Source organism: Botryllus schlosseri, chromosome 15 (genome assembly GCF_051294905.1).
Source record: "Botryllus schlosseri isolate E-star chromosome 15, Bs_hap1, whole genome shotgun sequence".
Lineage (NCBI taxonomy): Eukaryota > Metazoa > Chordata > Ascidiacea > Stolidobranchia > Styelidae > Botryllus > Botryllus schlosseri.
Genome location: NC_137250.1, coordinates 11728979 through 11972771, shown reverse-complemented (window position 1 = coordinate 11972771; position 243793 = coordinate 11728979). Strand labels below are relative to the sequence as shown.

Sequence of the window (243793 nt, the reverse complement as noted above, 5' to 3'; positions counted from 1 at the left end):
AAAGCATCCAATAAAGAAATATTTTTTACCCTAGTCAGACTTGCTTTGAATGTTGGATTTTAGCAGAATTTTCCACTGAATTATCTCAAAATAAACATGATTTTGGGTGGCAGTTGTACATTTTGGAAATGGTATGTTTACAAGGTGCGTCTTCGAAGAACAACTACCATATGATGACCGATCAGGACCAGAGATGAGCGGATTTGGAATTTCTATGTCCTAATCCATTACAAATCCGAAACTTCAAATCCAAATCCGAAACATCATCCATAACTTTTTCATATTAAAGTCCATGTCCAATCCTAATCCGATTCCAACTTGAAATTTAGAAAAAATTCTAATTTATGCAAGGGAGGGATTGGAAAATTTACTTTCACAAACAACGATTCTCTTGATTTAAGATAACTTAGCATAGGGCTGCACCTCTCAAGTTCATTTGCACTGAGTGAACCATAGTGTAGTGTAATATAAGCACATCAATAACTGATCTGAATAAAGTTTGTCGCTATTCGCCACACGACATATTAATCTCCCAGAAAATCGCTAAATCCAATGCAAATCCTAATCCGTTCAAAAAAATCTCTAATCCTAATCCAATCCAAATCCGACAAAATTTCACAAATCCTGTTTTTTCAAAACCTAATCCTAATCCATGCTCATCTCTGATCAGGACGGAATAAAAGAAAACGTAGCGCTCTATCAAGGATACTGGACATGGAGTGTGGAACAGCATGTTGCCGGCTATCCGATAACTAACCCACGGATAGATGCGCATCACGTGATTCATGGTCGAGTGATGCTACATGCGCAGATTTGTTGTCGCTTCATAGCATGAAACCAGAGTGTACTCAAAGGTGGTGTGGACACAGAAAAAAATTCTCTCCTTCACGCTTCACTTGGGTAGTCAAGATTGTTATTTTCGATCAGTTTTCAGGATTGATTCAATGCATAAGCCTATATTGGTATATGTTGATTTTGACGATGTTTCATATCGAAATGGGTCACAAGATTTCGTATAGTATGTCAAGATGATTTGATCTAATACCGTACCAAGTTTCAAGGTTCCTACTTCATGATTAGGGCACTAATTTCGTTGTCGAAGTCAAGTATCTTATTGTCGATCCGTCAGAAACAGTGATCGCAAACACCGGTATCAGTATGTGTTGATTTTGACGATGTTTTATACCGGGATGGGTCACATGATTTGGTATGGTATATCTTGACGATATCATCGAACACTGTACCAAGTTTCAAATTTGTCACTCAATGATTAGGGTAATAATTGCCTTATTCAAATCGACTATGTATACGTGTGCACTGTGCACGAAACTGAAACTAAACTACGCATAGCCGATTTTACGCCAAACTCACTATTGATATGTTTTGATTTTAACGGTATTCTATACGTAGTTTCCAGACAACATTTCGTATGGTATGTCTTTATTACATCAGCTAGCGATGTACGAAGTTACAAGGCTGTTACTCGATGATTAGGGTAGTAGTTGCCTCATCAAAGTCGACAATGCATCGGCGAGAGCTAGAATGAAACCAGGCTACCGCATAACAGATTTTACGCAGAAGTCGCTATTGATATGTGTAATTTGGACGGTGTTCTATACGTATCTGGGAGACAAGATTTTGCATGGTATATCTTGATTATATCAGCTAACGAACTGCCAGGTTTCAAGGCTGTCACTTAATAATGAGGGCAGTAATGTAGTTTCCGAAGACTCGTATTTATACTAGGTGCTCGCTAAAGTGATTTCGTAAAAGTCGGCATTGGTCAGTGCTGATTTTGACAGTGCTATATACCGAATGAGGGGACAGGGTTTACTATGGTATATCTTGTCGATGTCACCAAACACTGTGCAAATTTCTAGGTTGTTATCGAAGTCGACCGTGTATATGCACCACAGAGGTGGTCAAAGTAGTCAAGGAAGCTACTCAAGTAGAAGTAGAAGTAGCGACGGAAAAATCTACTCAAGTACAAGTAGAAGTACTTTTTTACATAAGCAACCTGAAACTACTTGAAGTAGAAGTAGAATTGACCGAATCTAAATCTACTCAAGTAAGTAAGTAGTTTTGAAAACAGTCTTAATTCGTTCGCATGGACTGTCAAAAGCTGCAAATTGAGGTATGCGGAACGTGCAGAGAGCTTGCTTCGTATTGATGCATCCAATGAGATATCAATTTTCGACAGAATAAGCATTCTTTCGCATCATGGGATGCAAATAATAGTATTGATATGAAATGCGATACTAAGCTTTGGTTTAGTAGAATACTACGTTTTAGAGAACATCATGTCATGGCGCCCGACCCTATATGATAAGGCCCCAAGTTTAGGCGAAGAGCAATACGGAGAAGTTGTATCGGATACGATTTCAACACTTTGCGCGATTAGTATACGTTAATAACAAATATTGTGGATCGTAAAATTTATATCTAGTGTAACTTTATTTTCGGAAAATAGAGGCATTACTACAGTTGCGTTTATGCTTCAATATATGTTCTGCAGACAAAAGAACTGAACGTAATTATAACTTAAAGTACGACACTCGGAATTGAATGTGAAATACAAATACCACTTCTAAAAAGCGGAAAATATATTTCATGTCTTTTGTCCATAAAGCTTCAAAGGTGATCTGCCAAATCAGGTGTAGCGTTCAAAAATGCCTGATTTTCCAGATTAGCTGGACACGTCATGGGCTGCTAGATTAAGATATGATACGTAATTTCTATATTGAAAAACGGTAGTTTCAAACGTTATGGTGGGCCTTATTTACTATGATGAAATATTTGATATGGGCGACAATGCGGTGTGAACGGAACCAAGCAATCCGGTACCTAAATTATATTCACTGATACTTTCGTGACAACATATTTGTCACTCCATAACTACTGTGCGCGAAGTGCAACAAAATTTCTGGGCTTTACTTGACTTTTATGAATATTAAATGTTGGCACTTCGTAAAAACAGCCCCGAAATTCCTCAGGCTATCTTTCGTATTGGGGGATTAAACTACTTGTACTTGACAAACTTAAAATAGCGAAAAGTAAGTAAGTAGATCACAAAATATTACGAAGTAGAAGTAGAAGTAGAAAAAATCAGATCTACTTGAGTAAGTAGCAGAAGTAGAGGAAAACTACTTGAGTACTTCCAAAAAGTAGAAGTACTTCGTTACTGACCACCTCTGTGCACCGACCTGCATCGGGAGACCTATGGAAGCTAGCCTATCGCATAACAGCCAAGCTAGCCTACCGTATAACAAAATTGACGCAGAACCCTGCACGGTGTTCTGTCTGATGATGTCATCCAACACTGGTCCAAGTTTTAAGGTTGTAATTCAAGGATTTGTGTGTACTCATCGCTAACGAAATTACCGCCCTAATCATTGAATGACAGCCTTGAAAATTGGCACGTCAACTGATATAATCATTAATCAAGATATACCATGCGAAATCTTGTTTCCCAACTCCGTATAGAACACCGTCAAAATCAACACATATCACTACCTACTTTAGCGTAAAATCTGCTATGCGGCAGCCTAGTTTTACGTTAGCGCACACTTCTATACACACTCACACAGTCGATTCGGATAACACAATAACTACCCTACCCCATTAAGTGATTGCCTTTGGAACCTGCTACATCGATAGTTGATATGATCAAGATAAACCATACGAAATCTTGTCTCCAAAATACGTATAAAACACCGTCAAAGTTAACACATATCAATAGCGAATTCTGCATAAAATCTGTTATGCGGTAGCCTAGTTTCCGTCTGCCTCTCAGCAATGTATTGACATTGTCGATTCGGCAAGCCAATTACTGAGTGCAGCCTTGAATCTTGGTACACTGTTAGCTGATATAATGAAGATATACCATACGAAATGTTGTCTGCAAACTACGTATAGAATACCGTCAAAATCCTATCGAGTTTTGCGTAAAATTGGCAATGCGTAGTTTAGTTTCAGTTTCGCGCACCACTTAAGAGATAGTCGATTTGACTAAGGCAATTATCACCCTAAATATTGAGTTACAAACTTGAAACTTGGTACAGTGTTTGATGATATCCTCAAGATATAACATACCAAATCTTGTGACCCATCTCGGTATATAACATCGTCAAAATCAACACATACCGATATCGGCGTTTGCGTTTAATCACTGTTTCACACGAATCGACAATAACATACTTGACTTCGATAACGAAATTACTGACCTAATCATGAAGTGAGGACCTTAAAACTTGTTAAAGTAATAGATCACATCATCAAGATATACGATGCGAAATCTTGTCACCCATATCGATATGAAACATCGTTAAAATCAACAAATACCAATACCGACTTATGCATGAATCAGTACTAAAAACGGATCGAAAATAACAATCTTGACTACCCAAGTGAAGCGTGAAGGAGAGAATTTTTTTCTGTGTCCACACCACCTTTGAGTACACTCTGATGAAACCATTCAGTTTTCCATGATGAAACCAGATTGTACTCAAAGTGTCTGGCTCTTTTTCTCTTGAGCTACTCTCTCGTTTCACCAGACAGCATTGTTACATCATGAGCTACTCTCTCGTTTCGCCACACAGCATTGTTGCGTCCCAATGCCAATCTCCATAACAATGAAAAATTCGAGGCTGATTGTGGGAGTTCCAGGGCCACGAGCGGAATAAAATTTATATTTTCGTAATCAGTGGAGAGTCAGCTTTCGATTGATACCCGTTTTACCAAATTTAATGCTCGGCAAGCCGGTCAAAAATGACCGTCAAATTGCCTGTAGCCAAATGGAAATTGTGACGTGATACAATTTCACTGAGGCGTGAGATTTGCTTGCGTCGACACCATATAGGACACTATGATGAAACCATAGTGTCCTATATTATAGATAACTAACCTACGGATAGATACGTAACACCTGTCGTCACGCTTGCTTGCCCGGAGGAAATTACTACTCAGCAATCTGAACGCAGCATAATTGCTAATCCCATAGCTCACGGCTCCAGCGCTGAAATTAAATAAAGTTGATCTTATTTGAGAGCTACTGTCGCACTGATTTCGAAAATATACATTAAAAGCTGATCAGGGCAGCGGAACCCACTCAAAATACACGTCAAAGTCGGAAAATATGGATTCTTGCAAACAATTGCAACCATGTAAGGGCCATTGTTATGGTCATTGTGCTACGTCACTGCGATTGTTGGCAGCAATGCCGATTTTCAGACTTTGAAGGCTATTTCGCGCTGTTTCCATGCCCTTAATGAAACTTTAATGTATATTTTCAGAATCAACGCGACAGTAGCTTTCAAATAAGATCAACTTTATTTAATTTAAGCGCTCAGGTCCTCAGCTATGGGATTTGAAGCCTATTTCGGGGTGGTTCCATTGCCTTGATGAAAATTTAATGTATATTATCAGAATCAGCGCAACGTTGATAAATTTGAGCGCTCGGGTCGTCATCTATGGGATTAGCAATTACGTTGCCGTTTCATGCGATAAAGCGACAACAAATCTGCGACTGTAGCATCACTCAACCGTGAATCACGTGATGCGCATCTATCTGTAGGTTAGTTATCTATAATCCGACAGTCGTTGAGCATGTCTAAATTGTCCATATTCAAATTGAAATACAAGAATTTCTACTGAATCAATACTAGTCTACACTCAAGATTACCGGACCACATCTGACATATCGACCTCGCCTACCGACACAGGCGGCATTCATTTTTGTCGTAAACTTTTATGTTATCCTATCTTTTGTCCAGTGTCCCCTTCTTTACATGCTGTAGGCCGAGGTGTGTGTTTGATTAAAAGACTACTCGAAGTCGTTTCGGCACCCTCCTATCTTGTCATTATATCGCAATCGTGTGGTGCATTTATTTGATCAAAATAATAATAAAATGATGATGATTCAAGGGCTAGCAATTTCAAATAGAATACCGGAGCCGGATGGTGTCGGACTCCGAAATTTCAGAATCTGTGTAGTATTATTATTATTATTGCGCGAGCGTCAAGCAAGAAGCAAGTTGTTGAGAGACTTTGGCGATAGTTGAGTGGAGTGACTTTGGGTTGCTTGCGGCCAGACTTGGACAACTAGATAATTCTAGTTGTCTAATTTCACTAAATTAGAGCGAAATCCCAGTAATCTAATTCTAATCTAATTTGTGAAATGCTTCCATGCTCTAATTCTAATTCTAATCTAATTTGTGAAATGTTCTTATGCCCTAATTCTAATTCTAATCTAATTTGTGAAATGTCCGTATTCTCTACTTCTAGTTCTAATCTAATTATTGTTTTCCTGAAAATGCCTCTCTGGCCGAGGCATATTGTACTATTGCAGGGAAATCCAGTGCCAAGCCGCCATCGCCTTACTTACACCGTGCAGTTATAGTAGATATTATGACGAATAATAGTCTGCTAGAGTAGCTTGTAGTCTGCGAACAACATTATAGTTTCTAAAACTTTACGTTAGTACATCGCCATTCTGACTAACGTGGGCGATGCCCACGGTTACCATAAAGGAAGTAATATTTTAATAAAGTATAGCAAAAATCTAGCCAAGCTTGGTGTACAGAAGGTAACCATTCTCATGGTTATGGGAATGCACTGTTGTTGTTGTTTATTAAACAAAAATATGTGGCGCTTATCGCCTCACGGCCTTTTGCACCACGCGCTGTGATTTGATGTGAACTGCATTTGCTGTATGCATTTCCCATATACAATTTCATTGAATTTCCAAGTTTTTGCGAACTAAGTAGCTCTAATTCTAATTCTAGTCTAATCTGGAAAAAGCTTAGTAGCTCTAATTCTAATTCTAATCTAATTTGAAAAAAGCTGTGTAGCTCTAATTCTAATTCTAATCTAATTTGGAAAAACTTTGCAGCTCTAATTCTAATTCTGATCTAGTTTGAAAAAAACTGGGGAGCTCTAATTCTAACTCTAATCTAATTCATAAAAGCTGAAAATTTTCTAGTTGTCCAAGTCTGCTTGCGGCATAGTCACTTTTTCACGGTACAAGCTAGGAACAATAAGTCAGATCGTGTGTTCATTATCAGAAGGTACGATATACCGCGTGGTGCCCGAGCGCGCTATCTTCATTTTATCAGTTCAACGTAAACGGTCATTTTCTTCTAGAGTTTTATCCTCCGTCCTCCAATACGTCCCTATGTCGGGCGTGAATACTAAAGCATCGAAGAATTGTGTTGTGAAAAAAGCTCATTTGTTAACTGTACTCAACAAAACCTTTGGACATCAACAATTCAGATCAGACCTTCAGAGAAAGGCAATTGAAGCAGTATGCAAAGGTATAGTAACTGTTTCAACACTATGCTATAAATGTGTCTAAAAATGATGACCAGTGACCACCTATACTCCAGGCCAGTACTCTGTAACGTTTTATGACACTTCATAAACTATCAGAAATTTGCGACGCACCTAAATCGCTAAATGATACAAAAACAGCATTATGAATAATTTCATTGAACTATAATCGCTGTTTGTTTGACTCAGTGCTCGGAACACCAACCTTTGAGGCTCTTGATGAAGAACGGAGATGAAAATTTGTGTGAACAAATAAGTAAAATCAGACTTCAATAGCTGCCCTGCCTTCGAAATCTGCAATGCAGCTTGTGCTACATTATCTGGCTCCTTATCACTTGTTCCGGTTGTGGTAAAATTATGACGTTCAAAAGCGCCAGAAATGCACAATAGCCAGTGTAATTGTCTAGGCACTGTCTGAAATTTTCAGAGGTCGATATGCATTCTTTAGTAGTAATAACTAGTCTAGATTACATATTGATATGACCTACATATATATTGCACTAGGCGTACCGATAACTCATGTATTGACCTAAACAAGCTGTGTGTTTTTAGGGACACAGGATGTTTTCATATCGATGCCAACCGGAGCTGGAAAGTCCCTCTGCTTTCAACTGCCCGCTGTCTATCATGGAGGTGTATCTATTGTCATATCACCGTTACTTGCCTTAATGCATGATCAACTTTCGCACATGCGCAAGTTGGGTATTCGGGCTGAAACCTTGAATTCAAAGCAAACTCAGGTAATCCTTGTTGAGATTCACAGCCTCATACAAGCGTTGGAGATGGGCTTGTAAAGGTCTAACTTTGCTGTTATTAATAGATGAAATATTTACTACTAGCTACAATGTTTAGTCCATTTTGTGTGGATGGCTTCTGGTTTTTATGATTGCTAGAGAAACCAGCCCCAAATGTTAATTCACCATTTCAACTCTAATGAATGTAATGATGGACCAGTAGGTTAGGCTACGTCCAAATGATATTTCAAGCAAATATGCATCTGATGCATGAGAGAAGATGTCAATATTGAACACATCTACCGCCAATCCTTCATGTTATTTGACATGTGGTGATACGCAACTATTTCTGTTGTATTCCTAATCAACTTCAGTATATCAAATAGTGATTCTGGGGTACAGAAGCTAGCAAACATGTATTGTATTTTCTCCGGATTTCTATGGATCTGAAAATCTGTGATCTATATATCTTGTGTTTACCATTTGTAGGCTGAACGAGGTGATGTTGTGCATGATTTGTACAGTAAAAGTCCAAGCACTTCGCTCCTATATATCACACCGGAGCAGGCTGCCACTGAATTTTTTTCTAATATTGTCGATAATCTGCTGATGAAGAAGCAACTCAGTCTTTTCGTCATTGACGAAGCACATTGTGTATCCCAGTGGGGACATGACTTCAGGTAGGTGTTACCATTTATTGTTATTCATTCACATTGTAGTAAAGTTTATATCCGATTATGATGTGATCGATGTTTTTGCAGCATTTTGAAAAATGCGATAGGTAAATTTTGACCAAAAACCTGGAAGTGGGGTACAGTGTATAAATATATCACTGACGTAACAATTTTTCTTGCTCCACAATCATCGAACTAACTGTATTCGATTCACTCCAACTGTGTTTGAATGCTTGCATAAAATGATGTAAAGAAATGAAATAGGCGGAGAATTAGCCAATTTTGAACGTTTGTATCACCTTCCCAATTTAATTCCATTACAGCATCTTACAATTTTACCTACCCTGGAAATAAGAAATCTCTCTTTTGCTTCATTGCACATTGGCCCTTGTAAAAAGAGATCACTATCCATTACATTTCCCTAGGGAGGAAATTTTTCTTGAGAAAGCTAGTCGGGCTACTCTGTCTATGTGAAGCCTTGGTAGCAAAAAAAGCAATGTTTTAAAGATAAAATTAGCAACATACTTTAATAGTCGACACCGACCATTTGTAACGCTTTCATTATAAATGGGCATCGGAATAGTGGTGTCAAATATCTCTGACATCATAATAAATTAAGTGTCCATACTCACAATTCACAAACCTCATTTAAACTGTCTTTGCAAAAGAGACTTAGGGTGCGTTCTAGGTGACGTTTTCGAAATGATTTCAAAACCACTGGCGAAAACACGACCATTCGAAGTGAACCTGGTTTCGGTGGTGGTTTCAAAATTACCCCGTTCCGACTAGTAGTTTTCGCGCCGATGGTCTCGAAAACCCAATCGTTCGCAGTGGGTCTCGCTTGACTACGGATGGCGTTCGTAGTGGGGCGAAACGCGAAATAATTTTCGTGCTAGCAGGCTACTACGAACTTGTGTTTTCGTGCTTGTTGCTGACGCGAAACTACCTGTTTCAGGTGGCAGGAGCGGGTCGACATTAGTAATATTGGTCATGGAGGTGGCAGTTATTGAATAGTGGTTCTGTTGAGTGGATTTGTCATGGAAATGTTGTGTATAATATGCATTGCATATGGTAGTTTGTAGGGATATATAATAGGCCTACACTGTATATCCAGGAGTATACGCTAGTTTATATAGTAATGATATATGTTTTGCAGAGTGTTTTTATTTTACACATTTGAAAATAGGCTATACCAGTGTAGAGATGTCAAGGGGCACAATTTGGAGCGAAAGGGAAGTGATGCAGTTGGTAATAGCTCGGTTCACACCTGAGATACAGAGTATGATTACATCAATCCGAAAGAATGGTGACATTTTCAAGCCACCAGCTCAATTTCTCGCTACACTACAGCTTTCACAACAGCACTACAGATGCCTCAGGACGTTCTGCGCCTGAGATATCCATGGCATGAGTCAAGGAAGGTGCAGAGTAATTTCCTGTTTGTCGGCATACTTACTACCGGAACCTTTTTTACAGCCTTGTTGCAACTATCCTCAAATATGATGGACCCTATTTGAAGCAATACTGAAAACATTCTTCCTCAATAACTGCTCAATAAAAAGCGAATCTTTCAGTGAACCGATTTTTTGCCATTTTGTCTCACGGCTGAAAGATACAGATGACACAATGATGTTTAGCATCACACACAAGCAGGATGTGAGCATTGTGAGGTTTCATTGGTAAAAATTGACAATTGAGATTTGAAAATTGGCAATTAAGCAGCATGTGATGTAAACATAGGGTTGCAGCTACATCAGTATCCAAGTTTAAATGAGTTTTAGCATCTCTTCCAAGTGGTTGCCGCCACAAACATCAACTGCATCCAGATCTTGAATCAGGTCCCTTGCTATGGAGCATTTCACAAGCCCCAATTATCAGCCTAGTGTTTGTTGGACCTGTCGTGGATTGATTTTGACTACCGGTACTTATTGCTTAATTGCGGATCACACATATGGTAAATAATCATAAATTACTGTAAAAAGTAGAGTACGTTACTATAACCAAGCAAGCTATCTGTATATCAACGACTATCAAAACCAACCATATCTAGCATCTACAGGACGCCAGCGCACTATAGTACTATACTGTCTGACTACAGTCTCTGTAATAGTACACACATGGAACACGGCCTGCACTACGAACGACACAGCTTCGACGCCGGTTTGGCAATCACGGTTGTCAAAATCACGTCTCTGTTCCAAGTGACCAGTTCCTCAAAATAATCGCCAAAACACTTGCCGTTCGTAGTGGTCGTGAAAACAGGCCTTGCGTTCGTAGTGAGGTGTTTTCAGCATCAGACTCAAAAACTTTTGGCACGAAACCGCACCTAGAACGCACCCTCAATTTATGCCATATATTTCTTTGTTATGGAATATCCATTTTCATTTAACTACAGATGCTTACATGGCCACAATCTTGCATTCTACCTCATCTGGAACACTGGCATCATGGCTCTTTAGCACAATGATTTCATTGCTAAGGAATATGTAAATCTGGTCATTATGCTACCAACCAGCTTGAGGAGTAGGCACGCAGATGGGTGTCTGACCATATATATTTTTCTGATGATTTCCTCAACAAAGCAATGCTGATTCTGCCTTATCCATTTTGGAAAATTGCAAATACTGGCCAGTTTGCTACCGGGTCATACCTAACTGTTCATTGCTTTAACAGGCCGGATTATTTGAAGTTGGGGTCTTTAAGGTCAAGACTTTCACCGGTGCCTTGCATTGCATTGACAGCGACAGCAACATCCAAAGTGGAAAAAGACATCATAACATCACTCCATGTATGATGATCATAGCCACAGATTGCTGTATTTTACGTTACTGAGATATTTTGTTTTTAGTTGAAGCAACCCATTGTCACTTTCCGGAGCGGTGTGTTCCGGCATAATCTCTATTATTCGGTTAAATACAAGGATATAATCCAAGACCCGTACTTGGATTTGAAAAAATTTGCCATGAAGTCACTGGGAAACAAAAACTTTGATGGGGTATGTGGTTAGAGAGTTATTGCACACTTTAGCTGTTGTATAGTTTTTGTATAGTCTCGATGACTCATGCTCACTAGTAAGCTAGAACTTGATGGCATGGATAACTGTGATAACTCTCAGGAACCTGCTCTGATTCAGACCTCCCAGATTAGTTTTGTTGAAGTCATGAATAATTAATGTCATCAAAAACTGAATTTTCTGACTCCTTTGTAACTGCCAGCTGCCGCTCAATATGAACCATCTGGTCCCGGGATTTCAAATTAAATCATGAAATCCCAACCCTATAAGCTACACTGCAGGAGGCATCCAACTTGTAATATTCCTAGGTTCTGTATTTTTGCCTCGATTGACTGTTTCCTAATGTTTAGCAGCTTTTACAATTAATATGGATGATATTATATATTTGCAGAAGTTTGATGGCTGTGGTATAGTATACTGTCATAAAAGGGACGATTGTACGTTGGTCGCCGGTCAATTACTTCGCAGAGGGTTGATGGCCAAGCCGTACCATGCAGGTGTGTGTTGATATAACTAGACAATTCTCAGTCAATGATATTTATTTTGTAAATTTAGGATTGAAAGACAAAGAAAGGACTCAAGTTCAAGAAGAATGGATGGACGGAACAGTCACTATCATTGTAGCGACGATTAGTTTCGGGATGGGTGTCGACAAGGGTTGCGTAAGGTGTGTTGATCTGCATCTGTCAATGACTCATAATTTTAGAGGTTTACTCTTAGCGCAATGATCCTTGTTGGGGAAACCATTTTGGCTAGACATGTGATTGCTTTGGTAACCACTAACCAGCTTACTGGTAGTCGGAGTCTGAAGTTGATTTTTCTATAATCACGGTATCATATAATTTTGATTGCAATCATTTTGTGATCTATCAATAGCAAGGTATTTTTCAAACATTCAAACATTTTGGCAAGTTGACTGATAAACAACATGGCAATACGGGTATTTCGTTCCACTCATTTTGATGCTTTATAAACCATTTTTGGTGTAAATTTCCCTAATGCTTGAAATGGTACTAACCTTGTTGTATTTGACTTTAGATTCGTAGCTCACTGGACTATACCGAAGTCCATGGCTAATTATTATCAGGAGTCTGGGCGAGCAGGTAGAGACGGAAAGCCGGCCTTCTGTCGTATGTACTATTCCAGGTAGGTTAGAGCTTTGGGGAATGGAGACATCTCGCTTACATTTGGGTAATTTCTGCTGTTGCAACATTCAGGCAAGATCGATCGAAGATTGACTTTTTGTTGAAAAGGGAGGTACAGCAAAAGAAAAAGAAGGTATACATACGAATAATTATTTATTGAATCCTACAAATGGCACAATTTCAATATCATAATGCTCTGGAATGTGCTTTTCCTCGGAATCCAGGCAAGCGCTGACGATTTTAACTCATCTAGTTTAATAATGATTGTGTTTATCAAAAGCAACCTAGTTGCTCGCTAGTTAATGCTACCAATAACAAGAATTGATGAATTATTTCGTCAATTATTCAAATTTCAGTTGTCAGAAGACGCGTACAAGCAATACTCCACGTCTGTGATGGGCAACTTCGACGCTATCGTTAAATACTGTGAAGAAATGAAGTAAGATGAAATATTTCAATAGATTTTTAATTTTTGAGGCAGTTTTGCCGCAATTATACGCCTTGCAGGATTTTTTGTATAACTACCAGTATGTATTAGCTCGGTATAACTGGTTATATGAAGTAGCCTACCTGACTGACTCGATTCGGGGAAATTCAACGCGCACTGTTGTTCCATGCCACAATAAATCTAGATCTCGGTGTTCCATGCCACAATAAATTTAGATCTCGGTAACTGGTGACACATTCCAATATAATTATTGAATTGTAAGTGGACGTTTACCACGGTGTGGCAAGCTGCCAAGGTCTCAGTTACCTGTAATTACATACGCTATTTGCCCTCCAGATATCACATAAATACCACATTAAAACGGTGAATGTCTTCCAATATTTTTAACCCTGCATGAGATCTGGTAACGGATGTCTGTCATTATATTTGTAATCGCTAAAGGTGGGAAATATTGAGTACTTGAGTATCGAGTATCAGTACTCGGCTAGAATCTAGGTACTCGAATCGAATTTGCTCAAGTCTAGTAATTGGTGACTCACTCAACACAGAAGTAGTTGATGCAATCCGAATTACAGAAATGAAATGACAATCAGAAACTGATCTCGAATGTATGAAATTCAATCGTAGCACTGAAAAATAAATTTTCAGCCCTTAATCCCTTGCTTCTGCTGTCGGGAAAAATGTCTCAACAAATATAACAGGCTCGTCAATGATACAGAGAATACTGCCGTAATGCAAATGTAGCGAAAAGTACAAATCTTGATTGGGAATATCCATCGTCCATCCTTGTCAGAGTATTGTAATTTCGTCTTTTTCATTTTCTCTCAGCACCTTTCTTCTGCCGTGATTTCTGTACATGAAACAGTACACTAAAAATTGTCAAATATTAAATCGAAGTTTTCTTACTGTCGCCAAAGTCTCATCGGGCACCAATAGAAGAGGGCCAATATTATGAGAACCGCCACGACAAGCACGGCGGCCATGATTGCAATGAAAATGCCGATGCTGTAGTTATCTTTGAACGGAATGATGTTTCCAACGTCGTCAAGGGATCTTTCTTCCGTCATCTTCTGTTGTATGAAAATGAATACCAAAACGATAGATCAACGATTAATTGGTATAATAATTGATGCTTGATTACGGAAATGCACGATTTGGACTTGTAATCACTTTCGAATGTGTCAAATCTGCCAGGCCTATACTGGTATAACATCCGGAAATGGATTGTACATGCTCTGAGCTCCCTAACTTTAATAATAAACCAGAATTTTAGATGAGAACAACGTGGAATAAGACTGGGCAACCGACAGTGGGGTTGTCTGATGATTCCTTTGTGTCATCTGTTCTTTCGGACATTTCACTAAGAAGAAAATGGGTCAGATGCTTACCACGGCCCCACGGGTAGTAGTCACGTTTCAACAGAGATCTTTGGCAGCTAACAGTAAGCCTACGCGGAACGAGTGATTTAATGTAAGACGAAATGAGCTGAAGCAGTACAGTGCAATCAGCAGCCTGTAGACGAGTGTCCCGTCTGTGAAGAAATAATTCGTTCTGAAAGTGCGAGGCTCCCGAAAGGAGTGTATTCGGTAATATATTTTAATCAGGTATGCGAGTGCAAACTCCATACCTTTACGTTGTGGCACTTGTGCAAAATCAATGCTCCAACAAAGTAGTCTCGAATCATGGACCTGCCTGAAAGTAACCTGCGTAAGTATGACCGTCAAGCAGGGGACAACTTGAATTGCATCCAGCTTGTGTGCCCTAAAGCTGTTAACGACTTACTGACTTTGAACGATAATGCAATAATTTGAATATAATTTCACACCGTTATTGGTAGTAAAGTTCTCAGCTAACTTTATGGCGGTAATACGATGCTCGCAATGGTCTCACAGGAGATTTGACATGGTACTTCTGCGAAAAAGTTGCTCAACTTGCGCACAATGAGGCTATTTTTTACGTTGAAAAAGGTTGGAAACTCTGGTCTAATTGACAATTGGCCCATACAAAGATCAGCACTGCCCGTAACATAACAGCAAGCTTAACATTCTTGTTTTTTCTGGCAGTGTCAATTGAATACTCTATGAGCTTATTGGTTAATCTGTTCTGCAAACGGAAATTTATAAAGCAACCCCTTCTAGCTTATAATTGAACATCGGTCTCGCTTTGGGTAACAAAAAATGAAGCAATTCCTTGTCAAAACCTAGTCATTTTACTGATGAGTATAACATACCATACCTCAGCAATTATAATTATCCGCTTGACACCTTGAATATTAGCTTAAAACAATCTGAGATCCTGACTGCTGGCAAAATAGCCCCCTTAATACTATGGAGCTATCTGTGTAATTGATGTTAACAAGGAAAGCACTTGATTTTAAGCTACCACCTTTTCTGAAAACCTCTTGTACAGCTGAGTGCCCATAGTGATTTCTAGGGTTGGCCTTCCCTCTTGAGAATTATCACCGTGTCATCTTTTTTGTATTGATAGGCTCTCCAACCTGAATTGCATCATGGTACTAGGTTAATGTACTCTTGATTCGACTCTTATGAATGGAATATGATGTAAAATGTCACCTGTAGATTACAAAGAGGTATTCAATCAATTTGCGACGGGTAATAATAGGTCATGATATTAACCTATAGTGAAGTGCCTTACTTCTTGTTACAGTCACTAAAACCTATAATATTGCCGTCTAAATGGTTAGTTGTGAGTTGGGTAAGACTCTAAAATGTGATGATCTGTTCATATCCAGCTACACTGATGATACTGAACTCCAATCGGTTGGGGAATATACAGTAACGATCAATCAGTGTGACCAGATTACTCCCTTTAAGTTATTTTATAATGAAAATGTAATTTTGCATAGGTATTTACAGTTGATAAAATCTATGCAGATATATAGAATGATTTTTGGCCCCCTCCTATTGGGGATGCGGCTGTTGCAGCCCTGTTTATTACAATGTGTCACAACTGACTTCAAATTGACAGTAGCAATGGCTGTGTGGCTGTCTGGTAGTTGTCTAATCTACTCTGTGTACATTCTGTACAATATGGACAGACAATCAGGCTGCAAATCAAATCTGGCCGTATTTAGTAAGGTTGTAGGATACCTTTGGTCATAGTCAAGCTTTTTAGAAGTTAGTCGCGAAAACGACGCTATTGAAACCCTATCATCAGTATTGTATCTAGTAGTCTGTTTTGACTGAAATACGATTATCACTCTCCTGATTAGACATTTATCAAATAATTTGATAATTCTTTTTGTTGAGCAAAGTATTTACTGAATAGTTTATGAATTAGAGGCGCTGCCTGAGAAGAGCGATAACAATTTTATAGATAAACACAGGTTGCCACATTAAAGTATTGAATATTTTTAAATATGGAGTTAAAAGGGAATCAAAGATTCATAGATTTATTTCTCACGAAGCTGGACTAATCTGGAACCATCAAGTATTGCTAATATTAGGATTCACTCTATTTTTGTCCTGCTGTTGAGCTTTATTTCGTCGACTTCACAGCACAATGCCTGTATAAGTGTTTGGCAAATCCACACCAATATTGTGAAATAACATGATTTCTGTGAGAATTATCTATATGTAGCCTGAAACTGAATATATATTCATCTTTTACACTTATCTTCCCCTCTCTTAGAGAGATCATTCACTCATATTTTAGAGCGCAAGATTTGTTGTGGGTATTTCCAAAATTTCCATGCCCCAATAGTATACCCAACAAATCATGGAAATAATCAGCTAGTATGAGTTCTTGTCAGTCACCAACACAAATATCTATATCCGTCAGAATTTTCTAAACCAACCAAGGGTTAGTGTGTATAGTATGTGACATGGTGGTAATCGGAATTAAACAACCTGTTTCATTGCGAGCTGCGACAATTAACATTCACTGCCTCACATGGAATGTTTAGTGAAGTTATAATGATGCAAAAGTTTGAACCACTAGACCTCCTCATCTCGTCTTGTGAGTTTTATGAACGCTTTTGCAGTAAGATATTGAAGAAATGCATTTATTTGAATTGCAATATGTTGAAAAAACAGAAAAACAGTTTTGCCAGTGATTGTCATAATGCAATAATATTTGTAACAGAAAAAAATGTGACAAAGTATCTAACTACAACATGTAGTTTACTGCGATTATATTTTATAATGTAAAAGTGTGATTCGGCATCAATTGCAATCGATACGAAAGTGTGCAATGCAGATTTGCATCATAGCAGTTTTAGTTCTTTACTCGTCCCGGTGTCATTAATGTCGCTTTCTTTCTTCGAGATTTATCTCCTCGTTGCTCGAGTTGACTTTTCTACGAGGTCCTCGGCAGCTAGAAATAAATCAATATTGTTAGCCCAGTTGTTTCACTTGAATATATGAGATACACTGGAAATTTTCATGTTTGGTATTAGGTTTTCCTGGCTGGACGGTGGACATTCATTCTAGAACAGGATTCGCCGACTCAAAACGGGTAGCGGGTCACTTTCCATATTTTGTAGAGGCTGCAAGAATGCAATATCGAGACTAAACACACAGTTTACCAACCATGTTTTCAAACTTTACGTCAGTAGAACGCTGTGCTCTCTGTCATAGTTACTACAGAAGAAGTAATATTTTATTAAAGAAATACAAATACAACAAACAATATCATGGTCATTGTCCTCGTTCTATTTTGAAATATGAGCTACACACAATACCTGACAACGCTTTTCAGCGACTAAGGCATCGATATTGGGGTTATCGAGACACGGTAGTAGCTGAAAGACCATCTCCTATTAAAGCTTGATCTTGCGGGGAAGCCCTTTACTAAACATGTCAGTCTTGGGAGTATCTGGGCCATTGCACGTCAAGGCAATATGGATATTTATAGCTGTTGCCATCGCTGAAGCCTGTTCAGCTAGTGAGAAATAGTGATGTTTGGCACAGAAGAATAGCGTATTTTAAAAAATAAATTTAAATTGAAATCAATTTCAGCATTTCATAATGCTTTAGTTAGCGTTATTCTGAAATCAGATCTTCTTGGAGGTACAGAACTTCAATATACAATTGAATAGTATATTCATATTGAAATGAACCCGAATATATATATATATATACAATGTTCTTACCAATTCTCTACTAGTTGCTGACGATTAGCCCTGACGAGTGTCAGCCGAAAATATTCGGGTTCATTTCAATAAGAATATACTATTCAATTGTATATTGAAATCAGATCGTGGGCCGCAAAATATGACCTTGCGGGCCTCGTGTTGGTGGCCCATATTCTAGAATGCATTACAATTTTATATAATGATTGAAAGACAATAATTTCAACACGAAACTAACGAAATATTCCCAGAGTGTACAGGAGTTATTTCTGGTGGTGGAGATTTGGCTGTTGCGGTTTGTAACGGATGATTCAAGAATCTTTAACCCGCCATCATTAAGATGCAGTACCGTTGCACAAAATTTACCCCATCAGACCAAGACACGGAGAAAAAGAACATGTTTGACACTTCCCTTCAAAATCCAACACCTGTGCAATAAATTGCTCACGGCGACAAGGTATTAGTGTCAATCAACTGATGGAGGATACCGAGTGATAGGCCATGGTGGTAGTGGGTTAAATGAAAAATACTGTGACCACAAGCAACTATGAAAAACTGATTGCTACTACCACATTTGGACCATTCAGGGTGACAGAATTTCAAGTCGTTTTCTGATCATAGCCGCACATGGTATCTAGAGACTGATAATGACCATGACATTATGGCGGTTGTGCTGCATTTTATCTTCCTGTACTCACCAGCAGCAGAGACATTCCAAAAAGGAGTATAGAAATGCACATCCGATCAATATTGCGACAGTCCCGATGAACGCCATAAAGACAACGAACCACGCCGTGCTGTATCCATCTTTGAAAGGCTGAATTTTTGAGATATCGTCAATGGAAAATCCCACGACATCTTCTGCTTGCTGTTGTAAATCACTCATTTTGTACTATTGCAACGAGTAAATATATCTAAACACATAAAACAAACGGTTACCAATACAATATTCATGGATGTTCTTCCCAAAATGTGCTATATCAATGTCATGTCTTAGTAAAATTATACCGCGAAAAACTTGTACAAGAAATTCAATTCATTGAAATTCATTTAAATGTATAATAAGTATTCAGTGAACTTTGGTTTGTTTCAAATACGAATCAACGACGCTCCATATGACTAAAGATTCATGAAGGCAAGAAATTCAGTAAACCAATGCGGTAGTAGTAAAGACTTGTCTACTGAAATATTCATGTATAGTACACCGTTGAATTAGTATATTATACATTACACGCAACTACAACTTTGAGTTCTAAACGAATTCGTTGTAAATAGTTTGCTGCGTCAATATTGGCTTGTTTCCATGGTAAATTTCTATGGAATGGCAAAATTCAAGTGGGTAAAATACGATAGTGATTGACTGAACATGAATGAAGAACATTAAACAATGTAAAAGGCAAGATTTGAAGAATTAAAATAACAGTTATGGCTTCATATTAGAGAAATGGGCATCATTGGTACAGTAACACCGTCCACAATTAATCTACCTATGATGCAGAGTGTTAGCACTGTCGGCTGTATCGGCCTCATTTCAATGCAATAAAATTATGACAGTGTTATTTGTACCAGTGCAGATATACTAAAATAACTGTTGCAAAAATATAATATTCAGTGATAGAAAATTACACAGTGTCTTCTAAGATATACAGGGTGTAAGCTGTAGTAGAGTCTTGGGCTGATCAAAGTTCCTTCTACCAGCCATCATCATCTTTTGCTGGTTTGACCTTGTTTCTTTTTGGCTTAGTTGTTGCCTTTGCCTTTGTTGTCTTTGTCTTTGAACCTGAGTGATGTCAAAACGCAATGGATGAAACTTCATCAACTGAGATAATGTCACCAATGCAGAGCTGAATCGGAATATAGCATAATTGAAATCACACCGGAGCTCCATTAGTTTCAACCTTACCAAGATGTGTCAAAACTCCTTCTCACAGCATGTATAAAGCCATGAGTTCATACACCTCTACCTTAAGTAAAGCTAAGGATAGAATGCTCTTTTGACTAACCTATGAAATTTCGTAGGATGTTCGCCTACCTTTGGTGCTTGAACCGCAACACTCGCACACAGAGAAAAGGAAAGCTATCGCCACCAGTATGAGTATGGTAATGACAAAAGACAGAAATATCACAAACGTCACGGTGCTGTACGTGTCCTTGAAGGGTTGAACACTCAAAATCTCATTGGCGTTGAAACCAATTATGCTTTCGGTATTCGACATCTTAAATTTATCTTAGGAATCTGTGAAACAATAAAATGTTGATTACATTGCAATTTATAAATTTGTTCTTCCCGACTTCACTATCAGCCAGTTATGATTAATGTATCCATATTACATTTCACTCTTTTGCTGCAGCTGCCACAACAAGCTTTCATTCATGTGTCAGCCTCTATGCTTTAAAGTGCAACCCAAGTACTCGGGTACAATGAAATTGCTCAATTCTACTTCCCCACAGACACCCTGTTATGATGTTGAAATCGTAGTTCTTTTGTTCTTTTGTATGTGTTGTTCCACTCGGTTAAGCAACTATAATGGAATCCAAAGCAAACAGAGTATATCATCAGCATGAATTTGATACCTTCAATTTTGTTTTTCGAATGTGTCCTATCGGATATGGTGAAGACTGTGTTATCACGATGCGCATTGGTCCTGTGATATGGTTACCATATTTGATGGCGTGCGATTCCTGACAAATTGAACACATTTCCATCGCAGCCTCGGTAGAAAATTACTGTTACCGATATATCCCATCATTGCTTTGAAAGAAAGATTTTTACAATACAAATGACCAGTTGCATTTCAATGCATGAATCCCAAACATCCTTCGAAACAGTAACATTTTTATGAAAGCGATAGTTAGTTGTCATTTATATTTAAGTTTTATCGTTTTATGCGGTAAAACTCTAATTGCTCTGATAGAACGGCTAAGCAAAGCTCTAATGACATTCATCTCATTGCGAACCTATTCTATAAGGTATTTTGAATGACATATTTACTCATGGTTTGTAATTCTGATACTAAATTCAACAACTTCCTCACTAATTGCTTCAGCTGTGCTGCCTGTGATTAGTTGCTGGTCTACTTCAACATATTCGGCTGTAAAACAGTCTCAATCATGTTTCAACTGAACTTCTATTTTGCATTTTCCTCTGCATCTTTCAAGTTGTCGTCAGCTCTGACGCTACAACATGCAGTGAATGATGCGTTTATATCACTATGTCATCACAGACTCTGTTTTCTATTTCAGGAAGCTTGCAACCCACCCGATAGGTTTAGTGTTTGTCAGCGTTTGTTGTGATTTGTATTACCTCATCTGTCAGCCACTTGAAAGCAATTCAAATTGGTGGCGAGTCACAATATGAAGCGCTCTCATTTCACAGGTGTCGGCATCAGGCTATTTCGTCGTTTTTTGGCCAGAAATTACCCGGCTGCAAGGACGGATGCGACCATTGCAAAGAGCCAACAATACTCAAGCAGCACCGCGACGATTTTTTAAAAGTCAGTGCAGTATTTGTGAATTTCCTTTTAAAATGCGACTTTACAAATTTGGGAAAATCGCCTCCTTTTGCACTTTACAGACGCAGCTCACAAACCTCGGTCACACCCGAGCTGAGACTTCCGTTCCGAAGCAAGCCTGCCCCACCGGAGCATTTGATGACGGCTTGTACGCTGGCGGTAGAAAAGGTTTCGGAATCGACAGGTGAGAATATCTGGGCTGCTCGTTTCTGTGACAAATCACGGTGACACGTTCAAACGGGTCCAGGACTGTCGAAGACGATTGGTCGGGTCAAGACAAAAGAAAAGAGCCTGGAAATATATCTTCGAAGGAGTGGGATGATTTTTTGAAGAAGCAGTTTTCTCTAAGAAAGGTAGGAGTCTGTTGTTGAGCCAGGTCGGAACTTTTCCGGTACTGGCTTCTCTCACTGATGGTCACAAAAATAGAGAAGGGAATTATTCTTGATTATTTTATATAGATTTGAACCCGAATATTAGAGTTCGTGGTTTTCCCTCAAACTGAGTCACTCAAATGCTCAAATTTCAACATAGAAATTACATTTTAATATAACCTATGAGTTTTCTAAGTTCTTGGAAATATTATATGATTTTGACCTGGATATGGAAGCTTGAGATTTTTATATTCACTCAAATCGAGTCACTGAAACCTCGATGTCATTTTGCGAATGCTCAATTCTCAATATCATGTCTCCCCCCCCTCCGAAAAAAATTACCAAAACTTTACCGCCAACATTTCTGAAATTCAAAATTTTCTGCCGCATGGTATTTAGGTGTCAACGTTGTCGTAAAAGTAACTTTTATGTCTGATTCAGGAATATATTTTAGAATTTAGAAGCGGAATTTAGAGCCCAGTTGTTGCTAGAAGTTGTGTTCACAGTTTTTCAACGCCGACAGCCATGATAATCTCACTTAACATTGTCACACTTTGTAGTTTTGAATAAGGATGTTGTCAAATATTGTATATAAGGCTGGGAATGGAGCTGCCAAACGGAGAAGAAGTCGGGCCAGCACCAGCGACGAGATACCGGAAGACTGCGCGCTGATCCGGCCGGAGAGTAATAGGCTGAAGGATTGTAATTGGAGGACGCGGCAAGGATGCTTTGTCCGGCTGCAGATTGCTCTCAGTAACAACCACCAAGCTTTTCATGGGAAGCAATCTTCCAAGTAGCTTTCGTTCCTTTACCCGTCTCTCTAGGATTGTAGTAAGTGGTGCAGCTCCTTAGGTGCAGTGTGGCAGTGGCAGCTTCGGATTTCAAACCCCTGTTTTAGATATAACATGGTTGGTAACGCTGTCTGAAACATTAAAATGGCATACAAGCAAATGGGTTTAGGAATTATTACTGCCGTAAATGCCGACAATCAACAGGAATAGAATCAAATTTGTGCCGAAAAGCATTTAAAATTTTGCAAATACTGGAAATCTAAGTACATCTTGACGAAACTTTTTCCAATTTCTGGAATAATAGTCCTGTTACATCTTGTTCTGTGGACCAGTTTCAAAATCTTTTTTTTTCATAGGCAGGTCCTCAAGAAACACAAATGTTCGACATGGAAAATTCACCGCAATTCATACACTATGAAGTCATTACATGGCGCCATGCTCACTAAGGCAGCAACACATATGTTTCGGTTAAAGAGATTAACTTGATTTATTTTCAAAATTTATCGGTGCTCTCGACCATTGTGCGAAAGTAACAAACAACCCTGCTGACCAGTGTTGTAGACAGTAGGGTAGATCTCAATACTTCTAATTCAGCAAGCAATGATTACGAGCAGATTCAGTTGTCTGAAGGATTTTCCAAGCATATTACGTCCATTAAACTAGAAGCCATTTGTGAATCTGACGGACCAGGTACTGTGTATCAAGGCAGATTCAATATTTAGGTCTATCATTACGGATTGTAATAAAATCTAGTCAAATAATCTTGAATTGTTGCCCAGAACCAACTCAAAACTGCATTTGTTATATTTGGTTCTGACAAAGATCTCGCGGCCATCATTTTGGGAGTTGTAGACTTGAACCCTACCCCTCTACCAGAAATTTTATTTGTTAAGTGTCAGATTAACCCTGCATACTATCCGCTTATCGGTGACCTAATTTTCAGCGAATGGGAGTCTCTGGCGGCAGCGTCAAAGTTAGAGTATGAAGTCTTTGCCACTGCCAAGAATCTGACGTTATATCGCGGAGGCGTGGTGAAAAAGCTCACGGAAACAAAAAGGCTTACCGCGGAAAGGAAGTTACACCCGTAAGTGGTAACCGCCGGTAGATTATTTCCAAATCTTTGCAAAGTACGCAATGACGTGACAGATCGTTTCAATTCGGCGACCGCGGGCCTGATGATAATTCTGATGACGGCGAGACTGCCGATGAATACGTCCCGTCTACGGCGTTGAAACGAAAAAGACAAAGTCACATGGCATCTTCGTGCGGATTTCAAAGCGCTTCAGATCCTGCTTTTCAGACGGCATCGAGTCTTCTCAGCGATCAAAAGGCAAGTGAACACCCGTATCAAGAGTATTTAACATTTGTTTGTCTGGTGGAACACAATTTAAGATTGGTGTCACCTCATTTCTATTTGTGAGACAGGAAAAACTGCTGGTAGGCGCGGTTCCTACATAAGGACTAAGCACTGCAGATTTCTGTATGTGTGTAGCTTAAGGTTGATGACTCTAACAAAGGTTATTGCTTTATTCCCCTATCATCAATAAAGAGTGCATACAGCAAAGAATGTCAGGGAAATAATGATAAATGTATATATGCAGCCATGCATCGAGTCAAGTGATGGTGCCTGCACATCCTCTGCCTTATTTGAAGAAATCCATACTAAGAGACGCAACTCTGAGGAATCGAATGGAAGGGTAAAAACGCCTTCCTTATGTGATATCATTCTTGAAATTAGCCTTGTTACTGCCTAGCAATTCTATCTATTTCGCGGAAATTGTCTTTGCTGTGCAATCAGTGTTTTTTGGGATTTTTGCATCCTGTAGCAGCAACAGTAGTGTTCCCAGAGTGGGCGCTTTTGGGGTCGAAATCGTTTTGTAATGCAGATTATATTTCTTTACTCATCATACTATCAGCGCTGCCAATTAGTTAGAATCGACAGTGCATTTAAGCATGTACTTAACCCTAATAAATTGATGCTACCTTGGTCGATTTCGAAAATTTTCAAACCTCTATTTCCCCTATTTCTCGGCTGGGCACAGTCTTCTATTTCAATACGCTTTTTCATAGAATATTGAGCCTCCCACCAAGAAACGAAAGAGATCGAAGGATACGCATTCGAAATCCACTGGGACAGTGCAGAGTACATCGTCCGCTACTGCCGATAACACTCCGGCGTCGACGAGCGTTAAAATTAAAAGCGAAAGCAAGACTTCCATCAAGGACTGGTTCGTCAAAAAGAAGAAGACAATAGTAGACCGCACGCCTGACGCAGTAGTTGACTTGACGCTGTTCGATTCGGATTCGGATTCGTCCGAAAACGAGTTTCAGCAGAATGTCGCCGAGCAGCCGAAATGCGTCAGAGTTAAATCCGAGAAATTTTTCGGATCGGATTCGGGTAGCTCGTCTGACAGTGATTCTCTCGAGATTGTATCTGAGTACAATCGATACGAACCGGGGCCTGCGATTTCACTGTATGATGATGAAGGGGAGAGTACACCTTCCGCTATCGTTACTGGTGAGACGGATGTTGTTGATGATAAGGTTGCAGAGGATTCCGATTCATTGAACGGCTTAATCCGAAAGCCGTTTGTGGATAAAGCTGTACCTGACATCCAAACGAAGAATACGCAAGCCGCCAAGAATCGAGACTCGATATCAGCCGCATCTGTTGCACATGAAAATCCAATGGCGTCAGAAAGCATATCGGCACCCAAATCAATCTTGAAGAGTTACAGCAGAAACGAGGTGGTAAATGACCGCGTAGCCAAAAGCGTAAGAATCGCGTCCGATTCGGGACCGCATCCCGTTGTTTTAGGTAAGGGGCGTGATTTGTCGTCAGGCGACGGACCAGCGGTGGCAAACGCCGCCTTGCAGACAGAGTGCAATTACCAAGAGACATTGTCGAACTTTGACCCTACCGGTGGTACCGCAGAAGAGGTTACGAAGTGTAGCACTGACAGCGAGTCAAAATCTTGCTATGAACAAATCAGGTTTTTAGAGAAGACCAAAAGTCCTGTCAAAAAAATTCTCTACTCGGACAATGATAGTACAGTGCAGTTGGAGAAGGATTGCGATGATAAGGATGGGGTGACCCGACTAAACGTGACTGTGAGTTTGGAATGCAGGTCCGGGTCGGACCCGTCTGCATTGGCATCGTTTCAGAAAACAAGCGAAGAGATACTGAAGATTATGAAAGGGAAAGACGATCCCGCGCTGAAACGCGACAATGTCACAGCGATCGAAGAACATATTGAAACCGAATCCGACAGGTCGACGAATCCGTCGACCGAGGACCAATCGGAAGCCGTGAAATCTCCCGGCGAATCGTCGCGGTTCGGTGAACACGCTCGAGACGCGGTCGTTCGCTATCTCTCGACGCACTACCAGAAAGGGGACATGGACAAGAAGGAAGTGTTCAAGATGTTTGCGAAGACGTTGACCACGTGTCTGACAGAAGACGCTACGGTTAGAAACATGGATTTGCTGTCAGGTTAGTCGGGGGACATTGTTTTATGCTTCAGTGCCGTCCGCATTTGTTTATGCTCGTGACGGTAAGATTCCCGGCTGGCCACCGCTGGTGATTAGAATAGTCGTCTTTGGTACAGTAATGTCATAAATTTTTACTCATTTATAAGTAGAAGTAACGGTTTCGGAGACATGTCAAAATTACTTAAGTCTTTGCTAAAGGAGACATCGTCACGGTGTCACATACTTTTGGTATCCGATCAAAGTTGGTTACTTTTAAAACTGAAGAATGCATCTTCGCGACTAACGCAAACTGACTGATGACTCTACAAATTGGTGCAATTTTTGAAAATATATTCCTTTCTTCGGTGTCCGTGACAATTTACCTCTAAAAAGTGAAGGTACTTTCCCAATGGTACTTTCCACTTTACGAAATCCAAAGTCTAAACAGTCTGTAGTTGAGCATCAAAAATGTCAAGTAGGAGTGGAATTAGTTGAAAAAAAACATAAGCAAGCAATAGGGTCCATCAAACACTAGGTGTCGCCAGACTTAAGGTGGTAACCGCCGTTGTTACGTACGCGGTTGCCGTTATCAGAAACCTCGGTTACTTCCCCGATTGTGTAAGGGTATTTTATATGGAAATAATGGCTACAACATATTCTACGTCGACCGTGAGCTCGCTATAGTATGAACTCAGCACCGTAACTGCCGCACCCCGAACCCCCCAATTGGGTGGGGCCCGAGCTCGAGGGGGGCCCAAAATTATTTCGTGAATTAGCATAAATCATATAGTATTTTTTGAAAATTTATTCAAGTAGCGAATTCAAGTAGCCTTTATCTATATTATTGGGTATTGGGCCATTACCGCGCCACGACCCACCAAGACATACAATCAAGTTTTAGGCCATATAACATGCGACTCCAAGAAGTGTGCCAGAACGATCGGCAGGCAGAAAAGCTTGGCCGAAAAGGTCTATGCCCTTATGCAGACCGAAGACTTCGTTGTATAGGCTATACAAAATACATATAGGTTTAATTGTCCATAGGCGCCTAAATAACTGGCGCCGAATGTTCCTGTCTTTGCAATCTGAACCTCACAAGACAAATATCATCCCGCTGGAAAAAATTTTATGCCAGTGAAGAAATACCAATTTGAAATCGTGTGCGTCTCTTAGTTTAGAAGCCTACGTTTGGGCGATTCTATATTTTTTGATATAGCAGACTGGAAGTCACGAAATAACATCATGTAACGAAGTCATATCAACGGGTCCGCCCGTCCGAAGATGTTTAATCATTATTCACGGGCCCTCCCGTTTTCAAGACACTTCACTCAGCTCTACCGGTAATCTAATTACGTGAGTAGAGAGGACAATAAATTGATAGCATAATATATATGCAATCGCCGATCTGATTGACCGATTATATCATAAATTATCGAAAATTTTCGCGCCTCGCGCTGGCTCACAATACGGTGCAGATAATTTCGTGACAAACGCGAACAACGTGATCGGGGGTCGTTTTATCACACTATGGGAGCCAAAGACCCAAGTTTTTGGGGTCCTGACGAGGTACTGTTTCGTTCCTGCCTACGGGTATACGCCCGAAGATGTTTAATTATTATTGAGTGGTCCTACCTTTTCAAACACACCTCACTCAGCTCTACCGGCAAATCTGATTACGTGAGCAGAGAGAAGATAAAAATTGATAACAATATATGCAATTCCCGATCATACTGACCGATGAAATCATGAATTCTAGAAATTTTCCGCGCTTTACTCGCTTAGGCGACAAAAGCTGATTCACTAATCAAATTCCCAATGAATATGATGAATAGCGGTAAAGAGTGTATCGCCGGGGGGGGGGTCTGGGGGGCGTAGCCCCCCAGAAGTTCGGTATTTAACCCTATGGGGGGCCCAAGACCAAAGTTTTTGGGGGGGCCTGACGAAGTGCTGTTACGGCCCTGTATGAACTAAAACTTCGAAAACTTCTGGTGCTGAGCTGGTAGCCGACATTTAGTTGACAATTTCACATTCTCACCTTATCAAATCGGCCTTATTTCCTTCCGTAGAAGCTTTCCGAAGTTTTAGTTCATTTTATAGCAAGTTCACGTTCCCCGTAGAATATTATGTAGCCGTTTTTTCCATATAAAATACCCTTACACAATCGAGAAAGTAACCTACAGGTTTCTGAATACGGCAATCGCATACGTAACAAAGGCGGTTATCACCTAAAGTCTGGCGACATCTAGTGGTTTGATGGACCATATTGAGTTGGTAGTGCAAGTGGTCAAACCTACTTGGGTACTCCGAAAAAGCAGGAATATCTTATCTCTGACCACATATACCGAAATTTCAGACAAGTACCGTTTAGTTTAGAAATACGATTCCCATTTTCTGTGCCATTGTTTGGCATCAATATATTCCGTTGACTTGGGGTTACCATATGTCCTCCGTTTTGGGAACCCGTCCACCTTTATAGCTTTGACAGCCAGGCCAATGGACAGGACCAACTAAAAACTCCATAAATGACGCAGAATGTCGATACCACATGAGTATAGATAATAAGTGGGCAATTCCAGAGTCGGGTCGGACAGATTTCTAATTTCCACAAATTTTAGAATCAGCAGTTTTATAGTCCGGTAAGAAGGGTCCTCCCTCCGGATTCCAAAATATGTTAACCCTACGTTTGCTTATTTTAGTAGGCTCCTTCCTCGAGTGTATTGCCACGTTAGCTAACCTGTCCACTGCAAGACCCGCTACCCGTCTATCATTCCGTTGTACAATATTTTTCTCAACGGCACCGCCGACATAATCATTGAAACTGCTTCTTTCTAGGCAAAAACATGGTGAAGCAAATCCTGCATACATTTTTTCACAAAGCTCGACGTCCGGCAGGAAAAAAAGACTTGCTTCTTTTGAAGAGTGTTCTCGCCGATCACGCTTACAAACAGAAGTCTAAATCAAGTTAATAGCGGAGATCTACAGTCTACCCACGGTTTGTAGGCAAGCAGAGTGTGGAAAAAGTGCACAGTACCGATCAGCACCTTCACAATTCCGTCGTGGAGACGGAGTCATCGGGCCTTATTTCGGGTGTGTCTTGTTATCGCATTTGGAGATGTATGGTGTGAAAGCCAATTTTGTGTTGGATACGCAACGGATTTAAGTTTGCTAGACTTTTCGTGCAAGGAATATAGATTAGCATATCAAGATATTTCACAGTGTTTGTTGTTGGTCTGACAATCCATGAGTATACTTGGTTACTCAACTTCCAATTGCAATTCCGATACTTCTTTTAATTTATTTTACTTGCACTGTGCTGCGATTCTAATGTCTTGCCATAGAAGTCGAGTATAAGTGTTTTTTCACTGCTTATTCCTGATGAACTACATGATTGCTGGCAAGGAACGTGTTCCGTAGTAAATTATTTGAAATTGTGGATCTGTGTGGCTGGTACTTCGTAGGATTATAATAACTAGACTCAAGCCTGCCAGAAACTCAAAGTTGTCTTTTTTTCCCTCTACTATCGGTGTCTTTATTTGCCGCCGGTCCATCGGAAATTCATACTGCCTACCTTCATAACTTGATCCAGGACAGGATTTGAAGAACGAAAACATAGTCGATATTATTTGATGCAGTGGTACCGTGACGCACGTGATTGTTACCATCAACAGGTCAGATCAGGCGTGGCAAACACGCACATTTTATTGCAAAAAATACATACAAAAATCCAGTACAAACCAGTGTCCACATCAGACCGTTCGCATTTTCGATCTACAATACAGCATCATATCTTGCTAACGGTAAGCTATAATTATTTTAACTTGGGACGCTATATACAATATACGAGCCTTTGTGATATCTCAAATCAAGTACAGAAAGTAAATGAAGCAGTGATTGGCGAGAAAGACGCATGGATGGTCTAGGTATCATCGTCACGCAATTTTGAAATGTATTTCCGTGTATATTTTTCATTTCGCTGTATGAGACCGAATTAGATACTCTGGGAGTCGGGGTTGTGCAATGCTAAGGACAAGGCATCGTAAGTCGCTGTAGCGAAGAAATATAACCTTAATACCGTCTTCAGTCTTGCTCGCGAGCATGACTTTCTGATCCGTCCATTGCAACAGCAACGTCTCATCCGCCGTACTTAGAGATGGCTCAGAGAATTACGCAGTTGGATTTTTTCTTACGTTTCTCGTTATCCGGATTCTGCGCCGCGTGATTCTCCATCACTTTCCCTACCAGAGTCTCAAACGCCTTTTTAACGTTTTCGTTGCAAGTTGCCGACGTTTCGAAGAAACCGCAGCATTCAAGTTCTTCGGAAAGCTTTTTTCCGTCTTCCTCGCTGACTTGTCGGTTTAATTTGGCCTCGTCGGCTTTATTACCGACTAAAATAACGGGGCGGCTGATCGATTCCGCTGCGTCGGAAGATGACGAGTCTTTAAGGATCTCGATAACTTCGTTGCGAATATATTCCAGTGAATTCTTATCCGATATGTTGTAAAGAATAGCTATTCCTTGGCAGTTTTCGATTTCATCGCCACCGCTTTTTAGATCTTGAATTATGGAGACCGTGACTTGTATCGTCTTTTTATCCAACACTATCGTTTGGCTGGAAGATCCCGGCGGTGCTGGAATTGAAAATGTGTTTATGAAGTTGAAAATTTGAAAACAATACAATTTCGTTCATTCGTATTATGCTGAATCATACAAAACAGCCCACGATTGCGACACAATCATATGTAGTGCATTAGTAAATGACACGTCAATGGACAATTCCATCGGTTCATTGATACTGGAATCCGCTTTCATGTTTAACTCCCGCACTAACAATAAATCTCACCAAACACGTCACCACGGACTACATAGTGAAGATAGTAGCGGAATGGACATCTCACGAATGCGGCGTTTATTTAGAATGTCACACTTTAACGTGTCAGGTCATATATAACAGTTCTTTCATAGCGTCATCAGTGTGTGTTAAAATGAACACCAAATTAAGTGCTACATGTGACGCGATACAACAAGTATATACTGGTAGCTGCATCGCTAACATATGGATGACGTCAATACAGGAAATTCGTTTTCATTCTCGATGCGGTGACCTATATAGTCACAAATGTGCATATAAATATCCTGGTGCAGTCAACTACATTAATTTAGAGTTACAAAGCATCAGATTACATGGCCACATTGTGTCGCAACTTCGCAGGTAAATAGAGTGTTGAAAGAAGTAAGTTCGCAATATACTGACCATCGAATTCTCTTGGCGCTATCCATCCCTTTATATACTGTTCTCGCAGTGAATATTTCCCGACACCTTTACCGCCTATCAAAATGAAATGTAGCTTCGTCGCATTCTTTTTCTTTCCCATCCTTGCAATGTGACTGAGATTAATTATAGCTAACCCTATAATCGTATTCAAGAAGCTCAATTCCAACTTCTATGAAACAGGCTCATACCGACTAGCCGCGTGTTAGAGTAGCGTTCCGTATGCATGTAACTTAAAGCTTGCAATCGCCTAAGGTTCGGGCGCTTGCTGAGTCGCGTTTCCGGTTGCAGAAGCAATTCATTTTTAGTTAGAAAGAATGGTCTGCTGAGTGATGAATGCTGCTCGATCGACAACATACACGACAAACAAAGATGCAGTATCGATGGCCTATTGCTAAAGTTACCCCGGTGGCCGTGGATGTACGACAAAACGGACAATTTAGTCTACAATACGCACAGCAGCTTTGCATCGTTTCGAATGATGTTCGAGAAACACCGGTTCTTTTTATAAGACCGACGCCGGACAGAAAGCGGGAGAAAAGCTCGAATCACTTTTAAATCTAAAAATAGATGCAACGGCGTACCGCGAGTCGATTATATAGATAGCTATCATAATAATATCTTTTATTTGTCGATTTATTTTCATATCGTTGATATGTTTTACAATTATGAGCTGATATACAATTATCACCTCGAATTCACTGTGATACCTAACCTTATGGTCATAACAAACGATCTATAGGTTGCAGCCTATCACCCGAGGACGATAAATGCTATACGAGTTATCAACATTTCGATCGGTTCCCGTCATTTTTAGTTGATCGGTATTCCGAACACTGGTGCTTATCTTCCTTGAAACGAGGTATAGTTTGTATTCATGCAAATTCATATGTATTGACTTCAACCAAGTTCAGGTATAAAGAAGTTTTCTAATCATTTAAGGCAGTGGTTCTCAACCTGGGGGGCGTGAAAGCATCTGAAGGGGGCGCGAAGAAACGGTCAACTGAAGAAATTTTTCGCGCTCTGCGCGATTTACCTCCAATTCACGCGTGTTTCTCGATATATAGACCGAATATAAATTTTTTAATTCTCTCGTCAACAGTCATAACCTTACATGCCACCAAACAATCTATTGGGGTTGCTATCATCCGGGCTGGATTCTGTGATATGACGATAAGGGGGGCGCGAAATTTTTCAGTGTCATAAAGGGGGGCGTGTTTAAAAAAAGGTTGAGAACCACTGATTAAGGTAAGTAGCCTACAGACTACCACATCACGTCGTGGGTGAGCAATGAGAATATACCCACACAGTGGTGGTGTGCAATGTAATAGTTAGATGAGGCCGCTAAATGTAGGAGTGACAATAGTCAACACCTGAGCAGTACCGTAACAGCCGCACCCCGCAATTGAAGAGGCCCCAAAATTATTTCACAAGTAAACATAGAGGCGAACATGTTAGGGGCCAGCGCCTGACAAAGTACTGTTCCGGTCCTGCCTGTGAGGTTGTGATAACATATGGTAGCACTGTTCACAGGAAGACAGTACTGTCGTTGCAGAGCTAAAATCGAGTTTAATTATACCAGGGTTGCCTGCTCTTACAAGAAGATGCACCGACTGCTCTAATTTAGTTGGACATATGGTATGTTACGTTGACGACACCGCTTGTGATGGGTGTTATACTATAGTAATTCCTATGAAAATTTCCAGCAATATTATTCCAACTCATCTTCAGACGTAGCTTATCGAGACAATAACAACGCTACTTGGTCGTGGCAGTGTTGATCGGGCTGCTGTCGCGTGATAGATACCATTCCACTAATAAGTGGAAAAACAATACCATATTGTACACACAATAATAGTAATACACATAATAGTCAAAAAAATCCTAGCTCGGGTTCATACGATTAACGAACTTTTAGCCTAGGCTGCAGCTATGAGGATAAGCATATAAGCCCATTTCGATAGAAAATCCCAATGTTGCAACATACTGATTTGAATGCGTTGCGATGCATTACCATCGATTTTAAATGACAGCATATATATACTTGACTTCCTAACTCTTACAACCACATTTAAAATCCAAAAACCTATCGTAAATCTCCCAGATACAGTACTATATAAACGTGATATTCACAAGGCAGTACCAAGCCGCTAACTAGACGTGCCTTATCTCGGCGTCTAATTGTATTTCAGACGCTCAACGCGTAGCCTAAACGCGCCTATAGCCCGATCAAGCTTTCAGCAGAAGTTGTTCGACAGTTTACAACTGACTGAAAGCCCTGCAGGTGCGCTGATTGGCCTCATCTCTGAGCAACTACTACCGTCTTCCGTATTAGTAGTTAGGTATGAGGCATCGTGGATTGAGTGTATGATAAGTGCTAATTAACTTGACTACATGATGAATGAATCCTGCGTAATGGCACTTCCAGTGCATTAAATAGATATCTTCGCTTGAGGTAATTTTGAAGCTTATACTAGAGCGATCTTGTTATCTTTTGTAGTTGGCAAATTAATAATCCGAACCTCAGAACAGTTGATTCCGACTGGGCCCGGTGTCCCGTAAAATACGGACTGTAGAAAACACATATTACACGTGCCACACAAACACATGATGGTCTTCGTTTGAAGACTCAGCCACCATATATAAATCATTATTTCTTCTAGCCTGGGTGGCTCGGCTTCGTTCAATATCAGTCAGTTTATAAATAATTTCATCGTTTCAAAACACCGCAAGACTGCGATAAAAAGAAAAGAGAGGAAGATGTCAAAACGACTTGGAGTAGTATTTGAAATCAGACACCCACCTGGGTTCACACCAGCTAAGCGATGTAAATTAGAGACATGTAGGATTTGATGGAAAGTCCCGTCTATATATTCCTATCTCTGTATCGCATTTTTGTAATATGTACGATACTGATTTGCACGGTTGACAAATAAATATTTTCTATCTTTATCTATTTCGTAGCGACATGTTGTTGGTGTTATTTTATATTTGTAATTGTAACTGACGGCCGGCTACGCCATTGTCAATACTAGAAAACTGCATGATAGCCTGAGATTTCACGTTCGAGGAAGAATTTTCCAACAAAAATATTTTCTTACAATTGATCACTGGCACAATATACTCCCTATTTACGGGCCTAACGTAAAACATGACACTGCCAACCTGCAACTTTCCTCAGCGCTCGAATATGGAAATATTTGATCTGTTACCCAGAAATTTCTTGGCGTTGGGTTCCCTTCCTAAGTGTGGGAGGTTTAACTAGGCCCCTCCTCACGCTTGCGTCTTATATTCTCTGCATTACTTCTCATTCAGTGTGCATGCCTCTTATTTACTTCGCCTAGGCTAAGGTGGGTGTCTGATCTTAATGGCTACTCCAAGTTGTTTCGACACCTTCCTATCTTTTCATTGTATCGCAGTCTTGTGATGTTTTGAAACGATGAAAATATTAATAAACCTGACTGACTGACCCTATCCGTGCGAGCGTTGTCTGACAAAAGCGTAGAACGGAAATAGATCGTGCTATCAAGTCTTAGACTCAGGAATCGCATATGCAGCTATCGGCCTGGAGAAACATTACCAAGATGTTTAGACACAATGAATATCAAACAACGATCCTGTCGTTATTAGGAACGAGCACCTTATCAATGCGTCTTGTAAACTGCTTCCTGGTTGCAGCTGCCCACATAAGTAGCATGTGTGACTCGCATCAAATCAATTGGTAGTCATGAAAAGTCAAATTGGAGGAAATATGAAATTCCCATTATTTACATGTCACACTTCCAATGCAGAGTCACCTTATCATCGAAAATGCATGCTACTTAATTCTTCACAAGCACTTACTTTGGAGATCTGGAAAAGATGACACTTTTTACAAATCACAATACTTATAAGATTGGACGAGAAAATATCTAATTGAAAAATTTCTACGGGGAAATACTGATGTGTAGACTAAAACAAAGGTTATTTTTTCCAACTCGACACCCGAAAGACCCACTCTAACGTAATTTAGATTGTGGTTCACCTTTATTTATCATCCTTGCCATCGAAATCCAGATTTTTTTAGTTGTGCCTGTACTATCGCCTGGCTGTCAAAGCTATAAAGCAAGAATGAATTGCAAAAAAGGACATTTTCGATTTCTCAAAAAAGGAGGATAAATCGCCCCGAAGGATGTCGTATGTTAACCATATAAATATATGGAATACAAATTTTACAAGACACAAAATTATTGAGAGGATGCGGTACGGTACCAGAACGTTGCACATAGAATAGCCGTGACACGCCTCGGTATTTTCCGCATCTCGATAGGACTGAAGGTTAAGATCAAAATTATGCAAAGATGACTCTCCTCGAGATCAACCCACTGAAGTCCAAACGTACCACACAGGATGTATACAAAGCAATATATTGCAAATAAAACAACATTTTAACCCATTCCATCAATTAACGTGCCCTTGACTTTTTTAGAAAGGCCGGCACTTCCTCCCGACGGATTGCTCTTCCGTTTCAGCATCCCTTTCCTTTCCAGTTGTCTTTCGATTACTTTTGCATTGGCTGCATAAGAATCGGCAACCTCTCGTGCTTCCATCGCCTCCTCCTCGTCGTCAATTGTAGAAACCGTGACCGAGCTGAATTTTCCCATGTCCTTTGTCTGTTTAACGAGGGTGATCTTCTTCTGTGACGGCTGCTTCGGTTTGTTGTTGACGTTGATCTTGAATACATTATCGCCTTCTGTAACCAATCCACCAAAGTAGATAAATATGATGTCTTGGTTATCTCCTTTGTGTCGGTAAAATAGCGGGAGATTACACCTTTTGCACTTCTGTCGGTATTGCTTCTCGATTCCATCTGACCACTTTAGAAATATTACCTCATCTTCGTCGACATTATTAAAACGACAAGCATGCTTCTTTTTGTTAATGACACGAGCTTTGTCTCTTTTTCTCAAGGGCAGCCTTTGTAACGGACAATCCAATATGAGTATGAGTTGCCCACAAAGGCAATAATAAGTATGCAACGGCTTCGATTCTGTGTAAGTTTCCTGGTCTTTGGTGTCTGTACAGACCATAGTTCCAGTGATGATCTTCGGCATCGTGTGGTTGTAAGAATCGAATCCAGATGTACGGATATAATCTGGAACACTACGGTACAGTTCAAACTATATAAAAAGAAATCAATATATATTAGACCAGCCAGTCTCTATAGACCAGATATAATTTTAAAAGTGATTGTAAAATGCTATAAATTCTTGTTAGATACTATACTATTAACATTAAACACTGAACTTTCAATAACAGCATAATGCTGAAGGTGAAAAAAGATCTTAATTTAAAGTCATTTTCTTGACATACTGCCTAAATCGAAGACATATAGTGTATCACCTCTAGTTGAGATGAATCACATCGTGGATGTTGCACACAAGGATATCACAGATATATTATATACTGCCATTCATTATCTACCACCCCGAGCTGTTATGCCGCTTCATACGTGACTTTTCAGCTAGTTACAATTTAATTAAAAACCTGAATGTATACAACCGGTGCAATTTGGGCTGCTTCATTATTACCTCTCGCATCCTCCGATCAAATCTGCCCTTTTTACCTTCGTCTAATCACCTACCGACGGCCATTTCCAAAAGCACTCATCTACGCAGAGAATCCGGCAATACTTTTCTGAAACTGAGTTTTTTCTGTTTGATACTGATAGTTGAAGTAGTATTGGATCCGGATATGTAGTTTTTTTATAATACCGTATCCGGATCAGTGGGGTTTACTTACATCAGAGATGAGCATGAGCAATTGAGCATGGATTAGGATTAGGATTTGAAAAAACAGGATTTGTTAAATTTTGACGAATTTTGAGTGGATTAGGATTAAAGATTTTTTTTCTGAACGGATTAAGATTTGGATTGGATTTACCTATTTTCTGGGAGAGAGAGAGAGAGAGAGAGAGGGGGAGATTGATATGTCGTGTGGCGAACGGCAATAAAATTTATTCAGATCAGTAATAAATGTACTTATGATTACTAGGTTATTTTAACGAAATATATTGTTCACGCCATTTTAAGATTTGAGCAATGGGGAGCGTTGTGAACCTTACCTAATTCCCTGAAGTGAAAACCCGAAAGACCTTCGTGAGTCGTCTATTTGTCGTGTGAATTATAGATAAGAGAAATAAATCATACGATGTTTGGTGCATGTAATCTCTCGTGGCTATGATATATATACGAATGTAATACAGCGTATATACACATATACATTAATTCATTATTCGCTGATTCGGACGTACGTGATTCAATAAAGTTACAAGTCGTGGAGACAGACACAAAATATGTTCGTCAGTGTGATCCATCGAATACGTGTGCAATAGACAGGTCGTGGTGGTGGTACGTCAGCCAACAAGGCCGTACGGCGTGGTTACGCCGGTCCGTCGAACGCAAAGGAACACACGCAGCGAATTGTAAACGCAACCTTCTGGAGTCAATTATACATCTACAAACATTCGCTCTGCGTTATAGTTATCTTGAATCAAGGCAATCGTTGGTTGTGAAAGAAAATTTTCCAATCCCTCCCTTGCATAAATTTGCATGTTTTCTGAATTTCCAGTTGGAATCGGATTAGGATTGGACATGGAATTGAATATAAAAAAGTTATCAATTAGGATTTGGATTTCGATTTAAAGATTCAGATTTGGATTGGATTAGGACATGGAAATTCCAAATCCGCTCATCTCTGGTTTACATTTTACCATTCAGTCTTCCATGATTTTACAATGCAATTTATTGAGCTATGGCGATGACGCTACGATGATAATATATCATTGAGCGCACCTCTCTTTCTCTCTCCCTCTCTCTCTCTCTCTCTCTCTCTCTCTCTCTCTCTCTCTCTCTTCAAAGAAGAGCTTCTTGGAGGTACAGAACAGAACTTCAGTATACAATTGAATAGTAACTTCATATTGAAATGAACCCGAGTGTCAGCCGAAAATATCCGCGTTCATTTCAACATGAATATACTATTCTCATCAAAGACTATACTCCAACTCAATATCAATATACGTCAGATTATATTTTCATCCGAACAAGAAACACACAATGTAGGCTACAAGGCGATAAGACACAATGCGATGTAATGAACAGATAGGACGATGCCTAAAGAGGCGGGTGGGATAGCGTATCGCCCACTAATCTGAGGCTTAGCTGGGCTCCTCTTCCCCCGCCGTACGTTACGGCTACGAAAAAGACCCGACGAAAGAAATGAATGCAAAGAACTGGCAGGGCTTCAAAAGATCAACGTGGAAAAGACTGCAACTGCGTGTCGTTCGACATCCTCATATCTGTTCATTACATCACATTGTGTCTCATCGCATTATACACATTGTACATTGATTTGAACGACTGGAGTCCACCACGACCTAGTGCTGAATGTCACGGTGTCGGGGGAAAAAGCGCAATGGTGACGAGCGTCGGCGCCATCTTTCATCAAGCGGACTGGGCTCAATTCCCGCCGTCGGAGGCGCACCCGGTAGAGATAGGAGCAAGAAATAGTTTCTAAAAGACACCGACGAAGAAGGAATAACATGGACAAGACTGTGTCAAGAGACCCCAACCCCCAACGTCGTTGGGTATCCCCCTATCTGTTCACATCGCATTGTGAGTCTTGTATATCCCATTGTACATTATGTGCGTGTCTTGGGTAGATGAAAATATAATTAAATTCGCATGTTAATTTTTTTACATTAGTCCTTTTTAGAAGGTAGGCTATATTTCTTGCTCTTTTCTTTTTTTTAGGGTATATTTTTTCTGTTTTTCTTTGTCGCCGTCAGAACAGCAACACGGGGGACGAGTAGTCCAGAGTAACCTCCGACGGCGGGCCGAGAGCCCGGGCTGCCTCGTAGATGGCGCCGATGCTCACCAACGCGATATCCTCAGCTGTAGCCGTCCTGGCGAAATTTCGGCGGAAGTTTTGTGATCACGTGAAAGACTCTTTTTGCGAACACAGAATAATGACCCTTAACCCATCTAAGCACCGACTGCCCTATTAAATAATCGGATCTATCAATACACATTTGGGCTTTCAAAGCACCGTATTTTTCAGATTGCATTTCGTCCTGGTTCCTTTCAAATACGGGAAGCAACTTTCCTCGATATTGTGCTCTCGGTAATTTGCCTCAATGCCAATGTACGTACGGCAAATGTCATATTTCAGGCTGGGTTCAAAAGTGCACCTGACCTATAATTCAGAGAATTATCACATCCTCGGAAAGAGCTTTAAAGTTACTTCAATTCGAATCCATTTTCAGATTTCAGTTTGTCCAGGTATATTACGAATACGAGTATCACAATTAAGTTACATTGCGCTGTTGGGCGCATTGCAGGAGTCAATTCCAATGTACGGCAAATTCCTGATAAAGCCGGATTCAAGAGTGTACCTGACCTACAATTTAGACAATGAACACATCATTGGGGAAAGAGCTTTCAAATTACTTGAATAAAAATCTATTTTCAGTTATCAATTTGTCCTGGTTAATTACAAATACGAGTATCAAAGTTAAGTTACATTGCGTTGTCGGGCATTGCTGGCCTCAATGCCAATGTACGGCAAATTCCAGGTGTCAGGCCGGATTCAAAAGTGTACCTGACTTACAATTCAGACAATGAACTCATCATCGCAAAGAGCTTTCAAATTACTTAAATTAAAACCCATTTTCATATTTCAGTTCGTCCAGGTTAATGACGAACACTAGTATCAAATTACGTTACATTGCATTGTCGGTCATGCTGGCCTCAATTTTAATGTACGGCAAATTCTAGATGTCAGGCCGTATTCAAAAGTGTAGGCCTACCTGACCTACAATTCAAACAATGAACACATCATTGGAAAGAGCTTTCAAATATATTTAATAAAAATCTATTTTCAGTTGTCGGCTCGTCTGTTTAATTACGATTACGAGCACCAAAGTTACTTAACATAGCGCCGTCGGGCATTGCTTCCATTGCTGGCCTCAATTCCAATGTACGGCAAATTTCAGATTTTTGGCCGGATTCAAGAGTGTACCTGACCAACAAATAAAATACAACACATCACCGGAAAGAGCTTTCAAATCACTTTAATTCAATTCCATTTTTAGTTGGTCCTGGTTAATTACGAATAGAATACGAGAAATAATTTTTCGTTTTATTCCGCTTTTGTACAGTGCATGCTACGTGTTTTTTGATGACTAAATTTTCAAGTATTATTACTGTCGGTATCCCTTTTATCTGATGCAAGCTATATTTCCCGCTAACAAGGATACTTTGCTAGCTGCTGTTTTAACTATCAATAAGACTGCTAGTCATCCACCGAAATTTCCCTATTTATGCTCATGCTCACTCCTGTTGTTTTGAGATATGCCCCTAATTGGCCCCGAATCTGACAATATCTTACCCTTTTCCGCAACTTGTTCCGGCAACCCCGCTATATGCATCTCACATTCTCATATGCGTTGCTGCGAAGTAAGAGGATGTTGTATCTTTGCGTGAGACTGTACAGTAGGCCTACAGCAAGTCGCCTGCATCGAATTTAAGGATACTTTTGCCGGATCTGTGAATTGTAAGCATTCATTGCGACATTAGTTGAGGGCTGAGCGATTCGAGCCCATGGTAGAGGTGGTCAGTAACGAAGTACTTCTACTTTTTCGAAGTACTCAACTAGTTTTTCTCTACTTCTGGTACTTACTTAAGTAGATCTGATTTTCGCTACTTCTACTTCGTAATATTTTGTGGTCTAGTTACTTACTTTTCGCTATTTTCAGTTTGTCGAGTAGAAGTAGTTCAATCCACCAATCAGGAAGATGGCCTGAGGAATATCAGGGCTGTTTTCACTGGGTATCGACATTTAATTTTCACAAAAGTTGAGTAAAGCCAAGAATTTTCGTCGCGCTTCACGCGCAGTGGATACGGAGTGACCAGGATGATTTCACGAAAGTATCGGTGAATATAATTTAGGTCGCGGGTTGGCGTGCTGGTTCCGTTTACACCACATTGTCGCCCTTCGTCCATATGACATAATTCATCACAGTATGGCTCATCATAACGTTTGAAACTGATGTTTCGCAATCGCAATCGTAATCTAGCATTTCCATGGCGTGTCCTAATCTGAAAACATGGACTCTGACTTTTTTTAGTTTTAGAGCGGTTTTAGCACACCACCTTTGAAACTTTCGGGACTAAAGGCATGAAATACATGTTCCACTTTTACAAGTAGTATTTATATTTCACTTTTAATTTTCCCAGTATCCTATACTTTGAGTTATAACTAATATCAGTTCTTTTGTCTGGATAACATACACGTTGAAGTATAAAAGCAAGTGTAGTAATAAAGCTACACAATATGGCATTTTTACGGTCCACCATATTTTTTATTAAAGGTTACTATTCGCGCAAAGTGTTATATAGTAAGTAGATCGCTCGTGATTCGTAATGGGCTCTTATGGGGCTCACTCGACCGGTGCCGCGAAACTCGTGTTGAACCGGTGACCCTTTTGACCCCCCCCCCCCTTTCGCTCAACCAGCCTGGGTTAGTATAGGCATCTCTCGCACGGTAACACTTTTCGGTATAGCGATCGCTCAACCGGTGCCGCGAAACTCGTGGTGGCGATTCGTACTTTCAGACCCACCAATCGCTGCCATTGTTTCTTAGGGGTGCGTCAAGATGTCGTACTTTCAGGTATAGGCTGCGTTGGCATTTCGTACTTCGTATGGTGTTGAATGTGTATCAAGTATATTGATCACGTGATTGATCCTTACATAAGGTGTATATTCCAAATTATTTGATATGACCGATTCGAGTTAATCCTAACGTCTACGGTGAGTGCGACTTCAATATATATCGTTATTTATATGAGCTCGGCGGCATGTCGTACTTTCACAACCTTGCGTGCAGGGTGAGGGTGAGACAAGGGGAATCCCCAAAAACACACCGTTTCGTAGTCAACATGTTTTATTATAAAGAGACGTTACAAAATTTACAATCACCACAACCCTCATAATTCCAATAACCATTTTCTTTGACAAACATATATCATGATAACGTAATAATCTTAAATATTTGGCATACTCTCTAAGCAACATATCATTAATAATTTCATCAGCAATCTTAAGGATAACCATTATTTTTTTTAATTAAGCAGTTTTACGAGTACTATAATTATGGACACAAGGTACTTTATGAGAGTGTCCAACATGCTTGTGTACTCTACCACCAATTTTACGAGGCAATTAAAAAATAGAGGTCAACCAAAGGACACGACCTCTCTGAGTTTATTGTTTTGTTGGTTGCGTAATTTGTTAATTATTAATAAAAAACAACTCAAAAAGTATATAAGGAGGGTGATTTGCAATCATTTGTCATTACCAAAAAGATTGTCAACGGGTGAACATCATGAAGATTACTAAAGTATCGTGCCCTCACTGCACTAAAGAGATCAACAAATCTGGTATTGCTCGCCATATTAAAAGATGTTTAAAGGGACCAAATAAACCCAAAACAACCGAGGCCAAATTACCTATACTAGATTGGAGTTACGTTAATGAGGATAAAGATCAAGACAGTCAAATACAAGGACTCATCCTTGAGACTTGTCGACACTATGATATTATTAAAAAGGTTATCAAGGATAATCACGCTTATCATGTTATCTATACCAAAGGACAAGAGGATGGAGTAAAAAAACATATTGTACCAGTCAATGATCATTGGTGCGAGTGTTGTTATGATGATGATATTGAGATTGATCACGGACATTATATCAGTCTTGACAGTAAAAATTCCTCAACTGTTTGGCGTAATTGTGGTAAAGGTTGGGGTAGGCGTAAAAAGATTACATCATTTTTGCATTATTTGCGTGTTGTTATTTATATCCAAGGTATTAAGGCTCAACTGCCTCGTCAAATCGGTGGTAGAGTACACAAGCACGTTAGACACTCTCATAAAGTACCTTGTGTCCATAATTATAGTACTCGTAAAATTGCTGAATTTTTAAAAAAGAATGGTTATCCTAAGATTGCTGATGAAATTATTACCGATATGTTGGTTAGAGAGCATGCCAAATATTTAAGATCTTTACGTTATCATGATATGATTGTCAAAGAAAATGGTTATTGTAATTATAAGGGTGGTGATTGTAAATTTTGTAAGGCCTCTTTATAATAAAATATGTTGACTACGAAACGGTGTGTTTTTGGGGATTCCCCTTGTCTCACCCTCACCCTGCACGCAAGGTTGTTAATATATATTCATCGATTTCCGAACACCGTTACCCATGTACCAACCAGTGATGACCGGATAGTGCTTTTCAAGACTCCGAATTCTTCCGATAACTTTAGTCTCTGAGGCATCTCCCTCTGACTCCGAAGAGCTCAATCCCAGACTCCGAGACGATCCGAAGAATCTCGTCCAGTCTCGTCAGTCTGCCTTACCATATCACTAGGCTAAGATAGCTCGTGGCCAATCATACCATTTTAACCAGTTATATATCATTAGAGTGGCAAGCAAAGCACACTTGGTAATGTGTTTTACTAGTTAGATGTGATGATATGGTTGGCCCTATATTATTGTCTACTCTCCACCGGAGTGCATTGAATTGCATTGCTGTGCAGATGGCTGATTTTTATGCACTTGGCATTCATTTTTGCATGTTACCCGTCATATTACAACTTTACAATGTGGCAACTGCCTGTGTTTTGGTTTGTAATTAATAGTTTCTTCTATGGTCAGAGCCATCCTAAGATATCGGCGGCAAAAGTTACAACACTACTAAAAAATATCTGTTGTAAACTCCGACTCCGCCCCGAGTGTCACAAAATCGGCAAAGCTCCGCTCCGAATACACTCCGACTCCGCTCCGATGCTCATCACTGGTACCAACCAGGTGACAAAGTCGAGGAGGTGTTTTATTCAGACATTTTTACTCTGGAAAATCCAAAGCACGAACCCGGACATATCGGAAACCACTTTATTCGCCAATTCCGAAAACATACATGTCGATGTACAACAGCACATTGTTATTGCATGCGGGTAACCGATGATTTTGATGGGATGCACCAGAACAAGTGAATATGTGATTACACAAATGTATCGAAATCGTTGTTGGTGTATATTTTGTCGCTGTCCGTTGTAACAATATACAAAAATATCAAATTGTTGGGTGTGGTAGTCGGTTTTCGAAACGAAAATAGTATTGTTACTCATGGAAAAGATAGATTTCCGAGTGAAAATGGTTTGTTACTCAAGGAAAAAATATATTTCCAAAGGAAAAGGGTTTTGTTACTCGATCTAGGAAACGATAGACCCCCAAGTGAAAATGCATTGTTACTCTGGGTAAACGATAGATCTCCAAAGGACAATGGTATTTTTACTCAGGTAACGGCAGACCTCCAAGTGAAAATGGTGATTTTACTCGGGAAACGGTAGAGCTCCAAACAAAAAATGGTAATTTTACACAGGTAAACGTCGTGAGTTCAGTGTCATCGGTCTTGGTAAACGTAGTTGTCGAGATGCACATTATAGCCTATTCTTGTCGTGAGTATACTATTACGAAGGGAGAGAATGAAATTACTATTATGAGTGTCAGAAGGTTGTTGTATGTAGGTTTGATTTGTCGTGACAGTAACCCTATCATTCGCATATGACAAGCAAAATCATTACCATGAATACATGCAACTAACTTGTTCGGTCTCGATCAATGCAAAAGAGGTGATTCGTTTTTTGAAACCGTAGCGAAGACCACATGTAAATCGATGCGGTAGACTTCTATCTCCTTGCATCCAGTCGTTTCGTGTCCATTTTAATACGGACCCACAGGTATGACATGCACACACTAACACCGTAAATAGAAGTCGATGATTTTGAATATATAAATATTTCTTGACTACATCGGAATGTCTATGTTGTAGAAAGTAAATACTTTAATGGAATTGTGTGTTTAATGAAAGCGATTGGTTACAAGTATGTTTTGACGTCGGGTAAAGAAAATTTGTTTTTCTGTATGTGACAGTTTGCGACGAAATGAAAATAGATTCGTGGTTTTAATTGGATTGTGACTGTGCTGTTTTAATGTACGTTTCAACAGGAGACTTGACGCTGAACAACAATTCGACTCACAAAACATATTCGTTGTATGATTTGTGCAAAGTGTTAGGAACATTTTTGTATGATAATATCTTCTAGCTGTTTTGTCGTGAGGGCAATCATTTGATGACTCAGCACTTTTCATTAGCGAAGTAGATTGTTTCGTGTGTATGATTTAAGGATAGTGTCGAGAATACATACGTACTCTTTTGTAGGAGTAACTAGATTACTATGATGTCATTGATAGGCCTCTCAAGCAGTGATCCATAGTTTTTGTTTTTGAAAGATGTCGCGGTGTCGATATAATATTTCCTAAAAGTAAAACTCGGATATATACCGTGAATGTGTGGGCATATGATAAACATATATTATACATACAACTTTGCTACAAGAACTACGATATTCCTGTGTACTAGGTCCGTGTTGGGTTATTTGGATATGATTTATTGTTATAACATTGTCATATCCTTCAACCGTGGTTGGTTTTTGTCTTACGAAAGATGACGCGATCACGGTGTAATAAATTTGTGTTAACTAAACTCGGATGGATACCGCGGTTGTGCAGGACTTACGCATGGTATTCACAGGTTTGTAACCAAGTCACCAGGCTCCGAGTCACAAGTCAACCTCAGTTCTATAGTTTTGACTCGAGTCAAGTCGAGTCATTTTCAATTCACCACCGAGTCAAGTCCGAGTCCAAGTCACCGAGCAGAGGGGCGAGTCCGAGTCATGGTAATATGACTTGAGTCGAGTCCAAGTCATTGTGTTGACTGCCCAGTTTCCAGTTAAAGTCTTCCTACACCCACTTTATATAACTCTGTTTGGTGATATCGAACGGTTCGCATTTATAATATTCTAATTTACGTCATTTTTAGCAGATTCTGGACACGTTTTCAAGTGCCAGTACCAATAAATGAAATCCCAATAGTGTGATTACTTGACTATTCCTCGAAATTACAATGAAACGTCGGTCTTGGTCTTCTGAATCTCGAGTCATATGACTTGGTTCGAGTCATGCGCAATGACTCGAGTATAAGTCGAGTCAATACACAAATGGACTCGAGTCGAGTCGAGTCATTTCCATATTTTGAGAAAATGACTCGAGTCAAGTCGAGTCATCTGAAAAGCGTGACTCGAGTCGGACTCGAGTCGAGTCATGACTCGAGTCATTAGAACCCTTGGTATTCACATATTGTACATATACAAACTTTTGTGTAAACTGCGTTGAACTATGTGAATATTAAGCTACGTTGGATCATTCATGTTAAAAAACACTTGCGACGTCAAAACAGTTTGTAGAGTCTAACCAATCATTCTTTATTTTGAAAGCGTAGGCAATCATTCTTCAGTTTCGTAGTACCAAAAATATCGAGTAAGGTCGAGTACTTTGTGTGATGTAAATATATTTCATACTTTTGCATGAGTCGCGGGGATTATCAGTCGTATTATATAAGTAACTAGTTGACACAAACAAAATACTGGATGAAGACTCGCGTATTTTTCATAAAGCACGAGAGTGAAAATTGTTTTCTGCTACACGAAAATATTTTCTGCTACACTAACATAATTTGTATCCAGTAAAACGATGGACGCCGATGAGCCGATGGAGCTTAAATCCAGAATGTAGTAAGTGAAGTGGTGAACACCTCTAGTAATAAAATCGAATGGGACAAAACAAATTTTCGGCGTCTTGGTTGTTGTAAATAACTATTTGGTATGACATTAGTTGAGTGGGTGACAATTCGTATCTGTCGCGGTTGAATGTTTAACCATATCGATATGAATCCGGAACACATAAAGTATGCATTAATCACAATGGAATTCGATGAAAATGTTAACTGCATAGAGTGTGTTTGCATAAAAGTTATTTCCAACGCGGTCACCTCGATCGGAATTGATTCATGTCATACAAAAACATTAAACCATTGTACAGTTTCGTGGTACGAGAATTTCGAGTGAAGGGGATTATTTTTGTGTGATGGAAATATCTTTTATTGAATGAAGACTCACACACTGGTTTCATATTCCGAGTTAGTGAAAATTGTTTTCTTCTGGACGGATATGATTTGTATTTAGAAAAAACGATCCACACCGATTAAGTGACGCTGTTTAATATCCGATGAGTGAGTAAAATTTCTTAGGGTTTGATTTAGCGAGTTAATAGCCGGCGATTCAATCACATTCAAGAAATGTCTTTTAGTGCCTGAGTATTGTGATGACATTTACTTTGACGAATGACAATGGGAAAATTTCCGATTTCTTTGATCGTGTGCGTTCTACAAATAGTTCTAGTAATGCAATCAGCAGTGAATATCAAACAAATTGACAACGACTTTCATTAGTTTGGTTGGATGGTGACAATTATTTTAGAATGTTCGAATCGGTATCACTACTACTATGTTCTAGTTGTCCAAGTCTGCCGTGTGCGAGAGATGCCTATACTAACCCAGGCACCGGTCGGGCGGGCCCCATAAGAACCCATTACGAATCGCGAGCGATCTACTATACTACTACCGTATCCCGTATACAACTTCTCCGTATTGCTCTTCGACTAAACTACGGGCTTTATAATGTGGGGGATGGCGCCGTACCATGCTATTTTCTAAAACGGGCTATTCAAGAAAACAGTGGATTAGTATCGCATTTCCATATCAATACTATCATGATGTGGAGGAATGCTTTTGCTATCGAAAATTGGACATCTGTTGGTATGCATCAATATGAATCAAGCTCGTCACCTTTCGCATATAGCTCAATTTGCACCTTTTTACAATCCATGTGAACGAATTAGGATCGTTTCACAACTAGGCTACTTACTTACATGAGAACTTTTAAAGTCAGTCAATTCTACTTCTACTTCAAGTAGTTTTAGGTTTCTTATGGAAGAAGTACTTATACTCGTACTTGAGTGGATTTTTTTCGTCGCTACGTCTACTTCTAGTAGAGTAGCTTTCTTGACTACTTTGACCACCTCTACCAGGATATGTGAATTACGACAAGAACGTTTATTTCCATTGAATTCTGCTGCCGAAAGTTAACGTAATTATATTATAATTCTCACGTCTGAGTTAGAACCCGATAAGAATCCGTTTTATCATGATCGTAAACAGATAGCTGCGCCGCCGGTGATCAGATAGATGCATGCTCATTGCTCAATGCTCATGAATATACCTATTATTGCGGCATTATAACTCATATTACTATAGAGTCCGACGTCCGACCGATTACTATTTCTCGGTTCGCCGATAATATGAAATCGATATGAAACTGTGAAAGTAATAGCGGTATCAGGGATTGGAGGTAAACTATTGGTATTTTTCATGACAAGCTGAAGATGTCGAAGAAGTCATCGTTTTTACTCAAGTAGACGTATAGCGTCATGGTGTGACTAATTGAAAATTTGTTTTGAAAGAAGCTTGCGTCACGATTATTATGGTGCACTGATATTTATCGCGTATCGCGAGTGATCTAAATTTCATAGTCTCTAATGATAATGAATGTTTATATTTCTGGATGAGTGCATTTAAATTAGGGATAAGCATACTTGGTGTTTTCATAGCGTTACTGTATATCGGAGCGATAGTGATCGCTGTGCATTGTGCAATGAGGACAGGCGTGTCTGGGGTTGGGACACGATGAATTATTATATATTTCCATTTTTAAAGGTCTACGCCCTATAAGAAAATATGTCCAATCCACATTCGACATAGAACATGGGATTTGGATGTGAATATTTAACTTTCACAATAGGTATAAGACGTATACTTCACGCAACAAGATTTTGCATAATTCTATCTACCTTTCGTGGTATGTCAGATCTGTATATTCCATCAGACTTTGCCTACTAATATTATGATTTCTATATTTGAACTTCCCAAAATAGCAACAAACCCACGGAATGGCCATAAAGTGATAAAACGCGAGCTCCACCGTACGTTTTTGTTGTTGTTGTCAAATTACAGGTGCCTTTAATTATGTATGCATATTGAATATGACTAAACGGAAACTAGACAAGAAGGCGATCGCATTTTCTTTGGCAATTTCTCTGGATGCTCTTCCTGGACCCCATTCGACCCCTAACCCTAAGCATTCAGAGATAGTAAGGTCGTGGACAAGGCGTAGGAGACCTGCGTCTGCAAGAGATATACAGATTGTTCGAAGTCTGTGACAGAATAGCTCCGAATTCAAGGTCACCGTGATTACGTTTTTCCGTCAACATCTTGGAGTAAATACCAACAACTCTATTTCATCGATTGAGTCATATGAAGTTCGTGGAGCAGAGACAAATTCAGAACTGATGTCGGGTATGATACAAAGACACCCATACAGACAGCATTTACGGACAAGGAGTCGACATACTATGAAGTCATAGAATTGTTATTGCGAGCGACCGTATAAAGGAGAGTTTATGGTGCAATGCGAGGATTGTAATTTCTGGTTTCATTCTGTATGTGCTTTCCCATCGGACAGTAAAGAAATCAAATTTGATCGTAATAAAACACACGCAAATATCACGTAAAGTTGCTACTCTTATTAATCAAATTTGCCGTACATTGGAATGCCCGACAGCGCAATAACGTAACTTTGGTAGGCTACTCGTTTTGGTAATTAACCTGGGCGAAATGAAATCTGAAAATGGATTGGATGATGTATTCATTGTCTGAATTGTAAGTCAGTTACGCTCTTGAATCCGGTCTTGAATCTGGAAATTGACGTACATTGGAATTGAGGCCGGCAACCCCCGACAGCGCAATGTAACGAAACTGTTGAGACTCGTAACCGTAATTAACCATGACGAACTCAAATCTGAAAATGGATTTCAATTAAAGTAAATTTGAATGTTCTTGCCAAAGATTTGTTCATTGTCTGAATTGTAGGTAGGGTATACACTCTTGGATCCGGCCTTAAATCTGGTATTTGCCGTACATTGGAATTGACTCTATAACTCTATAGCAATGCGCCCGACAGTGCAATACAACGTAATTTTGATTCTCGTATTCGTAATTAACCAGAACGAACTGAAAAACTAGATTTTAAATATAGTAATTTGAGAGCTCTTTCCGATCCCGATGATGTGTTCATTGTCTGAATTGTAGGTCAGGTACACTTTTGAATCCGCGGCCTGACATCTGCAATTTGCCGTACAATGGAATTGAGGCCAGCAATGCGCGACAGCGCCATATAACCATAGTGTCCTATAGGACACTATGATGTAACGTAACTTTGCTCCTCGCATTCGTAATTAACCTGGACGAACTGAAATCTGAAAATAGATTTGAATTAGATTTGTTCATCATCGTCGGAATTGCAGGTCAGGTACTCTTTTGAATCCAGCCTGAAATTTGACATTTGCCGTACATTGACATTGACGCAAAATTATACTGAGAGCGCAAGATAGCGTTAAAGGTGCTACCCGTATTTTAAATAAACCAGGACTAAATGCGATCTGATAATACAGTGCTTTGAAATACCGGAATGTGTGTTTGGCGCGGTTGCCCGACATAAGCATGCGACACAATGAAAAACGACAGTTGAGCATGCGACGTTATAGCATGTGGAAAGCAGGACACATTGGCGTGGTATATGCCCTAAAAGCGAAATATTCCGACACAGAATAGATCCGATTATTTGAAGCAGTCGGTGCTTCGATGGGTCGAGGGTTATTTCGCGTGAGCGCAAAGTTGGTGTTTCACATGATCACAAAGATTCCGCCGAATTGACCCCGGTCTTTATAAGGCTATGCTGATACGGATGTCTGATGTCCGCAAACCACATGATGAAGTACCCCCATATGCATAAAATAAGGATGCATATACAGGATGGATAGGCTACAACCCTTCGCGTTCTATAACGTCCTATTTCTATCCTATGGAATCGACAGAATTCTACTGAATTCGGGTCAAAACAGGAGTTTTCATTCGAAATGTGTGACTATAGATGGACCCAGCAATTTCCTGTACTAGCCTATTATAGAGACTACAAATTTTTAATTTCTAGTAGATATACCTGCAGCATATATAGCCTATGCTTTAGCCAACGTGTTTTAAGGCTATGGCAGCAGCAGCACGGATCTGATTCTGAAGAGCTTCTTGGAGGTACAGAACTTCAATATACAATTGAATAGTATGTTCAGTTCATATTGAAATGAACCCGAATATATTCGGCCTACACTCGTCAGGGGTAACCGTCAGCAACTAGCAGAGATTCACAAAATATGACTTCACCAGCATGAAATTTCGAAGGAGAGAGCGTACTATCTTTAGGTGGTACACGAACTCTTTTTGTTGGCAGAGTTTGGGTTGGTGTATTTTGATAAAAGTAGACTACAAGGCACACAAATGGAAGTGTGAACGGGCCCTCCCTACGACGCGAAATCTGTCGTCTCGATAATTATTCGCACAAATCGGATTATCAAACCATAGCAATTTACAGCGTAGCTACGCTGTAAATTGCTATGATCAAACCATCGAATGTGACTAGTCACATTCGATGATCGAACAGTTGTTTTCCGATGGCAGAAATAGTGGCCTTTGTCCTCTGGCAATTAATTCTGCCATTGGCAAACATCTGTTAATCCGATTTGTGTGAATAATTATCGAGACTGATCTGATTCTGAAATGTGAGATTCTGGTCTAATCGTTGATACCATAGCCTTTACATTTGTAAGGCTATGTGGATACTGATGACGCCTTCAAAATGTCACGCTTCCTCGCACATTCTTGATATACAGTTCTTCGACAGCGCGCCATTTCGCTGTGTTGTGTCGTTCGTTAGCGCCGATTCCCCGTTTCGCGATTTTCCTTTGTAATTACCTGATTAACATCACATGTGATGATTACCAGCGTCTTCGCGATTTCTTTTGCTGATTGCACATTGCACAAGTAAGCTAACGAACTCGAACAAAACGTGGCTAGAGACCAGAGGTACCTACCTAGCTACGGGTCGGCACATAACGAACTTTACGGTTGCGGTGTAAGCGTGCTATGCGTGCAATGGTGGCGTGTACAATAAGTGCACGGTAACTACTAATCTTTAGTTTGTTATCGGTGGCATTCTATATAATTTTAATGTAGTACTAGTATATAGACCAATAGAAGACTATAGCAGTGCAGTGCTGTACGATAACTGCCAGGTCATAATCAAGGTACCTTTCCGTGATTAATTGCGTGCGATGTGATTTGTGATGGACTGATGGCAGTGATGGGAATCGTAAATTTGCCTACATCTGTAATATAGCGTACTGTATCGATTTGTCACTTTGTTGATTGCAAATTTTACACTGATCAATTCCCTTGAGTATATTGATTGTGTAGGAGAGGAAAGGAATAATATGGCATTATGTTACTGCCACATCTGTGATCTGTTAAGATCTTATCTAGAACTATCAACTTCTGCTTTGTGCATTGCTCTTGAAGGTGTGGCTTTTGCTGCTCTTGGAAATAGAACCTTAAAGTCTTCTGTTTTCTATTGAGTGCTTCCACAGCTATTGGGTGCTTCCACTCACAACCATTTATAAGTCTTGTCTCAGCTTCATATTTAAATTAGGGTATGATTCTTCGCGATATAGAGGAAATTTGGAGTCTATCTTTCTTCTCGAAAATAGGCTCTTGACTCTATATGAATATTGTCATTGCCCGTTACTTCACCTCTCTGCTTTCAGCCCCACTTGTATCTTCTTGTTTTAGTATCTTTTCGTTAAAGCTGTATACCGAGCATTATATATCAGTGACTCTTGTCCAATGTTCCCTCTAAGCTACGCGCATGCGCAATTGTGCAGTGCTGACACGGTCTCTGCACACAAATAATGTAAGATGCGCACAATAGAGCCGAAGTGATGACCTTATATCTTTTCAGTCGTTACGCACTGTTTTCCAAGGGACCGTGCAGTGAGTTGACGAGTGTGTGCAAACTCGTGAAGGAAAGTTCGAGGGAACATTGGTTGTGTCCGACGTGCGTTAAAGCACGTTTGTTGATCTTTGCTATCACTCGATTACCATGTCTCTCTGCAAATCTCTCTGCAATCTCCTCTCAGCATTAATTTCACTGCTGTTTATGGTTGTGGAGTTGGTTTGAATTGTTCGAACTTGCGAATACATGCAAGACAAGAGACATGATACTAGCGATACTGAACTGATGCCAAAATCCAATTATGCGGTATCCCAGACATTATAAGTATATGTCAAACTGATATAAACATAGCCAAAATACTCTGGAACGACGATCCTAACCATTTGGTTATTCGTATAAACTATGTATCGCTGTCCTATTACGATTTACATGACCAAATTTTAATGTTACCTTTGTAATATTTTAGTGTCTTCGTTTCTTGTTAGATAGCATAACTCAACTGTGAAAATGGTTCAGAATCCCACAGAAATCATGGACTCCAGCAGCGAAGCCAGCGTGCCCGATGTGGACGCCGCGATCAAAGAAAACATGGGGCTGGGCAAGAAGCACTACCTCTGCAGCGATTACTCTTCCGCAATCGTGTGCTTTCAAGACGCTTGCTCGCTGTTGTCCGAAAAGCACGGAGAGATGTCCGAGGAATGCAGCGAAGCGTATTACTACTACGGCGTCTCGCTGTTAGAGCTGGCGAGGATGGAAAATGGAGTGTTGGGAAATGCTTTGAAAGGGGTCCCGGAATCCGAAGAATCTGATAAGGACGAAGAACAGTTTGAGAAGCCCAATTTGGAAGGGGCGGAAAGACTGAAGCTGCGCGTGGCTGTCGCTTCGGCAATGTCGAAAGAAGAATCAACGGAAGCGGAAAGTTCTGAAGCTTCCGAAGTCGAATCTGATGCGAAAGAGGAAAAGAGCGCTGAAAAATCAGTTGAATCACCAGTGACCGAAAAAAGTGAAAAATCTGACGCCGATCAACCATGCTCGAGTAAAGCCGCAAAGTCTCCGGGACTAGGAGCGAGCAAAGGTGATCAACCGTGCTCCAGTCAGGATGAGGAAAGTGCGGGAGAAGACTTAGAAGACCCTGACGACGTTTCAAACATGCAGCTGGCTTGGGAAATGTTAGAATTGGCAAAAGTACTCTTTATGAAGAAGCGGAAATGCAAAGAGAATTATCTGATGATCGCTCAATGCCATCTCAAGTTGGGCGAGCTGGGTCTTGAGCTGGAGAACTACGAGCAGGCGATCGACGATTTGAACAAATGTCTGATGCTGCAGCAAAACCACTTGGCCGCGATCGATAGGAAACTGGCCGAGACCCATTACAATCTCGGTTTGGCGTACACTTTTCAGAAAATGTACGAAAAGGCGTGGGACCACTACAAGAGCTCACGGTTCGTGCTCCAACAGAGAATATCCTCTCTTGAGTTCTCCATCACCTCGGGCGATGCTGATCCAGAGCATGAGGCAGCTCAATTGTCGGAATGCAAGGAAGTCAGCGAAATCAAAGAGCTCATGCCGGATATCAATTCCAAGATTGAAGATGTTTTGCTTTTGATGCGGCAGAATTCGTCGCAAGGCCAGCGCCACACGGCGTCGACGAGTCGCACCACAATCGGTTTCGGTAGCGACGATGACATTTCTTCAAGTTCTTCCGCCTCCGTTATCACCGTGAAAAAGAAGTCAGCCGCACGCCCCAAAGAGTCGACGTGCGACATAACTCATTTGGTTCGACGCAAGCGTGGCTCGCCTGATGACACGGGAGCCAGCGATGTCAAGAAAATGAAGCAGGAATCTTCGAGCGAAGATACAGCGGAAGATAAGGCCGACAAGAAGGGGACGCCGGTGCCCGAGAAGATCGTGGAAAAGATGGAAACTTCGGAAGACGGTAAACTCTCTGAAAACTCGCAAACGCCAGCTGCCAAATCCGTAGATTTGCCGGAAATTGAAAAAACAATCGATTCTAACGGAGCAGCAAAAAGTATCGGTGATTCCGGGGACAAGGATGTCAAATTAGCTGAAATCGATCGAAAGCAGGCTGACGAAGCTCCCGATGTAACTACGAAAGCGTCTCCGGAAAAAACGGCACAAATTTCTTCTGACAAACATTCCGAAGTTGCAGCGGATGAATCCACTGACACTTCCTCGAAAAAGCCTGCAAAAGAATGCAAGGTCTCTCTGACAAAGTGTACGGAAATGCCAGAAAATGGTTCCGAAGTTTCTAAAGACGCTCCTGAAACTATCCCAGAGAAGTCTGCTGTAGAGGAATCTGTCGAAACTGCAGAAAAAGTCACTGTTGCCGAAACCATATGATCGTCTTCGCGTCATTATTTTGTGTTGTCTTTGACTTGCGACGTTGTGGTGTCCCTGTTCTGTGTTATTTTTCCATGTTATTGTCCAATTGTTGTTTTGTACGAGTTCTATTGACACAATTTCTTGTTCAAAATCTCCAAAATCCTACTGTTATGCTGTCTCTTTTTGTTTCGTAGTCAAATTGTCACTGCCATTTCTTCTGTAACGTATGCACTCCGCAAATGTGCGTATTTTCCGGCAACACCCTAAAATAGTATAGTTGCAAAATCATTCCTACAATCATGATGGCAGTGCATATGGTGTGCCATAGAAATTTTCAATATTTGTACTGCTCGCGTTGCTATCACTGCAGACTGGATCGGCACGCATTACTATTGTTTACTTTATTTTTGTTTTTGAAGATACTACTTAATACTAAGCAGTGTTGGTCCTGTGTATATGCTTGAGAGCGGTAGCATAGGCCTTGAAGTGTAAAGAATGAAAACTCTCAATTGGAAGGTTCCTAAGAGAAGGCGATTCTTGGTGGCTGCTGTCGTTGGAACTATTCTGTATTTCATTTATATTAACGCTGTGTCCAATGACGGAGTGTATATCGAAAAGGGGTTGGACTCTGTGGTAATTGACGGTATCTACAAAGAAATGCAGAAGCCAGTTTTGGACAGGCCTAAAAACGATCCGCTCCAGCTAGGGCAAGGAGGTGAAGCTGCTCGTTTGCTCGATCCCGACGAGAAAGAGAAACAGGATGAAAGCATACAGACTTACGCCGTTAACCAGTACATCAGCGAGAGGATTTCACTGCACCGCGCGATTAAAGACAAAAGACACGATTTGTGCAAACACCGCGCGCCGTTCGATTACCGCAGAATGCCAACGACCTCCGTTGTGATTGCTTTCTACAACGAAGGCTGGTCTACTCTCATCAGAACCATATTCAGCGTTTTGCACACGTCGCCCGCTGGATTGCTACGAGAGATCATACTAGTCGACGATTTCAGCGACAAGCCTCATTTGAAGGAACCTCTGGAAAAATACTTGAAGGATGTGCCTCGCGTGCGGCTCATACGTACTGTGAAACGCGAGGGGTTGGTGCGCGCCAGGCTGTTGGGAGCGTCTCACGCGACAGGCGATGTGTTGACTTTTCTCGATTGCCATTGCGAGTGTATGGAGGGGTGGTTGGAGCCTTTGCTTGAGAGGGTAATGCAGGAGGAATCAGCGGTAGTAGTGCCTGTTATTGACACTATCGATTACGATACTTTTGAGTATTATTTTGGTGGTAACGAACCACAAATCGGAGGGTTTGATTGGCGCTTGACGTTCCAATGGCATTCGATTCCGTATGAAGAAAGGAAACGGCGAAAATCTATCGCAGATCCAATCCGTTCTCCGACTATGGCTGGCGGTCTGTTCGCGGTAAGCAAGGCGTATTTCTCCTACATCGGTACTTACGACACAGGAATGGAGATATGGGGTGGGGAGAACTTGGAGTTATCATTCCGAGTTTGGATGTGCGGCGGAGTCTTGGAAACCATCCCGTGTTCGCATGTGGGGCATGTCTTCCCCAAGCAGGCGCCGTATCCTCGCCCCAAATTTGTGCCCAACACGTTGAGAGCGGCCGAGGTGTGGATGGACGATTACAAGCGGCATTTTTACATCAGAAACCCACCCGCCAAGCATGAAGACTACGGTGATGTGTCGGACCGCAAGGCTCTACGAGAACGACTCGATTGTAAATCTTTCAAATGGTATCTAGATAATATATATCCGGATCTGCACGTTCCAGAAGACAGACCTGGGTTTTACGGTTCTTTACATAATAGAGGGTATACTTCATATTGTTTGGATTATGCGCCTCCCCCTAACAATCCGACAGGCGGTAAAGTAGCGATGTACGGTTGTCATGGACAAGGCGGCAATCAATTCTTTGAGTTCACTTCCCGTAACGAGGTCAGATTCAATTCGGAGAAGGAGATGTGTATGGCTACAGTGCATGCGGAAGATGGTTTGACGATGGTCGACTGCACGAATGACAATAGAGATGTACCGGCATCACAGGTTTGGGTTCTCAAAGATGAAGTATTGCGTAATCCAGGCACGAATAAATGCCTTGAAGGAAAAGTGGACGGAGGTGCTGCCATTGTAGTGATAAGAGACTGCGATAAAGACAAGGGAGCACAGAAATGGTTTTGGGGAGAATGAGATATTGGTAACGGTGCCAGTAGCAGCTTTATACACATAAAAGTGACTGATGACACGTGCAATCCACAACAAATTTGATCAGAAGCCCACCCGTTTGGTTCTATTGGCTCATGTTTAATAAGTATTATATTCATCTGTATTCTCCATGCAGTTTTAGAATCGCAGTTTCTAATATCTTGTAGATTTGTTTTTATTCACTGTGCCACAATGCATAGATTTACTGTAGCTTGTTTGTGGATTCTTCTGCAGATTGCTCCTTGATATTGCTTCTTGAGAAGTATATGTAGGCTACCTGTGGTCTTGTAAATTCTATTACGGTACTCGATTAGGAGCAGTTATTGATTCAGCTCATTCAAGGGCTTGAGTATTGTCGAGCTTGTTCAATCCGGTAGCGGTATATATGTCTGCAGTTGAATATTTTGCATTATGCGGTGTTGTGTGTAAAATATATATATTTAAAATGTAGATATGATTTTGACTTATTATTTGAAGATTATACAACCTATACGTAGTAAGCCTACTACATATCTATTTCTGTAAATGGTTTGTGTGGGATGTAAGCGAATTGCATGGATGTACCTAATTTGCGTCCATGCATTGTGTTCATTTCTTTAGCGTTCAACTCCTATTTATATTAGCATATCCTACAATCAGGGCGAGAGAGCCGTATAAATACTCATGAAATTATTGTACTCGGGACTCATTCTTTAATAAAATTGGAACTCCCGCTCAAATTGACTCTGATAACAACATATTGAAGAGTGCAATTCTCTCTCCGACTGCCAATGAAATCCAGGGATTAACATCTACATTACTGAGAATTGCTGGTAATTTGCACATGTGAAAGATCGTAGATCTTCATTTTACACCCCAATTAGGACATCAAAATATCTGTATTGCAAAATGCAGTAATTTCATTTTGCTCATGATGTAGCCATTGCCATCACGCATATTAAAAAACGCACACCTGACATTTAAATGGTATTGGACTGTACTAATATAGGCTGGCCTACTGTTCATGTATTTGCTTTTGAACTTAGACGTAGAGTGTCTTGATCTTGAATCAAGTGAACTGAACATTGCACTTCGGATTCTCAACAATTTCAAGTTTCAAACCTCTGTTTGGCGTGTTGTATTTGCATTTAAACGGGCCAACATTTTCTCAAAATAGCCTATGGCTCATATATGTAAAATTGTCCGCATCCATTTCTTATCCGATATGTTGACATGATTTGCATTCTGTGGTGGGTTTGATTACAATATATACCAACTGCTATTTGTAGTTGATGTTCTCGTATTAACATTTAATCCTCACGCTGTTTCGAAGATGGATTTCCTGGCACGGAATAGTAGTTGTATGCAGTATTTTAGTCAACAATTATTGACATATTCTTTTTAATAGAACAGATCATACGAAGAATATTTCAAAATGACTAAGACTTTGAAACCGGTTACACACGTTATATTTGACATGGACGGCGTGATCCTGAGTATGAAATGATTTGAACTCCTTATAGAGATTGTCGGGTCATGTGTGGTAATAATTTTAGATACGGAGGATCTCTACAGCAAAGTGTATGGTGATGTATGTGCTGAATATGGCAAAAAATATAAATGGGAACTTAAACTACGATTGATGGGGAAAAAGCCACTGGATGCTGCTGAGCAGCTGATAAAGGAATTGGAATTGCCAATATCTCCGGAGGAATGGATTGAAAGAACGAAGAGTGAAATGGAGAAACTGTTTCCTTCCGCTGTATTGTTGCCTGGTACTTGAATACTGCGCGTGGGTAACCTCTGTTGTTGATGGGTTGATACGTGTTCAGAATTACAGGTGTCGAGAGGTTGGTGAGACATCTAAAGAAAAAGAATGTTCCAATCGCTATCTGTTCTGGTGAGTTTTATGTTCATTTTGTCTATGTGATCCAGGCTCGAGTATTCTACATTTGCAATAGCCTACCTGCCCTGAGGCAGTGATATTTTATTGTTGAAATGGTGAAGCCCTGACTAAATAATGGAATATTTACAAGTTAATAATGCGTTCCTACATGAACGATACGTTCGCTTGAAGCATGGTGGGGCTCATCGATGGCGATTGTCATGCTAAATCATAGATTACTCAAGAAAATGTTCCATATGGGTAATTATGATTATTCGGTAAAACACTGATATCACAGATGTTGTCATATGATGTGAGGAATATCGAATAAGAGCAATGGAAATAAGTGGCACGAAAGGTGCCAGTCATACGTTTTGTGCATTGCCACTCTAGTATTAATAGATTCTGGAATTGATGATCCTTCAACTGCTGAGTACGGCTAGGAACAACCAATTAGAGTTGCAAAGTGCTATCAAATAGCCATGGACAAGTATTATAAATGATATGTAACTGGAAATAGTTACGTTGTGGCGACAATAAAGAAACCTACTTGTACATTTTATATCATCTTTACTAGTGTGGCATCCAAATAGGTACTATAATACAAGACTCGAAATCGGATCGACCAGGCAGGGTTGCAACCAAGTCACAAGGCTCCCAGTCACAAGTCAATCTCATTTTTATAGTTTTGACTCAAGTCAAGTCGAATCATTTTCAATTCACCGCCGAGTCAGCGAGCAGAGGGTCGAGTCCGAGTCATGGTATTATGAGTCGAGTCCGAGTCCAAGTCATTGTGTTGACTGCTCAGTTTCCAATAAAAGTCTTGGCAGATCCGCTTTTTATAACTCTGTTTGGTGATATCGAATGGTTCGCGTTTCAAATATACTAAGTTTCCTTTTCAGTTTCTGGTCGCATTTTCAAGTACCAGTATCAATAAATGAAATCCCAATAGTGTGGTTACTTAACTATTCTTGGAAATTTCCATGAAATTTCGGTCTTGGCCGTCTGAGTCTCGAGTCATTTCAGTATTTTGAGAAAATGACTCGAGTCAACTGGAGTCACTAGAAAATCGTGACTCGAGTCATTACAATCCTGCGACCAGCTACTCGATTTTGCCCAGCCTCTAAGACTATGCTGCTTGCTTGAATTCAAAATGATTTTTTGTTCATTTCCAGGGTCATCAAAGTATGGTTTTGAAATGAAGTCAACCCACCACAAGGAGTTCTTCAGCCTCTTTCCACACATTACATTATGCGGGGATGATCCTGAAGTGAAAAATGGCAAACCGCACCCAGACGCTTACTTGGTTGCCAACAGCAGGTTCAACCCACCACCCTCGCCAGAATCTGTAAGGTCTCACCATTTTTGTGCGCTATTGAAAAATGTTCACGTGTCAGTGTCATTGAACAGGTTCTTGTTATTGAGGATGCGCCAAACGGTGTGATATCGGGGATACAAGCTGGTATGCAAGTTGTTATGGTTCCGGATCCGCATGTGCCTGAGGAGATGCGCAAGGATGCCACTGTTGTGCTGAAATCGCTTTTGGAATTTGTGCCAGAAGATTTTGGGCTTCCTCCTTACGAGCCTTGAATTGCAAAATAATTTATATGCTGTGCAATTGACGATTTTATTTTATTGGCAATTTCCTATTGATTTGCAGTGCCTATCTGATGATTACTGTACTACCTTGAATCACCGATAAACCTGTTTGTGCTGATAGTCCTTCTGAATTCTTAGTTTGCTATCAGTTCAGTATAGATAAAATTTCATCGAGTCAAAACAAGATCTGTTGAGTGAAAATGTAGGAAGAAGTAGCACGACTTGTAATTTTCGTACCAATTCGTTCCAGTTTCATTCAATGTGATTACTGATGTTCGACTGTTTGCTGTTTTCCCTGCCTCGGAGAGCATGTCGGCTTCAAGCACGTGTAGTATAATGGCGGAGTTGGGACTGCGAAACCTTACGAGCGAGCCGAATGTTTGAGAACTGCTTGATGTCGCTAGGCGTTCAGGAGTATGCTATTTGGATTAGAGGTCAGCGACGAAGTAGTTCTAATACTTCTCTCGAATAAGATATTTGACTGCGCATACTCCTGGCTTTCTTCTTTGGCGTTGGATATAGTTTTGTTTGCATTACTTTTGCGAGTATGACTGCCGCGAGAACCGTGCAAAACACTCCCTTCGTCACCATAAGTGTCTTTTGATTTTAGAAGTAGCCCCAATTCAATTGACGACAAAAAGTATGAAGGTGAGGCATTGGTAGCTTTCACGTCTTATTTAATGTCCACTAACAAATGAACATGAATTTAGTCGTTGCACGGGCTTTCAGAGAGCCGCTTCTTCATCAGGTGCAAATTTTTACGTTTTAAAACTATACTTGATTACTTCCAGACATCTCACTTTTTACTAAACTGACATGTCTTGGAAGTCACAGTCGCAACCAGTATGTTTGAGCAGAAATTTTGCCGTATTACTTCTATTTGAGTAGCAATGCTGACTACTTGGACCTCCATATTGTATCAAACCGTAAAGACATATCTATTGCCCATCTCATGGTACTCCTGTTCTCATCAGTCATTCGTTGTTCATCAATGACATACATACTATATCACTGGTTGTTCAATATTCATTGAGTACAAAATTGAGAAAGCAGTCAGGAAGGATACACGTAAGGTGGGTGCCTGATTAAAAGACCACTACAAGTCCTTCCGGCACACCCAATCATTTCATTATGTCGAAATTTTGTGAAGTATCGATTTGATTAAAATTTTAATACCATGATGTTGATGAAGTTTGCTGGCTACGTACCTAATCTACACCTAGATCTATGGTTCATAGAGCTCAGTGATGGTGATGGTTATGCATCAATAAGCTGTTTTCGCAGGATCAAAATAGTGATTGCTATCAAGGTTTTGCTGTAAACTCTGTCGACGGCTGTGAAGATTTACTACAGCTATAGCAAAAGTATAAATGATATGGAATACCCCACGCCCAGTTAGAACTGCTGACTGAAAAGAAAAAGTCATGGCCGGCGAAGAAATGATTTTGACGCCGTTGAAAGGAAGAAATAAAATCTGGATAGGACAAAATGTTTTGGTAAGTTTTATAGTTATAGCAGTGTCACGATAGGATAGCGTTAATCAATATTGGATAACTGCATGAGAGAGAGAGAGAGAGAGAGAGAGAGTTAATTTTATCACCGGAAATAAGACATATATTGAACAAAATTTTACAAGACACAAAATGATTGAGAGAGAACATAGTAGGCTACAATGATGGGTATAGGCCTACTGCAAACTGCAAAGGACGATACAGACATACAGTAAATGTAAATAAAATTTATGCCTATATATGAACGATGATTAATAAGCCATACTCTTCCTTTCTCTCTCTCTCTTTGTTTCATAATTGTCATTTTCATTCAAACCTCACAGTGTGCTGCATGTAACTGATATAAGTGATGATTTCATATTTTTGAATAGTATATTTACATTGAAATGAACCCGAATATTTTCGACTGACCCTCGTCAGGGGTAATCGTCATTAACTAGTAGAGAATTGGAAAGAACATTGTATATCAACAATCGTATCACAAAATATGACGTCACCAGCATGAGAGAGAGAGCATTCAATGTACTATTTTTAGGTGGTACACGAACTCCTTTTGTTGACAGGGTTTTGGTGGAATTTGTGTGCCTAGGAGACGACTTTTATCAAAATACACCAACCAAAACTCTGTCAACTAAAGGAGTTCGTGTACCACCTAAAAATAGGCACAAATTCCATTTGTGTGCCTTGGAGTCGACTTTTATCAAAATACACCAACCAAAACTCTGTCAACAAAAGGAGTTCGTGTACCACCTAAAAATAGGCACAAATTCCATTTGTGTGCCTTGGAGTCGACTTTTATCAAAATACACCAACCAAAACTCTGTCAACAAAAGGAGTTCGTGTACCACCTAAAAATAGTACATTGAACGCTCTCTCTCTCATGCTGGTGACGTCATATTTTGTGATACGATTGTTGATATACAATGTTCTTTCCAATTCTCTACTAGTTGCTGACGATTACCCCTGACGAGTGTCAGCCGAAAATATTCGGGTTCATTTCAATATGAATATACTATTCAATTGTATATTGAAGTTCTGTACCTCCAAGAAGCATTTCATATTTTATGACTCAGCTCTAGTCTAATACTCTTCACAAACATAATATAAGAAATTGAATGAAACCTCATGTGTTCACATTATTATGTTGCAGGATTTGCATGATCCAAAAGCTATCGACGTTGCGTGGGATATTCTGAAGTATTACGACAATGACATTCAAGGGGAATACGACACTATCATTCGTTGGGACCGAATATTCCGGTCATTACATATACACAAAGCAGAAAGACTTTGGGGTCCTCCTGTTGGTAAGATATCAACTATAATGAGAAGTTTCAAGTTTGAATTTGAATCCTATATAAAAGAATGTTTACCCAATCTCCATATCATCAAATGGCATAAATACACCCTAGAGAAAAGTAGCCTACACATCGTCGCAGTGGAGTAAGAGTAGCTTAGCCTCAGTCCATTTTACACATTTTGAAAAATTTCACTTTGTGTAAAGTTTTGATAATCTTTCGGCCATATAATAGGACATGGTTCACTTTGAAACAATGTGACAAACAAAAGCCATTTGGCCGAGGTATGGACCAAAAAATGGGAAAATTTTCCAAAATCTTGATTTTCTATCAATTGTAAAGTGGATCTCGAACTTTGAAAAAATGGACATAAGCTACTTTGATACCACCGCGACGATATTGGGAACGTCATAAATGAAGACGAAGGAGGATAGTTTATATTTTTGTCTGCACTATCAAGGAACTTGGATCATGGGAACTTGGATTTTGAGTGTAGTCGTATGACTAATATAAGCTTGACATTGCTAGTAATCTCTAGGCTGTAGTCTGTAGTAACGATGAGACGACCTGATAGGCTGCTTATCAGGGTTGTAATGACTCGATTCGAGTCTCGATTTTTTGGTGACTCGAGTCATTTCTTCAAATGCGTAAAATGACTCGAGACTACGATGACCAAGACATATATACATTTTATTGTAACTTCGAAAAATAGTAAAGTTACCACGTTATTGGTATTTCGTCTATCAGTCCTGATACTTGGGAAATAGGGCATGAAACTGTTAAGACTGAGGAAAACCACTATATTATGAATGCGGGCCATTTTAAATCACTCGTGCAGAGTCGAAAAAGTGAATTGAGCGGCATTGAACTGAAAGCTGATCAGTAAACATAATGACTTGGACTCGGACTCGAGTCAAACACTATGACCTGGACTCGACCTCTACTAGCTGACTTGGACTCGGACTTGAGTCGTTGGTGAATTGAAAATAAATCGTATTGACTCAAGTCAAAACTATAAAAGTGAGATTGACTTGTGACTCGGTTTACAACCCTTCTTCTAATTGAATTTAACCTGTGTCACTTATATGATAATACTTGAGGTGAATATGAATTCAGAATTTATTCTATAACTGTTGAATTGCATTGACATTTGGCGCATTTTCAGATATAAAGTCTTTGAAGTTCCAAAAAGCATCGGTCTATAAGTCGTCGCGAATTTCTTACCGTTGTAACTTTTTGGAGTCACCCGTGCGTGAAACATTCGTCAAAGGCCTGTTCGTCAATAGAAGATATTACCGAGCGGTGCAGGATCATTTGAAGGAGAATGAAACGTCAGAGAAATCTGAAGATTGTTCCGAGGTCGATTGCCGCCAAAAGCATTGTCCCGAGCCGCCACAAACTCGGTTAGTTTCAAACTTGACATTCTGCTGCGGTTGTTCATCAGATACTTCTGATCACTTGAATAGGTAGCAATTATAGTCTTGCTATAATTTGTTGAATTTTTCCATTTGTTCGGGATTTTATACTACTACGGTATGCTCTGGGGTTTTCTTTTTCAGGTAAATTTTATTTGTATAAATACTTAATCAAATGTCACAGCGATTGAACTTCTTCTTCTACCAACATTGGTGATTACTTTGACCAGGTTTCTTTACTATGTCTTACTGAATAGGCCTGTTCTGTCTAGATCAAACCAAACTCCTCTTGCCAATCTGGCCCAAGTCGGCAGCAAGGTAGCAATGTCATTCGCCTTCACATTTCTTCGACGGGCTTGGAGAACCAACGAGGATTCGGAACTGTGCACTGACCTGCTGGAGGTTGGTGAATTTTTTCAAATTGAAGATCTAAGATTGATGATCTAAACATAATTCGGATTAATCAAACCATGTAGGCCTAAGTCTTTGACAGTAGTTTGTAGTTCGTGTCATATGTATGATGTCAGTTGACCGGTTCTGAGAATGACATGTTTGATAATATTACTCAGTCAAATTGGAGACAAAATATGGCATACCTTATTCTGAAGGCCTATCACTGTGTCTTTATACCAGGTGTTTGAACTGGTCGGGGCTGGTTCTCAAGTAGGAATAGCAGTATGTAAGTTAGTTGAAGTAAGTGTCAATTTCCAAGATATATTGAAGCTACACGAATGGAACTAGAAAAGGAGTGTCTCAAATTTACTGAAGTGATTAGTTTCAAATGGTAGTTTGGTCAAAGAATTGCAACTTCCACAAAATGACTAATTGTAGTGCAAATGGGTGGAGTTTTTGAAGATAAATTCAGTTACCATAATACACATGCTATTTCGCCCACATGATTATGACAGATTGAGTCATAAAACTGATGCAAACCCATTCCAAAACAACTCATTTAGGCCTACTTTACAAAATCCAATATATGAAAACGAAGTAGTTTGGCCTAAAAAACTGTCAAGCCGAGGTAGAAGTTATCTAAAAACCTAACAACTTCAGTAAATTGTGCAAGTAGGCAAAATCTGAGTAAAAATAGAAAAAGTACAAATACTTCCTTGCTTGCCACCTGTGTACGCTATGCATGTTTTTATATTGAGTTTCTGAATATACCATAGTCGCATCTTTATATTGTCTTCATTTCAGGATACCTTGAATGCGTTCCGGGCGTTGCCACCAGGTTCGATGTACGACACGACGCAAATTTCACAAACCTGGCTGACTGTGATGGCGAAATCAAAGGAATTCTTAAAAACTGTTGCTCTCGGGTAAGTGACATGAATGTAGTATAGATGTATAGATGTAGAGATGTATAGAGTGATGTGTAGACTGATGTGTAGATGTGTAGAGATGTATAGATGTATAGCACCTTGCGTATTGAATTATGGCATAAATTTGCCTGGACGTACAGTAGGCCTGTGCTGCTTGCGGAATTATGGACAATGATAGTTTTTAGATGGCAGCATCCCGGGCAGAGGTTATGAAAGTTGTCAGATTTGCTACTCAAGTAGAAGTAGATGTAGGGCTCTAAATTTCTAGTCAATTACAAGCGGAGTAGCGATTTTTAAGACATATCAAAACCGTTGAAGGTGGAGGTAGAGAATAAAATGTGTGAATTACCTAGTGTTAGTAATTTACCTTCTATTTTTATTTACTGAGACTGCAAAAAATAATAGCATATGTATATATTGGACAATTCTGAGGATATGCATTACAGCCCTTGCTAAATTATAATGGAATTAGCCACCAATGAAGTGACAAACGACATTGCAAATACGTGCGATTACCTTGACACAAGGGCTGTTTCACATGATACTGATAAAATGTGACATATAATACAAGTACTTTGTAACTGACCACCTCTGAGCACGGGTTATAATATGGAGTATGCAAGAAACGACAGAAAATTTCAATTGTTGACTTGCCGCGTTTTTAGTGAGCTCGTGCCGAGGTCGCAGGGCGCCTCTAAACCAAACAGCGGCAGCATACCGATCGCGGATCAACACCTGGCTATAAATCTCCTGCTGGAGTTTGTTTTGCAAACCGGGAAGCTGTCTAACATGCTGGAGATATTGCACTTCTTGCTGGTCATGTGGGAAGACAGGAAACAACTGCCTGATACAATGTAAAGCCTGTGTGGTTGTTTCCAGTATATTGCTGTTAACCCATATCTTCTGCTTTAGGAAAAACCCGCAGCTCACAAGCGGGCCGGTTTTATATTTTGTGAAACAAATGAAGCAGTTGTCGACGGAATGGATAAAATCTTATGGAGCGCACCATTCTGGGAATTTGACCACACAAGTAAATTGATACTATTATTGTTACTTGAATGAGCTTGGTACGGTGCAAGTGTAGGGTGATCAAGGAGCTATGAGATGAATTGGTGGATTTGTCACGTCTCGATGGCACTTATCTGTCACCATGACACAGCAATGGAATCATGACCTGTCAAGTCTCTACCCTGTCTTGTTGTTAGTAATTCTTACTGCCCATTCTGATTGAATCATGATTTTGCTCCGAGGGCTGTTTTGTCATGGGATTTAATTCATTTTCAGAAACCACAACACAGCTCAGAAGACCCTGTGGATTCTTACCTCAACTCTCTTCATATCCCATCGGAAGAAGATGTCTGCATAAGTATGTTGTATATTGTTTACACTGCTAATAATAAAATTCCTCTATTACCTCTAACTACCCAGAGAAATAGCCCTGATTTAAGTCTAAGTAACGACATGGAGATTAGTAAAAAATTTTGAAATATTTTTCAGATTATCAGCAGCTTGTGGTCGTCACGCTGTCATTTTTAAACCGCGCCGCTTGTGTACTGCGTTGTCCGAGGCCCACGAACAAGCCAGCCATGGACAGCAACAATATTTTTGAAAAATCCTTTTCAAAATTGGCTTCCTATAAGGTTAGTGCAGGGGGCGATCTAGTGGCATTTCAAAGTATTATAGCTGCTCTATTAAAATGAAGACACTTGCCATCCATTATGGCTGATATGCGTAGGGGCTGCTCAATAGAAAAGTAAAATGATCAGGGGAGAATGAGATTGTGGTATGTTGGGTTGTAGCCGGACCATAAAATTTATCGGATAATGCTATTTTTATTCAGCTGGAGTGGCCTTTCGAGTGGCAGTCTTTCTGTTACGCACTGCAATGAGGCATCCATAAGAAACTTGCTGATGTTAGCGATTGTAGCTGATGGTTTTCCATATATTCAGAAATATTGAGGATTCTGTGCACCCTCAGCATCTTGATTGTGATTTGGTAGCACTTTTGAACTGCCCTTAGCACCCCAATGTGGATTCAGTACGCTATGTGTTTGGAATTAGATTTAGTCTAGTATTCTGGATCAATTAAGATTGCAATTTCTATCGCAGGTTTTTTACTACGATCCATACGAACCCATGCGTATTCTACCAGAATTATCGGATATGAAATTTGAGCAAGTCGTTTACGGACTCAAGTTCAGCGTGGCGATATCAAACGACGGCTGTATTTATGTTTTTGGTCGGTTCGAAAACTGGTCGGAAAACGGCCTCAGAAATTGCCGGTAAGCTCTTTCAAATGCGGCGTGTGTATGCATTATTAAAGGTTTTTAGGATTACGTCTGTGCCCCTCATCGAATAAAGGTCGATTTTGTCCAGTTAGCAATCTATTGGTGGAGTCTCGAGAGTTGCAGGGAGTTATTTTGTGTAAGGCGTATTACTAACAGAGAAATAGAGCTCACATGAAAAAAATATACCGGACATATGAATGATTATGAAGGGCGGGAACCGTAAGATTTTGAGAACGTAATAACTCCCGTTTTTTGCATGGATTGGATGTGAACGGCTTGAACGCAGACTTGACAACTAGAAAGTTTGCAGCTTTTCCAAGTTATATTTAAATTAGTATTACAGCTACAAAGTATTTCAAATTATAGCAGAATTAGATATATAGCTACACAGTTATTCCCAAATTATTTAAACCTTGATTATAGCTACACAGTTGTTTTTTCCAAACGAGATTAGATTTAGAATTACTGAATTCGGGAAAACCTGGATGTGGACGGCGCTACCATGGAACTGTCTGTGCAATTGCGGTATTTTCGCCTCATTTAAGAAGGTCATCGCTATTGTTTGCAGGGATGACGCACCTTTGCGCGTTGAAATGCTGAAAAGGTCCGATTTGAGATTCACAAAGCTGGCGATGAATCCCGTTTGTCCCTACTTTTTGGCGTTATCGACTACGGGTGAGTATCGTTTGTCGCGTACGACACTGATCGTTTTAAACGCCACGTTTCCGATTTTAGGAGAAGTCTACTTTGGCGGGTACGTTGCGAACGCGCCGTTCACAGTCAAATCTGACGTTACGTTTTTTGAAAACTTGGAGCGACTAGACAAAAACAAGCCGTTCAGGGGGAGGATCGTGGATATTGCCTGTGGCCGTGAATATATCGTTATCGTGCCCGAAGAGGGTAATAAGTTATATTTATCCTAACAACAGACACGGTCAGCAGCAAGTCAAGTCCAATTTCACCTTACTATCATGTAGTTACGTTCTATTTAATTGCTTTCGGACTATTTTCACCTCGTCAGTTTTTGATGCTGAATAAAGCTGTTCCCTGGATGCAGATCCTACATATTTTTGGGTAAAACGACCGTAACTAAACGGGGATTAACTCCGAAATCACGATCCGATGTTCCGTAGAATCAATGTATTTTAGGCACCGATAGCCATTCTGCATTCATCACAGTAACATGTACTGCAATTTTTGAATCCAAATCAACTCTGCGGTTTCGACTTTCAGTCCAATAGATTTGAGAGATACTTTTTCAACAACGTGGCGTTGACAGACACAGATTTATCGCGATTTTTAACTTGGCCTGTTGCGTCTGCAGGGGACTGCTACTCTTGGTTTCAAGGCGACAGGGTATCGCTGGCACAACACAACTCTCAAAATGACCTCTGCCACAACCCCATCACGAAATTTTCGACGAGCGCCGTCGATAGCACTGCTGTGGCTCTGTCTGAGGATAACGAGGTGAGACACTGCAAATGGTGTGTCATCTATTTGTTCATGATAAGATTCGACTTCGTTTTCCGTCTGTGCTCACAGTTTGTATCAACTTGCTCTCGATTGGTAACGCACCGATTTGACTTGATTACTAGCACGGTTACCTCCAGTTGTACCTGTATGAAGTATTTGCGTGCTCACTTGTTTTATTGCACGTGAAAGAAATTTAGTCTCCTGACACCATGTCATACATAGTTTTATCGCTCATTCCACCATCCGTTATAGTTGAAGTATTCATTACAAAGAGAAACGGGTCTAGTAATTTCCATTTTTAATCTCATTTAAAGCACAGAGTTTTTAGTTTATACTGATGTGTTTCTTTGTATGTTGTAATGAAATAGGAAGAGATGAAGAGCTCGACACTCACTCAAGATATTATATGCATCTATTCACAATGTTTTTCCTTTAAAATAGCATAGATTTTTACTTGAGTGCAAGTAGAAACAGCGATACCAAAGTAAGTAAAAAATAACCGATGCCAGGCCTAATTCGTCTGGAAAACTGAACACTGTTAAGCCGAAGTAGAAGTGTGCTCGGTGTAAGTAGGCAAAACATACTTAGCAGTGTTGGGATCAAGTCACTACCTTCGAGTCACGAGTCATCTCGAGTCGTTGCACATTTTGACTCGAGTCAAGTCAAGGTAATCGATTTTCAAAGGTGACTCGAGTCAAGTCAAGTCACTTGTTTTTTGGAGGTGACTCGAGTCAAGTCAAGTCGAGTCATGAGTCAAGTCACGATTCAAGTCAAATTGAATTTTCCAAGTATGAGTGATGATGCAAAGTCATTACATTTTGCTAACTGGGTGAAGGACCGATTAATTGGCCATTTATCTTGAATCAAATAACGAATATAAAGTTAAATATTCATGCAAAAAGGTGTTGTTTCGCTCACACACACGAACAATTGCTAGTAAAATACGTCAGGAACTGTAGCTACAAGCTATATTCTGTTGTTATCGACCAATATAGAGCATCGAACACGAAACCTCGAGAAGTTGAACAAATTGATGTGGTACAATACACTACCCATCGAGACATCCATAAGAATACAGACGCATAAACTATATATTCGTTCGATTTAAATCATACAAGAGTGATAGTAAAGGTGAGCAATGCGCAATGTAAGCACTGATTCGTCTATGAAACAAAGATACGTTTCTATCATATTTATCTATTGCTGCAGTAGCAATGCTACTACGACCACGTAAGGTGTGATTGTTTCGTTTGCGGTCAATTTGTTTGTGATGTAACAATGGAGGATCAGTGAAACGTGCAACCAGTGAATGACTGGTTGCTCTCACAAGTGACACCGGCGTATCGCGAACAATCCGAACATACATAAGATAGGTTGATTTATTCGACACCGTTTACGTAATGACTTGAAATTGACTCGTAAATTTTGCTCCGAGTCACGAGTCAATCCACATTTCTGAAGCGTCGGGTCAAGTCATTTTTGCAAAGTGACTCGAGTCAAGTCATACGAAAAAGTTGACTCGAGTCAAGTCATGACTCGAGTCATCACAACACTGATACTTAGGTACTTTGAAAAAGTAGAAGTACTTTGATACTGGTCACCTCTGTTTCCAATGAACAACTGTTCTCAAAACCTATGTTCCTGCTTAGTGGCTACGTCATACTTGTTCTAAGCCTTTTTCTCAATTATCGTCATCGCTGTATATTTGTCGCGCGCAGATCACTATTATGGCAGTGGAAGACGGCGGGGTGCTGTCCTGGGACGGCGCGATGGGCATCAACTCTCTCGAAAATATTCAAAACCCCAACGGGCCCCGAATATGCAAGGTCTGCGCGGGGTGTAGTTTTGTCGCCACCATTTCGGACAACGGAGAATTTCACGTGTGGGGTACGGAAATTAGATTACTGATAAATTGCGGGTATCTCATGGCTGTCGTTTTACGTCAGGGGCCGGTATCGGTGGTTTAATCGACTCGACGGATTACGAGATCGACCCGACTCTGGTCAAGACTGTGAGGAACGTGAAAGACATGGTTTCGACGGGGGAGCACGTTTTCGTGCTCGATGAACAGGGAGATGTAAGATTTTCATTATTTACAGCAGTGATTCCCAAAACGGGCGCTGCAGCAGATTCTCAGGTGCAGACTTGAACAATTGATTAACAATTATGATTGTCTAATTACAGCAAAATGCCGGTGATCTGATTTTAATCTAATTTGTGAAACGTTTTCATGCTATGGTTTTCATGGAAATGGTACAGGAGAGCTATATAGTGCGAAACAATTCAAGGTTGGTGTAACCTGTACACTAGGGCTCTTCAAAAATGACTTTTTTTCTCAAATCGTACTGGCTACTTGATAAAATTGTTAGGTTACCTAATTTAAGCCTACACACCAAATTAGGTTCAATTCCAACCAGTAGCCGCATTGCTACAGGAGAAGAAAGTTTCTATTTATTATATAAAATTAAATAACAAAAAATTTGAAAATTTTCTGTTCACCCCATGAAAATGTTAGGTTGCCTATAGAAAGGATGTTCACCAAACTTGGTTCAATTTCAACCAGTGGAAGCGGAGTTATTGCCGTCGAAAAATTTGGATTATGAATAAAATAGTATTTACGGTGACCAATTCTTTAATTATTTATTATAGTGGTGCCCACCGTTGGAAGTGAGCAAAAATTGTTACGCATCGTTATTTTAGACAACCAAACAATATCATGGGGTTGGCAATACAGTATTTAAAGAATTTTTTTTTAATATATTGAAAAATTTCAAACAACCCTGCTGCATATACTTGAGTAGAACTTTATGACGGCACTTCTTGTACCCACGTAACAAGGATGACTGCTTTGCGACCCCCTCAGTCTATCATTATCTGATTTCAGGTGTACTCGTGGAAATACGGCTCGCAATGCGGGCTGACGAAAGACAGCAAATTCGACGGCAAAAGAATTACAGGTACGGCCGCTTTTGTACCGATTCAGTCCTCGCTCCTGTAACAACCTACTGTGGCAATCCGTCGACCCCTAACCCTATCGTCCGCAGGATTGTCTGCTGGCATAGACGGCATTTTAGCGTGGGGCGTGGACGATTGTTACAGCAGCAAGTTACCGGAGAGCTGTCCGTTTGTGCTACAACCAGATCGGGAGACCTTGTCGTTACTCGATTGTTTTCTCACAAAGGTAAGTCCGTAACGAGATTGTTCAGTCGGCGGTATTTCGGGAAGTTTTCATGGATGCACGAGTGTGTAAAAGTTTCGAGAACATAATATTGATATTCACTGTTCCCACATACGCGTCACATAAGATTTCACTGCCAAAATGCAATGTCAGGTTTTTAAACTGACCAAAGTGAAATACCAGTAGTCTATTTCTAATTAATTATAGTTTCTGTGGTGTAATTTTGATTCTAATCTAATTTATAGTTTTCCTGGTAATCTTACAGCGGAACTGTATGTAACGGGCCATACTTATTGTACACGTACAGACATTTGCTTTTCTCGTGCTTATGACCGAGAATGATGTCTGATTAGGTATGAGCTGAACTTGATTTTGTCGTATTTCTCTCTATCCTGGGATTTAATTGAATTTCCAAATTTTTACAAATTCAGTAATTCTAATTCTAATCTAACTTGTGGAAAAAACTGTGCAGCCGTAATTCTAATTGTGTTGTCGTTCGGCAAAGCTGAAAATTTTCTAGTCGTCTCTCTGTCAGGTCGGTATGAAATTTGTTGAGTCCGTTATCTATATTTGAATTTTTGGTGGAAAGTGAGCTACTAGTCGCCAGTTACAGTCTTATCGGCATTTCGTATCCACTGCAGTCCCGTCAGCTGTTGCTCAATTCCATTGCAGTTGTGCACGGACCTGGTCCCGACCCAAGATCTCAGTCAGGAAAAGGAATGCATGCTGGTGTCGGTTGTTAACCTGCTGCACCTTCAACTGCAGGAGGGAGCCATTCGTACTCGGGTACTCGGAACGTTTTGTGTTTCGTTCTACGTTCAGAAACGCTAATACGCGTATTTTAGCAGTGCGACAGCGACCGGTTGCTGAATTCTACAGTGAAATGGCCTTGCCTGTCGAGTGTTAAGAAGAATGTCATTTTTCTTGCGAGCACGCCTGGTGAGAATTATTACCATTAAAAGGATTTGTCCTCCCTCTTCAAGAAATCAAAAATGTCCTCCGAGGACGCCCAAATGTACAGGCGGAACTGAAAAACGCCCTAAATGACACGAAATCTGGCGGATTTTCCGGGAGTCGATTTGGAAAAATGACCTTTTTTCAGTCAACACAACAGTATATCCAGTCAAAATTTTCAAATTACCCGTTTACTCGTTAGATTTTGTAAGTTTTGCGATTTGTGGAAAGTGTCCTTTTTTCCGGGTCTCAAAATATGGTAACCCGTAGCAAGGGTCGATTTTTTTTTAATGTACACCTTCAAATAAAGAGTGCTATTTTAACAATGAAAAATATAGTATACCGGTATGGACATCAATGGGACAGCGATTTCTGTCATGGAGTGATTGAGCCTCGCAATGGTCGCAAAATGTCACAAAGTAGTCGTGGTGGAGATATATGAAATTATTTTGGATGATGTGTATCTGGCATCTTTGTCATGGTGGCCACAAAAACATTATTTGAATTACAAGACATTATTACTGTTATGACATCGTAATTGATGGTACTCCAATACTCAACTCAAAGTTTATTACCGTAATTATCACCCTTTCTCTCGACCCCGATCCAGGTAACCGCGAAATCTATGCCTAACGACCTCGACTTCTTTGTTCCAGGCGTGGCCACTTGTACGATGACAGCTGCACAAAATTGTCTTCGAGCCGGTTGGGAAATATTGCTGCCCTCTATTGAGGAACGGGCTTCTACGCTGTCAACGATATTGGAGACCGCAAATGAGAGTGAGAAAATTCATGAATCACAGGTAATGGCGGGTTACTGAAAGGTTAATATGGGCAATATGCATGACAGTTATCAAATTAAGGTAGTCAATCGCTAAGTACTTGTAAATATTCAGAATAGACCTACTTGAGCATGGTATTTGTACTTTAGCTGCTCAATCGATTGTTTATAGTTTTAGACTACTTTCACTTCTACTTGCGCAGATTTTGAAGCCATCCTGCTTACTTTTATGCCCTAGATTTAGTCACATAGAATTCAGTGCTATGTGGATTAATTTTCAGCACTTACACAAGTGAAATTGCCACGAAAACTGGGCAAAGTTAGACCCTTCATAACGGTAATAGATTTAAGATGAAGACATCAACGATTACGGTTGATGTTAGGAAGCTGTATCTCTATTTTGTCGCCATCCGTCATTCTGCCGTGGTCGCGAACTGAATAATATCACGGATCTTGCATTTCTAAAACCTGTATCATGGCTAATGATAGCAAAAGTCTTTAAGTCCCCTACTTTCAACTCGTGTAATATTGCTGGGTTAGAGTCTGGTAAAGGATTGCTTGCTTTCTTCATCAAGAATCATTTGTGAGCGGTTTGTCTTTGTAATAGGGTTGTCATGAAAACAATAATCGGGAATGCAAAATACATGACTATAGCAGAATAGCACCCTACGCTCCAATGATTCAATTTAAAGCCTGATTATTATATGTCAAACTGAATTTTTGACTTTGCAAATGGATTTTGTTCAAGATATCAAAACGTCAGATTACAGTAGTGACATGCCTTGTATTTTGTAACAATCGCAAGAGGTCGATAACATTTGCGTTATATTTCAGGAGTTCCTGATCAATCTGCTCATCGAAAGTCTCACCAACGATCAAGCCCTTGAGGTTTTACTGAGCGAGGCTGCGCTATGTAGCATCAAAATTCAAAATAACGCGGACCTGGTGGGACAAGTGTTGAAGAAAGTTTGTCGGTAAATTTACAATCTCTAATGCCCAAGCTCTATCACAAGCTTGTTCCAACTTGGCACTTTTCATAAACAGCTTCTTTTTGCTATTGTGTTTAGAGACACCATGGAGGCATTAAAATCTGATGTTGACAAAGACGATTTTTATTTTACTCTGAGCAAAGTGAAGCTGATGAAGCCCAAAGAAAAAGTGTCCGATCAGCACTCGCTGCGATTTCTCCTTAAACTCCATACTATCATTACCGCTTACGCGCTGGACCTCACTAATAAGGTGAGCTGCGTTTGACGAGCACCGGGTGAACATTTTGTGCGGCCCACATCAAGTATTTGACAATAGATAAGTGCCACGTATCTTTATTCACATTTGAAAAGTTGAAATTCACTGTAAAATTGCTCCAAAATCGAGAAATTTCACCATCACATCCCTTTCAAATGCTACCATGCAGTGGAAGATCTCTTTTTACACCTAAATGCCTATTCACGGTGATAGAGCATGACACCTAGATGATTTGTGATTGAAAATTGGGACTTGGACGTAACCTTCGTAGAATTACTTGGACTGGGACTGATTCGGTGAGAAAATGATTATACCTTTAGTTGACTCCTGTCAAATGTTAAAATCAGAAAGAACACCGAGACTTGGTTACAGCCATGGAGGCAATATACTATTCACGTATCATTGAGAATAGTAATAGATCAGAAGATCATAGCTTGGTATATCTAAACAAGTCGTTATGTCAACCATGGGCATTATGTGGTACGCTTGATGCATAGTTAGTTACATATTGCATCCCGTTATCCTCGTTATTAGCTCCACTCAAGCGTGAATAGTAACGTAGTGGTACGCTTCACCCCTGTAACACCAATGGGCTGTTTAGCGATTGGGCATTTCTGATACTATGACACATTAATTATTATATTTGTGTTGTTGTTTATCTGTTCCAATACACCAAAGTAAATCTTTTTGACAATTTCATCCCATCAAATGAGGCTTACTTGAAAAGATATTGAATACCCTTATTGATGCTGTTGACCGCGGCGTTATCGAAGACCAGGAAATCGGCCAACAAGCACATTTGAGTTCTGAGACATCTGCATTTAAATGTATGAACACTGAAATATCTACAAATTCATCCCTAGTTCATCTCGTTGAAGCTAAAACCCGAATTTTTTCATTATTTGTGAATTAGATGAAGTATTTAAGGTCCAGCGTTAAAGGGCTTGACTTTTCAGGCAACCCATGGATGTTTACTAATGTTGCACGAATACACGAAACTTTTGTGCGAACACGTGTCAGTCGTTTTGAAGACGGCATCTTCTATTGTGACTGATTTCGAAGCAATGGACGCGTCTTCCGCCGACAAGACGAAAAAATACATTGAGGTTTCGGAAACGATCAACCGGGACGCCGGATGTATCGTGCTACAGCCTTTGGTATGTTATTTACAAAATTTTGATGCTCCAATCGCACTGTCTATTACTCCAATGCATAATCTCTAAATTGATTCTCATACTTTTCGTTCTTGCTTTGTAGAAGACAAATCTTCCTAACAGAGGACATAGTCAAAAATAAAATAATAATAATATTGTTTCTTGCTACCAAATCCTTTTTTTTTGGCTCAATTCCAGAGAACGAACAACAATTCTGTTTCAACTTACTCCATTTTACTTGGCTGACTTTACAATAAATGTGTGAAAGTGTAAGCCCGAACAGACCAACTTGCGGAGGTGAAAAGCGATCGTTAGAAAATATGAATTACATTGCATTGAGTTCTTTAATAAACTGGCAAGCTTCTCGTGTTTCATCTAATCATCGGAGGAGTATGTGATAAACACGCCGCTCGGAGCGCCAGGGCTCACCCCGCCATGAAAATTGGCTTACGCCCCCCCTCCCCCAATTAATGATTGCTGTACAGTGGATTCGTGCCTTTAACGCAGGGTTTCTCTACTAATATCGGGAAAGTTTCATATTCAGTAGTAGGCAAAATTTTCTTAGATCCACTAGAAATCTCACTGACATTTTTGGTTGTCTCTCTGCCAAATCCGATCGATGTAACCGTGGGTACTGGGTTTCTCTGACCCTTTTTCCGTTGATTTACCGTATACTTGTGATGATGACTAAAAATACGTAGGGTCAACTCTCCCGCCTGTCGGCCATATCCGAATATTCCACTTATGGATAGTAAAACAGAAAAAGTATGACGTCAGCATCCAACACTTCAAAGGCCCGCCGATTGAGTGTCCCTTCTCAAACTTATAAAATTTGCAGATTTGAACGAACAAATTCAAGTCGTTTTTGTCTTTCTAAAACGCTTTACAGATCACTTCGTTGACTCTGACGAATTTGGAGGACGCTCAAAATCAGGTGTTCCGCGACACGTCGGACACGGAAAACGTTTCAGATTTTACGTGTGTCCGAGAGCTGGCGAAATTGTTGAAGGCCCTCGACAGTTTCAACGCCCGCGCGCCCGGTATGGCCAAAGAAGAGGAGTCGGTTTTGCAGTTTTCTACTTCCGACAAAAAGTTGAAACCGGAAGGTAACAATTTTTCTTTGTAGTCACTATCCTAGTGTGCAAATTTTTGTATGAAATTGTCGATGTGTTTTCAGAAAAACTACTACTACAATTTGGATTTTGAAAAGTAGACCTGGAAAGTAGTTCTGGGATAAGTTTGCATCGCTTTATCACACGTTAAGCACAGTATCCCCCGTTTAGACTCGCTTCCTTACATCGATTTGAGAAAAGCTCGTCGTCGCAAGCAGAAGAAAACGGATTTCGCCGAACCGCTATGCAACCTGGAAGATTACGTGTCCGGCTTGACGCACTGCACACGATCGCTTGCCATTTTTCTAGCCACGCACCTTCTAGGATATCAAGTGCGATTATATCTTAACTCGTGGTTTTGTCGATGTAATTTCAGTAATCAGCATCTGTAACAGACCAATATTTGGCAACCATATGAAAGGTGATCACATCTTTTAAGTAGTGTGATGTCTGAACACCGATATCTTTCAAATTAACAGACAGATGAAACTGATGACACATTATTTATAGCTGACATACGCAGTTTATGTAGCTTGACCTTACAGGTATCCATGAGTCAGAGTTACAACTATGCAGGGTGCACCACTCCAAAAAATGTTGGAGAGCGCTGCTCTGTTAAACGGGATGTAATTTGCAGTGTTTTTAACCTGTTCAATTGTATTTTCTTTATCGGTGAGCGACTTCCATTCCAATTCTGTATTGTCAGAAACACGAAAAGGCTCGCGAAAAACTAACCGCTATTCCGGAACCCGTGCGATGCCTATTCAAGCACGGCCTAAACGCCAAGGAAAATGCAGCTGATAACGATTCAGGTGTTTACCGTACCGCAAATTGAATATTTGCTGTGTGATTATAGCTTGTTTTTTGTGTCAGTGCTTGAACCAAACACGTCTCCCTATCGTCTCGAACCTAGTCTCGCGATCCAGAAATTTCTTCTGCTGCTCGTGATCAACGAATCGCAGTTCGACGGAAGGGAACGCAAAGAAATGGAGTTGGCTGCGTGCAATTTCTTGAGGAAGTTCGAACAGATGTCGAAGAAAATCGGATATTTCTCGAGCGGTGGCAGCGAAGCGAAATTCTGTCTGGAAGAGGTAACCAGACATACTAAAACTACTGGGTTTTCAAAATTCGCAACCACACCTAGAACTGAATAGTATAGTATATTCATATTGAAATGGACCCAAATATATCCGACTGACACTAGTCAGGGGTAGTCGTCGAAAACTAGTATAGAATTGGGGAAAACATTGTATATCAACATCGGTAATTTTTCCAACATAATTCATTTCAGTTGCGAATGCATCAATATTGCCGTGTTTTCAGTTTGGCCGAGGACTGCTCGCGTGCTTGCTCAAGTATCACAACTTGGCGGACATGGCTTTGCGTTATGGCTCTCAGACAAACGTGTCGAAGAACGCGAAAACCCCGGCTGCGATCGTCGAACTTTGTAGGATTGTCGGAAAAGCGAAACTGAATCTAGTCAAGGAACATCAGAGTTCGGGAAAGTATGTTGTTTGCAATTTTTTGGTCGGAGATATAGTTATAGAATCTCTTAGATAAGATCGCAATCTCAAATGTGTATATGACTCATCATTGTCTGATTCATTTGCTTGGAAGTTTTCTTTGTTATAGCTAGGCTTCAACTGTTATCAGCTCATCACCATTTAGGCTCAGTCAAAATGCCCATTTCGTACTTAAACTATTCATTGATAAGAATTAATTTCCACTTGAGGTTGTTGTTTTCCATCTGTTTCGATGGAGAAATGGGTAAGCCAATCTCAAAGGTGTATATGATTCATAATGTTATTTGTTTCTCTCGGAAATTTTCATTACTGAACTTGGTGTGTACAAGTCTGAAGACATATTTTATTTGTTGTCGTTATCGAATTGTGTAGTCAATGTTATAAAGGTGCTTGGCTAATAGTATCATTCAGACTCAGTCGAAATTCCCATGTTATACTAGAATGTTTGTTGATAAGAATTAATTTCTATGTCTCAGGTCATATGCTGAGATTTGCACGCCGCTGCTGGATCGTTTGAGTTTTTTGCTGACCGATGTCGCCCCGGCGCCACTAAAGTTCATGGCGTCATGCACGAGACAACGCCTTCGACCCAAAAGCCGCTGGCAATCCGCGTTTGACTTGATCAAGAAACATGATTTCAGCGACGTGCTGAATTCCGGCGACTCCAACGAGTCTACCGAAGAGGTGAGGAATAGAAATGTCTGCTTTTTAGCGTTTGACTAATTTATGGGTAATTGTTGCCTTTCATTCAGGCTTTATCTAAACCAAGGTCTGATTATTTTTCAGTTGAAAAAAGAGAACAAAAATCCAAAAAGGAAATCTCCGGTCGACTATTGGGGACTGATTTATACAGTTGTCAGTTCAAAGTCAGATTTTGAAAGTTTGAAACACACCATAAACGGAACCGGAGCCATTGAGGAGAGCACGACAAATGCGATTTTAGAATATGTCTTCAATTGCCGTGAGTATCTGTTGACTCGCTGCGTGTCTTTTCTCTCTGTTTTTACTAGTAGCGAACTATTGATGCCAGGGAAAACTGAATAAGCATGGGTGTGTTTCAGTGGTTCCCAACCTGCGGTAAATTGAAAATGACTCGACTTGACTCTGGTCAAAACTATAAAAATGAGATTGACTTGCGACTCGGAACCTTGCGACTTGGTAACAACCCTGGTGACAAGTGTCGTTTTTTCAGAGACGGACTCGCGCGCGATTCGCGACACCCTCACCACGTGTCAGACGAGCGTTCGAAATGCGACCCTCGCGCTCCGCGAGATGCTGGCAATATTTTGCGAAGACTACGCGACGCCGTCGACGTATCTCTGCTTGCAAGTTTCGTGGAGCACGCTTTTCGACGAGCTGGCCGACAGCATACCGGCGAACGCGCTAGAAAAGTATTTGAAGAAAGAGGCGGCGAGAGTGAGTGCGACGTGACTCGCCCGTTTGTTTTGGTGTGCGGTTAAATTTGTCCTGTTTTACCCAAGTGATACCGGAGGCAGACTGGATTTTTAAAATGCATAACTAGTACTAAAACTAGAACTACTCACTATTCAACACTCATAACTAGAACTAGAACTGCTCACTTTTCAAAATTGTCAACTAAAACTAGAAGAACTCGCTTTTCAAAATTTGAAACTAGAATTACTCACTTTTCAAAACTCAATTTTCTACTAGTTGCTGACGATTACCCCTGACGAGTGTCACGTGAAAATATTCGTGTTCATTTCAACATGCATATTGAATATACTATTCAAATCACGATTATATACAACAATCGGTGCTACTAATTAGAAAATAGAGATGGAACAGCTGCGTAATCCTAAAGCAAGCGAAGACAAGCCAGTTTCCGATAAAGACGATGTCGTAGCCACCACGGAACAACGCATACCTGTCAATTACGCCGTAGATTTCAGCTACAAGTTGGCGCAAAAAGAATTTGGAATCTGGGCGATAAGTAAGAACGTACCCGTTGCGATGCTTCGTAGATATAACGTTGACCTATGTGTACACATTGTAGAAAAATTCAGGCGCACAGCCATCGAAGCGTTGTCGTTGGCAAAGAACCGCGAAAAATATCCGGACGACGTAAGAGACGGCGCGTCGGCCGTGAAGTCGTCCACGATCGACCAGCAGGTGTTGCTGTCTCAAAGCATGTAGGGCGCGACTACGCTTTAAAGTTTCGGACGATCTTTTGAAATCGAACCGTGCTTGCAGGAATTTGATAATGGAAAGTCAGACTTTGCAGTTCTTGTGGAGCTACGAGGAAAGCTGCCTGGCGCAGTCGGTGCTTTGGGGCTGCCAGACTCTTCTCGAAAAAATCCTGACCATATTGAGCGAATTCGGTATCAAAATGGACGGTTCCCGTGCCGATGACTCGGGTCAGTCGATTTTTTTATGCAAAACTTAAGAATGTGACATAATGAAATAGTGGTACTAGATGGACAGGTGCGGAACTGACATGGTGAAGTGGATTGCATATCGATAAGCCTCGAATTAATCAGTCTTGCTACTCAAATAGAAATAAGAGTACCGCACTAAATTTCTACTCAATTCCAAGTAGAAGTAATGATTTTACGGCCTGAAATGCAGGGCTGTATTGACTCAAGTCATGACTCGACTCGAGTCGCGATTTTTTGGTTACCCGACATGACCCGACTAGACATTTTTTCGAATGCATAAAATGACTCGACATTTTAGGACGTAATGGAAAATACATAGTTGAAGGAATCCGCCCATTAGAAAATTGTTCTTTGAAAAAATGCATGTCTCATCTTTGCTTCCTCTCCCTATATTACCATATTCAACGCCTTGCAGACCCCGACGCTGACGCCAACCCAAAAGACGCTTTGACCCTGTTATCATCGAAAGCCAGTCACCCGGAGCTCGAAGCCGGCCCGAAGCTTGTGGCGATGGTTTCTATCGGCACGAAAGTGGTAAGGGGCAGGGACTGGAAGTGGGATGAGCAGGACGGCTCCCCGCCCGGTCAAGGGCGCGTCATCGACCTTCCGGAAGATGACGGCTGGGTCCGCGTCAAATGGGAGAGGACCGGCATATGTAACTCGTACAGGTGAGGACCGGCAAAGATTTGAATCAAAGTATGTTTGCGGTCAGAATCCAAATGCTATTCCTGCGGAAGTAAGCGGGGATCTCGGACCCATATTGCAACAGTCAAAGGTGCCAATGATCGGTAGCAGAATACTTCTACTTTTTTGAAGTACTCAATTAGTTTTTACCTACTTGTGCTACTTACTCAACTACTTTGACCTCATATGGTAACTGTACCGTATTTTTGTTGTTGTCCAGAGCAATGATTTTGATATGTTCTGGTAAAATGTAGTGTGAAAAAGAGTGAATTTTGGAATCGAGGTCACAGGGTCAAATTATGTATGTGTGTTGTTCCGTCATTTAGCATTGTTTACTTTTATCTGATTAGTTCCTTTGCCCGGTACATTGTTGCCTTGATGTGACCGTCTCATTATATTCTCTTACGTTCTGCTGCGTGGTATGGTATGGTGTGGAATGGGGAATTTCCATACTCCATACCCACCTCAATCGTTCGATTCCATTCTTGCAATTTTCCATACCGTAGCAATATTCTTTCATATCACATTTTGATACTTTTTCCATATTTTAGAAGTTGCCTAACCTCTCAGGTCTCAGAGATAATATTCTATTTTTTTATTTTAAAACTCCTAATGGTACTTGGTAGTTTACTGAGTAGTAGTTACGATAAAGGAAATGTAAGCTGTAACGCGACAGCGGTCGAATATCCTTCCTTTTTATGATATTCATGAATATTATATTGATATATTGATTTTGATTAATATTATTTTCCTTCATATCCGAGTTGCAGAACTTTTTTTTCTTCAAATACCTTTCGACTGAGGAGGATGAGTCTGATTCGCAATTTGAGATATGAACGTAGACCTGTCAATGATTGATTTTCTGAGGTACGCAATCGATTCGACAAATCGAAAGTCAGATCATTGTCAAAGTACCACACCATACTTACACCTTCCCATACTCCATACCGAAATTTCGATCCATACCATACCATGCCCTGGCTGTCGGTTCTGCTCTATGTTGCTTAAAGATAGAAAGGTAGATATTTAGATGGATAGGCTTTTTATTCGTGACATCAATAAATGAAGAAGTATACAAAACAAATTGCGGTATGTATAGACTGGGAGACGACGAGGAGCCGTTAGGCCTTCAGAGTCAGTCGCCACCCGCTTCGAGTGTTTCATGCATAATAGGTAATTACGTGAACATAATATATATCAAATTACACACATATGCGTAGAGTCAACATTCAATTTATACATGACTAACAACGCGATGTTAAACTTTTATGAAGGTGTAATAAAGGATAAATTTAGAACAAGGATTGTATAAAAGATGAGGAAATATCAAAAGTACGTTTGGAGAAGATAATTTTTAAATTTAGTTTTAAATTGCCGTGGCGGTATTGGTATCTGCTCCCCAGGGAGGTTATTCCAAGTTTTCCCACCGACAAAATGCAAACTATTGCCAAACTAAAGCCACATTGGTTACCTTTATGTAAATAAATCGATAGTTAGTTACTGTACTACAATGCCATAGTCAGTTTACGATGGTATGTTTTTGCTCATCTGTAACAATTTGGTTATAATCCTACCGAATTTACATGGTGTTTTAGTATTGAGGTTAACGTTGGATGGCTCGCTAATCTCATGCCACAAAAGCTTTGCAAGCTAAGCGTTCAGCCGAGTGTAGGTGATTAACAAATTGTGCGTTCTGATGTTTTGTGCAGACTTGGGAAGGATGACAAGTACGACGTCATGCTCGCCGAGCCGCAACGTTTCTGCGCAGGCTACGAAGAAGGCCACTCGTGCCTGGACAAAATCCCGAAAGAGGACTACGAAATCAAGAAAAAGGACAAGACGAAATCCTTTGATTACCCGCTCATGCTGCTCAAAAGAGCGTGCAGTTACACGATGCAGGTGCAATCACGGAGATGTTTTTATCTTCGCAGTCTCGTAAATTTCCCAATGCAAAGAGAGAGAGATTTATTACGTCAACCGAAACAGAAAAAAAAACAGTGTTTATCGGTGACTGGTGCCGGCGATATGATGACGATCTTCGTGTCAACCAGAACCAGAGTAAATGGTTTTTCAAATGAAATAATGTCATACACTAACAACGAACCAGGGTAAACTAATCCAGAATATCGAAGAAAGAATGTCGAAGGCCAAAAATGAACACAGTGTTTCTGACTTCCTACCTAAGCGCCTAAGCCCCGAAAACTTTGTGGTCGCGACCTTCTTATCTTGGGGAGCGATAAAACCCAAAACGTAATTTCTACAAAAGCGTGCAACGTAAAAGTAAACATTAGAAGCTGCAATTGCATCAAAAATTTACCGCTGTCTTTTTGGTATTGCATCTCGTGCAGGGCTCCATCAAAGTTTCCGCAAGCAAAGTCCCAACTTTTTCCGTTTTCTAGCCTCTACGATACAGTTTTGTTTGAAAAGTCTTCAGAGCTCTCACATATTACTGGTCTCGGACAAATTGCAGGCTACTTTTCAACAGTTTGTCGCAACGCTCAGTATTGCGGCACGAGTTCACAGTAGACCATGATCAATGTATTATGACAGGAAGAAACATGTGTATCATATGCTGAAGAATACATACCAAATCTCTAAATGGGCCCTTATTTTTTCTAAATAAATTACGAGTGTCCGACTTCTCTCACCTTGCAATTGAGATAGTAAATTGTAATATATTTTGTGGACTGACACAGACTGAAATTACTGAGTTAGAGTTTGCCGGTATAGTGACAGTTTATTTTCAGTTTTCAACCCCGGTAATCTTCACACTAGATCATTTTGCAGATGCAATTTCTGACGCTGGCGACTTCGGACGATGTAAACCAGGGCGCGGCCAGAATCGTATCAAAGAGACTGTTGAACATCCTAAATCCGGCTACCGACCATATACTCATAGAGGTGAGTGACAGCGTTGCTAGGAAATTTCACGTTGTTCACGACCACGTTCTGATTGCAGGAGTTTGACGACGACTGGGCCAGCTTTTATTTTGTCCGTGCTTTACTCGGCAACAGCGCTTTATGTCGTGTTTTTGTTACCCAAGATTGGATCACTAGTTTGCAAGGTTCGTTTCCGTAGCCTCTGAAATACCCTGCACTTTTATGCAACATTTGGATGATAAAGAAGACGTGCTAGTTTTTACAGTTTAATGGTTTTTGATTTGGTATAATCACCACAAGCATTAAAATATCTAGTAGGGTTGTTCAAGAATAAAGTTTCGTATTTTAAAATAATAGTAGTTATGGTGGGAAATTTGATAGCTGCCTACCGTAAATACTATTTTCTCAAATCCAAAATTTTCTTCATTATTTTCGCTTCTACCGGTTGGAATTGAGCCAAACCTGAGATGCATCGTTTTATTTAAACATCTTAACAATTTCAGTAAAATTTGAAAATTTTATTTTCAATAATTTTGATAAATTCCAAACTCCAATAGCTTCGCCTCTACTGATTGTAATTAGCCAAATTGGATGCACAGTGTATTTTAGCCAACCTACCAATTAATCAACCAGCCGGTAAAATTTATATAAATAGTTGCTTCTGAACAACCCTAATATATATTTGAAGACCTTCGAGGTACAGAACTTCAGTATACAATTGAATAGTATATAAATATTGAAATGAACCCGGGTATTTTCGGCTGACACTCGTCAGGGGTAATCGTCAGCAACTAGTAGTGAATTGGAAAGAACATTGTATATCAACAATCCTATCACAAAATGTGACGTCACCGGCATGAAATTTCGAATAATTGGGGCGGAGAGAGCGCTTAAGCTCAAGGCGCTATTTTTAGATGTACACAAACTTCTTCTATAGGCACAGGTTTGGTTGGTGTAATTTGATAAAAGTCAAATTTTGGAGTCGACTTTTATCAAATTACGCCAACCCAATTTGTGTCAGCAGGAGTTTGTGTACCATCTAAAAATAGAACGTTGAGCTTGAGCGATCTTTCTGCCCCGATTATTTGAAATTTCATGCATGTGACGTCATATTTTGTGATACGATTGTTGATATTCAATGTTCTTTCCAATTCTCTACTAGTTGCTGGCGATTACCCCTGACGAGTGTCAGCCGAAAATATTCGGGTTCATATCAATATGGATATACTATTCAATCCTAATATACATATTACACACTATATAAACAGGTATTTTTGCTGATTTTCAGCAATCTAGATTCTAGAATATCACGTTGACTATACAATACACAGGTACTGTACATGTCATGTCGAGTAACATCGACATCTTGCTTCAGATTACATCGGTCACGACTACTCGTCAGTCACCGGGAGGCAAATGCCGAAACAAGTGCAGGCCGTTCGGCTTTACGGAAGATTATTGGCTTCTCCCCATTTCGAGCGGCTCAATCGTCACAAGGACACGGTGTTCTATCTGTTCAACACCCTTGGCAATTTGGCGATCGGATCCCAATCGACGCGGGATCAAAGTAATTTGTGTACATAAGAATTGGCGTCGTTTATGTGCTTGATTCACGGACATTGCCATTCATTTGCAGCAGTAGGACAGAAAACGTCATGTCTGCCGGGTTTATCGTTATTTGCGGACCACGCGAGCTGTGTCGCGGAGCACCTCATACAAATAATAAGGTGTGTTCAAAAATGACGTTTTTTTCTTCTCAAATTGTACTGCCTACTCGAGTGTTTTCATGCGGCTCCAATACATACTCTGAAGTTTGAAATGAGGCTCTGACATCAAAAAAGGTCGGGAACAACTGTTTTAGACACTACCGACAGTGACTACTTTGACCAGCTCTGGCTCTGAGCTGCGGTAGCAGTCTCTGCCAAGCGTGATCGCGTGCCCCGCTTTTTCTCAGAATGTTACATCCGAAACGTGTGTGGAAAGACACCATCAATGATATGATCATCAACGCCCTGCTTCTCGTCGACGCGTTCATCGAGTCGGGCCGGTCCGAAGCCAATTGCGTTAGTCTGGTGTTTGGCGCGTTGGCCGTTATCGGCAGGGTGGACGAGCGGATGTACGTCGGCGGTAACGTGGTGCGCAAGGCGGAATTTCCGCGGACTGTCGACGAAAAAGGGACGATCGTAAACGTCTCGCCGGAAAACCTCGTAACGGTGTATTTTTACGATGACAAGAGAAGGTGAGGGTATATTGCTGTACGCGGTACTGCCTAATTACGGGACCCGTCGTATTTTCCACAGGTGGTTAGTTAGTAACGAAACCCTAATGATGCTGGTCTGTTGTCTTATTTCCATTTGTGGAGCTTCTTTGAGTTACAGAACTCGATACGCCCCGATAATTCGGAATTTCATGCTGCTTGCGTCATATTTTGTGATTCGATTGTTGACATTCAGTGTTCCTTTGCAATTCTCTGCTAGTTGGCTGACGATTACCCCTGACGAGTGTCAGCCGGAAATATTCGGGCTCATTTCAATATGAGTATACTATTCAAGTGTGTATTGAAGTTCTGTACCTCCAAGAAGCCCTTTAGAAGCCGTATTGTATTTTTGAAGGTGCATGTTATATTATTATTATGAGGTCCATATCATTCTGTTACGATGTCTTGCTGAGAGTTACTCGACTTCCATTCTTCCTATCTCTAATTGTAATATTATGTGTAATATATCATAAAAACATGATCGCGAACACGACTCTTGCGGTTGTGTGACAGGGAGTCTTCGCAGCTCGACTTCATGCCCCGCCGCTTGGGTCCGTGCGACCCCGACTATTGTTTCGATTGGGGGCTGCTGCCTTGGGACTCTGGACTCGTGTCCGTCTGCAGCTCGTTGCTGCGTATCGCGCTGGGACCAACCCCCAATTTGGAACAGAAAGAAGTGCAGACTGAGCAGTCCGGAGCCAGGCCTAAAGACGGAGTCTTGCTCGGAGATTTTCAAGAGTCTGAAGCGGTTGGTTTGGTGCTTTGTTAGCTATGTGGCTGCGTTGTTTTGTGAACAATGTCTAGACGCAGATAGGATTACTTCTCAAATTCTATTGTGTGAAAGCATAGCTTTGTTATCGTATTTCATGCTGGGTACTCTGTATTTATATCTTGAACAATGTTGCTAGGCTTTACTTGAGTTGAGTCAATCTGTGTATTAACTCAACTTGTACTTGAGTCATTGCGTATGATGTGGACCAAGTCACATGACTCGAGACTCGAACGCCCAAGAAATGCAATTCATTATAACCTTGAATAATAGTAATGTTACCACACTATTGGTATTCCGTATATTAGTGCGGGTAATTGAAAATGCGACCAGAAACTGTGTCAAGTGAGGAAAATTGCTACATTTTGAATCTTTCGATATCCCAAGCAGAGTCGAAAAAAGTAGGTTCAACAATACTTCGACTTGAAACTGAACAGTCAACACAATGACTTGGACTCTGGTCTTAACACTGGGATTCAGACTCGATTGTCTGCTCGCCAACTTCCACTCAGACTTGACTCGGCGGTGAATTAAAAATGACTCTGACTCGAGTCAAAACTATAAATGTGAGATTGGCTGGCGACTCTGAACGTTGTGACTCGGCGACAACCCCGATTATATCACCTTTACAAGATTCGTCCTTATTTTAAAAGGCGGAATTTTATGAAACAGTGAATGAAGCCGTGATTGGAACTAGGTGAAAGTGATAACTTAATAGACTGCTGCTAGGGGAGTAAGACTTCGACTATAGTGCTGTCTCAAATTTTGCAGTTATACTATGCAGAGCTTATATCTCTGTCCTTAATTTTTGATAAGTGTCCATGGCAGCCCAGGTGATAATTCTTTTTGACGGAAGCGTTATAATTCTGGACTTGACAAGAATCCTTTTTCTTTCAGAAAACGTACGAGTATCGCCAACTACGCCTTTTTGTCTACCTCTTGCGTGCTCTTCCCGTGCTGCTGCAAAATCAGCACACCCTGAGAACCGTCGTCAAATACTCCCCGCCGCCAGACGAAGCCGTGCTCGGACCCACAAATTTAGACCCGGCAGTGGAGTCACAAGATAAAGACACACCGTCCGAATTGGACAGCGCTACTGCGCCTACATCAGAAAATCCAGAAATAAAGTCCAACCTTAGACGATGTGTTTCCGATTCCGACATTGCTACCGGGCCGGCGAACGATAACGCCGTGATGCTGTCGTTAGATGATATTAAAGTCCACGTGGCCAGCATCGTACTTGGGAACAAGGCGTGCGCAGACGATTCTGATGTTACCGAAGCCACTGAGTATTCCAGTGAGAGTGAATTGAAAGACACAAGCACAAGTGTTCCGCAAAAGGTAAGCATTGCAACATCACTAAACTAATACTGTAAATTTATATGCTGTTGCAAGCAGTTTAGCAATTTACAAAACATGCCAAAATCACTTTCAGTAAAAGTGGAAATCGGAGGTTTAAGCACACTAGTAGATTAAAATAGACGATTTGGTGCAGATATGCTTTAAATAGTTTTCGAAATTTGAAAGACGCATCATCGCTGTCAATGCCGAAAGGTTCCCATGATACGGTGCAGCTGTTTTGCTTATTTGTTGTGACACCTTCGCTTGTAAAAGTGATGCGAACCCGTCTAAATAAAAAAAAGAATTTTTACTTCAGAATCCGTTAAGTGGAAGAAGTGTAATACCATATTGTCTTGAATAAGTAGTGCAATAGACAAAATCTGTACTTCGTTGCTCAACGGAAGCGGAAGTAGCAGGAAAACATAGGTTAAGTAGACCAGATTGACTTGAAACGTTCCGTCGCTGGCCGTAATCTTTGCAGCTCCTAGCGGTTCAGCACTGTTGAACTCTTTTTTCTCCAGAACACCCTCGAAGACCTTCTCTCGCTCGCGGTGTTACCGTCTCGAGTGAAGCCGTCTTTCGCCGCCGAAGACATCGACCGGGCGGTCGCGTCCTTGCTGCTGTTTCTCGAATCTTCGCCGGCGGCCTTCGAAGACTGCGCCGAGATGCGGGACTTTAAAGCCGCCGTGCTGGAAAGCAGCGATAAGTACGGCGAAAAAACGCAGCCGGCGGACATAAAATCTCCGAGGTAAAGCCTTGTTTCAATTAGTTGCAGTTGTGATTAGTAAAAGATTCCACACTCGAAGTCTTTAAAAATATCCCAGGCGTCTGACTTTGTGAATGCGGGCTGTTGTATGAAGGCAGTGACCGGTTTCAGATGATTCGCACCGGTCCTATAGTACCGTATCACCAAATTTTGTGAGATCAGCGAACCGGTTAACATTACTAATTACTGTCAATGACTTTTGTGACCATAGAAGATGATGCTGGTTATATCGCGTTAAAGATGTTTTTGTGCGTTTTTCACCACACTGAATCCATATCCCTCTGTAGAGACGCTGCATGGTTTCGCGTTATATCTTTTGGATCCTCCCTTCATCTTGATATTTTGATAGCATAGTCGGCAGAGGTGAAAATTTTCATGATGAAAGTTTTTCCGAACATTTTGATGAATATCCGATGTAATTTTGACGTGTCGAGCGCGATCCAATTCTCGTTTTCTTGCAGAGACAATCAGAATTGGCGGCAAAGCCGCAGCGAGAGACGGGCGCGACAAATCGAGCATGTAAAGGCAAATGAGGTAGGTTGGTAATGTTTAATACTGTACCTTGACGGATATTTCGTGTGCTTTAAGGTGTAAATTCAAAATTCTTGTAACGTAACATAGCCAATTCGCAGAGCCAAAAATTTTTCGATATGAAATTAGTTATGATGTGATATTGATGATGTGCGACGCTTCAATGGTCTTTTAACCAAACCTGAGCGTGCACAGGAGGTGGTCAGCACTGATGTACTCAATTATGATTACGAGTACTTCCACTTCTACTTACTTTAGGTAAACCTAGGTCTAAAATATTTACTAAAAATTCGCTACTTCTACTTTTATTCGAGCACCAACGAGGACTACTTCAGCCACCTCTCACAGGCGCCAAGTTCCAGCAATTCAACCATTCACATTTCGAATTCTGATACCTTTCCACTTGACACTCTCCGAACACCGTAACTTCTTCCACCTGCTACATATTAACAATTACAGCAACTCCACGATAATTCGATGCGCCGCCACCTTCAAGAAAGACTGCGCCGCTACGATCGTACGCCGAGAAACTCGACCACACCGAGGTTCACGTCGTAGAATTATGTTTCTTACCGTCCCGTGCACCTCTAAAAATAAAAATCCGCAGGGTTCCAAGGTTCTCCACGTTTACGCCGGTCAAAAGCAACCGAGCGGCCAGCACCAAAGACGCGGACTTGCCAATACCGGCCGGCGACATGAAGACATTGAAGGACATGGGTTTCAAGGACAAGCATGTCTTGCGCGCTTACCGCCAGCTGCGTAAGTCGCCCGTGTTCGCGACGCAGAGTAAGGCCGCCTGTTCGAATGATGATATTGCTGTGGCTCAACCGGTTAACTTGTGCAGGAGACCTGGCGGAAGGTGGTTACGTGCTGGATTTGGAAATTGTGATCGCTTGGCTGTTGGAACATCCGATCGCGACGATAGAAGGTTTAGTGTGTTATGGTTGTTAATAATTGATAGGCTATCTTAGAAATTGTATGGTGCATCTTTGTGACTGACTCAAACGAACTATGGCTATTTTGCCCAGATGTTATGACAATTAATCTTTTTGAAGTGACACAAACACATCACTAAACGACTCTCTGATTCACAAATTCCCAAGTGTGACAATTGAGTAGTTTTGTCAAGAAAACTTTACGAATTCTTGAAATGAATGGTTTCCACTTGTTCCTAACATTTGTATCGCTATATTGGGCCGCGGAAAAACGATTGAAATCGTAGGGATATTGAAAAAAATTATTCTAGAGCAGTGGTTTCCAACAGGGTTGATATCGCCCTCGAGTGGACGATTTTGAGAAACGGGTGCAGGGTGGAGAAAATGTCAGTACGTTCAGTCAGATAAATTGAATTGAGCGGCATCCTGATATCATCACAAAGTGCATGTGAAAACGGATTGTTCTGGAACTGCCACGAAAGTCAACTAATAAATAGGGTCAACTCGCCCCCACGAACTGTCCTAAGATACCAGGATCCCACTCTTGTTAGACTTAGACTCGTGAGAGAAAATTGAAAATCCAAAAACGTTTGATTCTCAGACTTGGACTCGTCCGCCGCCGAAGAGGAAGATGTCGATCTGGACGAGTTCTCAGTAATCGAGGACGATCCCTTTGGTCGTGGCGGCGACCTGATACCGGAAAACGTGTACCACGCGTTCAGCAACGACTACAAAACCTCGTCATCTTCGGATTCGGACAGCACGGACGATGGCGACAGTCAGGAAAGCAATTCCTCACCAATAGTGCGGCTATCACACTACGGGCTGACGTCGCAAAGAAGGTAAATCTTCTTATGAGTACATACCATTCAATGTGCTTTTTCTCAGGGATGCTCAATGAGGTCGGGCATAATTTTTAATATTCGATAGAGGTGGCCGAAGCAATCATCGTTGGTACTCGAGTAACGTACTTTCATTTTAAATACAAGTAAATATATATAGCATGAAGGATTCCTGGCCTATTGTTGCTTTAAAATCTGATAACTCCTAAGTAAGAGCAGTAGTATATAAGCTATAATTATAACCACTAAAATTGGCTTCTGATTTACGTACATTCAGCCTCGACATGTCTCGGGACGAGGACACAAGCCTGCGCGCGGGCGCGACCTGTCTCACTCGCCAAGACTTTGACAGTTCGGACGACTACGCGAAATACATACGCAGCAAAATCAAGGTGAAGCCTACCAGGAAATTTTTTGATTGCGTAGTGTTGTTTTGCACCCAAACTAATTATCTAAATCTGTGGATTTTCTAAGTGCAAGATTGCAGACGGTATGATAATGTCTCGAGATTTCTTAATAGACATCAGTCATCAATGTTTATTCGTTAAATACGACCTTACGTCATTACTTACTTTAGCAACCGTAGGATTATCACTCTTCTTTCTATTAGGCCAGTTTTTTCGATAAATTCCTCATTGACAGCAGCTCAGTTATGATGCAAAGCCTTACAAGACTACTTCGGCACGTTCCTTGTCCAGCATCATCTGGACATCATACACGCACCTAATTTACCTATGCTACCCTTGCTCAGGTTGGTATGCTGGTAAAGTGCTGTAAATCCTACGAGGATGTAAAAGAAGGCGATACCGGCCGCGTGTTGAAGCTCGATCACGACGGATTGAACGATCTGAATGTGCATGCGGCTTGGGCATCAAAAGGCGGGACTTATTGGGTATTGTGCTCGATTTAGCTTGCGAGAATAGAAAGTGAAAGTTCCTGTATTCCGCAGGTGAGGTACATGCATGTCGAACTTTTGAGGGACGAATCGGTAGCGTTACCCGAGGACCAGCTGCATTTGATGTTGTCGCCGATAGATGTTGGAGACACGGTAGGTGTTAATAAGGCCAGTAGACATTACATATATGAATATGAATAGTTGTAAGCATTGAGGTGGTGTCATTGCAGTTGCAATTATGATGTTCCAATATTAAAAATCTAAAATCTAATTGCAGGAGCTAATGATTGCGGCATGTCAAAGTTTGAAATCTGAGTCTATACATGGTATTTGTATATTCAAATTCGATTTGAATTTATTTCGTATTGTGACCCGAGTCTTTGTCGGGTAATGAAAATTACATGTCCAAACTCAACTAAGTTTAGTGAAAATTGGTAACTCATTCGATATCTTGTAAGTCGGCGCTTCGTAACCTTTTTTCTAGCGTGGGTCCCCTAATCTTGGAATTTTGGAAGCCCACGACTTAAAAAGTGTTCATTACTTCCACCCTGTCCTAATCATGGCCTCATATTGCCAGCTGGCCTAGTTGTTGGCCGAGAAGTTATCAGATTATGCAAAGAAGGTCACTGCTTTCGCTTGTTACCTATGGTGAGCTTTGTAAATAAGACGAAATAAGGACAGATTTTACGAAGGACAAGGTATATTTAGAGTTGTTGTTTGTACATTGGCTTTTCATAGACCCTTTGGTACTAGTTTGCAAAAGCCAGGTTAAGAGCCCCTGTTCTAAGTGTTAATTTTATAAATTCAACTCTGGTTTTTAAAATCTTGCTTCTGGCCTTGGTCATTATCACTTCCTGATTTATCTGGCTATTGTAAAATCACCTCGCGGGGAAATTGTGCACCATTGTCTTTTCGCCATACTAATAAAGTTTCGTGTCCAGGTACGCGTGAAGAGGTCGGTCATAGCGCCGAAATACAAGTGGGGTCAGGTGACTCGCGACTCGGTGGGTAAAGTGGTGAACATCGACGGCGCCAACGCCATGGTGGATTTCGAGGAGCAGCAACGCTGGACCTGTCTGCTGGCCGAATTGGAGAAAGTGCCCGAACAGCATCCCAACGTTCACTGTGATCACTGTCAGGTCGGAGACTACTCTGTACCTTCAACCCATTTTAACTTCCCGAATGCCTACTTTTATTAAAAATTTTCAGGTGATCTGCCTTTGCTTACAGTATCACAAGTTAGATTTATCAATCGTTTTGAGAAAATGCTTTCCCGAAAAGGTTTGGCAGACCCTGGTGCCAAAACCACTGTGTTAAATCCTGGTCCCGTAATCGCACTAATTTGTTTTTGATAGTAGCGTTTCCTATCCCTTGCAGCCTCACATATCATCACTCCGATTAAGATAACCATGGATTCTATGTATTATGTAGACTGATGTGGACAGTTTTTAAGTAAACTTCAAATTCTGAAAAAGATTGAAAGAGCACTGGCGTAGTTCATTGCTAGGCCATCGTTGGTATTATTATCATACTAATGTGATTGTTCAACACCGCGGTAATTGTAACACTGCTTTAAGAGCTGAATAAGATGTATGGCGCTACTTCAGCTGTGGTAGATGCTTTCTCTAAATCCTGGAATTTTAATGGGATTAATCCCGGAATCCGGAATTCCCGGGGTCCCAACCGCAGTAGCAAGGCCTACTACTTTGACCACCTCTGCTTTCTACATAGGCCCTTTAAGGGGTTGAATTGTCGACTAGGACGGCATTATTCACAGCCGAAGTAGTACTAATGATTGTTTTCTGAAATTTCTAGGCCAAGCCCATCGTCGGACCTCGCTACAAATGCACGGTCTGCGTCGATTTCGACATGTGCGCTTCCTGCTTTGGCACGGTGAGCCACGCCTCGACGCGGCACGTTTTCGACATGATCGAGAAGCCGGGGGCGGCCAAGGTCCGGACCACCGCCAGTTTTCAATCGCCGAGTTCTGCCGCGACACGTTTGCGACCCAGGAAAAGGTTGACTCCGGGCGATGAGATACAGACGCAGGCGTGCGCGTTTTGCCCGGATGATTCGGAATTGAGCGGGGCGCACAGCAGCGGCGAGGGTGAGATTGCCTTACTGTAACCAGATGTGGTCTAAGTAGTATAAGTGACGCCATACTCAATTACAAGTTGAAGTTGAAATGCCCAAGACATGACAAAACTACTTTAAGTGGAAGTAGAATGGAAGTGGAAAGTTCTGAAAAGTTCTCAAGTTAGTAGTTTCAAAAATACATTTGGTCGCGGGGTGGCATATTTTTAGCAGATAGTCTGAGGAGGGTTCTATCGCAATCCCAAGACGCAACTTCACGACTAACGAAACGCAACAAGCCTTCGGAAATATATATTTAGTTACTGTGGTACAAGGGCTGCACCAGCCATAGCCTGCGACACGAGGGAAAAATGTTGTTATGACCACCTCTGGGTGAATTAAATTATACCGTTCATGCGGGCGCACACGAATCACTTTTCGTTTTTAGCCACTTATGATCCGCTCGCGAGCAAGAGCACGAAGACGACTACTTCGTGGAAGAAACTCGTCGATAAACTGGAAGTCTCTTCCGGCGCCAGCTCGAAAAAGAACCTCGTCGACGAGAACGACGAAACGTTCTGGAAGTCTGCGGGTCAACCAGGAGAACATCAAATCACGTTGACCATGCGGCCCGGAGCTGTGGTTACCAGCCTCGTGATGCAGGTCTTCATTTCTTGTTAGACGATGATTTCATAGTCTGTCGCTGCCGATCTAAGTACGAGAATTATATGAAAGTTTTTCTGAAAATATACCCTAGCATTCCCAGTCAAGTCATATGCAATCCGCAATCCCGCATATTAGGGAAGGCATCTGTCGTGAAACATTCAGAATAGCAAGACATTGATGATAGCGAGGCTGTTAGCTGATATGACACTTGCTATTTTATATGCCTCATCAATGTGAGAGCAGGGCTTTGGAGCAGCCGTAAATTTGCATTGCTCCATCTCTGGAGCCGCATTATTACCGCTGCTCCGGCTCTGAAAACTATCGAAGATGTCTGTCTATATCAGGGGTGGGCAACCCGCTGCCTGCGGGTCATATGTGGCCCGCGAGAAGGTTTTGAGTAGCCCGCGAGCCAATTTCCCATTATATTATCGAAATCCTGTTATATTATCGAAATTGAATTGCAAGGCCAACCAAAAATATGATTAGTCTGGCCGCGACACTTGGGATGTTGATGACTAAAATATCAGTTCCGAGCTTCCGACGCATTGGTAGATCAAGGGTCCGCAGTCACATTTTTAGTTAATCGTCGTACATTACAATAAACTAAAAGAGTAGTAAAAATTTTCTTCACACTTCGCGTGTTTAATTGTCACACGATTTCTTGCTTTGTAGCCTACCCACTCCTGAAAATGAAAAAACGCCTGATTTAGCCGATTGAGTCTAACTATAATCGCAATTACGGGAGAAAGTCTTTTCGCGTTTGCGCTCGCAGAAAGATCGTCAGCGATGAAATGTAGGCACAAAATAATAATCTTCGATATCGATATGTCCAGATGCCGAATAGTCCTGTCCTTGCAAACTGAGCCCATCGGGCGGTATACAGTCGACCCGCAATATACCCAAGTAATAATAATATTAACTTTTAAAATTTTACGCGCCTGGTGCGGCTAGTGGGCAGCGCACTCGTTCGTCAATTTCATGTGGCCCCTTAGCCGAAAAGGTTGGCCACCCCTGGTCTATATAGATTTCTAATTTACCCTTAGGTTAGTTATCTATAGTATAATCTACAGTCTGTCAGCCGTCAGTAACATCGGATGCAGCAACAAAGACATAGGTAACGCCGTGTCGGCTTGTGACGTCATAATGAATACTTGTCAATTGTCCATAACATCATAGTTGCACTAGAACGCACTTTACTTCATGCCATTGCTGTGTACACCCATGAAAATTCTGATGCGGCGTTTTAACACTGGCACTGTACTCGTTAACATCAAGCCATACAGCTCAATTCAATCTTTAAATAAGCGATTATTATTCAACTGTAACTGTAGCAAGAGCAATATGGGCTGACATCACGACCTGATCAATAGAAATTCGATTTGTACCAAATGGCCAATGGTTTGACGTTCGTTATTGGTGCACTCTAGGGTTGTCCAAAATTTGGAAAATCGTACAAATCCTCCGTTGTAATGTCTTATTCTATAGATTATTGATAAAAAACTACACTGGGCCTAAAAGAAACTCACAGGAAGGCCGTTAACATTTCGTGCAAAGCGTTTGAAAGTAGCTGCCGAAGAATGGGCGTGCCACCGACCATAGAACGGCGAGAAGACTAGTAATCACGAAACCACGGCTCTTGATTGGCTAATTGGCTATGCTTCAATGACCACGACAGCAGCAGCTTGATGATGAGGTGATCAAGGAGTCTGCTACAGGCGGCGATTCTGAAAGCGCATTGTATGTAGGTTGACAGATACTGATTTAGGATTGATTCAGGGTAAGTTGAGGTACGAAATACATGATTTACAAACAACAGCTGCTTCACAAAAACGTCTAAAGCATGACTGCTTTATTGTGTAGGAAACCGCCGTAGCCTATATGCCTTGTTTTCAACCAGGGAAAGCATAGGCGCTCATGCTAGTGGCGACAGATTCCTAGTTTCAGAAAGGCTATATCATTATTGAATACAAATATAAAGCCTAACAATGACACTTTAATTTGTGTCATCTTATTGGGCTCAGGTTGTAGTACATAGTTGAAGTTTTGAATGATCTAGGGATCGGTTAGGCTTGGCACTTATCAGATGTTTACAGCAAATTGAATTCACTTGTAAGTGTTTTCAGAGTCCCTAATGATGCCGCAGAGACGAGGTGTAAATGTAAGCACGGACTATGCTTGATATGATATAAACAATATGCTGGATACTATGCACTATGCAGCATTGTCTGTGCGTTGCCTTACACCCCTTTTCTGCACGATTATCAAGGACTTTGGCATATCATATCCAGCATAGTATGTGCTTACTTTTACACCTCTCTTCTGCACCAGCATTAAGGACTTTGAAAACACTTGCAAGTGAATACAATTTGATGTAAAAGCATCTGATAAGGGCCAAGCTAACCCGCTGATTCAGCCGATCCTTAGAGCTTTCAAAACTTCAACTACGTACTACAACCGGAGCCCAATAAGCTCAGACAGGCAAAGTAGTGTCATTGTTAAGCTTTATATTTGTATTCAATAATGATAGATCCTTTCTGAAACTAGGAATCTGTCGCCACTCGCATAAGCATCTATGCTTTCCCTCGTTGAAAACGAGGCATATAGGCTACGGCGGTTTCCTTCACAATAAAGCAGTCATGCTTTGGACGTTTTTGTGAAGCAGCTGTTGTTTGTACATCATGTATTTCGTACCTCAACATACCCTGAATCAATCCTAAATCAATATCTGCCAACCTACATACAATGCGCTTTCAGAATCGCCGCCGGTAGCAGACTCCTTGATCTCCTCATCATCAAGCTGCTGCAGTCGTGGTCATTGAAGCATAGCCAATTAGCCAATCAAGAGCCGTGGTTTCGTGATTACTAGTCTTCTCGCCGTTCTATGGTCGGTGGCACGCCCATTCTTCGGCAGCTACTTTCAAACGCTTTGCACGAAATGTTAACGGCCTTCCTGTGAGTTTCTTTTAGGCCCAGTGTCGTTTTTTATCAATAATCTATAGAATAAGACATTACAACGGCGGATTTGTAACATTTTCCAAATTTTGGACAACCCTAGTGCACTCGTTACCAGTCCATCCGGTGTCGATCAAGTTTATCGGAATATAATATTTTCTCGTTGAAACGAATCGAATACTCGAATTAAACACTGTGCCATGTACATTGCGCCATGCCCATAACGAATTAAACTATGCAGTATGCACATTGCACATTTACAAGTCACAGTGCGCGATAATCCGGGAATACTAGAGTATCAAGCAGACATCAAGAATGAATTTACGAAACAGATGATTACAAATTGGAAATCGCGTATCAAATCAGTAATTTGTCTCCAACATAAAATACCATGCGGTCCTGACATCGCATTGAGTAGCTCGCATCGTGACAATTGTTCGCTGAGTGTAACGGCGTTTCGGGCTACTCTCCTGCCATCCCGCCACCCAATAGCAACCTAACTAAGAGATCTATCGACTACTCGGGACCTATCATCTGGAATGCATTACCACCACATATCCGCGAATTGCCTTATAATAGATTCAAAAAAGCCCTACTTGATCACCTCTTGTCGTTATACTAACGCTGTTGCCCTACCTCGCCCAGACATTGCTTCATTGATCATTTGCTACCATCGTTTAATTTTCTTCTATTTTACTTTTATAACTAACATTTTTTACAGCCAGACTGTTCAGAGTCAAGTGTACCTGTTTGATGCTGGTGTGATCAGACTAGATGACCTTCACGGTCTATCGATCATTCCTATCTAATACCGAATACTGTGCATGCATATTTTCTGTACCACCATCACTGCCGTGTGTTATGTATTTTGGTCGGATGAAAATGAAGACTCTCTCCCTCTCCCTCTCCCTCTCCCCCTCCGCCTCCCCCTGCTCTGCTGTTAAATCCCCAAGAACATGGTTAGTCGGAAAAGGTAGCGCCAGAGAAGAAAATATTCTTAATTTCGCAAAGGCTTGCTTGCTGTTGAATTATGTGAAATCAGGACAATGGTTGTTGCATATATGATAGCATCTTATGAAATACGTCGGAGCCGGAACTACCCCTCAAATAACTGGCTCCGGCTCCGGCTGAATTTTATGTAGAGCTCCAGCTCCGGTAAAAATGCACGGCTCTGGGGCTCCGGCTCCAAAGCCCTGTGTGAGAGTGGCTCGTTATATTTGCATTTTTTAATCAGCAATATTTAATCATATCACTGTGACATAAATATTGAAAAGGCGCCTAGAACAATTTCTCGTTTTTCATTGCGCCGATTTGTTGTCGACCGTACGATATCTGTACGATAAAAATACTATCGGCTATTGTCTCAGGTGGATCGCAACGAAAGAAATTACATACCGAGCCTGGTCAGCATCGTGCTCTCAAGCGCGGAGAAGAAAAACGTCAAGTCGCGACGTATCACCATACAGCCGACGTCGAAATTCGTGCTCCTGCTGCGAGACTGCGACAAACCCTATCGGCGAATCACCATCAAAATCCTAGAATGCCACGGCTTTGGCATCGATTGTAAGGTAAAGGATGTCTGCGGTTTCAAAGGAGGCATCTACTCCAAAGCTACTTGCTCATTTTCACTATCCAAATTGTAAAACGCAGTAGCTCTCCCTAAATACTGTTCAAGCGGAAGTAGTCTTAAAGCATAGCTTTTTGAGTAAGTAGTACAAGGATCCATTTACCCGTTATATATTGTGAATTCTAGACCAACCAGCCTGCACGGAATCTTGTTTGATTTAGATTTACGGATTGCTGATCAAAGGCTACCTGCTCCCCGTTGCAAGAACGCCGTCGCTTGTCTCAAAACCGGAAGAGAGAATTCAGTCGTGTGATGATATCTTCGAGGATATTTTTCTTGTCGATTCAACAGATGATACAAGACCATCCCCATCGACGGTATACTCGATTTTAAACATAGTTTTGATTCTTTTGTATATGACTATTTGCCTTGGTCTTGTTTCAGTGTCTCGGGGTGAAATAAGTTAACAATTGATTTGTTTTATCAGGCCGCTTCAAAAAAACACAAGATGTCCGCGGCTGTACAAACTACCCACACTCGGGTTTACGTTTGGGGTCTGAACGATAAGGATCAACTCGGCGGTCCCAGAGGGTCGAAAATTAAGACCCCTTACATCTCGGAAGCGATTTCGTCACTGAAAGTCGCGCAAATTATCGGCGGGTCAAAGAGCCTTTTCATCGTCACGCAAGAGGGAAAGGTAAAAAACTACTCGAAACCAGAATATTTAATATATTGTAAAGGCCGTAATCACTTTAAACTGTTCTTGAATATGATTGGAAGATTACGGGACTCTGTAAAATCCGCAAAATCCACTATAATACCTCCAAGTCATCTGGGAGACTATTGTAGAACGGTACCGTGTGCGCTGTGCAGGAATTGCGTATTGTTAAATTGGATCATTTTTTCATGGTAACTTGAAAGACGGTACAATAGTGATAAATAACCATATAATGACAATATCCCGAAAGGCTGCGGAATTGTATGCAATGCAGAGACAATAGTGGAAAGAAAACAGATTATCCCAACACACCTTGCTTTTGCTGTAATTCCCCGATATGATGTCCTGCTGGGATTAAAGCAAAATTTGCAGTGTTTTCTGGCTTAGCGTATGGTCGAATTTGTTTGTAATCAATGGCAGCTTTGCAGTTTGCAATGGAACAATATACCTACACATGACTTGCTTATACAATAGTATTTTTATACAATAGTCTTGCCAGTATTGTGGCAGATATTGTGGATTTTTTTTATCTCGAAAATTGGCATAAAATCACATTCAAATGTAACTGTTCAAAGCTTCCAGCATATTTCACTGTTGTTACGATAGGTCGATAATATCCATTGTGAATCGCGGGCTATGGCTGGTTCTGAAACGTAATTACGAGACTGATGCTCCATTAAGTCATTGAATTTTCTTCAGTCCACAGATTTATATTCCAGGTGTACTCATGCGGCGAAAGCACGCACGGCAGGCTCGGTCTTGGCATGGTGTCGTCTAACGTAGCTGCGCCAACGTTCGTATCGCACTTGACATCTTACTACATCACGAAAGTCGCGATACACAGCGGTATGCACGACGTAGTATGTCAGTTTTGTCGGTAAAATATCTTGTGATTTCATAAAAAGTTGGGATTGTCGTCTGATTGAAAGGCGATGGAATTGTGATATTGGACAATTAGCGAATATGCTATGTACTTTGTTTATAACTGTTGTAACTGGTTATTGTCATGTATTCATTTCAGCATCTAGAGATTGTCAGTGATGAAGCACTCTACTTTGTTGGAACACTCAAATATGTTTTGCCTGCTTGCAGTAGTCAAGTGTTTATTTTTAGACCAATGCCACTTATACGTGACATTTTTCGGATGCATTTGCATCAGTTTCATAAGAGAAATCCCGATAGCAACCACGGGAAATATCCCTGTAGCGCTGTGAAAATTGCACCGAAATTTACGTAATTACCTCTGCATCAAAGGCGGGAGACACGCGATGGCGCTGACGTCAACGGGGGCCGTGTTCTCTTGGGGCGATGGCGAAGACGGCAAACTAGGTCACGGTAACAGAACGGATTGCTACAAACCGCGTCTGATCACGGTGAGATATTCTTGTTTCCCGCGTATTTAAGCGTACTCCGTTCGTTGGATGTGAAATTGTGTTTCCAGGCGTTAAAAGACCAGCACATCGTCGACATTGCATGCGGCAGCTCTCACAGCGCCGCTGTCACCGTCACCGGGAAGCTCTATACCTGGGGACAGGGAAATTACGGGAGACTGGGCCACGGGGATAACACGACACATTTGAAGCCGAAACTCGTAAGATTCATGAGGCGTGTTTCCTTGTCGGAAAAAATATGCAAAGATATAAAAAATATTATCGGCAGAAATGTTGTTTTCATGAATACGAGCAGCCTTGTGCAACATGCTTTGGATGCTGACTTACGACTAACATAGGTTTCAAGACTGCTATTGTGGGAAGAGAGATATTCGTAGTCCCAATGGGAGGGCTACAATCAGGGTTGTAACCAAGTCACAAGGCTTCGAATCACAAGTCAATCTCACTTTTGTAGGTAGTTTTGACTCGAGTCAAGTCGAGTCATTTTCAATTCACCACCGAGTCAAGTCCGAGTCATTGTGTTGGCTGCTCAGTTTCCTGTTAAAGTCTTGTTAAACCCACTTTTATAACTCTGTCTGATGATATCGAATGGTTCGCATTTATAATATACTAATTTTCATCACATTAAGTAGTGTCTGGTCGCATTGTCAAGAACCATTACCGATAGACCAATTCCCAATAGTGCGGTTACTGTATTATTCTTTGAAATTACAACGAAATGTCGGGATTGGCCGTCTGAATCCTGAGTCATATGACTTGGTTCGAGTCGTGCGCAATGACTCGAGTCCAAATCGAGTCAATACATAGATTGACTTGAGTCGAGTCATTTCCGTATTATGAGAAAATGACTCGAGTCGAGTCATCAGAAAATTGTGACTCGATTTGAGTCATGACTCGAGTCATTACAATTGATACTCGACTCGGATTAAAGTACTTGAATCAGCCCTAACCTTAACATAGGTTTATATAAATAAAACTCGTAATGTTACAGGTTGCGGCGCTTCACGGGGTTCACGTCGTCCTGGCAGCTTGCGGTAGCAGGGATGCGCAGACGCTCTGCCTGTCTAAAAAAGGTAGCGTGTATTCGTGGGGTGACGGTGACTTTGGAAAGCTAGGACGGGGTGGTAGCGACAGCTGCGCCATCCCGCAGCTGGTGGATAGACTCGACGGGAAAGATATAATTCAGATAGGTATGTGTCTATGTGGTCGTTATCATTTGCTTGGAAGATTCAATTTCCTGTCTCCGTAAACAGGGATTTGTATGATGTACAAAGTAGCTAGTTTGTGGTATAGGACTTGATGATAGCTTTCATAACAATATCCATTACAAGAGGATATATATTTAAACTCAAAAACTTTTCAGATGTGTCTTATCGAGTGCTATCGAAAAGTCTTTGAGTTTAATCTAGAAATTCTTGCAGTGGATACTTGTATGATAATGTACAATCTTCATGTCAGCTTCTCATGTCGCTTTTTGATTTATTTCCAATTCGATGTCAATTTCCACATAATATTTTATCTCCGGTCCATTATTATTACAATAGACAGTTACATAACAATACATCATTTCCGCGAGTCCAAAATTATGTTTCATCCCGCAGGTGGTAAGCCTCTGTATATTCATGAGCTGTCGAAACGATAACGCTCTTAATTTGTACCGCCTCGATTTTCGCAGAATGCGGGGCGCAGTTTTCGCTAGCCCTCGGCAAGTCGGGACACGTTTGGACTTGGGGAAAAGGCGACTACTTCCGCCTGGGTCACGGGCACGACGGTCACGTGCGTCACCCCACCGTGATTGAAGAGCTGAAAGACAAAAAAGTTGTCAAAATCGCAGTTGGAGCGTTGCATTGCCTCGCCATCACGGCCGATGGATCGGTATTGCGCTTTGTCTTAGTTAAGAGAGTGGTAGCTAGCATAGTGTGTGTGTGTGTGTGACAGAGAGAGAGAATTTGTCATTGCAAGCAGTTCGAATATGAAATACAAAGTTCATAGCACACCAAAAGATTGATTGGATGTAGTAGGCAAAACGCAATTCATGATAGAACTGTGATATAAAATAAATTTTAGTAGGAGTATCTGTAAGTTATATAGTTCCATTAATGACAACCTGAAAGGAAGGGATCTTTAAGTCACAGGTAGTCTTGTGATCATCACGTCACAGATATCTGTCGTTGAGCGAATAATCATCAAGACGACATCGTTCACACTTCCATTTGTGTGCCTTGGAGTCGACTTTTATCAAAATACACCAGCGAAAACTTTGTCAACGAAAGGAGTTTGTGTACCACCTAAAAATAGTACATTGAACGCTCTCTCATTCGAAATTTCATGCTGGCGACGTCATATTTTGTGATACGATTGTTGATATACAATGTTCTTTCCAATTCTCTACTAGTTGCTGACGATTACCCCTGACGAGTGTCAGCCGAAAATATTCGGGTTCATTTCAATATGAATATACTATTCAATCATGAGTATCGCTGAATTATATATGATAAAGTAAGCATCTTGAAAAATAACTGCACCAAAAGATCCTTCACAAATCTGAATGAAATTGTACCCCACATAGTTTTCAATAATCTCATTCAGATAAGCGAGCTTCAAAGTATATCGCTGTGTTGATATCTGTGCGGGATTCCTTGTCAAAACAAAGCCGGTTTTAGGTTTTAACTCGCATATTTCAAACACCGTACAAACGGGTTATGTTGTCTCTACAAGGTGTACGGGTGGGGCGATAACGACCATGGACAGCAAGGTAACAGCACAACCACGGTGAACCGCAAACCAGGAAAGGTTGAAGCGCTCGGCGGTGTGAAAGTGACTGGTATTGGATGTGGATCGAGTCACAGGTAACACCGTTTGTGACGTTGCTCAGAATAATGGCTTGTAGCCGTTGTGTCGTTACACCTGTCTTTTTGATGATAGTCGCCATGTCTGGTCGTTAAAAGGGATATTTAACCATGTGCTACTACTTTTTGTCCTCAAAGTGTTTGTCGTTTTATACAAACTACTAGTTTTCTTGTCAAACAGAATTTGAATCATGGTAACAATAGCAATTATGCACCTGCATCACGATCGGTAACAGTGATTATGGAAATTGCCAGGGTTGTAATGACTCGAGTCGTGACTCGAATGGGGTCCGACTTGAGTCACGATTTTCTGATGACTCGACTTGACTCGAGTCGTTTTCTCATAATAGGAAAATGACTCGACTCGAGTCAATTTGTTCATTGACTCGACTTGGACTCGAGTCATTGCGCATGACTCGAACCAAGTCAATTGACTCTAGACTCAGACGGCCGAGACCGACATTTCATTGTAATTTCGATGAATAGGAAAGTAACCACACTATTGGGGATTTCGTCTATTGGTGCTGGTACTTGAAAATGCGACCAGAAACTGCTGAAAGTGAGGAAAATGAGTATATTATAAACGTGAACCAGATTTTTAAAAAGTGGGTTTAACAAGACTTTAACTGCAAACTGATCAATCAACACAATGACTTGGACTCGGACTCGAGTCAAAATACCATGACTCGGACTCGGCCCTCTGCTCGCTGACTTGGACTCGGTGGTGAATTGAAAATGACTCGTCAAAACTATTAAAGTGAGATTGACTTGTGACTCGGAAGCCTTGTCACTTGGTTACAACACTGGAAATTGCACCTTTTGGTAGCGTCATTGAACATCTCACGTCAGACAAAATGATATGCATGTTGCGATTCTAAAAGCTTTTGCCGCCGATCGGCAGACATGAGACTGCAACGCCTCGACGAAATCTACTTCTTCAAATGGCATACTCGATTGCATAGCTCGAAAATCATCGCTTATATTTGAAATTGATTAGAAACTGATTGAGTAGCTTCAACTAATTTGACCACCGTATTACGTCCATTTCTTCTAGCATCGCGTGGTCTGCCATTGACGAAGCGCAGGGCGGCGTCTTCGAGCCGGTGAGATTCTCTCAAATCAAGGACTGCATCGGGATGTCGTACTCTGGAGTGTACGCGTCGGATTTTCAGCAGAGTCTGCCGAAACGTGACTTGCTGGACATAGCAGGTGAGCGCTCTTTTAGAGAAAAGAAACCGGGATCCATTTCTCTGGTATTTAGCGTTCGGACGGATTTGCTTGTAGCTTGCATTGCTTGCAAGGTTGCCATCGCCTATGTGCAGGGCTGGACGAAATCGACCAGCTCGGTGACTCGAGTATCAGATCTGTACATTTTAGCGGCCGCAAAGAAAATCTCGCTTGTTCTGTATCACATAAGAATTCGAATGGTATTTGTAGGACCAAAGATATTTTGATACACTTCGTGACAATAACGTAAGCTGATTACGACTTCAAAGATATGTCATTTCCACTTACGTGCGAATCTTCGTATGCTGTGATACCACTAATCGAGGCTTACACGGTGGGAAAATAGCATCAAAACTGTCATTCTTGTGAAGAATAACCGTAGTGGAATGGGACGTAATATAAAAGTACACAAAATAATCGTTTCTAACTACACGTCCCGAATCATTTTAATACTTCATTCGGATTCGAGTATTCAAAAGATTGCTTTCGTTGTTATTATTCAATACGAAATCAGGGCAGACACAACACCCATTAACCGGTATCAGCAATGCATTCTTTGTACTGTAAATTCTTCTTATGGTTTCAGGCACGGTGTTCGCAAACAAGGCAGACACGTCAAAGGATAACGTCTACCTCGACGGCAAGAAGGACGAGAAAATAACGCTCGCAAAAGCCGTTTTGGCGTTGGCGTCGATTCAGAAAAAGAAGCGCGCCTTGGAAACGTTGCTGGAAGCGAAAAGAGTGAGTCGACAATGTTTAGAAAGATGTTCAAGCGAAAGTTGGAAATCCTTCCCATTTTTAAGTGTTTGAGTTTAATTTGTGATTTTCTCCGCCCCGCCCTTCCTTTTTGGCCAGCCGTCCTTTATTGTCTTTTGGGTTTGCTGACTGGTCATGACTCGTGAGTTGAGGATTGCAGGCCATGTTTTGTTGTTAGCAATAACACTGCAACCTCTTGGCAATGATGTTCATTTGGAGCGTACTATTAGTTTGGGATTAGGCTTCATAACATTATTGTGGGACAGTCGCTAGTGGTTGATATTTTAGTTCAATTCAAGTAACTTTTCCCCAGTAAAGTGGTTAAACTTTCAAATTACTTCTTGTACTGGGCATTTTACAGTTTTTCAGGCAAAACTAGGTCGGAAATACCTGCTTTCGACGTACTCTGATATTGCTACTTCTACTTTTGCTTTAGTAAAAATTTAATTCTACTTGAGCACCAACAATGACTACTTTCATCACCTATGAGCATATGTCAAAAATAGGATTTGCGAAGACGATTTTGAGTTCTAATCCTGAAAAATGTAGCGATTTTAGGAATCTGCACCAAATCCTGGCTTTCAACAAAAAGGTTCTTGTACTAGTGTAGAAATTCACGACATTACTTCCACTGTAATGCCAACGGCGGTTACTTTGACACTTACGGCATTTACAGATCAACTTCACGCGACAAATGCTGTCTCGCACGCTGCTGCCTTCGAAATACACGGACGGAGACAAAACAGATGAGACAAAATCACGGCCCATCTCTCAAACACAACGGGACGCCCCGGCCGCCGTCGGCACCGTCGAATCGCCCGATCTACCGTCTGTTTCCGATGACGACATCCCTTGTACGAGCACGGCTTTCGCCGCAAAGATATCCGACCACGCGATAGCCTCGGTGATTGCCGATACGATTACGTCGCCCGAGGAAATCACGTCTGACACTCCAAGGAAGCTAACAGATGATAATCCGGCAGACGACTGCACTACTTCTTCCACGGATAATTCCATTTACTCTGAGATTAACCCACCGGACGCAAAGTCGCTGGCGAGTAAGTGAACAAATCTAAAGTGTATTCCTCTTCGTTTTTTAAAGGCAATTTGGCGTTGTATGATGTAACGATGTTGTTCTAACAGAACTCCGAAATAGCGGCTCCCAACATTTTTGGACTCATTGCCCCCTTATCAAGCTCGACACAAATTTTTCCTCCCCGTATTTACTGATCCGTAAAAGAGGACATATAAACGCAAAATTTCTTCACCTAACTCTTATCGCTGGTGAATTGACAAAAAGGGGTCATTTTTCGGACACGGTGGTCAGAAAACTAGTTTCCGCTTTCACTTTCCGTTGGGTTGATATTTTTTCAGTCAACTCTCGCGTCATATGCAGAGTAAGCCGTCTTCACATGCATTTTTGGCCGTGTTAATTAAATATTCTCACTAGACGTTCGAACATTTTCGCCCCCTTGTTTCTCAAAATCGCCCACAGGGGGACGATATCGCCCACGTTTAGCAGTATTATTCAGATTTTTATGTAAAACCAGACATAGGATACTTGTTATTTTACTTGCGAATCTCTGCTTCTACTCACACTCGAGTAGATATGCACCATGTTGCTTCTACTTCTACTCGAGTAACAATGATAACTACTTTCATCGCGTCTGAAAATTGCCAAAAATATGATTTATGAAGGCAAAGCGGAGCTCTAATTTCTACTGAATAAATACCAGTCAGCCCTCAAGCTTACCGGCCCTCGATCTTACATATCAACTTCGTCCATCGACACATGCGTCAAATTCATTTTCATCGCTAGTCCTTTTATGTTATGTTATCCCTTATTTATTTCCATCCAGTGTGCATGCCCCTTATTTACGTCGCCTAGGCCCAGGTGGGTGTTCTGACTCAAGTCGTTTCGTAGTCTTACAGTGTTTTGAAATGATGGAATTGTTAATAACCTGATACTGAACTGATACTAATCCTAAAAATAGTAGCAGTTCTAGAAATCTACACAAAATCCTGGCTTGAAAATCGGCCTGGAAAAAGAACCCGTGTCCTCGAAAATGTCTTTTCGCCTTGTTGACTGGCGGTGGTCTCTCATTGAAAGCATCTGTTTAAAGTTATTGTAAAAGTACACTGTTTTACTTTCAGGTGTCTTGAAATATTCCGTGGCGTCTAGGATGCCGCTAGAAAGTCACGCGGCTGCGTGCCACGCCTTACGGCACATGGTGAAGTCGCAGCCGCGAGCCATCAGAATTTTACTGAGCCACGCGATTGTCGAGCTGGAGAAGATTGCGGATCTCGCGGAATCGGCGGGATTCGAAATGAGTCCTGTCAGTCGGGAGAGCATTCACCCGTACGACGACGATTGCGAGGTCTCCGGAACTGTAAAAATACCGGGTGGGTACTTTTATTGTAACTTTTTGATTTTGTGAGTTTTACTAGGATGGGTTGATTGAGAGATTTGAAAAGCCATGCTGTTTTAATCGTAAGTATATTCCAGGGTTGTGTTGACTCGAGTCGCAATTTTTTGGTGACTCAACTTCACGCAAGTCATTTTCTCTAATAATATCATCCGACAAGATGATATTATCCCCGGCCGGATCAGACCAAATACCTGATTATGATTAGTGATTAGTAACACTGGTATCCACGACTATCCCCGCTTGGCGCTCAGCATTATTGTGGTATGGGAGCTATTTCACGCCATTCTTGTGTGACAATTTCAGTCTGAAAATTCATTCAAACTTATCCGATAACTACTTTTTAGTTTTCAAAATTCCAAGTGTGCAAACTGAGTGATTTTCATTGAAAAACTATTGAGCATGAGTAGGAGTGCCCCGAAAACGCAAACGGGCAAGACCTGCTTTGGTACTCCGAAAGGTTGCCAGTGAACTCGCACTTAGTGAATTCGGCCTTGGAAATGTAATCACTATGGTTATTATTATGAAATCGATGCATCAATATTGTATTGATGAATTCAGAAATTAATATTTCACTGAATATGTAATAAAATTGTGTGTGGTATACTGCATGTGGTGAATTCGGCACATGGTATGTATGTATTAATATATTCGGGTTAGGTTTTGCTTCAAGTTAGAGGTTATGATAGCGGGAGGTCAGGGTGAGGATTTGGGGCATCCAAGTGCCGAATTCACCGGTATAATTCACATCCGAAATAGTCCGCTGAAATCCTGCCGCACTTTCAGGGGCCGAGAGCATTCGGATTGAGTTTGACGGCAGATGCTCGACGGAAACGAAACACGACGTGCTGACGCTGTATAACGCCGACAGGAAGAGCGTCATCGCCCAGCTATCGGGTGAGTATGATTTGCAACACATCACCAGTTCGAGATATCATAGTTGACCAACTTGCGCTTTGTGCAGGGAGGGAGCAACACAATTGGTCGGACGTTTACTTCGTCGAGGGCGAACAGTTTTCCTGGACCTTCAAAAGCGACGCTTCTGTAAACGGGTAACGTGGATTTGTTTCGAGTTGAAAGTTTTCATACACGGGGCTGTGGGGTCGGATCACTTTACCTCAGACTGCAGACATTTAAAAAAATAAGACTCTTGTTGTAGGTACAGAACTTCAATATCCAATAGCATGGTGTACTCATATTGAAACCACCCTGATTACAGGAGAATTCAAAAGATCTTCATATATCAAAAGTCGTATTGTTAGTCCTGAGACATTATATTTGTTGGCGCGAATGTAGATACACAAAGTTCATTTGAATTCTTTACTATTTGCCGACAATTACCCCTGACGAGTGTTAGCTGAAAATTTTCTGGTTCACTTCATTATGGATGTATAATTCAATTGTGTTTTCGATATATCAACTCCAGCTCCAATTTCTAATATTTTCTCCGTAAAACTTGGACACCAACAATCCTTTAAATCTGCTAAGAAAATTGAATGATTATATTAAATTTTGAAGTCATAATTATGACTAAGTGAATTTGAAACATGCTATTTTTTTGATTCCCAATGGTGGTAATGGTGTTCTATTGAAAATATTTCCATTCCTTTATAGAAAAGATTACTAAATTTTGTACTCAATGTTAACAACCGCCTCAAGATCAAGTTTAGTGCTTGTCGCAACATTATCATCAGAGATCTGCTGTACACTAATAGACCTCTAAAGCAGCAGTCAGGATTGTATACCGGAGTAGTACGTTTAGTCGCACACTTTCACAGGGTTAATGAAACTGCGACTCCACAGTCTTGGAACATATGTTCTTGATATCTCATATGATAAACTCGTAATTGACCTTCTGTACAGCAAATTATAGACGTACATCTTGTTTCCTAGATGGGGCTGGAAGTTCACGGCGTATCCGGTCGCTACGATCGGCCGCGTTGACAAGCAGCAGCTGACGGAGATGAGCGATCGTCGACTGTTAGAAAAACCGATAGCGGCGTTCATCGCGACGCTACTGGAAACGGTTTTCAATCACGCGGTGTCCGACGTTTCGAAGCAGACAATCGAAGAGCTGGTCAGGACAAAGAAAGACGTCTTCCATCAACTCGTGAAAGTGCTGACCTCTTGCGTCCACGCCAACTTGATCGGTATGTGGATCGGGCGATTGAGCATGCTAATCTGCACGCTCTGGGTTTCAGTATATGGTTTTGGGATGGGAAGTCTGATTCAATGTGATTTGCTAAAATTGGAAATAGAAATATTTCACCCGTTTTAAGCCGCGTTGACGATCACGCCACGTCAATTTATTTGATTCTTTCGATGGGTAACGATTCACAATAGACAATAGGCCATCTACAACAGTAGGCTACAAGGTGTAAAATGTCAAACGATAGTTTCGGCCACCATCCAATTGCTGTGGGCAAAATAATTTTACTTTGTAGACAATTTTGACAATTTTCGACCTAACACTACGATTTTGACAAAATTTTGACTATTTTTGACATGTCAAAAAGTAATCGCCTCACTAATGACGCTACGAATACGTGAATGTGTGAATTCAGTTACCCTGATCCAGGGGCTATTTCCCCCAATTTATATCGCCATTTGAATTGTAAAGGGGACGCAGACATACCCCAAAACTACTTAATGTGTACCAAAATAAATGTGTTAGAATTATGTACTTTTCACTTAAAATCTGTTGACTAGAAATGGTCTAAAATTAGTGCTAGTAGGCAAAAATTACTTGAATCTACCATATAAGTACTTCGTGATTGGCCACTTCTGGATATCGGTTGAAGCAGGCGGAGAGAGTACGGTCGTTATATTTGTTTTCAGCGCGCCATTCCCTTTACAGAACCTGTCGTGAAAATCTGGGCTGTCCAGCAGCTGCAGAACCTGTGCAATTTGTTCAGTCGACTCTCAGTGAAGAACAAGGCCATGATATCTGTTTTCAAGCCGCTGATATCAGGTAAAACACCGTGCGGTCTTGGAATCTATTGAAATCGCGTGTAATTTTTTAACGAAAATGACTGATCAATTCTACAAGCGCTGTGCTCTGCTGTACGGTATTTCAACTTTTTTTCCCCATTACAATTTTTACATAAATGTGCAAACCGAAGGTCTGTAAGGATTCAACATGTTCAATATTCTTGGCTTTCAATAGTTTTTAAAACCAAGATTACTTTTGTAAAAGGCTACCAAATATGTATTGAATTATCCACGGTATACATGTGGGAGAAAGCATCTCTCTCTCTCTCTCTTAACAACATGAAGACAACATACAAGCCCAGTCTTTGAGTTGTCTCTGACGAGTTCACTTAAGATCCATTGACTTGTGCTGCTAGAATCGAGCCCATCCATTTCATTGATGTTGTTAGTTTTGTAAAGAAATAATATTGGATTGTATATATTTTTGCTGTGTATTGGTGACCCGTGGAACAACAGATTCGCAAATACTGGATCGCAACCCTAAAACCCGGGTTTTTTCAGCGCTGCCGGACATTCTGTCGATCCAGTACAAGTACGAGGAACCGCACACTCGCACCGGTCGACAATTGATGCACACTCCCTATTTACGGGTAAGCCTATTTCATCAGTATCGCTGTGTCACAGCATCAAACCCTAATTTCTTTTACAGGAGCTGCTCGTGCTTGCTTGTGATATGGAGATTGAAAATCACGTGCGGAACGTTGAGGAACGACTGAAACTGGCTCCGTTTTCGATGTTTTTTGTTGCAAAAAAAACGATGGATGCGCTCGTGAGCAGGAATCCAATGCCTGCCGTGTTTCTCCAGGTGGGGCGCTCTGCGATATCATTTATTATGTATTCTCACATCGCGTTCTATAGATGTTTGTAGTTTCAAGAGCTTCTAGGAGGTGCAAAACTTCAATATACAATCGAGTATTATATTCATATTGGAATGAACTCAAATATTTTCGTCTGACACCGGGGCAAGCGGTCTAAGCTTGAGTGCTCATAAAATGTGCCTCGTTACAAATCGTAGCGGGCATTGAATTGCCATCGGTTAGATTTGATTTGAATATTGTATCGCGTGATTTTGCAGAGAGTGTCACAGAAACTGGACGATTTACTCGGCGACTCGGCTGACGACGCCGGTTCGTATCATCCCGCGCACGAGGACAACTCACTTTTCACACAGGAAATGGACGAGCAGCTCGTCGATTGGATGAACAGGTGAGAGTGTTTGCAAGTCCTACGTTATATTACAGCGTGAACAAATTTCCGTCATTGAACATTTAATCAAAAGTAGAGGTGGTCTGTATTAAATTATCCCAACTCTTTCTCAAGTACCAAAATGGAAGTGGTTATGTTTTCGATTACTTCTATTTAACAATTTATCGGTAAACCTGTTATTTACACTTTTGGTTTTTTAAAGCAGAAAGTAGTAAGCTCGAGTACTTACATTTTGAGACTGCTTCTACTTGTAATTAACGGATTATTGAGGGAGAATTACTTACGTACTTGGGATTTTGAAAAGTGGAGAGTAGTGTTGGGTGATGTAATCGTCGCCTTTTTGAGTGAAACGACAGCAGTGTCAGCGGAATTTGGCAAATGTAACCCTATGGTATAGGTATCACGATCAATGATTTTAATTCTAGCTCGCCCAGCAGTTGGACGCGAACCTGGGGCGGAAGCGGGCAGATCTACGGCTGGGGCCACAACCACCGAGGACAGTTAGGAGGTGTAGACGGGGCCAAAATCAAGGTCCCGACTTTGTGCAGCACTCTTGTCTCGCTGCAGCCTGCCACCCTCACAGGTGGCGAACAAACGCTGTACGCCATTACCACAGACGGAAAGGTTATATTTATGGGTCACCATATCATTGGAGTACGGTATTCCTAAATGCTTCTTGTAACAGGTTTACGCGACTGGATACGGCGCAGCAGGAAGATTGGGTATCGGAAGCAGCGAATCAATCGCGTTGCCTACATTGCTGGAGTCTATTCGTCACGTGCATATCACCAAAGTAAGAGTCATGTTCGCCTTGTCGCAGTGCTAGTAGATGTAATGTGCTGTACTTTTACTCGAAAATTAGATGGTCAAAGTATCTTGAAGCACCGATATGCAAGACATGTCTAAAAGTCTCTGTTACGACAAACTTATCTGTGATGTTTTTTTGCCTTTCACGCAATCCGCTTGTTTGTTAAGATTTCGGTCAATTCTGGCGGGAAACACATCTTGGCCTTGTCGCTCGAAGGTGAGGTCTACAGCTGGGGCGACGGCGGGGAAGGAAAACTGGGTCACGGCACCAGAAAGTGAGAATATGGATATACTCTGCCATGCTGTGCGTTAGCTAGTTTCTTCGTATAGGGTAACGGCGGTGAGGAAGAATCACACACATAGGTATTTTGGGCATATTCCAAACATATCAAAGATAGCTTGTTTTTGGCATTTTTACACGAGTGGCATCAATTTTCAATATTATGAAAAAATATTCACCCGAATTGAAGCATGTTAGAAAAGGACGCAATCTGATTGAATCACGTTGGTGATAACAGAAATATGCCTAGTCATTCCGCTGAATTCATAGATTATGGCTCTCCTTCACGAATTCCGAAATCTGCCAATTACTACAGAAAACTTTACCTTTTGTTCAATAATCGTCTACTCCATAATCGCTCGAGCGATCATTCCACATATTGTCCGTAAATCCAGAATTTAAATATATGCCATTTTGACCCCCGCCATAAGATCTTCATTGACCTTTCGTAGTCTCCTCAAAGCCAGTCAACAGGCCTTTAATTGAAGAACCCCTGCTTTATGCACTTGTTTTTTCGCTTCAAATGCACTCTTTATAATTCCTGACTTTTCCATAAAGGCCTATTTTTGGCATTTTCTCTATTTGGTTTTGGTTCCTTAAACGCCAGAAATAAGTAAGTCTGCGGGAAAACACACTGCTAAAATTAACGGACGAGTTTCCTTCGATGTCGCTTTGTAATAACTCTAAATTTCTATCCTATGCAGATCATGTGAACGGTCCTGCGTGATCGCATTTTTAGGCAAAAGTTTGGCAAAATCTACTTTTTCAAAATATTCAGCCGAACCAAACGCCCAATTTACTATAGCTGCGTGAAAGTGAATTTATGCGTGCGTTTGCGTCGGAATGGTTATTTTTATTTCATTTTAAATTTCTATCGTCTGCAGATCCTGTGATCGTCCTTGCGTGATCGAGTCACTCCGCGGCGTCGAAATCGTCGACGTGTGCGCGGGCGGCGCGCACAGCGCCGCCATATCCAAAGACGGCCACCTCTACACGTGGGGCAAAGGCCGGTACGGACGGCTGGGACACGGTGACAGCGAGGACCGGCTGAAACCGAAGCTGGTCGAATTTCTGGCGCCTTACCGGGTGCGGTGTGTGGCGTGCGGTAGCGGGGACTCCCAAACGCTGTGCGTCACAAATAGGCCGCGTAGGGAGTCAAACTCTCAAAGCGACGCCACGATGGTATGGTCCTGGGGCGATGGAGATTATGGAAAATTGGGGCGCGGCGGAAGCGAAATGTAAGTTTTGGCAAGTCCAAATTTTCAAGTACAGTCCGTGATGTGATGATAATTTTGGTTTCAGGTCAAAAGTCCCGGTGGAAGTCGAAAGTCTGCGGGACAAACACATCGTTACTGTGAAATGCGGCAGTCAATTTTCACTGGCCCTCTCCAAGTCGGGACAGATCTACACCTGGTACGCTCGAGACCCTGGGGCGTAGACAATGATTCCCACACCTATTTGAGTCATCGCCCCCTTATCAAGCTCAACATATCTTTGTCGCCTTCTTACCTTTTGTGTAGTACTTTGTTAGGTTTTATCTACTACTCGACCAGTTTTTAATGCGGAAGTACTGATATTTTCATACTTATTGTCGAGTGAAACTAGAGTTTATATGTACTTGAACACCCCATTGCTACGAAGTTTATAGAATTCATAAACACATTCATTTTTATGCGACATGAAGCAAATTTATATGAATTAAAAATTCAACTCCGCAAAAAAATTGACTGACCAGAGCCCGGGGCAACAAAATCACACACTTAGGAACCACTAGTGTAGACGAAGCGCTGAGGCCAATAAATGTTTTCGTGTCCAGGGGTAAAGGGGATTATTACCGGCTGGGACACGGGTCCGATCAGCACGTCCGGTACCCGAAACTGGTCGAAAATCTCAAAGACAAGAAGGTGGTCGACGTCTCCACCGGGTCTTTGCACTGCGTCGTCTGTACTGAGGACGGAGAGGTTTACGCTTGGGGTGACAACGACGAGGGACAGGTATGCTTCTTATTCCCGGTCTTCCTGCCTTAGATCCATACCCCTTTAAATAGAACAGGTTATATTATAAAAAATATAATTCGATAATATGTATAACAATATAGGTTTGACTCATCCCCTGACGCTTAATTCATAACAGACGAAGGCCATAAATTCTGCAATTGGCTAACATCTGTTAGATAATCCTGTTTGCGTGAAAAATTTTCGGGACGGCATATTCCGTGTTGTCGGGAAAGGCTGTTAACACTTTCATTTGGGTGCTTTGGAGTCGACTTTTATCAAAATACGCCAAGCGTGTGCCTACAGAAGGAGTTTGTGTACCATCTGAAAATAGTACGTTGAGCTTTAGCGCTCTCTCTGCCCCGATTATTTAAAATTTCATGCATGTGACGTCATTTTTTGTGATACCATTGTTGATGTGCAATGTTCTTTCCAATTCTCTACTAGTGACGAGTGTCAGCCGAATATATTCGGGTTTATTTCAATATGAATATACTATTCAATTGTATATATTGAAGTTCTGTACCTCCAAGAAGCTCTTCAAACAATATATGTGAATGTAATATGCATATTCTTGTATGTGATTTGGCGTACTTACTGCTGTCATGCAAACTAAATGAAACAAGTAATACATTTTCTGTTTCATGAGGTATCAAGTATTTCACTTTAAGATTGGGGACGGATCGACGCAAGCCGCTCAACGATTGACTTTGATCAAATCCTTGTCGGGACAGGGAGTGGACCGGGTCGCTTGTGGCTCGGCTCACAGTATGGCGTGGTCTACGGGCAACTCGCGAACCAAGAAACGTAGCAGCCAGTCCGGACTGCCGTTGTCCGTACCGATTAAGTACAACCTGCTGCAGTCCTTGCCTATTCCGGTGTTGAGAAACAGGCTTGTGCTATTGAATCAGTTTTCGGGTAAGCTATTTGAACCTACTTTGACAAATAGTTTTATCTGATACAATTGTTGAATTTTGATCTACAATGTTCTTTTTAATTCTCTAGTAGTTACTGGCGATTACCGCTGACGAGTGTCAGCCGAAAATACTCGGGTTTATTTTAATATGAACATATTCTATTATTCAATTGTATTCTGCAAAGTAGTTGTTGATGCATTTCAATCAGATTTGTGGGATGAATAATCAGCAAACAGCCCTAGGCACAGGTTGGCAGTATAGTTCAAATCTATCGATCTGAAGACCTGGTTTTGCATGGTGAAAATTGGAGCTAGCATTAAAGTTCATTGTTCGTGGATCAACCATTCAACTTCGCAAGAACTTGAAAATAAATGCCTGGGAGACTTGGTGTTTTAGCCAGGGTTGTGACGACTCGAGTCGCGAGTTTTTGGAGACCCAACTTTACTCGAGTCATTTTTTCGAATGTGTAAAATGACTCGACTCGAGTCAATTTTTGTATTGACTCGACTTGTACTTGAGTCATTGTGCATGATTCGAACCAAGTCGTATGACTCGAGACTAGGACGGGCAAGACGGACATTTTATTGTAGCTTCGAACAATAGTAAAGTCACCACATTATTTGTATTTTGTCTATCAGTCCTAATACTTGGAAAATAAGGCCAGAAACTGTTGAGACTGAAGAAAATTGATGTATTAGGAATGCGAGCCCCATTCTATATCACTCGAGCAGAGTTGAAAAAAGTGGGTTGAACCGGGTTGAATTTAAAACTGAAGAGTGAACATAATGACTTGGACTCGGGCTTGGACTTGACTCGAGTTGAAACAATAAAAGTGAGATTGACTTGTGACTCGTAACCTTGCGACTTGGTTAGCCCCCAAGCAGTGAATTTGCCAACCTTGAACACCAATGCTCTGGATTCTGAAAGGTTATTCGACGCCTTTCACATCTCACAAAGCCCATTATTTCTTCCATTGGGACTTCGGTGTATGAGAAATTCCACCATAACCTACGTTAAAGTAGGATTTTTGTAAGCTGTCGGCAATGTATGAGACGCTCGCGAATTGACTGCCGTGAATGCCTTTCTTCCCTAAACATTGCGTCGTTGTCTCATTTATGCAGAGATTCTGTGCGGCTGCATCCCGTTTCTGACGCTCATGGACCAGTCCTGGCGGCAGCCGTCGTGCTCCAGCGCCCTGGCCGAAGTGACTTCTGATTTCTACGCGCCCGCGACCTCGCGCCGTTTCCCAGACGCCGTTCGCGGCCTTTTGGTAAATTCGGGAAAAGAATGCTTTTTCAGAAAAGTGGTGCAAATAACGATGATCCGAGAGAAGCAGCACGGGCCGAGCATCGAACTGAATCGCATCGAGGCAAGTTTCATTGTGTTAGGTTTTTTTTTCACTCTCAGTGCACAGATAATCTACAGCACCCCCACCAATCACCCAGTTAGTAGCTAGCACCCCATTCCTGGTTGCAAACGCCCCCATGGGAGTGTTGGGCTCTACTTGAGAAACCACTGGCATGGAGTGAATTCGGCACTTGCCAGCCCCTAATCCGGACCCAACAGCTAACCCCTAACCCGAATACATTCATACATACCAAGTGCCAAGTGTCGAATTCACCAAGCGCCGCATATCACAATCTATGCTGATATTCAGTGAAACACTCATTTTCGCATTTATTTACATTTCTTGATGAACGATCTATCTATCTTGACCTGATCCGTCGAGGCTTAAGATATATCTTCAATCGAATTTATTCCAGAGAAGCAGATAATCTGTTCTTACAGCAGCAAGTAGCATCCAGCGAAGACAACACAGGCAAATTAACAGCTCTGGCTAGCGATCGCACTAACGCATTTACACACTACGTATTAACCTAACAATCAAACAATCATTGACCTAATCACCAAATGAAAGGAACAGAAATACGAAATGAGAGTTCATAGGTCATAAGCACTTTATCGCAAGATTTCGAATACCAAATTCACCACAAATCACACTGATATTCAGCGGAACATTCATTTTCGACTTTATCAGTACAATATTGATGCATCGCTTTCATAATAATAAATAGTTTGTATGTTCCTAATGTCAAATTCACTGGTAACAGCGTAGAGTATCGTAATGTAATGCTGGTTTTCGTAGGTCAAGGAAATAAAGAAAACTGGCGTGGCCCACGAGGCCCTGGTGGTTCTGAAGTCCGTCTTCTACCAGGCCACCTTGAAAATACGCGAACTGCTCCCGGACAGCGTCTTCTTACCGCACCGAGTTTGGAAAGTGAAATTTGTCGGTACGTGCAGCGGGAGTCGCCAGGTTTCGGTGAACTGTGGCCGGCAGGTTGATTTCTTTCAGGTGAATCCGTTGACGACTGCGGCGGCGGTTACAGCGAATCTATCGCGGAAATGTGCGACGAGCTCGAGAACGGGTCGGTGCCCTTGCTGATGCAGACGCCGAACGGGCAGGACGAGTCCGGGACAAATCGGGACTGTCACGTGATATCGCCGCACGAAGAGATGGCTTCGCATTTGTACGCGCTGATGTATAAATTTTTGGGTAAGGATGCCGTTGAAGCTGAACTTCAGCTCCACTCCTCAAAAACCCGCCGCAGAAATCGGCTTTACACTAGCAAACCTAGTAAACACGTGTCAGGACGCTGTTCCAAAATAGCACTCTTACTCAGAGCCCATAGGGAGCAGTGAAACCAACCAGTACACTAACGGCCAACCCAGGAAGTGGGGGAATCGGGCATGTATGGTTCGCAGTAATTTAGAAAAAATCGTGCTCGCAGAAATAAATTGAGTTTGGCACTCTTACTATTTTGGTCACAGAACTTCGACTCTATCATTCGTTTTGTTACATTTTTAGTTATTATTATCAGCATTACATGCACGATTCGCGAAAATACATAAAAATCGTGCTTACAGAAAGAAATTAAGTTGTGATATCACGTTTTAGTAACATTTGAGAGTATTTGGTTCTCTTTGAAAGCCGTTGGAGGTGGAGCATATTAACAGACTTCTAAAATTTCTGTGAGACCCCGAATCCATCCAAGAAAGTTGCACAAAACTTCGACTACATGGCCTGCGGTACTATTTTGTATATATCATATGTACAGTTGCGAAACCAGGACTGGATTTTCGTCTATTTCTAGCGGAAGCCATTTCTAGCTCTTTCTCAGTTTCAAAACCATCAGAAATGATGCCACCGTGTCCATGTCCGTCCAATGTCCATGGCCTGATGAATTAGCGAACGGACAATGGCTCAACGACCGCTATATTGCAGAGGCGTTACTCCTAGAAATAATAAGTTGACGACGTATATGAGAATTTTCCATTTTAATTTGGTTTCCCGAGAGCCGACTTGCGGTTGATTTTTATGTCTTGTCAAAAGTGAGATTATCGAAGCTGGCAATTGAAGACACAGTACCGTCAGTGTAGTAACGTAACCCGACCTGTCTCAGGTATCTTGATCGGAATCGCTATCCGAACCGGCAGCCCGTTGAGTCTCAATCTCGCCGAGCCCATGTGGAAGTTATTGTCCGGGCAGGAGCAGTGTTTGACTGACATATCTGAAATAGACAAGGTAAAGTGACTATGTCTTCGACTGAAACTTTTTTGGCATACCACAAATATCCCATCAGGACTTCTTGCCGAAATTGATGTTTATTCGCGACGCCGACGCTGAAGAGCTGGAAGCCATGAACTTACCGTTCACTATAGAGTCTGCCGCTGGACAGGTGAGCTGCCTTAGAACCTAGGGTTTTAAAGAGTGGCGATTGTCATATTTGTGTTTGAAAGGTCGTCTCGTTGAGCAAATTGCATGCCACCGTCACCGTGACAAACCGTAATGAATACGTACGTCAAGCGATCCAGTACAGGTAATTGTTGCGATGCTCGTGGCCAAGCTAGTAGTTTTGAGCTCGGTTTTGGTGTTTTTCCCTGTAATTGTATAGTGCAGTGGTTCCCAACCTTTTTCGTCTCGTGCCCCCCTTGGCCGATATTTGAGCTGGAATTCCCCCCCCCCCCCTATGAAAAAGTTGCCTGTGACTTAAAATGTGCTTTTTAACGCGCAACCATGTGTTGACTGAGCAATTAATGGCCAAACATGTTCAGATATGTCCGAACTATGGCGAATGCGGACCGCACTAAACTTTGGTAAAGTACAGTAAAAGATTTGACCTGTTTTTGACCGATCGGGTAGCCGCTGACAAAAAACAAATCACCAAGTCCACTTGCTATGGACTTGAGTTGAATCGATGAATTTGGTACGGTATGTTTTTCACGTTAGCTCATATGTTGGCTTAAAAAGTTAAACAATTTCACTAGCGGCCTTGTGCTGAATTCGGCTTGACGTTTTCCTGCTTAGTAGCAATTTGGTCGAGAGGCTGTCGCGGACCCAACAAAATCGTCTCGTGAGCCTCACTTTATCAGGGGGTGTAATAGCTACGGAAGGCATTTAAACATATACCTAGCTTGAAATCCGCCAAAGAAACATACAATTGTAAAGAACTATCTCTACTTAACAATTCTATACCATAAAAATCTAAAAAACCTTGAGAACCCAGGGTATCTCGCGATACAATGCCAAAGCCAAATTTCCCCTAAAAAAATTAAGCCAGATTCCCCCCTAAAAATTTCAAAATTCCCCCCAAGGGGGGAATTCCCTCCCGGTTGGGAAACACTGGTATAGTGGGTGTTGTCTTATCGTGACTATGGTGTAATATCACGGTTGGGTATTCGGAATTCGATATCTTTCCCAATCTATTTTAATAATAAATCTTAACTCCCAGTAGCCCGTTTGATGAGTCTCAAGACTAACGCCGTACATAATGGCTTTTGTGACTAAACCCTATGATTTTGAGAAGTGAATTTTGAAGCCAAAGTCTAGTATTTTTCTGAAGTACTCATCTTTGGCATTCTAGTAAAAGTAGAACTAGCGCTGTAAATTTATACTCAATTATCAGTAGAAGTTGCGATTTTCGAGACACGTCATATTCACTTCAAGTGAACGTAGAAAATGAAGATCTGAAATTCAGGTGGTTTCGAAAAAATAGCGAACCTTCAACAATGAAAATTGACTCAAAATATATCATTGCGCCGTGTGTACGCAGCTCAAATGTGTAATTGATATCTCGATTTAATGCAGCCTTTTTTAATTTTCTGGAAGGCGAAGCTCTCAGAGTCCTGTGAAATATATGTGACTTAGCCCTTTGCTATAGCCTCTATTATACTTCCACACGTCAGGATTTATCGAAGTTTGTTCAACAGTTAACAGTCTCCTTAACGTTCGCATATAACTTGTCCGAAAAGAATCGTAGGTGACTTTAAACAGTTTCGTACAACACTTCACCACTGACGTATGCCCAAAGTAGACCATGAACTCTCTATTACGACGCCATACAGAAAAATAGGTTTCAAACTTCTAGATCAATTTAAAATTTGATATTTCATTTCTCTAATTGATGGACAAGGCTCCAACTTCTTGCATTGCATGTTTGGCAGACCGGCAGGTAACCTGCCATGGTAACCTGCCTCTGCCCATGTACAGAAACGCTTACCAAATTGTCCCCAACACCCGATCGTACAGTTGAGCAGAACATATTTTAACGCCCCTCTTTTCAGATTACACGAATTCGATCACTACATCAATCTGATTCGCGGCGGCATTGCCTGCGTCATACCGCTGCCGCTGCTGTCACTGTTCACAAGGAACGAAATGGAAACTATGGTATTCGAAAATCGGCGGATTTTGACTAGCTATGGCGCTACTCGGTATCTTTTTTATGCAGGTCTGCGGCAATCCCGAAATTCCCCTTTGCCTTCTGAAATCGGTAGCGTCGTTCAAAGGCACCTCTGCCGACCAGCACTTGCAGAAATGGTTCTGGGAGATCATGGACACCATGACGAACGAAGAAAAGTCACTGTTTCTGCGGTTTGTCTGGGGTCGCTCCAGACTGCCGAGAACCATCGCGGATTTCAGGGGACGGGACTTCGTTATACAGGTAACTAGAGTGTTGTAACAGTCTTGTAGCTATGTCTTGTAAATCGTTACCTCTGCTTGTAGTTGTGCAGACATTTAAAATACTTATTTTAATGTAAAAAATTTTAATTCAAAAATTATTTTCAATTGAGTTGCAACGCTGAATACTTTGACCACCCTGCTGTGATTCAGTCCGGGTTGCGTATTTTCAGGTTTTAGACAAATACAACCCGCCAGATTACTACCTACCCGAGTCCTACACCTGTTTTTTTCTTCTGAAATTGCCGCGCTACAGCTCGAAGGTATTCGAATCTACGCTTGTAAAATGTCTACACTTACTTTACCGTTCGTGTTACGTGACGCAGGCAATTATGGACGAAAAACTGAAGTACGCGATTTATTTTTGTAAATCCATCGACACCGATGACTACGCACGATTTCCTGTTGACGGTGACGAAGAAGAGGAGGATTTGGAAGATTTAATCGCGGCGAGCAATAACAACATGTCAGGTATCGTGCTGCTTTATCGGTAATTTCCAAATTGTGTGGAGATGCTCAGTAATGAAGTACTTCTACTATTTCAGAGTACGCCAGTAGGACAATTTCCACTTCACCTTGAAATTTTCTAGGAAAAATTACTTGGGTTATGCACTGTAATTTCGGATATGCACTGTAATTTCGGATATGTTTGCAGTGTCGTTATGACAGAAATTGTCATGAAAACTGTGATCAAATCTCTACCTTTTGACTCGAGTCAAGCCAAGTCACACGATTTTTGGAAATGACGGGTGAAGTCGAGTCGAGTGAAGTCAAGTCGGGACGAGTGAAGTCAAGTCCAGCAGTGTTTGGATGATGCGAGTTCTGACTTGACTCAGCCAGACTCGAGTCAACTTTTTCGTATGACTTCACTTGACTCGAGTCACTTTGCAAAAATGACTTGAATTGACTCGTGACTCGGAGCAAGATTTAGGAGTCAATTTCAAGTCATCAAGTAATCGATGTCAACTGAATCAGTGTAGCTTATGTTCGCATTGCTCGCGCGACGACTGTGTGACTTTCGAGAGAAACCGGTCATTCAATGATTATACGTTCTACTCACCTTTACCAATCCTCTTGTATGATTTAAATCTAACGAATATAGTTTTTGCGATTATATTACTCCTCAGAGAAGCAGGCTTAAATTGTTAAATTGTATATCACTGATATGTGTAGATGGGTTTCGTATTCTGATCTTCTGTTTTGTCCGATGATTACAGACTGTAGCTATGCAGTTACTTACGTATTTTAACAGCAGTTCTCTTCGTGAGCGATACAACGCCCTTTTGCACGTTTATTTAAATTAACATTCGTTATTTTCATGTCGAATCGGTCTGTGTTTCAAACAGCCAACAAAAGATAATGATATTGAATCAACCCTCTTACTTCGAAAATTCAATTTGACTTGAATTGTGACTTGACTTGACTCGAGTCAAAATGTGCAATGACTCGAGATGACTTGTGACTCGGTGTCAGTGACTTGATCCCAACATTGAAGTCAAGTCATTTTTGCATAGTGACTCAAGTCAAGTCATCTGAAAAAGTTGACTCGAGTCGTCCCCACACTGCCGTAACTGAGTATATTATATCGCACCCTTATCTGCAGTGTCACAATAGTCATTTTGCATCAGTCAGTAATATTTATCTTGTAATTTTGCGTACTTGCACTACATCCTCGAGTGGTTATGATTTTGGTAGACTACCTGACTAGTTTCAGTTTTTTTAGGCTAGAATAATTACTTATTACTAATACTGCTACTTGACAGTTTTCATTTGTTAGGCAAAACTAGGCCTTGAAAATGTTTTTACTTATTAGTAACTACCAAGGGCGACTACTTCAAGCACATCTGGTAGCGTCAGCTCTTATCTTTTAAAGATTATGCCGATCGACGGGTGAATCAAGTGCAAGACGCGATGGACCGTCTTCGTTCCCACGTCGCGACCACGAGTCTGTCTCTGCTGTCTCGTTACACTCCGAATATCGGACGCTTCCTCAGCCGGACGACACCGTCCCGTCCCCGGCTGTTCAACAGGCCCGCTTTCACGCAGGATGTGAGACAGCAGGCGGAGGCGCATTCATACGCTAGCGATCAGGATTCTCAAAATGACACTGAGACGGAAATATGTTAGGTTACCTGTACGTTGTGTCAGCCGTCACTGTGTCTGTTTGCAGCTAGTGGTCTCAATAATAAATGTTGAGTGCCTTTTCTCTGTGTGAAAACGAGTAGGGGGCATATACCGTCACTGTGGAACAGGGTTTTAATGATTTATCAAGTCTCGTATATGAGAACCGAAGCATGATTCTGAAGCAATGAAGTATAGCGTAAGTCAGAGGTCTCAAACACGCGGCCCGCAAGACCATTTTGTGCGGCCCGCGACGATATTTTGGATTTCGAAGTGTTCGACAATATTTGACTACCAATTTTTTTTTAATTTGAGAACTTAAAATTCGCTCTAAAACTACTCCAGAAGCCTGAAACTACTCATCAAACTTCACTAATACATCACTTTCAAAAGTTACCACGCAGTGGAAGATCACCTATTACGTGACATTACTTGTTTATGATGGTAAAACATGACCCGTTGATGATTAGTGACTGAAAATTGTGATTTGGACTTGGGCGCGACCTTCTGTAGATTACTCCTACTCGTACTCGTCGCGTCAAACGTTACAATCATAGGACATTTGTGATTCGGAATGCCGTGACTTGGTACAACCACGCACGCAACAAACCATGGTGTCCTATATGGTGTGGACACAAGCAAATTTCATGGGTCAGTGAAATTGGTGTACGTCACACTTTCCATTTGGTCTAAGGCAGTGGTTCTCAACCTGGGGGGCGCACCTCCAATTCACGCTTGTTTCTCTATATATAGACCGAATTTCATATTTTTGAATTCTCTCATCAACAGTCATAACAGACAGACAGACATTTTATTGCTTCGTCAAACATAAAAAGTTGACTGGAGGTGACGATATGACCTATAAAGGCCTTGTTACTCGTCACCTCCATGGCAGTGAAATAATCAAGTGCACTCATCCCAATAAATATAACAGTGGACAGTCTGCAACATGAAAGAAAATAATAATCACAAATAGAAGACAATAATAAACACAAATATATAACAAAGACAGTAGCCATGGCAACATACTAGGTAAAGCAATATGAAGTCAATAAATAGATGTATAATTTATAAATCAACGGGTACTAGGTAGTAGATACTCTCATTTCTGATTATAATTTGAAAAAAGGTAATCCTGGTATTGGGTTTTAAATTCATGCTGAGGTAGCTCTTTGATACTGTCGGGCACGTCATTCCAAATATTTGGGCCCATATATTCAATGGACTGTTGGGTCAGTTTGGAGTTCATACGGTGAACATAAAGATGACTAGATTCCGATGATCTAGTAGAATACCCATGCACAGTGGAAGATTGCTCAAACAAGCTATTAAAGTAAGGGGAGATATTACCATTTGTGAATTTATGCATCAGGTTGGCTATTTCATAATTATACAAATCGGGTAGCTTAAGTATCCTGAGAGCTAAATAACCAGGAGTAGCAGATGACCTAGAATCTATGCCACATATATTTCTTATGGCTCGATTTTGGATGACACAGATTCTGTTTAAATCCGTCTGATTGGCCTTCCCCCATACACATAATCCATAAAGCAGATGAGGGTGAAATAATGAGAAATATATGGTTCTCAAGGTCTGTCTAGGGAGAGAATGTCTCAGTCTCGCTAGAATTCCGGCCGTAGCAGATAGCTTTTTACATAGATTGAAAATGTGGGTCTTCCATTTAAGATTGGAGTCAATGATAATTCCCAGATATCTTGTATGGGTTGAGGGGGCAATAATGACATCAGATACCCTTAGTGAAAAAGTTGAGGTAGCTTTACAATTGAAGACCAGCACCTGAGTCTTAATTGGATTAATGGTTAGTCGGTTGGTTTTCATCCAAGCAGTCATCTTACAAATCTCGGAATTAGCTTTGGTTTGTAGAGAGGTCAAGTCTGTAGCAGATATAAGTACACAAGTATCATCAGCAAATAGGACCGAGGTCTCCGAGATACATGCAGCAACATCATTGATATAAAGACTGAATAATAGGGGTCCTAAAACGGAGCCCTGTGGTACACCACACAATATGTCACCCTTTTCAGAAGGTAGGTGATCCTTACTGTAAACATATTGACATCGATTGGTAAGATAGCTTGTAATCAAATCCAAGGCTACACCTCTGATTCCATAACACGAGAGTTTACTTATAAGTATTGAATGATTGACAGTGTCGAAAGCTTTTTTTATATCAAGAAAAACAACACATGAAACCATACCAGAGTTGTGTCTCTGATAAATTTTGGAAGTAAGGGCAAGAATTGCTCGATTTGTGTCAAGATTTTGTCGGAAGCCAAACTGGTTGTCTAGTATGACAGAGTGAGCATCGAGGAAGCTGGTAAGTCGTCGATGTAGTAGCTTTTCAAAAATTGTTGACAAGGATGGTAGGATAGATATGGGGCGGTAGTTGTTGACATTGTTTTTATCACCTGACTTGAAAATAGTGACAACCTTGGCAACCTTCAATGCATCTGGAAATATCCCTTTGCCATCAAACAATCAGCTGTTGGGGTTGCTAGCTAGCATCCCGGTTGGATTTTGTGATATGACGATACGATAAGGGGGGCGTGTCTAAAAAAGGTTGAGAACCACTGGACTGGTCTAAGGCAATTTGACAGTAATTTCTGACCGGCTTGCCGAGCATGAAATTTGATAATACGGGTATCAATCGAAAGCTACCGCGGTACTGATTGCAAAAATATAAATTTATTCTGCTCGTGGTCCTGGAACTTCCGAAAATAAGCTTCGAATGTTGCATTGTTAGTGAGTTTGGTATTGTGACGCAGCAATGACGTCTGGGAGCAGGTGAGGAGCACCGCAAGCGTATTGACTATAGAAATTAAACATGGAACGGCAACGACCGATTTTGCAGCTTCGTTCCGCTTCGCAGAGGCTGGAGAGGAGAATTGTTTTGCGTAAGCGACTGTAGGATTTCTGGCAATCCAAAAGCTATCTTCCCGAGCCCAGAAATTATTGAATCTGGTCTTGATCGAAAGCTACTGTTGCACCGATTCCGAAAATATAAATTTAAATAATTATCAGGCACTGATCCACCTAGAATCCGTCCTCCAAGTCTGAAATATCGGCATTGTTCAGAACAATCGTGTAACCGCAACACAATGACCATAACAATGGCCCGTTGCGACTCTCCGATTGTTCGAACAATGCCGATATTTCGACTTGGAGGACTGATTCTAGGTGGATCAGTGCCTGATCATTATTTTAATTTATATTTTCGGAATCGGTGCAACAGTGGCTTTCGATCAAGACCATATTCAATAATTTCTGTGCTCGGGAAGATAGCTTTTGGATTGCCAGAAATCCTACAGTCGCTTACGCAAAACCACTTTCCACTCCAGCCTCGGCGGAGCGGAACGAAGCTGCAAAATCGGTCGTTGCCGTTCCATGTTTAATTTCTATAGTATTGACCCTTGCTGCGCAAGCGATTGAGCATTCACACTCTCACTCTCGTGCGCATTTGCTCCTGAGCTGCTCAGACGGCATGGTTGCGTCACAATACATCCTGTGTCATCTTGGCACTTCGGTATCTTGAGATATGTTATTATCGCCAATTTAACTAGTCGTAGCCCACGCTTCACAGCTGTAACACCAATGGATTCTTCGGCGATTGCACATTCTTATTGTTATGGCACAGATCCATTATGTTCCAGTTGTTATTGATCTGTTCCAACATTCGAAGGTAAAATCAAACGCTGATTCTATTTGACTTCGGTCATGACATGATCAATATAGCCTAGTTATCAGGAGTACGCCTATGCTCGAAGCCCAGAAATAAGGCCTCTACTTTGAAATACATTGAATTCCCCTATTATTGATGCTGCGGCCCGCGGCGCCATCAAAAAGTAGGAAATTGGCCAGGGTTGTAACCAGTCACATATGGCTCCGAGTCACAAGTCAATCACACTTTTATAGTTTTGACTTGAGTCAAGTCGAGTCATTTTCACTTCACCACCGAGTCAAGTCCGAGTCCGAGTCATCGAGCAGAGGGTCGAGTCCGAGTCATGGATGACTCGAGTGCAAGTCCAAGTCATAGTGTTGACCGATAAGTTTCCAGTTAAAGTCTTGTTAAACCCACCTTTTATAACTCTGTTTGGTCATCATATCGAATACTTCGCATTTATAATATGCTAATTTTCCTCACTTTTAGCAGTTTCTGGTCGCATTGTCAAGTACCAGTACCAATAGACAAAATCCCAAGAGTATGGTTACTTTACTTCTCTTCGAAATTACAATGAAATGTCCGTCTTGGCCGTCTGAGTCTCGAGTCATATGACTTGGTCCGAGTCATGCCCAATGACTCGAGTCCAAGTCGAGTCATACACGGATTGACTCGAGTCGAGTCGAGTCATTTCCGTATTTTCAGAAAATGACTCGAGTCAAGTCGAGTCATCAGAAAATCGTGACTCGAGTCGAGTCATGACTCGAGTCATTACAACCCTGAAATTGGCCCGCGAGCATATTTGAGTTTGAGACCTCTGGCGTAAGTAATGCACTAATGGGTAGGTGATTCGTACGAAGAGGCATGTGTTCGCACGTAATGTGAAAAATGATCGCTCATTTGCAGGAATTGCTAACTTAGTCTTGATGAAAATTCCACGCAAACATGTGCGACTGAACCTAAATACTTTAGAGATGTGGTTCATCTCGGCCTTTACTTACACGTTGCGTTCATTTTCTGTGGGTTTCCTGCTGATCAGTATCGGATCAATAGAGACAATATGGAATGTGATACATATAAGACAAGATGCAGTTATTGGATTATGTCGAATTGACCATGTATGATCCATTAATCTTCCAGCCACCGAGGCCTGTAGCTAGGACCGTAAATGCCAAACCCCCAATTGGAAGAGTTAAAATTATTTCTGAAAATTTCTGTAAACTTTTCTGGACTGGTGGTGATTACGAGTGCGGCGCTGAATGGATGTTATCACAATCAATGGCTCGTCACGTAACACAAGACTTTCAAACCTCTCAGTTGAAAGGGTCGCGCAACAGAGTTTGGATGAAAAGTGGGTCGCGAACTGAAAAAAGTCGGGAAGCACTGATTTACGTGATTGCACAAGACTTGGGACATTTTAGGTCCAGTGAAACCCCAAACATGTCTCTCATTTTATTCCAGTTGTCTTCTTCATTGGTACTTTCTTTGCGGCATTTCTCAAAACACCATTGACAAGGTCTGCATATGCACAGATCGTGCGTAACTGCGTATGTATATCATGAGTCGGTGTATATGCCGTAAAAACATCAAGGACAAAAAGAAACTATGTCCCTTCCTTCCTTTCATTGACAACCACGATGATGAGCTCCTCCTCCCCTACGTCGCTGCTCTCATGACGTGTTTACAAAACCAATATCAATCCAGAGAAAGACTGAGTTGTGAAGGAATGAAAAGAGAAAGGAGAGGCATCTAAAGAAAGGTAGCCGAAATATCAAGCTCGAACACCGTTGCACCGGGCATTAGGCTTAGGTGAATGTTATATTGAAAGATACTCGGTCTTATCGACATAATATAATAATGTTGGGTTATATTTTTCATCTGAACAAGTCACGCACAATGTGCAATGCGATAAGGCACAATGCGGTGTCATGAACAGATAGGAGGATGTCGAACGACACGCATCAGCAGCGATCCTTTACTCTAACATCCACCTCGGCCTTAGATTGATCTCTTTTGAAGCCGGGGCCCTTTCTACCAGCTCTTTCCATTCATTGTGAGTGCTTTCTTTCGTCGGGTCTATTTCTGGGCTTTTTTGTCGCCGTAAGAACGGCAACGGCGTTGCCCCGAATATTTCAATGACTTCTTTACCTCGGAATCAAAAGCGCACAAGTACAACACACGCGCGTCCACGTCGTCCAAATATCATATGATCGACCGAAAAGATCATCGCTCTATCAAATATGCCGGACCTGATGTGTGGAACAGTATCCCGCCGGCCATCCGACAGTCGACGAGCATGTCCACATTCAAGTCGAAATACAAGCATATACTACTAAATAAATACAGTCCATCCTCAAGATTACCGGACCACGACTGACCTATCGATCTCGCTTCCCATGACATGCCGCCCTATTTATTGTCGCTTTCTTTTTCTATACTATCTTCTTTACTTTCATTCAGTGTGCATGCCTCCTCTTTACATCGCCTAGGCCAAGGTGGGTGTCAGATTCCATAGACTGCTCCTTGTCGCTTCGACACCTTCCTGTCTTTTCATTGTATCGCATTTTTTGTGGTGTATTGAACTGATAAAATTGCTAATAAACCAATGATGATGATGATGAAGAGGAGCCCAGATAAACCTCCGACGGGAATCGACTAGGTCCGTCAGATTGGTGGGCGCTTATCGTTACCACTACGTACATAGTGTATATCGAACGAAAAAAAAAGAACCGCCGCTTGGTTGCAAACGCATTATATAGTTGATGCTGTCTGTTTGTAATGCATTTCGGTCGGCTGTAAAATTAAAACTCTCTCTTTTTCTGGAATTGCATCTGGCAAGAATGGTGCGAAACTCTATGATACTTCCATGTGTCGCGGACAAGCTTTCATTTGTTTACATCTGATCTGATACGGACTTCGTCGAAGTGCTGTGTTCAAGAAGTTGGAAATTTTAGCTGATATGAGCTACGGATGGCCACCTCAGGGTGACGTGAATCACCAGGGATCGACACAATGGCGTCTTCCGCCACCATTCTCATCACCTCCACCACCACCTAATTATTTTCAACCCACACAATGGGGCGGCGGGCCTTTTCCACCAACCCCTCCGCGGATGCAGAGAAGTCCGTATAACGGAAATTACAACCGCATCAAGCAGAAGAAAGCTCGCAAAGAACCGGTATTTACAGATTACTGCGACGTGTGCGACCGTGGCTTCAAAAACAATGCCAAAAAGATCGAACATTATCAACAGCATGTGAAATGTGATGAGCCTGGCTGTAGTTTTGAAGCTCACTTCAAACTGGTCGCCATGCACAAGCAGAATCTCCACGGCCCAAATGGCCTGCGTGTCAAGCTGGAAACGCCAGAAGAAATTGAGCGCTGGAGAGAAGAAAGGAAAAGAAAGTATCCTTCGGCGTCGAACATTCAGAAAAAGGAAATGGAAAATGATGAACGTCGAAAGCAAGGTAACGTCTTGGACAACAAGCAGTTTGGAAAAATGCGTGTCAAAAAGCAAAAGACTTCAACTACACCTGTGGTACCTACATTTAATTCCCCCAATCATTTGCCGGAAAAATTACAAAATACCGCACAAACGAGTTTGCTCCTTAGCAATCCTCAGGACTTGTCTGGTGAAATATCATCAGGAGAGGAAGCTACAACTGTTACCACACTAAGCAAAGGATGCGCGACTGGACTTGGTTCAATAATGCAAAGCTATGCATCAGACTCGGAATCCGAAAGTGAAGAAAACCAGGGAAATGAAAACCAACTGCAAAATGAAGACAGTACGGTCTCAGCTGTTGTGGGAAATCCAGATAACTCGACAATTGAACCTGCCTCGTGTAAACCCAAGCAAGAGATTGTATCGCAGCCGAAATTTCGTGATCATTCAAAATCTGCCAAACCAATGCGTAGGCAAAATAATTTTAACAACAAACAAAAACGTCAGTCGCTCTTGGAAATGCTTCTTGCCAATGATATTCGAAAAGAACGAAATCATATTTTGCAATGTGTAAGGTACATTGTGAAAAACAATTTCTTCGAAAGTGAAGTTCCTGTCGGCGCCGATTGTGAAATGTAGCTTGTGTGTCAAGACTGTCGTCAAGCTTTTTCCCATTAGGCCTACAAAATGATGATCATGTCTATTTGTTAACTTGACTTCCATCGTAGTAACTATTCAGTTCTTGTCACTCCAATTTTTGTATGAATTTCCGAATGACTCGCCACTGCCATAAAACTGATATAAATTGAAATGATTGGCTGTTGGTTGCTTAAGGTTAGTGCTATGATGGGCTTGCCACTTACTTTTGTTACATTGTGATGAAACTGAAATATACAGCATGCTTGGAGGTTTATACATTACCCCTGGTTTATTGACACTTGGGAATGTTGAACCTATTTTTATACAATGACTGACTAGTATCCTGTCCACGACCAAGCCAAACTGTCTGGACGCTCTATAGAGCCGGTTTCTTTATGGTATTATGTCTTGGTCTGATCTATTTACCAACTGGTCATCATAATCTTGTATGTTATCAGGACTTGGTTTCATCCAGAAGTGATCACTGCATGATGGACATATAGTCCCTGACTACATCCGGGAATCGTGATTGTGCAATAAATATGTGCCAGTACTTCTCAGTCGAGTTTACTTAATAAATACTGCCGACGCTCTGCCTTTGTCATATATGTGTGATATTGAAGGAAAATTAGTTGTAAGATTTTCTTGCATAGGGTACCAACGTGTAAGACTATTCTCCATTTTTATTATTTAGCTTCGGGAAACGGCGTGTTGTTAGGCCTTCGGTCATTGTTACGACCAGTTACATGTTCGAATTAATAGCAGTTTGGTCGTTTCGTGTTAGGCCTGTTTTTTCGCTTGTAGAAATCAAGGACTTTAATGTTAAGGTCGCGGTCTTGTCATCTCGCGTCCGATCAATGTGTTGCATGCAAGCGACATACATTGCTTATTTCTAAATCACACAATCCACCAGCTGAATTTTAAAAATCTGCAACTAGAACTACTCACTTTTCAATACCCGCAACTAAAACCAGGGCTTTGGAGTCGGAGCTCAACATAAAATTCAAATGGAGCCGGTGGTTCGAAAAGTAGCTCCGGTTCCGATGTATTTCATAAGATGCTATGCTACTGCGAATGACTGAATTCACATAATTTTACGGTAATCGTTCACAAAATTAAGAATTGTTGCTTCGTTGGCACCACCTTTTCTAACGAACCATGTCCATTCCATACATAGGCGCCAAACCTGAGTAAGCTGGATATGTCGCGCTTATTCCGAATTTACAACACCGATTGCGAATTGTGTGGTTCGAAAAATAATGATTACCATGCATGTTACAAAACGGGATTGGTGGTTATCTGAGCCGAGCAATTATGTAATTAGTAATGAAACGAATATATAAGCGCCGGTAGAGGATAAAAACGGGACTTGCTGCATATGTTGACTTGGAGGCGCACATGCCGCACGCCGAGAAACACCGTCTCCTTTCTGAATTGTATGAGCAAATGCCAGAGGTGGTCAGTAACGAAGTACTTCTACTTTTTAGAAGTACTCAAGTAGTTTTCCTCTACTTCTGGTACTTACTCAAGTAGATCTGATTTTCCCTACTTCTACTTCGTAATATTTTGTGATCTACTTACTTACTTTTCGCTATTTTCAGTTTGTCAAGTAGAAGTAGTTTAATACCCAATACGAAAGATTGCCCGAGGAATTTCGGGGCTGTTTTCATGGAGTACCAACATTTAATATTCATAAAAGTCAATTAAAGCCCAGAAATTTTGTTGCGTTTGGCGCATTGTAGTTATAGAGTGACATATAGGTTTTCACGAAAGTGTCAGTGAATATAATTTAGATAGCGGGTTGCGTGGTTCCGTTCATACAACCTATTGTCGCGCATATGAAATATTTTATCATAGAATATGTGACCCATCATAACGTTTGAAACTGATGTTTCGCAATCTAGCATTTACTTAACATATCATAGTCTAGCAGTTCATGGCATGTCCTAATCTGGAACAGTGGGCTCTGACCTTTTTTTTTTAGCTTTAGACGTGTTTTAACATACAGCCTTTGAAACTTTCTGGACTTAAAACATGAAATACATTTTCCGCTTTTGGAAGTAGTATTTATATTTCACTTTTAATTCACAGTATCATATACTTTGAGTTATAATTAATATCAGTTCTTTTGTCTGGATAACATACATGTTGAAGTATAAAAGCAGGTGTAGTAATGCCTTCAATTTCCAGAAATAAAGCTACACAATATAACATTTTTACGGTCCACCATATTTTTTATTAACGTTTGCTAATCGCGCAAAGTGTTTACACCGTATCCTATGCAACTTCTCCGTATTGCTCTTCGACTAAACTACGGGCCTTATAATAAGGGAGATGGCGCCGTACCATTGTATTTTCTAAAACGTGCTGTTCGAGAAAACAGGAGATTAGTATCGCATTTCTATATCAATACTATCATGATGTTGATGAATGCTTATGCTATCGAAAATTGGATACCTGTTGGAATGCATCAATATGAATCAAGCTCGTCACTTTTCGCATAGCTCAATTTGCACCTTTTTACAATCCATGTGAACGAATTGGGATCGTTTTCACAACTACTTACTTACTTGGGTACTTTTAAAGTCATGCAGTCAATTCTACTTCTACTTCAAGTAGTTTCAGGTTGCTTATGGAAGAAGTACTTTTACTCGTACTTGAGTAGATTTTTTCGTCGCTACTTCTACTTCTACTTGAGTAGCTTACTTGCCTACTTTGACCACCTCTGGCAAATGCACGCTCTTTGTGGATAGTCTTTTAATCGTAGCGCGAAATTGTACAGAAATTCCTTCCAGCGCAGGCACGTTTACTCCGGTAACGATTTGCGAACGTAAGCAGGGAAATGCATTGAAGCAGGCCAGAACGCCATTATAGAACGAGTACAATTGTCGCGATGCGAGCTAGTTCATGCGATGTCCAAACCCCCTGTCCAAGATGTTGGACATAAGTAGGGTTGCATTTAAAACAAACATGTTTAAAACAAGGCCTTGTCTAAAACATGTTTTTTAGTACATTAAATTAATTCTCAGTGGTATCCAACTCAATTCTGCAGTTAAAGCAGTGGTATTAATGGGCTCCGGAGCCGGAGCTAATTTATGATAGAAGAGAGCTCCGGAGCTGGAGCAGTTTAAAATTTATGACTTCTTCAAAGCCCCGACTAGAACTACTCACTTTTCAAAATCCGCAACTAGAACTAGAACTACTCAATTTCAAAATCCCCAACTAGAACTACTCAAAAAACCTTTAGTTAGTTGACCGTCAACTAACTAAATGCGTATAGTTTGTACAAGTCTGACGTAAGTCGCAGGTTGTTTTGTTGTTTCTGGTCGGCAACCCGAGCTCAGAATTTTAGAAATTTGCGCTTTAAGTATGACGTGGTCTCAAATTAAAGATAAAATCGGGAAAATATGTTTGGCTAGAGCTATTTTCTTCAGAAAGCCACCTTAATGGAACTGGCGCTAAATGATTTTCCGCAACAATCAGTTCCATTCTCGCTACAAAAATATATCTCTATGTTGCAGTCTCTGTAGTTGCGCTTGCTCGACCCGGTTTCTCGACTCGACCTCCATCTTGTAGTCTCATTTCTTCAAGTAGTACGAGGAAACATATGATGTGTCACTCACTTTGCTTCCACATGATGCAACAGCACGAAATCCCATTTCAACTTGCAATACATATATACGGTTTATCGACTTTTAAATATGTTGAAAATATTGATCCAATACGGCTCATTTGGCGAAAATGTTCCTGACCCTTAGTCTATACCAGAGGTCGCCAAATCAAATCGGGTCGCGGGCCACTTTTCAAATATCATAGAGGGCGCGGGCCGCAAGAATGCAATATCGATACATATTAAGCCATCAGTACAAGTGTAGGCTACATGTAGGCCTACAACGCTGTGCTCTCTAACATAGGCGACGGACATAGTTACCACAAAAGAAGTAATCTTGACACATACACATACATAATACATCATTATCATCAATTTCATTATATTTTGAACTATGAGCTGCGTACCAGGGCCGTAACTGCCGCACCCCAAACCCCCCAATTGGGGGGGGGGGGCTGAGCTCGAAGGGGGCCCAAAATTATTTCATGAATTAGCATAAATTATAGAGTATTTTTTGGAAATTTGTGGAACTTTATCAAAAATTTTTCGCGCTGCGCCCGATTTCAGGTTGCCAAATATCTTGATTATTGGGTACTCTTATCCGAAAAAAAAATACACAACATTTATACAAATGGGCATATCGGCGTTGGCTATTGCCGCGCCACGACGCACCAAGACATAAAGTTTTAGGCCATGTAATATGCGACTCCAAGAAGTGTGCCAGAACGATCGGCGGCGAGAAAACCTTGGCCGAAAGGGACTGCCCTTATAATGACCAAAAACTTCGTAATATATAGGCCTACAGAATACACTTAGGTTTAATTGACTAGCACCGAATGTTCCTGTCTTGGCAATCTGGATCTCACAAGACAAATACCATCCCGCAGAGAAAAATTATATGGCAGCGAAGAAATACCAATTTGAAATCGTGTGAACTTTTAGTTTAGTACGTTTGGTCGAATCTATATTTTTTGATATAGACAGGAGGTCACAAAATAACATCATGTAACGAAGTCATACCAACGGGTCCGCCCACCCGAATATGTTTAATTATTATTTACGGACTCTACAGTTTCTAAGACACCTCACTTAGTTATCCAGGTAATTATGAGTAGATAGGACAATAAATTCATAACAATATATATGCAATTACCGACAATATTTACCGATTTATCATGACTTATCAAAAATTTGCGCACCTGGCTCGCTGGCTCGCTGGCTCACGAAACGGTACCACTATAATTTCGTTGAAAAAGCGAACAACGTGATGGGGGCCGGTTTATCACCTTATTGAAGCCCATGACTCAAGTTATTTTTGGGGGGGGGTGGGGGCGTGATGAAGTGTTGTTTCGTTCTTGGCAACGGGTATACACCCGGAGATGTTTAATTATTATTGAGGGTTCCTAACTTTTCAAACACCCCTCACTCAGCTCTACCGGTAAATCCGATTACGTGAGCAGAGAGAGGGTAAAAACTAACAGCAATATATATGCAATTCCCATTCATATTGACCGATTCAGTCATCGAATTATAAAAATTTCTCTCGCTTCGCGCGTTCAGGCGAGAAAAACTGACACACAGAATGGACAGCCAATGTAGAGGATAAGTAGAGGGAAACAGCGCACAGGCTGAGGGGGGTCTGGGGTTAGGTTTATCAGCCTATGGGGGGCCCAAGACGAAGGTTTTTTTGGGGGGGCCTGACGAAGTGCTGTTACGGCCCTGTGCGTACGATACTGGACAACGCTTTTCAGTGACTTAAGGAATCGATATCTGGGCTAGAGAGACACTGTAGGCTACTAGCTGAAAGACTATCTCCTCGTAAAGCTTGATCTTAGGTACGGTGTGAACGTGAGGTTCACGTTCGCGTTCTGCGTGTGAACCTCAGAAATTTATAGGTTCACGTTCACAAACGAACCTTGGTAGGTTCTGCACTGTGAACCTTTTTAATATGTAACAATTTCAACTTCATTATAACATTTTTATTTGAATTTTTTTGCATTCTAACTGCGGGCGCCTCTGTGGCAGCATAAAAATCAACATTAAAACGAGCATGTACCTTTACAATCTCAAAAATTTTAGTTGCTTTGTTACAAAATTTCGCTCGAAATATCCAGCTTTCCGTTTGTTAATATTTAGTGACTCTCTGCTGGGAGCTTGACCCGCAATCACTCAACATCAAGAGCGAAATACACTACATGTAGGCAGCACCGTAACTGCCGCACCCCAAACCCCCCAATTGGGGGGGGGCGAGCTCGAAGGGGCCCCAAAACTATTTCGTGAATTAGCATAAATCATAGAGTATTTTTTGAAAATTTGTGCAATTTTTTCAAAATTTTTTCGCGCTATGCGCGAATTCAAGTAGCCATTTATCTTCATTATTGGGTATTGGGCCATTACCTCGCCACGACCCACCAAGACATACAATCAAGTTTTAGGCCATATAACATGCGACTCCAAGAAGTGTGCCAGAACGATCGGCAGCGAGAAAACCTTAGCCGAAAAGGTCTATGCCCTTATGCTGATCGAAGACTTCGTTATATATATACAAAATACATATAGGTTTAATTGTCCATTGGCGCCTAAATGACTGGCGTCAAATGTTCCTGTCTTTGCACAATCTGAACCTCACAAGACAAATACCATCCCGCTGGGAAAAATTTTATGCCAGTGAAGAAATACCAATTTGAAATCGTGTGCGTCTCTTAGTTTAGAAGCCTACGTTTGGGCGATTCTATATTTTTTGATATAGCAGACTGGAAGTCACGAAATAACATCATGTAACGAAGTCATATCAACGGGTCCGCCCGCTCGAAGATGTTTAATTATTATTTACGGGCCCACTCGTTTTCAAGACACTTCACTCAGCTCTACCGTTAAATCTAATTACGTGAGTAGAGAGGACAATAAATTGATAGCATAATATATATGCAATCGCCGATCTAATTGACCGATTTTATCATAAATTATCGAAAATTTTCGCGCCTCGTGCTGGCTCACAGTACAGTACAGATGATTTCGTGACAAACGCGAACAACGAGATGGAGGGGTCGTTTCATCACCCTATGGGAGCCCAAGACCCACGTTTTTGGGGGCCTGACGAGGTGTTGTTTCGTTCCTGCCAACGGGTATACGCCCGAAGATGTTTAATTATTATTGAGTGGTCCTACCTTTTCAAACACACCTCACTCAGCTCTACCGGCAGATCTGATTACGTGAGCAGAGAGAAGATAAAAATTGATAATAATATATATGCAATTTCCGATCATGCTGACCGATTCAGTCATGAATTCTAGAAATTTGCCGCGCTTCGCGCGCTTGGACGACAAAAGCTGATTCACTAAACAAACTCCCAACGAATACGATAAATAGCGGTAAACAGGGTATCGTCGGAGGGGGGTCTGGGGGGCCAAGCCCCCCAGAAGTTCGGTCTATAACCCTATGGGGGGCCCAAGACCAAAGTTTTTTTTGGGGGGGGGCTGACGAAGTGCTGTTACGGCCCTGCATGTAGAACATGTAGTCAGCGTATGATACTTATTCAATCAATCAATGGAATTGATATATCGCTGTCTAATGAAAAAAAATCTAGCAGGCGTACGGGGTCAATCTTGATGCAATATGTTTATGTGTCATAAAAATCAAATCCGTGCGATTGGCGTGTTGGCTACTGCTGTATAACTTGTTAATGGCGTAATATCGGTAGCAAGTATAGAAACCGGTTTTATACTCTCTGCTCAATATCAACGTGGCAATACTCAGACGCCGAATACATTGTCCGGTATGGCCAGGACCGTTAAGGCGTAACCTTATATTCCCATGCAAGTCGTCGTCGAAATTGTTGGCAAAGCGACGGAAGATATTGATTATATGGGATTATTATATCATTTGATTGCCCCAGTTGATACATTTGGCGACGTTCAAAACGTCAATATGTACTTCAGCATTGTGGCATTATGTCGCCCGCCGAGTCGTCGCTAGATATCGAGTACAATCTGTACATTAATATAGGCTATCTCTTCACTGTAGTAGCTTGGAATTAGCAATATGACGTCCCGTGACCTTCATGTATGCGCGCGCTCACACAGAACCTTTCAAAAAGGTTCGCGTTCACACGAACCTGAACCTTTCAGAGGTTCACACCATCCCTACTTGATCTTGTGGCGAAGCCCCAAGCGTCTCGGTTTCAGCAGTTTCTGAGACATTGCGCGTCACGGCAATATGCCTAATTGCCTATACATATATCAGTTAGCTGATTCTCCCTTGGTGGAATGCTGTTGCCATCGCCGAAGCCGTTTCAGCTACAGTGAGGAATGTGGATGTTGGGCACATGAGAATAGCTTATTTTGAAACAACAACAACATTTTGAAAACTGAAATAAATCTCAGCATTTCAAAATGCTCAACTTAGCGTTCTTCCAAATGTGAAATCAGACCGTGGTCCGCAAAATACGGCCTCGCGGGCCGCGTGCAGGTGACCCCTGGTCTATACTCTATTTGCTTAACGCATTGTCAAGGGACGGATGCGACGTAACTTGGAAAAGTCAAATTTATTATGAGAATATATTCGGAAAGATGACGAATACTACGAATATGTCAGATATCGGCAGTACAATTTTAAATCACGCCCAATTCTTTTCCTACTTCAATAAATGCCGATACAGCGAAGTCGATGTCATCGTCGCTGTGGGATGCAGATATTTGGACCCTTATTCTAGCTTTTCCAACAGGGACTACGGGGTAGCTAAATCCAATAACGTAGATGCCTGTAAAAATACATATTAGGGCGTACGATTACGTACATCGCCAGTGTGCTAGCTTACAGAGCCACTTCTACATCTCGGTATATTATATTTCCCTACCTTTTTCAAGCAGCCGATCTGCCATTGTGGTTGCGACTTTTGCATCCTCTAAAAATACTGGTGAAATCGGATGATTATGCCCCATTATACTGAAGCCTGCTGAAGTCATTTGATCTCGAAATCTAAAATAACGCATGGCCATTCAATTGAAAGAATGATAGTTTTACGTCGCCACGAGTTGAAATACTCTAACCTTTGTGTTTTGCTCTTGATTTTTTCGACAAGGGTGCTGTCTGAAGAAAGCATTTCGAAAGCTTTTAATGCCGAGCCCACGACTGGAGGCGGTAAGCTATTGGAGAATAAATAAGGCCTTGATCGATTACGCAGAAGATCAATGATAGGTTTTGGTCCTGTCGTGTATCCTCCTAAAGAATTATTCCGCGTCTCTTCAATTGCTATTATTTGGTATCAGCTTAGTATAAGTAAACTTACCGGCAGCGCCGCCTAGGGCTTTTCCCAGCGTAGAATTGATCAGCATCACTCGGTTTTGAACCCCTAATAGTTCGTCTGTACCCCTTCATATATGGAATCATTTGAATTGTCAGAATACATATATAACAATAAAATATATAGAGATATATGGCCTACCTGCCGGTTTCTCCGAGGAATCCAGTTGCGTGGCATTCATCTATAAAAACGAATGCATTGTATTTTTCTGCGAGATCACAGATTTCCCTAAGTGGTGCAACATCTCCGTCCATGCTAAATACGCCATCGGTTGTTATCATTCGTCGACGGCAATTCTGAAAAACAATCACGTCAGTCGGTAGATGTAACCATATAGTGTCCTATATCGTGTCGACACAAGCAAATCTCACGCCTCAGTGAAATTGTATCACGTCACAATTTCCATTTGGCTACAGGCAATTTGACGGTCATTTTTGACCGGCTTTCCGAGCATTAAATTTGGTAAAACGGGTATCAATCGAAAGCTGACTCTGCAATGATTACGAAAATATAAATTTTCTTCCCCTCGTGGCCCTGGAACTCCCACAATCAGATTCGAATTTTTCATTGTTATGGAGATTGGCATTGGGACGCAACACTGCTGTCTGGCGAAACGAGAGAGTAGCTAAAGAGAAAAACAGCCAGACAGCAGACAGCATCCAACTTTTCCCCCCACAATCCCCAACAAAACATCTCCAAACAGCAAAATGTTTGTATTGGTATTCCGTAGGATATTGGCAATTTAGCAATTAAAATGAGTCCGCACAGTAGGATATTTCATCTCAGATGGCTATTCTGTTGATGTGAGCTCTGGAGTTTTACGAGTAATGAAGCGAAGCGGCCTCGCGATTTCCCGAATTAAAAAAAAAATACAAATTAGGTTGTCAGCTATTTTAAGGTTTCGCGGACCCCCTGAAAATGCCTCGCGGACCCCCGGTTGAGAACCACTGATTAAATGTATGCCTATAAACTTCCCAGGGCCTATTTACCTGAGACTCTTTAAGTTTGTCTTCCAGATCTTTCATATCGATGTGTTTGTATCGATATTTCTGAGCCTTGCATAATCTGATTCCATCAATGATGGAAGCATGGTTTAGCTCGTCTGACAAAATTGCGTCTTCTGGCGAAAGAATAGTTTCAAAGATACCAGCGTTTGCATCAAAGCAGCTGGCATATAATATGGAATCTTCTCGTCCGTGAAATTCTGAGATTCTTCTCTCCAAATCTTTGTGGATGGTCTGAGTACCACAAATGAATCTGGGACGAACTGCTTAGTCAGTTTCATCGGTTAGCAAGAGTCAACACCAGGATCACACTCACCTTACAGAGCTTAAACCAGCACCAAAATCATCCAGTGCCTGTTTTCCAGCGTTTACCACTTCAGGATGACTCGACAGACCCAGATAATTGTTAGCACAAAAATTCAGCAACATTTTTTCTTGATTTTGAACGCACACGTGCGAATCTAAAACAGGCATCGTCCGTCAGGCCTACGCATTCGTGGTCAAGGTACTATCGAAGTATGCTCCATGAGTGGGGTTGCATTTAAAACAATAATCGATTTAAAACAAACATGTTTAAAACAAGGCCTTTGTTTAAAACAAGTTTTTAATTGTTTTTTTTTAGCCATGACGTCACGAATATTTAATTGTGGCGTCACAGTGGCTTAGCATTGACAATTGAAAATATAGGGTAAATATGGGGTAGGCACGTAGGGTGAATGTGGCATTTTTTCGGTCGGCGGTCATCATCATCAGAACACTTATTACGTACCAATGATCTATATCTACGTGCAAAAACTGTTGAACCGACGGTGATTTCGAGGGTTTCAGCCACCTGACATCGTAATCGTCGACTATTTTGGGTGCAAATCGTCCGTATAGGCTCATACTACATGGTTTTTCAGACGTATTTACACAATTATGGCATAATTAGACAACGTTTGAAAAAACAAGATTGAGAGTTCAAAAAGGCATTTGTTCAAAACACTGTTTAAAACATGTTTTAAAACACCGTTTGTATTAAATGCAACCCTATCCATGAGTAATGTAAAGCTTTCACGCGCGATATATAGGCTACATACATTACAAACAAATCTATTGCACCTTGCTTGGTGGTGATGACTCTTTCATTTTTCCACAAGCCTGCACTCCTAATATCATCGCATTCGGCTGAAATTTGCTTGATAATATTTTTCTCGGCTTCACTGTAGCATCTTCCTTGGGTAATAGTTTTCAGCCTGGGAACTTTCTGCAGTAGGCCAATCTCTTTACATAACTTCATGAAATTCATGGTACTCAGTTCACCAAAAATATATAGATAAGCTATATATGAATTTGATTATAGTCAAAAATGAATAATTTGGATTCTTTCAGGAAATTTTAATCCAAATTAGAGAGTTTCACGGTAGGCTAATAAGATTCTGAACCTAAAACTGTTGCAGCATCCGTATAATCGTTCTTTTGGCGCTCTATTAAACGTAAAAGCAAACTTGTCCGGAAATGCGATGGCTCGAACACAATTCGACTATACAAATCAGAAAATGGAGTAAATCAAGGCTCCCACATGCTGACTAATGCCGACAGCGAAAACAAACTGCGCCACGTGAACTATTACTTAAAACACTTGCAAAATTACGATAGGATATGATGGCCAGGCTGCGGCAACGTTTTTTGATTAGGATGATAGGAAAATTTCCACTCTGTCTACTATGCTCTTACGGCCTCCATACCACGACAGACGTTATACCCGCACAAATTCACAAGACAGCAATCAGTTCGCAGTACAGCATCTTCGTACACTCGAATGATCACTACTTCGAATCGCCTCGGGTGTTGTGAGACTCCAAGAAATATGAGAACGATCTTTTGTGAAGTATCCAATGTTTAAGTCTAGTTGTATCGGATTGCAAAATGTCTTCGTGGATAATCATTAATCATCCCTATTAATTACCAAAATTTCTGTGTTGAGTCCGTTTAATAATTTCCCAAATGATATGCTTACACTAGAAAACACTAAAATGTCACATTATACCAATGTTCAATGCATATGTGATGGTAATGACATGCAATTAGGTATGCTATACTATCCAAAGTTATATAGTGTGCGCTATTGGGATCCAACAGGTTATTTGGACTTACCGGTAGATCAAAACAGGGATATCTAGAACTCTAGATATCACTGGATCAAAGCATTATCATAATGAGAAAGACCTGCTTTCAAACCATCAATGCCTAAACGCAGAACCAACAGACGATTTTGGGTCATTTAAAACGTGTTGGAAAGAAAAATAGAAAGCGCAATTCAGTGTTGGGATCAAGTCACTACCTCGAGTCACGAGTCATCTCGAGTCATTGCACATTTTGACTCGAGTCAAGTCAAATCAACCGATTTTCGAAGGTGACTCGAGTCAAGTCAAGTCACTCGTTTTTTGGAGGTGACTCGAGTCAAGTCGAGTCAAGTCAAGTCAAGTCACGAGTCAAGTCACAATTCAAGTCAAATTGAATTTTCGAAGTATGAGTGATGATTCAAAGTCATTAAATATTGCTAGTTGTGTGAAAGACAAATTAATTGGCCCATTATCTTGAATCAAACAACGATTATAAATATAAATAAATAAAAAAATGAAAAAAATAAAAAAAATTAAATATACATACAAAAATGCGTTGTAACGCTGACGCACACCCAGAACTGCTAATAAAATACCTGAGTAACTGTATAGCTGCATGCTACAGTCTGGTATTATCAGTCAAACTAGAGGATCGAACAAGAAGCCTTGAGAAGTTATAAGAATTAGATATGGGGGAATATTCTACCCATCTACACATCCATGAGAATATAAACACAATAACTATATTTGTTAGATTCAAACTATGGAAGAGGGTCGGTAAAATGCAGCACTGCGCAATATAAGCACACAGCCGTCGAAGGAACAGAGCTGCATTGCTATTAGATTAATCCACTACTACTACTACGACAACGTAAGCTGTGATCATTTCGTTTGCGGTCAATTTATTTGTGACGTATCGATTGACGACTGACCTATCGATCTCGCTTCCCATGACATGCCGCCCTATTTCTTGTCGCATTATTTTTCTATACTATCTTCTTTACTTTCATTCAGTGTGCATGCCTCCTCTTTACATCGCCTAGGCCAAGGTGGGTGTCAGATTCCATAGACTACTCCTTGTCGCTTCGACATCTTCCTGTCTTTTCATTGTATCGCATTTTGTGGTGTATTGAACTGATGAAATTGCTAATAAACCAATGATGATGATGATGATGTAGCAATCGATGTCCAGTGAGAAGTAATCAGGGAATGGCCGGTTGCTCTCACAGGTGACACCGGCGAATCGCGAACAATCCTAACATACTTCAAAATCGGTGATTTAATCGACACTGTGTAGCCTACTTGATGACTTGAAATTGACTCGTAAATTTTGCTTCGAGTCACGAGTCAATCCACATTTTTGAAGGGCCGAGTCAAGTCAAGTCAAGTCATTTTTGGAAACTGACTCGAGTCAAGTCAATTCATACGAAAAACTTGACTCGAGTCATCCCAACACTGCAATGTGTTAGAATTACACAAGTAATCATAGAGCTCAAAGAATAGGTAATTTGGGACGATGAGCCTATTCAGGTATATGCAGATATTCTGCATTTAAATAAATGTGTGCTGCGAGTTGAGTTTATTGTTACCAATTTTATCCTTGTGGTGTTCGATCTGAAACTGAACTGTAGCCTAGCTTACTCCTCGTTGTGATTCCAATTTTTGTTTAAATACGTTTAAAGCGATTAAAGGTGTTGTCAAGTTTATTTAGCCTGTCAATTTAACACCGTCCTGCCGAATCTATTAAAAGCTTCTTCACATCATCAGCCTATGAGTATTCGCCAACGGGCACTAGGCCGAGGTGGATGCCTGATAAAGAGACCGTAAATAGACCTTTCGGCATCCCCCTATCTGTTCATTAGATCGTATTTTGTCTTGTATATCGCATTGTTCATTGTGTGTGTCTTAAGCCGATGGAAATATGACAACCATACTACATATAATGTATAAAAATATATCATTGTTAAAAATTGCATGTTATCACAGCGGGTATTTTACTGATCGATACCAAAAAATAGTTTCGACTCCTTCCTATCGATTAATTGTATCGCAACCTCGTGGCACTTTGAACTACTGATACTACAACAGCGATCAAGCCATGCGTGTCTAGTATATTAACACCACAGATAAACGTCTGTGATCGGTGCTAAATATACTTTTATTCTAGTGTTGTGTTGTTTACAGCCGTGAGGCTAGGCCTGGTATGTTCGTGAGAGGGCGGAATGAGAATGAAACAGCGTTGGTATTGCTAGTTCATCACTAGTTAATGACTGGTATCGGCCAATTCACTGTACCCCGTTTTGAGGGTATTGTTTCCGTCGGAACTAGGAGCTATATTGTACGGTACCGTGCCGTACGTTATTATGCGGTTATGCCTGTAGATGTGATTTGGGTTAGGGCTCACGTGATGACTGACGCCTGACGGTGATGCTATTATTGGCTTTTTGTAGATCTAAAAACTATTTCGAAAAAAATTACAGAGCTTTGATGTCAGATTTATCATCCTAAGATTGATATATGATGTTTTGATTTCCGTGACTTAAGAGTTGTTTACGGAAAAGCAAATTTTGAGGATAATACCTCTCATTCCCTATCAGCCATGGCCGCGGAAGTCGGCTGCTGTACCAAGTATTTTCTCTTTTTCTTCAACACGTTATTTTGGGTGAGTAATTTCATTTGAAGTATTATACCTGCATATTATTAATCAATGATCATATATCTTTCAAAGCTGGTTGGCCTCTTTTTGCTCGGAGCGGGTATTTGGGCATGGCTGGAGAAGGTAAATATGCATCAACATATTCATGATTCGCAACTTGCCGTTTCATTTTTTGTGTTTATTCCAATAGATTTGACGCAATTTCTTTTGATTTGCTCTGCACCAACCAATCATCTTTTTTTTCATCTGATTAGTTAGTGCTATAGGTGATCGATGTTTAGTACAGTTGGCACACACGTTCGTTGTCTGTTCTCATAAAATGAGACACCTAGCGGGTTAATGTGTATTAACTAAAGGTTGAAAACAAGAAATATCTATACCTGCTACTTAGGGTGTTATCATTATCTCACAGTAATATGTGTTGATTTGAATTTTCATTCACAAGATACAGATTTTTGGTAGGGTAATCTACTTTCTCTAGGCCAGTGCACGGCAACCTTTTTCGGAGTGGTGCATCCTTCAAAGTTGTGGCTCTGACTCATGCTCCCCTGTCAGGTCAAGCTACATGAACTGCGTGTGTCCGGACTGATTAATATATGTCTACCGACTAAAAAAAGGTTGTCAGTTTCATGTGACTGCCATTATTAGTCTATTACAGAGGTGGATTACACATGGTTAACGAGGTCACGAGTTTTACCCACAGAATATAAACCACTGATTTCAAGTGCAATGTTTCTCATGCACACCTGTGCACCCTTTTGTACTGGCACACCCCATGCTGAGTTTAATGCACCCTGGGGTGCACCGTTCACACCGGTTGTGGAACACTGCTGTAGGTTGTCAGTTGTCCGTTGCAAAATAGTACTAAATTTGCGGTAATGCTTTGCTAGGCATATATGAATACTTCAATAATATGTATGTGTCTTGCTTTTTCCGTTACAATTTCTGAATAAAATTATGGTGTTATCATTATTATTAGTAGGCTATTCCCGGAATCATTTTTCCTGTGTCTATTATAAATGCCTGTGTCGAATGAATAGGACCCTCTCGAATTAAGATTTCGGAGCATTCATTCATTTAATATTTTGATGATCCATGACATCACTCAGGGCCACCTGCCAAAAGGGTCTGAGAGCCTGCAGAATCTTAGTCTGGCACTTGGTCTTGTGAATGGGAACATAACCAATAATCTTGACAATGACCGTCAAGCGTCACGATACCTAGGTCTTCGAGTGTTCATGGGTACATGCGTGTTTAGGAAACTATCTTGGGTGATTTAAGGCTGGTGTTGGCAGAAGAAACACTGCAGGTTTATGTATACAACAAACCATTGCGAGGCTTGCTGGGCCGCGGCGTGATTATGAAATTGTCACTCGCAAACCAGTCTACGGTTAGGAAAGGTTGGGGGCCATTGCTCTAATCCACGCCAACTATGTCTTATTCACCGATATTAATATTAATTCCAATCTTCAATGAGTTAATCTTTTTTCCATATCCATCTTCATTCGATCTCGAAATGGCTGCCATTTAGTAGCTTAAAATTGTTCTGTGTATCATTGCCTTGCAAGACCACAACCTGCTAGAACTTGTGTGACGTTGCAAAATCCCGTCTAGTTTGCTTTCACAGTTGACGGAGTGCGTATTTTCAGGGTTTCTTTGACCAGCTTTCAGCGGTGGGCGCTCTACCCATCGACCCCGTTCTTGCAATTATGGTTGTTGCTTTCGTGATTTTTGTGTTGAGCTTCACCGGATGCCTGGGAGCGTTGCGAGAAAACATCTGCTTACTGAAATTTGTGAGTGCTCCTGAAATCAGTGCATTTTCGAAGCAATATGTATGCATGGCAGCGATAAGAATTGTAGCAATCATGTTCGTGGCTTACTTTTGACTCGATTTTTCTTCCGTCTTGATTTGGGCTACTGCAACCAATCGCTAAGAACCGAGTTTATTGGATGTTAGGATTAATTAAAATCTAAATACCAAATGTCTATCACAAGTGTTCTTTAAAATGTCTGGGATGATGCCCAATAAAATGAAAAGAATATCAGAAATAATTAGACGTGTAAGTTATGGCGGGAATAATCTCACTCGAACGGTAGACCTAGTTCTTAGCATACCTGGCTATAGTTGCCACTATCGTTTCTTTGAGATTAATATCAACTACCAGACAAATTGTAAAAATGTACAATGTAGTTTTGTTCAATAAATTGCCATTTGCAAAAGATTTTGAAAAGCTTTATGCTCTATTAGGCTACCTGTTATGCTTTGCCACACAGTGTGGCTCCATGTAAAATAGCCAAGTGGATTCGCTGAAGTGAGTCAAGTTATATTTATCGTGGCATTTGCAGTGAATAATGTCACCGATGTAAGAACCTCCTAATTTAAGAAAAGTAAGAGAAGTTTTTAAAAAATTCCCAATTGTCTGGGGACTACATTCTGGCTGAAGTAAAATTTAATAAAATATACAATGGAATTGGTATTTGGAAGCAATAAAAGATTTAGATATTTCTTATACCTCGAACCTGTTATATGAACCTTTGTGCTATTACTGAGCTATATAATATATGTAATAGGCCGGGTTAACCCAGCACAATATCGCATTTCAAAAGAATCCGATATAAATTGGTTGGCATGGATCGTAGACCGTAGTGGTTGTATCTTTGACCTTTCCATCATATTTTTATGGATATCATCGTAACGAGAACACTCAAGATTGAAGTGTGTGAAATTGAGATATCGGAAATGACTCAATCGTTCGATTGGGATCAAGCAATATTATCACACTTTATTTAATGAAGGAAATAACATATCAACACACTGTATCACATTTTTAATTTTACGAATGCCATTGTGCCATAAAGTACTTAGCTCTATGGCTGGTGGATTAGAACAGTGGGGTGGATTAAGTTATTGCATTAGCTCTATTACTATAATGAGGCTTTATAAGTTCAAATTAGTTCATAAGATGATAGTGTTGTGCACGGGTCGAATACAGCATTGCAGCTTGGCTATGACCTATCAACTTCGTGACTTATATTATTTTTATTGTGAAAGTAGCGTTGTTATCAGCCACTTTATGTTGGCAAGGTCTGAAGGGTAATTTCCGGGCGTGTTGTTTCTTCTGAAGTACCGTAAACCGGGGTAACTTTGGACTCAAGGGTAACTTTGGACACTAAGCAGTAAAAGATTTAAATGGTTATTGATGAAAAAGGGTTGCCGCTGGATGTCCAATTCTTTTTCATGAGGCAACAGTACTACAAGCAGTCTCTATAAAAGGTGGATTCATTTCACTACCAGATAAACTTGTCCCAACATCGATAAATTAATGGAGGGGGTCAATTTCGTCAAAATTGATGGCCAATAAACTTCTTACAGCCAAACATAGATAGCATGTGATTCATAGATTCAAAACTTGGCAGCAGATACCTCTAAGTAGTCTTAATCCATGGCGAAAATCTCAGTAGGCTCACCCTTAGATCAATACAAGAAAATGTGATGTCCAATGTTACCCCGTCAAATTTTATCAGAACGGGGCAACTTTGGACAGTGAAAAATGTGATATTTAGAGCTCTGGAAAGTGGCTGCTTCATCTGTGTCAAAGGGTATCGTGAACTGTATTCGTTATGACCGGCCGGATGGCTTCTTAAAATGGAACGAGAAGGTTAATAAATTAAGAGTTTGCCAAAATATGAAAAAATGGGTAGGCAATGAGCTGAGAGATTGTAATCGGGTGTAAGCTACTTGAAAAACTTATCACATACTCCTAAAGATGCGCCTGCTGAATATGGGATATCGTAATTTACGACAAATATATCCATCAGAGGACATAGGAAAGGGAAAATATATCTTTTCTAGAACAGTAATATATTCGAAATCGGCAATAAATCACGCTAACATACTTAATGTTTGCTGTCATTTGCTGACACTGCCAGTGGGATACCCCATTGTCACCATACGTTATTATAAGTCCCAATTGGTGAAGGCATGAGGGAAAATTGAGTAAAGGGATGAATAAGGGGGCATTAGCCTTCATAAACTACCTATTTTTTGGGGGGGGGGGGTATTAGGTAAAAATCATGCAATAGGCCAGACGTATACTATTTTGTTTCAGTTTTAGTCACTGCTCTCATCAACTGTTACCAAATAAACCTCATTTACGAGGTTTCATAAACAATAGAGGGTAAAGGCATACAAAAAACTACATTGTCCAAAGTTACCCCACATGCACGGGTAACTTTGGACACGGATAATTTACAAAAATAAGGTACTTATTCATGACCATGAAGATTTTGGATTAGTTAATTCTAATCTTTGCTCCATGACTCCAAAAAAAACACAAAACTTGCCTCCCCTACACCCTAGCATTTCCAAGATACAAAGCGGAATTGTTGAGAATTGTCCAATGTTACCCCGGTTTACGGTACTGTAGGGTCTGAATACCGCGGCAGCTACCATAATAATGGTGGTTGCGGTAGCGTAGGTGTGATTTGAGTAATGCATGCGCAAATTTGATGAGTCGTTTGAATGAGACTGTACAGAACACTCATGCCCATTATATCGATGCAATGCTGGATGAGATATAGAAGGCCTATTCTATTGCATTGATATAAAAGGAATTTCTTTCCGCGCATTGACGACTTCAACTTTCAGTTCTCTGTGTGCCTTGGCATCATATTTTTCGCGGAAATCATCGCCGGGGTGCTGGGATTTGTCTACAAGGACTGGTTCCAAAATCAGTTTGGCGTGTTTGTCAACAGAACTATCACGGGTTATCGGGACGACCCCGACTTGCAGAATATTATCGATTTCTCTCAAGCTTTTGTGAGTGACCTCATCCTTTCGTTGGTGTTAGCGCTGGTGGACAGGCCGTGATCATTCATATTGTGATTGTATTGTTCCTGCCGAATGCAGGGGTCGGCAACCCTTTTTGCCCTTTGGTCCCGGTTCAACAAAAAAATTTTTTTTGTGTGCCTGTCTTCCAAAAACATGAATGTTCAATATTGAAAATTTATTGCAGTTCCTACATTAAAGGCTGCCCATTAAGGCACTAACACACATGTTTCGATTAAAGAGATGCGACTGTGTCCAGAAAAAATTATCACCGTAGTGATATTGAGCATTGTAATTCTGAACATTCACACTTATCTCGCCTTTTCCGTTACAATTTCTGAATGCAATTATGGTATTATTGTTAGTATTCCCTGAATCATTTTTTCCTGTGTCTATTATAATGCCTGTGTTGAATTAATGTGGCCCCCTCGAATTAGGACTGAAGGCAGTGGTTCTCAAACTGGGGGGCATGTAAGCATCTGAGAGGGGCGCAAAGCTGCAGTCCACTGAAAATCGGCCTCTGTTCTACAGCAAATGATTTATATTTCTCGCACTCGAATGAATTGATTGGCTTCGCATAGATGCTGTCATAAGTTCGTATCTGCAAAATATTTCTTTGCATAACATCAACAGCAAGACAGACAGGCCCGTTCTGTAATTTTATGGTAAGTCAATGCCGTTTTCGAATTATGTGATTTGCAAATAATACGGTGTTCGTGTCTGCCGGAGAGAGGAAATCTTTTCGCCCGGCAAATTTATGATAATGCCGGCAATTATGTTTGGAAATTCGCCTATTACCCTAACCACAAGAGCGAGAGAGACCTCGGCAAAATGGCCAGTTGTAATCTAAATCGCCAATGACGACACGACTTGATATTCGTGCGCTGTTATCAATATTCTACGACAGCTGGAATGTTGCGGTGGGAAGAACGGCGTCAACGATTGGGAGAACAATGTCTATTTCAATTGCTCGTCAAGGATTATGATTAACGGCAGATACTTTACTCCGGCCGAATCGTGCGGTGTGCCGTACTCTTGCTGCAGAGTGACGACGTCAACCGCAGAAGTGGTCGACACCCATTGCGGATACGGGATAAGGACAGACGATATGGTAGGGAATAATCAGAGGTGGTCAGTGACTTATTTGAGTACTTATTTGGCCGTCACTCTGCTTCAAAGCGTTTACGGCCTGATTATTATCCAATAATTTTCATTCCAGAAGAACAAAAGAGCCGACGTCGTGTATACATTTGGGTGCGTCGACAAATTTGAAGAATGGTTGAAAACCAATTTGTACACTGTGGCCGGAGTTTTTATCGGGATTGCGCTAGTACAGGTGAGGATAAGCTCAGGGCTTAGCTAGTGTGCTCGCATAGCTGATTTTCGATGGGACGATGGTCTGACGGACTGTTGCTGTGCTATTTCGATTGCTGACTGCAGCCTGCCTATTTGTGTTGTCGCTTTTATTGTGTTATTGACAAGGTCAATTTAATAGCCGTTGAATTGCATCCATTTTGAACAATGGTGGAAATTTAACTGCCAGTTGCGATTTACTCGGTCACGCTGCACTGGTTTTGAGATGCCATCCTATTGTGCTGCTGAAATTCCGAGTTGTCATTAACTGCAACTTCATTGTTACCTCTGTGGCCTTAAGTTCGCTGCCACTTGCGTCTGGTATGGATAAACTAATATCATGAGATAAAGAGCGATGAGGAATGTTGCTTTGTTTTCGTAAATTGTATCTCGTGTGGTTGTATCTAAAATTATCGTTCACAGGATATTTGTTTACAATTTTTTATGACTTTTCACTGAATAGAATACTTAGGACGTATCATCCTAAGCTACTCGAGCCTAGGCAGTATTGCATGGCTTGACAAAGGTGGTAGGGTTAGTTGCTGATGCTACTCCGGTCCGGTACATCACTGGTCAGTACTCTACCGCCCGAAATAGAAGTATAGATATTCAATGCGTGCCTTGCCGGGTTGTAACAAAGTCGCAAGGTTCCGAGTCGCAAGTCAATCTCACTGTTATAGTATTGACTCGAGTCAAGTCGAGTCATTTTTGATTCACCACCAAGTCAAGTCCAAGTCATTGTTGTGTTCACTGTTCAGTTTTGAGTTCAACCCGCTTTTTTCAACTCTGCTCGAGTTATATAGAATACCCCGCATTGGTAATACAATAATCTCCTCAGTCTTAACGGTACCAGGAATGATAGTCGGAATACCGATGATGTGGTAAATTTGCTATTCTTCGAAGTTAAATTGAAATCTCCGTCTTGGCCGGCCTAGTCTTGAGTCATTTGATTGGTTCGAGTCATGCGCAATAACTCGAGTACAAGTCGAGTCAATAGACGAATTTGACGAATTGACGCGACTCGAGTCATTTTTTCAAATACGCAAAAAAGTTGAGTCACGAAAAAATCGCGACTCTAGTCATTACAACACTGGTGCCTGGTGATCACTTGACCATGTAACCTGAAAAGCCATTCAAAAACGAATATTGTTATAAGTGATTCCATTACTTTCAAAACTGCATGAGGCAGGGCAGCAAGATGCATTAAATATTTGGTTACTGGGCCGTAAGATTTCAATATACTGTCACTCACATCGCAATACACACGTCGCCTTATGGAGCGGGGCAGTTTCGCTCATGAGTACGATGCTAATCTGTTTTCAGAGGTGGTGCGAAATACTTTTACTGTTGGGATTTGTCTAGTTACGTGAATTCAGTGGTCAAGTGTTTGGACAACTTCCGCATCTGATGCCAGACTACTTTTACGTTTTACATCTTGCCAAGTCACTAAGCCAAAAAGTCGAATTACGATGGATTCCAATCAATTTCATAATGAGTGGAATTGCCGTGACAACTACTTGAGTACTTAGCAAACCGTTCGTTTTCTATTTGTGCTCGAAGTAGTAATGGATTACTTATTCACGGCAGCACAGCAATCACGATTTTGCCGCTTCGTACCGTTGATCGCGTCTTGCTAACCCCACTCGCCGTGTGATTCCAGATCGTTCCAATATGCATGGCGCAGAACATGATCAGCGACATTGAAGCGATCAAGGCTCGATGGAATCGGTAAAAAGAGCCCGTCGCTCGTGATCAAGTTACTGCAAAACGCAACTGCCTGTGACACCCCGTCTGATATATCCATGATTCACTATCATTTGTATCGTACATTTCTTCACACTGTTACGTAAGACTTCGAAGCGCGAATGTACTGCACACTATGGTCGCGGTATTTTTTGTCTCCTCTCTTGGCTATATGACGTCAACTGCTGATGTCTCTATGCGAAATTGATGATAACGACGCGGAAGCCTGAGATGACTCTGTCTTTGTGTTGTGACATTTTAAACAACGTATGCGAGTCACAGGTGACAGCGTGTTTCTGTAGATATTAGTTATTGCGTGGCAATATATCACCGTTGTTTCGTAGTTTTCATTCTCACAGTTTTCTACTTCGATATTTTGAGATACTGCTTTCCTTCATTCTAGTTTGTCATCCTGTGCCTATGTGTAGATGCGTCGGCCGTCTTGCCATGAATCAAATTCGGCGCTTCGCGCTACCGATTGTTATTGCCATTGACTCTATTGCATTGCTGATCTGGAATTCCTGCGACCCCGATGTGAATTTATGACTGCCGGACCAAGCATTTGTGTCATTCGGTAATCAGATGTTACCGGGAGGGGACCGATTGGCTGAAGTAGGCTACACAAGCACCATTGCAGTTTTGATGCCGAGCTACTATATTAAATGACTTGCATATCGATTCACAAATTTTGGATGTCTGAAGTATTGAGTACATACCCAGTTTTGAAAGTGAATATCCTCATTTACGTTGTTGGGGGTAGGAATTGATATCGAAGAATCGCTGAGATTTGGGCAGGGCGTCTATTGAAACTTTGCAATCATAGATTTGGGTAGGATACCGATATATAATCCATACGAGGGGCGTTCTAGGCCGAGGCGAGAGTCTGATTTGGAAGACCAAGCTACTCCAAGTGGTTCACACACCGTCCATCTTTTTTCATTTTATCATAAATTTGTTTTAAACAGATACAATTATCATATAAATAGCGTACAACGATAAATCAAATTGATTATTCTTACTCGATGATGCCTTGGCACTCTTGTAAGGTACAGCGCAGACGGGCGGTGCGAGATGCCTGGCGCGCGAATGTTATCCTATTACGTTTTCTGTCATCAGGTCCACTAAGCCTGGTGTAGTAGATATTGGACTCGTGTTTCCTCTATGGCCTAAGCTTTTCATTGTTGGTAGCTAACGTTACAAATAATGGGAGGAAGAGGTGGTCCGGGCTCAAGCAATTGAAAGATTTCCAGCATATTTCTTATGGGGGGATTAAAAGCTATTCGCAACGGCGGATATGCGTTTTTGGCTAACATAACCACTAAATTGAGACGAGCGGTATTTCTTTCGCCTAATGAGGACTCGAAATCAGAATCAGTTTAGGAATTTTTGTAGATTCAAAATGCCAGAACAATTGGTTGATACACGATAAAATGATAAATTCGGCATGTAGCTATCAACCCATCGTCGACTTGCGGCCTGTACTATCTTTCCTGCACGATGTGCATAAAAATTATCAAAGGAAAAAAGAGAATCCTTTTATTTGCAGAGGTGGTCAGTAACGAAGTAGCCTACTTCTACTTGTTTAAAGTACTCAAGTAGTTTTTCGCTTCTTGGGTACTTAGTCAAGTAGATATAATTTCCCGCTACTTCTACTTCGTAATATTTTGTGATCTACTTACGTTTCGCTATTTTCAGTTTGTCAAGTAGAAGTAGTTCATTCCTACAATCAGAGAGATAGCCAGAGGAATTTCGGGGCTGTTTTCACTGAGAATCAAAATATCATTTTCATAGAAGTTGAGTAAGCCCAGAATTTTTTTCGCGCTTCGCGCACAGTAGACTGATGCGAACGTATCAGTGAATAGAATTTAGAAAGGGTTTCGTGGCTCCGTTCACACCACATTGTCGCCTATATGAAATATTTCATCACAGTAAATAGGCCTGTGACCCATTATAGTGTTTGAAACTACCATTTTGCGATCTAGCATTTACCTATCATATCGTAATCTAGCAGCCCATGGCACGTCCTAATCTGGAAAAGTGGACTCTAACTTTTTCTTGGTTTTACACCTGTTTTAGCAGACCACACTGTGGAAAATTTATGAACAAAAGACATGAAACATTTGCGCTTCTTAAAGTAGAGGTGTTTATATTTCTCTTTGAATTCCCAGTATCATACTTCGAGTTCTAATTAGTTTCAGTTCTTTTTGTCTGGAGAACACACATGTTGAAGTATAAAAGCAAATGTAGTGATGCCTCTGTTTTCCGAAAATATATCTACACTGCATGGCATTTTTGCGATCAGTCATATTTTTTATTAACGTTTACTAATCGTGCAAAGTGTTAACACCGTATCCAACACCACTTGTCGGTGTTGCTCTTCGACCAAACTACGGGCCTTATAATATGGGGAGGGCGCCATGCCATGATATCTTCGAAATCGGATGTTCGAACGAGTAAACAGAGGATTAGTATCTCATTTCCATATCAATGCTATCATTTTTGTCCCATATATGGACAAATTCTTATGCTGTCGAAGATTTACACCTCCTGTGATGCATCAATATGAATCAAGCTCTGCATATTTCGCATAGATAGATCTATTTGCAGCTTGTGGCAGTCTATGCAAACGAATTACGATCGTTTTCACAGCACCTTACTTACTTGAGTAGATTTAAAGTCAGTCAATTCTACTTCAAGTAGTTTTAGGCTGCTTTTAAAAGGACTACTTCTACTAGTACTTGAGTAGATTTTTTCGTCGCTACTTCTATTTGAGTAGCTTTCTTGACTACTTTGACCACCTCTGTTTATTTGTCAACCATGAAATACAGTATAGGCAATGTTCACGAACATTCACGTACAAAATGACATGTTTTTTTTTTATATATGTCTAAATGTATATTACATGGTATGGAGTGGGAGTCCCGATATGACCGAAGTCTTCAAAAGATATGATAGAAGGTTTTAGATGTAGTGTGGATACATTCAACGGGAAATCTTATGCCGGCATTGCAAAACGAATTAGCGACAGAGAATGAATGTTGGAATCACGAGTTTATTTGGTATATTTGACGTAATGCGGCGCTAGAGATCTGTAATATTTCATTGGTGCCATGGCCTTATTTTTTCTTGTGGCCAGTCTCGTGTCGTTAGTTAGTTAGTCAATCGCTATGCAATTTGTACACATGATATGCGTTCTGAATAGTTTGATAGTTGTTCTACAATCGTTGCAAATAGGCGATTCATATGGAACCTTGATTTGGTGCATTTCGGTATATTATTCAAACCTATTAACTCAAGCTCCACAGACTAACATGTTCGAGCTCGCAGTCATCTCCATGGCATTAGAATTCACTGATATCCTGTTTCTACAATTAATACACAACAATCACTTCAGCGTGTTTGCGACATTCATGCATGAGCAGGACCGTAACTGCCGCACCCGAACCCCCCAATTGGGGAGGGGGCGAGCTTGCAGGGGGCCAAAAATTATTTCGTGAATTAGTATAAATTATAGAGCATTTTTTGAAAATTTATGCAACTTTTTCAAAAAAATTTCGCGCTATGTGCGATTTCAAGTTGCCAAATATCTTGATTATTTGGTACTCTTCATCCAAGAAAAAACACGAAATAGACAAATCGGCGTTGGCCATTGCTGGGACGCGACGCACCAAGACATATAACGATTTAGGACATATTACATGCGACTCCAAGAAGTGTGCCAGAACGATCGGCAGCGCGAAAACCTTGGCCGAAAATGACTGCCCTTACGCTGACGGAAAACTTAGTTTTATATACAAAATTCACATAGGTTTGAGTGTCCATAGGCGCCTAAATGTCTGGCGCCGAATGTTCCTGTCTTGGCAATCTGAACCGCAGACGACGAATTCCATCCCGCAGGGAAAAATTATACGCCAGTGAAGAAATACCAATTTGAAATCGTGTGCGTCTTTTAGCTTAGTACGTTTGGCCGATTCTATATTTTTTTATATATCAGACAAGAGACCACGCAATAACATCACATAACGAAGTCATACCAACGGGTCCGCCCACCCGAAGATGTTTAATTATTTTTTACGGGCCTTACAGTTTCCAAGACACCTCACTCAGCTCTACCGGTAAATCTGATAACGTGAGCAGAGAGGACAAGAAATTGATAGCAAAATATATGCAATTCCCGATCTTATTGACCGATTTTATCATGAATTATCGAAAGTTTTCGCGCATCGCGCTGACTCACTAAACGGTAGGCCTACAGCTAATTTCGTGGCAAAAGCGAACAACGTGATGGGGGGGTCGGTTTATCCCCCTATGGAAGCCCAGCAAGACCCAAATTTTTTTCGGGGGCCAGACGAAGTGGTGTTTCTTTCCTGCCCGAACATGTTTAATTATTATTGAGGGGTCCGACCGTTTCAAACACATCTCACTCAGTTCTACCGGTAAATCTGATTACGTGAGCAGAAAGAGGATAAAAATTGATAGCAATATATATGCAATTCCTGATGATATTGACCGATTCAAGAATGAATGATTGAAATTTTTCGCGATTCGTTCGTCTAGGCGAGAATAGCTGGCTCACTAAACGGCCCCCATCGTAGATGACAAGTAGCGGCAAATAGCGGATAGCCAAAGGGGGGTCTGGGGGTCGAAGCCCCCCATAAGTTCGGTTTATCACCCTATGGGGGGAGATGACGAAGTGCTGTTACGGCCCTGTGCACGACCTGAGACCAGAACCTTCTTTATGTTCAATAAATGCCACTGTATAGTGTAGGTATGCGGGCGTAAATCGAAGTAGGCATTTTTAATGTGTTGTAGGCCAACACCGTGGTATGGGCTACATGTAAAACTTACTCGTACCAAGTTCAGGTTGGTCTCTACTTCGTAGAACATCGTCATATGACGGAAAAATATAGAGTTTGGTGCGAAACAATTGATTGTTACCCTATGATCCAGGCTGGTACATGAGGTTCAAATCGCCAAACCGGATCATGTTCGTATCAGGCCCAAGGTCGATGCCAACTGTTACGGGAATTGGGATTACATTTTAATACCGATCACTGACACAGCGATTGTATAAAATGATAGCACTAATCATAAACGGACTTTTGCATAGATGTGTGTAGGACCGAAAGGTACTCCTGTTTTACGATAACCTGTATATTCTAGCTATAGAAAACGGCAATGTCTGGTGATTCTTTGGGAATTGTTCTTTCTGATATGAAAAAAAACTTTTCTCGTAAAACAAGGACTGAATACTTAACAGAGTGATAATTCACAGTGAAAATTCACCTCTCTATCTACTGAAATAATCATGTATTAAGCTAGACTTATCGACTTAGTGATTAGGAGTCTTATATCTCTGTTACGTATGTGTCGTTTACTGCTAAAATTCTCTTGACAGTGTGGAGATGATCTCCAATGCTATTATGCCATCATTATGGGATATGGCGGAATTTTGACAATTTCGCGTCCCTAACCAACATCACTTTCCTGTCATTCCGCCGCGATTGAGCGATCTTTTGAAATTGCAGAACGTTATTTCAGTAACGACTGCGGTCGAATAGATGTTAAAACACCACCAACGTTTTTCACATTTTGCAGAATATAGCCTACTGTTTTGTCACAGCACAATCCTTTTCGTCTGTTTGTGGATATTTTCCGACTCAAATTGAAGTGGAAAAATCAATTCAGTCGGGTAGATTGGCGATGGTTTCGCGAATACATTCTCGTATGCGATATTAATAGACTGGTTTCGAAACGTCTGCCACGCGACGCGACCCCATTCAGATATAGAAAATTCTGGAATGGATTATGCAATTTTCCGTCGTTAGTATAGTTTCCGCATCAATAACCTTCAGATGGGGATGAAAGGGGTGCTCTTCATCCGAATATGAATTTCATAGCTATGGCGCTATCGAGCTTGTGGATGTAATGGATTCCTTTGATTCCTTAGATGTTTGACCCATACTGGGGCATGGTTATTTTTCAGATTTTATTTTTGGCAATTTTGGCGTCGCCATGTGAAACGCTTCATTTTGGTCTTTCTTATGAAACGGAAGTCACAAAACATGCAGTATTCACACTGTGCCATCAAACAGCAAGATTTAAATCCTAATTGAAAACGACGTTGGAGACCAAATTTACCCGATACCAAACCGATTGCTTCTGCAATATATGATCTCAATAGTCGACTTTGACATTTGGGTTTGCAGGAAAGCATCAAACATCATGTTTCGAGGGTTAATAGATCGCGCACATTAGACTCTCGCGAAAACGCAGCCGTAACTGATCTATGATTACTAGAACACAATCAGGCAATGGCTTTGAGCTCTGCCATCGGCAAGCATTTGGCTGAGAATGCAACTTGCGCTAAAAACTATCGCGACGAAAGATTCTAAAGGCCGCACTCATTTCCATCTCTCTGCACTGGAATCAACTTTTATTAAAATTCACCGACCGCGCTTGAGTCAGCGGAAAGAATTTTTAATCAATCCAAAAATTGGCCACTTGCTGCGCGCGCGCTTTGCCTGTATTTCATGTTGTTTGCTTCTATGGCGTCATAATTGGTTGTATGCAATGTAGCTAGATGCATGTTGTTGAAATTCTCCAGTCGCTGACGATTGCCCCTGAAGAGTGTCAGCTCGAAAAGCTTCGGGTTTTAATATATTTCTGTCATTAATATATTATTAGGATGTAGATTAAAGTTCTGTACCCCAAAGAGTCTCTACATTTGGTTCTCGAAATGCCAAAAATAACCATGCCTGCCCAGTAGGGTTGTTCAAAAAAAACTTTTTTTTCCAAATCTCACTCGCCTAATGACGAAATCGTCAGGTTGTCCAAGAAAACGATGCACACCAAATTTGACTCAATTCCAACCAGTCAAGGCCGTGCAATCTTGAATTGAAATTTTTAATTTAATAATAAAGATTAAAAAAAAAAAATTCTCAAATTTTTCTGTCAACCCCATGGAATTGTTGAGCCGTCTTCAAAGACGATGCAAAACAAATTTGAGTCAATTCCGACTTGTAGAAGCGGAGTTATTCGCGTTATTCGTTGATAATTGTCGGATTATCCTTGATCCGGGGATTATCAACGAAAAACTCAAATAGTTCCGAATTTTTTTTTCAATTTTTATTAATAAATTAAAAATTTCAATTCAAGATTGCACTGCCTTGACTGATTGGAATTGAGTCAAATTTGGTGTGCATCGTTTTCTTGGACAACCTGACGATTCAGTCATTAGGCGAGTGAGATTTGGAAAAAAAGTTTTTTTTTGAACAACCCTACTGCCCAGTGCCCATACTTCCCCTCTCTCACATTACTGAATTTTCGTTATTGCGCTGACTGATGTACCACGCGTATTAGTACGAATCATAATGTTGAGGAGTGTAGAACGCACGCAATCGCATGATTCTACATAACACTTTGCCATACTTTACCCTACGAATTGACGGGCGGCGAATTCAATATGGCTGACGGTTAGCATAATATGACATTTCTCATACTATATTGAGGTCTATTCCGATGCCAGATTAAGGGAGTTTACCTTATTCTGGAATTTGGACGATGTTGAATTCATAGAACACTAGAATGGGGGCAAAGTGAAATTTGCATTAACATGGCCTCGGATTTTCCTAATGTAGTCATGAATGATATGATCACTGATCATGACTTATCCTTAGCGGGATTGAACAATGAACATTTACATTACACTTGCCTCAGAATCACCTGTCCTGATGCTCTCAATCACGCGATGTGTAGGGTCGAAAATCCACCTCTCGTAAAAATTAAAATTCTAGAAGACTTCACTTATATGCTTTACCGTGGGTTCTTAAACGCGATAGGTGGATATTGAAAACGGCGTTGCTTATAAATGCCGAGTATGAATTTCATCAACATCTATATATCTACAATCTACATCTAATGGCAATCCCCAGTATATATCATCAAATTCGGTCACGTAATTTAATGTAATTGCATCCAAGCATTTCTTCCATAAAACGTTGTGGTATTCCGTTTGTTTTGTGTGGGAAACGGGCCTCTAAACATATACTGCCGGAGAATTTGTCATTTCCACGAAAGGGATTATGTCCCGTCGTTTTTTCTGGGCAGTTTCGTATCCGTCAGTCTTCATACCCGTCCGAGGTTTATTTCCATACGTCATGGTATAGCTTTATGATTTATATTAGGATGAAGTAGCCCCGTAGGATATTACTGTTTGTGTCTGTATCAAAAACAAATTATGATTAAATCCGCCCAAGTTTGTAGATTGGGCTTCTTAGTGTTGCCACAGGTGAAGCGCTGTCGATTTGGATTTCGAAGAAGGATTATCCATATATTTGTTCTCGCCCTCTTGACATAATAATGTCTTTATTTCCGTTCGGTAAACTTCTGTGACGGCTTAGTCACTTACTGTAATTTTTGTGTAGGTTATATCCCAGGCTAAACAGCGCGGCCTTTGAAGGACTCTTCCAGTTTAATCAGTCCATATAAAGCATTGCGCTGTGTGGAGTAACGACCGAGTGATCACCGTATGTTGATTTTATGACGAGATTGGAAAGAGGAGATTGCGTATTTAGTTAGTTTGTTTGCGCTCAAAACAAGACCCCATCGCATCAACGTTTTCCCGGTAGCATACTGCCATGCTCATCCACAGACATCGCAATCATGTTATGTTGTCGAAGAAATGCTAACAAGCGTAAGTAAACAGTGTTACCGTCCGCGAATACCAGCGAGTAAGCTCCTGCCAACGTATACGTCCTGCGGTATTAATTACACGGATATACGGAACATCCATTTTATATTTTTCGTGTATTTCAAAATCGGTAATATATAGTGAAAGAAAAATGGTTTCCTAGAACAAATTCGAACCGAACTGTGTCGCTGTAAGGCATAACCGTTACTCATATATAATAATAACAATAGGAATGATGAATATCAATGAAATAAGTCAGCAATAAAGTTGATAATGAAATTTTAAACGACTCGAAAGGTAAAAAAGGGTATCGAACTCTATTCGGAATGGTTCGAATCACAGTCCGTGGATAAATCCGCGAATCCGTTCGCGAGAGTCGCCCCGAATCTCGATATATACTTGTAGTGTACTATATCTTTGCGAAACTTCGAGCTTCTATCTTTCTCTTTCTATGGAACCTTGTGGGCATAACTTGATATAGCCGCGACAGCGTGTGCTGTATCATCTTTATACTTTATCGTTCATTGTATCGGACGATTGGATTTTTCGGATATCTTCATCGCTGAAAAATAAAACTGTTAGTTGGTTGCCAATTATTCGAAGATAAAATTCATGCAATAAATGTTAATAGTATTTTATTGACTATAATGTAAATCAACCCATATGATGGTCAAGGCTGAAGGTATTTCTGGCGAAATGTGAACAGGTTTCACTACCCTCGGTGTATTCGGTGATATTGAGAACCGTTTGTGGTAAGCAATCCATGCAAATTACTACGCAAAGTCATTGTGTTATGCTTCGAGTCAATCTTACAATAGATTGCTGGTTCGCGTGCATTAGTTCTGTTTATTGTGACATGTCACATTGTTTGGATTAATCGCGCTGGAGAAATACTCTTGCACGGCTTGAGTTACAAAAACCGCAAGCGATCGCTTCTATTCAGTGAAACTTGCATCGAAATGCCACCGCAACCTTGAAATTAGCAAATTACCAAGCAGACCGCGGCTGTCAATTAACCATACATGACCAGAAGAGTTTTTTCAACGGGATGTCTTGGAAAATCCTTGTCAATCAGTGACTGACTGTGATAGTGAACTGGTTTCTCGACATTATTGTCCGAGAACTTCCGTCGACGACTTCCTATTGGAATAGGAGTAATCCTGTCCGCACACGCTGTGATGCTAAGTGTTTAAATCCGTTGAGGTATTTAGTATGCACAGATCCAGTCGATTATTCCGCGAAGGCTGAGATGGTTTTTCAGCACATTCTTTGCGATCTACCGCATGCGTTGTGAGTTGCAGTCGTGGTGGTTATGATGGGAGCATTCCAGCATTCCAAGATACAACTCAGATATATACGGGAACGCGTAACGATGATATGCAGGCATTGAATAAGGCATTGGTATTTCACGTAGGGATGAACACGAGAATGCTACGTAATGCGAGCAGCGCATATACTCGATACCCAAACTAACATAACGAAACAGTTTGATGCGGAGAAAGCACTACTTGATCAGGTCTGGGAACAGTCCTAGCCGCACATGATACGGGTCAGTGATTTGCAGTGCATAGGGTCACTTCTCGGTATTTTGATTCCGGTTATTGTACTTCTATTTCGTAATTATTCGCATAACTTTAATTGGAAGCAATGAGCATCTGTCACTCGTTAAACTGACAACAATATCGCAGATTCGCAAGCCTGCAGACAAGAGGCGCCGTTGCTCTACGTTTGTGATTGTCCATCTTCCACTGACTCTTATGTTTACAGTCGACTCGGCAGCTGGCGACGTTTGTTTATAAATAGCGCTGCTCTCACATTTTAGACCCAAATATCGTTAGTTTGTGAATACAGAATCAGATATAACGCGCTGGTCAAAGTACTGCCGGCAAGTCTGAAACCTTGTCATTAATCGCTACCACTAGACCCATCATAACGGATTGAAACTAATTATACCGCTGAACATGCCAGCCATCGTCTTAATCGCTATCGTGCAAATCCTGTGGTGCGCGACTCGACTGGCCCATAGGCTACGCAATACGGTAGTAATGTCATGACGTATAGGCCTAAGGTCGAGGTCATCATATAAATTGTAATTCTTGTGCGGTAATACCCTGCTGGCCTACGATTCGCCTCGCAATGTGTCACATCGCAGTTAGTGATGTCATGCTTACAATGTCTTAGTCGCGAGTCCGTACTGCGAGTGATACGCTAGTTTCTAGTGACAATGGCGCCTATCGCGTTTTGTTAATGATTTTTTAATGGAGCCAAGACGCCCCGATAATGCAATGGTAAATCCGTCGGCATATAACCGTGTAGTGTACAGCCTCCAAGCATATCATCCGTCGCTTACGTTCAACTGAACTCATTCGCCGGGTGCTACGATACCGGGGTATAATTGAAAAACAATAACCATCGCAAACACGCGCGTACTTTCAGACACGCGGGCTCCGAATAAAGAGTGCTTGGGAAATATACGGAATGCTAAAAGTTCGATGCCGTCCCAAACGACTACAGCCATCCGAATGACCCCACGATATCTATCAATACTTGATCTATATTTCGATAGTACATATACTTACTCTGACGCTGCCACACATCCGTAACTGCTCCGTTCTTGCGTTTGAAGTGTCGACCCTAAATCATAATAAATCAGCGTTAATTGTCGCACAATTCATAGTTATTGTTATATGCATACCTGGTGCACCGCCTCGTGGAGATAACGAAGAGGCAGATTGATTAGACCCGGGATTCAAACCGTCGTAGGCTTGCCGGTGAGGTAACGGCCGAGGCTGAGTGTTCATAAAGTTTTGGGGGTTCGCGTCGGCGTATTTACATTGATTGCTGTATGGGGGAGGCGGTATCGAGGACCTTGCCGCTTGTGCGTTAGCATTGTCTGGTTGTCCGTCGTAGTACCCTATTCGTTCTGAAACTGCCCCCGTGCTTTGTCTGCAAGACGTAGGGCTGGGTTGACAATGCGGTTTGTTAGCCTGCGGGTATTGTTCCATTGTGTTGTCTGGTCTGACCAACTCTGCCGAATTACGATCCCCGGGTCTTGTGACTGACGGGTTCGGCTGATGGCTGAAATAAGGACCGCTTGGATGATGTTGACTGTCCGTTTGGCTTTGTGTTGGATAGCGACTTGTACCGTTGCAGTAGTACGACGGGTATGAACCGCTCATGGAGCGGTGGAGCGCGTGACTGTACGTTGACTGATTTCCCGCCATTCCGTGGTCGACGCTTCTTTGCTGCATATACCCGAGCTCGATTTGATGGTGCTGCGGATAGTGATTGACGGAATTGTCAGGGGATACCTTACCAGAGTTGCCACCGGGCGATTTGGACTGCGCTAATTTATCGCACGCGCCTCTGACTTGCTGTGTTGAGCCTTGGAAGGCCTCGTTCACGTAGTTTCTGAGACTCGTCATCGGCGAACGGAAGGAGTACTCGCCGCCTCTCACGGATTCTTGCGCGGTTTCGCTTTCGTCTTGACCTTGAATTTGCTTCGATATATCGCGCGAGAATATCTTCCCCCGCATGTGCGGAGAAGCGGTATGATTATGCAGGTGATGCGCCTCTTGAGAGTTGCCCGACATTGATATATGAGGTAGCGTGGGCATGTCGTAGTTTGTGGGGTACGATTGCGGCAGTGCGGAATGGTGATGCCCTTCGGGATCTGGATGGTAGCCGCCTTGACACTGATAATCTGCGCCGTAGCCGGTTTGATACGACCTCGCCGACGGTAAGGATTTATCTGATTGCGAGTCCATCGGAGACCAGAGCGGTCGGGTGTATCCTTCGGGGCTTGTTTCGTACTTCATGGCCGGCGCGTCTTGTACCATATTCGCACTGTGGATCTTATCCGATAGGGAATTAATAGGCGAGCTCGTACATAATATACTCTGATTGTTGCAGGGTAAACTGTTCATCATGCCGAATTCAAGTTTGGGTTTGACTTCATGGTTGTCGGCGAGGTCGCGGGTGATGGGCTCCAGCGAGTTTTGAGGTTGGTATAGTGAGTGTGACGATGGGGTTTGATGGTTAAACTGGCAGGAATCGTTGTCGGGGTCAGTATCCGGTTTGTCGTCTGGGCTGCCGTCGTTTTCGTCTTTGTCCGACTTGCAGTCTGGAACGTAAAAGTTTAATTGATGCGCGACAGGTCTCGAAAAAGCAATGCTGGTTTATTCGTCGCACCAGTTAAAAGAGAGGTTTAGATGCGTTTATCGTCCTCAGAGAATTCTCGAGATTTCTATTTCGCATGTGTGTGCGGGACAGACGGATTAAATATGCCGAATCGTGTGTGAGAAATATTACTATGGTATTCATGAAATTATTCGAATTTGACACCAAATATATTTTATACAGGATACATTTGATATCGCAAAGATACGTTTTTACACGGCAAATTCGTGCACATGCCAAATTTCGCTTGGAAGCCGGTAACGATTGGTAATCTCTCGCATTTCTGTGATCTTCCCAAATGTCTTTATTGAATTGTTTGATACCCGTGACGGTTTCAAATTAAAGCGGCTGTTCTCGAAAGGCGCGATAATTCAATTACGCGGTTTTCGCCTTTATCCCGTCCCCTGAACCATCGGAAATATTCCCACACGACAAATTCGGCTTTTACGGAAATATCTGTTTGCGCCGCGTATACAGCCCGGGTTTCTCATGAGCTGGCTCGATGCAACATTGGCAGATCGATGTAACAGGGACGGCAGCGTGGCGATTGTAATTTTCCGTCGTTATTTTAAATTCTTCGGGCGTCTTACATTGGAATCGCGTAGCATATGCTCTGAATTTCAGTATTCTGACGAATGAAATAACCCCTTCCTATCCGTACATTTATAATTAATTAGATATGGTTATTGCGAATATAGCCGATCCGTTATCAGATACAGAAGAGTCTTTTTTATAAGGAACACGGCGATATGATAATATTAATAACAAACTCATGAATGTAGAAGTAGCGAATCTGACCTTTATACAAGTTACAGTGCTGGACTGCTGGAGCGGTAACCGTACGTCTTACTTACACAAACGCGCCATGTAATCACCTTATATGAGATTGCTAACAAAATAGACACATTCACTCAACAGGCTGACTCCCGCACATGTACAATGAAACCACGTCAATTGACAAAAATGGATGCTCGGCCAGTGGCCTCATATGTTTGTCCGAAAAAGAAACTAGGACGTACGTCATACCTACCGAGGTCTACATTAAGCGCGATAGAATTCGACCTAACCTAACATAACACAGAACTTCATAATCAAGGCGAACTTTCGTTTCAGAATGATGCCGACTATTTATCCGTGACTAAAAATTTAAGACGCTGTCTCGCATATGGTTCGATGTCATATTTGTTACGCCGACAGATTTTATACATAAGTTCGTAGTCACGGTTGTTGACTGAAAGAACCCTGGATTTCAATATCGCTGCGTCTGTTCGTTTTTGCTACTGCAATGTTTGAAACACTAAACTTCGGAAGAGCTCGTCTGCATGAGTGGGCAGTGCGCGTTAGTGTAATGAGTTTGAGTTTTATGTAACTATGTTACCGGTTGCAATTTTAGAAGTTCTGTGCCGCTGAGAGCTCCCAAAATCTCGATAAATTGAGAGCGTTTAGCTGAGGAGTAAGCGCACTTATGCTGTGTATATGACTTTTAGGACTGCATTCATCTTGTCAGTATAAGTTATCGTCTCCGATACTTTTCGCGTACCCATTCTACACAGATAAACAGAGGTTCAAACATGGCCTACTGGCCATGGTTCAAATGAAAACCAATTTGGTAATGTATGACGTAATAATGATTTTTTTAAAAGAATGCTAAACGAAGTCAGCTGTACCGGTAACTATGCGGTGACAATGTATAGTGCATTCATCAACGTATACCTTCATCGTCGGATTTCTCGTCTGAATCTTTGTCGTCGCTGGCCCGTCTGTCGTCAGTGCCCGACCCCGCTTCGTTGGCGCGATTTTTCGGTATCCACGTCATTTTGTTTTCCTTCTTGAGTCGTCTTCGCGCGTTCGCGAACCACGTCGATACCTGTGACGACGCGCCAATTGAATACGTGCCTAATCCCCGTCGGTTTAGCGATCGTTTACCTGAGTGAGGGTCATTTTCGTTATGATTGCGAGCATTATCTTTTCGCCCTTGGTGGGGTACGGGTTCTTTTTGTGCTCCTGAAGCCACGCTTTCAGTGTGTTTGTTGATTCGCGGGTGGCATTTTTTCTCCGGCCTCCGTCGTTTATATCGCCCGGAAAATACCTGGAAATGTGAAATGCGGTTACCGTCTCGGGCGTACACCGTAGCGAAACGCTTAAATCTCGCGCGCGGCGTGTATCAGGAAAAATATTTCTGTATTGTGCATTGAGCAAAAATCAAATATGACATCCGCTGCAATATGCTTGTAACGCTTTCGTGTTACAAGCAAGCGCTTCCGCCCTTGCCCGGCGCGGCCATGCAACAATATTGGGTTCTCACACAAATCAAACGCCTGTTACAATCGCTGCTATGGGAACGGCGTATAATAATTAATGCCCGTTGAGCCATAATTCTCTTTACAGTCTACTGTGCGGTTACATTCGTTCGCTAAATCGCGATAAGAAATGCGTCGTCAATGATAGATTCGTATCAGGGAGGCGAGCGACCAATACCTCGGGAATTCAGTGATGATGACCTTGAAGATTATCGGTTTATGAACTAACAATCTTTCTGCACTTTACGCCGTAATGTTCCGAGAATGCAAATTCGGAAATGTATATAGCAGCGATGTATACGGAGAGCAAATTTGTGTGGGATTTGGACGGCGTTTGATAAGTCAATCTCGTGCTACACAAATATTCCTTCTAATCAAAAATCTAAACAGCGTTATCGTCAGAAAAACGAACAACCAATCGCGTGTGCGACTAAACGCGCTCTTTACAACGGATCATATCGCATAACACAAACACTTCCCCCAGAGTATGTATTTATACTTCGCATGCAAGGAGTAAAAGACCAACTTCAAATGATGGCGTATAGACATGAAAAATTAGCCGCGCAAAATTCCAAATTCTAATTCCGTCTCGTGATATAATACATTGCATCAATATGGCAAAGCTCGCAATATTTCATAACATTCCAATATGGCGATATTCAAGGATTGGTTTATCATCTGTCTGTCATTCATCCGTCTCAAACTGGACTATTAGAATCGATCATGTGTGGTAAATACTGTCCGATTAGTTTCGGAATACGATTATCGCGGGGTAGTCACATTTTGTTCTGAGGTTCATTGAAAATATCAGAGTAAGTCACGTATCCGGTTGAATCATTTACGACAGAATTATTCCCCGCAAGTCCACGCGCATCCAATGCAGCCAAACTGGCCATTAGCGATCCGTATTCACTGCAACAATTGGATCACACTGAATAACTTCATTTCATATCTTATCGCAAGTTAGTAATTTCAGTGATACGATACAACTAATTTGGAAATTACACCCCAGTGTGATTTTGTGATAGACATACCTGCCGTCATATGAGTACGGGTTGTAACCTTGTTCGTATTGTTGTAAGTAAGTATGTGGAGGTTGACTGTATCCACCATTCCACATATCGCCAGTCTTCATATCATATCCCGGCGCCTAAAGATAGAAATATATAAATTGAAAGTATTTTTTATAGCTTAGAATTAAAAATATCATATGGGTATCTGACGCAATTGCCGAAAACGATGGTATTCTGGCGGGTCAATTGTTGTTTTTTGCCGCGAGAAAGCTAACTTCAAATGCTTACTTGCTCTTTCAAGTGTTGATTGGATTTCACAGAGTCCATTCAGAGTCAGTGCGACATCACTAAGTGAATAATGAAACGCGATGCTATTCAGAAAGAATCAAAAGACTCGGGACATTAATTACCGCGTATATCATGTCTTATTAGTGTTGGCGTGCTCCTTTTTAGTCACGATGACTCAAATTGACATAATTTACTCTCGTAATGCCATCGATATAAACACGCCAATGTCACTTCGACGCGTTCCGCGCGACAAAAGAAAATGGCGGACACACGTACGTGTTGATATAACATTAAATTAAGCATGAATTACGAAGCGAATTTGATTTGTCGCCCAGAACAAGGGAATTGTTGTCGATCAGTCAAATTTATGGAATACCCGTGTAACTCAGATACTGTTCAAATACATTGTGACAGCACGGTAAAGCAAGGCGCATAACGCGACGTAAATAGCGCGAATGACAGGTCTTCGGGAATATTGCCTTATTGAAGCCAATACGGACCGAATGAGGTACTTGGAGCGGACAACATAGGCTAATAGCATCTTGCAGAATCTTTCAAGAAACAAGATCACTAACAGATTGATCATATGTACAAGCTAGCCGAATCAATCAAGTTACACCTACCAGCGATGGATAGTACTGGGTGGGGTCCAGAGTCGGAGAACCGTAATGATGCGGTACCAGACCGTGGCTGGGCGTAGTCGCTGCACCAACCGCGTAGCTCGCTGGAGAGTTTAGTGGAAACGACCCCGGGTGCCCTGTCACCACGGCCGCCGCCGCGTGCATGTGAAAACCCGGTAGATCCGACTGCATTTTGGGAGCGTTTAAGAACATCCGGCCCTCTGCCGCGGCGCTCTGGTACAAGCTCTGATTCTCGCTCGTGTCTGGTGATAACTCCGGGCCGACTGTCGCTGTAGGCGCGAGATTGGTGGAGTAAATTCCGGTTGTTGAGTAGAAGCGTTCTCGCGAGTTCACCTCGGCATCCGTATTCCCCAAATTCAGCGTAGGAGGAATCAGCATGATATAAAATACTTATTCGTAATTAATCTTGCTCCGTCCTGAATCTGCTCATCAGAAATCACGCAAAACTTCGCTGCAAACACCAAAAAAATCATAAATTACACCACGCTATCGGGCGGGACAATAATTAACAGGATAACGCCAGCGTGACAAGTCCAACACCGACCGCTTATCTGCTACACTTCGTTTGCTCTCCCTACACTACTAACACTGTCAAGAAGTATATTTGCTAACGCTGAGAAAGCTATTAACTCTCGTTAAAAGGATGTCGTCCGATCCCGTTATAGAGCTCGCGACAAATTTTGCTAACTTGTAGTCCTGCCACTCGTGATATAAAAGTAATGCTAGCGCGAGAGAGACCCCGGGCGAGACTTCGGCGCTCGGCCGGTAAAAAAAGTGCGCGACTGGGAAGGAAAAAATCACACATGTATGTACTCAACTCCGGCAATAATATCTAGTTATTTCGTGTCTTCTTTGAAGATATAAACTAAATGATGCACATTCGTTTAATAGTAATTTTGAAAATGTCATAATCCACCTGACAATTTGTGAGATGCGGCGAACACTAATCACTCGCAGTTTGTTAACAACAACGCGTTCCATCGCCATTTTGCGGCACTGCCTGGCGTGTTATGGCGTTTTGGAAAGGCCGTTCAATATATGTCAACGACAGGTACGACATATAATTTCCTGGCGAGTGTTTCTTGACGTGAAACTGAAACCTGTTTTTTCAAAGTCGACCGCGGCACACCAGCAAACTGTTGCTAATCACCGAATATGGGAAGTTACTTCCTATTGAGGCGCCAGCGTTAAACCCGGACGTATTCGGGCTGAAAGATTAGGTCGAAAGTGAGCCTTACCCTGTTACAATGGAGAAACAATTCTGATTAGTTGGTCACCTGATTAATCGTTAATCAGCACTTCCTGTTAGAAAGTGACCGACACTTTAAGAAATGTCTTTCTTGTGTGCGCGTGCCAAACATTTGCATAAAATGCTTGCCTTCGGGATTAACAAGAAACTCTACTGCAAGTGGATTGTGGATTGCGGTTGAACCAGTTCACTAACATTCAATAAACTAAAGTTATTCGAAGTAACTCACATCATTACGTATCAAACATCCTCACGGTTTTGGCGCCTTTAGCTGGAGATATATCCGAAGATATACTACAATCAGCCCGGGAATATTTGTGCGTACCGAGATCTCTGTCAATCATTCAGGTTGATGAAATACACTCGTAAAATTGCTCGCAAAACTGTTTGTTCGGTATCGTAGTAATAGGTTCATGAAATAAAAGTGGAGTTCGCAGATATACAGTGGCTTGTGCCTGCTGCTGTTTATCAAGATAGCTGATCTGAGCATTACTCGCCTTGTAAACATTGAACATGCACATTGGCCAGCATTGGATCTAAATTTTCGTCCCCCACCACCGACGACCAACCGTGCATACATCACTTGGCAGTTCAACTTTATAGTTGAAATTCGCGATCTACATCTCCCAAAATTTTACAAAGCCTGAAATATCCTCCCTTTTACTATTTAAAGGCGAATCGATCCATAATTAATTCACTGCACAGTATGCATTGAACAGCAATCTCCACGATACTCTTACGTGATATCGGAAGCTCATCTATGTTTCATTTGTGATGAACCGGCTTATCGCATCTTTTATTTATTTGAAGAACGGGCACGGCTACCTTGAACTGTTCGGCAGGGCGTTTGCCAACGTCCGGCATGCCTAATTTCTAGTATTAACCTCGAAAGGATCATTTCTTTTGATATTATAAAATTATAAACATCAATTAAGGGGTTATGTTGTGTATACAGTCGGGCGCTTGTATAATGAGCTATTACTGATGATACCGATATAGCGTGATTATATTGTAGCGCGGAGTCGCATATTTTATCCCCGTCGTGTTTAGTAATCTGGTAGGCAGGCGTTTTCAAAGCAAACTACCTCCCGCACACAGGCGTGATAGAATATTTATGGAGTTATTGCCTTATCACCGGCGCAACTAGTCGATTTAAAGTCTCGCGCGCGACGCTTGGCAAATCGCTTGACCCTGCTGACATGAACAGTAGCGGCGCCTTAACGCTTAGCGGTCCGGATTTACTCGTTTGTGCTGTGAAGCAATTAGGATGGGTTGGATCAGACGGAGTCCTAGAAGCGGATTCTTTGTCGTCGCCTAACAAAATGTCTTTGCGCGGTAACATCAGCTGATTAGTGAAGAAATCAACTAGGATGATTTATCCCGCCTTTTACCGGCTTGATGACATGGACGAAATAGACTCACGGATGTTGTTAATCTTGAAATACAAGTCCACTCCATCCATATAATAGCATGGAAATGTTGGTTCATGAGGTGTATGACATTATTATGCTAGAAATATGGTATATGATACACATATGTTGCATATATACTGTCAGTATATGCGGCGACATCGGCCAAATATATGAACAAAATCGTGAACGAATAGAAGGTTGCGTTTAATATAGAATCTACACTACATTCGTATTATCAAATTCCTTCTGTGAAGGTGGGGGTGTGAGTGAACCACACATTGAGACTAATTATCTGCCAGTTATGAAATCAATTGTTGTGAATATTAATTTTTCTTTTTAGTGTGCAACGTGGCGGTTTTACCCCTGAATGACTTCCGTGTGTCTCACTGAAAACGCTATGCACAACATTTAAGATTGAGCTAATACAAGCTCAACAATAATATAGTTTTCATCGTGACGCGATGCTAGAAATGCAGAACTACAAAACTCCCAAAATCTTAAATTGTACAATTTGTACATATACATACACATACGCAAAGTCAACGTCACGAAGGATGTAACTTCACAGAAGAGCTGAGACCTAATTCTTGGATTTTTATTGCTTTATGTTAATGTCCTGTATTACTCTCATGCTAAGGTTGCACAATGCTCAAGCACATGCACTATGTACCTTTGGTGGGTTGAAGTTGTCAGCACAGTATTCTTTAATATCTCTGCGACAACTACTAATAGTATTGAAACTATCGTTCTCACAGTATCTATCGAAACCGAAGAGGTGGGCATCCTTCCAATATATAGGTTTATTTACTCCTGCAGAAACTATGTTATAGGCTACCTGAAAATGAAGGGATGAAACTTAACATAATTATAAGCTAAATAATATATCAGCCATTGCCCTCATGCTATACATGGAATTGGTCTGTTCATATAAATATGAATACTTGGATGTTCTACAATTCATCATTAAGTCGGATTTTCTATTATTGCTATAACATACACTTTGAAAGTTCTGAACTGTATTTGTTGCCTGTCCGAGCATGAATTATCGATTTCGTATATGCACATAGGTATAATATATAAATCGGTAATATCAAAAGGTAGATCCACATAAGGCGTGCGGATGTTACCCCGTCACCGGTGTTACTTGAGCGTCGCGAGAAAAAATCGATGTATTCCGTTAGCTAATTGATTTTACCAATTACTGATATAAATTGGATCGAAAATATCGTGATGTTACTCCATTTAGCTGTCAGATTTCGGAGAGGGCAAATAAAATAAATTTACAGTGTCGAATTAGGGTGCTGTTGAATTGGTAGGCAGATTCTGAATTTGTATGAGTGTTTCGTGACAGAAGCACAGAACTTCATCGAACTATACACATCCTACATTCGAATTAAAGCTCACAGCTTTATAATTATAAAGTGTATTTACCATACCATTCGCAGGGGCATGCATGGTTTGGATCTCCAATATGGTATATGGATGATGTCTTGTTTCCGAAATTTACAAATATATCCGACGCACACTTGCAATTACGTGATGATCCATAGACACAGAAGTTACCTTGTAAATTTGCGATTTGTAACCTCGTTTGTTGTTATAAAAGTTTCCCAACCCCTACGATATCTCATGGCCAATCCTGCTACTAAAACTTTCACTTCGAATGTTGGGAAGCATTGCATCACTATTTCTGGAACATGGTATCATATTCATTCATGGAAAATCCCATTTACATCTATTAATATCATCATGGGTCGTTAAAATGGTCAATTCCTGTTATAGAATAATACAACTCTGAAAATGTGAATTTAAATGCTCTCAACTAATATGTACGGATACGCAGTCTGTTTTTCACGCAAACAGAATCCCCGCACATTTACTCATCAACAACATCTACTATGTCACCATTTTCTGGTAAAAACAATTCCTTTTATAAGATTAATAATTTGCTGCGCCCCCTTAGTAACTGCGAGGGGGATATATCGACCAATGTTTCCGATATTTATATACTCGTATACGCGTCCGATCACATAAGGGCATGAGAAGCATTAGGATTCGGTTGCATTAAAAAGCTTGTCTGCGAAATCGACGCCGTAGATACGCGCTGTCTTTGGGGATGGTGAAAATGTGATAATCATGTTCTCGGAGCGCTGACGGCGTATTAACGGTAATTGTTTTTATGCCGGCTTTTATTTTAACCATTCCTGCATCTGACAGCTACTTCTTTGTTGTGGGATACTTTATTAAAACGAAATACACAAGCGGAAAAACTAAATGCCCGATTCCTATTTTACGCGAGGGATCACCGTAATTAACGAGTGCATTTTGATGTAACGACTCCTCTTGGGGTTTACGGTGGATAAGGCTCGTGAGAATGCGATGCGAGACAAGATGGCGGAGCTCTGGGAAGCAAGTCACGAGCATGCGTCTGTACGCCCGGAATACACCGAACACACGCAGTGCTAAAGATAGCCTAATCAGTAATCAGTCTAATACGCCAATCGCTTCGACCACTATAACGGTTGTAATTTCGGCGGAGAATATAGTATATTATGTGACATCCCGTGTCTTGCATATCGTACAAGTTCATGGCACCACTGTATTAAACACTTAATCGTGATAGCCTCAATTACGGCCATATTTGACTCCGTAATGGGGACAGCGATAACATGCGATTTGTCAGTAGTAAGTATTGCATGTATCCCGCTGACAATCATCGTCGAATTCGTAAGAATATTCATAGGTTACGGGTGTTATGATTTTACCTTAATGACTCACGATGAATTCTTATCTCAATCATAAGCCTATATCCACAGCTTGAAATGTTAGCGTTACGAGATACTAATTCCTGATTAGAATCTCGGCGGGTATCTGTGTGAGGTAGCCGCGCTGAAAGAAATCGAAAGCGGCGCTCAGATAAGACGAAACGTGCGCGCCATGTGTCTTTTCGTCAATATGGATGACTGAAACAATTAGTAGGGCGATACAATGTTGGACATCAAGCTAACAGTTTGTTTCACCGACAACAAAAAAATCCCCCGGAATATTTTTCAGTGATGGGTGTAATTCATTAAACAAAGTCCGATCCGGGCCTTTCGCATTGAGTGTAAGATAGGGATATTTATCCATCTGCGTCCGTATATATAGTGGTTTCTTTGAAGTTTATATCCGTAAATCGTAAACCAAGCACCGATCATCAGCATGCTTCATAGTTTCACGTACCTATAAACACGGTAGCATTTCGGACACCGCATATGAAGATAAAAAGTGGCAATCCACTGGTAGATTACGTTCTAGTTTATTTATGTAGCATTCGAATCGGTGGCTGTGTGTCGCACACACTTAAACAAAATCTCAGCGATGAGGTATATAAGGTCGTTGAAGTCGCCCTTATCAAAATCAAAATCACGAGGAAACCATGAAGCCCATATTATGGTTAAGTTTGTGGTGATTTTCTCAATGATGAATGCCGTAAGTAGGAAAGATTTAGTGATTCTCAAGAAAATCCTGGAATCCTGGCTGGGTTTACCTCGAAGCAGCCATGAAATTCGATTTTCCAAGGGTCGTGAGAGAATCGCGATGCAGGCATAATACATCACTCATCGGAAATGTCGTACATCATTTTAAAAATAGGTAACGGAAATTCCGTTCTAACGCGGTGTGTATATCGCTGTATATTTCTATTATTGTGAACGCATTACCAGAATCTCACTCTGGGGAACCTTACCTTAGTAACGCCTTGCTCAGATTTTGGTCGCGTGACGTCATAGTAACCCAAACGACGACCCTGGCCTACTACCTCGTGACCTGTGGTATATGGTATAGGTACCATAATATCTAACCTTGGTATCAGCTTGAGGGCGTTTATATTTTTACATGTATTGTTATGATAAGCAAATATACCAAGTAATGTCATCAACATATAGCCATGCGCACCGGTTCCATATATATAGTGGCCTAACTGGTGGTTAAATCATATGCTTCGGTAACGGGAGTTCTAGGTTCCATCTTTCGTCAAGTGGGCCCGAAACCGATGCTCAGCGACCAGCTCAAGCACAAGTACAAAGGCAAATGAATATGTGGATTGGGGTGAAATAATCATAGCAGTCCAATTACGATTGAAGTTGTTCCGTAGACGAAATGAAGTAGTATCCCATCTTTAACTCAACTCTAAAGCCCACTGGCCAGAGTGACTGCTCGATATACAGTCGATCATTTCGAAACTTGATAACTATGCACCCACTCACACCATTGTTGCACCTGCTATATCCTGAATACTCTGAAAGCCTTCAAGTGTTGAAATGAAATGGAAATTTTAACCTTAATTGTATATAGGATTTAGCGTTCGAGTCACCGTGGCTCATAAGCTATAGGCACCTTGTAATGTTGTAAGGCTGATTAACTATGGTAGAGTGTTAATCTCAAATTACTATTGCTTGAAAAACACGTGCGCGAAAGCAAAAACAAAGCGAAAATCTTTGTCGAACTTGTAGCAATCAAAATGGCGGCGTGATTATATCGATCCCGTCAACTGGAACACACACGTTATTTAGTGCTAGGTCGTGATTAAGCTGTATATGATACAATCTAAGCTTCAAAAAGAAAATTTTAGCCTCGAGTTACTCATAAAATTAAGCCACAGGCCAGCCTATACTGAAACACAACATAATCCGGTTTAGGTCGGCTACCGAAAGATTGAAAATTACACAAAAAACGTCGGCGCGCAGATCTTTAGGGATAGTCTCGCCGAAATATTATAACGTAAGTATGCACATTGTGTATATAAAGTTTCGTTTTTGGAATATATATATTTATATGCGTATATATACGATCCTATACAATCTATATACTGAACTAAAACACACAGCATGCATCAATTATCCAGATATCACGGACGATGCGTAAAATGATGAGCATGGCATACCGGTATTATCGGCCCATATCCGGAGAGGAAGTACGTAGACACTTGACCAACTGATCCACGGGGAATTTATACAGCACCATTTTTCACAATAATAGGTTATTTTGATACTTCCCCAGAAGCGAAGGAAAAACTTTATTCCATCACTTACATCGAGTGTGCATCTTCTTGACATCTCAAACGTCGTATAATGATATTGGCGGTCATAGGCATATCGACAAAAAGAATTGAGGGGGAGTAACAGGTTGCCAAGGCTACCCAGAAACACAACGAATTTGGTACAATAATGACGAATTCTACCCTCATTCTAGGGCTGTATTCATGAACGGCCCAAACGCCAGGTATGTCTGATCCAACCAAACCCACTCTAAATTCACAACGCAATGCGCATGCACTTCGTTTGAAAACGCACTAATGACATTAACGAATATAGAGCGCTGTCGAAAAATCTTTCACACCATCATACCTACGGAAGTCGCCTTTGTAACATTGTTGCATATATTTTGGATTACACCGAAGTGATAACATCATAAACATGATGTCCAATATCCAATTGGCCGACCGCATTTATTCCCTGGGCTACACCCCGGTAGTAGAGCTCAATGCTTAATGCCTACTAATTATAACCAATTTAGTTGTGTTTGTTGACGTATGGTGACAAATAACGAATTGGAAACCAAACTGAAAATGACCTTCGCCGAATGTGTGTTTGTTTTGTCGCAATGGAGTCACAATAGTTTCTCAAAAACGAGTATATCGCATCTTAAGAAATCGCATAATTACCGCGCGTAATTACGGCGGTAAGGTAACGAGGAAATAAACAACACCTTTAAAACTGACCATAGAAGCATATCTTTCAATCCTCGGAATAGATTGCGTTTGACTAAAAGCTTATCCGATTAAGAGCACGCGCCTGTTCGATATGGGTGACGTGCGACAATCTTCTTCGCCCTTTCTTTAGCGGAGTGACGCATGGCACCACGCGGCTGTAATGCTCCCCCGAAGGTAGTTGCTAGGGAAACTTAATTGAAAATATGTTCATGAGTAAATCGGTACAAGAATATGACTGTCAGAGTATATTATTAGGTTTAGCCAGTGCCTCATAACTTTTACAGTTATACTGTAATTATTTTATTATTATTGGAACTATTCTGTGTGGTTATGGAAACGTTATTTTCGGATTATATCCACTGGCTTAGTATACGAGCCTGAATGTTAAACAAAGACGATTTGTGTAAGGCTGTAGTAATCACCGATAATACATATTCATCCCCAATCCCGGTATTAAGCTTATATTTATAATAACTAAATGTGCAGTGACGGATACGGGACAGGAGATCCACCGCACCTAGATCGAAGCTTTTTCGTTTCGTATATACAATTCCTTCGCGTATAATTTGTAAAAAACTTCTACGACTTCGATGTCATCTATTTACCATCTATTTAAACTTTGTAATTGCGTAAAAAGGCCTATTTTTAAAACGACTTTGGCAACTCTGCTAGACTGCCTGTGACAATCGTGACAAGAAAAACGATCATTTCCTAAATTGCTACATGAAATACATGTTTTGTCCAAAAATAAAATTGAATCGCGGTAGAAATCGGTTGCAGTTGTTTATGGATATTGTATGGCCGTCTCCGATCACCGTGAGCCTGGCATATCCAGGTATACTAATTTATTCTTTTGTAAACTGTTCCTACAATGAAGCAGCCCATGCAGGCGTATCTATTCTAAAACACGGTGATGTCGTAAAGAATTTGTGTGAAATGTTACTGTGGCGGGATGTGGAACATGTTGCCAAATTTCGTCTGACGGATCAGGAGAGGACCGATATTTCCTCGTGTGTGTGACGTCATATTAAAAATCTTTTTTTCGCAAGAGATATTCGACTATACTAAACCCATCACACTCGCGGTGATACAAGATGACATTGATATTAAATCGTTAAGAAAAGAAACAGAATTAACGCTACTTTTAGGCTGTTGGCACCATCAATTGGCGACAAGTTATGATAAATAAAAATGTGCCCACGGGACGTGGAAATCGCGTCAATTTTACCAGAGAAAACACCAATAGCGGAGTTCAGTCTCAGTGCAGGCAGGCACGCAAATATTTATGTGGCCATCGTTTTGCCAGTAATACCTTGTCTTAATATTCCGATTTGATTTAATCAAGAAAAATTTATATTTACATTTTCTAAGGGGAATAAATTCTTCCCGCGATTGGTTATTACGTTTGGATCGATCCCAAAGTTGACATGTCACGCCATCTAACCGTCTATACTTTCGCTCATAATGTCCTATTACGGGTTTATTTTGACAATATATGAAGTCCCACGGAATAAAACCATTATTTGTGCATACAAAACAAAGGCGAACTACAAACAGACATGTATATACGGCAATAGTTGTATGGAACCTCCACAAAGAGTTTGACAATTTGGTAAACTGCTTTTCTAATCAATGCCTGTAGTGTACACCATTACCAATCAAAGGCGAGTAACAGAAAAACAAACGCAGTGCGAACTTAATCTATAGCGGTTCGAAGCTCGACCCGGATGTACAACACACGCGCACCTGAATATTTACTGAAGTAAGCGATGGCAAAGTGAAGTATTGTCTACAAACTGAGTGCATGCGATTTTAAGAAAGCCTACAACTGCTATCTTTTAGCTAGCGCATAAGGTCTACCTTGTGTGAATTGGTCTAGTAGATAATGATTTAGGATTTAGGATGGAAAATCCGCTCAAATGAACAAGTATGACTTTTATTCGTTGAAAGGTAACGTTGCATCGTTTCAAAGTTGGAGTATATCCACTTGTAGATCCTCGCTCCAACTGTTCCACGAAAGCAAACGAAACAACATGCACGATAAAGTGTATCGAGGTAAATTCCACTGCAGGCCCTGCTCTAGACATATCCGAGGTTCGACGTTTATCTCGTCAATACCGGGATGACACCGTTGATCGCGATTTATATACTGAAATTCTAGAAAAGATGGGTTGTCACCTGATAACAGAAACTGAAGTGGACACCTAACGCAAAACCATCAGCAATATGTATTTAACCGCAAGTTTATAGCCAGATATGATATATATCGTTAATATGGTCGTTAATCTCCAATGTTGATGATTTCCTTGTCAACGAAACGAACATAAGGAGGCTGTGAAATAAATGATGCAATACTCTTAGAACGCCGATAGGCCTGTTTAAAAAGGATACAGCTCAGAGGACCTCTCCTAATCTAGTGGGGGATTGGATGACCTCAACGTAATACTCTGCGTGGCCTCACCCGTTTGCGCAACCTCTCTGTGGAAGTTAAACCAATATCACTTGATATAGTGAGTTAATTTGATATCACATAATACAATTGACTTGATTAAATGAATCGATTTTAACGCTCGCCTCGCGAGCTACCGATTCGCGCCCCGGAAACGCGCCGCTATAGGCCGTCTGCAAATTACACGCAATCCCTTATCTTAAATTCTGGACGCGGGGTTATTGAAGATTAACGTATCGATGGAACTTTTGATTCTTATGACGCTGTCAGTAATTATACGCGAAACTGAATAATTTATTGTCGAAATCAATATCAAAGCCAGGTGATATACATGCTTCTTTGAGATTCCCACCTCGCGTTATTAGCAGGAGTATGTATAATTTTATAGCTCAGTGTGCTTGACATATGTACACTACGGAAATATTACACCTAATGTATTCCGTCACATTTATTGGTCATATCCCTCGTACGGGCGTGGTTTCTGTCATTGATAGGGCTGGGAACTCAAAAAATATGTGTGGCAAACGCCGAACCGACACAGATCGAATATCGAATTGAAACAAGATAGCAGATTTTGTTGAATAATTCAACTTTCGTCCTTATTGTCCCGGTATTGCCCCGTGAAGACTCGCGATTGTGTGCCGAAGGTCCGGGACTATTGCCAATCTGGATTGCAAGTGATTTTATTTGTTTAGGCTGCGTCTTCAAAAATAATACGGCTTAAATCAGTTACGATTTGAATATGTTGTATACAAAAAGATAGGAGGAACAAAGGCTATAGTTTGATACAGTGCCTATCTTTATGTATCAAGAAAAGAATGGAAGCAATCTTATCTATCCTTCAGACATTTTTATTTTATTCAAATGCATAATAGTAATGTATCCAGTATAATCAAATTCCGGAGAGAAAAACCAACTATAAACATTATCCGCTACTCCGTAAATGTTTAAAGGTTGTGATTCTACATCGCGACTGAAGAAAGATCAGCCAGAGTTACTGCATCTGGTTCTCTGTAAGCATCAATTATTCTAATTAAAGATACCACCACTGAGACGGCGTAATCGATTGTCTGCAGTGAAAGACCTCAATCGGTCACTTGGCACGTTATCGAGAAAACTTTTATCTCCTTTCGCCTCGAAATCTTGAGCGTGGAGTTTACTGTATACCCGTAGAGAACAATTACTACAACAATTGTCATATATAGTATAGGCTTAATATCACCAAATATTCTATTTGATCGAGTAAATTATCTGCTTATGCCGGTAGTAGCCTACAAGAATACATTAGCTAATCACATGGGCTTGGGACAAGCAGTTAGACATAAAAATTGTAAATCCGCTGCAAAATATATTTCGAATAATATGTTCCGTAAATATGTATTGTAGTTATGCGCGGTAATAACATACTTGTTATCCTGGTAGCATAAGCAATGCAATAAATAGGCATACGGACGAGTTTTTCGGTATTATGTCTCAGGATCCCTGCATTAGCCTTCCCCATAAGAACTTTGCACAATTCGAATGCCACTATCATTTTAGTTTTGATACGCCCTCTCAACCAGAGGATTACATAGTAAAAGTTAAGGCTTCAACGTATCGTAGTCACTGTATTTGTGATACCATAAGGATAACGTCTCGTATCGATCAAAACACTTTCCTGAAATATGTTCAACATGTCACGATTGTCACCCCGCTCAAATGGCAAGCGGCACCGGTGCAACCACTATCTTAAATCATCGAATCAGAGAAGTTGAACCAAGGATTAAAATACGGATAAATATCGAAGTGCTAGGTTTGATATTCGAGGTCCAAACAATTGAAAGAAATATGATTGTCCGATGCCTACGCATAGCATGACAAATCCTAAGTCAAAACTGAGCTACTGGTCGAATTCCGTTTAGAAACCAGCATTCCAAAACTTTGGGATTATGCGATAATATATGCAGTGGTTGTTGGAGGATAGCATGTCTGGCCCATGCCAACTTGGACTAGCAACTGTAGTAATGATAAAAAAAAGACGGATAGTTAGTGATCATATTGATTAATCATGCAGTAAATATGTTACCCTCAATATTGCTTGCGACCTAAAAATGTTCACTATTCGGTGATTCTAACCTTGTCGAACGGTCACGCGAGTTGAAATTCACGCACTCTTGATAGATAGATGTCACCTTTTTGACGTAGATAAATGAGTCATATCTAATGCGGATTATGCCGGAGTCAGATTAAATTTTGCCGAGAGTTTAATCAGATCGAGACAGCCGCTTGACGGAGTGAAATTTCGATGGCTGGGATAAGCGACATATTCGAACCAATCACTTTCGCAGTCATATGTTGGTTAGCGTTCGCCTATATGTGGTGCCGCCAAAAACTGCAATGCTCGTGTCAAGGCCAGTAGCAGTGGAGAGAGCATCGCTGCTAGGGTTGCATTTAAAACAAACGGTGTTTTAAAACTCTTTGTTCAAAACATGTTTTATACAGTGTTTTAAACAAAGGCCTTTTTAAAAAACTTGTATTTTTTCAAGTTGCAAAATTATGCCATAACTGGGTAAATACTTCCCAAAAGCATGTTGTATGAGCCTACGGACAACTATCACCCGATATAGCCGACGTATATCGATATGGGATGGTTGGCACCCTCAAAATAGTCGGTTCAACTTCGTCACGCTCCAATAACATCGCTCACAATCACCCTAAAGACTATAAACCCAATGACCATCTATATATAAAAAGAATGGTGGTGGCGTATAAGACTTGAGATCTTAAGTCCAGCCATCAAAGATTCATACAGGCGCGCACTGTATTTCTTCTTCTCTTGCTATGGTTATTATGCTTTATCATGCACTTTGAAATAAAATCGCTAAAGAGTTCAACAGCAATGATGCAAATATTTCGCCAAAGGAGCTATATTTACCCTATAATTTCAATGGTCAATGTCAATCCACTATGACGTCACAATTGAATGTGCGTGACTTCATGGCTTTAAAGAAACAAACAATAAAACATGTTTTAAATAGGGGTCTTGTTTTAAATTGATTTTTGTTATAAATGCAGCCCTAATCGCCGCGCAGATATGATCACAACCGCGCGTCCAATCGAACTAACATATGGTGTGAAACGACTCAGGTTGGAGAAGCCCCATTCAAGTCCTATAGCTGACAAGCACACCGAAACTGAATTTAGAAAAGGTCTTAACGAGACGAAAAATCTCATTTCTCGCTGGAGCATCAAATTCCTTTAATTGTCGCTTCCACTACAAATTACCATCATTTCATTGTTGCGATCTAGGCTATAAATGATCATTTTCGTGCGCGTGAAATTCAGGAATTTCACAAACAAAAATGCATTGTCGCGAGATGTGAAGGAATATTGCGCCGCTCGCAGTCGTATCTGATTTTGCTTTTTTCTGACGATGCATTTAGAAACGTTACGGAATGTATGGTCGATCAAGTGTCACCTGGATGCCGATCGTTAATTATATAGTAGGCTGAAGTCTTAAGGTGAATACAGTAAATAGCGATTTTCGAGTGCTTCATCACAATTCATTGTTCGCGTTCCGAAACAAGGCAGGATCCTCGGAAACACAATGTCCCACGTGTTCGCTGAATTTACCTCGCAATTCCGACAATCGTTCCGAAATGGCGAAAGATGAATACGCTGAATAAGTATGCGAAAAGGATAGTTCATCGAGGGTGGTAAAAAGTAGGGATGGTGTGAACGTGAAGTTCCGTTCGCCTTCTGTGTGTGAACCTCAGAAATTTAGAGATTAAGGTTCACAAACGAACCTTGGTATAGGCTCTGCACTGTGAACCTTTTTCATATATTACAATTTTCACCTCATTATATCATCTTTGGTTGAAATTTATTGCATTTCAACTGCGGGGCACTCTATGCATGGCGCTGGAAGCATAAAAACAATCAACCCTAAACGAGCATGCACCTTGACAATCTCTAAAATTCTACTTGCTTTGTTACAAAAGTTTGCTCGAAATATCTAGCTTTCCGTTTGTGAATATTTAGTGACTCTCTGCTGTGAGCTTGACACGCAATCACACAACATCGGCAGCGAAATACACTACATGTATAGGTAGTCACCGAATGATGCTTATTAAACCAATCAATGGAATTGATATAGTTGTCTAATGTAAAAAATCGAGCAGGCGTACGGATTCAATCTTGATTTCATATATGTTTATTGTATCATAAAAACACCAAATCCATGTGATTGGGGTGTTGGCTACTGCTGTGTAACTTGATGATGGGGTAATATCGGTAGCAAGTATAGAAACCCGCTTTACACTCTGCTCAAAATCAACGTAGCAATACTAAGACGCCGAAAACATTGCCAGGTTTAGCCTATAGACCAGTGGTTCTCAACCTGAGGGGCGTGAAAGTATCTGAAGGTGGGCGCGTAGAAGCGGTCAATTGAAAAAAAAATTCGCGCTCTGCCCGATTTACCTCCAATTCACGCGTGTTTCTCTATATATAGACCGAATTTCATATTTTTGAATTCTCTCATCAACAGTCATAACCTTCCATGCCATCAAAAAATCTGTTGGGGTTGCTAGCATATCGGTTGGATTTGTGATATGACGATAAGGGGCGCGCGAAATTTTTCGCTATCATAAAGGGGGGCGTGTCTAAAAAAAGGTCGAGAACCACTGGCCTAGACCGTTAAGGCATAAGCTTATATCTCCTTGCAAGACATTGTCGAAATTGTTGACGAAGCGACGGAAGATATTCATTTTCTGGGATTAATATATCATCTGATTGCCCCAGTCGATACATTTTTTGGCTTGGTGTATAGCAGTGGTCGGGTACCTATGGCTCGCGAGCCATATATAAGTCTTTTGCATATAAGATATGGCTCTTTGACATATTTTAAATTTAGTACTTAATAGAATCGATATTGCAGCAACTTGTGGGTAAACGGCCAGAATAATTATTATCGTATGGCAGCATAAACATGTATTTGAGAGGTCAAGACAGTGGCGTATTTAGGGTTAAGGGCTCAGATCCCTTTACAAAATCCTCAAATTTAAGTTGCTGTAGCGCCAGCGACCAATATCCCTCGCTAATTTGACGTTGATCAAAGTTAATATCAGACATGGGGACGCCTATATATGACAATCTAATTTTCAAATACTCATTGTCTTCTTAACCTACGCCGAGAAATGAACTGCCTTGGAAGTGACATCCCAATTACAAATCCAAGTATAGCTTTCTAGTACTGCCGCGAAAATGTAGGCGTGTAGTGCAACGATTATGTTACTGCCGAATTGAGAAGTCGATCATTATTTAGATTTTCGGAATCAGTGCTATAGTTATATTAGATTATTGTTAATAATTATAAATTCTGAGCTATTTACGATGAATTGGACAATCACAGTATGATTAGTAGACTATACAAGTTTTACACGTAAAATATGGCGCCCACGGAAAATCCCATATAGTGAGTTCGAATTATTACTACCATGAAGTCACAAATTTTCAATTGTGACGTACGAATTGATTGACATGTATGACTCTTTGGGAGTAAAAATGGAAAATTTAGGGCTAACATGGCTCTTCACACGAAAAAGGTTCCCGATCACTGATGTATATAGGCTATCACTTCACTGAAATGCAGGGTTAGAATTAGCAATATGACGTCACGTGACGTCATGATGTTCACGTTCGCGTTCACACAGAACCTTCCAAAAAGGTTCGCGTTCACACGAACCTGAACCTTTCAGAGGTTTACACCATCCCTAGTAAAAAGTTGTATCGCATTAGGGAGATTCGCAGATTAAATCTCGCGGATGCCTCCATAAATCTTCTTGATCTCCATGTGCGGCATTGTATACTTAACAACGGCGAATAGATGTAAGGTTTGGACACAAAGATTACTTTACCGAAACTCAAATTATGTATCAAATAATAAACAAATGCATAGAGGCTACAGTTTCAACACGAGGACCGGCCTGAACGACCTAAATCACGTGTTTAACGCTTATATAAATATATGACATCCATCCGACAGGAAATTGTAGTACAATCAGCTGTGTTCATAGTAATAACGAAGTACTACTGTAAAATTACATAGAAGTATAGAAACGGATTCGAGCTACTTTCTCGCTTTGTGTATTTTTGCGGAATATACATCCATGGACAATATAACTCAATCATTCAATCTACAATGGAATCATCAATAATGCTGAAGTGAAAGTAAAAAACAACAGGAGTAGATTAATGACGTCTGTCACCTGCTGAGGTGGGCCGAAACGAAGTACTTTTACGTTTTCCGAGTACTTAAGTTGGCACTATTTACATTAATTACACTATACGAATTCAGGTGATACTTTTACATCTATATCCGTAACGGCTTTCAAGCTAAACGTGTTATCATGCACTTTGAATTTTATGAAGTAAAAAGCAGTTTTGGGGTGGTTTTGCATCACTTCTACCAGTGACGCAGTCATGACAACCGGACGAAAGAGTCCTTGTTATATCACGGTAACTGAATATTTTTAAAAATAGTTCATCTGTTTAGTTATTTTGTGTTGGTCGCAAAGATACATTATTCAATTTTGAAAGCCTACTCTAGAATGACTCCGCAGTCAAATATACTTTTCGGAATATTTGCTTTTTATATACTTGAAATAATTTTGACATGTCTAGAGAATCACTACTTCTACTCGGAATGGAGTATACATTCACGGTGTTACTCTTTTCATCTACTCGTGCAGCAATGATGAATATATACTTTAATTACAGCTGGATGTTACCGATGGCCTCTGTCATCGTGTCGAATCCTTCGCTTTTAGCTAAACTTCTTACCCGGACTGTGACTAAAACATAAGAAACCACAATTTCATTCCGCATGCGACAGTTAAAAGCCACAATTTGTCACTCTTTCTCTTAGGATCTTACGTCGACTGACAGCGTACGTGTGGTGACGATTTTTAAATAATTCTACCCATATTTATGTCAACTCCCTAGAAAGAAATAAGGCCGAATGTACACTTGTCAGCGTATACAAAATTACAGCAGGAAACGATTAGTTGCAGCGTAGAGGATATATCCAATATAATGGGTCAAGTTTCGTTTGATAAATGTGTCGACATCAGTTGAAAATGTCTCATATCTGAAATATATTCCTTGCAAAGACCGCCAATGTGTCAACGCGCGTCTAGGCCATATACATCAACCTGCGACAAATTGAGCGTTCCGAAACGATTTATTCGAGATGAAATATAATCTAAACTTTTAATTCTGAAAAAGTGGATTTAGTCTGTAAAATATTGAAACGATCCCAAAATGTGATACTACTATGGCGTCAAAATGTTAATTTTTCCGGTTTTATTGCGTGTATAACTGTATACATGTATACCTGTGTTGCAGGCGCACAGGCGTCACTTTTCTACGTAATCTTGTAATCGTATATCTTAGGCGGATTATAATTTTTACTTCGGACATCAGAGGAAAGCATTCGCATTGATTGAATGAATTCTATCTTATTCCTAAATAATTTAGATTATGTTTTAGAATATCCAAGATATTGGTCGCTGCTACTTCTCTACGCGATGGAGAGTGGTGTCTGTAGGACCATAGCATTGTCAGTCGTCCTTTCCTTCTTGCACAGAGGTTGTCAGTACCGAAGTATTTCTACTTTTTGAAGTACTGAAGTATATACTTCGCCCACTTGTACTACTGACATAAATGTGTTAGATTACTTCCTCTTCTACTTGAACAGTTTATTTGGAAAAACTATTATTTTTATACGAGGTATTTTGAAAATTAGAAAATAGTTTTGGGAGAAGTTTACATTTATTTTGTATGTGAAATCGTCATAACAGCCGCGTGAAATCACCATGGCCTTCACATTACGATCGCGATAATGTCAAGTTTTGCGACCTCTCCGGTTTCAGTGCCAAGCTGCGACATTATCATCGGCTAGCCACACCGCATTGTTCACCATGCCCACTTAACGTAGACGCGCATGTAGTCAATCATTAATCCTCCGATACAAAGTACTTCCTGAAACAAGCCGCAGAACCTCGAAATTCTACTTATTTTATAGCAGCGAGATCACTTTAAACCTATAGAATTAGAGGTTTCATCAGCCGTTGAAAATAGCGTCATGTTACAAATTCGATAAATATGACTTCGTAGCAAGTCCAACGCGCCTGCAAAAAAATCCAAGTCCGTTAGAATTTAACAGGTGTTGTAACACGACCGGTAAAAGCAGCGAGATCCTACTGATATAGCCTACATAAAACCCACGGATAGCCTGCGATCGCTGCATATATCTAGGGGAGTGTCGAATGCGGGGCGGGTATCCAAGAAAAGCTTTTATAATATAAAATAAACGAATATATGTTCGAATTAATCATACATCACTCCTCACTCTAAGCCATGGGTTCTCAACCTGGGGGGGGGGCGTGAAACATCTGAAGGGAGGCGCGAAGAAGCAGTCACCTGGAAAAAATTTACGCGCTCCGCGCGATTTACCTTCAATAAACGCGATTTTCTCTCTATATAGACCCCATTTCATATATTTTTGTATTCTCTCATCGACATTCATAACCGACCATACCACCAAGCATTCTGTTGGGGTTGCTAGCATCCCAGTTGGATTTTGTGATATGACGATAAGGGGGGCGCGAAATTTTTCATTATCAAAAAGGGGGGCGTGTCTAAAAAAAGGTTGAGAACCACTGCTCTAAGCGATCGAAGCAGATAACGGAAATTCGGCACATCATCACGAGCCCGGCGCACTTTTCCCTCAGGTGCAATTTAAGGGCTGTGTGACGTCATTGTTGACGGTATAGCATTTTAATGACGCCTTTTCATTTATGCTCTTACAGGTCATTTCGAATTTTGTGCCGGGTGTGACCAGTCTAATTTCACCCGTATAAAGCACAGGAGGTTCGTACAATATTCAAGAGCAGCGTCCACAAACCAGATTGTGATCATATTTATCAAGGGGCCGATTGATTTTATTCACAGTGGGCTATATGAGTATCCGGTTAACCATCACAGCATACATTCAACCAGAGAAAACGTTACGTGAACCTATACTAAACGAACCTATCTGAAACATGGCAACTGCTTACTATTATCGATCCATTTTATTCTACGATAAGCAACTATATAGAGTACAGATTTAGCTCGGAAGGATTCGTATCGCCTTCTCAACAACTTTCGATCGAGACGATTCGTCTGCCATTACCTAAGCCCGGACTGTCTGGAGCGAGACAGACGTAGACCACAATCAGATGAAGGAGTTCAGTATCAGGGCATCAAACCAGGATGATTTTCGAGCGTTGGTAGACGATGCCTACGCCACTTGACATATGCAACTATTTTACGTCACCAAATAAATGCTTCAAGACATAATCGCCTTGTCTTGCGGTACGAGTTTCCGGACTGAGATGGATTTGCAAACCGACCGAAAATTCCAAACTGCAATCTCCAATGCCATACAAGAAGATCTTGCAGGAATATCTTCAATCCTTATATGCTTATACCTTACTTAGTTCGGTGTAGACTTGTACGCGTACGAAATATTTTACAGGATGACAAGACATTTCTAAACTCAATTTTGACGTCACAATCTAGGACACGCTGAGTTGTTTCTCTCTTGATCACGTGACCTGCATTGATTCAAGTGAAACTTGTGTTACAGGGTTCAATGCGGAAGGCATTCGATTGCTGGACACAATGCGACAAAAGAGAAACCTGAAACAGACAAAAAATACTGGGAGCGCACCACGCATGAACTGGCGAGTGGAGGGAAACGCTGATTGTTTTTAACTACTCTTGCGCCGATAAAATGAATAGCACCGGACTGCGTACAGCAAACTTTACCTCAATCCTTATCATTGCTCAATTTCCTTATTGCTCGATGCATTCACGAATCATGGGATGCAGCAGACAGATCGTATCTGTGAATGGTTACCAGCTATAGTGCGGTGTTGTATTGCTATGTTGGAAATGCGAATTGGTATTCGGTGCACTTTGAACAGTGATAGTTCAAATGACAAATCCACTCGTTGAGTGACGTCTGGTCACGGTGATTTAATGAAAAGAGGGAAGGCACATATACAGGATGAGGAACAAGCAATCCTCATCCGAAACGGCATATTTTGAACCTATACGTCATTATCGTCTGTAAATAGGTGTCGCGTGTTATATATAAAGTATATTCGTGTAGTGGATCTGAGAATGATTTATAATTCTTACAAGGGCTGCTTATACCGTAATGCAGCTCATCTTTCTTCTTTCTTTGGTGTAAAAATGTGCTTACTGCAACAGCAGATCACATGACGCATATCAAACGTGGCGACGATGTTTATTGACGGGTATTACTAGGTGGTCTCACCAACCAGTAACTGACGCAATGTAATAGTGCGAGAACAGCCTGTCTCCATGGATCAAGTTTGGCGGAAAAGTCCAGTCTTGTTCATTGATATAGTGAAGCTGTTTCGCTGGGCCCCCACTTAATTTCCACGCAGCATTGCTCACTGTATTCGGTATAGATCGTTTATTGAATTCGTGATACCGAGAAATCACGAAAAAGTAATATTTAATAACTATTTCGATGGGGAACGAAAGATACGACCGGAGATTATCTCTAGTCAATCCCTTCACTAGAACACAAATATCATGCATCACAGCATCAGTGGTCATGGCATACAGAATAGAATTGAATAGTACAAGAAGGCAAAAAGAAAATCATGATGACGTAAACAAGTAAAAGCGCTGCAATATATAACCAGGAAACAACAACGATCCATGCTGAACTATAATCAGGATGAAGGCGAGTCCAGGGAAAACAAATGGGACATGTTCGCGATCTCGGAACATACCCAAATAGCAGTAAATTTATTTTAAATTTGTTTCGAACCAACAGTCCCGGTATTATTTGCGGCGCGACCGTTATCCTTCATTCCCCACCCGGTGTCATTCTCCATAACGACCCGTTCATCAGATAATTGACTCATTTATTTCGCCTCAGATTAAAAGAATATTTAACTAATCATAAACAAGTAAAATGGAATTGAGGCGCGTCTATCACGACCCGTGAGAGAAAAACCGCTATCGCGAGCGTATCTGATCTAAAATGTTTCGCTGTTTACGGAAAATTTGCGTTGAGACAAAACTCCAGCGGCCTTTAATGAAACCGACGGCCGAGCGGGCGCATCGTGCGGCGTTTTTCTTGCGGCGCCGACTAATGAATCTCCCTGTGGTGCAGATTTTCGCCGGATTATGACAGTGGAGCTCTACCTAAGCTGAATTTGATGATCTTATCTGATGGCACTTTTTAAATATAGAGCTCCCGGTGTGGATGCTCTCACGTTTATTTCCTGCTCGGGATGACTCGCGTCGCAGTTCAAAAGCTGTTTATTTTGCCTGTTTGAGTGTTTGAAATGATAGTGACATTCATTACTCGGCGTCCGCGCATTGATAGCAGTGGCGTTTCGAATGCTTGTTTATGTGTTTGAGCTGTATGAGAAAGCGTTGTTAACCTCCGCGCGTGTAGTTAATTCATTGAAACATTGTCGATACTAGAAAATATCAAAGCCACACCACGTCGCTACTTGCTTCGTCTGGACTAAACGCGGTGGTGCTCGCTGTGCAATGACGATTTTAGGGGTGTGAAAGAACGCTTGTCTGTGAAAAAATGGTATGTGATTATGTGGATTAAGTTTATTTTATAGGCAACGAATTATTTTGGTACGACTCATCTTGCGACTTTCTTTATGGAGAAGGTACCGTGACCCATCCTATATAACACCACTTACATAAACTAGAGGTCAATGACCCCGTCGATTGCTCTCCGGCATACAAAGTAAACTTGCGAACAAACAGAATAATTTGCGTAATCAGGTCAACTTGCAAAAGTTATTGGCTTTGTCACCTTGTTACTTTATTAGGCTGCGCGGCGCGCGCCTTTCTATGTGGGATTACCTGACATTTTCCCCGACCAAGGTGAGAAAGATATAACACGAAAACGTCGCAGAACTCCTATTCAAATGAATATCATCGATTCCCATCATACGTTGTGTGGTAAATATGACCGTTACATTCATCGGTCTGCGACGCAATGTGTAATTAATTTAGGATTTCATCACTATTCTTCTTCCTATGTAGCGATATATAGAAAGTTCCCGAACGTCAAAAGTCCCCTCACTGATTGGCTATTGCGAATGCTTTTAGTAGCCTATATCATCTATGCGTCGCAGCGCTTCAGAACTCGCAAATCTTCCTAGACATCGATCATGGATTCATGGGTGTTTAGGTTAGTGATTGAAAGTTTGAAAGTCAGCCGTTCCGCGTATGGAAGCGAACATCAAAGACTTGCGCCTGGTCGTGATATGAGATGTATTTCCATACACACAAGTTACTAATCCGATATCGTAAGCAAAAATCCAAGACTCAGTTCTGTAAACAATTCGGCGGCGACGTCAATAAATCGTAGGGGATTGTGGTTGCCACTGACATGAGTCTTCCGTCAAATTACATCCGATTATGCGGGATTACGCTGCGATGACAGCTCACAATCTTTTAAACGCACCAAAACGGGCGGACTTTCCACATTATATTTATTTTATAAATTAGTTCATCTGGCAATAGAATATGCGGGAATAATTGTAAACGCATCTGGTCTGCGTTCTGAGTTTTTTACCAGTCACTGAAGCACGTCGCCGACTATCCTACCCGTTAGCGAACCGACAATTTTACTGTCCAAGTTTGAATTGCATGGTTAATAGAATAGAAATCGTACGACAGTGACAAATGATCTTCTGTTCCCGCGTGTTAAGACTTACGATGTGGCAACACAGTGTACATACATTATAGTGTTTTTATCAATATTTCGTTGACTGCGATAGGCTACTTTCACGATGAAGTTAACAAATAAATCTAATACAAGTACATTACATAGTTACTACTAATCATAAAGAAATAAGTATCATCAAACATGGGGCACACGACTGACCAGTCTGCGTTCGACCACTTAAGATTCTGGCCCTTTCTCATACGAACAATAATCTTCAGTTCCGCACTTATTTATCTCATACGGTATTAGTCTTCATCAGAATAGGATAATTATTATGAGAGTGATGAATACGGTCGTGACGCAACATTTGGTATAGCGACACTTTCAAATGTTGAAATATAGATTTTGAAGTCCTGCTAAACGAGCCCAAAACCACGATCAATTAATATCACATAATATCCTCAAATTCTGATAATATTGTCTCCGAGGAATTATGAACAGACTTTCAAGTCATCCAATGCGAACGGCTGGTGTAGGGAGGAGATAAACACAGCGCTCATCTGATATTGAAAAATTGTTATCGCAACATTGATAGATAAATATCTGTGATGAAATGTATATTATCATGCCAACTGTTTTATGTTTGCCAGGATAAGGCAATTGATGATGCTTTCAAAAATATTTGATTCTTGATGACAGAATACTTCATAAATAATTATAATGTCACCCCGTTATGAAGTACACTGTATATGCCGATATTTCAAATGAGTAATATTTTTTCGTAGTGATGTACCTATGTATCGTCGGCGGAGATACAGCTTGAAGTGCATACAACAACGCCTATCTGATAATTCCTCATATATATATATATAATATGTATATTATATTTTACATTATTTAAACCATTGCTAATCCCAATTCTTACATCTGGAATCTCTCGAATTCTCGCTCGAATTCCTTTAAAAATCCCCCTTTACGACACAGCAGACTAACCCATAACATATAACGGAAATATTACTTTTTCCGGCTCAATAAACTAAACTCCTTTAACTTGTTATTTATGTACTAACGCTGTAAATATAGGAACTGTTTAAATATCAGATTACCGATGTGACCTGTAGATAATTAGACATCGTGTCGGTAATACACATTCATTCAATAAGAATTTGGAATGGGAACTTGAGAATTGTAAATTTCTTCAAATATCCACAAGCGAGAGGTTACTCATCTACGGAATATCTAATCAAATCAAAGCCGTGATCCATGTACCCGCATTTGACTTGAGATTATCGTCGATCCCTGTGGAAGGGAGAGTTGTCGCATGTCAAAAGTTTTTGCCTCATTCATTGAATCCGTTACACGGAAAGTACAAGGAAACGTTGTTAGCGTCAATGTACCGATGGCGCGTCCGCTTCTCCGGTACATCTGACATGAGTATTTTAAAAGGAAGATTCATTTGTCCAAGAGTTGCTTACAAGTCGGAGTTTTGTGTAATACACCGTCACGAAAAATAGGCGACACGGCTACCTAAGCGAAACGGGACCTATGTTTGTTGGTTTTCGTAAGACCGCCTTCTACGGTGACAAGTTGTATTCATTGCTCATAAAGAATACAAAATTTCACGAAACCGTGTAGAACAAATTGTTCGACAAAAAACCCACGGGCGATACGCGCCTTTGTTTTCGAATCATGTTTAACTTGTGAAAGTCTTGCTTTTGCTATCAAAACTCGTGTTTGACATCGTGCCAGGTAGTAATACGCGGTGTTTTATTCTTTTGGGTGAACTCATAATAAACGGTAGACCGAACGCGAGTGAAGCAACATAGAATAACGAGGAGATCTATATGTCGATCCTTTTTGCAACAGACTTCTTCCTGCTCATGCAATGCAATAGTTTTGCGTGTAGAATATTGTTACTGCTGCTCGTGCATGGTGCTTGTAATGGTGAAAGAATTTGGTGTCAAGTAGGAAGTATAACATTGGAACTTTGGAGTAGGATTATACTAAGTGCCGCAAACCGCCAGTCACTGAAACAAACAGTTGATTACCATTTTTCATTCTCGCATCTTTCATTACGAATGGAAATGATATTGCTAGGCGGCGTACTGTAATTGATTGCTTCGTATGCCACGCTATAGTTTGCTACACTCCACACAAGTGCTGTGTGCGTGTCAATCAAGATCAGGACTTAATAGGAAGTATGCCTTCGTAGCTTTGTCACGAATGCATTTACTTTTGTTGGCATAAAACCAACCGCTCGTTTCGCACATGTGCTTATTTAACAATTACGCCGACGGTATCGTATTGCTAGGATCGAAACCAGTCCGACGGTCCTGCTGTACCATAAATATATCACAGTATTAATTCCAACTCAGCGAATAGTAATTACAAAGAAACTCTATTTATTTTGTCAATGAGTAAAAGGGTTACAATTATCGACGCATATAAGCACGCAGACGGCGCACCTAATCTGCAATGATATATGCCTGTATCTTGTGCCAAACCGCGTCTGTATAGTACAATACCCATGTACATCTGCGCCCGATCAGGTGAAGTAGAATTTCGCGTCATCAATTCATTAAGCCGTGTGTGGCTCTGCTTCGGGCTAAATCAGAGTAAAATGGACGTAAGCTGTTCAAATTCACACGGTGCTCAGATATTTCATAGCGAAGTGTCGCAACTTAATTACAACGTTACGAACAATTAAGCCATCGACATCTAGAACTCAAGATCGCGCAGTCACTGGATCGCGAGGCAAAGCTGGTACCAATAATGCAATAATTCCTTGTAGAATGTCACCAACAGGTCATTAGGTAAATCTAAATATCGGGCCATCGCGCCGTGCACTATAGATGCCCTCTTATTCAACGGATAAGTTTGTTCCGCAGTCACGTGACTCGTAAACAACCGACTGCATTTTTTTTCATTGTATCGTATGACAAATTCCAGAAATGCAGATGTGACTGTAAACAGATTGTTAAATCTATATCTCCCATGGACCCCAAATGTGTTTGTAGTGATATCGTTAGTCTCGCGAAAGTTTGCGGCTTAATAATTCAATATTTAAGGATTTCTGTGTTGAATTAAATTAACAAATAATATTTGACAGTAGGTTAATTGATAACAATTGTCCGGCATAATCCTTAGCTCGTATCACGCGTTAACCAGGCACATATCCACCACCTATAAAAGTTATGGTGTGTAACGTACAACATTGTCAATTAGTCGTCCCGAATATCAATGGTCGACTGATATAAATTCATATTAAATTCATCATCACATGAGACGAATAACTATCATAAAGCTATGCCATTGCTATTTAATTACGCACCAAAGTGTCATAAACACATATATTACATATATACGCCTCATCACCTTGAGAATATATTTAGATTGAAACGACGTGCCCGTCGTTGATTTAGCTTGGACGAAGTCCGGCCGGTGTCGTCGATTGATGGCAGCATCAAAAGTTATGAAACAAAAGACCGACCACAATAATTCGAAAATCTTTCTCTAAATTCGTACGGAATGTGAGAACATGAAACATTCGGCGTCTGCCAAACGCGCGGAAAGGTGGCCTCTTTTCATCAGCTGTCGCTCAATTGTTTGTGTCATGTTTCCGTTTGATGCGACTCTTTCACGGCACCCATTCAATGGAGACCCCGCGCTGTTGTCTTGGTGCAAAATTTCATGTTCTTTGCCGGATGACATGTTTTTTACGGATTTTGTCAACCGATATTCACTCACAAGGCGACCGTTTTTTATATCCTCCCACGAAACGACAGGGGCGGAACAATCGAAGGGCAGCTAACAATACAGAAAGTGACCGCCCTTTGATGGGCTGAGTTGGGCCGAAGAGCATCGCGGACTTACTGAGGGTGTTCAATGTTGGAGTCTATCGTTCAGCTTCCAACCATTGAGTCTGTATCTTTTTTCTTGAGTTCATTGCACCTCGAACACAACGAATATAACCCAATATCTCCATCATTGTTTGGAATTCTTGTTGATGGAAACATATCCGATGCCCGATGTGTCATTTAGTCTGTTGATTATACTTCAATTTCTGTTAGCGACCACTGTTGATAAAACGTCGCAAGTTACCGAAAAAGTCTTCCCATCCAACTCCCACCAACAAAGACAGACTCGCCTCCTTTTCAAATGATATTTACCCCAAATCAAAGCGATGATTATGCACGGAGTATGGTAATCATCCGTATACCTATCGTTCTCTTTGTGCGTCTCCAATTAGAAACGAGATACTCCATTGTATCTATTATTTCAGCAAATGTAACGTTTACCAAAACAATCATGTCACACGATACCCCAGTCTGTTTAAAAGGTATTACCCCGCTCAAATGGGCGTGCATAGAGATACCCGTCCGATATTTCACAAGAGCTCCGCTCACAAAAGTCGCCAGGAGTGCCTCAACACTTGATACGGCTGTTGGAACGTTTGAACCAAAGCTGCCGTGCCGGCAACGCATTGTTTAGGTCCATTCAGCCACAAGATGTGATGGATTAGTCTTTTATATTTTTTCCGATTAAAAATGGTTCGTTAACTTCAATTATTGAACTGAAAAGGGAACGTAATTCTAATTACGTTCAAGGATGCACACACTACCCAAAAACTGTAGCATGCGGTGCAAGTTACAACATTGCCGTATGGCCGCAATTGTAAGACCATTGTGCCGAGCGGCCACGTATTCATGATTATTTGAACAGAGAGGACGCAGTTTGCGAAAATCCATAGAGATCACGCAATTTCAAAAACTTATGCCGAGAGGCCACGGTTTGGTTCACTATTAACGATTAGTTCACTGTATACTGTGCTCGAAGGTCACGGTTTACAAAAAGAAATGCCATTATTTACAGTGAGGCCACTGAGTAGAATAAGTAGAACATAGAGCCACGATTTCCAAATATTCCCACAGAGATGCCACGATTCACGTAATATCCGAGCAAAAAAACTAGCGCCTTTCACAGCAACACATTTATCTCGTGGCACTGTTTGGCGATTTGCAATCCAGCTCAAGTTGGAATGTCTATTCTCTCACAGCAACTTCACAAATTTTCTCTCACAAGTACAAAATCATCTCTTTATTGGTATGAACCAGAGGTCTCAAACACGCGGCCCGCCAGAGCATTTTGTGCGGCCCGCGACGACATTTTAGATTTTTTTTAATTTGACAATATATAAGTGTCACATATATCTTTTCAGGTTATAAAGTGAAAATACCCTCTTAAATTGCCCCGAAAGCCTGAAAGTATTCATCAAACTTCACTATCACATTAATTGCAAACGCTACCATGCAGTGGAAGTTTCACTATTTCGCCACATTTCCAATTTATGATGACAAAACCTGACCTTTGGACGATTCGTGACTGAAATTTGTGAGTTGGGCTTGGACGCGTAGTTATGACAAGTAGTTATGACAACCATTGGCAATCTGTTAGTTACATCTTTGGTCGCTAAACAATGTTATTAAGGCTACAGGTACCGAGAACCCTAGTGGTACGCTCCAACTATACGTAACAACAATGGGCCTTTCGGCGTTCCAACATTTCAATCATAAGGACACATTCATTAATATATTTATATTATATTTATATTTTTCTGCTCCTATATTTAATGATACTTGGCCATGAGATTAATAGCCTACTTATCAGAAGTATACCCGAATCCTGGATTGGAATTTCATTGCTCAACTTAAAAATGTTTTGATATCAGATCAGTCTCTCTATCAATCCGTCAAATTCAAAATATTTATAGTATAACTGCAAAATTTTAACCCGATAGCTTTTATGATGGCATCATACATTTGTCCGCCCATATGGTGTCTATATCTTATAATTAATATGTATCAAGTACAACAACAATTCTATTCAAATAGTTATAAATGTGCTGATTTTTTTCGTGCCAGGCCTAAATTGGTACAAGAGTAAATCACATTTTGACGATGTGTGTTTTTGTTTACTGTCAGTCCGCTGGATCGGCTAACTTTCAATAGGACAATTCATTCCCGCCAAATAAACCCTACCTGGAAAGACATAGAATACCCCTATAAATGCTGCGGCCCGCGACGTCGTCAAAACTGGAAAACTGGCCCGCGAGCACATTTGAGTTTGAGACCTCTGGTATAAACAATACAATGACTTACACTTATTCATATCGTAGGCCCCGTGCCAACTGTTTTATGTTTGCCAGGATAAGGCAATCGATGATGATGATAATATCGTAGGCTCCGACTTACATCATGGAAAGAGTTTTCTATAAGTCATAAAGTGCACGTGAATATAACAAGAGCTCCATTTCTGCGGTGTATATAAAACATCGGTCGCTACAGTTTCCAAGTAAGTTTTAACAAAATTATCGCGAGATTTCTTCATTATTCGCTGAGTGATGTGATCAGTGATCACCCAAACTGGCTAAGCGATAGCGATCTGGACGTCAGGAGTGCTTTGCATATCGGTACGTTTCCCAGTACCCATAGGACCACCGTATGCCCATAGAATGTAATAGCAAAGTGGAAAACAGAATTTTTCTATAAAAACAGGGGTGTCAAGGTAGAGAAGAAGATTAAGTAGAAGAAACGATATTCATCGCAGGCTAAAAGTAACCAACATATTTCCTGATGTTGTGGTTTACATTGGCTCAAGGCCAACATCTTTCGAATTGAATTTCCACGAAACAAGCAACCCGCTGAATTAGGGCTATAAATGCATAGAGCCTGCCTAAGTGTGCAGTTGGCGAAGTTTGCTAAAGAAACCGCCAGGATGGATGGATGCAAATACAATACAGAATACAACATTTTGAATTGAATCTCCATAAAGCGACATATAAGCATGAGTGAAAATACATCAATCTTGTCGCGAATACACGTCGGAGAGTTGGTGCAGATTGTTAATGAGCTTGCCGGAACGCGAGAGTCCCGGGTTCCATTCGCAGGAGTAACGCATTTCCAAGGCGTGATTAACATGAGCAGAAATTTGTGCGTTTCGAATTGTACTCCCGATGTTTGGGCGGTGAGACTAACATGGGCTGACGATTACCGTGAATGATGGAAATAGGGGTATCATAGGTTGCATTCCGAATGCACAAGTGGCCATATGAAAATAGGGTAATTATCGAAATCTACCGGTCACTGCATATTCATAAGTTGGCGGAGTTTGGTGATCTAACCGACACATGAGGACCGGGTTTCGAGTCTCAGCGTTAGCACGTTTCCAAGCTGATAGAAATTGGCTTGATTCAGGATGGATTTTCGTTTGATGAAGCGGGCGGATCAAGGAAGTGTATAAATACATGAATACGCCACGCTTACCTGCCGGAGAGTTGGCAGAGTTGGTTAAAGCAAGCAACATAACGAGAAGTTCCCGGGTTCGAATCTCGACGCCGCGTGGGGCGGGTAACATGGGTTTGAGAGATTTGAATTTCAATTGTCATGAGGATACAGGCGCGCAGGAGAACTATATGGAGCTTCTCGTATTCCCTTGTCCGCGAGTTAGCGGAGTTGGTAACGGCAGCAGCAGGAGACCCGGACTGTAGTCTCAACACTACCGACTTCCTAGTGTTGAGGCCCGAAGGATGATATCAGGATGCAATCATAGCCAAAGTCAGAAATCGCTCCTGGAATTTTTTTCGCCCGCCGTTACAGCGTCAGGTCCTACTGCAGAAGAGGTCTACATCACACACATACTTGGTAGTCGGAGAGAGGGAACCCGGTCGCCGAAGACTCTCCATTCCCGCCGTTTCATTCTGACTCGCGTGATCGCTGGATATTTCCACATTCCTCCCCCCGTCGACGTGGCAATGATCGTGTGCCTGTCGAAAAATGATTTGACGTTAACGAACGAAGTCAGATTCAAGATTAATCGCCACAGGTGTAAGTCTGGTGTAAGTATATACTGGCGGGCTCGATAGCAAATCCAACGAAGCGCTGTCGCGCGTTTCGCTTTTCAACAAAATCAGAATTACAAAGGTTTGTATGCTATTAGGCGAAGAGCAGTTTCCCAATCTCATAGATTTTGTACATGAGATATGCTCCATGTTTGGTAACACACCTATTTATGCTTTATTCATCAGGTATAGTGCGAATTATTTGTGGATGTCTCACTAAAACACAACTAACGATATCTGATATTATGAATCACTGAATTGCAAACTAGCTAAGAATATAGGAGGTATATAGAGGGTCGCCATTTCAAAAGGACGGATTTTCCAGTTTGAAATGGGATAGGTTGCTACCGCCAAAGCCCACTCCATGGTTACGTCACTGTTCAGTGTTCGTAGTGATGACTGTGAGCAGGGCTGCATGAGCATCACACATTAGAGCACGCTAAACGACGACACGTCGTTCTACAACTAAATTTTAAAACCCTCATCTAGAACTAGAGCTAGAACTATAACTCCACGATTAAAACTAGAACTAGAACTACTAAAACATTAGTTAGTTGACAACTTACTATATTGGTAGTTAGTGCAAGCCTGTTTACGATTGCCGATCACCGAAATTGAATCAGACATCATCGCAATAATGAGCATGAGCATCAATAAGCAATAAATTCTCGTATTTTCGCTATGTCAAAGCATGTATAACGTATATATTTCCTTTGCTACCAGGAAAATCTTATTCTGAGCATCAATTATAGGCAGAGAAGTTGATCATTATTATTGTTTTTAGTATTGTAAAAAGTGGTTGTGACGCTTATCGAGGATTGCCATATTTTGGAATCGGGAGAGGAGGACACTTTTATCAAATCATAAAAGTCGGTTTATCGAAATTGAAAACAGCTGATTTTGAGATATAAACTGGAAATCTTGTAGTGTGGACCAAGTAAAAAAGTCATCACTTTGACTCGACTCCCGACTTACCCATGCACTTTTTACGATACTTCCATGATGTCGAGTGTCGACTAAAAAAAAGTTCATCGCTCTGATTCGATTACCGAATGACCCGCTCAAACGTCCGCATTACCGATATTTCGCGTCATTTATGTCGATTTTCACTTGACCCTGTCCCATACCCTAGCTTTAAAAGCTGTAAAGGGAGACGAATTGTCCAAATGGAAGACATTTAGGCGTCCTCTTGTATCTCACTATCTGACTCGAATCGTTGCAATTAATACTCGATTTGGATTCGAGTACTCGGATCATTTTGCCCAGATTTAGTCATGAACAGAGAAGATAACGCTGGTGTTACTGTTTTACACACATATAGTTTACAGATAGCACAATGTTAGCGACCGCTTTTAGACGAGGCAGAAATAAAGCACAAACCTGTTAGGGTTGGATAGAGTGACCGCAGTTATAGACGTTTCTTCAACCCCGCAATTAGCATATCAATCTCTTTGTCAGCGGTGCGTTCCGTTTCCGGTAATCGGAAATGTCCATATTCCTCCAATCGTCGACGTCACGGTGAGAGTGTGCCTGCAGAAAGGAATTTATTTTATCGACTTGTTCCACACAAAGAAATAAATAGCAGCCAGTCGATGTAGGAAAACCCGAAATATCACAATAAGAACAGGAACAAGAAAAAATATAGATTTAAATCGTGATAATATCACGAAAGTACACACTCCAGTAGGACTTCACCTTTAATAAAATGAAATCGGTGGTTGACTTTATAGTTTACGGAAGACAACTTCTTATGATAAACATCGACGTCGGCTTTCCATAATGGCGTCACAATGAAGAGGACATCTAATTGATAAAATCGGCAATTTCTCAAGGGGAAGCATTAGGCACTTATTTCATTTGACAGCGTTCACATTCCGGTCACCCATCGATAATGTGTATTATTATCCAGAGCTATGTCGTACAGTGATTGTGTGTCTGTCCTACATGGCAACGTTCCACGAAATGTGACGATATTCCACGGAAACGTACGGGGATAATGGTGTTTTTTTTTTTCGCTGGAGAAATTTAGGTATTTTATAGGACTTTTTTGTGGAATTAGATTTTATAATTTGGTGATCAATATTCTGCTGAATTGGGCTATAGATCCAACTGGTCGTTTTGTGCATTGTTCTAACTCCACAGTCCACATGCTAGCAAAGGGATTGCAATGTAGCCAACAACACGCGACCAATCTGCCATTCGGCTCATGAGCGCTTTTAGTGGCACTATAATAATGGTAATTGGCATTTATATGGTTATGTATTTAAGTCATCATATGACATCACTGTAGCCAGGATGAGAATTTGAGAGGGACAGAAATCCCAACAATGACTTGGTATTATAATTATCAACGAGAATATTAGTTTCGATATTCTTTTGCCAACTCTGAAGTCTTCGATTGGTCATATTACAGACACAGCATCCAAAACCTGTATAGTACAGTGGCTCCCAAAGGGGCCGATATCGACACCCCGGGGAAAATTTTGAGACAGAAGAGGCGAAAATAACGAATCGGTCGATTGTGGGCCAAAATGTTGGAATTTTCAGTGAATTTTATTGATAGAAAAGCGACACGATGCTTGCCTCATTCCAGCAAGTAAAATGAGAACTCACGTTAGAGGTCAGTGGATTATACATATCTGTGCGAAAGTCGTGAGCACCCTTCAACATTTCCAGAAAGTACAGTGAAATAGATATGGCCGAAAGAGAACCAAATTATCTTTACGTGTTGCAGAACTAGCCCTATTGAACCCGATTGATATCCGTTTTATCAAATTTAGCGCCCGGCAAGCCGGTCAAAAATGCCCGTAAAGTTGCCTTTGGTCAAATGGAAAGTATGACGTAACCCAAATGCAGTGAGCCGTTCAATCTCGAAGTGTCCACACCATAAAGGACACTATGGTGAAATGAACCAGCCCAGCGACATGAAAAACCCCATATGACGTCACAATCTCATAAATATCAGATTACGGGACACAAGGGATCTTCTCCTAAGTCGGAAATATATGTCAAAATGAATAGCGCAATGTTGTTAGTGGTGGGATACGTGTGCAAGCGCTGTCAAGTGTCGCATAGACATCGATGGAACTGCGATTACGGAGCCTGAGGATGGAGTACGCGAAATTAGAATCGAACAAAGAAAGTTGTGAATTTTTCAAATATCATTATGCTATCACAGTATATCATACGCATCTGCTACACCTAGTTCTTGCGACATCAAAGCTAATGATAATGGCAATTGAATGTAAAATAGTTTCAATGGTGTGATCGCGAGTCAGAATAAGGTATGTCACAGACACACGCATCCACCACCAAGACAGTTTAGCTCTCCAGTCCCATGTCGGCCTTGCATCTATGTCTCCGCGTAATGATCATAAAGTATAAAGATGAGACAGTATGATTGATCATGGCCATGGACGAAGCAGTGTTCCTACAAATGATAGAAGACAGCTTTGTTGTGGTTTCTAGTAATTGAGAGAATAACTTATTTCTTCCTTTTCGTATATTTATGCGCATTTCGTCTTGCTGCGAAACTATCCGTTTGTTGATGTTGTAGTCTATAACCATAATATCTACGCTATATTTGCCCAATACCGAATAAGACTTGATAAGCTTATTAGTGGGAGACTAATAACCCTAGAATCATATGATGACAGCACGCGGCGAGACTGTTTGTTGATAAACTTCAACACACCTTCGAAAGTCGTGACTTACGAAGATCTTTGATTTATATATTTTCATAGATCAAATGCAATCCAGTACCACTCAAATACCTCACACTGACAAAGATATGTGGGCCACATCCCCTGACTTTTGAATCGGAATTCAAGTGCTCCTTGAATACACTGTATTGTATACGCCTCTAGGGAAGGATAAACAGTCCTTGAAAAATTATTGACTCTACTTGAGTAGAAGTGTTGTCACAATTTTCTTCTCATGTAGTTGCCAGCTTTTTCAAGTATATTTGGGGTAAAAGTAAAATATGAAAGGTTTAATATGTTTTCAAGAATCAATCATTTAATTAAATATATAAATAATGAATGAGTTTGCAAAAGGATAAAATCAGTAGTGAAACTCGTCCAGAAAGAAAAACAACTTCAGTCATAATTACTTCTCTTGAATAGGACCTACCTGATTACTCCAATAAAGTATAAGTACTCGATACTGACTAGTCACCATTACTGTTAACTAATTGTTGGGCGGATGACCCCATAAGTTTAATAGACGAGCACGAATTCGAATTTAACACTTTGGAAATAGGAAACCGGTTAGACAGCGGATTTGGAATTATTTCGAGTCATCGCGCTAATGTTTGCGCGAGTAGTCCAGATAGACTTGGATTTTGGGGAAAATACGATGTAAGATTTGAAATTGAAAATACGAAATCCACTCACTAATAGGCTTGGTGTGGAAGGGCAGCTAAAAGGATTTTAAGGACCTTTCCGATCATATACAGCACACATCACGAGACGCGAGTTCAGGCATAACTCAAGACCAACATTCTTGTATTGTGCGTCTTCACGTCATGTAGTAGTTTCGTTTGATTTCTTGTTGGTTGAGTTGGAATCAAACAGATTTTGTAACACACTTTAGAGTCTGAGTTGAGGAAACACATACTGACTGGAGTCTGAGTTTAATAAAGTGCTCTAGCCCTGACTCCAAGTACTGTGAGGAGCACTCCGATCTAAATATGATGTGGTCTCAAATTAAAGTGTTACCGTGTCTGTAATCGAAATTTGCGATATCTAGAGGTGACGCGTCATCGCTTCTTAACCCCGTCCGAAATTTCTGGAACGCATTTGATACCACATCATACTTAGAAAGCAGTGCCCGTCTTAGATCGAACCAAATGTTGTCAAATGCTCCTAAAAAGTGCCGTTGCAGCTACAGAAGATATTCGGTTTCTTAGGTAGGCGAACCTTCATCAACAATGACTCAAGTCTGTTTTGAAGGACTCTTTTCAGCGCTGAAGCAACTGATGAACAGATCTTATTTCTTAGAGATGTAAATTCACTAAATCAGATTAGAATCATGCCGACCAACAACCATAAATGCTTCTGATATATTTGTGTCTGCTATTGTCTACGTTGATTGAAATTCATTCGGATGGTAGCACAAAAATCATTGCGATTTTTTTTAATACGGGAAGAATTCTACAAAATTATTTTAATATACTAGGCTACTACGGAGGTTATTCTGAGCTCCTCTTCCCCGCGTTACTGTTCTTAGTCCAGAAAAAGACCCGATGAAAGAAAGAACGCAGTCACAAAGAATGGAAAGAGCAAGAAAGGGCCGCTGAATAGAGACTAACATCGAAAAAGGAACTGTGACATCGGGCACTAGGCCGAGGTGGATGCCAGTTTAAGAGATCGCAACTGCAACCGCAACTGGTGGTTCGGCATCCTCCTTTCTGCTGATTACATCGCATTGTGTCTTCTTATCGCATTGTAGATTGTGTGTGTTTTGTTCAAATGAAAATATAATCTGACGATTACCGATTATTCAAAGGTGGAATCGCTAATATTAGGAATCGATAATTCAAAAAATAGATCGATTCTCTTGACAGTAGTAAAAAATAAAATACAATAAGCGTAGATTTATGAGTAGATTTATAGGAATTTCGGAGTGAGAGTCGGTGAACTGTGAGGGAAATACTAGCAGTCGGAGTCTGTGTGTCTAAATTTCTAGGAGTCCAAGTCGGAGTCGGTAGTAAAGTCAACCGACTCCACAGCCCTGTCTTTCAACACAACAAAGTCACTTCCGCGATACAGCTATACTCCACTTCATAACATTACTAACACAACTTAGCCCACAAGTGGTACAATTTATGGTGGGCGAGCTTCACGTAACATCGAAGGGCCGGCTGCATTTTTGATGACAATCTGAATGTAACTCTGTTACGCTACCTTGTGGTGGAATACGTATTAACCCAAACTCAATATTATATGAACTGATTGCGTCTAGCAGTCGTACCTAACCTGGGGCTCCAACATTTAGGCTGAATGAATAAAGGCTACTTGTCTGCGACCTACATTGCTGGATCACCATGACATATCGATATCGGCTACCGACTCAGACCCAAACATTTCCATTGCCTGTCCCTCTTATGCTATCTTCTGTTGTAATGCATGCCTAATTCCTCAATCTCAGATGTTTTGCGCTTATATCTGTAGCCTGTAGGGTAATGTGGGTGTGAAAGACGGTTCCACGACGCTTCGAATACTTCTGCGCAGTTGCGTAATCCCTTATCTAATTTCTGGACAACGTCTATAATCGACACGTCCATCTGTGGTTCACTCAGTGTTGGGATGACTCGAGTCAGCTTTTTCGTACGACTTGACTTGACTCGAGTCACTTTGCAAAAATGATTTGACTTGACTTGACTCGGCGCTTCAGAAATGAGGATTGACTCGTGACTCGGAGCAAAATTTACGAGTCAATTTCAAGTCAGCAATAAGTAAATGGTGTCGACTGAATCACTGTATCATGTGTATGTTCGGATAATTCGCGATACGCCAGCCAGTCTTTCACTTATTGTACGTTCCACTTCCACTGGTCCCCCATTGTTATATCACAAATAAACAAAAACCAAATGATCAGAGCTTACGCTGCCGTGGTAGTAGTAGATTATGCTAATAGCTATAAGTTTCTTAGATGGGGCAGTGCTAGCCTTTACCAACCCTCTTGTATGACTTAAATCGAATGAATATAGTTTATACGTTTACATTCTCACGGATGTGTAGATGACTAGTGTATTGTACCATATCGATTTGTTTAAACTTCTCGAGGATTCATATTCGGCCCTCTATTTTGGCTGATAACAGCAGACTGTAGAATGTAACTATATACAGTTACTCAAGTATTCAGTTAGTGCGATACAACGCCTTTTTGCTTGTATATTTAAGCTTATATTCGTTATTTGGTTCAAGATAAAGGTTAATTAATCTGTTTTCCACACAGCTGGCAAAATGTTATGACTTTGAATCATCATTCATACTTCGAAAATTAATTTGACTTGAATTGAGACTTGACTTGACTCGAGTCACCTCCAAAAATCGAGGGACTTGACTTGACTCGAGTCACCTTCGAAAATCGATTGACTTGACTCAAGTCAAAATCTGCAATGACTTGAGATGACTCGTGACTCGAAGGTAGTGACTTGATCCCAACACTGAGGTTCACTTGATTTTTTTCTCGTCCTTTTATCACGAAATAGTGTAGTTTTTTCGTCCATGCTAAAATTTCTTTAAAATATGTTTAAATATTAGTGACCTCACCATTTATACCGATTTGGCGGTAGCGTATTTGACGGTATTAAACGCGAGTGAACGTGTGTTTTCCATCGCGCCTGTTACAATCTAACTTAATTACATCGCTCCTTCCATGACCTACATTATGATGTAGTCTGTTACCTACACAACACCCATGCGAACACGACGATGAGATAACGTTACCAATTCTTTCAGACGTGGTCAAAGTATTAAGCTTTGCTACTGCAGTAGAAGTAATAACGTAACTTTTCACTCAATAACAAGTAGAAATGGGTGTCCCAAGACATGTGAAAACTACTTTCAAGCAGAAGTAGAAAGTGAGAGGTCTGAAAAGTACTCAAGTGAGCAGGCCTAGTTTCGCAGAAATAGATTATATCGAAGTGGCTCCTGGTCCTAGCAGTCAATTAGAGGTGACTACTAAATATATTAGGTTACCATAAGCGGGCCATTATGGTCGGGTGCCGCAACAATTGCACTCGTGAATGCGATACAAGAACATATCCAAAAGCCATATCCTACTTTACAAAACATTTAAGTAGTTTTGGTAGTAAAACCATTAAAGTAGAAGTTATCCAATAGCTTATCCACTTGACTAAGTAGTGGCCTATGCATGTACTAAATTGTATTCAAGTGGACGGCCGACAAACCAACCTCATATATAGCCTACGTTACTGGCGCTCTCAATATTATTTCCCGGATTTATGGACTGTATCTTCTTGAATTTGCAGCGACCCTTTATTTTAAGAAAATAAGACATCCTCAGGGCGAAGACTGACCCAGGAGGCCCAGGAACGTGGCGGTTCGCTTCCTTACAATGAACCAATTAGAGAGAAATGCGGGTTTATTACGGATGTTAATACATAAAGCGAGGGTTATGTGTGAAGTCTGGTAAAAACTAAAAATATTGATTACCAGAGGTACAATCAATCAATACAAGCAATCAATCAATCGTTGAGCTATATTTTTTTCATCTGAACAAGTCAAACACAATGAAAAATGCGATAAGACACAATACGATGTAATGAACAGATATGAGGATGTCGAAGGACACGCGGAAACAGTGGATCGCTACCCAACATGAAATCAGTCGCAAGTATATTGCGACATGCGTAACGAGTTCAGTTCGGTCTATTAGCAATTTTCATCAGTTCAATACACCACAAAAAACTGCGATATAATGAAAACAATGCTTGTAAAGTTCCGAGAAAACACGCTTGTAAAGTTTCAACGATAGAAAAAAGGCAGGGATATCCAGCTAGAACTTATGTTTGGTAACAATGGTTACGAAGCTTGCGCAATACTAAAAGAGACAGCGAGGTTCGAATAGCTTTCATGATATGGTAAAATCTTAAGTCGGTCATGTGGTGAGCTTATTCCTGCTAAAAGATAACATTTCCTTCATGCAGATACATGATAGCTAGGGACGTTGCGTTAAACCAGTGGTTCTCAACCTTTTTTTTAGACACGCCCCCTTTTTGATAGTGAAAAATTTCGCGCCCCCCTTATCGTCATATCACAAAATCCAACTGGGATGCTAGCAACCCCAACAGATTGTTTGGTGGTATGGATGGTTATGAATGTTGATGAGAGAATGAAAACATATGAAATTGGGTCTATATAGAGAGAAAGCGTGTGCATAGTAGGTAAATCGCGCAGAGCGCTAAAAATTTTTTCAGTTGACCGCTTCTTCGCGACCCCCTTCAGATGTTTCACGCCCCCCAGGTTGAGAATCCCTGGGTTAAACGGACTAGCGGTCCGCCACAATATTCAATTTGATGACAACCTTACAGTTGTCATCCTGCTGAGTGATAAATCTCAAATTACTAAATTATCTCAATGCATAGAAAGTGACAATGATAAGGCGAAGATATATGAAAATACAGAAAAACAGCATGTATGACTTGGGCTTCATTTCGGCAGTGCGGCTCTCCAGCCAGCGATCAACTTCTTCCTCAAACTGGCGGCGAGATCTGCATACCTCTCTTCGTAAGCTACATTGAAGTCTTCCAAGGAATCGTCATCCCGCAAATATAACTCCTTGGCGTGGACCTTGTCAAATCAACCGTTTATTACATTTCGTGCAGAACACTTCATAAATATCCACTAACGACACCTGAGAGAAATCGGCTTGGTATGTAGCAGGGTCGAACGCAACCCATTCCGTGTACCTGTAGTGCTTCGTTCGCATGGAGTACCCCATTATTTTGATGTCCTAAATAGATTATGATTTTAACAACAGCAGTAACATAATTCTCCAAAAAGTTTGGAATTTCGAAATGTATTGGATAAGTTTTATCCTCTTCTCTACAGCGAGAGTTCTCAAATTAGATCTCTACGGAGAAACAATTTCCGTTATATAACGGTGACGGAACGTAGAAGGTGAAAATAACGCATGCTTAACCTGCAGATTACCAGCGAACATATATTTGTGCCGACCATCGTTCGAAAATGTTTTCCTGGAATCTACGACCTCAAACAAATCCGCCGTGCCGCAATCAACACAAAATTAATAACATCAAACCTTCAAGTCGGGCAAGTCCGTGTTTTTCTGCGGCGTATCAGACGGTCTGGGATACTGACTGAAAACAGCATCTTTCCATTCTGAACAAAACGACGCGTCTCATAGCCAAGGAAGAATGCGGCATTTGTTTGTTAACTAACCTTCATCGTTGTGCACTTTCCGTTGTTTGGACTTATCAAAAATCGGAGCCAGACTCAGCCCTTCAGTGCAAAGCTCAATCTGAATCAATACAGTCGGGACTATCATTCGTCCCGATCATGGTAACGGACAATTGTGACGGCATATGATGTGAAATTTACTGTAGAAATATTCTCAAAAGATTTGGCGTTCTAAACACAAAGATACGAAGAGGCTCTTTGGAGGTACAAAACTTCAATATACAATTGGATAGTATATTGAGGAAACTAGAAATTGCAAGCTTCATGCATCGGTTCATTACAATCCTGCGCCTGAGACTACCGGACAACGATTTGACGAATTGATTTCGCCATTTCATCCAATATGATGCTTTCATTTGAGTTATTTTTCATTCGGTGTTCATGTGGAATGTGGATACCTCATATTTGACATGATCTTCATTCATTGTTATCTCTAGGCGAAGGTGGGCAACTGGGCATTGATTGAAAAACTGTTTCGAGTCATTTCGGATCCTTCCGATAGTGTCAGTGTATTGCAACCTCCCGGCGTTTCGAATTGTGGACAATATTATTAGTATACTAATATTCAAATTGCTCAGGGCTTTTGGTTCAAAATCTTTTGCGAAAATTTAACAACACGATATTGTACCAGTTTGGATTAGCAAAATGCTTACTTTGGATGATTCCTTGGGACACATAGGTACGGGCTTCAAGCCAGCCAAATCGGCAAGGGTCGGAAAAATATCGACTAGTTCCGTCAGAGCATCAGTCTGAGGTCCTTTTGGTTCTGTCAAGTCGAAAATTATTAAATAACTAACCCTAATCTCCCAAATCAGCCTTACCTGGTTTGGGAGATAAAAATGGGCTTTTTAGCTCGAAGTGACTGCGAGTTGTTGTTACGTTCGGAACGTGAAACATAAGCGGTACCCTGGTTACCGTTTCAAAATTTTCGTACTTGCACCAATCGCCGTGATCGCCAAGTGACCAGCCTGTAAATGCACAAAGCTTCCGTGCTAAGTCAACTTGACTGCATTGATTTGGTTGACACGTACCATGGTCTCCAGCCAGCACTATGAGGGTGTTTTCCGCGAAACCGCTTTTCGTCAGCTGTTCCAAAACCTTGCCCACCATCATATCGGTATACGAAACGGCAGCAAAATAATGTTGACGTATTTGGCGCTGTAAATAGTAGAAAGGTGTTGGGCACAAGTCTGAATGTTGCCCATTGCCTATGCATCTACACACTCACAGCATTGTTGGTAGCACTTGGACCAGAAACGAGCTGCGGTCACTAGCGAATGTACAGATGCCTGATTTTCAAATACAGTGTGACATTACTGCATCCAGAGGTGGTCAGTAATATAGTACTTCTAGTTTTTTGACGAAATCAAGTAGGTTTTGAGTATTCTTACTACATACACAGTGTTTGCGATTTTTGACTACTTCCTCTTCAACTTTACAGTATTAAGCTAAGTGTTTAGGCAAAACTAGGCTCCCAATACGTTTTTACTTGTTTGGAAATCACGACTTCCACCGGTACTTAAGTACAAACTTACGTTACTTCTACATGAATACCAGCGATGGATGCTTTACCACAACTGGTTACATCACAATCGACAATGGATTATCCGTTAAATTGTTGACTTACGTGTCATGTGTTTCGAAAAGAGGCAACTTTTTAAATCTCTAGCTTACATCCATAAACACGGATTTAGAATTTTGATTCACATTAAATCACGAAGAGATTATTTCACCATAAAACACCAATGATTCTGAGGACTGTTTGGAGTCGTCGGATACCATGTTGCGAGCCGCATGTACTCGCATAGCCTCTGTAGAAAAACACTGGACTTGTGGATTAAAAAATTGGACTCACACTGCATCGACTCGAAACAGGCTCACATACTCAAACCATGACGCCTGGTCCTACTATTTACTAGTTCCTACAAGCAAAACTAAGTCCTTACTTGAAAGGTTTCTGGAATCGGGCCATAAGGGTAGCTCAAGTTGAGAGCAATAACGTCGTTCCTGATTCGCAACTGATTGTATGGCGAAAACGCTACTGAAGGCAAGCCTTTGGGAATGAGCGGGTTCGGTGCCAGGCCGATTTCGGACAAGGGATATAACGATAAAAATTCCTCGGGGAATTTGTAAGGGATGTGAGGTTTGTGGAATCCAACGGCGAGGAAGAAGGGCTGAAAAACGATGATTTCGGAAATTATATTACACCGACTTTGCCTTATCTCTTGTATTCTTGTTAATAAAAATTTGTTTCACTCAAATTCTATAAGCTACTATAATATGAGTAAAATAAGCGTAAAAGAGGCATTTGACAATAATTAAGGCCAAACCTTGGCATGTATAAGTATATATGGCAAGTACTTCATAAGTTATTGATAACAATAATCCTGTCGAATGATTTCTTCAATTATTCTCACGAAATAAGACCTGCACTAAGGGTAGGTTTCAAATAGTCGACTTAGGCCCGTCGTCGGGCTTAAGCTACACCCCTCAGGCTGAAGTCGGTTTCAAAACTGTGACTTGAGGGGATTTCCCCTCCAGCGTGCGCTTTGTTAAGACAGATATCCAAGCCAGCTAGGAGGTAGGCTGAAGTCAACAGTGCTGATAACTGTTGTGCTGTTTGTTGAAGGATACTGGCCGTTCTTCTGATGTATAGCTTGGCAAATCAGATTAGATCATTGTATATTGCTGTCAGGCAGTTTGGAACAATGTTTATATCACAAACGTGACAAGTTGGTATCATATACCGTTATAGTGGGATTTACAGTGGAATGCTGCAGGGGTCTTCGTATACTGAACGGTTTTCAATTCAAATGGATAGCCAGAGCCCTGAGGCACACAGGACACATCAGCACTTCTTCCATAACCGCACCATATAGTATCAAGCAATGTTCCCCATGACCACCGTAACCCGCGTTCGCTGGCTCCAATCGATTCGGTTACGAATATGATATGACTATGGTTACGAGACACGGGAAGTGATATTTGGGGTAAGGCGTAAAGGTGCCTAGCGTTGGACTTGCGAATCCCGCCCATTTTGGCAAAGAAATGTCAGCGATAAGAATCCGCTACGGGTAATGATGCTGATCAGTGGTCATGGGGAACATCAGTTAATATAGTGCATGTATCGAAGAAGCCCCAAGATGAGATTTTAGGTTGCGGCAGATCAACAGATCCTTTATTGATAGCCTACATGCTACGTCAACTCATCATTATAGTTTTCTCGACTGGTTACGTCTTTTAACTTAGGCACGTTGACGTTTTGACAGTTTGGCTTTGCTGTGGTTATAGCCAAAAAGTGAACACATGACGCATCACCAGAAAATGGAAAATATGTATCATGCTCATTTTGTTGAGCCTAATCAATGTTGCACCACTTGCACGCAACTGTGATTGATTGCAGGGTTCCCCTCAATATCCATTTTCGCTCCACCCCTATGAGCATTGTCATAAATATGTTTAACTGCTACTTTCTAGAATAGTGCCGACTACATGGAACTTTGATCAATATGTGTCTATTCAACCAGCATTGTATTGATATTCCGTTCACTGCATGCGCACCGAATTTCAGCATACTGGATAAAGATCCAGAAGTTTCGGAAAGAAAAATGACATGACTTTGCATGAAGTTGTTAGTGAATTGCTATAGATGTGAAGCAATGTTCCCTCTAATTTTTGACGAGTCTGTGCGTACACTCAAGAACTCACTACGCAGACCCTCGGAAAACAGTGCGTAACGACTAAAAAAGGGTCATGACTTCAGATTTTCTGTGTGCATAAACCGTGTCAGCACTGCGCATTTGCGCATGTATGCAGCTTAAAGGGGCCATTGATGTGAAGTGATATATGCCAATAATATTCAAAGTGCAGTACATGCTAACGCTTCAGTAATCCAAATGTTTTCAGATATATGTCAATTCAACATTGATTTTCACAGATTTGCTACCCAGTCATAGTATCGACATAGCAGCATAATCAGTCCATGTAAAAATTATTATATAGCTGTGCAATGTGCCACCAGAGTGAGCTGCAGGCTGTGAAACAAATGATAGCACCTTCTTTTGGAACACAGAGAAAATCAAACGAGCAGTGATGTGCCAAGCCCTCAAATAGGTATTTATCTATCTATCCGTATATGTGAGTGTGAATGCGCATACCAATATCCAGTTCCTTTTATATTAAGGTTTTTCTGAAAGCACTTTGCTCGAGCTTTATCAAGTTCCTCGCACCATGATACCAACACTGGGCTGTAAGTAGGGTTAGTTCGGATATCAATAATTTTCACTATCCGGATAACGGATATATCCGGATATTTTGGAATTTATCTAACCGGTTAACCGGATAATAACTGCTAAGTGAGACAATCGATTTCATTAGGTCTGCATGTAAAACGGATCGCAAAATCATTACACAGTGTTATTGTAGAGTACCTACCTACGCGCGCAGCATGAGCGAATACGAGAAAAACCACGCAAATTTAATGTTCCCTGCTTCTGCAATGCCCTCTTTTTAAAGCACAGATGCATAAATTGTGGGATCCTGTAGCCGGGACCGGAATTTTGTAACAAAGAGTCCACGTTCATTGAATGCTTTTTCAGCTTCCACAGATGTGGGCTGAATAGAAAGCAGCGCTTCGTAGAGAGTCAAAAGGTTGGCAGGTCGTACGCCGGAAACTTCAACGGCTTTACATCCTTTTGACCATCCTTATGTTTAGGTTAGGAGTACTAGAAGGACGACTAGCTGATACTGGAATTGATGCCGACATGATACCTCGCTCTAATTCACGTGATCAGGCACGCAGCCAGCCGAAAATGTAGGGGGATTGAAATAAAATCAGGGGGTTTCGATTTTTTTTTCGAATTAATCAACAGCGGAAATCAATTACGCTTGCACGCACGCACATTTTTGCGAACATTCGATGTCATTCAGTTTCGCGGTGTCACTCTCAGAATCACTAATTAGAATACACTTAACGGCATATCGTCAACAAGCCATCGAGAGATAGGAGCCAATGCATGCTGGGTCCGAGATGGTTAGGCCAGCGATTATATCGTTCGTAGGCCTATTGCAGATGCGATTGTGTAGGTCAACGATAATATCGTGAGCACCAAGCCAATGAAGATGCGATTGTGCAGGCCAACGATGGAATAGTGTGTACACTGCACATGGCCTATTGCAGATGCGATTCTTCAATCCAGTGGAACTATCGGCTTGTTGAAGACGCGATAAATCAGGCCAGAGACGATAGCCGAGCGCGCGGCAATCAATGACCTAATTTAACGATCTTCTCAGCAGGAGATCGCGTCACATTACATTGTGCAATGTGTACGCTAATTGGCAACACGCTTCTCGTTAATCGGCCACGCCAACACTGAATACGACTTATTGAAGCTTACTAAAACGTGTAAAATGCATTAGCAACGATTCTTTTTTATCCGGTTAACCGGCAGAAAAATATCCGGATATCAGATAGTGAAAATACCTGCGGTTAACCGGTTAACCGTTATCCGGATAATCCAACCCTAGCTGTAAGTATGTCATTTCCATTCATATTTATACCATGCTTGATAAGTTGTTTTGTGATAGATGCTGACCCATCTGATGTGCCAACTTATGGAGTAGCAGTTGGGAGCTGCATCTGCTAGTTGTTTGGGCAACATTTCCAACCAGATCAAGGTAAGTTTGCATTCATTACTAGGCCATAAATTGTCTGTTTGTTATCTCATTATTATTGCTATTAATTATTATCTCATTATTATTGCTATTAACATTATCTCATTATTATTGCTATTAACATTCGTATAGTTTGCTGATGCTATGTATTACAATAGACTATTGAGTTTTGTATGGATAGCAACAGTATAAAATTTAAAAAATTCGTTCGAAATTTATCAGTTATATCTCTACCAACAGCTCACCGAAGTCCAGGCCCGAAGTCAACTATGAAGCAGCGAAGATTTGAAAATCAGTGATAAAGCAGAAGAGAATGAAACAAGTTGAGCATGGTCTCAACGTTAATAATTATAGAAGATGCTGAACAACATTAATTTGACGCTAGCCGAATCTAGAGTCAAAACATGTCTTTTGTACATTTGATTCAATTTTGTTCAGCCGTTCATGTTCGCCTGCTCCAGTTTTCCAAGCCCCTTGCAATAACTTCGCTATCTTGTGTCCAAATTTATGAACTTGAACTTACTTAAAGCCATAATGCACATTTTACCTCATTTTAACGTGTCACAAGAAATAAAGCACGAGTATGTTTTGGAATGTAATCAAATGTATTGCAAAAATCTCTAGATCATGCGTTGTCGTGCAGATTTCTCTGTAGGAGTCGATACTGTGGGAGTGCGGTCAACGCTTCCAGTTGCAGTATGTCATCAAATTCAGCTCCATCTGCCTTGTCAGCATTGCTATGATTGTAAAGGCAGAAGCAGGCTATTGTCATATCGATATTCTGAGGTTCTTCCTTGAATATAGCCAATGCGCGAGATATTTTCTTCAACACAAAGCACTGCGCTCTGCCAGAGGGTAACGATATGCATGAAAACAATAGTGACTTTTTTCGGTCAAAGTTCTTGGGCATAATAGTGGCGTGAGTAATAAGTCCTCAGTGGATATTCAGCATCTCCAAGAGCATAATCTTCATCAATTAATATGCCAAAATGCTGGGCAGTTGTGTCTTCAAAAATCGGTATCACAGCCGCACTATTTCTTCGAATACTTTGCGATAACGTGCTGATCATTTGCCAGATACTTCCTCGGGGTTCCGTTCTGATCATCCGTCCGTAAATTTCAACAACTCAAGCAATTCCGTATTCCTTCACTGCATCGCTACCATACTATACGACATCAGCAAGCAACTCAAAACAATAACAACTGGCCTCGGTTCCGTGTTGAACTCGCTACAGCGACGAAGTAGACAGTAATTACTCGCAACTAACGGACTTGGCCGAGCGCGGCGCCAAATTAACATTTGAAACCGAATTAAGACCGCCGACGTCTGGCGTCTTGAGCAAGTCAATCACTGGCCTTAAGCCAGGTCTAAATTAAGACAACTTTTTGAAACCCACCCTAAGTATCCTAATATCTTTTGTACTTTTATGTGTTCAATAAAATTGATTAGCTGAAACAAATGGTATTTTGTGTTGGGGTTAGAAGTTAATTGCAAAGTCAGTCTTGGTGAAACTTGGAATTATCGAGTCCATCATCGGTCATATCTTTCAATTGACGTGCAGTGTGGTCACTGGTCAGTCTGATGACATAAGAAGTTTGTCTGACACTTAGGCCACTGCTACCCCCATGACGGCACCATTTGCGCTTGACTTATCTATGATTCAGCCTTGTCCCAAATGAAGATCAAAAAGTCCAACCAAGTTCCACAAATTGGCAGTATTTTAGGCTTGTTGTCATCAGTTAATGTCTGGACTATGAATCCCATTACTGGTTGAATTAATTCAGTGCCAGTCATGAAGCGTAATGACAAAATAGTATCCAGTTAATTGTGTATTAATATCTCTTTAGATTTGTCATTTTGCAAGTAACTTGGATCACAAATAAGTATGTGGACTCCGGAAACGAAATCTAAGCCGATTTGTTCCCGATTTATCATGTAGAATTCCTACCTTTGTGCTTGATTGCTTGAATTCCTTGATCATGTCCACAGCGTGATCTGAGCTTTGTATATCAGGAAGTGTAGCTTCGGGTTGTGTGAACACATTTACCGCGCAAAGCAAATTCATAACAGGTGAACCGGACTCACTCGGGCATACCTTCGGGTTGGCAGAAAGTGCTTCGTGTTCAAATTGCCAGTTACGGTCATAAATAAAAGTTACCTTCGACATTTTGTATTGCTGAGTACTGGGGTGGTACGCCGGTGCTGACCAGGAGTATGGATAATCATCATTATAGTTTGACGGAACCCCTGAAGAGATAATACAAAAATAAACCAGTGAATCATCGTGTAAACCAGAGTCGACGAGGCCAAAAGAATTTTTGCTTAGCTGAGATATAAAAAGAAAGATATTACATTGTACTTTGTCAACCAGAAAACGATCAATTAAACATAAATCTCGTAAAAGGCACTCATATGGGTATATAATTTTTAGTTCGAAGTATCCATTGAGACGATAGAATGGCCTATACAGGACACAGGAGCTGTGAAAATGTTCCAGTAGAAGTTTTAGTCAAGCCGAAATCCATAAGATAAAAGGGGAAGAGGTATATACAGATAAATTTTGATTTCTTTATTTCTAGAGCAAATGGATGCAACATGTGCACAATATAGAATCTGATGAGCAAGCGCGGTCGAAGAACTGATTGCTTGAAATAGTAATGTCGGCATTTTGTTTGTGATTCGAAATCAAACGTGATTCATTTGACTCAGCGAGTATATTTGCTTATCGAGCCTCCTTAATAAGTTATGATTTGAGGAAGTGCCCACTATAGGAAAGGTAGCAAAATTAATTTCAATATCATCAGTTTTGGCACTGAATAACCAATGGAATAATGGCCCATATTAGTACGTGTCGACGGTTCTGATGGTGACCGTAATTGATATTGGATTTTCAAGTCGGCTAATTGGACCATGACACTATTCATAAATTCTTTAGGCTATACACCAGGGGTGTCAAACATACGGTCCGCGGGCCACATCCGGCCTGCCAGACGATTTCATCCGGCCCGTGAAGCAATTCTCAGTAGACTGGAAACGTCTTGTATTATCCAGCACATTTCCAACAAATTTGAGATTATTAGTAATAAAATAATTAATATTAAGTAAATAACTAAGTAAATAATCCATCAAGAGAGCAAATGGCGAGTATGTTCATATGCCCCCACATTATAGCCATGTTGACGTCGGGGTTATGGTTTCACTCTAGTCTCATCGCCATTACGAACAAGTCGCTGACATTGAAACCCCATTCCAAGAAGCCAAAAAAGTGCAGACTTCTATGGAATGATAGACTGGAAAGTAGTTATTCACAGAAGGGAAAACGACATTGTGAAACCGTCTTATGCAGGTTACAAGGAGATTGAAGAATATAACATTTACACAAAATATAATTCAAATATATTCAAAGAGGTTCCCGGCATCCAGAGAAACCTGACTAGTGGTTCAATAAGAATGCACGAAATTCCAAATTTCTCGTCTGCAGCTAAATCTCTTGTATACCTAACAACCTATGCGCAGGGCTACCGCCAGATTACTACTAAAACGGAGGGAGGATAGTAATATACCAACTTATCTCATCATTAGAGCCACTGTTTTAGCAGTTTATAATTGTATTCAACCGGCCAACCATCATATTTTCGCCAATTCCATTGTTTGCGAATAAAGTTTTTGCTATAGAAGAGAACCCATATGATTTGTAATGTAATATACTATTCTGTATATATGCTTGGTAATAACGTACGGTATTCAAGTCGAAAACAAACGGATGGTTTTAAATGTAACATTTTGGAATCATTTGAATGGTCCGGCCCGCGTGCAATCTGAAGGTTTGAATCCGGCCCGCTACACAAGTTGAGTTTGACACCCCTGCTATACACATTCCAAGAAAGGTACATTTATAAGAAATGATTATAGATCTCCTTTACTGAGCGTTGGATTCAGGACGTAAAGTTTTTTGACAGCCTCCATTCTAGCCGTTGGAGTCATCCTCAATACAATGTCAATGATAACAATACTTACCAGGATGAAAAACTTTTCCTATTGAATAGCTATTGTATCCATTTTCCTTAAAGTATTGTGGTAATGTTGTGAAGTTTCCAGCATGAGTCCGCCAGTATGAGCCAAAATCATACAAATGAGTCGAATCTGGTCTACGGCTAGTTAGGAATGATGTTCGGCTCGGTGCGCATACCGTTTGCTGAAGACAATACAAGACACTTAGTCCATCTCAAGCTAAATCCAACAACTTACCTGAGCATGTGCATTGTTGAACTGTAAACTCTGGGAAGCAAGCTGATCGATGTTTGGAGTTAGGACTTTCGGTGAAAAATCATAACTACCAATCACAGGTCGCAAATCATCAATTATCAAGAAGAGCACATTTGGCTTCTGAACTGCAATGTATCAAATTGAAGCAGATGAAGTGAGAAATAACATTTTATGGGGTCTCGCTAACATTAGGTTTGTCAGTAGCTCATGGTTTACTTCGGGGGAAACATATCTATCAACTACCACTCAGCTTGGCCGACAGCATAGCTTATAACAAGCGTTGGCAATCTTTGTGAATGACAGGCAGGATACAAAAAAATGAATAGACCAACAGTAGCCTATGTTGAGTGAAATGGTGATCGAGATCGCTATACCTATATTCCGGAGTGGAATTGGTGGCAACGGCACGCAGGATTTTCTGTTCAATTGCCTAATTATTCTATACAAAAAAAGCTCTCATCACGCAGGATTTATTTCAAAAAATGAACCGAGATTCCATATAGGCCTATATTGTGTCCAATGAACACCCTAATTATTCTATACAAAAAAAGCTCTCATCACGCAGGATTTATTTCAAAAAATGAACCGAGATTCCATATAGGCCTATATTGTGTCCAATGAACACAGCACAGACATGATGAAATTTGGAAGTAGAAAATTAATATGCAAATGTCATGATGACACAGATCCCTTTTGATGTAAATAATAATGATATCGCAAACCCTGAACTTGAAAGTTGAGGGATCTTATAGTTTCAAAGCAAGCCAAAAGTCGTTCAATTCCAATTACGGTAATGACTTAACCCGACTTAACCGTTAAGACCATTATACCCCAAAAGTCGAATCGAATTTTATCACAACCCAAACGACTAGGTAAGTGTGCAACACAACAGTAATGACGATTGGTGGTTACTGGTTATCATTTATCATTGTATCGAGAAAGTAACAATATTTCAGTAACCGTCTAACCGACAACTCAATAATATACTTTAATTGAGAAGCTAGAACGTACCTGCAGATGCGACGTGTGTTATTGCAAGCAATAGCAACAAGAAGTCCATTTCAAATCACTCTCAAAAGTAATGGTGTCGGTCAGTTGCTACTTGCTATCTGTTTACGTACAGGAGCTCTGCGCCTGATGCAGCTACTTCAATGCCACAACAAGGCAAGACCAAGTAAATCTGAACCTCATAAACAAAACAAAACCTTTGACCCCTGTCACGGAAGTTTGAATTTTCTGACTATTATTATTATAGAATGCAAACATTCTATAATTATTATAGATAACTAACCTACGGATAGATAGTAGATACGCAACGCCAGTCGTCACGCTCGCTTACCCGGAGGAAATAACTGCTCAGCAATCTGAACGCAACATAATTGCTAATCCTATAGCTGACGACCCACGCGCTCAAATTCAATAAAGATGATCTTATTTGAAAGCTACTGTCGCGCTGATTCCGAAAATATACATTAAAATCTAATCAGGGCAATGGAACCTCCTTGAAAGACATCTTAAAGTCTGAAAATCGGCATTGTTCTAAACAATCGCAGCGACGCACCGCAATGACCCTAACAATGGCCCTTCCGTGGTTGCGATTGTTCAGAACAATGCCGATTTTCAGACTTTGAGGTGGATTTCAAGGGGGTTCCTTCGCCCTGATTGGATTTTAATGTGTATTTTCGTAATCAGTGCGATAGTAGGTTTCGAATAAGATCAACTTTATTGAATTTGAGCGCGTGGGTCGTCAGTTATGGGATTAGCAATTATGTTGCGTTCAGATTGCTGAGCAGTAATTTCCGCCGGGCAAGCGAGCGTGACGACAGGCGTTGCGTATCTATCCGTAGGTTAGTTATCTTAGGCTTACCATACGTCCTCTTTTAAGAGGATTTGTCCTCTTTTTTGACTTATTTGAAAGTGTCCTCGAAGGACGCCCTTTTGTCCTCTTTCTTGAGATTTTGTCCTCCTTTTTGAAAATTTAGGTCAGATTTAGAGCAAATTGCAAGTGATATGCCGCAAATTAGCACAGAAGTAAAGCTCCGACGGATATTTCGGAGTGAAAAACGGTTATTTCAGCTCTGAGCGAAAAGATGACTTCTTTTTTTTTTTTAGTCATCCACCTGGCAATGTGGAGGAAAAACGGTATTTTGAGCTCTGAGCGGAAGTAATGACCTTTTTTTTTAGTCAACCGATCACAAAGTGGGAAAAATTCACCGGTTTTTGAGAATTCTACTCCGGTTTTGCATCTTGCAAATTTCTGAAAAAGTGTCCTCTTTTTACATTTCTAAAATATGGTAAGCCTACTTATCTATACTATTATCCTAAATTACCACAATAAATAATTACTCTTTAAACTGTAGTCACGTCATAGCGTCACCATCGAATGTGAATATTCGCATCCGACAGCATCGCCAATGGCCGCTATCAATTCATTATGAAATTCTCCAACCGACCAATAGTCTTCTAATCTAAAACACTTTGGTGAAACACAGACGGATCTGGAACCGGAGCTGGAGCCTGTGGTTTGAAAACTAGCTCCGGATTTGATGAAATTTATAATATGCTAGCGGGTACTAGCCCACCACTATTGGCTGAATTGACAAAATCTATCAGCAACTCTTCACAAAATTAAGAATTGTTGTCTTGCCCTATTCTGACGTCACCTTTTTCTAACTAACCACGTTGCTGGCAATTTGGCATATAGCATGTTCAATGTTCATTGTTCATATCTGCAGCCTAGGGTAGGGGAGGTGGGGCACAATTGGTCAAAAATACCGAAGAACTTTAGTAAAATTATGGATGAACATAAAACGCATATTTCCAATTAGAAATGATTTGAAAATACAAAGAAAAACGAAAAGACAGCCGTTTGAAAAAATGTACCTATTTGTCCCATTGTGCCCACCCTAGCGACAGAGGAAATGGGGCAGTACTAAAAATGAAACACCGCATCAGTTAGCAAGAAAATGCTGAGAACCGGTGGGGAAAGGATGGTCCAGCAAATGTCCAAAACCAGTTATAGTTTACATTTATAAGTTTGGAATCGTAATGAAACTTGCATGAATATCGCTGCCGCGGCTTCTCGTGTGCCGTGATTATAAGGATTATTTGTAAAATAACCTTAACGTCTTCCATTTATTGTGCGGCACTGCAAGGGATGTTTTATAGCTTCTTTACTTTCATTCAGTGTGCATGCCTCCTCTTTACATCGCCTAGGCCAAGGTGGGTGTCAGATTCCATAGACTACTCCTTATGTCGCTTCGACATCTTCCTGTCTTTTCATTGTATCGCATTTTTGTGGTGTATTGAACTGATAAAATTGCTAATAAACCAATGATGATGATGATGATGATGATGTTTGTGACGATCTTGCTTCGATGCACTCTTCTGTTGATTTTGTAAAATCTGCCTTTGAATATCACAGGACCATTGTGCCCCAGCCAAATGGTCCCAATGTGCCCCACCGAGAGCAAAAAACAGAAACTTAAATCGCAATTCTGCGCCTAAAATAGCAAACAGGGCTACTTTTAACTGCTCTGATCAAGCTGTGTACGAATTTCAAGTACAGCATAGACGTTGTATTATATAGCCTATTACCCACCTAAAATACGATAGAAAGGTAGCGATGTAAATTTAAAACTAAGAGCAAAATTAAGAGACTCGTCATTTTCTCACAAACACAGCGACCCTGGCGAAATCAAACCACATCAGGACCACGGCTGATATTACGCTACTAAATCATCGAAGCGATGTATATTATTCATGCCGGTTTTTAAAAATATTCACGATGTACCATTGTGCCCCACCTTCCCTAATGTCTACTGACTGACCGGAGCTGGAGCCGGACTCGGAGCAGTGGGATCACCTGAGTCCGGATCTTATTCATTTAATTATTTATTGGAAGAAGAAAAAGAGTGTCGCCTATCACCGTTAGGTATGTCCGGAGCGGGACCAACTAAATATATACGACTGCACCAAAGCCCTGCTAACAATGATGTGAACTCTGACTAAAATCGACGAACAAAGGTGACAATGACCGACTTGATTCGAGTCAAAAGTAAAAATCAGAGAACGACTTTGGTGACTCAGAACCCCGTGACAATAAATTTGACCAAATTAATTCCAACTATGCATGTCACGGATTTACGCTGGAATGAGACCATCACAACCGATAATAGCCTTGCGATTAGCACCTCTTTTTACACTTAGTTTGCATTGCTCGTGTTTGTTCCGCGAAAATGCGGCCTTGCGGGATTATCTGACTCACCACACGCGTATAAACAATGTAGATTGTAAAACGGCATATCCACTACCCACCCTACAGTGAATACTAAATCACATATGCGATTGGAACAGATACTAAAAGAGTTTACGGATTATACATACACATTGTAAAGCACATTCAGTATGTTATGTTTGTTCTGCACTCGCCCACATATATAAAGATATTCCTAGTCAAAAGCACACCATTGCAAGCCCCAAGAAAAGCAACGCAACTGGATAGGAGCATTATGCGCAGATTGTAGCTGTAACTGGTCCATATCCTACTTCAGCTTTAAATCGGGAGCGGGTATCCATTTCATAATCATTGGGCGCATAAATCACATAACATTTTGGTTGCCGCATTATTATTTTTTACTTTCATCTTCCGTATAAACCGTGCAGCTTAAATCACATGAGTAATGGTGTATGAGCGGAAAGATCTCTAAAGGCGATTGTTGTATGATATTTTCCTAGTGCAAAGCATATGCTCAAACAGAACATGATGCTATATTGGCAATTTTCATTTCATCATTCTCATCAATATATTTGGAACAGACTTTCTGCTACATTCGTCGATTACCAGGCCGTATTATCTTGGGCATTTCGGGAACCAAATGCCAAAACTCCCAAAATTTGAAATTTTAATATGCCAAAAATTTGAAAATAGAGACTTTTATTAAAGTTTTACATGGAAATGTCAACAAGTCTGCATGATGCGACAAAACAAGTGTGTACGGCTTAATACTTAAATTGAGGAACGTGAACGGTCTACCGTCCAAGGGATCTATGTAATGATAACGAAAATCTTAGGGTACAGGCGGTGGTGGCTTTGGGCGGGGGCGAGGTGGGCGTTCTCCCGCCTCCCTAGTCGAAGACCCCCTCTTTGATCAATCATCAAATTTCTGCATTTATTAGAAAAGTCCTATATTCCAATAATCATAGTATCTGTATGCGGTAGAGGTATAGGGCCTACTTAGTTTGAAGAAGTCTATCCTTGCAATCATGAAATAGTATGACCTAATCGAGCGCCTAGCTGTCTCAGACCTTGACTCATTGGCTCATGATGGCTCATTACTAATGTCAGCCGATATCTTTCAAAATTAGGAGGTGTGGGTCTATTTAGGCTGTAGCAGTTGTATCGCTATTCTATTATTTCACGCTACATGCCATACATCATCAACATGAAGGCATGAGCTGTATAGTTAACTGGTTCACTTTATTTATAATTTGAGAATGTATGATAAAAGAAGGCGCAGGAGCTAAAGCAATTCGACATTCCGGCCTGCTTCAAAGCCGTCTTAAATGTGATATAGCCTACACATCACGTAATCCCGTTCCATATGGCGCACTAATATAAAAATCGGTAACAGTAGACGCGAAAGGGGGTCTGAAGATAGGACCCACCAGGTGCTGCGATTACATACTTATAGGCCCCCGTAAGTCTCGCCCACCCACCCCAATCGTAGAGCCATCACCGGGTCCAGGCCGTAAAATCGAGCACTGAAATCCAGATTTACGACATACTGTGGATTGATCATCCCGGGTGGGAAATGATATCCAGCAATAAGGGATGTAGCTCAATGACTTTTCCTGTTGTTGCATTTTGTTACCTCGTGTAGCCGACACGCGCTACCCATGCTACATTTAGGTAGGCTTACAAAAATTTGGAAATCTAAAAAGAGGACACTTTTCCAAAAACTTGAGACTCGCAAAACCGGAGAAAAATTCTCAAAAACCGGTGAATTTTTACCACTTTGTGATCGATCGACTAAAAAAAAAGGTCATCTTTTGGCTCAGAGCTAAAGCCCCGTTTTTCGCTCCGAAATACCCGCCGGAGCGTCACTACTGTGCTAATTTACGGCGTATCACTCGCAATATCTGACCTAAATTTTCAAAAAAGAGGACAAAATCTCAAAAAAGAGGACAAAAGGGCGTACTCCGAGGACACTTTCAAAAAAGTCAAAAAAGAGGACAAATCCTCTTAAAAGAGGACGTATGGTAACCCTACATTTAGGTCAATGCGTATATATAATTCCATTTACTTTCAACTTGTTAATGAAAATGTCAGCATATGGTGCAATCACAGATAGACTGGGGCCCGTTGGACAATAGGGATGTAGTTTCATCAGTAGGTTCCTTGTGGTACAGAATTCGAACATTGCAACGAACACCACATTCACTATAAGCTTTTCAACTGACCCTCGTCGGTAGTGGCCGTCAGTATCAGTATAATTAGGGCTGGGCACAATGATTCGAGTACTCGAATCTGAATTGAGTATTAATTTTAATGATTCGAGTCGAGTAGTAGAAGATCACTTTTTCGAGTACTGAAATTATACGCTTATCGCCACTGAACGTTAATTTATCAACGAGAATTATAGTTTATATGCTAATTTTCACTGTTGTAGTCTTGAAGCCTTGAATGGCGATATCGTAGTATACGAAAAACGTAGTACAAAGCTAGTTCCTGGACGTAACGCACTTCTGAAGTCATGATTATTGCACAACATTGTCACCAAGTGGAATGAAATCGGTATATGGTCGAAAAAATACCGAAGCATCATTTATGAGATGGGTATCAGGCATTATATTCTTTGTGGTGGCCTAAGCGGTACATATTTGAACTTCAGACGTATTAAATTTTGTTATGACGCCATAATAGGTGATACTCGATTACTCGACTCGAAGCATATTTCGTGATTCAGAATCGAATCACTCTGGTACTCGATTTTGCCCAGCCCTAAGTATAATACGGAGATTGCAATTCGAAATGTAAAGATGAAGTAGGTAGTGTGACGTAAGAATGGTATAACAACAACAACGAGAGATTTCACAAAACGAGAGCGTTAAGCAAAAATGCCAATTAGTGCAATACAGATAAGCTATATTTCACTAAAATATTCATATTTATTCCCGAAGTTTTTCGGCTGACCCTCGTCAGGGGATATCGTCAGCAATATTGCGAGAATTCGAATAACTATGTTCAACAACAATATCTATCGCAAATTATGACGTCACACAGAAAATATACAAAGATAGGAAAACGAGAGATAGCGAAGCAAAACAAGTTAATGCACGATTTTCAAATGATACACAAGTTCTTTCTGTTGGCATAAACTAGGTTTACTCATAGTTAGGGTTGCCATACGTCCGGAATTTCTCGGACCTGTCCAGAATCTCACTGTTCAAACTAGCGTCCGGGACGAATTTCTAAAATATGCCAAATGTCCAGGATGTTGAAGACTTGACGTAGGCTCATAATTATTTCGTAAATCAACATGAAAACATTATTTTTAGGAATATTTATGCTGATGCATGATATTTTTCTTCGCGCTGCGCGCGATTTGCCATCACATTTGTTGGTTTTAATATGGGGACTACTACCCTCGTTAAAACTGCAATAAAATATAATTAAAACACCGTTCATTTACCGGAATAAGCCGAATTGCAATCGCAATTATAGGAGAACGGTATACTCTTAGAGATCGTTAAGGGCGTTTAAATGCCTTATTCAAAGATAGTGGTTCCAAAACGCGGGGGTCGTTTGCCTATATTCTGGGGTTCGCGAATATGTTGAACGTAATCGGCCTGTGAGTAAGTCTGGCCAAAGGTGCTGACTTCAATTAGTAATAAGCTCGTCAAATTTTGATCTGGGCCACGAAACATTTTCGAATTGGAGATGGAATCGCGACCATAAAAGGTTGGAAACCACTGGGGTGTTTATAAAGCTCCGTGGTGAGCACCGGCATAAGGCTGATAAATAATGTTATCGGTGGGACATGAACATGACTTAACGATGTACAATTACGCTCCCTTCATTTTCGAACTCATCATCCTCTACCAGCTCTATCGCTAACTCTGATCATGTGGGCGGACAGTAGTAACTATATAGTAATATATGAAACAACTAATATTATTGACAGACTTCATTCAAAAAATTTAACGACCATATGCATATAGAAACCAGATTCATATAGCAAGCCCCCCCCAAAGATGTTGGAATGATTACCCTATGTTGGGCTCAAAATCATTGTTTATTTGGGCGGAAAGGGGCTGGAAAATGTGGTTTCGGTCCCGATTACACAACACACAGCTACATACTCCTGAACCGGATCGTGTGACCACCTCTGGTCTATGAACCAAGCTTTGCTACTTTGACGTCATAACTCATTTTGAAATCCACTAGGGGGCGCCAAAGAGTGTTCGGAATTCGGGTCACAGAAATATGGTAACCCTACTCATAGTGATGATGGTGGACTCAAGAACAGACAAATGAAATAAATTGCGAACCTTAGCCAATACAGAGAACATGTCCTCGTGGTAGTTAGCAGCACATGTATGATTTTCTAGTAGATGTTTGCCGATAGAAGATTTTTTACCCATGGCCTGGTTATGTTCTAGAACAAGCGGATGCTGCGATTTCGAGATATAATATTTGACAGACGGTGGGATGTGTTCTTTAATACGGTCCTGCAACCGTTTGGAAGTTCTCCCTGCGTACCGACAATCGCAGTGGCACTTGAATTCATAAATGACGTTACTTTGTTGTAAAGCCGGGAGAACGTTCTTTCGGGCTGCAGGAAACATTGGTATCGTGGTAAAAACAACATTGGTTTTCACCGCTGGATAACAGCGATAGACTTCTAAATTGTTATCGTAAGTATTGTGACCTGTGTGAATGCCGGTAATGTTGTCCGAATAGTGAATTGACTATTGAGAATACCGCAGAAACACTCGGTTTTGTATCGGGAAAATTTGGTCTCCGTCATCGTATTGAATGCGGATTTAAATCATGCTGTTTGATGGCAGAGTGTGGATAGGATACTACATGTTTTTAGACTTCCGTTTCATAAGAAAGGCCACACTTACGCGAGTTACATGGTTAATTTTATTCTATAAGTATGAATTCATGGCGATGTCAAAATTGCAAAACAAATAATCTGAAAAATGCAAAAAAATGCTATTTCTGTTATTTTTGACATATGTTTCGGCCATGATATCAATCGCCGTGTACACATCTCATGAGTCGAGTGAGAATTTCACGATTTCGACGCTGATCAAAGTATATATGATCGGATTGTATTATAGTGACAGGACACACTGACTATATAATCTGAATCTCAAGACGAATTCACACAAATCCCAATCCACCGATACCCCCAGGAATATATATATATATATATATATATATATATGAAGCTGTTTGCTTTTCAATTTCATTTGGCATGCGACACTCGTAGGCCTACCCATATTATGCTTATAAAATAGATTTGTACCGAAGAGTTGGAATCCGGTAGTCCGAAAAGTAGTACTAATTTTATAACGTTGTTTAGTTGAGAGGGAACTTAAGCCCGCGTTAAGCCCGAATATTTTACACAATTGAACCCGAACAAGGCTAAGCCCGAACACGATCGAAAAGGAAAAGCCCCACTTGATTTTCACTGATGCGGAAACTAGAAATTGCCAAGTTTTTGCATCAGTTCCACTGCGGCCACTGCACCTATAACTTCAATATTACCTCGGTATCAAAAGTGCATAAGTACGACACACGCGCGGCCACGTCGTACAACTACCATACGGTAGATAAAAAGACCATATCGCTCTATAAAATAGGCTATGCCGGACCTGATTTGTGAAATGGTATCTCGCTGGCTATCCGACAGTCATCGGGCATGTTCACATGTAAGTCGAAACACAAACAATTTCTGAGTAAATACTCGTTAATCCTCTAATTCAGTGGTTCTCAACCCTTTTCACCTCGCGGACCGGTAATATTTCAAAAAATATTTGATGAACCGGTAGACTTTCAAAATTTTAAATTAAGCCAAAATGTAACGTATAGAACCGTTTCTGCCATCATATGGTGTAAGAGAGTGACATTTTGGGGATTTTGATTGTACTTAATTTTGTTCATGATGGCATCCATATGATTTTACGGTGGTGATTTCGCTGAGTCGAGGTAAAATTGCCTTGCCCAGACAAACGTGTTACCGCCGAGAGTCGTTTAGTCTTCCGCGTCGAACGATGTGAATTTATCCGATCACACCAAGCCCAATAATATGTGTTTGACAATAGCGAGAGAAGAAGTGTTTCGGAGTTGAACCAAGCACATTCTGTCATGGTACCTTGCTCATTGCCCACTATACCACCAGATGTAGGCTACTCTGGATACTACTTATGCACACTGTACGAAAACACCTGACAACAGCTATACCTGGCCATCCACAAAATGAGGACCAAACAAGCACTTCGTCAGCCAACTGCCCTCCCTCCAAAACGTCGATCTTTGGCGTCCCATATGGTGATAAGGGGCTCTAAGATGCCGTCTACTGAAATTTTTTCAGCGCTGCGCGCGATTTAACCCCAATTCATCACTATTTCTCTGTACATAGTCCGAACTTCATACCACGAAATAATTTTGGCTCCCCTTCAAGCTCGGACCGGCTCCAATTGGGGAGTTTGGGGTGTGGCAGTTACTGTCCTGCACAAAATGGATCAATCGAAAGCGAATGTTTGCGCAAACAACACGATTTAGTGAGTCAGACTGTCGGCCACTGGTCGATTGCCTGTCGTCAAATGACACGTCTTGAACTTCAAGCCAAATCAAACATGTTTCCAGACAAAATTTTACCTCACGAAGTTCTGAATCAGTTTAAAATTTGATGTTTTGTTTATTTTAGCAATGGACAAGCCTTCAACATGTGCATGCCTCCTTTTTACATCGCCTAGGCCAGGTGGGTGTCTGAATTCGAAGACTACTCCAAGTCGTTTCGACATCTTCCAATCTTTCATTGTATCGCACTCTTGCGGTGTATTGAAATGATGGAAATATTAGCAATAAATTGAATTGCATTGAATTGAATGCTTATTGGCATTGATATTTGGATATATTTACTTGGAAAGCTGGAACAGATCTGACCACTTTGGCCCAGTCCGTGACCCAGTCTGTTAAATAGGGTTGACATATACGTCCTCATTTAGGAGGATTTGTCCTCCTTTTTCAGGTTTTGGAAAATGTCATCCGATGACGCATAATTGTCCTCTTTTTTGGCAATTCGTCCTCTTTTACAGCTTTATTACCAGAATTTCACAGGTGAGAGAATTTTACATTTGCAAATCCAACTAGAATTCCGGATTTCAGCCTTAATCCAAGTTTAAATCGACGTCCAAAATTAATTTCAAATATGTTCAATTCCAACTCGGCCCCAGTCTGCCGAGATTCCCCACCACTTGCTTAAACGTCAAAATTTATTGACTGTATGTTATTATATACGTGTGTGCGTAGCGTGCGAGAGTGGAGCTTACGTAGGGTTATCATACGTCCTCTTTTAGGAAGATTTGTCCTCATTTTTTGCTTTTTCAAAAGTGTCCTCGGAGGACGCCCAAATGTCCTCTTTTTCGAGATTTTGTTCTTTTTTTGAGAATTTTGGTTAAATATAGGGCAAAATTTGACTGAGATACAGTAAATCAGCACTGAAGTAACGCTCTGCATGGCCGCTATTTCGGGAGCTGAGCCGGACAGCTGACTTTTTTTAGTCAACCGACCACGAAGTGGGGAAAACTTACCCTTTTTTCAGGATTTGTCTCCGGTATTGCAAGTCTGAAAATTTTGAAAAAATGTCATCTTTTCAAATTTCCAAAATACGGCAACCCTAGCGTCCCTAAGCTTACGTGTAAGTTCGTCGAAGCGAGAAGACTTGCATTTACGATGTACTCAGCCGTAATGAATTGATATCTTGGTCAATTTGGATTACGGTACTTATCGAACGCCTTGAAATCTTAATTGTGGATTGCCACGTGTGGTTATTGACCAGAGAGAAGCAGACATGGCGGCGCCTGTATGACAATGCTGTTCTCAAATCCACATTGTCTTCGTCATTATCGGCGAGAAATGGCTTTGAATTGACATTACTGTCGTTAAAATGCAGTGAACACGATTTTTCCCTTGTATATGTGGATAAAGGTGAGAATAACGTATCGATTCAGCAATCCGGCCCGCCATGCAGGCCTACTTAATTTTCATATGTCGGGCCCGCCGACTGGAGAAGTTGCCCGCCCCTGATATACATTGCAAATATGTATATATTATTACAAATGGATTATTTATACATAATTTTTATATTTTGACCTTTTATTGTCACGAAGCAATGCCGCGCAAAATGACCAGTTGATAACGGCATCCACTTCGACATTATGGCCGTACATTGCTATTCAATTTCACACTGTAATATTTCGTGCTACATTTTTGATTTTAATGAATCTGTATGTATATATGTCTGTCGTATCAAATATAGCGGTGATCCATATGAGTGCGCTCGTCCGGCTCACTGATTTATTCAAATTCGATGCGAAGTTTTTCATAATTGCACAAATGCACAAACAAAGTTGATGTCATATATGCCGGCATCCAATATCATCCGTGAATTCTCTATGCCCTACATATCACACGCCTTAATCTTAATTATGGATTGCGCGATGTGTTGATTGGCAGTGCACCGCCAGTATGACAATGCAGTTTTCAAAATCACATTTGTCTTCCTAGTTTTCGGTGAGAAATGAACTCCCTTCAAAGAGACATTTACATATACAATTCTAATTACAAGCATAATAGCCATCCACATTCACGACTGACTGTTCGGTGGCTTGCTGGCTCTCCTTGTAGTGCAACGTTATGTTGCCGCCGAGTAATTTTAAACTGGTTAGTAACGAACTTAACAAAATAGTTATATCAGATATCAGTTAACAATGTCCTCCATCGCTTTTACCAGTTGAATCCCGGTTTGTAGGAACTGACTGAGCCGTTCGTGACTGCCAGTCGAACAATTGAGATATATGGCTATCCCTCCCTCCACGCTTTCATGAACGTCTCGGCGTGCATAAGTGGAGATCGCGGTGATTGGTCTCTTCTATTGGATGGCTACTAACACTTATATCACTGACGCGGCAGACAGCAGTGTTTCGTAATGAAGCAAATCTCATTAACGTGCGCCACGAAGTCTCTGTGGTGTGATAAGGACAAAATAAATGTAACGGCATGGATTCGTGACCACTGACCACGGAAAACATTACAAGGTTTACAACAGCACCTGGGCTACTACTTAAGTAAATCAAAGCGAACCCCTTGCTTTCGTCCAGATACGCCCCCGTCAGGTGGTCAACAAAATTGTGGACAGTTCATTGAGTCAAATCTCAATTGTCGTATTCTTAATCCATTAAATTACAATCTAATATCACAGAGATCGATCGTCAGCATTTGCCTCTTTACGTACTATCATGCTTTCGCAGCAGGCTGATTGTTCGCTTACAAATTACAAGAGACCGACAATACCATTCAGATACTTGGCACAGAAATGAGATTTTCGATGGTGCAAAATACTCCAGCGCCAATAACTTTTTAGGCCGACCTGATTGATCCGAGGAAAGTGATATAACTCTCGATCTTAATATACTGCGGTGCGCTATATGTCGCGAGGGGTGCAACTTTCTACCATGTCGTCAACTCCGTTCAAAATGCGGGTGATAACTGCCAGTGGGAAGCAGCTGCTCTCATTGTCAATTACAAAAGCCGTGAAATCGTCACTAAGCAAGCCTTATAAAATTGCCGTATGTTCTTCTCGTTCGGCAGTATAAAATCGTCAACCCCGTCGAGAATGCAAACTCAAAATGCAAGTATCAATGGACTGTGACAGGATAGCAGGTCTTGGCCTATTTCAGTATAAACATTCTGCAATAGGTCAGCATTTGCAATTTCGTTGCCGTCACCAAACTACGATTAGAATGAAATATGTGGCTTAAGTGTGTAATGAGAACGAGGTATAGAGACAGGACTTTATAGAGTTTTTTCACGAGCATTAGGTCAGTCATGCATAGGCTGCCGCTACGGTATAAAGACATTTGAGAATGTCATATTGTGACGACTCTGGATGGTTGTTGTTTTGTTGTTGTATATTAAAAGAAAAATTTGGCGTTTATCACCGATTGGTCTTTTGCACCACGGTCAATAATGGCGTAAGAAACTTTGGATGGTAAGTCATCAAGCGTATCCACCATAACATCCAGAGAATCGTAGAATAAAATCATGGTTGTCGTAGCTCTCTGAAAAAGGGACTGGACTATACTCAGTGCCCGGATAAAATGTACATATCGAGATCGACGATTTCAGCCAACGTTGATTAGTGATTTTGAATCAAGTACTTATTGTCTTCTCTGAGGTGGAACCGCGCCAGGGCCCAGCAGACTGGAGCTTGACCCAGAATATTGAATACAACCTCATTTGAGCCAGAAAACTAGGACAAATTTTGTGTCGTTGATATGGTCGAATAGTCATTCGCCAGGATTTAAATCCGAAATACTTTCTAAAGTCGAGCACCAAGCCGAACCAGAGTGTCTCTGCAATTCCTACCTTTCAACGAAATAACCTATTTCGCGACGTCGCATTTAGATGGAAACAAGATATTTCTTGACAGTGTTGGTATGCCATGCCCTGGTGCAGAAGATAGCCGTCGCCCGAACGGCAGAGCCGCAGAAGGCAAATTAAATTCCGGATGGTGGAGAACTATTTTGGAGATTTTGGAGAGGATCAAAAGTATATGCAGTCGTACATGCAAGTATCATAATTTGGGCTGCATTTATAACAAAAATAAATTCAAAATATTCAACTGTGACGTCATAGTGGACTGACATTGACAATTGAAAATATAGGGTAAATATAGTTCCTTTGACGAAATATCTATGTACTAGCTGTTGAACCGATTATTTTGAGGGTTCCAACCTTCCAACCATCCCATGTCGTATACGTCGGCAATACCGGGTGCTAATTGTCCGTAGGCTCATACAACGTGTTTTTTGGATAGTATTTACACAATTATGACATAATTTTGCAACTTGAATAAAAACATTTTTTTTAAAAAGGCCTCTGTTTAAAACACTGTTTAAAACATGTTTTAAGCAAAGTGTTTCAAACAACCATTTGTTTTAAATGCAACCATAATCATTATATTACTGACAAAATTGATCAATCACCTTTGAATATTATTCGCGCTTCGCACGACTACAAAATTAATTAATGTTGTGGTTCTTAACCTTTTTTTCCTGCAGCGTCCGTTTCAAAAATTGCCCGAGTCTGGCGCCTCGCCATATTTTAGGGAAGGTAGTAAAAACAAGGATTAAGAGTTTGAAGTCCAGTCGACCTTTTCGGGTTGTGCCTTCACTGTTAGAAATAGCTTGAATCGCGCCCGAGGATCACTCGACTAATTAACCCTATGATAATTGTATCTGCTATATTCAGGATCAAATGAAGGTTTTCATAACAACCATCGGGCACGGGCTCGTACTATCTGCTCAATTAACTTTAACATGAATGTATTCCAAACAAAACACGTTCATGTAAGGTTGCGGGTCACAACCCAACAATATCATCCTTTATGATCCGATGATATTCTGAAATATAAATATATTTAGTTAATCATTTTGACCAAAAAGCTTGAAAGCACCTTTAATGTACAAAGGGGTCTCACTCCTAAAAGTGGTACAGTGCCTATTTCTTCGATTTCAACACGCTGTTCGCTGCGGAATAAAATACCTAGTTCGAAACATTTTGTGGAAATAATCCGGAGTAACGTGATGGTAGTATTTTAACGGGGAATTGGCGATCCAAAAGTACGCAAAATTCATTTTACATGAATAATAATGAACCACTGCATACATGGAAACATGTTGCAAACATATAGCCGGCATATATTTCGCCCCACGTATCGCCCCCTGAGTGCTTTCGAACCCTTCAAGATCCAAAATGCCCCTGGGGGGCGGGCTGTCGACAAGGTTACGAAACACTGTTTTACAAAGTGTAAACCAATTTTCATCATAATACCCGATATAAATAACTAGATAAGTCGTGGGTTCACTGCAAACCAACTTGGTTTTCTACGGAAACGGTGTGTATGAAGAGTGGTGATGAAATTACCCATAGACGAAACATGCGGTATATGCGCAGCCCTCAAGAGGCTAGGAGGATCACTTGGGCCTAAGACCAACGTTTTTGAGGGGTTATATAACTGCGAATTTGAACCGATTGAATATGATTAAAGATACTAGGGTTACATGCAATATTCCCTCTAATTTTTCACGAGTCTGCGCGCTCTCACCAACTCCAACTCACTGCGCGATAATCTCTTGGAAAAAGGTGCGTAACGACTAAATAGGGTCATCACTCCGACATTTTCGTGCGCGGCACAGATTTTTCAGTGCGCAGCGACTTTGTCGGCATAGCGGGCCGCGCACGCTCGCAGCTTAG

The 243793-nt window shown here is 40.9% G+C and overlaps 14 protein-coding genes and 2 long non-coding RNA genes across 22 annotated transcripts; 8 read left to right on the top strand and 8 right to left on the bottom strand.

Annotated features, from left to right (window-relative positions):
* The first annotated feature begins 5988 nt into the window (after positions 1-5988).
* On the top strand, positions 5989-30010 carry LOC145456878 (ATP-dependent DNA helicase Q5-like). The gene is made up of 21 exons (XM_080335013.1): positions 5989-6074; positions 6989-7064; positions 7143-7310; positions 7879-8066; positions 8550-8740; positions 11408-11522; positions 11583-11729; positions 12139-12244; positions 12303-12414; positions 12786-12893; positions 12965-13025; positions 13249-13331; positions 21809-21926; positions 22007-22128; positions 22192-22297; positions 22912-23108; positions 24050-24190; positions 24253-24436; positions 24708-24803; positions 25177-26599; positions 29410-30010. Exons 3-21 carry the CDS (start codon positions 7172-7174, stop codon positions 29541-29543), a joined length of 3771 nt encoding a protein of 1256 aa, XP_080191139.1. The 5' UTR covers positions 5989-6074; positions 6989-7064; positions 7143-7171; the 3' UTR covers positions 29544-30010.
* Positions 13745-16092, bottom strand: LOC145456902 (uncharacterized). 2 transcript variants are annotated; one of them, XR_013920731.1, is made up of 4 exons: positions 15576-16092; positions 14729-15032; positions 14247-14410; positions 13745-14190 (listed from the first exon to the last, which is right to left on the bottom strand). It is a non-coding gene; the product is annotated as an uncharacterized LOC145456902 (long non-coding RNA). The 2 variants fall into 2 exon arrangements; XR_013920730.1 differs by having other exon boundaries at positions 14729-16078.
* On the bottom strand, positions 17344-19319 carry LOC145456901 (small integral membrane protein 18-like). The gene is made up of 2 exons (XM_080335044.1): positions 19131-19319; positions 17344-17675 (listed from the first exon to the last, which is right to left on the bottom strand). Exons 1-2 carry the CDS (start codon positions 19316-19318, stop codon positions 17603-17605), a joined length of 261 nt encoding a protein of 86 aa, XP_080191170.1. The 5' UTR covers position 19319; the 3' UTR covers positions 17344-17602.
* LOC145456900 (small integral membrane protein 18-like) lies at positions 19346-21596 on the bottom strand. The gene is made up of 3 exons (XM_080335043.1): positions 20725-21596; positions 20465-20668; positions 19346-20212 (listed from the first exon to the last, which is right to left on the bottom strand). Exons 2-3 carry the CDS (start codon positions 20646-20648, stop codon positions 20124-20126), a joined length of 273 nt encoding a protein of 90 aa, XP_080191169.1. The 5' UTR covers positions 20649-20668; positions 20725-21596; the 3' UTR covers positions 19346-20123.
* A 241-nt stretch (positions 30011-30251) lies between the features above and the next one.
* LOC145456898 (GTP-binding protein drn-1-like) lies at positions 30252-32539 on the bottom strand. Its single transcript, XM_080335041.1, has 2 exons — positions 31829-32539; positions 30252-31205 (listed from the first exon to the last, which is right to left on the bottom strand). Exons 1-2 carry the CDS (start codon positions 31947-31949, stop codon positions 30733-30735), a joined length of 594 nt encoding a protein of 197 aa, XP_080191167.1. The 5' UTR covers positions 31950-32539; the 3' UTR covers positions 30252-30732.
* Positions 32540-36236: 3697 nt separating this feature from the next.
* Positions 36237-37044, bottom strand: LOC145457991 (STING ER exit protein-like). Its single transcript, XM_080336278.1, has one exon. The coding sequence runs from the start codon at positions 36937-36939 to the stop codon at positions 36274-36276; it is 666 nt and encodes a 221-aa protein (XP_080192404.1). The 5' UTR covers positions 36940-37044; the 3' UTR covers positions 36237-36273.
* A 17198-nt stretch (positions 37045-54242) lies between these two features.
* LOC145457060 (protein HGV2-like) lies at positions 54243-56311 on the top strand. Its single transcript, XM_080335216.1, has one exon. The coding sequence runs from the start codon at positions 54310-54312 to the stop codon at positions 56161-56163; it is 1854 nt and encodes a 617-aa protein (XP_080191342.1). The 5' UTR covers positions 54243-54309; the 3' UTR covers positions 56164-56311.
* A 219-nt stretch (positions 56312-56530) lies between these two features.
* LOC145457061 (polypeptide N-acetylgalactosaminyltransferase 4-like) lies at positions 56531-58496 on the top strand. Its single transcript, XM_080335217.1, has one exon. It carries the CDS (start codon positions 56641-56643, stop codon positions 58357-58359), a length of 1719 nt encoding a protein of 572 aa, XP_080191343.1. The 5' UTR covers positions 56531-56640; the 3' UTR covers positions 58360-58496.
* Positions 58497-59662: 1166 nt separating this feature from the next.
* LOC145457062 (pseudouridine-5'-phosphatase-like) lies at positions 59663-61957 on the top strand. Its single transcript, XM_080335220.1, has 5 exons — positions 59663-59849; positions 59910-60128; positions 60194-60253; positions 61414-61586; positions 61649-61957. The coding sequence occupies exons 1-5, from the start codon at positions 59789-59791 to the stop codon at positions 61826-61828; spliced, it is 693 nt and encodes a 230-aa protein (XP_080191346.1). The 5' UTR covers positions 59663-59788; the 3' UTR covers positions 61829-61957.
* Positions 61958-63111: 1154 nt separating this feature from the next.
* Positions 63112-165437, top strand: LOC145457616 (E3 ubiquitin-protein ligase HERC2-like). Of its 5 annotated transcripts, XM_080335838.1 has the most exons (93): positions 63114-63333; positions 64499-64655; positions 65812-66049; positions 66334-66463; positions 67259-67380; positions 68049-68237; positions 68296-68413; positions 68668-68749; positions 68881-69023; positions 69492-69664; positions 70239-70345; positions 70406-70570; positions 70995-71137; positions 72862-73030; positions 73090-73220; positions 74028-74100; positions 74188-74324; positions 74994-75107; positions 75167-75260; positions 75932-76077; positions 76890-77029; positions 77123-77294; positions 78257-78457; positions 79344-79560; positions 79738-79898; positions 80273-80378; positions 80440-80657; positions 80890-81071; positions 81566-81773; positions 81876-82050; positions 82282-82505; positions 82878-83040; positions 83104-83239; positions 83301-83464; positions 83901-84153; positions 85879-86068; positions 86957-87070; positions 87129-87234; positions 88425-88625; positions 88686-88776; positions 89004-89288; positions 89820-90054; positions 90973-91416; positions 91938-92164; positions 92644-92716; positions 93173-93258; positions 93321-93499; positions 93558-93641; positions 94250-94490; positions 94768-94882; positions 95242-95382; positions 95440-95538; positions 96327-96524; positions 97201-97492; positions 97907-98121; positions 102444-102644; positions 102865-103020; positions 103131-103340; positions 104081-104207; positions 104616-104734; positions 104803-104952; positions 105744-105942; positions 106428-106627; positions 107471-107601; positions 108656-108810; positions 109415-109569; positions 110261-110642; positions 111739-111987; positions 112797-112907; positions 112975-113062; positions 113904-114160; positions 114868-114981; positions 115503-115591; positions 115651-115806; positions 116077-116207; positions 116633-116831; positions 116893-117000; positions 117183-117289; positions 118179-118532; positions 118597-118707; positions 119111-119288; positions 119960-120206; positions 121327-121574; positions 122352-122496; positions 122559-122759; positions 123667-123788; positions 123847-123942; positions 124004-124083; positions 125828-125933; positions 125995-126207; positions 126398-126487; positions 126551-126695; positions 128098-128430. In XM_080335838.1, the coding sequence occupies exons 1-93, from the start codon at positions 63262-63264 to the stop codon at positions 128349-128351; spliced, it is 15423 nt and encodes a 5140-aa protein (XP_080191964.1). In that variant the 5' UTR covers positions 63114-63261; the 3' UTR covers positions 128352-128430. The 5 variants fall into 5 exon arrangements, with proteins under 5 accessions (XP_080191960.1, XP_080191962.1, XP_080191961.1 ...); XM_080335834.1 differs by lacking the exons at positions 122352-122496; positions 122559-122759; positions 123667-123788; ... (5 more) ...; positions 126551-126695; positions 128098-128430 and having other exon boundaries at positions 63112-63333; positions 75170-75260; positions 121327-122084; XM_080335836.1 differs by lacking the exons at positions 122352-122496; positions 122559-122759; positions 123667-123788; ... (5 more) ...; positions 126551-126695; positions 128098-128430 and having other exon boundaries at positions 63112-63333; positions 88425-88616; positions 88689-88776; positions 121327-122084.
* On the top strand, positions 134879-136702 carry LOC145457618 (FMR1-interacting protein NUFIP1-like). Its single transcript, XM_080335840.1, has one exon. The coding sequence runs from the start codon at positions 134985-134987 to the stop codon at positions 136107-136109; it is 1125 nt and encodes a 374-aa protein (XP_080191966.1). The 5' UTR covers positions 134879-134984; the 3' UTR covers positions 136110-136702.
* LOC145457617 (2-amino-3-ketobutyrate coenzyme A ligase, mitochondrial-like) lies at positions 144244-147391 on the bottom strand. Its single transcript, XM_080335839.1, has 8 exons — positions 147127-147391; positions 146342-146486; positions 146011-146278; positions 145163-145317; positions 145007-145089; positions 144768-144939; positions 144575-144696; positions 144244-144478 (listed from the first exon to the last, which is right to left on the bottom strand). Exons 1-8 carry the CDS (start codon positions 147311-147313, stop codon positions 144330-144332), a joined length of 1281 nt encoding a protein of 426 aa, XP_080191965.1. The 5' UTR covers positions 147314-147391; the 3' UTR covers positions 144244-144329.
* LOC145457171 (tetraspanin-5-like) lies at positions 150605-159438 on the top strand. 2 transcript variants are annotated; one of them, XM_080335343.1, is made up of 7 exons: positions 150605-150792; positions 150859-150909; positions 152436-152579; positions 155435-155605; positions 156522-156725; positions 156834-156950; positions 158628-159438. In XM_080335343.1, the coding sequence occupies exons 1-7, from the start codon at positions 150730-150732 to the stop codon at positions 158697-158699; spliced, it is 822 nt and encodes a 273-aa protein (XP_080191469.1). In that variant the 5' UTR covers positions 150605-150729; the 3' UTR covers positions 158700-159438. The 2 variants fall into 2 exon arrangements, with proteins under 2 accessions (XP_080191469.1, XP_080191470.1); XM_080335344.1 differs by lacking the exon at positions 152436-152579.
* A 2053-nt stretch (positions 165438-167490) lies between the features above and the next one.
* Positions 167491-176500, bottom strand: LOC145458113 (uncharacterized). The gene is made up of 7 exons (XM_080336443.1): positions 175806-176500; positions 174916-175031; positions 173508-173670; positions 173295-173448; positions 170098-171525; positions 169982-170036; positions 167491-167964 (listed from the first exon to the last, which is right to left on the bottom strand). The coding sequence occupies exons 1-7, from the start codon at positions 176199-176201 to the stop codon at positions 167910-167912; spliced, it is 2367 nt and encodes a 788-aa protein (XP_080192569.1). The 5' UTR covers positions 176202-176500; the 3' UTR covers positions 167491-167909.
* Positions 176501-215442: 38942 nt separating this feature from the next.
* Positions 215443-228438, bottom strand: LOC145456942 (iduronate 2-sulfatase-like). Its single transcript, XM_080335089.1, has 13 exons — positions 228250-228438; positions 227221-227363; positions 226990-227167; positions 225131-225219; positions 224921-225067; positions 219245-219472; positions 218330-218456; positions 218120-218266; positions 217952-218064; positions 217281-217359; positions 217141-217220; positions 216733-216831; positions 215443-216668 (listed from the first exon to the last, which is right to left on the bottom strand). The coding sequence occupies exons 1-13, from the start codon at positions 228296-228298 to the stop codon at positions 216528-216530; spliced, it is 1620 nt and encodes a 539-aa protein (XP_080191215.1). The 5' UTR covers positions 228299-228438; the 3' UTR covers positions 215443-216527.
* LOC145456943 (uncharacterized) lies at positions 222646-224056 on the top strand. Its single transcript, XR_013920743.1, has 2 exons — positions 222646-222974; positions 223212-224056. It is a non-coding gene; the product is annotated as an uncharacterized LOC145456943 (long non-coding RNA).
* Positions 228439-243793: the final 15355 nt, after the last annotated feature.

What these genes read in the sequence shown, in the direction of transcription:
- LOC145456878 (XM_080335013.1), top strand. Translation starts at nt 7,172, where the DNA reads ATGTCGGGCGTGAATACTAAAGCATCGAAGAATTGTGTTGTGAAAAAA. An exon ending in AATTGAAGCAGTATGCAAAG is followed by an intron (nt 7,311 to 7,878) that starts GTATAGTAACTG and finishes GTGTGTTTTTAG; the next exon opens with GGACACAGGATGTTTTCATA. An exon ending in TGTCGTATGTACTATTCCAG is followed by an intron (nt 12,894 to 12,964) that starts GTAGGTTAGAGC and finishes TGCAACATTCAG; the next exon opens with GCAAGATCGATCGAAGATTG.
- LOC145456901 (XM_080335044.1), bottom strand. Translation starts at nt 19,318, where the DNA reads ATGAGTGATTTACAACAGCAAGCAGAAGATGTCGTGGGATTTTCCATT. An exon ending in TTGGAATGTCTCTGCTGCTG is followed by an intron (nt 17,676 to 19,130) that starts GTGAGTACAGGA and finishes ATTTATTTCTAG; the next exon opens with CTGCCGAGGACCTCGTAGAA.
- LOC145456900 (XM_080335043.1), bottom strand. Translation starts at nt 20,648, where the DNA reads ATGTCGAATACCGAAAGCATAATTGGTTTCAACGCCAATGAGATTTTG. An exon ending in TTGCGGTTCAAGCACCAAAG is followed by an intron (nt 20,213 to 20,464) that starts GTAGGCGAACAT and finishes GACATCACTCAG; the next exon opens with GTTCAAAGACAAAGACAACA.
- LOC145456898 (XM_080335041.1), bottom strand. Translation starts at nt 31,949, where the DNA reads ATGGGAAAGAAAAAGAATGCGACGAAGCTACATTTCATTTTGATAGGC. An exon ending in AGCGCCAAGAGAATTCGATG is followed by an intron (nt 31,206 to 31,828) that starts GTCAGTATATTG and finishes TTTCAATTCCAG; the next exon opens with CACCGCCGGGATCTTCCAGC.
- LOC145457991 (XM_080336278.1), bottom strand. Translation starts at nt 36,939, where the DNA reads ATGCCGAAGATCATCACTGGAACTATGGTCTGTACAGACACCAAAGAC.
- LOC145457060 (XM_080335216.1), top strand. Translation starts at nt 54,310, where the DNA reads ATGGTTCAGAATCCCACAGAAATCATGGACTCCAGCAGCGAAGCCAGC.
- LOC145457061 (XM_080335217.1), top strand. Translation starts at nt 56,641, where the DNA reads ATGAAAACTCTCAATTGGAAGGTTCCTAAGAGAAGGCGATTCTTGGTG.
- LOC145457062 (XM_080335220.1), top strand. Translation starts at nt 59,789, where the DNA reads ATGACTAAGACTTTGAAACCGGTTACACACGTTATATTTGACATGGAC. An exon ending in CATGGACGGCGTGATCCTGA is followed by an intron (nt 59,850 to 59,909) that starts GTATGAAATGAT and finishes TAATAATTTTAG; the next exon opens with ATACGGAGGATCTCTACAGC. An exon ending in CACCACCCTCGCCAGAATCT is followed by an intron (nt 61,587 to 61,648) that starts GTAAGGTCTCAC and finishes GTCATTGAACAG; the next exon opens with GTTCTTGTTATTGAGGATGC.
- LOC145457616 (XM_080335838.1), top strand. Translation starts at nt 63,262, where the DNA reads ATGGCCGGCGAAGAAATGATTTTGACGCCGTTGAAAGGAAGAAATAAA. An exon ending in GCTTTGGCATCGATTGTAAG is followed by an intron (nt 102,645 to 102,864) that starts GTAAAGGATGTC and finishes TGTTTGATTTAG; the next exon opens with ATTTACGGATTGCTGATCAA. An exon ending in GCTATTGAATCAGTTTTCGG is followed by an intron (nt 120,207 to 121,326) that starts GTAAGCTATTTG and finishes TCATTTATGCAG; the next exon opens with AGATTCTGTGCGGCTGCATC.
- LOC145457618 (XM_080335840.1), top strand. Translation starts at nt 134,985, where the DNA reads ATGAGCTACGGATGGCCACCTCAGGGTGACGTGAATCACCAGGGATCG.
- LOC145457617 (XM_080335839.1), bottom strand. Translation starts at nt 147,313, where the DNA reads ATGAATTTCATGAAGTTATGTAAAGAGATTGGCCTACTGCAGAAAGTT. An exon ending in AGTCATCACCACCAAGCAAG is followed by an intron (nt 146,487 to 147,126) that starts GTGCAATAGATT and finishes TGCCTGTTTTAG; the next exon opens with ATTCGCACGTGTGCGTTCAA. An exon ending in ATCAAGAGCAAAACACAAAG is followed by an intron (nt 144,697 to 144,767) that starts GTTAGAGTATTT and finishes GCGTTATTTTAG; the next exon opens with ATTTCGAGATCAAATGACTT.
- LOC145457171 (XM_080335343.1), top strand. Translation starts at nt 150,730, where the DNA reads ATGGCCGCGGAAGTCGGCTGCTGTACCAAGTATTTTCTCTTTTTCTTC. An exon ending in ACATCTGCTTACTGAAATTT is followed by an intron (nt 152,580 to 155,434) that starts GTGAGTGCTCCT and finishes TTCAACTTTCAG; the next exon opens with TTCTCTGTGTGCCTTGGCAT. An exon ending in TCGGGATTGCGCTAGTACAG is followed by an intron (nt 156,951 to 158,627) that starts GTGAGGATAAGC and finishes GTGTGATTCCAG; the next exon opens with ATCGTTCCAATATGCATGGC.
- LOC145458113 (XM_080336443.1), bottom strand. Translation starts at nt 176,201, where the DNA reads ATGCTGATTCCTCCTACGCTGAATTTGGGGAATACGGATGCCGAGGTG. An exon ending in CCCAGTACTATCCATCGCTG is followed by an intron (nt 175,032 to 175,805) that starts GTAGGTGTAACT and finishes TTCTATCTTTAG; the next exon opens with GCGCCGGGATATGATATGAA. An exon ending in CCGTACTCATATGACGGCAG is followed by an intron (nt 173,671 to 174,915) that starts GTATGTCTATCA and finishes TCACATTTCCAG; the next exon opens with GTATTTTCCGGGCGATATAA.
- LOC145456942 (XM_080335089.1), bottom strand. Translation starts at nt 228,298, where the DNA reads ATGGACTTCTTGTTGCTATTGCTTGCAATAACACACGTCGCATCTGCA. An exon ending in TCAACAATGCACATGCTCAG is followed by an intron (nt 227,168 to 227,220) that starts GTAAGTTGTTGG and finishes TATTGTCTTCAG; the next exon opens with CAAACGGTATGCGCACCGAG. An exon ending in ACCAAGCCGATTTCTCTCAG is followed by an intron (nt 216,669 to 216,732) that starts GTGTCGTTAGTG and finishes TGATTTGACAAG; the next exon opens with GTCCACGCCAAGGAGTTATA.